This window comes from Gopherus flavomarginatus, chromosome 12, assembly GCF_025201925.1.
Source record: "Gopherus flavomarginatus isolate rGopFla2 chromosome 12, rGopFla2.mat.asm, whole genome shotgun sequence".
NCBI lineage: Eukaryota > Metazoa > Chordata > Testudines > Testudinidae > Gopherus > Gopherus flavomarginatus.
Genome location: NC_066628.1, coordinates 13,176,475 through 13,455,338, shown reverse-complemented (window position 1 = coordinate 13,455,338; position 278,864 = coordinate 13,176,475). Strand labels below are relative to the sequence as shown.

The 278,864-nt window shown below is 53.9% G+C and overlaps 11 protein-coding genes and 5 long non-coding RNA genes across 39 annotated transcripts in view; 6 read left to right on the top strand and 10 right to left on the bottom strand.

The window, feature by feature from the left end:
- Positions 1–6,124, top strand: part of LOC127032894 (uncharacterized) — a 7,605-nt gene extending 1,481 nt beyond the window's left edge. The window contains exons 1-3 of one of the 2 annotated variants that reach the window (XR_007768944.1): positions 1–628; positions 4,789–4,837; positions 5,225–6,124. The exon at positions 1–628 is cut by the window's left edge and continues 1,481 nt beyond it. This is a non-coding gene — a long non-coding RNA (uncharacterized LOC127032894). Of the gene's footprint in view, positions 629–4,788 lie in introns of both variants that reach the window. The other variant, XR_007768943.1, reaches the window with a different exon arrangement.
- Positions 6,125–9,029: 2,905 nt separating this feature from the next.
- LOC127032804 (zinc finger protein 239-like) lies at positions 9,030–17,054 on the top strand. Of its 9 annotated transcripts, none has more exons than XM_050920414.1 (4): positions 9,154–9,746; positions 10,446–10,531; positions 12,231–12,345; positions 12,756–17,054. In XM_050920414.1, exons 3-4 carry the CDS (start codon positions 12,336–12,338, stop codon positions 13,775–13,777), a joined length of 1,032 nt encoding a protein of 343 aa, XP_050776371.1. In that variant the 5' UTR covers positions 9,154–9,746; positions 10,446–10,531; positions 12,231–12,335; the 3' UTR covers positions 13,778–17,054. The 9 variants fall into 9 exon arrangements, with proteins under 9 accessions (XP_050776363.1, XP_050776364.1, XP_050776371.1 ...); XM_050920411.1 differs by having other exon boundaries at positions 9,155–9,556; positions 12,753–17,054; XM_050920408.1 differs by having other exon boundaries at positions 9,155–9,746; positions 12,753–17,054.
- Positions 17,055–20,292: 3,238 nt separating this feature from the next.
- On the top strand, positions 20,293–33,371 carry LOC127032806 (zinc finger protein 501-like). Its single transcript, XM_050920415.1, has 5 exons — positions 20,293–20,655; positions 22,907–23,029; positions 24,596–24,709; positions 28,824–30,271; positions 30,699–33,371. The coding sequence occupies exons 3-4, from the start codon at positions 24,619–24,621 to the stop codon at positions 29,930–29,932; spliced, it is 1,200 nt and encodes a 399-aa protein (XP_050776372.1). The 5' UTR covers positions 20,293–20,655; positions 22,907–23,029; positions 24,596–24,618; the 3' UTR covers positions 29,933–30,271; positions 30,699–33,371.
- Positions 33,372–53,873: 20,502 nt separating this feature from the next.
- Positions 53,874–54,518, top strand: LOC127032875 (zinc finger protein 572-like). Its single transcript, XM_050920469.1, has one exon. The coding sequence runs from the start codon at positions 53,935–53,937 to the stop codon at positions 54,364–54,366; it is 432 nt and encodes a 143-aa protein (XP_050776426.1). The 5' UTR covers positions 53,874–53,934; the 3' UTR covers positions 54,367–54,518.
- Positions 54,519–65,929: 11,411 nt separating this feature from the next.
- On the bottom strand, positions 65,930–79,529 carry LOC127032865 (butyrophilin subfamily 3 member A2-like). Its single transcript, XM_050920459.1, has 5 exons — positions 79,175–79,529; positions 73,323–73,453; positions 72,178–72,519; positions 68,455–68,736; positions 65,930–67,664 (listed from the first exon to the last, which is right to left on the bottom strand). The coding sequence occupies exons 2-5, from the start codon at positions 73,402–73,404 to the stop codon at positions 67,516–67,518; spliced, it is 855 nt and encodes a 284-aa protein (XP_050776416.1). The 5' UTR covers positions 73,405–73,453; positions 79,175–79,529; the 3' UTR covers positions 65,930–67,515.
- Positions 79,530–80,954: 1,425 nt separating this feature from the next.
- LOC127032895 (uncharacterized) lies at positions 80,955–81,999 on the bottom strand. Of its 3 annotated transcripts, XR_007768946.1 has the most exons (4): positions 81,915–81,999; positions 81,358–81,861; positions 81,180–81,297; positions 80,955–81,118 (listed from the first exon to the last, which is right to left on the bottom strand). It is a non-coding gene; the product is annotated as an uncharacterized LOC127032895 (long non-coding RNA). The 3 variants fall into 3 exon arrangements; XR_007768947.1 differs by lacking the exon at positions 81,180–81,297 and having other exon boundaries at positions 81,299–81,861; XR_007768945.1 differs by lacking the exon at positions 81,180–81,297 and having other exon boundaries at positions 80,955–81,178.
- A 3,451-nt stretch (positions 82,000–85,450) lies between these two features.
- LOC127033156 (butyrophilin subfamily 2 member A2-like) lies at positions 85,451–117,483 on the top strand. Its single transcript, XM_050920960.1, has 13 exons — positions 85,451–85,579; positions 86,423–86,764; positions 87,849–88,130; positions 90,816–90,941; positions 95,145–95,165; positions 95,967–95,993; positions 96,580–97,088; positions 109,966–110,092; positions 111,248–111,529; positions 111,879–111,992; positions 113,032–113,052; positions 114,207–114,230; positions 115,788–117,483. The coding sequence occupies exons 1-13, from the start codon at positions 85,498–85,500 to the stop codon at positions 116,423–116,425; spliced, it is 2,595 nt and encodes an 864-aa protein (XP_050776917.1). The 5' UTR covers positions 85,451–85,497; the 3' UTR covers positions 116,426–117,483.
- Positions 91,419–92,477, bottom strand: LOC127032890 (uncharacterized). Of its 5 annotated transcripts, none has more exons than XR_007768935.1 (4): positions 92,412–92,477; positions 92,301–92,337; positions 92,042–92,078; positions 91,419–91,634 (listed from the first exon to the last, which is right to left on the bottom strand). It is a non-coding gene; the product is annotated as an uncharacterized LOC127032890 (long non-coding RNA). The 5 variants fall into 5 exon arrangements; XR_007768934.1 differs by having other exon boundaries at positions 92,375–92,471; XR_007768933.1 differs by lacking the exon at positions 92,301–92,337 and having other exon boundaries at positions 92,375–92,471.
- Positions 117,484–126,672: 9,189 nt separating the features above from the next.
- GABBR1 (gamma-aminobutyric acid type B receptor subunit 1) lies at positions 126,673–175,852 on the top strand. 3 transcript variants are annotated; one of them, XM_050920356.1, is made up of 24 exons: positions 126,745–126,847; positions 134,158–134,254; positions 136,775–136,850; positions 137,260–137,463; positions 137,956–138,144; positions 144,903–144,923; positions 148,685–148,845; positions 151,341–151,475; positions 152,694–152,864; positions 153,643–153,744; positions 154,458–154,523; positions 156,732–156,923; positions 157,261–157,503; positions 159,035–159,098; positions 160,134–160,211; positions 167,003–167,153; positions 168,071–168,203; positions 169,259–169,375; positions 169,788–169,895; positions 170,584–170,677; positions 171,011–171,138; positions 173,304–173,432; positions 174,263–174,403; positions 174,663–175,852. In XM_050920356.1, the coding sequence occupies exons 3-24, from the start codon at positions 136,775–136,777 to the stop codon at positions 174,912–174,914; spliced, it is 2,955 nt and encodes a 984-aa protein (XP_050776313.1). In that variant the 5' UTR covers positions 126,745–126,847; positions 134,158–134,254; the 3' UTR covers positions 174,915–175,852. The 3 variants fall into 3 exon arrangements, with proteins under 3 accessions (XP_050776315.1, XP_050776314.1, XP_050776313.1); XM_050920358.1 differs by lacking the exon at positions 171,011–171,138 and having other exon boundaries at positions 126,673–126,847; positions 174,663–174,769; XM_050920357.1 differs by lacking the exon at positions 173,304–173,432 and having other exon boundaries at positions 126,744–126,847.
- On the bottom strand, positions 138,628–143,741 carry LOC127032897 (uncharacterized). The gene is made up of 2 exons (XR_007768949.1): positions 143,293–143,741; positions 138,628–141,457 (listed from the first exon to the last, which is right to left on the bottom strand). It is a non-coding gene; the product is annotated as an uncharacterized LOC127032897 (long non-coding RNA).
- Positions 171,096–173,013, bottom strand: LOC127032893 (uncharacterized). 3 transcript variants are annotated; one of them, XR_007768942.1, is made up of 4 exons: positions 171,804–173,013; positions 171,632–171,699; positions 171,232–171,371; positions 171,096–171,179 (listed from the first exon to the last, which is right to left on the bottom strand). It is a non-coding gene; the product is annotated as an uncharacterized LOC127032893 (long non-coding RNA). The 3 variants fall into 3 exon arrangements; XR_007768941.1 differs by adding an exon at positions 171,528–171,595 and having other exon boundaries at positions 171,146–171,371; positions 171,648–171,699; XR_007768940.1 differs by having other exon boundaries at positions 171,146–171,371.
- A 2,082-nt stretch (positions 175,853–177,934) lies between the features above and the next one.
- Positions 177,935–180,630, bottom strand: RNF225 (ring finger protein 225). The gene is made up of 2 exons (XM_050920456.1): positions 180,345–180,630; positions 177,935–179,172 (listed from the first exon to the last, which is right to left on the bottom strand). Exon 2 carries the CDS (start codon positions 179,077–179,079, stop codon positions 178,189–178,191), a length of 891 nt encoding a protein of 296 aa, XP_050776413.1. The 5' UTR covers positions 179,080–179,172; positions 180,345–180,630; the 3' UTR covers positions 177,935–178,188.
- Positions 180,631–183,161: 2,531 nt separating this feature from the next.
- RPS5 (ribosomal protein S5) lies at positions 183,162–185,950 on the bottom strand. Its single transcript, XM_050920466.1, has 6 exons — positions 185,867–185,950; positions 185,081–185,186; positions 184,520–184,729; positions 184,237–184,365; positions 183,970–184,068; positions 183,162–183,269 (listed from the first exon to the last, which is right to left on the bottom strand). Exons 2-6 carry the CDS (start codon positions 185,183–185,185, stop codon positions 183,201–183,203), a joined length of 612 nt encoding a protein of 203 aa, XP_050776423.1. The 5' UTR covers position 185,186; positions 185,867–185,950; the 3' UTR covers positions 183,162–183,200.
- Positions 185,951–192,467: 6,517 nt separating this feature from the next.
- CCDC105 (coiled-coil domain containing 105) lies at positions 192,468–203,252 on the bottom strand. Its single transcript, XM_050920405.1, has 7 exons — positions 202,698–203,252; positions 201,194–201,298; positions 199,923–200,121; positions 199,344–199,510; positions 196,725–196,820; positions 193,270–193,383; positions 192,468–192,668 (listed from the first exon to the last, which is right to left on the bottom strand). The coding sequence occupies exons 1-7, from the start codon at positions 203,250–203,252 to the stop codon at positions 192,468–192,470; spliced, it is 1,437 nt and encodes a 478-aa protein (XP_050776362.1).
- Positions 203,253–219,799: 16,547 nt separating this feature from the next.
- ZNF497 (zinc finger protein 497) lies at positions 219,800–225,778 on the bottom strand. 3 transcript variants are annotated; one of them, XM_050920445.1, is made up of 5 exons: positions 225,591–225,778; positions 223,988–224,114; positions 222,075–222,179; positions 220,783–221,510; positions 219,800–220,611 (listed from the first exon to the last, which is right to left on the bottom strand). In XM_050920445.1, the coding sequence occupies exons 2-5, from the start codon at positions 224,073–224,075 to the stop codon at positions 220,171–220,173; spliced, it is 1,362 nt and encodes a 453-aa protein (XP_050776402.1). In that variant the 5' UTR covers positions 224,076–224,114; positions 225,591–225,778; the 3' UTR covers positions 219,800–220,170. The 3 variants fall into 3 exon arrangements, 2 of the variants coding, with proteins under 2 accessions (XP_050776402.1, XP_050776401.1); XM_050920444.1 differs by having other exon boundaries at positions 220,581–221,510; positions 222,075–222,167; XR_007768925.1 differs by lacking the exons at positions 219,800–220,611; positions 220,783–221,510; positions 225,591–225,778 and having other exon boundaries at positions 222,087–223,019; positions 223,988–224,040.
- Positions 225,779–246,538: 20,760 nt separating this feature from the next.
- On the bottom strand, positions 246,539–276,695 carry LOC127032783 (zinc finger protein 665-like). 3 transcript variants are annotated; one of them, XM_050920369.1, is made up of 5 exons: positions 276,622–276,695; positions 274,349–274,461; positions 268,208–268,282; positions 267,743–267,979; positions 246,539–258,457 (listed from the first exon to the last, which is right to left on the bottom strand). In XM_050920369.1, the coding sequence occupies exons 2-5, from the start codon at positions 274,380–274,382 to the stop codon at positions 256,269–256,271; spliced, it is 2,535 nt and encodes an 844-aa protein (XP_050776326.1). In that variant the 5' UTR covers positions 274,383–274,461; positions 276,622–276,695; the 3' UTR covers positions 246,539–256,268. The 3 variants fall into 3 exon arrangements, with proteins under 3 accessions (XP_050776326.1, XP_050776325.1, XP_050776327.1); XM_050920368.1 differs by having other exon boundaries at positions 276,494–276,693; XM_050920370.1 differs by having other exon boundaries at positions 246,539–258,454; positions 276,494–276,693.
- Between the last annotated feature and the right edge of the window lie 2,169 nt (positions 276,696–278,864).

The window sequence follows — 278,864 nt, the reverse complement described above, 5'->3', positions numbered from 1 at the left end:
CCCATTGTGCTAGGTGCTTTACAGAGTAGTCAACAGACCCTAACTCTAAGCTCTTACAGTCTAACTGGTCAAGACAGGGATAGGGTAGGGGAAAGGGATATGACAGAATCATAGAAGTGTAGGGCTGGGAGGAGCCTTATGAGACCATCTAGTTCGGCCCCACATGCTAAGGCAAGACCAAGTAAACCTGGACCATCCCTGGCAAGCGTTTGTCTAACCTTCCTTTAAAAACCTCCAATGACAGAAATACCACATCCTTCCTGGGTAACCTGTTCCACTGCTTAACTGTTCTTATAGTCAGAACACCACTCCAGGCTGCATCAGCCCTCTCAAAGAGCATGAGATGCTGTGATATGCCTCAGGAGAGCCCTTGTCTCTATTATTTTGTCACTATTTAAGTTACCAAAACTAACAGCACCAAGCAACCTGTCACATTTAGCTGTGACACCAACACCAGTCAGCTGAAGGGGACGTCCTGGAAGGAGTCTGGATCCCCACTTGTCTGCTGAAACATGCTGCAGCTTCTCGTGGACGTCTGGAAACTGGACGCAGCCAGCAGCTGTAGAAAACTGAAACTCAAGAATCCTATCCCTGGATCTGAGAAGACAGTGTGATGTTCTGGTCAGAGGTAGGCTACCAAAGTACTTATATGTGGAAGAATGGATCAGAAAGGCAGTTTGGCTGAGTGACTAAAATTTGGGTTTAGAGAATGAGAGATCTGAAGTAAAATCCTGGTTCCATTTATGTCAGTGGCAAAACTCCCTGAAACTTCAATGAGGCCAGGATTTTACCACCATTTTACTACTCCCAACTGTATCTGATGTGACCTTTTGTAATCATGCTGTTTACTTATTATTAAGTGGGGAGGTGGCGGCTTACCAGGTTGTAGCTCTGGCTTTGGTTGATCGGTAAGTACCTCATACATTGAATGCAGAGTTAAAGGTTTCAAGTGGTGTTTTGTGCCCTTCCAGAATATAGAACATAGCAAAACTGAAACAGATATAATCGTCAACTCTTCCCTCTTTTCCTGATGCCCCAGCATGCCAATAACACACACACTAATATGTGTGTTTACATGTGCTCCAGAACCCTTTGGGAACAGAGCACAATCAGTGCAGAACAAAGTATAACACTTTCTCTTTGTTAGGGCAAAGCTTGGCTTTAGGTCAGGAATAGATAACAGGAGCTACTTATACTCAGAGCACTGCCCCTATGCCACACAAACCATCCTATACGTGCTAAGGTTACCTTCCTCAGATAGGGTCTGTCAGGGCTTCTCTGTCCCCTGCTGGAGATGACAGCACCCTGATGCCTCCTTGCCTAGGGAAAGCTCCCTCAGGCCTGGGTAGGGTGACCAGATGTCCCGATTTTATAGGGACAGTCCCGATTTTTGGGTCTTTTTGTTATATAGGCTCATGTTACCCCCGACTCCCGTCCTGATTTTTCACACTTGCTATCTGGTCACCCTAGGCCTGGGTATGATAAAAAAAAATACTTCTTCAGAGGGCTGAAAGCTACGAAGGCTTGCCTGCTTCATCCCGGAGGGAATGCTAGGTGATTCTGGGACAAAAGAGAAGCACCTCTGCCCTACCCCAGAAATCTTGTGCCAAGTCAAGGCACAAGTCACCTTTGTTTAAATGCTGTGACCACGCAGTTACTTTCTGTGGTTATCTACAAGTTTAAAGGTGCGGCCAGCCAAACTTTGAGTGTAACTTTCACCAGCACTGATCTGGCTGCATGAGACTTCTTGCATCTTGCATCACCGTGCTGAGTTGTCCTCCTGAGACATAGCCTTCATTGACCCCTCACTGAGCCCTGGGGAGACCACAGTGAGGCCTGCCACCAGACTGCAGACAGCCCCCATGGCAGGAAGACACCCTGATGCACCGCTGCTGACCCAGCCTACAGAACTCAGAGCCAAAACGAATCCTCGCCGGTCCTTCGAAATCCACACACACCTCTCCTCATATCGCAGCAGTGGCAGCTCTGCCAGCCTGCTTCCACTGTGATCCCTTCCCCTTTCATTATGGCTACACCAAGCACAGTGAAAGCACTGGGAGTGTGCAGGGTTGTGGGGAACACCCAGACCGGTAAGCGGTTCTGTTCCCACCTGCCCTGTAACCTTGGGGCCTTCTTGCTGTGCAGCTAGTGTTCAATTCCCTGACACCAGCAGCCAGCCGACAAGCGTAAGGTCTCACCCCGGCTTCCAACAGCCTCGTTACCCCTAGCAGGGTGACACCAATAGCCCTTCTAGTCCTGACTCTCCCCAAATCCGTCCTCTCCAAGTTCTTAATTACCATCAGGGATCCTAGAAATCCCTTTGCGGGGAGGGGGGAGTGGGATTTGCGTTTTTAGAGCATCTTTAGTTTTTTCATTTTTGTGAAAAAATAAAAATATATACAGAAAAACCTCGTTTAGCCGAGCCTCCATTATCTGGCTCTCCGTGTTAACCAAACCACCAGCTGCCCAGGGTGCAGGCTGACCACCTGAGGCCCAGCCGTCCGGGGTTGACCACCCAAGCCAAATTCTCCCGGGGGCTGACTGCCCAAGTCCCACCACTGTCAGCCTTGGGCGACTGGTGTTTCAGTTAATATGGGCAGCGGATAATGAAGGTTCTACTGTATATCAATAAAACATTGTGCTCAATATAGGTAGATAGATAGCTGTGACTATCTATCTATATATTGTGGCTAGGGAAGTTGAAGTTCAACATTTCATTTTAATTGCAAAAAAATGTAGATTTTTTTATCAGAGAATTTTGGGGGTTTTATCATGGAAAACTAGGATCCCTAATTACCGGTCACGGAGACTTTCCCGCTCTGGTTTGTATCTCCAGATACCAGCATATTTTGGCACACGCACTCCACATAATTTACACACTAGACACTTGCTTGGGATAAAAATAAATGAAAAGTTTATGTAATAGAAAAATCACAGATTCAAAGATGAAACAGTCTAGGTAAGCAAATGTATACTAGTTACACAGAAATTAAACATCAAGACGCAACCTTTATACTTCCATATTCGATAAAGTCCCTTTTCTCAGACAAGTTATTTATTGTCTTTGAATAATTTCCCACTGTAACTAGGGTCGACAACTTTCTAACTGCAGAAAAGCAAACAGCCTTGCCCCATCCCCTGCCCCCTGAGGCCTCGCTCCTTCCCCATCTCTTTTCAGAGACCTCACCCTCACTTACTCCATCTCTCTTCCTTGCTTGCTCTCCCCAACCCTCACTCACTCATTTTCATTGGGCTGGGGCAGGGTATTGGGGTGCAGGAGGGGGTGAGGAGTCTGGCTGGGGGTGCAGGCTCTAGGGTGGGGCTGGGGATGAGGGGTTTGGGGTGCAGGAGGGGGCTCTGGGCTGGGAAAGGGGGTTGGGGTGCAGGATGGGTGAGGGCTCCAGCTGTGGGCTCTGGGGTAGGGCCATGGATGAGGGGTTTGGGGTTCAGGAGGGGGCTCTGGGTTGGGAAAGGGGGTTGGGGCATGAAAGAGGGTTCAGGGTGCAGGCTCTGGGCAGCACTGAGCTCAGGCAGCTCCTAGGCAGAGGGGTGGCCAAGAAGCAACTCAGGATGCCCCTGCCCACATTTGCCACCTCCGCAGCTCCCATTGGCCATGGTTCCCATCCAATGGGAGCTGCGGAGCTGCCACTTGAGGTGATGCCTCTGGGCAGGGGCAGCAAGAGGAGCTCCCCCAGCTGCAACTCTACCTAGGAGTCGGAGGGACATGCCAGCCGCTTCCTAGGAGCAGCGTGGAGCCAGGCATGGAGCCTGCCGCCCCACTGTGCTGCCAACTGGACTTTTAATGGCCCGGTCAGCTGTGCTGACCGGAGCCACCAGGGCCCCTTTTCGACCAGGCGTTCTGGTCAAAAAACAGACTTCTGGCAACCTTAACTCTACTCCATTGTCATATGGGGGGAATCTAGCATTCACAGACAACCTCCCACCAGGAGACTGCCCTCCAGTTTCTGGATGAAAATCTCAGGCTATGTCCAAGTTTAAAATGCTGCAGCAGCACAAAGGGGTTCTCCTGTCACTGGAGTTAATCCACCTCCCCAAGAGAGGGCAGCTAGGTTAATGGAAGAACTCTTCCATCACCTAGCGCTGTCTACACCAGGGGTTAGGTCAGCTTAATTATGGCCTTGTCTACACTACAGAGTTTTGCTGACAAAAGTAGCCCTGTAGTGTGTACACCTCCACTGTTTTGTTGGCAAAAGCTGCCTTTTGCTGACAAAACTGTATAGTGCACACGACGCCTCTGTTGCTCAGCGATGTGGATTTTTCACACCCTTGAGTGATGTAGCTATGCCAATGTACGTTTTTGGTGCAGACCAGCCCTCAGTTTTTAAAAGCTTTTGCCTTTTCTTTTCCCTCCTGGCCCGGTGACTTGTGGCTATTCAGAGAGGGGAACTTCTAGCCTGTGTCTTCCTATTAATTCTAATGTTCCATCGTTGTCTTTTTCTGGGCTGGATAAGGGATGGGAGCTTGGAATTGGTTCTGTGTGAACAATGGGCTTGGGAGGAGCCCCTGACTGCTCCCTGTCCTGTTCTGAGGCGGAGCTGAAGTTTTTGAGCATAAGTATTCTATATGCACAAATACATACAGTCGTAATCATGGTCTGGATACAGAGCTCATAATGCCTATCAAGTTCAGAACATTATAAGCTCTCATAAAAGACCTTACTTGATCTATGTGTATAATACAATGACATAGTATACATTCAATTAATGTAACTATTCAGTTTAACCCTTCTCTTCTCCCCTTGTGGTATCTGGACCCTGACTGTCATAGAGGGTATGCAGATAAATTCTGGAATGCAAGTCTGTGGAGCACAACACAGGTAATGAAACTTCCTTGTGTCTACTTATTATGACACCGATCCATTCCCACTATTACCAGCTCCAGAAGGTAGAGTGGTATTGTGGGGATGGCTTATACCATGTACAAGTATTCCCATTGATATCCTTATCATGTATAGGTTGCTAAATACAAATGTTTATATTTAGTAGAAATTAGAGGAGAAATTTGCCTTCAAGAGGTACTTCAGATACGACAGGACAGTGTCGTTAGTCAATATTTGGGAAGTAAGTACTACCACAAGTGGTGACATGAAAAAACACTAATGTTTTGTCTACATGGGAAAGTTTGGTTTAAGATAATATGTGTAGTGTTGGCAATGCTCATGGTTTTGTTGTGTGTCTCATGGTAATTATTGTTTTTCTTAAAGCCTCAGCTCCTGGAGGCAAGTGGAAATGTGATGATTTCAGCCTTCCTTCTGAAAGAAAAATGAAGTTTCTAGCCCTCATGGCTGTGGAGAAAGCTTCAAAATGTGACCCCAGTGCACTCTAATGGCTCAAAAAGCAGAAGGCAAATAAAAAGAACCCCAAAGTTATTATTTTCACATGATCTCATGATATTTAAAGCCAATCTCATGATTTTTGGTGACCCTGACTCATGATTTTTGAAGATTTGGGGTTGACAATCCTGTGTTTGTTTAAACCAGTACAGTTACACTGATATAAGTCTCTGTGGATGCTCATATTCTGGAAAAAGGGCCTTTTTTGGTTTAACTTATGTCTTTTAAGGAATGGCATTAAGACAACCAAACAAAAAGCCACTCATTCCAGAATAAGAGTATCCACATGAGGAATTTATCAGTATAGCTAGGACTGATTTGATTTAGTTGGGGAATGGTCCTGCTTTGAGCAGGGGGTTGGACTAGATGACCTCCTGGGGTCCCTTCCAACCCTGATATTCTATGATTCTATGACTGTATAACTGGTAAAACTCTCCAGTGTAAACAATCTCCTCACTGGAGAAAGAAGCAAAACTGATTGAGAAAGGCAGATGTTATTGGTGGATCATAGGAAATGGAAGAAATTTTGATGGTAACCCAGGAAATCAGACAGCACTGAAGTCCTGTGACAGCAAAAGACAAACTTGTGCTATAGGAAAAATACAAAGAACCAATTTGAAATAAAAGTGGGTATGTTACAAAACCATAGTCAGAACATAGGAACTGTTATACTAAAAGACACTTTGAGCTGTGATTGCTTAGCTACAAGCATCAATGAATGATCATTTCCCCATCATTTTTCCCATTAAAACAATACATTAAATAACACAATGAGATCCATGTGCACTATGTTTACCCAGGTAAATGGAGTGCTAAGTACAATCAGAGTAATACAAATACCATTTTTAAAATAAGTCAATGGAGTGGAATTCCACTTCCAGTGGATTACAGGAAAGGGAGCACCCATCAGAAAATCACAAGAGCAGATCTGACCAATTTCTGAGCTGCTATGAGGCCTAGTGTGAGCATGTCACATGCACATAACTTGCCCCCAAAAATCAATAAAAACAAAAAAAACCCACCCCTCTTTTAAGCACCAAAAACATATGTGAAAATGATGATGAATTTTAGCTACACTGTTCCTTTAACACCATAGCACAGGGGGCTGAGGCAGGGCCGCCCGGGGGGGGCAAGTGGGGCAATTTGCCCCGGGCTCCGCAGGGGCCCCCAAGAGAACGGGCGAGGCTCCTGCCCTAGCCCGACCCCGCCTCTCACCCTCACCCAGAGCCTCAACGGATCCAGCAGTGTCCCTGAACAGCAGCGCACTGTGGCTCCGGCGTGACTCCTGAGCTCCCAGCCCCGCCCCCTTACCATGTGGTTCTGAGCGGGGCGGAGCTCGGAGCCCCGCTGGAGTCATGCCGCACCGCTGTTCAGGGACACCGCTGGATACAACGCGCTAAGGCTCCGGGTGAGCGGGGCACCAAGAGTAAAGGGCCGGGAGGGTTGGCTAAGGGGCAGGAAGTCCTGGGGACAGTCAGGACACAGGGAGGGGGCAGAGGTGGGGGGGCGGTCAGGGGACAGGGAATGGGGGGTTGGATTGTGGGCATTCCGGGGCTTTGTCAGGACTCAGTGGGGGGGTGGATAGGGGTCGGGGCAGTCACGGGACAGGGAGCAGGGGTCCGGTCCCAGGGTCGTGGTGGTGAGTCTCTGGGGGATGGTGAGGGGGCAAGGAACACGATAGGTCGGGGATTCTGAGGGGGGTGGGCAGTTGGGGGGCAGGAAATAGGGTGGTCAGACAGGGGGCAGGGCCAGGCTGTTTGGGAGGCTCAGCCTTCCCTACCCTAAAGCTCATTCAGCAGTTTGAGGCTTGCAGAAGAGCCAAGCTGTTAGCTTTTCCATTAGGGCTACCATCTGTTTTACTTCTCAAATGCCAAATTATAGTCTATATTTAATTTCAGTGCCATAGGGAGATTCATGTCAGGGGAGGGTAGCTTCATTTAAAATTAGCCACTGGGGGAGGGATCACATGAGAAGAGCAATATCCTGCACCACCTACCTCCTTCCCAACCCTACCAAGGGAGACACTTCCCCTCCCCCCCCCCCGGCATTCCCTGAGGCTTCAGAGGATTTAATTCAATGGTTCTCAAATTTTTTTGTCCTGGTGACCCCATTCACATAGCAAACCTCTGAGTGCGACCCCCCCCCATACATTGAAAACACTTTTTTATATATTTAACACTATTATAAATGCTGGAGGCAAAGCGGGGTTTGAGGTGGAGGTTGACAGCTCGCGACTCCCAGTAATAACCTTGTGACCCCCTAAGGGGTCCCCACCCCCAGTTTGAGAACCCCTGGGTTAATTTAATTTTAGCACCCTGTGTCCATTCATGAGCATGTCAGTTTTCACAACATAGGGTCATCCCAGATTCTGGAACAAGCTCAAATGCTCAGTTCGTGGAGTTTGTACACAAGCTATACTAAAGACAAACCCACAGTAACCATCTCCAGTTTGTGAGGGACCCCATGGAGCCAGTTTCTAGGAAACAGATAAATGCATGGAGGTTAAGTCCATTAATGGCTATTAGCCAGGATGGGTAAGGAATGATGTCCCTAGCCTCTGTTTGTCAGAGGGTGGAGATGGATGGCAGGGGAGAGATCACTTGATCATTACCTGTTAGGTTCACTCCCTCTGGGGCACTTGGCATTGGCCATTGTCGGTAGACAGGATACTGGGCTGGATGGACCTTTGGTTTGACCCTGTATGGCTGTTCTTATGTTCTAACCTAAAGGAACCCAAAGCTATGGAGACAGATGTGAGTCAAGGAAGCCAGCAGAGTATGAGAAACGTGGAAAAATCTCTGACTGGATGGGCTCAGGCATTTGGTCACAAGCTGAGGTGGTTCAAAAGTTTTGGATTTTTTTAAGCAGAATTTTTTAGTGTTTCTTTAAACAATCAAACATAGCAAGCAGCAAACATTTGGCCGCACACTTCTGAAACCCCAAACCATATTCAGGTTTTGGCAGACTAATTTCAGCTTTTTAATTAAAAAAAACACAACAAATTTTGAAGGAAAGCAGACATTGTCTGTGATTTTTTTCTGCTTTTTAAAAACCCCTAGTTTTCGATCCAAAAAAAGTTTTTACGGAAAATATTTGTCCAGCCCTTTTAATGAGCTTTAGTGCCTTTTAGCACTAGCTGATGCTGAGAACCAGCAATACCTTGTAAAGAAGTTTTCTCAAGGCTGGATTTGTGCCGAGATGCGGAAGGTTTATTTTTCCCAGGGCTGCCCCTGGCAGGGAGCAAGTGGGGCAATTTGCCTGGGCCCTGCAGGGGCCCCCACGAGAATATAGTATTGCAATTTTTTTTATGGAAGGGGCCCCCAAAATTGCTTTGCCCCAGGCCCCCTGAATCCTCTGGGCGGCCCTGGGCTGAGGTGAACCATCCTGAGAGAAACACAAGCCCCTCTGCCTGTCCCCCTACAATCAATCAGTGGCAGTTTAGCCACTGGGCCAACAGAGCCTGAGCCGAGCGGCCAATTGAGGGTTGGGGAAAATGGGCACCCCCACACCCCAGCCTCCTCTGCCTGCCCGGCACTCCTTCCAGGGAGTGAGGCAAGCCCCACCAACCCCATTTCCCCCAGCAAGAGGTGTGGGTGGGAACTGCAATCAGAGAGGGGGGCAGGCCCCACTTGCTCTGGCTCAGGGCACCTCTGCCCACAACTCATGTTGGCTGCCACTGCAGATGACACACCCTATGTGCGCCAACTCCCCCCCCCGCCCCTCCTTATTCCAGAGCGGTCTCCTCCTTTGGCCCACTATCCACCCACCCCTCCTCTTAGAGCAGGGAGCAGAGTCCCATGGTCACAGAGGGCAGCAGCCTGAGCACATGTGACTTTTCCAGATCTCCGAGGGGCAAAGGACCAGATTTCTCGGGCGGGGGGGGGGGGCTTAAAAGACCTGACGTGAACCATAGATGTTAATTTGCAGCCTGCCAGGCCTGAAGGGGGATGGGGGAGGTGGCTGAAGGGGCTTTAGCTTTAGGACATTTCACACTCTCACTTTCCCCCGCCCCCTTTCCCTGCAAACAGATGCTCGAGCCCAGGCTGTGGTCCGCGCTGCTGCAGCCCGAGCCCGTATCCAGGGCACAGGAAATGGCTGGTTCAGCTGAGCGCGGTTGTATCCGGTGCTGGCAGAGGCGAGAGTTTACGGCTCCCAGATGCTGCCACAATCCCAGCGAGAGCAGCAGCGCGCGGCTCCTGACTGGTCAGTGATCGCAGCTGCTAGAAAAAACTGCGGCTGCTGCCGCCTCCATTGTGAGCCGGAGCCGAGCCGCTGCTGCTGCTGCCCAGTGGGTCTGTGCGGGGAGAGACCTGCACTGACCCCCTCGGTGCCCAGCCGGGGGGGCTCTCTCCGGGGGCTCTGCCGACACCAGCCCCTGAGCCGGAGCCTGCAGGTGAGGGGAGAGACCGGGGAAGGGCTGGGGCCGGGCCGGAAAGTGACTGTGCACAACCGGCCCCTCCTCGCCCCAGCTCTGCTCCCGGGGGGTGGGGTCTGCGAGTCCCAGAGCTGCTGCCCGCCCTGACCCCCACCCCGGCTGTACCCCCCTGAGCGCCTGCAGGAGCCGAGCCAGCTCCGGGGAGCGAACGGGTCGGGCCGGGCCAGGGACCGAGTCTCCCAGCCCGAGGGGAGGGGGCGGGAGGGAGACAGGGGCAGAGTCTGGCAGGGGCAGCAGGAGCGATCAGTGGGGAGGGAGGTCCCGGCTCCCAGCCCTGCCCAGCCCCATTCCCTGCAGCACCCCGGGGCACATTGACTTTCCTGGGGAGAAGGGGAGGAGCAGGGAGAGGAAAAGCCAGTTCCTGCCTCTGCCTGGTCCCCGCGCTGCTGGGAGGATGCGCCGCCATGGAGATCCCTGTCCCCCAAAGCGGCTCCTTTGGTTCGGTTCCTTTCTAGCATTTGGTGAAAGTGTCTTTATGGGTTTAGAGAGCCAAGGTGGGGGAGGGAAAACTTTTATTGGCCCAACTTCTATTGGGGGGAGAGAGAAGCTTTGGCGCTGCACAGAGCTCTTCTCCAGGTCTGGGGCCAGGTCTGTGCTGTGGTGAAGTGACCAGGCATTTACCCAGTATTGTGGTCAAGTCTCTTCCTTTGTATACAGCTTGGGTAAGAGCTTTCCCCAGAGACGAGGTTGCCGGGACCCTGCTATCTCTGTAGCTGGACAAGCTCAGACAGAGAAAAAGAAAGGTACACTGGACTTTTGAAAGCTCTACATTCTGCAACCTGAACAAGGATAGCTCAGTGGTTTGAGCATTAGACTACTAAACCCAGGGTTGTGAGTTCAACCCTTGAGGGGACGATTTAGGGAACTGGGGTAAAAATCTGTCTGGGGATTGGTCCTGCTTTGAGCAGGGGGTTGAATTAGATGACCTCCTGAGGTCCCCTCCAACTCTGCTATTCTGTGATTCTATCTGCTGTCTTTAAATAATTACCTGACCACCATCCCCAATTTTATACCACTGTGAAAATATAAATAGATAAAAATCTGAAAATCTGCTTTGATGTTTATTTTAATGTTATCCATCAGAATTGTAACAAAATGAAAATTGAATGCGACTAACCTGAAATATAGCAGACTGACAACTCTGCTGTAGTTAGGGTTGAGCATCATTTTCTGTGTAACAGTGGGCTACGGCAGAACCTCATAGTTATGAACACCTCAGGAACAGAGGTTGTTCTTAACTCTGAACAAAACATTGTGGTTGTTCTTTCAAAAGTTTACAACTGAATATTGACTTAATACAGCTTTGAAACTTTACTGTGCAGAAGAAAAATGCTGGTTTCCCTTTATTTTTTTTAGTAATTTATATTTAACACAGCACTGTTTTGTATTTGTTTGTTTGTCTCTGCTGCTGTCTGATTGCATACTTCCAGTTCCAAATGAGGTGGGTGGTTGACCGGTCTATTTGTAACTCTGGTGTTCATAACTCTGAGGTTCTACTGCATTCTGAGAGCGATACAATCAATCTGCAGATTGTATGAGGCTCAGAAAATTTCAGGACAGGTACTAGATTAGTGATAGTGTTCAAGTCTGGGATCATTTGAGCAAGGATTTCCTGAGTGGCCCCCCCTCCTCCCCAGCAATACTTTACTCAAAAAAAAAAACAAACCCCAAACTCAAGTCTCTTTCAACTACCATGTTTTTTTTGCACCCCTAGGGCACTAACCCCTCCTCAAATTGATCTCAGTCACCTGGGGATTATTTCAGCTCGTGCATGGCACCTAGTGCCCTTTTGGGGAAGCCGTATTGAAAAAGTTATTAACATTAGAGTCTGGAACGTCAGGTCAGCATGTGCCAAAATGATGCCCTTAGCAGAGTGAAATTCACATGTGCAGCAAGACCTGTACACAGTTGAAGCCAGAGGCTTTGAGGCAGTGACAGGGGGTGTACTGTGGTTATGGACCCTGACCCAGGCACTGTGTGTTTGAGCCCTGCCGTAGGCAGTTTTCAAGACAGCATGTTCTGTGCTCCTTGCATTCTACATGGGCTTCTTTTGGAAACTTTTTCCTGAGACCAAACTTCCTGGTTTAAGAGCAATATTAAAGTAGGAGGGAATGGGGCAGATGGGATGTATGTACCTCACTGTGTTTTTAAACCAAGGTGCACAGATTTTTGTGTGTCTCTGCCTTCCCAGAATTGGGTCCATGCCGGGATAGGGCTCTGGTCTTGGCAGGTTCAGACAGGGGTAAGAGATGGCACAAGTTCAGTGCCAGAGTCAGAACATCCCCCAGTGTGTAGAGCTCCCTGTGGGACCCGCCCATCTCTCAGGAACCATCTGACCCCGCAAAAGGGTCTCCAGGAATATTTTCCCACCCACTCAAGATATCTGTAAATGATGCTGTCTCCGACTAACTAGTCTCACCTGTTTTTCTTTCTGTGAAGCAGATTTTTCCAGTTTCCCAAACTTAATGTGATTTCCCAGCCAGAACCAGAGGCAGAGCCGTGAATCCCAAATCTCTGGGGCTTTGAGGAAAGGGCGATTCTTAAAACATGAACACAGGTGAGGAGCTGGTGAAATGGATGCAGAAATTAGCGGTCTCTGGAGTAAGTGACTGGGATTCCCATAAAGGCTTCATGCACGCCCCAGTATTCAGCCTCATCTCACCCAAGTCCTCAGCAGGCATCGTATCCTCATGACAGGTATTGCTTATGGCTTCCCATCCACCCTGAGGCCAGGCAGTCGCTTCCTTGCCATTAAGTGTTCAGATTGGCTGCGGAGGCAGAATTGGTCCCCTCTACCCTTCTGGGGAAGGTTTTTCTTTTAAGCAAGGATGAGGGATTTGGCTTCTGACTTTTCAGTCTCCCCAGCAGTTATTTAGGTTAGTTCCCCCCTTTCCTATTCCCCTTTCTGAGGGTTCCTTTCTCCATGGCAGAGGGAACATTTCATGTCTGGATTCTCTTTCCCAGCAGGTGATGGGACGGTGGGTGAGAACCAGGAAGAGAATCCACAGCAGGAAGGTCCTGAGCAAGTGGAACCATGTGGGAGAGTATCAGGAAGATCCAAAGGGGATGTTTCCTTGAGTCCTGAGCAAGAAGAAGGCCGTGAGACTCAGCGCAGGTCAGAGAGGCAGAAGAACAACCAGCAAAGGAAGAGACAGGATGAATCCACTTGCCAAGGGAGAAGTTTGGAGGATCCTAGTGAAATCATGGTCCAACCACGAGTCCATATGAAAGAGAAACTGTATAACTGCCCAGAGTGTGGGAAAAGCTTTGCTCAGATATCAAACCTCCTGGTTCATCAGAGAATCCACACCAGGGAGAGACCCTATAAATGCCCTGACTGTGGGGAAAGCTTCACACTGAACTCAGACATTATTTCCCATCGCTCAGTCCACACAGGAGACAGGCCCTATAGCTGCCTTGAGTGTGGAAAATGTTTTGCTAACTTCTCATCCCTTATTTCACATAGACGAATCCACACAGGGGAGAGACCCTATACGTGTCCCGACTGCGGGAAGAGCTTCAAGCGGAGCTCAGACCTTAGTAAACATCGAAGACTCCACACAGGAGAGACGCCCTATAAATGCCCTGAGTGCGGGAAAAGCTTCACTCAGAGCTCAAACCTGGTTTCACACCAGAGAATCCACACAGGAGAGACACCCTATAAATGCCCCGAATGCGGAAAAAGCTTCAAACAAAGATTCAGCCTCATCGTACATCAGAGAATCCACATCGGAGAGAGATCCTATAAATGCCCCGACTGTGGGAAAAGGTTTAGTAACAGCTCCCAACTTATTAGACATCGACGAATCCACACAGGAGAGAAGCCGTATAACTGCTCTGAATGTGGGAAAAGCTTCAGTCAGAGCTGGGGAGTCCTTAGACATCAGAGAATCCATTCAGCAGAGACACCCTATAAATGTTCTGTCTGTGGGAAAAGCTACAAGGGGAAGGATTCGCTGAAGTCCCACCAGAAAGTGCACACAGCATAGAAGGTTTTGGGAACTCTCCCTCTGAGGCAATGGGTCTCTGCCCTCTGGAGGCATGTTTCATCCGAGGATGGTCTGGGTAGAGGAAGCAGGCTGGTGGCTGGTCTGGGTTGCGGGGACGCGGTGAGGGGCAGGGGAGGAGGAAACACTGGGTACTTGGTCTGGGGGGAGCAGGTGATGGTATCAGTGGGGAGACATTTCTGTGGCTTTCACACACACATTTTCCAGGCAAAAATCCTCCTGTAGTTTGAGTCTGAGTTGCCCCTGCAGCTCCTAAGGCCCCTCGGGGTGAGGGCAGGGGGACGTTTTTGAAGGGAGCAGCGAGAGGCCCTGCAGGACTGTAGTTTATAGAATCGTAGAACTGGAACGGACCTCGAGAAATCATCTAGTCCAGCCCACTGCACTCATGTCAGGACCAAGTAGACCATCCCTGACAGGTGTCTGGAGATTTTTGAGAGCAGGTTAGACAATGATGGAGATTCCACAGCCTCCCTAGGCAATTTATTCCAGTGCATAACCACCCTGACAGGAAGTTTTTCCTAATGTCCAACCTAAATCGCCCTTGCTACAATTTAAGCCCATTTCTTCTTGTCCTGTCCTCAGAGGTTAAGAAGAACAAATTTTCTCCCTCCTTGTAACAACCTTCTAAGTACTTGGAGACTGTTCTCATGTCCCCTCTGTCTTCTCTTTTCCAGACTAAACAAACCCAATTTTTTTCAATCTGCCCTTATTGTTTTCTAGACCTTTAATCATTTTTGTTGCTCTTCTCTGGACTTTCTCCAGTTTGTCCACATCTTTCCTGAAATGTGGCATACAGAGCTGGGCACAATACTCCACGCTGATTAGGCCTCAGCTGGAGTAGAGTGGAAGAATTACTTCTCATGTCTTGCTTATAACTGCTTACTTACAATTAGTTATAAAACAGCAAGAGCTGCCGATCTGAAGCGACAGAATGTCAGAGTGATGTTCAATTTATTTGATGTCTCTGCAGCTGCAGGGAGGCAGGGGACGGAGATCGGAAAACTCATAGGAATACATTCCCCTGAAAGGATTCTGCTGTTCCAGTGTGGGCAGAACAGCATAATAGATCAGGGGCTATCGGTTCTCTGGACTCCTGGGATCTAGTCTCAAATCTGAGTGGAGTGAGGGTAGAGAGCCTGGCAGTCAGGGCTCCTGGGTTCAAAACCCAATTCTGCTGGTGTCCCCTTGTGCGATCATGGTTCAGTCACTTCCTTTCCTCTCTGTGGGTCCATTCCTTCCATCTCTACAATGGGGATGATAGCCGATGCCCACCTTTGTGAGGGGTCGCTGATCATGGGGTGCTCAGTGGCTCAGGAGGACAGAGGTGCCAAGAGAGGGAAAATGTCATTATTATTATTACTGTATTGTGTTATTCTCTGACACTCTCCTGTCCCTTTCCAGTTCTCTCTGTTGAGGGATGGTTTTCCTGAGTTAGCTAGAGTCCCTTGTCCATGTTTTCAGGCAGAGGATTATGCCTGAAATAGCTTCCCGGGAAGGGATTCTCCCCTCCTCTGTGGACAGAGGGTCAGGGAGATGGGCTGTCATGGGTCTGTTTCAAGTTTCAGGGAGTCTTTATCTCTTTGACATTTTTACTTCAGTAGGTTTCTTTTTTGCCCAAATAAATGTCTAACAAAGCATTCCTGGTCTGTCCTGGTCCCCCAGGAATTTCCTTAAATTTTGGGTTCTAGGGCCAGGGGAAAAGTTCCCCAGACCTGTTCAGTTTCCTTCCTGAGGAGGAATTGCTTACTCCCCAGCACTTCTGCTGACGTCTCTTGTGAGGGTTAAAGGTTTAATTTCAGGAGAGGGCCATGCAGCTCTCAGAGAACTCGGCTAATTTACCTTTTTCGTGTTTCTGGACCACATTGCAATTTGAAAAAAACAAGCGAGTGCTGTGTACTTTGCATGGGTTTTATTAGAAAATATAATCAAGCAAATATGTAGATTAAACCTATAACAGGCTAAAACTACTATAACTTCACTCAGCTCAGATGGAGTTAATCATGGTATTGTTTCAAATTTACAACTGAGATTGAGTCAATACATCACTGGATTAACAATGCTGGGGTTTTCTGTAACCAATTTCAAATCGAATGAATACCACAGGTACTCAAATCCTGAGGCTAACGAAAGAAAGAATTGCTTTTTATTAGTCCTGCAGCAGGAGACCGAAGGAGGTGGCTTTAATCTAACACTGTCCATGACAGATGCAAGGCCTTGGAAGCATGGAAACGTAAAAAACTATTGTAATATGTGCAATCAGCATTTTGTATCTGTAAATGTTGTATGTACCTTTGGGAAGTAGGGATTATAAGATTGCCCCATGGGGGAGTGGAGGGGGGGATGGATAACACAGCTTCTCCAGGAACTAAATCTAGTGGTGGTTGATTACTGAAGATCCCAGGGCAAGTAAACAGCCCAAGAGCAGCACCACCCCCTGGGATGAATTGCATAGACTGGCTCTGACCAGGTTCAGGAGGCCCATGAGTCAATGGCTTGGTCTACACTACGTGTTTAAACCGATTTTACCAGCGTTAAACCGATTTAACACTGTACCCATCCACACTATGAGGCCCTTTATATTGATATAAAGGGCTCTTTAAATCGGTTTCTGTACTCCTCCCCGACGAGAGGAGTAGCGCTAAAATCGGTATTACCATATTGGATTAGGGTTAGTGTGGCCGCAAATCGACGGTATTGGCCTCCGGGCGGTATCCCACAATGCACCACGGTGACCGCTCTGGACAGCAATCTGAACTTGGATGCAGTGGCCAGGTAAACAGGAAAAGCCCTGCGAAATTTTGATTTTCATTTCCTGTTTGCCCAGCGTGGAGCTCTGATCAGCACGGGTGGCAATGCAGTCCCAAATCCAAAAAGAGCTCCAACATGGACTGTACTGGAGATACTGAATCTGATTGCTGTATGGGGAGACAAATCTGTTCTATCAGAGCTCCGTTACAGGAGACATAATGCCAAAGCGTTTGAAAAAAAAATCTACAGGCTACACAGTACTGCGTGACAAGTGTAACGGGAAGCCAGAGACTCAAATGGACGCTCATGGAGGGAGGGAGGGGGTACTGAGGACTCCAACTATCCCACAGTCCCCAGCAGTCTCCGAAAAGTATTTGCATTCTTGGCTGAGCTCCCAATGCCTGTAGGTTCAAACACATTGTTCAGCATGGTTCAGGGAATAGATGGTCAATTTACTCCCCCACACACACGTGAAAGAAAAGGGAAAGAAATCGTTTCTTTACTTCTTTCATTGTCACCCTCTCTACTGAATGCTGCTGGTAGACGTGATGCTGCAGCAGTGAAGAGCAGTATCCGCTCCTCTCCCCTTCCTGGTGGCAGATGGTACATGTTTGATAACTGCTGAATACCCCTGGCTGGCCTCAGGGCCACCTGGGTAAAAATAGGAATGATTCCTGGTCATTCCCGGTAGATGGTACAGAATGGCTGGTAACCGTCTTCATCATAGCCACTAGGGGCTGAGCTCCATCAGCCCCCTCCCTTTCCTGTGTAAAGAAAAGATTCTGTCCTGCCTGGACTATCATAGCAGCAGCATGCTGGGCTCCTCTCCCCCGCACCGCTTAATCTCCTGCCTGGACTATCATAGCATGGTGAGGCTGCCTCCCCCTCATTTTATCTCACTAACAAGTCACTGTTTCTTATTCCTGCATTCTTTATAACTTCATGACACAAATGGGGGGGACACTGCAACAATAGCCCAGGAAGGTTGGGGGAGGAGGGAAGCAACAGATGGGGTTGTTGCAGGGGCACCCCCTATGAATAGCATGTAGCTCATCATTTCTGTGGGATCTGACACAGAGCAGCTGTTCTTTCTGATACACTGGTTCCCTAGTACACTTGCCCCATATTCTAGGCAGGACTGACTCTATTTTTAGAAACCATAAAGGAGGAATTGACCCAGAGTCATTTGTAGTTTTGCTTTTGCACCCCAGCCAATCTCAGCCAGGAGCACCCATGATAGCAGCAGACAGCACAGAAGGACAGATAACTATCATCTCATTGCCAAATTACACTGGCAGCAGACAGTACAGAATGACTGGTAACCCTCTCTGCTATCATGCAAAAGCAAATGAATGCTGCTGTGTAGCACTGGAGTATTGCCTCTGTCCGCGGCATCCAGTACACATACGGTGACTGTAAAAAAAAAAAAAAGCTGAACGGGCTCCATGGTTGCCATGCTATGGCATCTGCCAGGGCAATCCAGGGAAAAACGGCCATTGCTTTCCCGGAGGAAAGAATGACTGACAACATTTACCCAGAACCACCTGTGACAATGATTTTTGCCCCATCAGCCACTGGGCTCTCAATCCAGAATTCTAAGGGGCGGGGGAGACTGCGGGAACTATGGGATAGCTACAGAATAGCTACCTACAGTGCAATGCTCCAGAAATCGAAGCTAGCCTTGGACCATGGACGCACACTGCCGAATTAATGTACCTAGTGTGGCCACGTGCACTCGACTTTATACAATCTGTTTTATAAAACAGGTTTATGTAAAATCGGAATTATCCCGTAGTGTAGATGTACCCGAAGAAGGAGCTTGAGGTATAAAGGGCCAGCCTGAACTGATTGAAATACCTTGTTATGAGATAGTAGCCAAGAGGGCAAAACCCTGCTGGAAGGACTGGAAAGCTAAGAGGGTCTCCCTGTGGAAGATGGCTGACAGCTGATAAGCTAGCATGCACACAGACTAGTGGTTGTTTTATGATATGTGTTCTCTGTAATGTTTTTGTCCTAAAATAAATGTATGGTGCTCTGTGAAAGCTGTCTGGTCACTGTAACCCTGAAAGCCCCTTCTGAAGTCCCCCAAATCCCCTTCTCACCCTGACAGGTGGCACATAACGTTCATGTTTAGCTCCTGACCAGCCCTTCCTCCCAGTGGCTGCAGTAGAGACAACTCAGGTAGGGGATTTTCTGGGACTTGCTAGGGGGTCATCCTGGAGCCAAATTTCCAGCCCCAGATTTGCACAGCCCCAACAGGTAGGAATAGGGTTCAAGGTATTTACCAGACTCTCACTGCCAGAGGCGGATACCACAGATAAATGAACTATCCAGCAAGACCCATGGTTGATGCCCATTCCCCACATACGCCCTGGTATCATTTGACTATCATGTGTTAAAGCGTTTGGGAAGTTCATCTGTTTGACAGTGCTGAGATCCCAGGTAAGGAGCCCAATGCTGCTGGACAAACTACCAAAAGTAACAGCACCAAGAGCAACCAGTCATATTTAGCTGTGACACCGTAACCAATCAGCTGCAAGGATCCTCTGTGAAGGGGTCTGTGTCATCACTCGCCTCCCAAAACATGCCATAGCCTCACGTGGATGTTTGGAAAATAGATACTCCCAGCAGTAGCAGCAGTCGTGTCAGTAGATAACAGGAGATCAGGAATGCTATCCCTGGCTCTGGGAAGAGGGTGTGGTGAACTGGTTAGAGGTAAGTATCAGAAGGGTAGTCAGGTTAGTCTGGATCTGTAAAAGCACCAAAGAGTCCTGTGGTACCTTATAGACTAACAGACGTATTGGAGCATGAGCTTTCGTGGGTGAATACCCACGTCGTCGGATGCATGGTTAGAGGTAGGCTCACAAAAGCACTTATTTGTGGAACAATCAATCTGAAAGGCAGCTGGCCGAGTGGCTAAAATCTAGCTCTAGCAGATTGGTGATTTGGAGTAAAATCCTGGCTCCCTTGAAGCCAGTTTGAAAACTCCCGTCAATTTCAGTGGGGCTGGAATTTCACCAGTATTGCTACATCTCTCTGAACTGACCTGGTGCGAGCTTTCTGTTAATCTATCTGTAAAGTGCGCAGGTGGCAGCTCGTGTGTGTTAAATCAGGGGCTTCCTGTTTCTCTGCCTGTCCAGCACAGACAGGCTCTCCCTCTCCAACCCTCCTCACAGGGGTGCACTGTGGAGGGGGCTCCTCAGATGAGGAGCTGGGCAGAGGATGCAGGAAAAGTGCAGGGACTTGTATGGAGTCACGGGGGCTATTGTTAAGGGGGATGAACACAGGGAGTGTGGCTGCGGGGGGGAGGCAAGGCTGAAACCCGCAAGCCCAGAGGTGCCAGGAGACGGACTAGAAACTGCCCAGCCCAGAAGAGCCAAGCCTAGAGGTGCTGGGGCTCAGCCCGGCGATCCCTGCCTCTCTCCACCTGGCTATTTCACCCTCCTCTGGGCATGTCTTGTCCCATGCACAAATTTTGCGCACCCCCCCCCATCCCCTCCCCCTTTAGCTCCCATGTACTGTATAGCAGGGAGCAGATAGGGAGGGCAGCAGGCTTCAGCAGATATTACTGAGCATGCTCGGATCCCAACACATTTCCCCCTCCCCCCTCCCTTTGGGAGGATCTGATTGTTCTGCAGCCTGTGGGGGTGAGTAGGGGAATGTCGTGGGCGGAGGCGGGCTGTAGGCCCTTTCACACGCCACTTCCCCCCAGGGGACCCCGATCTCTGCAGACAGATGCTCTGGGCATTGCTTGCGGTCTGTCCCAGCCCCGCTGCAGCCCGGGTTGGTCTCGAGGGGCACAGGCAGGGGCTGGATCAGCTAAGAGCGGCGGGTTGTATCTGGTGTTGGCAAGGGTGAGGCAGAGATATGGGCTCCTAGGTGCGTCTGCTTTGCAAATAATCATAATCATGACTAATTGTAACCACAGGGCTGAGAGACTGCGGCTCCTGCATTGCAGTTGCTCCTAACCCGAGCTGTTTGAAATTGTTGCTTCCTCCATTGTGAGCCAGGAGCCTGGGGCTGAGCCGCTGCTGCTCCCCCAGCTGGTCTTTGCGGGGAGAGCCCAGCCGGGGACTTTCTGCGGGGGCTGGACCCAGCCCTTGAGCCTGCAGGTAAGAACTGATCCAGCTATGGGAGAGCGAGTGCCCCTGGGAAAGGGACAATGGCCGGAGGGAGGTGGGGAAAGAATAATGGAGAGGGGGGGGGCCGCAAGAGAAAAAAATGCGGAGCTAGGTTAGGTGTGGGAAGTTAACCGGACTGTGCTGGGTTGGGGCTTCTTTGAGCATGGCTGCATCCATGGTAGAGTTTATAGCAGCATAAATATATAGGTAAAAAAACTGCAGCCCCAGGTGACATTATGATACTAGTGTAACTCCTCTAGTATCACCCAGAGCTTATCGGCTCGATGCCTCAGTTTCCCACATGTCAGATGGGGAGAATGGCACTCTCCTGTCACTCGGGGGTATTAGGAGGATAAATTATTTTTTTTAAACTGTGGTGCTCAGGTATTAGGATTTGGGGGCCAGCAGGTAAGGACCATAGAGAGCGAAGCAGCCCCTGGCGAACACAACACACTAGCTTTGATTCAGAAATCTTCCCCCTCCCCCCCAGCTTTTTAAAGGAAATGGGAACTCGTGAATGTGCGTATCTGCTGCACAGTGTTGGTCTATAGATGCTAGAGCCGGGGTTCACAACCTTTCTGAGTCCCCCCCGCCCGCCCGCCCGCCCGCCAACATGCGGTATGCTGTACAAACTCCATGGCCCCCCTGTGCCACAACAACTGGTTTTCTGCATATAAAAGCCAGGGCTGGCGTTGGAGGGTAGCAAGTGGGGCAGTTGCCCAGAGCCCCATGCCACAAGGGGTCCTGCAAAGCTACATTGCTCAGGTTTTCCCCTTCAGCCCCGTGTGGCAGGGCTCAGGACCCCGGGCTTCAGACCCAGGCAGTGGGGCTTTGGCTTTCTCTCCTGGGCCCCAGCGAGTCTTAACACTGGCCCTGCTTGGCAGAGCCCCTGAAACCTGCTTGTGGCCCCTCATCTGGCCCCAGACCTCTCACTGAGAGCCACTGTGCTATAGAAATAGGAGACACTCTGCGTCTCAGGTGGGTAGGTGTATAGGAGCTATAGGAACTGAGAGACACAGGGTGATGTGCTTTGCTGGAGCACTTTTATGTATGCACTCACATGGGAAGAGAGATCTCTTGCCCTTGCCTCTTGCCCTTAGTAGGAGATGCCTGTGTATGTGACTGTGGGTGCTGCAGAGGGGTGCCAGGGACTGTGTGGCTACATGTGCTGTAGAAATGTACCAGATGTCCCCAGTGCCTCAGTAGGCTCCATAGGCCATGGTGTCTGTGCTACCGATGTGTGGGCTATGCTATGTGCATATGCAGGAGTCATTATTGATCATTTCTCCAGGATGGGGGGCTACATGCTCTATTGGGGGATTGCCCCCTCTACCAGCGGTCTCCTTTCCTGTTCAGTAGCAGGTTGCCAGATGCGAGCTTGTGAAGGTGCTGCAGAAGTGCAAGGAGCTGTATATGTATAGGGTTGTTGGGTCTATACACAGTCTATGGGAGTGCAGGGGATTGTATGAGTGTTTAGCTAGCTATATGCATAGGAGATATATACTAATGTACTGGCTCTCAACCTTCCCAGACTACTGTACCCCAGCAGGAGTCTGATTTGACTTCCCTACCCCAAGTTCCCCGTTACTTAAAAATGACGTGCTTACAGAATCAGACATAAAAATACAAAAGTGTCACAGCCCACTGATACTGAAAAATTGCTTCCTTTCTCATTTTTACCATATAATTATAAAATAAATCCACTGGAAATATTGTACTTACATTGCAGTGTATAGTACATAGAGCAGTATAAACAAGTCATTGTCTGAATGAAAATTGTTTGTACTGACTTCGCTAGTGCTTTTTATGTAGCCTTTTGTAAAACTAGATAAGTATCTAGATGAGCTGATGTACCCCTTGGAAGACCTCTGCATACCTCCGGGGGCGGGGGCGTGTCACATGCCCTCAATTAATTAGTACAGTGCTTCTCAACCAGGGGTATGTGGGTGAGGATAAAAGGGAAAAGAACAATAGCAATGTTATGGAGGGGCATCTATTATAGATTACCAAATCAGGAAGAGGAAGTGGATGAGGCATTTTCCAAACAGGTAACAGGATTAGCTAACCTGCGAGTTAGTACTGATGAGGGCTTTTAACTTCCCTGATATCTACTTAGAAGACTAATACAGCAAAACATAGCGTGTCCTTCAATTTCTTAGCGTGTAGGGGACAGTTTTCTGGTTCAGAAAGTTGAGGAAACAACTAGGGGGTCATCCGTTTTGTATCTGGTTTTGACCAACAGGGATGAATTAGTTGCGAACCTGTAGGTGGTCAGGAACTTGGGAAGAAGAGATCATGATCTGATAGAATTCAAGATCCTAAGGAAAGGAGGGCCAACAAACCAAGGACACTGGACTTCAGAAAGGTAGATTTCAGCCAACTCAGAGAAATATTAGGCAAGGTCACATGGAGAGACTAATTAGGAAGAAAAGAAGTTGAAGGGGGCTGGCAGTTCCTAAAAGATGTAATACTAGATACTCAACATCAAGCTATTCCCATGCAAAGGAAATATAAGAAGAGCCACAGGAGGTCAATGGGGCTGCACAAGAAGCTTTTTAGTATCTAAAAGCCAAAAGGGATACAGGCAGGGAATGGAAGGAGGGGCATGTCACCAAGGAAGTATACACATGGGAATAGCGTGTGTGTGTGTAAGGGCCAAATCAGGAAAGCCAAGACAAAGAATGAGTTACAGCTGGCAAGGAATGTTGGAGACAACAAGGAGTTCTACAAATACACCTCTACCTCGATATAATGCAACCCAATATAACATGAATTCAGATATAATGCCGTAAAGCAGTGCTCTGGGGGGGCGGGGCTGCGCACTCCGGTGGATCAAAGCAAGTTCTATATAACACGATAAGATTTTTTTGGCTCCCGAGAACTGCGTTATATCGAGGTAGAGGTGTATGACAGACAAAAAGAAAGATCAGGGATGATGTGGATCCGCTGCTCAATGGAGAAGGTGAGTTGGTAACGGAAGATGATGGGAAGGCAGAACTGCTCAATGCCTACTTTGCTTCTGTCTTCTCACAAAAAATAACAGGACCAGATGACTAGTGAAGTTACTATAGACAATAGTATGCAAATCAAGATAAATAGAGAACACATCATAGATCTTGTGACTAATCTCAATCAGTTCAAGTCAACAGGGTGCTGAAGGAATTAGCTGCAGAAATTTCAGTCACTGGCAATAATATTTGCAAACTCATGGATAACAGGAGAGGTCCCGGAAGACTGGAGAAGGGCTAACATAGTGGCCATCATAAAAGTTGGAGCCGGGGAACTATAGATCAGTTAGCCTGACTTCAATACCTGGAAAGCTACTAGAGCAATGTATAAAACATTCAATTTGCAGATACCTGGAGAATGAAGGAGTGATCACTAGCAGCCAGCATGGATTTACCAAGAACAAATCCTGCCAGACCAGCTTTCTTTCTTTCTTTGACAAGGTTGGGTGGATGGGGGAAATGTGGTGGACATAATATACCTGGACTTTAGCAAGGCTTTTGACCCAGTCCCACAAGACATTCTGACAGGTAAACTGGAGAAATGTGGGCTTGGCAGAACTATCATCAAGTGGATACATAATTGGTTAAATACCTGCAACCAAAGAGTAACTATTAATAGAATGATGTCCAATTAGGGAGAGGTCTCAAGTGGGGTTCCACAGGGATCTGTTCTGGGTCCAGTGTTATTTAACATAATTTATTAATGACCTGGATGTAGAAATAGAGAGCGTATGGATCTAATTTGCAGACGATGCAAAGCTAGGGAGGGTTGCAAATACTTTGGAAGACAGAGCTAAAATTCAGAGGGTTCTTGATAAATTGGAGAACGGGGCTACAGACAAAATGAAATTCAACAAAGACAAATGTAAGGTACTACACAACTGTGAAGCCTTGATCTTGCCTCTTTTCTTTCCTGGGAGCAGGTTTTCCAATTCCCAAGCCCGACATGATCTCCTGGAGGAAATGGAGAAAAGAGCTGTGGGTCCCAGACTCTCAGAACTCTGAGGAAAATGTGACCTTGAGGAACACCCTCACAGGTGAGGAATTGGTTAAAGTGATACAGAAACCATCCATCGTTGATGTAAACAGCTGGGATTCCCACAAAGGCCCCATTTGTTCCTCTGCCTCATCTCACTCAGGTCAGAATGTTGTATCCTCTTGGCAGACCTCATGCTTGGCTTCCCACCCATCCTGAGTGGCACCTGGCAGTAGCTCTCTTCCCTCTGAGTGTTCGGATGATATGTGGAGGCAAAATTGCTTCCCTCCTCTCCGTCTTCTGAAGAACGATTTGGGGGGCAGGATTCAGCTCCTGATTCTTAATCTCCCCAGCAGTTAATTCAGTTTATTTCCCTCCCTTCCCCATTCTCCTTTCTGAGGTTCCCTTTCCCCCAGCACAGAGAATGTCTGGATCCCCTGACTGTCCCAGAAGCTGTTGGGACGGTGATTGAGGACAAGGATGAGAATCTTTAGCAGAGAGGTCCTGAGCAAGTGGAACCACTTGGGAGGGTATCAGGAGGAGCTATGAGCAAAGTGTCACGTTCAAGCAAAGTGTCACGTTCAGACAATCTAATTACTGAACAACCATATGCTGACATAAGTTAGGTCGACTTAATTTTGTAGTGTAGAGATGCCCTGTGATTATTCCTGTAATAACTGCAGTTGGAGGGATTTTCTCCTTGTTTCTTGATGACTGGGGCACGATGCGGTCTCATGTTTCTGGAATTTCAGGTGTCAAGGGAGTCTTTATCTCTCGCTGAAGTTTTTACCTCAATAGGTTTCTTCTTTCCAGACAAACTCCCAATAAAACATTTGTTTTATATCTCTTGTCTTCTCTGATATCCCAGGAATTTCCTCAGTTCTTAAGCTCTTGGGTTGGATGTAAAGTGCCCCTAACTGGATAAGTTGCCTTCCTTATTGACCACCACACCTTATAAAGTATAGCTCACTTCTCAGCCCTTTTTGTCAGGAGGTCTTGGGTAGCTCAGCTAATTTATTCATTGTGATTCTGTACCCATGATGCAACTGGAAAGAATAAACCCGTGCTGCATACTTTTTGTGAGTTTCATTAGAAAAGATAAGCAAGGAAATAATAAATTAAACCCTGAGGCTAAAACTACCATAACTTCACTCAACTGATTTAAAATTAAACAATGCAATGATCAAATTATGGTCATTATTGAGACTTAAGGCCAGTCTATGGTTAAACTACTTCACCAGGGCAGCTGAGCCACTGTATCACTTTATAGCTACTCCAAGAAGTGGTAGCTATGTCGACAGGGGAATTCTCCTGTCTTGTCTGCACTAGGGGTGAGGTCACAAAGAGGGGTGGATTTTTCACACCCCTGAGTGCCATAGTTAAACCAATGTAAGAATCATAGAAGATTAGGGTTGGAAGAGACCTCAGGAGGTCATCTAGTACAACCCCCTGCTCAAAGCAGCACCAACCCCAACTAAATCATCCCAGCCAGGGCTCTGTCAAGGCAGGCCTTAAAGGCCTCTAAGGATGGAGATTCCACTACCTCCCTAGGCTTCTAGTGTAGACCTGGCCTTACTCAGTATATCGATAGGTTAACAAAGACATTAGCTGGGATTATCCATTTATAATGTCAGGTTAATACAGCAGCTAATCAAATCCTGAGGTTGACAAAAGGAAAACCTAAATCCTAGTGTAAAGAGAGCTAGGTTGATGAAATAATTCTTCTGTCAACCTCGCTACCACCTCTTGGGGAGGTGGATTACCTATGCCAATGGGAGAACCCCTCCCATCGGCATAGGTTGCGTCTACACTGAAGCGCCATAGTGGCACCATTTTAAGTGTAGAGACACCCTCAGTTTAGTAAATGTAGGACAAGAGGGTGTTTTTTTTGTTTTGTTTTTTTCACTTTAGACGTTGACCAAGAGAGAGTCCACCAAGGAGTGGTAAATTGAGCTTGGCTAGTCTTAAGGAAGTACAGAGACCAAATTGGTTTCTTTATCCGCAACTTCACTGCTACTACTTATTTCTTAAATCTCACCATGATAGGTGTTATTCTACTCTTCTTAGCCCTACTCACACACACATACAAAGTGTGTGCATTTTACAAGTGATATCACAACAGAGATTATCAAGCCAGCCTTACAGCTAACAATAGCAGTGCCCAGTAGCATGTCTTTCTCATGTGTGGCACTCAATGATGTAGATGACAGACTTGGAGTTTAGGGAACTATTAATGATGCCATTTCCCAGAAACATAAAAACTCCCTCAATAAACACCCTAACAAGTATTTCTCCCTTATGATGACAAGAAAAGAGTTCACGGTTCTTCTGCTGCATGGTTCTTTGGGATCTTTGGCTCGCATGACTGCAGTTACTGGAACCAGGCGATGGAGTAGCTTGGTCAGGGTTCTTGATGCCCACAGAGTTCTCTTAGACAGTAGCATATTGGTCAGGGAGGTATAAGCAATGAATGGAGTCTTCACTTCTTCATACTCAACGGGAACTAAGGGGTTCTTTTCATAGATGTTGTTGGTGACCCAAGAGAGCACACGTCTCTTCTCCAGGGTCTTGACCTTCGTAGTGGAGGGTGATTCCCACTTACACCATCCCATGGTCCACCTTCATAACTCATTCAGTGGCCTTTGCCTTCCAGATACAGTCAATATGGCCCAGTCCTCTCACATGGGCAAGCATCAGGCCTGCGGTCTCTATGCAAATTCCCACTCGGATCATCATTGTCCCAAAAAATCCTCTATTGCAAGTGCAATGTCTGATGGGCCATCTGGTGGCTAATAAGGCTTGAGCTCCAACTGAAGATTTTCCCGCACTTAGAACGTTCATATCGTTTCTCTTTAGTGAAGATTTATGGCTGGATCATGATTGCATTAAAGTCCTCCAAACCTCCCTGTCTCCTTGGCTGATTCCTCTGCTGCCTTTCTGACCTGCATTCACTTTCACAGGCTTTTCCCCATTTGGGACTATGGGAAATTTTCCCTTTGGTTCTTCCCGATACTATTCCACGTGGTTCCATTTGCTCAGGGCTGAATATTCCCCTCCTCGTCCTTGCTCACACCTCACAGTAGCTCCCTTCCCTCAGAGTTTTAACTCGGGAAATGACATTGGATTAGTCTCTCCTTGCCTCTGGGGAGAGGTTCTTGGGTTTGTTTGTTTGGTGGGAGAGGAATTCAGCTCCTGATTGCTTGATCTCCTTAGCAATTATTTTGATTTATTTCCCTCCTTTCCTAATACGTATAAAATGATGGGGTCAAAATGAGCTGTTATCACTCAAGAGAAAGGTCTTGGAGTCATTGTGGGTTGTTCTCTGAAATCATCCACTCAAAGTGCAGCAGGAGTCAGAAAAGCGAACAGAATGTTGAGAATCGTTAGGAAAGGGATAGATAATAAGACAGAAAAGATCATATTGCCTCTATATAAATCCATGGTACGCCCACATCTTGAATACTGTGTGCAGATGTGGTTGCTCCATTTCAAAAAAGATATATTGGAAATGGAAAAGGTTCAGAAAAGGGCAACAAAAATGATTAAGGGTATGGAATGGCTGTCACATGAGGAGAGATTAATAGAATGGGACTTTTCAGCTTAAAAAAAAGACGACTAAGGCGGGATATGATTGAGGTCTACAAAATCATGACTGGTGCAGAGAAATTAAATAAGGAAGTGTTGTTATTTATTGCTTCTCATAACACAAGAACTAGGGTCACCAAATGAAATTAATAGGCAGCAGGTTTAAAACAAACAAAAGGAAGTATTTCTTCACACAACGCACAGTCAACCTGTGGAACTCTTTGCTAGGGGATGTTTTGAAGGCCAAGACTATAACAGGGTTCAAAAAAGAGCTAGATAAATTCATAGTGGATAGGTCCATCAATGGCTATTAACCAGGATGGGCAGAGATGGTGTCCCTAGCTTCAGTTTGCCAGAAGCTGGGAATGGGTGACAGGGGATGGATCACTGGATGATTATCTGTTCTGTTCATTCCCTGTGAGGCACCTGGCATTGGCCACTGTCGGTAGACAGGATACTGGGTTAGATGATCCTTTGGTCTGATCCAGTATGGCCGTTCTTATGTTTTTATGTTTCCATTCCCCTTTCTGAGGTTCCTTTTCTCCCTGGCACAGGGAATGACTCCTGTCTGGATTCTCTCTTTTGCCCAGCAGGTGATGGGATGATGAGTAAGATTAAGGAGGAGAATCTTGAGCGGGAAGGTCCTGAGGAAGTGGAACCACACGGGACGGTATTGGGAAGATCCAAAGGAAATGTTTCCCAGAGACCCAAGCATGGTGAAGCCTGTAGGAGTCGGTTCAAGTCAGAAAGGCAGAAGGGAAACCAGCCAAGGAAGAAATGGGCTGAATCCACTCATCCAGGAGAAGGTTTGGAGGATCCTAAAGAGAGCATGATCCAGCCGAAGATCCACACTAAAAAGAAATCGTATAACTGCCCCGAATGTGGGAAAAGCTTCACTCAGACATCAAATCTTATTATACATGAGAGAATCCACACAGGGCAGAGACCCTATAAATGCCTTGAGTGTGGGAAAAGCTTCAGGCAGAGATCAGACCTCAGTAAACATCAGCGAATCCACACTGGAGAGACCCCTTACAAATGCCCCGACTGTGGGAAAAGCTTTAAGCAAAGATTCAGCCTCATCGTACATCACCGAAGTCACACTGGAGAGACCCCTTATAAATGCAATGACTGCGGGAAAGGCTTCACCCAGAGCACCAACCTGGTTTCACACCAGAGGATCCACACAGGAGAGACACCCTATAAATGCACCGACTGCGGGAAAAGCTTCAAGCAAAGATTCAGCCTCATCGTACACCAGAGAAACCACACTGGAGAGAGAGCCTATAAATGCGCTGACTGCGGGAAAAGCTTCAAGCAGAGCTCGGAGCTCATTTCACACCAGAGAATCCATGTCGGAGAGAGGCCCTTCAAATGCACGGAGTGTGGGAAAAACTTCAGTCAGAGCTCAGGCCTGATTAGACATCGGAGAACCCACACAGGAGAGAAACCCTACAAGTGCATCGATTGTGGGAAAGGCTTCAGTCAGAGCTCGGGACTTATTAGGCATCGGAGAACCCACACGGGGCAGAAACCCTATGACTGCCTTGAGTGCGGGAAAAGCTTCACTCAGAGCTCAGCCCTTATCGTACATCAGAGAGTCCACACAGGAGAGGCACCCTATCGATGTTCTGTCTGTGGGAAAAGCTACAAGGTGAAGGACTCCCTCATTTCCCACCAGAAACTCCACACAGGATAGGAAGCAAAGGAAGCACTCACAGCTGGGCAATGGCTCTGTGCCCTCCTGAAGCAAAGTGTAAATGTGCTTCGTTTAAGGATAGTCTTGGGAGAGGAGCAAGGGGGGTGGAGCATGGACACCAACGCCATAGATACTCCAGGGCTGGAGCACCCACAGAAAAAAAATAGGGCTGCCAGTGGGTGCTAAGTACCCACTATGGGTCAGTGCCTCTTCCTCCCCCACAGTGCCTCCCACCTGCCTGTCACCCCCCAATCAGTTCCTCCCCCTCTTTCCAACGCCTCCTGTGATCAGCTGTTCCGTGGTGTGCTGGAGGCATTGGAGGGGGAGAAGCAGGAACAGGTGGGAGGAGGGGGGCAGAAAGAGGCAGGGTGGGGGCTTGGAGGAAGGGGTGGGGGCAGGGCCTGGAGCACAGTAGGGGTCGAGCACCCTCGGGGATCTCTGTAAGTCAGCGACTATGGGGTGGATGGTTTCAGTTTGGGGAGAGGGGGTTGTCGGGATCGGTGCATTAGTCAGTATAGAGATGTGCCACTTCCTGAAGTCTTTCTGGATTACATGTGGCACCTTTCCTGCAAGAGGGCAGAAACAAAGCAGCTCAGGACAGGACAATTACAGGCTGCAGCTATACAGAGCAGTTGGCAGTTTGGTTACCTCATTGCATGTTGTACATAGTGTCCATAATAAAGGATTTCTCTTGACATCTCTGCTCATCAAAAAGATACCACATGGTACCAGCAGTGGAAGGCACCCAGCATGCTGGAAGACCCAGTGAGAGAGGTCACATTACAGTGGCTGCTCCAGAGCCTTTACAGCTACAAGTAATTCTCCACCCACTCTGGGAATCAGAGGATATGCCTGTAAAGGATTCAGACAGCAGTCTGAGCTGCTTATAAAAGTCAGCCACAGGGACAGGGACAAATAAAGTGGAGGCGAAGCCAAAGATTGCTTTGATCCTTACTGCAACAGGCACAGAAGTCCCAGATGGTGGTAGAGAAAGAGAGGAAAGTTTTGCAGAAATATCAAAAATGTCTGAGGCTCATTGTGTTCTTAGAAAAAAATGTTACTTATGAGAGAGAGAGATGAGTCAGGACAAGAACACAGAATGAAGGGGAAACAATCGAGTTCTGTCAAAGATTTAAAGCTAAAAAATCAGTCCTGTGACTATGGAATTGTAAAAGATTCTCTCATTAAAGACCAAATTATCCTGGGGTGTAACAATAAAAAAGGCTGTGAATGGTTATGAAGGGAGATGGATCTGTCACTAGAAAGGGAAATATGTTTAGTAAGCCACTTTGTTTTCAGTTTAAACTGATTTTTACTGAAAATTTCCCAGGTTTTCAAAAAGTATTATTCTGTTTTTTCTGATTTTCACCCTACTTTTGTATCTTTCAAAGATATAAAAAATAACATGTTTTATTAGGGAAATACCATACATGGCATGAGATCTATGTATTATGATCATACATTAGTCTGTGTGTATATGCGAAGCTGCCTGTTGAAGTCAGGCTATGTATTAATCTAGAAGATACACACAATAAATGGGTGGGCACGCAAGTGCCAAAGTGCGTGCGCATCTGAATGTACTGATGAATCTCATGCCCACCCTGTACACGTTTCAAGCTGTTAGCAGACAACGGGTTAAAGATCTGACATGCTAAAATGGGAAGAAAATGAAAATCTGTGTCAGAATACGTTACAGAACACAAGGAAATATTCAAAAGTTTTAAAAAAACAAAACTAGGAGAAAGGGATGAAGTTGAGTATATGCAGTGCAAATGGTGTGGCCCAGTTATTAAATGTAAATAGTTATAGGCCAATAGTTCTAAGTCTACAACAATAAACTGTTTATTCAAATGAAAAGCCTTCTTTGGGGATTAGAGATATGCTTTTCTTAAATGCAGAGGTGGCCTTGTGTTTTGAGTTCTGTTTTAGTTCTGCAGCAAACCACACTGATTAATGGAATTCAAAGCATTAATCTACTGAATGCTTTTCTCCCCAGTCTTTCCGTCCACCAAAATAAACCCCAATATTTACCTAGAAAAATTAATAATAGTTTTTTGCACTGATTTTCACCTGTTTTTGTTGTGGTAATAAACACTGCTAAAATCTTGGGAAAAATTAAATTAAATAAAAACTGAAAACAAAGGGCCCTATGTACAGGCCAGGCAGCAGAACAAACCAAGGCAAACAAAAGGGCTAGAGAGAAGCACAGAGCATATTGCTTTGGTTACTGTAGCTAAACCAACAAGAGAAAAGTTCCCAGAAATTAAACTGGCCAGGGACAGAAAAATGGAAAGCAGGAAACAACGTCAGTGATGTGGCAACCAGTCTGATTATAGAAAATAGCAGCATTTGGGCAGATATGTAGAAACTGTAATAAACCCAACCATTATACTAAAATGTGCAGAGAAAGCAGGAACGTTCATGTATTAAATGCAGAAAGGGATTCCTCAGGTGAAGAGGAACTGCTGTTCTAAAGCAAATAGAGGAGGGTGAAAACTCGAAAGATTGGCAAGACGCAAGATAGACACTCGGCCGCAAATAATGTAATAACACAAACTGAAATAGAGATGTAAGGAGCATGGAAAAGTGGAAGAGTTGAAAGCGTCTGTGAAGACTATGATGGAGGAACAATGCCAGTGTTGCGAGAGTGAACGCTGACACTTCAGTACAAATGGAAAACGATAAAGCAGGAGTTTGTGGTGGTACAGAGGCCAGTCCAGCCTTGGGTCTGCACAAGCATCAGGAGTTTGGTCTCATGAAGAGGACGCATAAACCTCAGAGAGACAGGAAGACAGGCAGAACCAGATACGAAAGTATTAAGAGCAGCAATGAAGAGGTGTTCCCAAGAAACAGGTGCCTCCCAGTAACAGCCATTAGGCGGTTAGAAGAAGATGCAGAACCTATGGTACATACTATGTGACGTTTCACACCCCTTAGGAAAGAGGGTAGAAGAAGAGCTGTGAAACATGACAATAAATGGTATGATTTGGAGAATAGAAGAGCCGGCAGATTGGGCTCCCTCCTTAGAAACTAGAGAAAAAAAGGATGGAGACTGTGGCTGTGTATGGTGCTGAACAAAACAGAAAAAGTGCACTTGGCCGCAAGGAGTGAATTCCTATCTGAGATGGCAGGAGCCAAACGCCTCACCAAATTAGATGCATTGGCAAAGTAGTGGCAGACCCTCTTAGACCAGGGGTCTCAAACTCAAATGACCACAAGGACCACATGAGGACTAGTGCACTGAACCGAGGGCCACATCAGTGACACTCCCCATCGCTGCCTCTGGCCCCATCCCCACTCCACCTCTTCCATTAAGGCCCACCTCTGACCCACCTCTTCCCTGCCCCAATCCAATCCCTTCCTTGAAGTCCCCACCTCAACGCTGCCCCCAGGGTGTGCAGAAAGGGTGCAGGGTGTGGCGGGGGCTCAGGGCAGGGAGTTGAGGTGCAGGTGGTGTACAGGGTGTGGCAGGGGACTCAGGGCAGGGCATTGGTGGGTAGGATGCAAGAGGGTGAGGGGTGTGGCGGGGCTCAGGGCAGGGGGTTGGGGTGTAGGATGTGGCAGGGGGCTCAGGGCAGGGAGTTGGGGTGTGGGATGTGGTGGCTCAGGGAAGGGGGTTAGGGTGCAGGGCTGTGTGTGATGTGGCAGGGGGCTCAGGACGGGGTTGGGATGTGGGATGTGGCAGGGAGCTCAGGACAGGGGTTTGGGGTGTGGGATGTGACAGGGGGCTCAGGGCAGGGAGTTGGGGTGTGGGATGTGGTAGGGAGCTCAGGGCAGGGGGTTGGGGTGCAGGAGGTGTGTGGGATGTGGCAGGGGGTTTGGGCGTGGGATGCGGCAGGGGGCTCAGGGCAGGGAGTTGGGGTGTGGGATGTGACGGGGCTCAGGACAGGGAGATGGGATGTGGCAGGGAGATCAGGGCAGAGAGTTGGGGTGCAGGAGGTGTGTGGGATGTGGCAGGGGGTTGGGGCGTGGGACTCAGGACAGGGGGTTGGGGTGTGGGATGTGGCAGGGGGCTCAGGGCAGGGGGTTGGGGTGCAGGAGGTATACGCTAGGGGGCTGAGGGCAGGGAGTTGGGGTGCAGCGTGCGGGCTCCAGCCCAGCACCGCTTACCTAGAGCAGCTCCGGGGCAGCAGCGGCGTGCACTGGGGCCAGGGCAGGCTCCCTCCCTGCCTGCCTGCCTGCCCTGGCCCCCGCACTGCTCCGTACCAGAAAGCAGCTGGAACCCTGTCCCTGCAGCCCCTGAGGGAGAGAGAGGTTTCAGGGTTCTGTGCGTGCGCTGCTCTTGCTGCTCTGCTAGGTGGGGGTGGTGCCTGGAAGGAGGCAATGCAGGAGCCCTCTGCCTCCTTCCCCCCCTCCCCCCGACTGAAGGGGTGTGCTGCTAGCTGCTTCATACAGCGGCGCAGGGCTCGCAACGCCATGAGGCAATGCCATGGGTAGGCAGAGGGGCACGGGGGGGACACAGGAGCCCTGCAGGCCACATGTTTGAGACCCCTGTCTTAGACCAATGGTCCTCAAACTTTTGAAGGTTGTGCCACTCCCTTATCCCTGAACTGAGTCTGGAAGTGGGTCTGGGGCCAGGACCAGAGTCGTAGTCAGACTGTGTTGGGGGTCAGCAGCCAGGTCTATGGCCAGGTGTAGTTCCACTCCCAGCCTCAGACCTAGCCACGGCCACTGATCAGGAACTGAGCCATGACCAGTCGTCGAGGCTGGGGGCTGGCACAGGGCCCAGAGTGGAGCCGCACCAAGGCTGGTGATAGGGCCAGGAGCCAAGGACACAGCTGGGAGCGGGGAAGGGCTGGGTGTAACTCCCTCCCCACACTTCCATGGGGGAGGGCCCAGGCCCCACTGTGCCCCCCTGGATGCTCCTGCATGCCCCCCTAGGGGGCCATGCCCCCACACTTTGGGGACCTCTGTCTTCGAGAGTGCTCCAAGATCTACACTTTCAACACACCGATTAGCCACTGATTAGCAGATACTGCTTCTGAAGACTAAGCTGCCTTTCTGTAGAGGTTCAGTCTTTCACTGTCCAGGAAGCCAAATGCTGGAAGCTCTGGCGGATGTCAGAGTGTACATTGATGATATACTGATTTGGGGCAGCACTGCCTTTGAACATCAGGACCCATGGAGGAGAGTACTGGAAATTGTAAGAGCTAAGACTTACACTGAAATGATGTTAATTTCAAACCATGGAACTAGCCTTCTTGGGAAAGAGACTGAGCAAAGGGAACCAAAGATTCAGGCAATACTGAACAGGCCTACACCTGTCCAAGGCTGCCTCCTAGTGGACAAAATCCAGGCTCAAAGCATGCCCTGTCCCAGCCACAAAGAAACAGGTCTGAAAGTTTTGGGGACATGCACTTTACTACTGCTGATTTGTACCAGGGTTTTCTATGGTAGCAGTTCCCCTCATTAACCTAATTAAGGCCAGTAGCACCCAGGAAGATTCACTGGCCTGCAAAAGTGCTTTTGAGAAGTTGAAAAACCAGTCCCAGCTTCTCAAAATAGTTCATTTTGCAGACTGACATAATCCCAGGTAGTTAATGGAGTGGAAGATACTGTACTCTGTCTGAGCAACGAACTGTTCCCTTGGGAGTGGGCATATTCAGTAACAGAAAAGAAAAGACTTTGTGGCACAGAAGCTCCTTGGCAAAGGATCTCCTGTCCTTTGCCAAAATTTTGACCTCAGACCTGACAAACTCATCTTGCAGAATGTTGATCCATAAGAGTAGCATGTAAGGTATCTACAGAATGCGCATAACTTTTGAAGATTCATAATCATTGTGAGATGTATGTACGGGTAATATTTAAGGAGTAATATATTGAGATTGAAAGTATGCTTCATGGACTTGGAATGAAAGTTAGTCACCATGGAATAATATGTCTTGGTGATGGGCAATTCAAGCAGAGGGGTGTTGACACCTCACCCTAGTTAGTCAGTGATGTAATCCTTGTTCCATCCCAAGACATTCCATGGAAAGCCATCAGAGACAACTATAAACTGCCTAAAACACTTGGAGATAAAAAAGCAGGGCCGCCTGGGGGTATGGGGAGCAAGTGGGGCAATTTGCCCCAGGCCCTGGGCTCCGCAGGGGCCCCCACGAGAATGGCTGAGGCTCCCTCCCCAGCCCTAGCCCCAGCCCGACCCGATCCGACCCTGTCTCCGCCCCTCTCCTGGAGCCTCAGCGCAACCAGGAGCATCCCTGGACAGCTGCAGTGTGGCTCCGGTGAGGCCTGAGCCGTCCCCGCTCAGAGCTGCGTGGTAAGGGGACAGGGCTGCGAGCTCCAGTCTGAGCTCAGCTCCCTCCGCTCGGCATGGAACTCGCAGCTGCGCCCCCTTAGCACCCGGCTCTGAGTGGGGAGGAGCTCAGGGGCCCCGCCGGAGCCATGCAGCTGTCCAGGGATGCTCCAGGTGAGGGGGGAGCTGGGAGTAAGGGGCCAGGGCCGGGGGGGTGTTGGCTAAGGGGCAGGAAGTCCCAGGGACAGTCAGGATGCAGGGAGGAGGCAGAGGTTGGGGCGGTCAGGGGACAGGGAATGGGGGGGTTGGATTGTGGGTGTTCCAGGGGTCTGTCAGGTCTCAGCGGTGGGGTGGATAGGAGTCAAGGCAGTCAGGGAGCAGGGGTTGGATCCTGGGGTGGTGGTTGGGTGGGGTCTTGGGGACAAGGAGCAGGATGGGTCGGGGATTCTGAGGGTGGGGTAGTCAGGGGACAGGAAGTGGGAGGGGGTCAGATAGGAGGCAGGGCCAGGCTGTTTGGGAGGCACAGCCTTCCCTCCCTAAAGCTCATTCATCAGTTTGAGGCTTGCAGAAGAGCCAAGCTGTTAGCTTTTCCATTAGGGTTACCATCCCTTTCACATCTCAAATGCCAAATTATAGTCTATATTTAATTAAAGTGCCATAGGAAGATTCATGTCAGGGAAGGGTAGCTTCATTTAAAATTAGCAACTGGGGGAGGGATCACATGAGAAGAGCAATATCTTACACCACCTACCTCCTTCCCAACCCTACCAAGAGAGGAACCACCACCCCCTGCATTCCCTGAGGCTCCAGAGGGGTTAATTCAGTGGTTCTCAAACTTTTGTCCTGGGGCCCCCTTTCACATAGCAAACCTCTGAGTGTGACCCCCCCCTTATAAATTAAAAACACTTTTTAATATATTTAACACTATTGTAAATGCTGAAGGCAAAGGGGTTTGAGGTGGAGGCTGACAGCTCACAACCCCCAGTAATAACCTTGTGACCACCCGAGGGGTCCTGACCCCCCAGTTTGAGAACCCCTGGGTTAATTTAATTTTAGCACCCTGTGTCCATTCACATGCATGTGCTATTTTGAGCATGTCAGTTTTCACAACATAGGCTCATCCCAGATTCTGGAACAAGCTCAAATGCTCAGTTCGTGGAGTTTGTACATAAGCTATACTAAAGACAAACCCACAGTAACCATCTCCAGTTTGTGAGGGACCCCATGGAGCCAGTCTCTAGGAAACAGATACATTCATGGAGGTTAAGTCCATTAATGGCTATTAGCCAGGATGGGTAAGGAATGGTGTCCCTAGCCTCTGTCAGAGGGTGGAAATGGATGGCAGGAGAGAGATCACTTGATCTTTACCTGTTAGGTTTACTCCCTCTAGGGCACTTGACATTGGCCATTGTTGGTAGACAGGATACTGGGCTGGATGGACCTTTGGTTTGACCTTGTATGGCTGTTCTTATGTTCTAACCTAAATGAACCCAAAGTTATGGAGATAGATATGAGTCAAGGAAGCCAGCAGAGTATCAGAAACCTGGAAAAATCTCTGACTGGATGGGCTCAGGCGTTTGGTCACAAGCTGAGGTGGTTCAGAAGTTTTTGATTTTTTTTAAGCAGAATTTTTTTATTGTTTCTTTAAACAAACAGAACAAGCAGCAAATATTTGGCCACACACTTCTGAAACCCCAAACCATGTTCAGGTTTTGGCAGACTAATTTCAGCTTTTCAATTAAAAAAAAACACAACAAATTTTGAAAGAAAGCAGACATTGTCCATGATTTTTTTTTGCTTTTTAAAAACCCCTAGTTTTCGATCCAGAAAAAGTTTTGATGGAAAATATTTGTCCAGCCCTTTTAATGAGCTTTAGTGCCTTTTAGCACTAGCTGATTCTGAGAACTAGTGATACCTTGTAAAGAAGTTTTCTCAAAACTGGGTTTGTGCCGAGATGCAGAAGGTTTATTTTTCCCAGGGCTGCCCGGGGTGGGAGGGAGCAAGTGGGGCAATTTGTGCTGGGCCCCGGAGGGGCCTCCACGAGAATATAGTATTGTATAGTACTGCAGTTTTTTTTATGGAGGGGCCCCCGAAATTGCTTTGCCCCAGGCCCCCTGAATCCTCTGGGTGGCCCTGTAAAAAAGGAATATCACAACAGATGGAATCACCCTGCATCTGAACAAAGACTGGTCCAGTATGATACAGAGTGAGGAAAGGCACTCCAGATTCATTCAGTGAGGAAACAGCTTTTGGAATGAGGGTGTTTTTATCAAAGTTTTAGTTTGTGGTACCTGTGAAGCCAGCCAGCTCTGCAACAGCCTGTACTTTTGGCAGAAAATCTACTTCATTATTAGCTAGGAGAGGTAACAAGTAATAAATGTTGACCCAGGTTCATGGTTTATGATTTTGTTGTGTATTGTAACCATTTATTTCTATTGCTCGCTCTTGTTTCTAGGTAAGTCTTCCTTCTTTTAAAATAAACCTACTTTTTTCATTACAAGCATTCACAAGCTGTGTGGTTTAAAATTAAACTGGGGTATATGGCTCCTTTGGGGGTTGAGGATCTGGGATTTCTGTGAGTAGCCAGTGTTAGGGGCTGGCTATCACAGGGAATGATTCAAAGGGACTCAGGGTCAGGGGTGCACTGCTTGTTAAGCTGCAAGGCAAAGACCAGGCTGGCCTCACCCAGAGGAGAGGGCCTGAGTGGCTGATAGACTGATGGTGTTAGAGAGCTAACACCCTGTCACGGAGAGTCGGGGAGTCAGGGCCCTGCACCCCCCACTTCCTGCAATTAACCGTGACTCTCAGCCAGCCAGTAAAACAAGGTTTATTAGACGACAGCAACACAATCTAAAACAGAGCTTGTAGGTACAGAAAACAGGACCCCTCAGTCAGGCCCCTCTTGGTGGGGAGGGGAGCCCAGACCCAGGTTCTGGGCCTCCCCCCGTCTCCCCAGCCAGCTTCAAACTGAAACCCCTTCCCACTGCCTCCCCCAGCCACATCCCCAGCTCCTCCTCCAGCCTTTGTCCAGTTTCCAGGGCAGAAGGTATCACCTGGCCCCAACACCCACCCACCCTCCGGGCTCAGATTACGAAGGGCAGCCACCATCAATTACGTGCTGGCCGTCAAGTATCATCCCTTAGTGAAGTCACACCCTTAGTTCCCATCACCATCTAGTCCTGGTGTAGTACCCCAAGGAAACGGAGGCATGCCCCATGTTAGCAGAAGACAGTAAGCTAATAAAACTCCCATGCAACATTACCAGGTTAATACTCCTTGCTCCATCACACCCTCCGACCTCAGGGAAGGCTCCCAGGGAACCATTTTGGGGGGGGGTGCATGACATGGGGTATACAAACCCCAGCCTGGACAACATGGCTGTTACCAGCTGTGAGCAGTCGAAGGGTGGTGAGGAGCTGAGGAGCAGCTGCAGACCCCAGAAACCAGCAGGAGGAGATGAGAGCTTCATGGCCACCTGCACCAGGGCACCAGCCAGAGCAGCAGCTGTCCCTCACTGCCTGGCTCTGGCTTCCGGACTCCAACCTGGCCAGTGGGTGGGGCCACAGGGAGGGGGTGAGGAGTAGGTAGGGCATGCACTTACCTGAGGATGAACAGGGGGTGAGGCCATGGAATGGGGTGAGGCCTTGTGGTGAGGGGTGGGGTGCAACCCCCCAATTTTCTGTCTGGCCCACCTCAGTCCCCGCACCAGGAAGAGCTGGCACCACCATGCTCTGTGTGCTCTTCATGGGTTTCATGACAAAGGATGATCAAGCAGATCTTCAGACTAAAAACCGTATCACTGAGCCTACTCTAACTTCACTAAAATAATTAAGAAAGAACCAATCCAGTGAACAAACTGAGATCATCTCAATATAGCAATGGGTTAACATTGCCGTTGGCTTATCATCAGATTCATGGTTTGGCCATATTAAAGCACACCGGTAGTTCACTGTCTATCCATAGGCACTCGGTCTCAAAACAGGGTGTGCAGACAGAGTATGTTACAGACACGTCCCCAAAGCCCAGCTCTTTTCAGCAAAATCCCATGCATAGGGCTGAGTGTTACTGCGGAAGTTAACTGTGCTTCCCTTAGGGGTGGGGTTCTGATTCTAGTTCCTGAGTAATTTGCTCATCCGTTCCCTCAGTCATGGGCATAACCTCTGTTCCCAGCAATTCCTCTAGGAAGAGGCTCACTTGGTCTGCCACGTCTAGGAGCACGGCAGCAACTGGCACTTCCATTTTGAGGTGCCCTTTGTTGGGGTTTGACTGGTTGAGTCTCTGCCGCCCCCTGACTATTTTAGGGTCCACATCCAGCACACCCAGACTGCTGCAGGCTAGACACTTCGGGATGGGCAGTGGCCCATCTCGTACTCTCCAAACGTCCCCTAATGGTTCCCTTCCCCCTGGAGAAGAGTCACCAGGATGCAGACATCTTTCAAGACACTGTTAGAGCAAAGGAAGATGAGAGGACACTACTAGAGCTGGTCCCAGTGTCAAGCCAATGCAAAGGGGAGCTGATGAAATGACCTGAGGATGAACCCCAGGAGACTGACCTGCCTCCAGAAGGGGGTGGATGGGTAAAGACTTAGCCAATCAGACCCCAGCATCACCAGTGTCAGCTGAAAGGCGGGAGTGAATGTTGGACAGGCTTGCATGAGTTTGGAAAGAGGTCATAGAAACAGGACTGAGGACTTGGGGTCTGAAACAAAGTGGCTAGTCTAAGTGCTGGATCATATGCTATAAAAATGTGTATTGTTCACTCACCAGGCCACCAGCAGTATGACAGGGCAGGGCAAAATGGTCCCAGGTCAGAGGCACCTACCGCAAGCAGCTGACTAGAGCCTAATACCAGATCAGGTGGGGTCCATTCATGGATGAGTCCAGGCCTCTGCTAGCGCCGGATATAAAGTCACAGTATATTTACTGGTTTATCCACTTGCCATTCATGCACTCAGCTTTCCCTGAAGTTGAGATTTCATGAGATAAACAGCCAAATCAGACTTCAGAGACTTTTCAAAATGCACAGAGATTGCAAAGCACTCGAAGGCATCTGGCAGTAGGACTCTTACTGCAGAACGCTATATAATTTTGCAGGGTACTTTAGCATTGATCTGTGGGTGTCATACAAGAGAACTTAAGGCAAAGACAGTGTTCTATTTTGACAGGAATCATGCACAAGGAACGGCTGTAGGGGGGCACATCAATTTTCCCTCTATATTTTTACATCCATGTGCATGAATTTTGTTATGTGCACCAATATGGGGGTGATGAGTGACAGGGGTGGGACCGAGGGGTGCAGGAGGGGGCTCAGGGCTGGGGCAGAGGGTTGGGGTGAGGGGGTGAGGGCTTCCGCTGGGGGTGAGGGTTCAGGGGTGGGGCTGGGGATGAGGAGTGCAAGGTTGTGGGAGGGGCCTCAGGGCTGGGGCAGTGGGTTGGGGTGTAGGGGGTGAGGGCTCCAGCTGGGGGTGCGGGCTCTGGGGTGGGGCCAGGGATGAGAAGTTTGGGGTGCAGGCTGCCACAAGGCTGCATCGGGGAAGGAGAACTCCCCCCAGCCCTAACTCACTGCAGCAGCCCGGGGCTGGAGGAGAGGTGCCTTCAGTCCAGGCCCCTGTGGGGCAATTGCACACCTGAGAGGGAACTTAGGTGCACATGCAGTTATTAATCTGTCCGCTACCCATTTGACCCCAGCATACCCTCCTAAACACCCACCCTAAGATACCCCCACACACACCTGAAAAAACCACAGCCCCCCAAACACCCATTGAAGTACAACTCAACCCATGAATGGTACAACATCCACCCCTCATACTGTCAACTCCTAACAAACACAAACATATTTCCTTGCTTGTAAAACATTCATTATGCAGAACTATGCGCTAGTCTCCAAGGAGGAGCACAATGCATCCCAAGCCCTGGTTCCTTGAACAGTTGGGATACTGGGCAGAGGCTCTCTCTCCAAACATCCATATCATTCATAAGGTCCCTCCAACTCCCGCTCCCACCCATCCTCCAGGATTTCTCCTTGGCTCTCACAGTTGTGTAAAACACACGAGGCACTTATCCCAGGAGGAGCAGAATCATGAAAAACAGACTGACCTCTTAGTAAGGCACCGTCACCCACCTTTCATGTTGCACCTAACTGCTCCTTTCTCTTCTCTAAACATCCATGGAAATACTTCATATATTAGGGACCCGCAGGGCCCCTTGCTGCTCCCCACAAGGGGCCTTAGAAGCTGCAGAGACGACTCAGACACAAACTACAATGGAGTATTTTTACCTCTCTCCTATGCTGGAAAGTGTGTGTGGAACCCACAGAAACGTCTCCCCATTGATCTCATCTCCCTAGTGCCCAGCATTTCCTCCTCCTCTGGGCCCCACCAACCACCCCTGATAGAAATCCCAACCATCCACCCACCTGCTGTCCCTACCCAGACTATCATCAAAGGAAGCACATTTACACTTTGCTTCAGGACCCATTGCCCTGCAGGGAGAGCTCCCGACACCTTCTATCCTGTGTGCAGTTTCTGGTGGGACATCAGAGAGATCTTCGCCTTGTAGCTTTTCCCACTGTCAGGACATTTATAGGGTGCCTCTCTTGTGTGGATTTTATGATGCCTTTTAAGGACTGAGCTCTGGCTGAAGCTCTTCCCGCATTCGGGGCAGTCATAGGGCTTCTTTCCCGTGTGGATCCTCTGATGTACAGAAAGGTTTGAGTTCTGAACGAATGTTTTCCCACACTCAGAGCAGTTATAGGGTCTCTCTCCATTGTGGGTTCTCTGATGTACAATGAGGCCTTAGCTGTTACTGAAGCTTTTCGTGCAGTTGAGGCATTTATAGGTGTCTCTCCTGTGTGGATTCTCTGATGTGAAATAACTTCTGCGCTCTGCTTGAAGCTTTTGCCACAGTTGGGGCATTTATATGGTCTTTCTCCAGTGTGGGTCCTCTGATGTACAATAAGATTTGATCTTTGCTTGTAGCTTTTCTCACACACTTGGCATTTATAAGGTCTCTACCCCATGTGAGTTCTCTGGTGTGAAACAAGGGTTGATCTCAGAGTGAAGCTTTTCCCACACTCAAGGCATTTATAGGGTCTCTCCCCTGTGTGGACTCTCTGGTGTGAAACAAGGCTTAACTTTTGACTGAAGCTTTTTCCACAGTCAGGACATTTATAAGGGGTTTCCCCATATGGGTTCTTCAATGTGTAGAAACTGCTGAGCTCCGACTGAAGCCTTTCCCACAGTCAGGGCATTTATAGGGTCTCTCCCTCGTGTGGATTCGCCGATGTAAAATAAGGGCTGAGAAACCAGCAAAATCTTTCCCACACTCGAGACAGTTATAGGGTCTCTCTCCTGTGTGGATTGTATGATGTGAAAACAGGTCTGATCTCAGCATGAAGGTTTTCCCGCAGTTGGGGCATTTATAGGCTCTCTGTCCCGTATGGATTGTCTGATGACAATAAGGGCTGAGCTCTGACTGAAGCTTTTCTCACAGTCGGGGCAGTTGTAGGGTTTTTCTCCTGCATGGATCCTCTGATGTACAAGAAGTTATTTAGCTGGGATATTTAAACATTTCCTTGTGATCTCAAAATTCCTGGGAATGAATCAGCACACTCTCTCTGTGGGCAGGTGTACACACACACACACTCTACGTGGGCCGGCATACACACACACTGTGGACAGGTGTACACACATGCACGCATACTCTATGTGAGCCAGCATACACACACACACACACACACACACACACACACACACACTCTGTGAAGGCAGGTGTACACTCACACACACACAAACCCTGTGTGGGTGGCTTTCCGGAAACAGAGCCAAAACGCAGAAGGTAAATAAAATCACCCACAAATGTATTATTGTCTAAACCTTGTGACAGTCAAGCCCACCACTCAACTTCCAACCCAGAGTGACTCCCAGCTGCTGTGTGCTTTGGGCTGGCTGTACATCTCCAAAGTCTGCAAGGGCATGCCTCACTTAAAAGAAAGCCTACTGCAGGGATTACATTTCTGGTCTCTTCTTTTTCTCCATTTCCTGCCCCTCTTCCTCCCAAACACTTAGACCAAATCCACAAGCAGCTCACAGAAAATCTCCTACCTGCACCAGCTTCTCTGCAGCCATTTCCCTTCCCCATCCACTGGGAGGGTGGAATGACCTGGAGTGAAATATGGACATTATTCGGCAGCCTGTAGGGGTGAGAAGGGCAATGGATGAGGTTTCAGAGGGGGCTTAGTCCATTCCAAACCCTGATTCCCTCCAAAGTTCTCCTCCTGCCGACCGACTGTGACAAAGTGGAAATGTTCTGTAATATTTGTAGGAAGCCTAGATGTGCCTCAGTTTTCCTCTGTAAAGCAGCACAGGAGACATGAGGGGTGTGTGGGTGTGTGAGTGTGTGAGAGAGAGAGAGAGAGAGACCTCGCTGGCTGGGCGGAATGACTGGATCATCAAAGAACTGGTTGAAGCCGATGTGTATGAACTCAGCTGGAGAAGAAAAGGTGTCAGGTGGCTGGAATACGGGCTACCTTTTGTCTGCACTAGAAACAAGACAGCATCAGAATTGCAGAGCTGTAGCTGTGCCGCTGCCATGTTTCTAGTACAGCCCCTTGGTACAGCAACAGATGGGGTGTAGTGACCCCACCTTTCCGAGAGGCAGTAACTAGGTTGACGGAAAGGCTGCTTTTTGGAGCAGCAGCTCTCACCTGGGTGGACAAAGAAATGGGGAGGGACCGGAGATGGAATCCATCACAGCTTGGCTGGCTGATGGCGCTGGCTTAGCTGGGATGGGCTATGGCTTAAACTCTGCCTAGTCTCTGCTAACCTAAGGACTTCCAGTTTCTGTAGCCAGAGGATTAATTAATTCATACCTTGTTTTGCAAAGGCTGCCTGTGTCGCTGCCAATATTCACTGAGCATTGCATCCTGAAGGGTCACTGTTCAGGCCTACTCCCGGAGTTTGGCTGGGCTGAATTCACTGCAGGGAGCCCCGGAGAGAGACAGGGATCACTGGTGCCTGAAGGCCCAGTCTGGGAGTCTTGGAGGCCATGGCCCTGCCCCCATGGAGCTGTGCTGGTCCTTGGGGCCCAGCCCACTAACAGGGTCACTCCCAAGGGACTGGTGACAGGCTGGGACATAGACCAGACCCTATGGATCTTTGACACCAATGTTCTAAACTCTGTCAAGCTTTCGCACCAGGATGATCCCTTGAATTTGCACCTGCAATTATTTTCTGTGCATTTCTCTCCCATCCTCAGTGTGCAAATGGCATCTGTGTGCACAACTACAATTATTTGCACATGAAAGTGCCCTGATTAAGTATTGAATTTTGAGTGCTAATACAAAGGCTGTGTTTGAATAATTTGCCCCTTTTGCTTCCGAGTTTTTGGGGGACTTCTGTTTTTGACAGACCTTGATGGCTGTTCTCTGTTTGGATGTCAGGCAATAACTTTTGAATACAGCATGTGATCAATTCCAAAATTTCAGGGAATGTTCTAGGTATCAATGGTCAGAACTTTATTGATTTTAGGGACAATTGGAAAACCAGAAGGGGGGAAATGGAGACCCTGCCATCTGTTCAGCCCAGCCATTGCTTCTCACATCTTTGCAATTGTATTTAGATGAACGGTAGCCATTTACACCTTGCATCAAAATAATACACCTATTTCACCTCTGCCCCTCTCCCTAGCAGAGCCTGCAAGGGTGTTATTTCACACTAACTTTACATGTTGACACCCTGAATGATTTATCTCCCAGACAAAAAGAAGAGGAAATAATGGTCAGGATAAGGGGCAATGAGAGGCTGTCACACTTCCTGGGGAGCAGGGAGCACTCTCGACTGGCCACCTAGGAGGACTGCTTTGAAGGGGGTCCAAGCTCTGGATCCCCTGAATGTGTTGAGTGTCTACAACCTCAGTGGACAGCAACTTTGCTTCCTCCATTGGCTTCTCTAGCATATTTCTTGGGCACTGATTCTGAGTATGCCATTCCTTCTTGGATATGGGGCTCCTCAATCCACCCAGGGTGACCAGACAGCAAGTGTGAAAAACTGGGACAGGGGGTGGAGGGTAACAGGAGCCTATATAAGAAAAAGACCCAAAAATCGGGACTGTCCCTATAAAATTGGGACATCTGGTCACCCTCAGTCCACCTGCCCTAGGCCCCAGGACCACCGCTGACCCTCCAAGATACCCCACTTTCTTCAACACACCCTGTCCCAGAACTCCACCCAGAAGATGTGACGCTTCTGCTTTACAGTTTAACTCTCTCTCAGGCACACTCTAGTTGCAAAGCTGTCAACACACGCACCCACTTTGCACAGACTAACACCTTTATGCTCGTTCATACTTAATTGTGTAAAGCACAGGAGAGTACAGATCATATAATACAATATGTATTATGTGCCTGGCCCAGCCTCAGTTTCCTCACTACTCCAGGACATTCTTTGGGCTGGGGTCCAATTCCTTTGAGAGGTCCAGAGTCCCTGAGGCCACTGGGACTCAGGAAAGACACAGGCAAGGGGGAGAGAGAGCTCAGTGGTTTGAGCATTGGCCTGCTAAACCCAGGGTTGTGTATTCAATCCTTTAGGGGGCCATTTGGGGATTGGTTCTGCTTTGAGGAGGGGGTTGGACTAGATGATCTCCTGAGGTCCCTTCCAACCCTAATAATCTGATTCATGCAGGCTGTTGCATGGTGAGTGGTCTCTCCCTCATGGACTGGAGAAAAATCCCCCCCAAACAGACAGCTTCTACCCTTTTAAAGAGACAGGGCAGGTGAGGTAATATCTTTAATTGGACTAACTCCTATTGGTCCAATAAATGATATCCTGGGACCAACATGGCTACCACAACTTTGCCCTTTTAAAACCTTCAGCCCCTTGTGTCACGTGATCCCATTGCCAGCTTCCAGACACAAGCACAGATCACTGCCAGCTGATTTCATTGCTCAGTTGACACCTCTCCACACCCACTAGACCAATTCTAGTGGGCAGGGACCAGCACAGACAACTCGTGCCTCCTGATACTGGGGGTGGGGGCAGGGGCACAATCTAAAGGGGAGGACATGTGACCGCCCCATGTGTCTTTTCTGTCCAGTGACCCCCTAACCTGTGCCCCGCCAGGGGCTGTCATGCTCTCTCTACCCCACCAGAGTTACCTGAGGGGCGGGGGGGGCTCTGTTCTTCTCCCACTGTGCCTCCCCCCACACATTTGGCTGTTCTCCCTGACAGCTAGGCCCAGGCGAGGAGTGGGAAGGAGCTGCTTTTCACTCTGGCCGCACTGTGTCACTGCACTGTCTGAGAGAGACCCTGGCTGGGGAGGTAGCAGGCCACCCTCCTGCACCCCACCTGGCTGCTGGGAACAGGGGCTGAGCGAGACAGAGCCCCCCCCTCGTCATGTTTCTGGCTCACTCAGCCAGGCAGGGAGCAGAGGCAGTGGGGTGGGCCACCTCCCCAGGCAGGCTCTTCAGGCACCTAATACACTGCACAGAGCAGCAGCCGGTGTAAGAAACAGCTGGTCCCACCCACGCCAGGGACAGGCATCAAGTATACAGGTGCATCAGGAGAAGGGAGCCTCTCTGCTACTCCTTGGCAGGCCAAGCAGAAATCTGGGAGGTGGGGGGAGAGGGACACTTGACCCTACATGTCCCACCTACGCATTGCCTATGAGGACCAGTCTTTTGTCCAAGGTGAATAGATTTCCAGTGACTGGGTACTTAAGATCCAAGCAGCGTTGTAGTCGTGTCAGTCTCAGGATATTAGAGACAAGGTGGGTGCAGTAATATCTTCTTCTAGATCAGTTCTGGGTATTAAAGAGCCTTACCCTCCCTCACCCTCTGGTTTTCTTTTGCCACTCTTCTTTGGGATTTTCAGCCCAGCGTGGATGGGGGCAAACAGGCCACAGAGAAGGCAGAATGAGGCCCAAGTTTGCAGCCTGACACAAACACAGTGGTTCATAAAGGGAACAGACAGATTCTTGGTTCATCTCCAGGGACATGCAGAGCCAAGGCTGGAGTAGGGAATGGGGAACCCTGGCATGGGGGGGAGTGAGAAATGGGGGTGCACACAACTCCTGGCATGGGAGAGGAATGGGACACACGGGCATGGAGGAATGGGGGCTACACAGAACCCTTGCATAGGGAGTAAGCAGACCCATGGGGGAGGAGGGGAATGGGGACACACAGAGCCCTTGGCATAGGGTATGTGGGAAGGGGGGGCACTCACATGCCAATGGGGGGAGGGGGAATTGGGACACACAAAGTCTCTGGCATGACGTCGCGGGTGGGGGAATAGCAGGGAATCTCTGCCATAGAGGGGAATGGGGTGGGCCTCCCAGGAGTTGGGGGTGGGGAATGGAAGGATGCAAGAAGCCCCTGGTGTGGGAAGAAACTCGTTCTGCAGCAGCAATCAACTGAGCAAGTTTATGAAACAAATACACACCGGGAGCTCTGCCCCATTCATCGCCATCGCCGTGTGCAATGGGTCAGGTGCAGCCCCAGGGCAGAGCCCTACCCTGGGGGAGGGACAGCAGAGACCAGGCACCCTGCACCCTTAGCCAGAGCTTTTTCACCTTATGTTCAGCTGATTATCCACCACAGTGCCCAAATCTTCTCCACAGTCACTGTCTCCCTGGACAATAAGTACAGCCGACATTCTGTGCTCCTAGATGTCTACATTGACATTTTGCAGTATTGTAACACATATTCCTTGTGCCCAGTTCACCAAGCGATACAGATTGCTCTGAATCAGTGACCTGCCCTATTACTTACCACTCCCCCAATCTTGTGTCCTCTGCAAACTTTATCAGTGATGATTTTATATTTCCTCCCAGCTCATTGATAAAAACGTTAAATAGTGAAGGGCCAAGAACCAGTCCCTGCGGGGACCTCTGGAAACAACCACTTAATGCTGAATCCCTGGTACAGTTACCTATCAACTTTCCAGCTGTTAATCCATTGAACCTGCGCCCTGTTGATTTCCTGGCCTTCTAGTTCTTTCATCAGAATGTGGATTTTAATGCAGATCGGTCATTCCTGGCGGGCGGGGGCAGGGTTCTGTTTGTGGCTGAGGGACAGGCGGCTGCTAACGCTGGCTCTGCTCAGGATCTCAGGGGTTGGGCTTCCTGGGTTAGGCAGATTTGCAGCTCGTGCTGCTAATGCTTCCTCCATGGTAACCCGGGAGTCCGGGCTGAGCTGCTGCTGCTGCTCCCCAGCGGGGTCTGTGCGGGGAGAGACCTGCACTAACCCCCCTCTGCCCCCAGTCCAGGAGAGACTTTCTGCGGAGGCTGGACCCAGCCCCTGGGGCAACCCCAGGCTCTGCCGACACCAGCCCCTGAGCCAGAGCCTGCATGGGGGAGAGACCCGGGGGAAGGGCTGGGGCCGGGCATAAAGCGCTGGGAGCAGGGCCGTCCTTAGGCATAGGCAACATAGGGAGCTGCGTAGGGCACCTGAAAATTTGGGGCACCACTGGGTCTTAGTGTCCACCCTTTTGTTTTCCTATCCCTGTTCTGACCCTTCCTGCAGGCTCCCACAGATGGCTGCTCTAGCCTGGTGAGTCTTCCTTGGGAGGGAATCTAGTAGTTAAAAGTGAAAAAACCTCCAGCCTGCCAGACCTATTAGCACAACATTGAAACTGTTAAAGAGACATTCAAGGGGTAATAAAGCCATTTAACAGGCATTTGCCAACCCAAAGGTATATACTGACAGGTTTCAGAGTGGTAGTCCTGTTAGTCTGTATCAGCAAAAACAAGGACGAGTCCTTGTGTCACCTCAAAGACTAACTAATTATTTGGGCATAAGCTTTTGTGGACTAGAACCCATTTCATCCGATGTCCATGAAAGCTTATGCCCAAATAAATTTTTATACTGTCAGTTTCTGACTTTACTGAGAAAAACAGTTGTGCATTAATGTAATATTTACACAGAACATGTCAGTCTACAGGACCTTAGTTTAAATTTGCTTTAAAAATATTTCATTAGTGAGCTGGTGAAGACTGTAAAATCACATTTCTAAAAAATGCTTGCATAGAATTTTAGATGCACAATCATCTTTAGCCTTAAATGCGTGGATCTTCAGACATAGTTTTTTTAATAAATCCTTCAAAAGACCTCCCTTACCTAAACTACACATTTTAATTACTATAGTTAAAAAAAAAAGTGCTTCCAAGTCTTCCTGTCCTTTCTGTCCATCCCTTCACCACCTCTCCCCCCACTCCCCACTGAAGAGAGCCCTTAAAGGGACAACAGTCCTTCCCTTCCAGATAGCTGGACAAAGAGTTTCCCTTTCTTTACTTCTGACTATCCGACGAACTAGTTTTAAAAGAACCCCCCAGCAAAATCAGTACCTTAGTAAGACAAAATCCTTGTTATACCTAAAATCTTTGGAAACATATTTTTTTAAAGTTGGTGAAATTTCATAACCATGTCTCTTGTTATGGAGATCACACAAAGTAAATTACTGTTCCCTTTTTCTAAAAGCAATGAACATTGTTATGAACACACTAAACCTCTCTGATTAATTTAAAAGAATGTCTTTGTTTCAGTGAGTTAAATATGTAATAATCTGGAATGCTGGCTTAAGATTTGAGTACATTTAAAATATAAATTCAACTTAGAAATACTGAATAAGAAAATGTAAAACAGAGAAGAGCTGCATCGTGTATTCCATTATATGTAATGTGTATTCAGCAGGACAGCTGACTCACCCTTACTATGAAGTTTTTGCAAATAAATCTCTGACAAACTTCAGGGCATATCAAAAAACCTGTGACTGACACTTTTTATTCCCAAATTTTAGTGCTTTTAATTAGGTACTTTCTTCATGTCCATTCTGCATGAGGGAGAGGGCATGGAAGTCTCTGTGGGGAACTGTGACTCTCCACCACCATGAGGCAGGCTGGGCATCTCATTATCCTTTGCTGTCAAGTCCCTCCCCCCCACCCCCACCATGCTGTGAGCTTGGGCTGCCATCCGGCACAGGGGCACCAGTTTAATAATACTGCGTAGGGCCCCATAAATCCTAAGGATGGCCCTGGCTGGGAGCTCTCTGGGTGACAGCTCCAGCTAAGGGCGCAGGGTGATAAGGCTCGGCTGTCTCCGCCCCTAGGGCAGGGCTCCGAGCCTGACCCACCGCACAGGGGCTGAGAGGTGAATGTGGGTGAAGCCCTTTGACAGTCCCAAAGAGGAAGAGGTAAAGAGAGGCAGGGGAGGGACGGTTGATATAGTGGCTTCCCATAGAAAACAGACACCCTCAAAAATTCAGGGACAACAGAGGCAAAATGTGCACCCCTACCCCCCCTCCCCACGTAGGAATCCCCTGCGAGGCTTTCATGTGCACACAGCTTCCATCTGCACATTCAGCTGGTGACAGGGCGGGGAGGGGGAGTGGAGGAGAGGAATGCATGGAAAATAATTGCGGGACTAAATTCAAAGGATGATTCCAGAACACAGGGCAATTTAAATGAATTTTCCCAGCAGGACAGAGGCCGGGAAACCTCTCCCCTGCACTTCGCACCTTGACAGACTGCAGAGTAACAAGGGGAATGGTAGCAGTGGACCTGGCTCAGGTAGGGGATTGTCAGGGGGTTGTGCGAGTGAAGGGGGGCTTTGCCTGAATGTGTGGTGGGAAGGGGAGGGAGCAGGACATGCAGGGGAGACCAGTAAATGAAATTCCTGCTTCAATGTCAGAAGTTGGGCCTGAGTAGCACCAGTTTTTAAGCTATAAAATATCTGACCACCCCCTGCTCAGTCTGGACCTGTCCCCTTCCCGGTGTGTCTCTGAACCCCACCTCCCCAGCACCCTCCTCAATCTGTTTCCCATCTCCCCCCACACACACAAATACATCCCCCTGTGCCCTCTTCGTTCTGCCTCCCATATCCCCGTCTCATGTCCTGGGAACCCTTCCAGCTACCTCCTGACAGTCTCCTCAACACGCAAATCCCTGTGCGCCTTCCTCCATCTGCCTCCCCATCTTCCATGCATCCAACCCTCATCTGCTCCCATCCCACAACAACCACATCCCTCTGTGCTCCCTTTGTCTCCTCCCCCACCCTGTGCAACCCCTGTCCAGTCTTCGGCCTACCTCCCATTTCCACCCCCATATCCTCCTCCACCCTCCTTGGTATGCATCCTAGCTGCTGTCGCAGATCCACAGGATCGGTGCTGCACCCCCAGCTTTTTAACAGTCTCAGGGGACCACTCTTGTGCAAGGGGAGGCCACATGGGCTCACTGCCTCCAAGACTGAGCATCTGGGCTCCAGCCCTGGTGCTTCACACGGTGAGCTCTGCCCAATGAATCCAACTGAGCCAGACTCCTGGTCAGAGACCTGCCTGCTCTGCAGGGCCCAGGATTTGCAGTGACACCCAGCAGCCTTTTCCAAACAGAGCAGAGTTTATTAGTCCGCTTTATTCCCAGCACAGGGAAGCCTGGAATTTAGCAGAGAGAAGGAAAGGTTAAGGTTAAGCCAGAGCCCATCATGGCCAAGCCAACCAGGTTCTTCTCCAGCAGGAATGTTCCTGCTCTTTGGCTGAGGGGGATGTGCCCAGATCTTTCTGTGACTGAGCATGGGGGGGGCTGTGGCTGGGGCAGCAGGTTCTGAGCAGGGGACTCTTGTTGATACAGATGCCCGTGACCTTCGAGGAGGTGGCTGTGTATTTCACCGAGGGGGAATGGATGCTGTTGGACCTGGGTCAGAGAGCCCTGTACAGAGACGTCATGCAGGAGAATTACAGGAATGTGACCCCTCGCTGGGTAAGGATTCCTGTGCCCTCAGTCTTAGAAACTGTGCATCTTTGAAGTGCCCAGGTTGGCTTTTGCTCAAGGTTCTTCCCTGATCCCTTAGATTTCAGGGGGATCAGCCCCATAGTTGCAGGCTCAGCAGAGTTAGGAAGATGTAAAAAGTTTGCACAGTGGCACTGTGCCAGAGTCATAAAATACCCCTATGCATGGAGATCCCTGAATCCCCATCTGCCGTCCCCAAAGGGTCTCCAGGAACACTTTCTCATCCCTTAGGTGTATACAAGGGCATCCACCCACCCAGCACATCTGGAAACAGCTGTCTCAGAACAACTGTAAAACTCTGATCTCATTTTGTTTCTTTTCCCAGAGCAGGTTTTCCAATTCCCAAGCCCAGCGTGATCTCCCAGCTGAACCGAGGAGAAGAGCCATGGGTCCCTGATCTCCAGGGGTCCCAGGCTAGAGAGTTCCAGAGAAATATCACCAGAGTTGAGAGATTGGTTAAACGGATGTGGAAACCATCCCTCATTGACTTAAAGTGCTGGGATTCCCTCACAGGCCCCTTGAGCTCCTCCAGTTCTAACTCATTGTCCTCAGGTCAGGATTGTACCCAGCAGGTATCATATCCTCTCTTTCTTCCAGAAAAGGATTGGGGCGGCAGGGGGTTTCAGTTCCTGATTTGTCAGTCTTCCCAGATATTATTTTGGTTTGTTTCTCCACTTTCCCATTCCCCTTTTCTCACCTTCCCTTTTGCCCCACCACAGGGAATGACTCCTGTCCAGATTCTCTCTCGGTCCCAGCAGGTGACGAAATCTTGAGTGAAAGCAACAAAAAGAATCCATGTCCGGAAGGTCCTGAGCGAATGGAAGCAAAGGGGACATTGCTGGGAAGGTGTGAAGGGGATGATTCCCAGTTTTCTGGGCAGGGAGGAGCCCAAGAAATTCAGTGCAGGCCAGAGAAGCAGCAGGGAAACCCACAAGGGAAGACACTGGGTAAATCCACTTGCAGCAGGGGAGGTTTGGAGGATTGTAATGAGGCCATGACCCAGCCGAGAACCTGCACTAAGGAGAAGTGGTTCGAATGTGCTGAGCACGGGAGAAGCTTCAAGTGCAGTTCAAACCTTATAAGACACCAGAGGGTCCACACAGGCGACAGACCCTACAACTGCCCTGAGTGCAGAAAAAGCTTCTATTGTAAATCCCACCTTATTAGACATCAGAGACCTCACACGGGAGAGCCCCCCTATAACTGCCCTGAGTGTGGAAAACAATTCAATGACCACTCCAACCTTGTTAGACATCGGCGAACCTACACAGGAGAGAAACCCTATAAGTACATTGACTGCGGGAAAAGCTTCAGGGACAGCTCAGGCCTTCTTGCACATCAGAGAGTCCACACAGGAGAGAAATGCCATAAATGCCCGGACTGTGAAGAAACCTTCACTCAGCGCTCTCATGTGACTAAACATTGAGGATTCACACGGGTGAGAGACTCTATGGATGCCCCGACTGTGGAGAAAGCTTCTCTTGCACCTCTGACCTTATTGTACATCATAGAGTCCACACGGGAGAGAGAGCCTATAGTTGCCCCGACTGTGGGAAGAGCTACAGCCAGAGCCCCAGCCTAATTGTCCACCGGAGAATCCACACGGGAGAAAGACCCTATAACTGCCCTGGCTGCAGGAAAAGCTTCAGTCGTAAATCTAACCTCATTAGACATCAGCGAATGCACACAGGCAAGTGCCCCATGAATGTTCTGTGTGTGAGAAAAGGTACAAGGCCAAGATCGCTCTGATATTTCACCTGAAACGCCACATAGACTAGTGCCAGCCACTTCCCCACTTCTTCCTGTGTCTGTTCCTCTTGTCTCTACAACTGGGATAACAACAGTCGCCCAGCTCCCAAGGGAGTCAAATGGCACCACTATTTACATGTGTGCTCAGTGGCTCAGGACAACACAGGCACCAGGAGAGTGACTTTATTAGTATTACTGTATTGTATTAATCTCTGACCCTCCCATCCCTTCCTGGCTCTCTGTCATGAGGAGGCTTTTACTGAGCCGAAAGGTTTAGCTGGATTTGCTGATCCCTGTTTTCAGGCAGGGGCTCCGTTCACACTGTTGCACACTGGGATTATTCCTTAGATTGTCACCGCAGGAAACATATTCTTTCTGTTTCTGCAAGATGGCGAAGGTGGGGTGTCTTAAGTTTAAGTTCAGGTGTCAGTGGAGTCTTTTACTCATTGAATTATTTTCTCAATAGTGCTGAGTTATTTGTTGGGGTCCCCCATCCCCAGTAAGAAGTTTTATTTACATTTCTGGCAAATCCCATTTTCTTGAGCAGCCTGGGGCTTTCATTGCTTCTTGAGTTCTGGGAGGGAGAGGGCCCAAGTGACCCAGACTGGGTGAGTTGTCTCCCTCTGCAGGAATCATATGTTTCCCCCATATTCAGCCCTTTCACTGATGTCTTGGCCCATCCAGCTTTGGAAGCTGGAATGCAGGTAGATCTGTGTCCTTGATCTGGCAGCTCTGATGGCCTCTAGGCTGGAACTCTGGGTCTTCCCTTCTCTTTTCCAGGGGGTTTCATTGGGGCAGGAGAGAAACATCCTCAGAGGCAGAATCCAGGAGCCCTGGCTGGGGCTGAGCTCCAGAGGACATCCACAGCTAGAGATGATGGCTAGATGGACATTTCAAGATGGGGAGCAGCCTGTCTTCTTCTCCCCTGCAGCATCTCCAGCATCTGTCCCATCTGCCCTGTCCCAGCTCAGTGAGGATCCAGTGACTTCAGGGCAGAACTATGACATTTCTCAGGGGCACAGAGCAGCTGCAGAGCCCCTGGCCAGGCTCCATCCCAGGTGATCGCTTTCCATCGGGTGCTGGATCCTACCCCCACTTCCTTGGCGGTGTCTGTGATTCTGTTGGTCCCTGTTGTGGCACCTGCATCTCGGTCTTGGGGAGAACTCCTGGTTCACCAGTACTCTGCTGTCCTGTTCTCTCTTCTTCCCCTTGGCTCTGTTGCACCATGGAGCCATCCAGACCCTGCCCTAGGGCTCTGAGCGCAACCCCAGCCCTGGACCTATTCTAGAGGGCAGTGAACAAATGCAGCCACCAGCCAGAACAGCCCAGGGGTTTGCTACTGTCTGAAACAGGCTTATCAAATCCGCATCATGTTCCCAGCCCTTGACACACCTGCCGAGATGAGGCTGGATGTGCGGCCAAGCCCTCAGCAGTGCTGGGCAGTTAGAATATGGTTTGGGACTGCAGACCAGGCAATTTTCCACCCTGCTGGGTTTAGCTCTCTTCCCTCCAAGGGGGCTCTTGGTTGCCTGTAAAACAACTCAAAGTACAACAGAACAAGGAGGGTGGACTTTCGTCCCAGTCACAGGTCACCTCTAATCACGCTGGGGACATGGCAACCCTGCCAAGAGAGAGCTAATCTCCTCTGTTGAGATAACAAGCCAGCGAAGCAGAACGCAGTCCAGGGCAGGCCTGGGGGCCAGGGCTTATGCCTCTGCATGTGGAGGCACCAGACTAGGAGCCAGGACTCCTGGGTTCTATCCCTGGCTCTGGGAAGGGAGTGGGATCTAGTAGGTTAGAGTGACGGCGGCTGGGAGCCAGGACTCCTGGGCTCTATTCCTGGCTCTAGGAAGGGAGTGGGATCTAGTTGGTTAGAGCAGGGGGTGGGGCAGGGCCTGGGAATCAAGGCTCCAGGGTTTTGGTCACACATGGAACTCTCAGTGCTTATCTGGCTCCCATTACTGTGGTATCTGAACATCTCACATGCCTTGATGAGTTCACCCTCACCGCCCCCTCTGAGGCAGGGAGCGATGATTACCCCACAGGTACAGAGGAAACGGAGACTTCAGGTGACATGTGCAGTTTTGGACAGAGAATCACTATGCTGGAATATAGCTATGCAGGCCCAGCGAAAGCTAGGCTGTATAAATGGAAGGGAAACAGCTCCAGTGGGGTTACTCCTGATTTATACAGGGGCGAATGAGTGGAGAATCAGGTCAGTATGTTTGTTACTGTATTACCTTGAACTATTCAGTCACTTTGTCCTTGGCAACAAATAATACATTTTTACAGAGCAGAAATTACTGGCCCTGATCATCAATTGGTGTAAACTGGCATTAATTCCAGTGGAGCAACACTGATTTACATCTGCTGAGGATCTGGCCTAATCGATAGAAATTAAGCTCTGGTAGACTTACACCAATTGGCGGGGTCTGGCACCATGACTCCAACGGAGCTACAGCCCATTGACTCCAATGCTGGGGTTATAGGCACTGACTCCATGGGCATCCACAGAAAAAAATTAGTGGGCCCTGAGCACCCACTGGCAGCCAACTCCCCTCTCGCCCCCAGCACCTCCCACCTGCCAGTGGCCCTGCTGATCAACTCCTCCCCCTGTGTCCCAGTGCCTCCCACCCACCACGATCAGCTGTTTCACGGCATGCAGGAGGCTCTGGGAGGAGTAGGGATGGGGTCTGCTCCGGGGAGGAGGAAGAACTGGGTGGGAAGAGGCAGGAAAGAGGCAGGGTGGGAAGAGTAGGATGAGAGTGAGGGTTTGAGGGAAGAGGATGGGTGGGGGTGGGACCTTGGGCAAAGTGGGGGGTTGAGCAACCCCCATGCCTGGAGGAAACCAGCATCTATGGCTGGGAATCTGGCCCATTGACTCCAATGGAGCTACAACCCATTGACACCAGCAGGGGATCTGGCCCATTGACTCCAGTGGAGCTACGGCTGATTCCCACCAGCTGGGGATCTTTCCCAATGACTGCAATCGCTGGCCATGCCTGGAAGAGCTAGGTGGGAAATGTCGAACTGGGCCTGTTGGAAAAGGCTCCGTGAAAGGAGACGCAAAGAATGTGTGCCGCAGAGGGCTCTGGGACAGTGACACCTGGCACCAGTGTGGTCAGGGTCTAACACAGCCCCAGTGCCAGATTCAGGGGCCAGCTGGAGTGAGGAGATCACTGGCCTGGTGGAAAGGGCACTTGGCTGGGACCCTGGAGATGTGGGTCCATTCCTGGCTCTGCCAGAGACTTCTGGGTGACGCACTGCATCACTCTTGCCTCCCCCACTCTTGCAAGAACATAAGAACGGCCATACTGGGTCAGACCAAAAGGTCCATCTAGCCCAGTATCCTGTCTTCCAACAGTGGCCAATGCCAGGTGCCCCAGAGGGAATGAACAGAACAGGTAATCATCCAGTGAGCCATCCCCTGTCACCCATTCCCAGCTTCTGGCAAACAGAGATCAGGGACACCATCCCTGCCCATCCTGGCTAATAGCCATTGATGGACCTGTCCTCCATGAACTTATCTAGTTCTTTTCTGAACCCTGTTATAATCTTGGCCTTCACAACATCCTCTGGCAGTGAGTTCCACAGGTTAACTTGTATTGTGTGAAGAAATACTTCCTTTTGTTTGTTTTAAACCAGTTGCCAATTAACCTCTGATGTAGGGTAACTACTTTTTCTTTCCACGCTCCTCTTCTCTCTGCTACTTGTTCAGCCCTGTGTGGCCTCACTCAGTGACTGGGCTCTCAGCTGCTGGCACAATGCAGATAATAGACAACAGCACCACGAGCCTTGCTGCTGGGAATGGTCCAACCAAACCCTTTTGCCACTGGAAAACGGGAGTTCATCGAAACCATCATTTGGGGAGGCCAGAAAGTGTTGTTTTCAGCTAGGTTCCTCAATGGGGAATTTCAATCTGATGCATTTTTCATTTTGTCTTGAACTGAAATTTTCATTTCTGTTTCTTGGCTATTTGGAAATTTCCGAGTTTGGGGTTTTTTTCCTTCCCTATTGTTCCCTCTCTTGCCACTGAATGCAAGGAACAAACGACATCCATGGAGCTTTCTTTGTTTCTATTTAGATCATTAGCAGGGACTGTCTTTTTGTTCTGTGTTTGGCCAGCACCTAGTACAGGGGGTCCAAGTCCATGACTGGGGTTCCCAGGCACGACCCCAATACAAAGACATAAATAATATCATAATATCTAGAAAATTGTTTTTTTCCTTTTTCCATTTGTAACTTTTCATAACTTCTCCAGCTTTGGGAAAATGACAGAAAAAAAAGAAAACGAGAGAAAAACTGGTAGTCTGACCAGTCCTGGGGATCTCACCCCCAGGAACCAGGCATCTGTACCTCTCGTAACTGGGTGTCTGACCCTTGCTGATGATCTGGATTGGGGGGATAGTACAGCTGCATGCAATAGAACTTGATTCCAACATTCTATTTCATTAAAAGCAGGTTTATTTCCATTCCCGCAGTGTGAAAACAGCCTTCCCATAAGGTTTTGTAGCTAAGTAAACACAGTCATCTGCCCATTTATGGCACGATGTGCATTGAAACAGGGCTATCCTGCAATCCGGATAGTTGCCTCTGACTATGATGCATCAGCAGGTTTGCATGTGCAGAGATCTGACTGGGAGAGGCTCAGAGACACAGCCTAAGCGAGGTCCCTGCAGACCAGACCCAGATGAACTGACAGCTCTTCCCTGTAAGGGAGGCAGTGAACACATGGATGGGAGCCATGAAGTCAGTGCTATAGAAGCACATGGTCCCCACTTCAGAGTCCAGATACACTCTGATCTTGTCAGTCTCTGGGGTGGGTCTAGCTGGCTCCACTACACATTGATTGCCCTGTCCTGGCCCTTGCTTGGAACTGAAACTGAACCAGTTCTTCCTGATGGCAGACTCCCTGGTAACGTCCAGAGCCCAGCCCCTCATGCCTGCCACCTCCACATCTCCCTGACAGGTAGCTGTCAAAGCCCAGTACGCAGGAGTAAATGTCCAATCTCCCTGAGCCGTTGGGCTGGGGTGAACTGTGTCTGGCTCCAAGATCACGTCCTCTAGAGACAGATGGACAGGGGGACAAATGAACAGAGATCACAGGCCTGAAGGAGGCAGTTTGTTAATTTCAAAGGCAGAAATTGTTCTGTCTGGAGAATTACTCAGTGAATCTCTCTTGATTTAAAGCAGGGTGCATACAGGGGGAGGGGAGAGGGGGGAATGTGATAACTGTGAATGCCAATAGCAGGTCTTGAGGCACCTGATGTGTTTGACAGATGCTTCTTAGTGCATGCCAAGGAGGTTGATTGTCAGACTGAGTTACAGAAATTTGAGGTGGGCGGCACTCCCCCCCTAAAAAAGAAACCATAGGAGAGAGAACAAGAGTCCTTGTGGCACCTTAGAGACTAACAAATTTATTTCAGCATGAGCTTTCGTGAGCTACAGCCCACTTCTTCAGGTGCACAGAATGGAACATACAGACAGGAGATATTTATACATACAGAGAACATGAAAAGGTGGAAGTATGCATACCAACAGGAAGAGTCTAATCAATTGAGATGAGCTATCAGCAGGGGGAAAAAAACTTTTGAAGTGATCATTAAGATGACCCATAGAAGGTGTGAGGAGAACTTAACATAGGGAAATAGATTCAATTAGAGTAATGACCCAGCCATTCCCAGTCTCTGTTAAGGCCTGAGTTAATTGTGTCTAATTTGCATATTAATTCGAGTTCACAGTCTCTCTTTGGAGTCTGTTTTTGAAGTTTTTTTGTTGCAAAATGCCACCTTCAAGTCTGTCGCTGAGTGGTTAGAGAGGTTGAAGTGTTCTCCCAGTGGTTTTTGAATATTACGATTCCTGATGTTGTGTCCATTTATTCTGAGCATTCAAAAAGAAGGTGAAACTAGAGAAGAGCTTGTGGCTGATCTGAGGCTGACCAGCCAATCTTGTAATTTTTGAGGGGGCTACATGAGCAGTGCGTGACCTACCCATCTGGGGAAGTTAGCCCCCCGGTCCCAGTCCTTGTGCCTGAGGCCCTGCCCCTCCTCCACTTCTTCCAACCCCAGCACTGAGTCCCAGGCTGCTGGCCGGCCTGTCCCAGCCCAAGCCCCCTGCCCTGCCCCCGCCCACTTTGGGGAAAAGGAGCTAGGGAAGCAGGAGGGGGCCTCGAGGCAGAGTGTGAGTGGTGCCACACCTGGCCATTTGGGGAGCTCAGCCTCCCCTGGCCTGCAATACCCACCGCCCATGGGGGGCTAACAGAGTCCCTGATAAGAGAACCAGATCATGACTCAGAGAGACAGTACCGGAACACCCAGCATGAATCCTTCGCAAGGCCATTACTATTTGTCAAGCAACAGAAAGGAGGCAGTGCAGAATGAAGCTTATGGAAGGTGGAGTGTGCTCTGACACTGTGGATGTGACAGAGAATCCAAAATACAACAGGAAAAGGGACCAGAAGCAGAGAGAGACACGTGGAGCTCAAAGTCAGGATCCAGAAGACCGGTGCGTGGAGCTGCATGCACTGTGACAACCAGAACAAGCCAAGACAATGCCCAGTCTATGGGAAATGCAGCAAGAACAGCAATAGATTACATCAGTTTACAAAAGTTTTCAAGCAGCAGTAGCATGTGCACAGTGTGGATAGAGAGGATGGCCTCTGTACCACTAGAGCAGAGGAATTCTTCACAGGAGCAGTGAACCGCATTGCAGCAGAAGATGACGGGACTGAAAGCAAACAGGACATTTGTTCATTTTAAGTTTGACACAAGTGCACAAGCCACTGTGATCCCAGAAACAGTGATACTAGCACTGACAGAAAAGCCCCCAGGCAGTAGAAGATAAATGGGTACAACTCAGGGTTTATTGAGCTGAGCTTATCCCCACTAAGACAGCATGCAAACTGGATGTTTGTATAAGTGCCAACTCGATGGAGCACCTACAGAAAAAAAACAGTGAGTGCTCAGCACCCATCAGCCACAGCTGATTGGAGATTATGGGAGGGCGGAGAGCAACGAGTGGCAGGCAGGCAGGGTCCTCAGGGGAGGAGGTGGAGTGGGGCTGGGAAGAGGTGGAATGGGGCTAGGGCTTTGGGGGAGGGGTGGAATGGGGGCAGGGCCTCAGGATGTAGCGAGGATGGAGCACCCCTGGGAAAAAGTAAAACTCAGCTACTATGGCTGTATGGGTAAAAAACAAACTGGAAAGGATCCAATTAGTGCCAGGGAAAAGAGCATGTGCTGTTGAGTTAGAACAGTGGTTCTCAACCTATTTATCATTGTGGACCCCATCCAGTACTATTCATATGGCCCTGAGGATATTACATGGACCGCAGCTCTGTGATGATTGGGCTGCAAGCGGCCCGCGGGTTGCCAGTTTAGAACCATTGGGTTAGGAGCATGGCAAGCCCTGAGGGTTCTCACTGTAGTGGCAGGGGACCAAAACAATTGAGGAAGAGTTTGAGGATGTCTTTCAGGGGTAGTGTACAATTCACATCCCTGGAAAAATTCCTGTCGCCCTAAGGCAAAGGCTAAGAGAGGAAATGGGCCACTCATTGCTCTGGGAAACATAGATCAAATAGAAGAACCAGGAGTGGGTACACATTGAATCATAGACTCATAGGACTGGAAGGGACCTCAAGAGGTCATCTAGTCCAGTCCCCAGCACTCATGGCAGGACTAATCACATACTGGTGACTGTAGGCAAGACAGAACCCTTGGCTTATGCAGGATTAAATCAATTAAAGAATTAAATCAATACATAAAAAGGGAACTTTTCCTACTACCTACAAAGGGGAGATGTCTTTGTGGAGGTGAATGATGCCAATTATTTGTATACACCGGACATGTCAGTAGGGTTCTGCCAGATGGAAAACAGACCCGATGCCTGTGCACATTCAGCGCTCTCTGGGAGACAGACTGAGCAAATTGGGCTGTGCTCAGCACCCACAACGTTTCACTGGAAAATGCAACACATTTTGAATGGTGTAGCAGGCACCAAGGTTTATATAGGTGACATTTTGAGCTGCAGAAGAACATGCCTAGAAGCTCCAACCCAATGATGGATTAATGGGGTCCATGCCCAGGGGCCCCTGCCAATTTGGGGGCCTCCACAGAAGCGCAGGAACCTGGGTAAAAGTGGTGGGCCCAGCCAAGCTGAAACTATGGCCTCACTCCCTGTTCCTCCTCTTCCCCTTGGCCAGAGAAGGAGGCTTTTCTCATAGTCTATAGGTATAAAAAGTTCCAGGTCCTTGTTTATGGTAGGTCTGTGATATCTGAAACTGACCATAACCCACTTACTGCCTACAATGGCACAGAGAGAGGCCCCAGACCAGCAGAGAAGGGGTTAAAGAGAGTCTTTGGGCTCAGCTAGCCCCTCCCTGCTGCACTGGCAGCCAATGCCAAGCCTGGAGAGAGAATAAAAGGTGAGAATGTGGCTCAGTTCAGGGCTGAGCTTTGTCAAGTCTATAGAGACGGGTCCAAAGATGACATCACGGGCAGAGTGGGACCAGCCTTCTGCGTTCCTAGCCTTGGAATCCAGAAATCAAAACCGGATCCTGCGACCGTTCTGACAGCTGATCTTATCAGGATACTGTTTGCACTCAGCTGGGTAAGGGATGTGCAACTGGCCAGCATGGGTGGCTGGTGAAGCTTCCCCTGGGAGAGACTAGTTCCCTGTCCTGCCTCTTCTGCTCGCAGCCCGGTTCACACTCCACCTACTCCCCATCCCCGCTCCACCCCAGGCGCTGCCCCTGCTTGGCCTCAGCCCCTCTCCACCGCCGCTCACCGTGTTCCTCCTCTCCTCACCCCTCCTCCGGGATCCCCCCCCCAGCTGCAGGGACACAACAAGCAGCAGGACAGGGGGTGTCTCATGGGTGCAGGGGACTGGAGGAGGGAGGGACTCGGCCAGAGGTGGGAGGTGGGGGCCTTGGGGAAGGGGAGGAGCAGGGAGGGGAAGAGGTAGAACACTGTTGGGGCCACCATGGCCCAGGTGTCCAGCAGCAGGTTGGTGGCAGCTGTGCCAGGGAAGGCTTAGTGTCCTCTGGCCTGTTATACCCACCACCTATGCGGGCCAGAGCTGTAATTTTATCTGATTCCTTGTCAGGCAAAACGACAATTGGAACAGGGACTTCAGAAAGCAGAAATAACATCATAAATGAAATAATGTTCCTCACTCCGGAAACAATGCAGGCAGCTGTCTGTATAACAAATAGCATGTATTCCAGCCCGTATTAGAATACCCGGCGATGAGATGACTGACAAAGCAACAAAACATGCTCTAAAAAATGAGGAGGTGGAGATTAAAATACCCTTAAATAGGCTGGAATCTGAAAGTCATGAAGGAGCTTGCAAAGAAGTGACAAGAAGTTTTCAAGAAACCTTCCAATAAGCCCTCGCCAGTTGTATCATGAACATTAAAAAAACCAACAAACGCTTCACAAATATTGACACCATCTTCACCGTTGCATTCAACAAAGCGTAACACCACAGACATCTGTTCTTCATGTGACACGTCGGGAGTACAGTCCAAAATAACTGAATAATATTTTGCTTTTTTAAGCTGTGCTATGTTGGCCTCTTGAATGTTACCGGCAACAAGTTGAATCAGCTCGTTTTGGATCTGTGGACTGAGGTACCGAACATGTGTCTCTGCCTTCTTAATCCTTTGTAAAAGTTCACTGAGGACAGTATCATACTTTGCAAGCAATTCAAACAGTCCCAAAAAGTTGCCATTCGAAGGATCGCCGAGCTTTTCATTACTTCCTCGAAATGCCAAGTTTCTTTCGGACAAGAAAATAACGACATCAACCATGCGTTTGACAACATTTCTCCAGAAATCTCTTTCTTTCAGAAAAGCCTGCAATTCAAGTTGGTCAATAGATGTACGGTTTACTATGCCTGACTGAAGGTCAAACCATTTCACCATACAGTCTTGATGACCTTTGCCTGTTTCATGCTGCTGAAGTCTTTTTGACAGTGCTTTCCAAGCAGATGTTCCACGACGTAGCGGTATGTCGCCAGTGCCAAATAATTAACAACAAAAACAAAAAATGGCATCTTTCTGAACTGAGTACATTAACCATGAGCGTCTTATTTTCTCGCCATTTGCCATGGTTCGATAGAAATGAGTACTTGTGAACCTTCATCTTTCCTCATTAGGTTCGATAGAAATGAGTACTTGTGAACCTTCGTCTTTCCTCATTAAATGGAAATTCGTAACTTTCATTCTGTTGCGGTGGGCCATGTGCAACAATGTCACACACTTGCCTGTCCGATATTATAGACGGCCAATCTCCTGGATCATCAGTCAGTGGTTCAGATTCAGATACTTCTTTCCCGGCAGCAGCTGGAATATCTGTCACAGTTTGTTTGGTAGAACAACTGGCTTCACCTTCGACCTCACTTGAAGCACTTCTGGATACTTCTGGATGCGATTTGTCGCTGCTAGCGCTGTCCGTTTCATGTGCCTGTACCTGTACGTTGGATTGCAGTGCAAAATACGTTGACAACTTTGGAATTTTCTCAAGTTCCTTCTCGGCATCTTTTGCTGCCTTTCGTTTACTAGCTCCGCTCTTATACATTCTCTTAGATATCACAAAGCACACTTCTGCGTTGGAAATGATAAAAAACTAAACAACTAAATTAATAACATTTATCCACCGACCGCCATTATGAATGCAAATACACATTCTTTGAATGGGTCCAACTAAAATTCGAAACTGACTGACAGACAACTGATGTAGCCAATAGCATTATGATGTATCATAATGACGTCACGGTTTTGTCAGTAAAACCGACATGGATTGTGCAATAGCGTCAATAAATGTCACTTACCTAGTTATACCTTACATTTTTTTTGCCACTTTTAGGGGCCCCCTTCCTTGCGGGGCCCCCTCCGGTCGAAGGGTACGGAGGGCGCTCGCTACACCTCTGACGGGAGAGTTTCTCCCGTTGACCCCCCAAGGTGTAGACCCCGCGGTAACTCCACCGAAGGTACGTTGACTCCAACTATGTTATTCACGTAGCTGGAGTTGCATAGCGTAGGTCGATTTACTGCGGTAGCGTAGACATAGCCTCAGTTCCCACATGTCTGTGCTAATTTCAATGGAAGAAATGGGGCCAGAGATTCCAAGGTGTTAGCGTGACCCTGTCACTGTCCAACATGAAACAGTTCAACACTGGCTGGGGCTCTGAGGGCAGAGACCTTGGCCTGCTTAGTCCTATGGCAATGACCACCCTTAAAAATCAGTGTAACCTTTTATTAAAGAGACAGAAAAAGAAGGGAAAATGGCCCAGCCTTTGAAATGTAAACTGTTAAGGGAGATTTTTGTGGTAACAACATCCCTTGCCCCCTTTCCCTTTCGCTGGAGAGAGTTCTGGCCATTTGACAGTCCTTCAGCTGGTATTACAGAGAGTATTAAACTGTCCATTTGTGGGAATAAACAAAAGTTGAGCTGAGATGGGCTGAAGCTGTTGTTGCTAGAATCTGCTCCTGCTTCCTTTAAGACAAAACAAGACAAATACACTTAAGACAGGAAAGGAAAGAACAGCCGGGAGAGAAAATGTAGCTTCTGTCTCAAGTGTTAACTCGCACTCACAAACTCACTATGGAGAAACACAGGTCCAGCACACGGTCCCATCAGCCACTCCGAGACCTTGTACCAGCGTTGGGCCAGTTTAGGGCATTGCTTTTAGCTGCCTCTCTGGTCACAGGCTCACGGCAGTATTGCAAAATATACAGTCTTGGGCAGCTAAGCCAAACTCTCATTAAACAGAAGGCAAAAAGAAAAGGAATAGGACAGAGAAATAATGAGGAGGGAAGGAAAAGGACACACAGGGGGCAGGTGGCCACAAAGACCCAAGTCTCATGTCCCAGATGCTGTTCAGGATTTAGCCAAAGCCAGTGGAGGTGGCAGTCTGGGTCAGTCTGGCTGGGACTGCACTCAGGATCAGGACAGTGCGGGCCCCACAGTGTAATGGTAGATCCTAAGCTCCCAAGAGACGGTGGCGGTGGCAGACATGTTGGTAGGCCTGACTCCTTCCAGTCCACTCAGCTTCCACCATTGTGACTCCCCACCAAAGACTCTTCCTCAGGACCCTTAAAGAGAATGATGGAGGGAACAGCCCCCCCCCTCATTATTTTGTCCACCAATTAAGCCAAATTTCCAACAGCCTGTTTTGCTCCATTCCTTTCTGGTTCCATTCTCCTCTTATTTACCAGTCACACTCTCAGCACACTCCTTGGTGGTATTGCTTGGCCATTGTGTTTGAACTAATTCAGTCTGCCTTTAATTTTCCCTGCCTTTCGTAAATAATTGTATGTAGTTGACTGAGATGGACACCTGTTACCTTGGACAACTTAACACTGTGTGTGCGCAGTGCCCTGCACAATGAGGTCCAAATCTCCATCACTATATATCTGCGCAGCGCCTGGTGCGACGGGGCCCTGATCTCTGTCACAGTGTGTCTGTGCAGTGCTCGGTGCAACGGGGCTCTGATCTCGGTCACTGTGTGTCTGTGCAGCGCCCCGTGCAACGGGGCTCTGAATCTTGGTCACTGTGTGTCTGTGCAGCGCCGGCACGACGGGGCCCTGATCTCAGTCACTGTGTGTCTGTGCAGCGCCGGTGCGACAGGGCCCTATTCTAGGTCACTGGGTGTCTGTGCAGTATCTGACATTACAGGGCCCTGATCTTGGTTGGGTCACATAAGTGTATTTGTAATACATATAATGAAAATAATGCTAGCTGGGGGAGCAGAGCAGGTGTGTTGCTTTAAAACAATTGACACCAATGTAGGGCTGTGATTTCCTTTCCCCTGTATCGAACAATCCATCAGGTCTTTGTGGTTAAATTGGAGGATTTCCTTTTAGCTCTTTGAACCCTCCATAAGTAGCAGGTAGGCAAGAAGAGGAGGCAAACACACACTGACAGGAACAAGAAGAGGCCAACCTTCCAAGAGGAGACTTGGGGGAAAAAGTCATCTGCAAAAGGAAGAAAGAAGAGACCTCATGTTAGTCTTTTGCAACGTGCACAGGCAAATAAACAAACAAAATAATTGGACATGGGCCCTGTTTTGGCTCCTTCATGATGCATGAAAAGGCCCTCACTGCTATTTTCTTAAAGCTGTTTATTTTCTCCCTTTTTGTTTTTAAAGCAGTCAAACCCCAGAAATATTGAATTCAGGTTTTCCACACTGGAGATCTCTTTGGAGAACCCAGGGATGTGGGCTGAGAGTTTTGGCAATTCTTGAATAATAAGGTGCTTTACAAAGAGGGGTTTTGCTTGGGCATTTGAGTCCTAGAACTAAATAATGACATTTTCAATATGGTCTAGTGAATGTAATTGTATTTCATTTTTTCATTTCAGTGGCGCCTAAAGGCCCCAAGTAAGATCAGGGCCCCGTCACGCTGGGCGCTGCACAGACACACAGTGACCGAGATCAGGGCCCCATCGTGCTGAGCGCTGCACAAACATACAGTGACTGTGATCAGGCCCCCTCATGCCGGGCACTGCACAGACACACGGTAACCAAAATCAGGGCCCCCTCGGGTCAAGCAATGCACAGACACACAGTGACCAAGATCATGGTGACCAAGATCAGGGCCCGTCACGCTGGGTGGTGCACAGACATACGGTGACTGTGATCAGGGCCTTCTTATGTCGGGTGCTTCACAGACACGCTGTAAGAGACAAGCACTACCCCAAAGTTCTCACAGTCTATCGGTGCCAATCTGGACCCAGGTCTGTGCGCTGGTTCCATTAGCAGCTCACCAGAGATGAGAATGACTGAGACTTTCTCTGGGCCGGGTGAGCCGGGTCTGATAGCGCAGATCAGTGTTGGGTCCGAGTGCTTGGTCACTACCACGGAGCTGGAGACATCAAAGAGGCCCCAGTTTCTGGAGATTTTTTCCTCCTTAGATAGGGTCAGTCTCTCCCCATGGCCATTTCTCCAGAGCATCTTCGGCTTCGGGTACCACCCCACAGAGAGACATGTCACGTTCATCTGCTTGCCATCGTATCCACCAATGTGGAGGAGGGGGTCCGAGCCAGAGCCTGAGGGAGTGAAATTCTCTCTTGATTTCATGCTATCCTCATTCCCAATCCCTTTATGGATTGCCCCAGAGAGTGGGGTTCTGAGATCTGGGGCTCTTTACTTCAGCAGACACAGGGAGAGGGAGAGCCGATGGCTGGGCACTGGAGCTGAGACATTGACACTGGAAATAGGAGGCACATATCTGCCATTGCAGGGCATCCTCTATGGAAGGAGGCTGTGTCGGGCTGTCACAACCCAATGGCCTCCTCCCCTTAGGGAGTCTCCTGGGAAGATAGATCAGCACTGTATATTGCTAACATTGTTGCAGATGTAAGCAGAGTCAGGATAAGCTCTACCCTGACATCTGGTGGAAAGAATGTCAGAGAGTGTATTTGCATAGGCACGCCTACCCTATCCCAGACTGCTGAGCGGTGGGACTGCTTGGTGACAAATGACTCACCCTCAGTTGGGTGGTACTTGCTAGACAAGGGACATGGGTTCCAAAACCCAGTGAACTGAGAGAGGCTGGGGATAGGTATTTGTGCCTGGTGGTGCAGGTGCCTTGTGGAGCCAGTTGCACCCCCTCCTCTCTCCACTGTGGAATGTCAGAGTTGATTTTTTTATTCCCTCAAGAATCTAAATACAGGTTACTGAGCTGAATGCACTTTGGGCTAATGGTGCACTAGCACTGGGGCTCCCCCACTAAGACCTGAGATCATTAAGAGTTGAAATCACGAAAGAGCTGAAATGACTGAGCTGAGAGTACTGTGCTAACTAGTGGGGGATCCTGAAGATATACTGTGGAACAGAGCAGCTGGCGGAGTGGAGCAGTTGCGGGGACGGCTGGTGCAGATCACGGGACAGCTGGTGGCGGCAGAGCGGATTAGCTGTGGGACGAGTGGAGCGGCCGACAGAGCGAGCGGAGCAGTTTCTGAGGACGGCTGGAGGAGCAGAGTGGAGCGGCTGGTAAAGCGGAGCAGTTCGTGGAGAAAGCGGAAGCAGAACCCACGGAGAGGCAGGGCAGTTGGCCCCGGACCACGTAAGGTGCCCCTTTCTACCCAGGCTGGGGGGAGGGACCTCTACAGATAACTCTTGAACTCTGGGGTGGCATTGACCAGAGACTTTTGGGTTGTTGGACTTTGGGGTGATTGGACTTAAAACCCTAAGGGGAAAAAGGACAGTGCCAAACGTACTTGGAGGTGGGTTTTTGTTTATGGTTTGTGTTATAACCCTGTTTGTGGTGTTTCTCCAATGGGATGCCGCATTGATTCCTTCCTTTATTAAAAAGATTTTGCTACACTCAGACTCCGTGCTTGCGAGAGGGGAAGTATTGCCTCCTAGAGGCGCCCAGGGGGTATGTGAGTGTCCCAGGTCACTGGGTGGGGGCTCGAGCCGGTTATGCATTGTGTTACTGAAACGGAACCCCTGGATACTGAACCCGGCCCTTGTTGCTGCCAACTCAGAGGGGCAGAAGGGTTACAAAAGCATTGCAAAGCATTTTGGGAGGAGTTAAAGGTGTTAAAGGTGTGTGAGTGGAGACTGGAAGTTTCCTTTGTAGGTTTGTCATAAACAGATGGTTAAGGGTTAATGTCTCTTTTACCTGTAAAGGGTTAAGAAGCTCAGTGAACCTAGCTGACACCTGACCAGAGAACCAGTGGGGGACAAGATACTTTCAAATCTTGGTGGTGGGAAGTCTTTGTTTGTGCTGTTTGTTTTGTTCGTTGTTCGCTCTTGGGGCTAAGGGGGACCAGACGTGCAACCAGGTTTTCTCCAATCTTTCTAAATCAGTCTGTCATGTTTCAAAATAGTAAGTAATAGCCAGAAAAGGCAGATTAGTCTTATGTTTGTTTTCTTAACTTGTAAATGTGTATTTTGCTGGAAGGGTTTTTACCTCTGTTTGCTCTAACTTTGAATCTCAGGCTGAGGTGGGGGGGGAAGTCCCTCTAGTCTGTATGAAACTGAATACCCTATAAGCATTTACCATCCTGATTTTACAGAGATAATTTTTACTTTTTCTTTCTTTTATTAAAAGCTTTCTTTTTTAAGAACCTGAGTAATTTTTTTCCTTGTTTTAAGACCCAAGGGGATTGGGTCTGAACTCACCAGGGATTGGTGAGGGGAAAAGGAGGAAGAGAATGGTTAATTCCTCTTTGTTTTAAGATCCAAGGAGTTTGGATCTGTATTGCTTCCCAAGGCAACCCAGGAAGGGGAAAGTCTGGTGGGGGGGAGGAAGGGGGATGGTTTATTTCTCCTTGTTTTAAGACCCAAGGGGTTTGGGTCTTGGGTTTCCCAGGGAAGGTTTTTGGGGAAACAGGAGGTGTGCCAAACACTATATTTTTGGCTGGTGGCAGCATTATCAGATCTAAGCTAGGAATTAAGCTTAGAAGGGTCCATGCAGGTCCCCACCTTTTGGACACTAAAGTTCAAAGTGGGGAAAAGACCTTGACATGGTGGCATTACAAGAGGCTGAGAAGGGGGGAAGAAGAAGAAAAGGCCAGAGAACAAGTTAACTCAACACTGCAGCTGGCAAGCTCAGTCTGAAGATAAGACACTGGTCCCAAAGTCATGGGCTAGATGAGAACTCTACAGCTGCCCAGCCATGAGAAGAGGAGAACTAAGTTAAGCAGAGCTGCAGAAATAGCAGCGAGAACAGTGAGAGCGAATGAGATGCAGAGCTGTAGAGATAGCAGTAAGAACAGTGAGAGCAAATGAGGTGGCAACGGTGAAGGCCAACAGGAGGGAAAACAAAGTCTCCAGAGCCAGTGTGTTTTGGAGAGCCAAGAAGGCCACAGAAAGCTGGTTTGGACTGGCACAAAGAGCCCCAGGAACAGAGGTTGCATAATGGAACACCCCTGAGGAGCCAGGACTTAAAACCCTCCTGAGAGCTGGAACAATTTGGAGAGCACAGCAGATCCTTGGACAGCCTGGGCCCAGGACAGCACTCCCATCCCCACCCCACCCCCACACACACACTTCTGATGTTACACCCAGACTTGACCAGTCTGAGTTGTGCTTGTGTGAGTGTGACAGTGGGTTAGGGCTTGGGGCATTAACGATTTCTTTCTTCCCCTGAATGATGTGGGAGCTTTCCCAGCACTTTCTGCTGTTATTTTATTATTTTATTAATAAAATCTAGACACTTGGTGTGTGCCTCGTCATCTCCTTCCCAAAAAGATCGTGTGGCCCCAGCCTGATCAACTGTGGCCCCAGGCAGATTGGTAATGAAAATCTGTCACAGGGCTGCTGGGAACCCCACACCCCTCGGGGTTCTGACATGTAGCCTGGGCTCTGCTTTGGCTCTGCTTTGGCTCAGCCAGCTGGGCTAGACAAAGTAGTCACTGTGGGAGATTTTCTGGCCTATGACTGCAGCAGGCTTTATGGGGTGGTCCCCCCGAGGCCATCCTCCTGCCCCAGAGCCACGCAGGCTGAATCTGGCCTCTCCCCACCTCAAGATCACTCACTTGTCACACGGAGCTCCAGTGTGGCATTGCCAACGGTGCTGTTGGACTGGAAGTCACAGAGGTAGCACCCTTCATCCTGCAGGGTGAGATTCCGGATCCGCAGGGCCAGGCTGCCGCTCTGGATCCCGTCCCGCAGGAGCTCCGTCCTGCCCCGGTACTTCTCACCCTGCACCTCGCTCCCATCCGGAAGGTACACGTGGACGTCCTGGCCTAGCTGGGGCCGGCTCCATTTCACCTGCATGGCCTGGGAGCTGAGCGCGGGGGAGAGGTGGCAGGGCAGCAGCACAGTGCCCCCCAGTGGGGCGGAGAGGGGGACGGCAGGAACCAGCACCGGGAAACTCACTGGGGAAAGGGGCAGAGAGACAAGCCTGGGGTCAGAGGGGAGTGGCAGGAAGCAGCTTCACCTCTCACACAACCCAGCCCCCAGCCCCACCACCCAGCCAGAGAACCCAGTGGATCCTGGAGAAAGGGGCTCAGGGAGAGCTGTGAGTGGGGGAGGGGAAGGGAAGGATGGAGATGTGTATAGGGATGGATGAATGGGGGAGATGGATGGAAGAGGTGTATATTGATGGATTGGGGAGAGGACAGATGTATGGAGGAGGAATGTATATGGAGAAGGGTGGAGGGGTCTGGGGATAGATGACGGATGGATGGATGGATGGAGGGGCGGGTGTATGGGGTGGCCTGGATGTAATGAATGGATGGAGGGGTGTGTATCAGGATGGAGGGAAAGATGTGGGGGGTTGGATGGAACAAAGGATGGGACAGATGAAGGAGTGGATATGGGAATGGACAGATGGATGTGGGGGATGGATGGATGAAGGAGTGTGTTTATGGGGATGGATGGATGGATGGATGTGTGGGGGAGAATGTATGTATTTGGGGTGGATGAGGCATGGATGGATGGAGGGGTGTGTATGGAGATGGATGTGGGGGGATGGATGGGAGGGGATAGATGTGGGGGGATGGACAGTGACTCCATTTGTCACACATTACTGTGTGTGTAAGTGAGCACTAGATCCTGCACTCTCACCCCCGAGCCCAGTGCATTACTAGGGCAGTCATCCCAGATTGTCCCCACCATATGTGAGAGCTGGCTGGGGGCCCATGACTACCCAATACCGTTAAGGACAGAGCCTCCTTACCAGCCGCTGCAGCCTGAACATGCAGGAGGACGAGGGCGGAGAGCAGGGCAGCGCTGGAGTGTGAGTGACGGGCTCCCAGCATCTGGCAGGGCGGCTCTTCTTGGCCTCAGGGCTGGACAGGAGCTGATGAACTATGGGGAAGCCAAGGAGAAAGGGATGAGAAGGGGAAAAGCTGATCACCCAGTAACTCCCTCCCTTCACCCATGGGTGGAGTAGGGGCACCTGGGGACTGAGCCTTTGTGGGGAAAGACCCAGGAGTTGCAGATGCTGGATTTGTAAGTCTTCTGGTAGGGTGGGTGGGTGAAGCCCCCCAGGTTGCATAAAATATTGAAAATAGTCTTCTTAAAAGCATAGTTTTTAACTGCCAACATGTAATGTCAGTAAACCCACTATCCGGAGTGGACAGCTCATGCCAAGATGTTTATAATTTTCTACCAATATGGAAATTCCATCTGAGACTTTTTTAACCAAAAAATTTTCTTCAAAATATTTTTTTCCTCCTGCAAAAACATGCGTTTCGGAAATCAGATCTGGTCTGATCCTTCTCTAGACACCACCCCATTAAGAACAAAGCAACACATCAATGTTTGGAAAAGACACGCGCTTCTTGGAAGATTTCTCTTAGCAGATAAGAGATCAGCAAGTTTTACTGGAGAAAGTGCAGGACTCTTGATTCCCTTATGTTGACACAGTGCCCATGATTTCAGTTGGGAATGCCAGCTCCCCAAGCACCCTATAGCAGTGCAGAAATGCTGAAATTCTGGAAGAGAGCCAAGAAAAAAAATTGCTTCTGATGTTTCTCCATGCTTAGACACTGAAATAATTTTCCCTTTGTAGTTGGGAGTTTGGGTTGTTTGTTTAGTTTTTTTTTTAAGTTATTTCTATTAACTCCCTTGCTATCTACTGTTTACGGTGTTGCTGGAGTTGTGTCAGTCCCAGGATATCAGAAAGACAAGGTGAGTGAGTTAATATCTTTTATCGAACCAACTTTTGCTGATGAAAGAGACAACAGAGACAAGTTTTGCTTGTCTCTTTCACCAACAGAAGTTGCTCCAATAAAATATATTATCTCAGCCACCTTGCGTGTCTGCTATCTACTGACAGTCTGGTAACATTTCCTCCAAAGAAACAGACTTTTTTCCTCCCTGCTTGCATTGAAAAAGTGACAGAGCATGAAGTGAAATGGCATGCCAGTTCAGAAACATTTGAGAGTCGGCATTTGGTCTGCTAGCAGCAGGTGTTACAACTGGTGGCTGGCTGCACTAAGGGAATGCCTCACAGATGTTTCTAAGCAATCAAATTCTCAAGGCAAGCCATGAAACAGGATCCTGGACTCCAAGGTTGCTCATTCCCCTAAGCAAAGAGGGTGCACTGGAAATTATTTTCTCTTTTAGCAAGTGAAAATGAAACCATCTGGGCTCGGATGAACATCGTGTTATTTCCATTTGTGCAATCACAGCTTTCCCCTTTCAAAAACATGCTAAGCAGTGGTATTGTATTTAAAGCCGACAGACGCCAACACCAATGGCTGTAGATAGGGTCAGACTTAGGGGAAATGGCACCCTGGGCAAACGTGCATTTTGGTGCTCCTGGCCTTCATGGGCATGGTGCCCCCCATTGTCCCTGGTCCCCTATGGGCTCCTTAGGCTCCCCACCCTCCCTTCCCCCCAACCCCTCTACTGTGCCACCTTCACCCAAATCCCTGCACTTTCCTCCTGTGCCCCTAATCCCTGCACTGTGCATGCTCCCCTCACCCAACCCCTGCATTCCCCACCTGTGCCCATAACCCCTGCACTGTGCTCCCTTCACCCCAACCCCTGAACCTCTATCTTGTGTCCTAACCCCTTCACTGTGCCCCCTTCACTCCTACCTCCTGCGCCCCTAACCCCTGCATCCCCCTCCTGCACCCAAGTGGGGAAACTGACCCACCTGGATGCACAAAGGAGCTGGCATTGCTGCTCACTCCCCCACTGGATGGCTGCTCCTCTGCCTCGTGCACCCCCTGGGCTGCACAAGGAGAAGGCAGCAGAGCAGCAGCTGCTGATGTAGTAGTAGGATTTTATGTCATTTAGAATGAAGGATAAAGAATAATAATGTAGCAGGTATTAAATGCACTAGTGTATGATTTGATCATATTCTGCCAGCCCTCGTTTTTGCACAGCAGAAAGGAATGGCCTAATGGGCCATCTGCCAGAATCTGTGTCTGGACTGATTTCAAGGCAATAACAGATCCTCTGAGAGTCACCAATTTGTTGTACATTAACTTTGTTTTGTGTGTGAATGAGGAGTGTGTGGGTTAAGAGATAAGTGTGAAGGCCATTGCTGAACCGGATGGTCTAAGGAGGTGCCGAAGACAGACGCAAGGGCGCCAGGAGCTTGCAACACGCCTCTATTGAAGCATGGCCAGGCAGACTGATGACTCTAACAATGAGACAGGCACTTATCAATGGGGACAAGATAGCGGTGATCAAAACCAGCCTGGGATAACTCCCTGAGGAACGAAAAAGATCCCGTGTGCTTCTTATAAGCATCACGTTTTTGGTGGAGAATTGTGAAAGGGGGAAGACATGCACTGTGATTGTTGAAAATACTGCCAAATATTGCAAAAGGTTTTACCATACGTATAAAGTGATCTATCATTCAGGTGTGCACATCCCCGATCATAGACATGCCAGGCAATAGGAGGAGGATTAGAGTTCTCGCTCTAACCCGTCTGTCAAGGAAAACTATACAGATAAGATATATACAAACTGTCCAGGTACACCTCTACTCCGATATAACGCTGTCCTCGGGAGCCAAAAAATCTTACCACATTATAAGTGAAATCGCGTTATATGGAACTTGCTTTGATCCTCTGGAAAGCACAGCCCCGCTGTGCCAGAGCACTGCTTTACCGCGTTATATCCAAATTTCCTGTTATATCGGGTCACATTACATCAGAGTAGAGGTATATGAAACCCTTCTGCCCCTCTGAGTTGGCAGCAACAAGGGCCAGGTTCAGTATCAGGGGTTCCATTTCAATAACGCAATGCAAAACCGGCTCAATTCCCCATCCAGTGACCTGGGACAATTATATACCACCCCCCTGGGCGCCTCTAGGAGACAATACTTCCCCACTCGCAAGCACGGAGTTGGAGTGTAGCAAAATCTTTTTAATAAAGGAGGGAAACAATGCGGCATCACATTGGAGAAACACCACAAACCGGATTATAACACAAACCATAAGCAAAAAAAACCCCAACCCACCTCCAAGTACGTTTGGCAATGTCCTTTCCCCTTAGGGTCTTAAGTCCAATCACCCCAAAGTCCAACAACCCCAAAAGTCTCTGACTCTGGTCAGTGCCACCCCCGAGTTCAAAAGTTTATCTGCAGAGTTTTACACCCCCTAGCCTGAGTGGAAATGGGGGGGGGGCACACACAAGGTGTTAAGGGGCACCTTACATGGGCCAGGGCCAGCTGCCCCGCCTCTCTGAGGAGCTCTGCTGCAGCCTTCACAATGACAGGTTCCACTCCACCAGCTGTGCCACTCCTCCAGCCAACCCATGAACCACTTCAGCCATCCCCACAAACCATTCCACTCCGCTCCGCTCACTGTTCCATGGGCTGCTCCAACACGCTGGAAACTGCTCCACTCTGCCAGCTGCTTAGCAATAGATCTTCAGGCTCCCCCACTAGTTAACACAGCACTCAGTGATCTCAGCTCAGTAAGCTTAGCTCTTTTAGTGATTTCAGCTTGTAGTAGGGGAGCGCCAGTGCTGGTGCACCATTGGTACAATGTGAATTCAGGTCAGCAGCCTCTAGGTGGACTCCTAAAGGATTCAAAATTAGCTCTGCTCTTCAATAGTGGAGAGAGGATGATGTACAATTGGTGTTCCAGCCCCTCAAAAGGGAGCCCATACCATCAGGTATACACACACCAGTCCCCAGCCTCTCTCAATTAACTGGGTTTTGGCACCTATGTTCCTTCTCTAGCAAGTGCTACTTAATGGATAGCGAGACATCTCTATCATAGAGCAGTCTCATAGTTCCTCATTCACATAATCAGGGTGACAACACTTTATTCCTCCTGCCCCAATAATCAAAGAAATTGGGGATCCCAGAGCTGTCAAAATAACCATCCCAGGCTGTCGTGGGCTATGCTAGGTGAGGTGGGTGTGCCAATGCAAATACCTGTAATTCCTTTCCACATTCCCCATAATTCACCACCAGATGTCAGGGTAGAGCTCATCCTGACTCTGCTTACATGCATATACATCCCCAGTTGTAAAGGTGCTGGGCTATAAGGGCAGAGATCAGAGTCCTCACTCCTACCCGTCTAGCGGGGAAAAATTGCATAGGTGAATATACCCTCAGCCATAGCAGGATCAAGCCCAAAAGGTAGGGGGCTTAGCATTTCCCCCTCCTGCTCTGTCAGGCAGTTTTTAGTGGGTATAGACTTTTGTGTTGTGTAAGTCCCAGCACAAGCATGGGCACAGAAGTGTTATAAAGGTAAAAGAGACTTATAAAGAAATATGTTTAGGTGAAAGAAGTCCCCTCAGGACAAAGCTCAAGAAGAGCAGAAAAATTACCATTCATACACGAAATGACTCCTTTTAAGACAATTTTGCAAAAGTTTGGGCAGAGTACATGGACTGAACAAGCATGGACTGAACATGCTGCAAGGGGGACGCCTCAGGGTGGAGGGGGAAGCTGCTGCGGGGGGGGGGGGTGGTCACCTCAGGGCGGTGGTGCGGCGTGGTGGAAGGGCGCAAGGTGGAAGTTTTGCCTAGGGCGTGAAACATGCTAGCACCATCCCTGCACGTGGCACCAACCAGACTCTGATGGGACTACTCCTGGTGGAGGCATCCGCTGGGGGTTAATCCTTTCTTTCCTGTCCCATTTCCACCATGGCCTCAGTTTCCCATGAGTGCTGCCCAAACGGCTGGCACCAAGAAATTGCAGTGAGTGGGTGGGGGTGTCATCACACTACGCCTTTCCTGGGGGCAGCTCACCCAGCACTGCGGGGCCCTTACATTGCAGGCAAGGCCAGCCACAGGGCTGGATGGAGCAAGTCTGGTTTGCTCTGGGGATCCACCTATGCCTTGGGCTAGTGAGGAAGGACTGGCATGGATATTGGCCCCTGTCCGAGTGCTCTAATCTGCACACAGACAGCGGGGACACATGGGAGTTGCCGTCACTCCTACCCCAAATGCACACACATGTGGAAATAAACATGCCCCAGATGACTAGATGACTGATGGTGGCTAGAGAATGAAATGGGGATGGATAGATAGATAGATTAGATTTGGTGTATATGAAGATGGATATATAGATGGATGGGAACAGAGAGACAGGCAGGTGAGTATGTTTGGAGATGGACAGATGAGGCTGAAATGAGTTTCCTTATTTCCAGTTACTTATTCAAGCACCTAAACAGACGAAATGGTTGGGCCGGGGTGGGGGGGCATGACCTATGGCAGCGCATTGTGCAGGAAAAAAAGCTTTGGATCAGCGAGTGGCATGTGCCAGCTGCTTTTGGACAGCCTGACAGCCATGGAGATACATCACCTGGGGGTCCCCAAAACACAGTGTGTCGTGTCCAGCCGGGCAAACCCAGCTGCTCATTTGAATGGTTCAATACATGCTGAACAACTGACACAAACTGTCCTCGCGTTCAGCCGCACAGTGGTGGGGAAAGCTCAGAAAGTCTAATCTACCGGTGTGGAATGAAAAACAGCAACAATTCTCAGAATGAGAAACTAGGGGAAAGGAGCCAATTTTAGCCTCACGACAGAGAAACAGCCAAGCATGGATGGGTTGCACAGACAGACAGACAGGCAGGATCTGCACTGATCCAGGAATCCCTTGTGTACCTGAAGCCCTGGATCCTGCAGTGAAGCTGTTCCGTGAGTGGCAGGGAGCAGGGCAGGCCCAGCCCCTCACCACTGCGTCCCAGCCAGGATGGAAGCACTGGGGAGCAAGTCCTCTCTGCAGCCGCCCTGTCCAGTTCTCAGATCTCTGCTGTCCCGGCCTGCCCAGCTGCAGGAAAAGGCCCCTCAGGAGAAGCCCCGCACAGTCAGGGTGCAACAGCTAAGTGAGAAAGTTCCCCTCCACCCGAGGGCCAAGGGAGCCAAGCATCATTTCCTGTCAGCTGCCTGGGCAGGCCGAGTTCCTGGCTTGGAGCTTGTCAGCACTTGAAAATGAAAGGGGAGTGCGGGAGGGTGACTGTTCCCGAGCCACCCCACATGGGACTAGCCCAGAGCAGGAGGCCACTTCCTGTTTTGCTGATCCTACGGCTGTGCACACACACCCCAAAGTCCCCCAAACAGCCAGGAGGGATCTCATCCCCCTCCCCTGCCCCTCCTGGAACTGGGGCCAGGCTGACAGAGGACAACACATGGGGAGCTCAGCGCCCAGATGAGGCCTGCAGGGGGGGGGCAGAGACCCCCACATGCCCCAGAGGGGCCTGGCTCAGCCAGACCACAGACCACAGCCAGGGCTGCCCAGGGTGGAGCAACAGTCTTGGCCAAGGAGAAGGCTCTGCTACACCACAGCGGCAGCGTAATCCCCAGTGTCGCTCCACTGGAGTCAATGTGGCTAGATCCCCAGCTGGGTAAAATCAAAAGTGCCCAAGGGCCTAAATTACACTAAAGAGGAGTTAGGCCAGTAGGTGCCTTGCACAGTCCCCAGGGTGCTTCTCTGCAAAATTAGCACCTAAATAACTTTAAAAATCTAACACTTCATTGCTCTTTCCCACTATTCTTCATTTGCAAATGGAGAGAAAACTGTTCTCTGTTGAGATTTGGGGAAGGGATTGCCTCTCACTGAGTCTCTGCAGTGCCTAGCATGATGGGGCCCTAATCTCGGTCATCGTGTGTCTGTGCAGCACCGGGCATGATGGGGCCCTGATCTCGGTCACTGTGTGTCTGGGCAGCGTGCAGTGCGACGGGGTCCTGATCACGGTCACTGTGTGTCTGTGCAATGCCCGGCACGATGAGGCCCTGATCTCGGTCACTGTGTGTCTGTGCAGCACCGGGCGTGATGGGGCCCTGATCTCGGTCACTGTGTGTCTGGGCAGCGTGCGGTGCGATGGGGTCCTGATCACGGTCACTGTGTGTCTGGGCAGCGTGCAGTGCGACTGGGCCCTGATCATGGTCACTGTGTGTCTGTGCAGTGCCCGATATGACGGGGCATCAGTCTGGTTTGGGACTTTATGGATTTCTTTAATACATGCACTGATATTTGTCATGGCTTTAGCAAACCTAGTTGAGCAAAATGCAGCACTTCACTTGAGGGCAGCTTGTTCCTCTCCATGTGGGGGCACACGACTGGGAGTCAGGACTCCTGGGTTCTATTCCTGACTCCGGGAGGGGCAGTGGGGTCCCATAAGGGGAGTGGAGGTGTCACGGCTCCTGGTTTTAGTCATGGATGGAGCTCCAGTGCTTATTTGCTTCTTTCACTGTAGTATCTGAACACCTCCCACCAAAGGGTGTGTTCACCCACCACACCCCCTGTGGGCAGGAGCGAGCACTGTCTGTACAGAGCATTCAGGGACCTTGCCCAAGGTGACCCAGGCAGTCTGTGGCAGAGACTCACAATTCTGGGAAATAGCCACACGGGGGCAGCAGAGGATACGGAAAGAGAAAGCGAAAGTTACATTTGTAACCAGAGGGGAGCCCGCCGCAGGGACTTCAGGGGGGTTACTCCTGATCTCTGCGAGGTGAGGGGAAACCAGCCCCAGAGACTCCAGTGGGTTACTCCTGATTTACACCTGGTGAGCGAGAGGAGAGCCAGCCCCAGGGACTCCAGCGGGGTTACTCCTGATTTACACCGGGTGAGCGAGAGGAGATCCAGCCCCAGGGACTCCAGCGGGGTTACTCCTTATTTACACCGGGTGAGCGAGAGGAGATCCAGCCCCAGGGACTCCAGTGGGTTACTCCTGATTTACACCGGGTGAGCAAGAGGAGAGCCAGCCCCAGGGACTCCAGCGGGGTTACTCCTTATTTAAACTGGATGAGCAAGAGGAGAGCCAGCCCCAGGGACTCCAGTGGGTTACTGCTGATTTACACCGGGTGAGCGAGAGGAGATCCAGCCCCAGGGACTCCAGTGGGTTCCTCCTGATTTACACCGGGTGAGCGAGAGGAGAGCCAGCCCCAGGGACTCCAGTGGGTTACTCTGGGGGGAGCGAGAGTGGAGGGCAGGACTGCCACGCCCAGTTGGGTTTCACCCCTGGGGGCGTTTGCTTAGGCTGGAACTCGCTTTCAGGACGGGCTCAGCAAGTGCATATGACAGGAAATGCTCCACCCAACTTGCAGGGATGGAGGACAACTGGCTGAACTGGGGGTCTGGGCCATCAGAGTGGCTGGAGACAAGAATCGTCCCAGAGCTAGGCCTGGCCAGAAGAGGCAGTGAGGGATTGGGCGCGTCCCCCCACGCACTAGGGAATCAGCTCCAATGCGCTGCCAGGGACTGCAGATACCAAGAGGGGCTCAGGGATCATTCCTGATACTGTCTGTGCACACAATAGACCCTCAGTCTGTGCATCCCATCCACCCCCTGTCTGTTTGCGCATCCCGTCCACCCCTCAGTCTGTGCATCACATACACCCTCTACCTGTCTCTGCATCCCATGCAGCCCTCAGTCCATCTGTACATCCCATACACCCCTCTGTCCCTCTCATACACTCCTCTGTCTGTCTGTGCATCAAGTACAGCCCTCTGTCTGTGCATAGCAAACATCCTCTATCTGTCTGTCTGTATATCGCATCCAACCCTCTCTCTGTCTGTACATCCCATTCACCCTCTGCTTATCTGTGCATCCCATACACCCCTCTGTCTGTGCATCCCAAACACCCCTCTCTGTCTGCACATCCCAAACATCCCTGTGACTCTGCATCCCAAACATCCCTCTGACTGTGCATCATATACACCCCTCTGTTCATCTGTGCATGCCATATACCCCTCTGTCCGTCTGTTCATCCCAGACACCTTCTGTCTGTCTGTACATCCTATGCACCCCTCTCTCTGTCTGTTCATCCCATGAACCGCTTTTTCTTTCTGTGCATCCCTAACACCGCTCTGTTTGTCTGTGCATCCAATACTCCCCTTTGTCTGTGCATCCCATACAACCCTCTGTCCGTCTTTAAATCCCTACAACCTGTCCCTGTCTGTGCATCAAATACACCCCTCTGTCTGTGTATACCAAACACCCTCTTGCTGGCTGTGCATCCATACACCCTCCATTTGTCTTTACATTCCAAACATGCCGTGTGCCTGTCTGTGCATCCCGTACACCCTCTGTTTATTAATGTATCCTGAACACCCCTCTGTCTTTCTGTGTATGCCATATGCACCATCTGTGTCTGTCTGTGCATCCCATACACACCCTCTGTCTGTCTGTGCAGCACAACCACCACTCTGTCTGTCTGTACATCACGTCCACAGTTCTGTCCATCTGTGCATCCCATACACCCCTCTGTCTTTTGTCTGTGCATCCCGTACACTCCTCTGTCTTTCTGTGCATCCCATACACCTCTCTGTATGTCTTTGCTTCCCATACACACTCTCTCTCTGTCTGTGAATGCAATACACCCTCTGTCTGTCTGTGCATCCCCAACACCCCTCTGTGTGTGCATCCCATATACCCTCATCTGTCTTTGCATCCCATGCTCCCTTCTGTCTGTCTGTGCATCCCAAACACCCCTCTGTCTGTCTGCACATCCCATATACACCTCTGCCTGTCTGTGCATCCCATACACCCTGTGTGTGTTTTTGCATCCCAAACACCCCTCTGTCTGTTCATCCCTTACACCTCTGTGTTTGTCTGTGCATCTGAAACATCCCTCTGTCTGTCTGTGATCCCATATACCCTTTGTCTATCCGTGCATCCCAAATACCCCTGTCTGTCTGTACACCCCATACAACCTCTCTCTGTCTGACTGTGTATCCTATATATGCCCTGTGTCTGTACATCCCATGCAACCCCCCATTTGTCTGTACATCACATGCAATGCTCTGTCTGTCTGTACGTCCCTTATGCCTTCTTTCTGTCTGTCTGTGCATCCCTTGTACACCTCTGTCTTTCCTTCTATGCATCCCATACACCCTCTGCCTGTCTGTGCGTCCCATACACTCTTGTCTGTGTGTTCATCCCAAACACCCCGCTGTTTATGCATCCCATACACTCCTCTTTCTGTCTGTGCATCCGAAACATGCCTCTGTCTGTCTATGCACCCCAAACACCCTCTGCTTGTCTGTGTATCCCATGCACCCTCTGTCTGTCTATGTATCCCAAACACCTTTCTGTCTGTCCGTGCATCTGATATACCCTCTTTCCACTTGTGCATCCAAACACCCTCTGCCTATCTGTGCAACCTATATTCACCCCTGTGTCTGTCTGTCCATCCCACAGATCCTCAGCCTGCTCTGATAGCATGATCTGCCCATGCAAGGTTTGAGAATCATGGCCCCAAACACAGGCCTGCACAGCAGATTTGTTCCATCCATAGCCCCTGCGCCCCATGCGCCTTCAGAACTCTGCAGCCACTCCAGTACAAAGGATCTTCTAGCGTCAAGCCTTGCTGAGGCCCTTCCTGAAATCTGGGCACTTTGACTTTGCCAACAGGCCATGTGGTGAGGCTGAGTGGGAACCAGAATTTCCCTTCCGTGGAGAATTCTGACAGGCTGAATAATGTTTCTGATCTAATTTGGCGTAACACCCCCTGTTTCTGCCCCACCCCCCAAATTCCCATGAAATGAAAATTCTGCGAAATCTCGATCTTTGTTTCACTCATCATTTCTTTTCTATACAAATGCCTGCAGTTGGGGAGGTAAACTGGTTCATTTCAACCTTATTGTTTCAGTTCATTTTGTTTAGCGTGTCCTATTGTATATTAAACTGATTATTATATAATATTGTTAAGTGTATTGTGATATGTATACTATGGTCTATATTATATTATATTGACTAATATATAGTGCATATTACATTTGTTATTATATTAAATGCTAAGTAGGCTCAGAAGGATTCGATTTGTATCTGAAAATGTCAGTAAACATCGATTTTACCAAACTGATAAAAAAAATATTTCCCTTGATGATACTGGAAATTTGCAGATAGGCAAATAAGAATTCTGCTGCCTGGGAACTTCTTAGAGTTATTTAAACATGCTACTTTGTGTGTTTTGCCATGTGATGTGAACAGTTCGTGTTTTACTAGCTATAAAGTGTTCACTTGTGGTATCTCAGCACTTACTATCGTTAAATAGTTATCTGACCCTGTCCCCAATAATTTCCCACCGCTGTGAAAATTCAGATAAATAAAAATGGGGGGAAATGTTTAAACCCATGATCTGGAGCAACTGTGGAAAGTTAAATCGATAAAAACTGGGGAAAAAATGCTTAAAATTAACTTTGATTTCATCCATCAAAATTATTTAAAAAAATGAATTCTCCCAAGCCTATATAATTATTATTTTATAATATATTGTAGTCATTAATCGGTATATGATATATATTATTAAATACTGTGCATTATATGGAATATTAAATAATATATATTTTATTTCAGACTTTAATGGGATAAAAGTCACAGTGAAATTAATTGTAAGGACACATTTCCAAGGTAGTATTTTGCCCTTATTGAACTGAAATGAGTCCCTTTGACTTTTCCCCTGTAAAATGTTCTCAGAAGTGGACATGTTCCTGCAAAATATTTCAGTTATGATTAAACTGCTCTTTTCTATGGAAAAGGCTCCCAACCCCCAAAAACTTCCCACCCACTCTTCCGCTCAGACCCTTGATTCCTTTCCGCTCCTTTGAAATGTGCAGCCTATAGTCCCAGACGTGCTGCCTGCCCAGCAAGCTGTCCAGCATCACCCGGCATGTAAGTGGACTGTGGAGTTTGACCCCCAGGCCTTCATCGCTCGTAGCAGGAGCCTCAATTGCTGGAGCTGAAGGAGTAGCTCCTCCAGGTGGTGGCAATAGCAGGCTATTATCCTATTCCATGAAATGCTTGTGTAGGATCACCGTGCAGCAGCTTTCCCTCGTGGGATGAACCACCTTCCTGGTTCCCACTGACACAAGAAGGGGATCTTCAGGTGAGCAGCTATTCCCCTTCTCATCCCTTGTCTCCTTGGTTTCCCTGTAGTTCATTGGCTGCTGTCCAGCCCTGAGGCCAGGAAGAGTCGCTCTGCCAGATGCTGGGAGCCCGTCGTCCACACTCCAGCGCCGCCCTGCTCTCCACCGTCCTTCTCCTGCACGTTCAGGCTGCAGTGGCTGGTAAGGAGGCTCTGTCCTTAATGGTGCTGGGTGGTCACAGGGCCCCAGCCAGCTCTCATGTACGGCGAGGACAGTCTGGGGTGACTGCCCTGGTAATGCACTGGGCTCGGGAGTGAGAGCGCAGGATCTAGCACTCACTCACATGCACAATAATGTGTGACAAATGGAGTCACTGTCCATCCCTCCATCCATCCCCCCACATCCATCCCCATACACACCCCTCCATCCATCCCCCGCATCCGTCCCCATACACACCCCTCTATCCACCCACATCCATCCACCCATTCATCTCCCCACATCCATCCCCGTACACACCCCTCCATACATCCCCCCACATCCATCCTCATACACACCACTCCATCCATCCCCATACATACCCCTCACTCCACCCCCCTCCATCCATCCCCATATACACCCTTCTATTCACCCACATCCATCCATCCACCCATTCATCTCCCCACATCCATCCCCGTACACACCTCTCCATCCATCCACCCACATCCATACACAGTCCTCCATCCATCCCCATATTGACCCTGCTATCCTTCCACCCATCCCCCCCATAACCATCCCCATACATACCCCTCCGTCATCTATCCATCCATCCTCCTTCCTTTCCCATACACACATCCCTCCATCCTGGCCTCCACATACACACCATTCCTCCCTCCCTGCCTCCTTCCCCCCACTCTACCCCTCCCTCTCCTGCTCACAGTTCTCCCTGAGCCCCTCTCTCCAGGATCCACTGGGTGGTGGGGCTGGGGGCTGGGTTGTGTGAGAGGTGAAGCTGCTTCCTGCCACTCCCCTCTGACCCCAGGCTTGTCTCTCTGCCCCTTTCCCCAGTGAGTTTCCAGGTGCTGGTTCCTGCCGGCCCCCTCTCCGCCCCACTGGGGGGCACTGTGCTGCTGCCCTGCCACCTCTCCCCAGCGCTCAGCGCCCAGGCCATGCAGGTGAAATGGAGCCGGCCCCAGCTAGGCCAGGACGTCCACGTGTACCTTCCGGATGGGAGCGAGGTGCAGGGTGAGAGGTACCGGGGCAGGACGGAGCTCCTGCGGGACAGGATCCAGAGTGGCAGCCTGGCCCTGCGGATCTGGAACCTCACCCTGTGGGATGAAGGACACTACCTCTGTGACTTCCAGTCCGACACCTACTTCAGCGATGCCACGTTGGAGCTCCACCTGACGAGTGAGTGATCCTGGGGTGGGGAGATGCTGGATTCAGCCTGTGCAGCTCTGGGGTGGGGGGAGATGGCAGGGGGACCTCCCCATGCAGCCTGCTGCAGTCGCAGGCCAGAAAACCTCCCCCAGTGACTCCTCCATCCAGCCCAGCTCTGGTGAGCCAGAGCAGAGCCTGTGGGGCAGAGACGCCCAGGCTGCATGGAAGGACCCCGAGGGATGTGGGCTCCCCAGCAGCCCGACAGAGCCTCCTTCCATAGACGATGCCCTGCAATGGCAGATATGTGCCCCTTATTTCCAGTGTGGATATCTGAGCTCCAGTGCCCAGCCATCGGCTCTCCCTTTCCCTGTGTTTGAGAAGCCTTCTACCCTCAGAGACTCTTCCCTGGGTAGAGCCGAGCAAGAGAAGTGTTGTAAGCCATGGGAGGTAACAGTCCTGTTCTCTGTGGTGCTGGTGAGGCATCATCTGGAGGCCTGTGTCCAGTTCAGGGGGCCACAAAACCATGAACAAGGTGGGCGGGGGGGTGTCTGGACAAGAGCAACAAAACAATCAAAGATTTAGAAAACCGGCCCTAGGAGGAAAGGTTGAAAGAACGAGGCATGTCTAGGCTTCAGAAGAGAAGACTGAGGAGGCACCTGATAACAGCCTTCAGATACATGAAGGGCTGTTACAAAGGAGACGAAGATCATGTGTTCGTCGTGGCCACTGAAGGTAGGACAAGAACTAACGGGCTTAATCTGCAGCAAGGGCGATTGAAGTGAGATCTTAGGGAAAACTTTTTGTAACTCTAAGGGGAGTTAAGCTCTGGACCAGGCTCCAAGGGAGATTGTGGAAACCCTGTCACTGGAGAGTTGTAAGAACCGGTTGCATAAACACCTCTCAGGGATGGTCTCGGTTTGCTTGATCCTGCCTCAGCGCAGGGGGCTGGACATGATGATACCAACCAGCCCGATGTTTCTGTGGCTCTGAGTCTTCTCTTGGGTAAACTGACTTACACGGGGGTGGGCGAGAGGGGAACCAGGCCCTGCTGTGACCAGCAGCAATGAGGAGAGCGTGAAATCAAGGGAGAATTCCTGTTGATCTGTTTCCCCAGGCTCTGGTTCGGATCCTCTCCTCGACGTCAGTTTGTACAAGGACCAGGGGGTCTCGGTCACATGTCTCTCTGCAGGGTGGTACCCGGAGCCCAATGTGCTCTGGAGAAACAGCCATCAAAAAATCCTGACTCCAGAGTCCGAACAGAAACTGCAAAGTGACGACGGCATATTCAACGTCTCCAGCACCGTGGTGATGACCGAGAGCTCGGATCCAGCACTGACCTGCACCCTCAGCCCTGGCTCGTCCGGCCCAGAGAAAGTATCGGCCATTGTCATCTCTGGTGAGCTGCTGATGAAACAAAGAAACACAGAGCTGGAGCCAGATCTCCAGTGGTGGAGAATGGCATTTATAGATAGTGAGAACTTTATGAGAGGGACAATACCTTACTGTGTGTCAGTACAGTGCCCAGCGCAGCAGGCCTTGATCTCTATCACTGTGTGTCTGTGCAGTGCCAGGCGTGACAGGGCCCTGACCTCGGTCACTGTGTGTCTGTGCACCGTTCGGCACAATGGGGCCCTGATCTCGGTCACTGTGTGTCAGCACGACAGAACCCTGATCTCGGTCACTGTGTGTCAGCACGACGAGACCTGATCTCGGTCACTGTGTGTCTGTGCAGTGTTCAGCATGACGGGACCCTGATCTCGGTCACTGTGTGTCTGTGCAGTGTTCAGCACGACAGGGCCCTGATCTCGGTCACTGTGTGTCAGCACGATGGGACCCTGATCTCGGTCACTGTGTGTCTGTGCAGTGTTCAGCACGACAGGGCCCTGATCTCGGTCACTGTGTGTCAGCACGATGGGACCCTGATCTCGGTCACTGTGTGTCTGTGCAGTGTTCAGCACGACAGGGCCCTGATCTCGGTCACTGTGTGTCAGCACGATGGGACCCTGATCTCGGTCACTGTGTGTCTGTGCAGTGTTCAGCACGACAGGGCCCTGATCTCGGTCACTGTGTGTCAGCACAACGGGACCCTGATCTCGGTCACTGTGTGTCTGTGCACCGTTCGGTACGACGGGGCCCTGATCTCGGTCACTGTGTGTCAGCACGATGGGACCCTGATCTCGGTCACTGTGTGTCAGCACGACGGGGCCGTGATCTCGGTCACTGTGTGTCAGCACGATGGGACCCTGATCTCGGTCACTGTGTGTCAGCACGACGGGGCCCTGATCTCGGTCACTGTGTGTCTGTGCACCGTTCGGTACGACGGGGCCCTGATCTCGGTCACTGTGTGTCAGCACGACGGGACCCTGATCTCGGTCACTGTGTGTCAGCACGACGGGACCCTGATCTCGGTCACTGTGTGTCTGTGCAGTGTTCAGCGTGATGGGACCCTGATCTCGGTCACTGTGTGTCTGTGCAGTGTTCAGCGTGACGGGACCCTGATCTCGGTCACTGTGTGTTAGCACGACGGGACCCTGATCTCGGTCACTGTGTGTCTGTGCAGTGTTCAGCGCGACGGGACCCTGTCTTTTGGTTCTGTGTTTGTCTAGCCCCTAGCACAGTAGGTTCCAGGTCTATGGCTAGGGACTCAAGGTCATACGAATAATAAATAATAATAGTGGAATATCCTGATGAGAACTGGTTTGAAAATGTTCAAAGCAGGTGCATTTTTGTTGGAAGCAAACCTCTACTGGGAACGTGTCTATTTCAACTAGATATTTGACTGTAATTAGTCAAATCGAATCATTTTGACTTTCTCATTTTGTTCCAAAAATGTCATCCTTTGGATTCAGTTTGTTTGGACTTTGATGTTTTATTGGCGTATTCATACTCTACTAGATTATAGTATATTTATATATTTATATATTTTATATTGTGACAAAGCTCCTCCTCTGTCTTGATGGGTCCTGCGCTTATTGGCGTATTTTGCTAGCCTCAAAGATCTTCCTGTGTTGGATCAGGAGTTGGGAGGTTTTGGGGAAACCCAGGCCTCCCTCTACTCTGGGTTCCAGCCCAGGGCCCTGTGGATTGCAGCTGTCTATAGTGCCTCCTGTAACAGCTGTGTGACAGCTACAACTCCCTGGGCTACTTCCCCATTGCCTGCTCCAAACACCTTCTTTATCCTCACCACAGGACCTTCCTCCTGGTGTCTGATAACACTTGTGCTCCTCAGTCCTCCAGCAGCCCTAGGGTGACCAGATGTCCCGATTTTATAGGGACAGTCTTGATTTTGGGGGCTTTTTCTTATGTAAGCACCTATTACCCCCCACCCCCGTCCCGATTTTTTACACTTGCTATCTGGTCACCCTATCTTGCTCCCAGCTCCTCACACGCGCACCACAAACTGAAGTGAGCTCCTTTTTAAACCCAGGTGCCCTGATTAGCCTGCCTTAATTAATTCTAGCAGCTTCTTGATTGGCTGCAGGTGTTCTAATCAGCCTGTCTGCCTTAATTGTTTCCAGAAAGATCCTGATTGTTCTGGAACCTTCCCTGTTACCTTACCCTGGGAAAGGGGACCTACTTAACCTGGGGCTAATATATCTGCCTTGTGTCACTCTCCTGTAGCCATCTGGCCTGACCCTGTCACAATATTAAACCCATAAGATATATTTTTATTTAATATTTTGTATTGTATTGTAACCTTTTGACATTACCAAAACCAAAACAGGTTGACGTCATTGAAATGAAACATTCTGAGGGCTCAGAACTGGATTTTTTAAAATTTTCTTTCTGACATTTCACCCGTACATTCCAACCAGGAACACAAACAAATTTTGATATATCGAAATTTCCTGTGGAATGGAAAGCCCATTTTCCAACCAGTTTGCCCGCTATTTCTAATGTTAAAAAGCAATCTCAGGAAATAAATATTAACAAAAGAACTGATTCCAGCCTTTTCTGTCTAGCACAAGGAGATAAAAGGGTCCCACAACCTGTTACTAGGTTTGTTAATTATTTTGTGTCACATTTGCATGGGGCAGAATGGGTCACATGAGTTAACCTGTGTTGTTCTCTTCCCCTGCAGACACTTTCTTCCCCAGAGTTTCTTCATGGCGGGTCCCTCTCTTTGTAATCCTTGTAATCCTGATGATCTGCATTTGCTTCCTCATCCTGGCTGCCCTCTGCCTATGGAGGATTCACAAAGAGAAAGGTAAAGCTCCTGATTAACCCTTTTGCCACTGGAAAGAAAGAAACAAAATGTCCTTCGACTGATCTGCAGGTCCTTGGCGCTGTAGGCCGCATAGATCCTCGGATGCTCACATGACTTGACCCTCCCTCTTTCTACTTGGGCATATTTTCCCCATTGCTGGTAATTCATGTTAAGAGAGGAAAGGAAATTAATCTTCACTTGGTTGTCAGATGTTATAAATTTCCCAGCCCTTCCGTTATAAGTATTTTCCTTGTGTGTAGCCATGGTGCTGACGTTTGTTTTTGCTGGTAGGTGCTCCACCACCTCTCCACCCTGAGGCCCTGCCCGTACTCTGTCCCCACCACCAAAACTCCGCACCCACCCTCTGCTTGTTCCTCTTCATCCTCTCCCCGAGCATCTCCTGCACACTCCTCTCCGTCCCCTCCCCCGAGCATCTCCTGAACACTCCTCTCCGTCCCCTCCTCCGGGCACCTCCTGCACACTCCTCTCCGTCCCCTGCCCCGGGCACCTCCTGCACACTCCTCTCCGTCCCCTGCCCCGGGCACCTCCTGCACACTCCTCTCCGTCCCCTCTCCCGAGCACCTCCTGCACACTCCTCTCCGCCCCCTCCCCCGAGCACCTCCTGCACACTCCTCTCCGCCCCCTCCCCCGAGCACCTCCTGCACACTCCTCCCTGCCCCCTCCCCCGAGCACCTCCTGCACACTCCTCTCCGTCCCCTCCCCCGAGCACCTCCTGCACACTCCTCTCCGTCCCCTCCCCCGAGCACCTCCTGCACACTCCTCTCCGTCCCCTCCCCCGAGCACCTCCTGCACACTCCTCTCCGTCCCCTCCCCCGAGCATCTCCTGAACACTCCTCTCCGTCCCCTCCCCCGAGCACCTCCCGCGCACTCCCCCCTGCCCCCTCCCCCGAGCACCTCCCACGCACTCCTCCCCGTCCCCTCCCCCGAGCACCTCCTGCACACTCCTCTCCGTCCCCTCCCCCGAGCACCTCCTGCACACTCCTCTCCGTCCCCTCCCCCGAGCACCTCCCGCACACTCCTCTCCGTCCCCTCCCCCGAGCATCTCCTGCACACTCCTGTCCGTCCCCTCCCCCGAGCACCTCCTGCACACTCCTCTCTGCCCCCTCCCCCGAGCACCTCCCATGCACTCCTCTCCGTCCCCTCCCCCGAGCACCTCCTGCACACTCCTGTCCGTCCCCTCCCCCGAGCATCTCCTGAACACTCCTCTCCGTCCCCTCCCCCGAGCACCTCCTGCACACTCCTCTCTGCCCCCTCCCGCGAGCACCTCCCGCGCACTCCTCCCCGTCCCCTCCCCCGAGCACCTCCCGCACACTCCTCTTCATCCCCTCCCCCGAGCACCTCCTGCACACTCCTCTCCGCCCCCTCCCCCGAGCATCTCCTGAACACTCCTCTCCGTCCCCTCCGTCGAGCACCTCCTGCACACTCCTCTCTGCCCCCTCCCCCGAGCACCTCCTGCACACTCCTCTCCGCCCCCTCCCCCGAGCACCTCCCACGCACTCCTCTCCACCCCCTCCCCCAAGCGCCTCCCACACGCTCCTCTCCACCCCCTCCCCAAGTGTCCACCCATTGCTGCTCCCTCCTCTCCACCCGCAAGTGCCTCCTGCCCACACTCACTCCTCTCCATCTCTGAGTGCCTCCCACCTGCTCTTCTCCACCCCTCCCTCAAGTTTCCCTCCATTCATCCACCCACCACTCGCTCCTCTCCATCCCTGAGCACCTCCTGCCTGATCCTCTCCGCCTGCTCCCCCACGTGTCGCCCTGCCCGCCCACCCACCGCTCGCTTCTCTCCACCCCCCAAGTGTCGCCCTGCCCGCCCACCCACCGCTCGCTTCTCTCCACCCCTGAGCACCTCCTGCCTGATCCTCTCCGCCTGCTCCCCCAAGTGTCGCCCTGCCCGCCCACCCACCTCTCGCTTCTCTCCACCCCTGAGCACCTCCTGCCTGATCCTCTCCACCTGCTCCCCCAAGTGTCGCCCTGCCCGCCCACCCACCGCTCGCTTCTCTCCACCCCCCAAGTGTATCCTGCCTGCGCTCGCTCCTCTCCACCCCTCCCCTTCGTGTCCGCCCACCAGCTGCTCCCTCCTCCCACTCACTCCTCTCCACCTCCTCCCCCGAGCGTCCTGCTGCCCACCCACCCTGCTTGCTCCTCTCCACCTGCAAGTGCCTCCTGCCCACGCTTGCTCCTGTCCACCCCCTCCCCCGAGCGTCCCAGCTGCCCACCCGTCACTCGCTCCCCTTCACCTCCCAGGTGCCTCCCGCCTGCGCTCACTCCTCTCTACTCCCTCTCCCAAGTGTCCTCCAGCCACCACCTGCTGCTTGCTCCTCTCTGCCCCCGAGTGCCTCCCTCCTGCTCCTCTCTGCCCCCTCCCTGAGTGCTTCCCCCTGCCCGCCTGCCCACCCATCACTCGCTCCCCTTCAACCCCAAGTGCCTCCCACCCATGCTCACTCCTCTCTGCTCCCTCCCTTGAGTGTCCCCTGCCCACCCACCCTCTGCTTGCTCCTGTCTACCCCCAAGTGCCTCCTACCCGCTCCTCTCTGCCCCCGCCCTGAGTGCTTCCCCCTGCCCACCCGCCACTCACTCCCCTTCACTCCCAAGTGCCTCCCGCCCACGCTCACTCCTCTCTGCTCCCTCCCTTGAGTGTCCCCCACCCACCCATCCGATGCTTGCTTCTCTCTGCCCCTAAGTGCCTCCCACCCGCTACTCTCTGCCTCCTCCCTGAGTGCTTCCCCCCACCCGCCCACACTGTACTCACTCCTCTCCATCCCCAAATGCCTCCTGCCCACTCCACCCCTCCCCCAAATGTTTCCCCTGCCCACCCACAATGTGCTTCCTCCTCTCCATCCCTGAGTACCTCCCACCCGCACTCGCTCCTTTCTGCCTCCTCCCGAGTGTCACCTCATCCACCCACCACCGCTCGCTCCTCGTAACCTCCAAGTGCCTCCCACCCACTCCTCTCCACCCCTTCCCCCGAGTGTCCGCCTGCAACCGCAAGTGCCTCCTGCTCAGGCTCGCTTCCCTCCCCCGAGCACCTCCCGCCCACTCCTCTCTGTCTCCTCCCCTGAGTATCCCTCCATCCATCCACCCACCCATCACTCACTCCTCTCCACCTCTGGGTGCCTCCCGGCTGCTCCTCTCCGCCCCCTCCCCTAAGTGTCCCCCGACCCACCTGCCTGCCCACCGCTCGCTCCTCTCCATCTCGGAGTGCCTCCTGCTGCTCTTGCTCTTCTCCACTCCTTCCCCCAGTATCCTCCCACCCGCTGCTCCCTCCTCTCCACCCCAGAGCACCTCCCACCCACTTCTCTCCGCGTCCTCCCCCGAGTGTCCCGCTGCCCACCCACCCGCTGCTCCCTACTCTCCACCCCAGAGCACCTCCCACCCACTTCTCTCTGCGTCCTCCCCCAAGTGTCCCGCTGCCCACCCACCCTGCTTGCTCCTCTCCACCTCCAAGTGCCTTCCGCCTGCGCTCGCTCCTCTCAGCCCCTCCCGTGAGTGTCCCCCCACCCACCACTTGCCCCTCTCCACCCTCATCCCGAGCGCCTCCCACCCACTCCTCTTCACCCCTTTCTCTGAGTGTCCCCCCCACCCACCCACCGCTTCTCACTCCTCTCCGCCCCCAAGCACCTCCTGCTTGCTCCTTTCCACCCCCACCCTTGAGTGTCCCCTCACCTGCGCTCACTCTTTTCTGTCCCTTCCCCGAAGTGTCCCCGCCATCCACCCACCCGCTGCTCGCTCCTCTCCACCCTGAGTGCCCCCCACCCGTGCTCACTCCTCTCCGCCCCTGAATGCCTCCTGCCCACTCCTGCCTGCTCTCTCCCTGAGACCACCCACCCACCTACCACTTGCTCCTTTCTACCCTCTCCTGCCTTGAGGGCAAGTGACAGGGGGAGAGTGCAGAAAGGAGCAAGCGGGGAGGCAGGAAGAGGTGCAGCACGGGTGGGGCCATGGGGGAAGAGGCCAAGTGGGGGCGGGGCCTTGGGGTGGAGTGGGAGTGGGGTCTGTGGGTATATTTTTTTTCTGCGTACCACAGTAGCCTCTAGATACCCCACGTGAGATCCATGCCCCCTTGTGTCGGGTGCTGCACAGACACCCAGGAAGAGATGATCCCTGCTGTCCTGAGAGTTAACAACACCCTCTGGTGGCTGGTGCCCTTTCGGTGAATGTGTTTCTCCGTTTGTTTTACAGGTGCCATCTACACAGAGCTAAGTACGTTTCTTCTTCACCTTCAGCCATTCGTGGGGGTTGGGCCATGTTAACTCAAACTGCGTAATGACTCCTTTAAATCAGGCTCCACCGGGCAAGGTTTCTGGTAGCACCGGTGCAAGCGGCTGGGGGAAAGCAAATGCCCTAGCAAATCCGGGGCTGCAGTGTTATGCCCAGAAAGGCAGTGAGTGGTTCCTTTAGGGGATCCATCAGCCCTTCCCACCCCAGCGTGTTGTCTAGATTGTGGGTGCAGTTTTTGGACTGAAACTTTGTTTTCAGTGAAAAATGCAGATTCGATGACACCGAAATGTGTTGTGAATTCATGTCCATTTCCACCAGTTGTTTGAGTTGGGAAAAAAATTATATCAACTGAAATGCTGAAGAAAATCAAAATGTTTGGCTTCGATCTTCCCAATGTGATCCATGTGGATTTTTCCTCTCAGAATTGCCTTGAATTTCAGGTATACAAAAAAAAGTTCAAAAAGGCTCAAATCTGGAACTGAAGGTTTTGTTTGGGCCGAGGAGGTTCTTCTGCTGGGAGAAGGGAGGTGGGCAGACTTAGGCTACCCAGGGTGTCTCTGAGCATCGGTTCTCCCGGTGGAGTGGGTTAATGCTGGGCCCAGAGCGAGAAATGGACGGGTTTGGAACCCAGGCCCCAGCTAACGTGCTGTCTCTTTGTGTCCACAGAGGAAAGCCACGGCAGACCGAGTGAGTGTGAATTTGATCTCTAGACTATATGTAAATTAGCTAGGCAGCTGACTGCCCTGGACTAAGCCCTGGCCTCTTGTTCTCTTCTCATTTCAGGTTGGAAAGAAGCATTTCGCAAAGCCAGTAAATCCAAAACGGGGAGTTAGGTCTTGCAGGATATGAGTGGGCAACTGGGAGTCAGGACTTCTGGGTTCTAAGATTGGCTGTGAGAGGGGAGAGGAGTCTAGTAGTTAACGAAAAGTGGGGGCTGGGAGTCAGGACTCCTGGGCTTTATCCCCAGCTCTGGGAGGGAAGTGGGATCTGGTGAGTTATCAGTGGGCAACTGGGAGTCAGGACACCTGGGTTCTAACATTGGCTGTGGGAGGGGAGAGGGAACTAGTGGGTTATCGGTGGGCAGCTGGGAGTCAGGACTCCTGGGTTCTAACAGTGGCTGTGGGAGGGGAGAGGGTCTAGTGGGTTATGGGGAAGTGGAGTCTGGGAGTCAGGACTCCTGGGTTCTGTCCCAGTCTGGGAGGGGCATGGAGAGTTGTGGTTTAAGCAGAGTGCACCGTGCTCCTAGGCAGATGTTTCTCCCTGACTCCCAGCTTTTGCTGGAGTTTTGCTTTAAAACGTCTCATTCTCCAGCTGGACCAATTTAAGTCTTTGAAATGAGCAAACTGCCTTCCCTGAAACTGTCCTCACCCTCCGCCCCCCATCTGTCTGTCTCTAGCGGACGTGACCCTGGACCCGAGAACAGCTCACCCCAGTCTGGAGCTGTCTGCAGAGAGGAAGAGCCTAAGGAACACAAGTCTGAGACAATCACTGCCTGATGGCCTGGGGAGATTCGACGTTTACTCCTGCGTGTTGGGCTCCGATGGCTATGAGTCGGGGACGCATTACTGGGACGTAGAGGTGGCCAGCACAGGGGGCTGGGCTCTGGGCGTCACCAGGGAATCTGTCAGCAGGAAGGGATGGTTCAATTTCAGCCCCAGGCAAGGCACATGGGCCATCCAGCTCTCCAGGGGCCAGTACCGAGAAGTCACTGCAGAATGGAGCCTGCTGGACCAGTCGCAGAGCCCTGGCAAGATCAGAGTGTATCTGGACTATGAAGGAGGGGTTGTGTGCTTCTACGATGCTGACACCATGGCCCTCCTCCACACCTTCACTGCCTTCTTTACTGGGAAAATCTACCCGTTCTTCTGGGTCTGGTCCGTAGGGACCTCCCTTAGACTGTGTCCCTGAGCCTTTTCCAGCCAGATTGCTGCACATGCAAACCTGCCGACGCAACACACCAGCCACCACAATGGAGGGAAGGGTGGAAGAGACGCATGTGGTGTTGGTATGGGCTGTAGCCGTGTTTTATTAGTGATGACCCCTTGCTGTTTTCACACTACGTGAATGGGAATAAACCTGTTCTTCAAAAAAGAAAAGTAAATTCCATCACACGCAAAGGTAACAGCCACCTCTGACAAAGTGGAAATGGTCTGTGATATTTTTATGACATTTATATGTGCCTCAGTTTCCCCTACATGCTGCTTTGTTACTCAGTGGGGGAAAAGGGCTGTTTGCTCTCAGAGCAGGTTAAGAGACATAGGTGTGGGTGTTGCCCGGCTGTCTGGGCCTCAATCCCCATATCAGTGGAGCAACTGGGAATACCATGGCAAATCTAGTCACCAGGACCTTGGCACCTACCATCCAAGGACCTAGAGGGAGATGGATTCCGTCTCCAAAGGGAGCAGAGCAACTGCTAGCTGGAGAACAGAGGACTGGAGAGTCAGGAGGAGCGGGTATAAGATTTGGCTGCTCACCTGAAGTCTGACCAAAGAGGTCAGAGGGGGAGACAGATGGAGCTTGTCCAGGGGGGTGCACTACAGCTTGGCTGGGCTCTGGACTGACCAGAAAGGTCTGTACTTTAATGTTCAGTTCTCTGTGCTAACCTAAGGACTTCCTAGGCTGTGTCCAGCTGACTAATAAACCTGACTGTTTGGACAATGCTATTTGAGTGTCACTGCAAATCCTGGCTGAGGTGCGTGAATCCCTGAAGCGTGGACAAGTCTCTACGAGAGGGGTGGGCAAACTACAGGCTGCAGGCCAGATCCAGTCCACCAGCCATTTTAATCCAGCCCTCGATCTCCCACTGGTGCAGGGTATGGGGTTTGCCCCACTCCGGTGCTCCAGCTGGGGAGCAGGGTTGGGGGCCGCTCCGCGTGGCTCCCAGAAGCAGCGGCATGGCTCCTCTCTAGCTCCTAGGCATAGAGGCAGCCAAATGCCATCCCCGACAGCTCCCATTGGCTGGGAACCACAGCCAGTGGGAGCTGCAGGGGCAGTGCCTGCAGACAGGGCAGCGTGCAGAGCTACCTAGCTATGCCTCTGTGTCGGAGCCAGAGAAGGGACATGCTGGTGCTTCCAGGAGCCACTTGAGGTAAGTGCCGCCTGGACTGTACCCCTGAGCCTCTCCTTGTGCCACAACCCCCTGCCCCAGCCCTGATCCCCCTCCTGTGCTCCAAACCCCTTGATCCCAGCCCAGAGCACCCTCCTGCACCCCAAACCTCTGATTCCCAGCCTCACCCCAGAGCCCACACTCGCTGTACCCAACTCTCTGTCCCAGTCCTGATCCCCCTCCCACCCTCCAAACCCCTCGATCCCAGCCTAGTGCACCCTCCTGCACCCCAAACCCCTCATCCCCAGCCCCACCCCAGAGTCTGCACCTCTAGCCAGAGCCTGCACCTCCTCCTGCCCTCCGAACCCCTCAGTCCCAGCCCAGAGCACCCTCCTGCACCCCAAACCCCTCATCCCCAGAGCTTGCACCCCCAGCCAGAGCCTGCACCCCCTCCTGCCTTCCAAACCCCTCAGTCCCAGCCTACAACACCCTCCTGCACCCCAAACCCCTCATCCCCAGCCCCACTCCAGAGCCCGCACCCCCAGCCAGAGCCTGCATCCCCTCCTGCCTTCCGAACCCCTCAGTCCCAGCCCGGAGCACCCTCCTGCACCCCAAACCCCTCAACCCCACCCCAGAGCCCGCACCCTCAGCCAGAGCCCACATCCCCTGTACCCAACTCTGTCCCAACCCTAAGTCCCCTACCACACTCCCAACCCCTTGGCCCTATCCCCGCCACATTAATTTTGTTACGTACACCAATATGAAGGTGATGTGTGACACATCACCTCCATATTGGTGCACATAACAAAATTCATTCTGCACATGGCTGGGAAAAATTAGAGAGAACACTGGCCAGGTGCCCAGGTAACGGGATCCGGTAACCAGACTGCAGCGGGTCAGCACCCAATTTCTCTCTTCTTTTTGCTGCTCTGTCTCTTTTCCAAAGCTGGAGAAGTGTGGTAATGAATGGACAAAGATAAAGAACACCCCTGCCCCCTAGCTGTTACGTGATTATTATTTATGGTTGTGTTTGTAGCATGGCAGCGCTTGGGAGCCCCTGACACAGGCCAGACCCAGTGACACCAGGACCGGGTTTACAATGGCACCAGTGGTGCGGCTAGTGGTGCCAAAGAGCCGGGCCCATGCTCAGAAGGGGCCCCAGCCTGCTCTGCTCACACTGTGCCCTGAGACCCCACCAAGCCGCTGGCTCCCGCCCTGCCCACCACTTGCTCCTCTTGGCCTGCCAGCCAAGGGCTCCTCTCCACTCCCAGGCCCTACCTGCCGGCTTCTGTCTGCCACCTGGCCAGACCCCAGGGCACCTCCGGTTCCGGGCAGTCTCTGCTTCCCACCACCTGAGGGTTCTGCCTGTCTCCCTGGAGCTGAGTCGCCTGGGATTGGTGCAGAAGCCAGGCCAGTTTTGGCCAGTTGTGGGGGGACAGTGTGGGGGCTTGGCTCGGCCCATCCAGGCACGTGGGTCCTGCAGGAGCCCGCCCGGGGCAGGCCCTGGCCTGGCTGATTGCACCACTCCCAAGGGGCTAGAGCGATTCCCTGCCCCAGGACCAGCTCTGGTTGCATGGGCAGCTCAGTCTGGCAGACACGGTCACCTCCCAGAGGCCTGGTGAGTGCAGCCGGGAGGTAGGGTGTGGAGGAGTGGGTCTCTGGAGGGCCTGGAGGGAGGGGGTGCTGGGCTGTGAGGGGGCGGGGAAGATCTCTGTGTATTGGGGCACAAGGGAGTGGGGGTTCTGTGTGGGGTGCTGGGGATGTGGGCAGGGAGGTGCTGGGCAGAGGTGGTGGTGTGCAGGGTGCTGTGGATTTGTGGCAGGGTCTGGGGGGGTTGCTGGGTATAGTGGGTCCGGGGGGTTATGGCCATAGGGAATCGGAGATGTTTTGATGTTGGTCAAGGGGGCTGTGTGACATGGCATGGGCCCACCCTGAGGGGAAGGGGCACACTGGCAGCACAGGGCTGGGCAGACCAGTGTGGGCTGTGTGGCACAGCATGGGCCCACCCCTGAGGCGAAGGGGCATGCTGGCAGCACAGGGCTGGGTGCGCCATTGTGCGTCTGGGAACTGCTGGTTTGTAAATAGTGTGCTTGCACTGGGCTGGGCAGAGCGGGGCCGTCCCTCCCATGTCATGGCCCTGACCTGCCCCTTGCTCCAGGAACCGACCAACACCTGTGATGAAGTGGGGCTGTTCTTAATGTTCCCTCTGAATACTGTGGGGGGGCGTCAGTTCCTGGCTGACCCTCTGTCACCTAGCAACTAATGGCCAAGCCCTCCCCCCCCCCGCCAAGGGGATGCTAAAGGTGTGGGAGAACAAAGAGTTCAGGTGGCCTCCTGGCCCGGGAAAAAGACAAAGTCCAGAGAGGAGGGGCTGGAGGGGATTGTCAGTCTGGAGCTGGCTGGGGATGAGGAGTCAAATGCAGATGTGGGGGTCTGGCTCACTGACCCCCAGAATGGACCCGGCCAAGGGGTCCAGCTCACGGTACCTACAAGCTCTGTTTTAGACTGTGTTCCTGTCATCAGATAAACCTCTGTTTTACTGGCTGGCTGAGAGTCACGTCTGACTGAAAAGTGGAGGGCCGGACCCTGTGGCTTCCCCAGGACCCCGCTGGGGCGGGCTCGCTGGGGGAAGCGCATGGAGGGGCAGAGGATGCTGAATGCTCCAAGGAGAGACCCAGGAGGTGAAGACGTGTGAGCTTCTTGCCCTGAAAAAGTCTCCAAGGGAGAGGAGGCTCCCCAAAGTCCTGACTGGCTTTGTGGGGAGCAGTTCTAGAGCATCACCCAGGGACTCCGTGACAACACCCCCACACACACATACACCACGCTCCATTGCATCCATGGGGGGCCATAAGAACATAAAAACGGCCGTTCCAGGTCAGACCAAAGGTCCATCTAGCCCAGTATCTGTCTGCCGACAGTGGCCAATGCCAGGTGCCCCAGAGAGAGTGAAGCTAACAGGCAATGATCAAGTGATCTCTCTCCTGCCATCCATCTCCATCCTCTGATGAACAGAGGCTAGGGACACCATTTTTACCCTTCCTGGCTAATAGCCATTTATGGACTTAGCCACCATGAATTTATCCAGTTCCCTTTTAAACCCTGTTATAGTCCTAGCCTTCACAACCTCCTCAGGCAAGGAGTTCCACAAGTTGACTGTGCGCTGTGTGAAGAAGAACTTCCTTTTATTTGTTTTAAACCTGCTACCTATTAATTTCATTTGGTGACCCCTAGTTCTTGAATTATGGGAATAAGTAAATAACTTTTTCCTTATCCACTTTCTCAACATCACTCATGATTTTATATATCTCTGTCATATCCCCCCTTAGTCTCCTCTTTTCCAAGCTGAAGAGGCCTAGCCTCTTTAATCTTTCCTCGTATGGGACCCTCTCCAAACCCCTAATCATTTTAGTTGCCCTTTTCTGAACCTCCTCTAGTGCTAGAACATCTTTTTTGAGGTGAGGAGACCACATCTGTACACAGTATTTGAGATGTGGGCGTACCATGGATTTATATAAGGGCAATAATATATTCTCAGTCTTATTCTCTATCCCCTTTTTAATGATTCCTAACATCTTGTTTGCTTTTTTGACCGCCTCTGCACATTGCGTGGACATCTTCAGAGAACTATCCACGATGACGCCAAGATCTTTTTCCTGACTCATTGTAGCTAAATTAGCCCCCATCATATTGTATGTATAGTTGGGGTTATTTTTTCCAATGTGTATTACTTTACATTTATCCACATTAAATTTCATATGCCATTTTGTTGCCCAATCACTTAGTTTTGTGAGATCTTTTTGAAGTTCTTCACAATCTGCTTTGGTCTTAACTATCTTGAGTAGTTTAGTATCATCTGCAAACTTTGCCACCTCACTGTTTACCCCTTTCTCCAGATCATTTATGAATAAATTAAATAGGATTGGTCCTAGGACTGACCCTTGGGGAACACCACTAGTTACCCCTCTCCATTCTGAGAATTTACCATTAATTCCTACCCTTTGTTCCCTATCTTTTAGCCAGTCTCAGTCCATGAAAGGACCTTCCCTTTTATCCCATGACAGCTTAATTTATGTAACAGCCTTTGGTAAAGGACCTTGTCAAAGGCTTTCTGGAAATCTAAGTACACTATGTCCACTGGATCCCCCTTGTCCACATGTTTGTTGACCCCTTCAAAGAACTCTAATAGATTAGTAAGACACGATTTCCCTTTACAGAAACCATGTTTGGTGCCAGGCACACAAAAGCTTAATCCAGCCCTGTGTGACACTTGGGTCTGGTCTACACTGGTGGGAGGATCAATCTAAGATACGCAACTTCAGCTACGAGAAAAGGATAGCTGAAGTCAACGTATCTTAGATTGACTTACTTCGCATCCTCGCTGCGCGGGATCGACGGCTGCCACTCCCCCATCGACTCTGCTTCCGCCTCTCACCCTGGTGGAGTTCCAGAGTTGACGGGGAGTGCATTCGGGGATGGATCGATCGCTACCCAACGGTCTGGCGGGTAGTGTAGCCATACCCTAGAGGTGCTGTCCGCAAAAAGACAGAGGAAAAATAATCAAAGAAAGCTGTAAGTGAGTCATTTGGGTTCTTCCATTCAGTGGCAAGAGAAGGGGGAAAACCTGGGGAGAAACACCACCAAAGTCTAAAATATTTTACAAACCCAAATGAAAACCAGCATTCAGCACAACAGGAAAAGTGCCTCGTTCCAAAATTCCCCATGGAAAACATCAACGATGACACCTTCTTGGGTGGGGGAAGGATTGGGTTGAAACATTCCCAGTCATGGTTCAGTGTTTATTATCTGGGTTGTACTAGCCCCGTCACCGAGAGACATCTAAGCTGGAATAAAAGACCCATGGCTGGCCCGGAGCAGCTGCCTCACGCTTGTGGGGCTCAGGCTGTGGAGCTAAAAATTGCTGTGTAGACGTTCAGGCTAGGGCTGGAACCTGGCCCCTGGGACTGTGCAAGGGGGGAGGATCCCAGAGCCAGGACTCTGATCCAAGCATGAATGTCTACACAGCAACTTTTAACCTCTGAAGCCAAGTCCCGTGAGCCCGACTCAGCTGACCCAGGCCAGCTTCAGCCATGCAGTGGGGCTTGTATTCCAATGTAGCTGTAGTCAATGGGGCTACAGCCCATGTCAATGGTCTATAGCCCCATTGGAGTTATGGGGCCAGATCTCCAGCTGGGTTCATAAAATCATAGAATCATAGAACTGGAAAGGACCTAGAGAGGTCATCCTCTGCATTCATTGCAGGACTAAGTATTATCTAGACCATTCCTGACAGGTGTTTGTCCAACCTGCTCTTAAAAATCCCCAGTGATGGAGATTCCACAACCTCCCTAGACAATTTATTCCAGTGCTTAACAACCACTCTGACAGTTAGGAAGTTTTTCCTAATGTCCAACCTAAACCGCCTTTGCTGCAATTTAAGCCCATTGGTTCTTGTCCTGTCCTCAGTGGTTAAGAAAATTTTTTCTCCCTCCTTGTAACAATCTTATATGTACCAGAAAACTGTTGTGTCCCCACTCAGTCTTCTCTTTTCCAGATTAAACAAACCCAATTTCTCCAATTTGTCCACATCTTTCCTGAAATGTGGTGCCCAGAACTGGACACAATACTCTAGTCAAGCCCTAATCAGCACGGAGTAGAGTGGAAGAATTACTTCTTGTGTCTTGCTTACAATACTCCTGATAATGATGTTTGCTTTTTTTGCGATAGCATTACATTGTTGGCTCATATTTAGCTTGTGATCCACTATGACCCAGATCCCTTTCTGCAGTACTCCTTCCTGCCACAGACAATTCCCATTTTGTATGTGAGCAACTGATTGTTCCTTCCTAAGTGGAGTACTTTGCATTTGTCCTTATTGAATTTCATCCTTTTTACTTCAGACCATTTCTCCAGTTTGTCCAGATCACTTTGAATTTTAATCCTACCCTCCAAAGCACTTGCAACCCCTCCCAGCTTGGTATCATCTCCAAACTTTACACACGTACTCTCTATGTCATTATCTAAATCATTGATGAAGATATTGAACAGAACCAGACCTAGAACTGATCCCTGCAGGACCCCACTCATTATGCCCTTCCAACATGACTGTGAACCATAGATAACTACTTTCTGAGAACAATTTTCCAACCAGTTATGCACCCACCTTGTAGTAGCTCCATCTAGGTTGTATTTCCCTAGTTTGTTTATGAGAAGATCATGAGAGATAGTATCAAAAGCCTTACTAAAGTCAAGATATACCACATCTACCACTTCACACTATCCACGAGGCTTGTTACCCTGTCAAAGAAAGCTATCAGGTTTGTTTGACACATTTGTTCTTGACAAATCCATGATGACTGTTATTTATCACCTTCTAATCTTCTATGCGTGTTTGCAAATTGATTGCTTAATTATTTGCTCCATTATCTTTCCGGGTACAGAAGTTAAGCTGACTGGTCTGTAATTCCCCGAGTTGTCCTTATTTCCCTTTTTAGATGGGCACTATATTTGCCCTTTTCCAGTCTTCTGGAATGTCTCCCATCTTCTATGACTTTTCAAAGATAATCACTAATGGCTCAGATATCTCCTCAGTCAGCTCTTTGAGTATTGTAGGATGCATTTCATCAGGCCCTCATGATTTGAAGACATCTAACTTGTCTAAGTCATTTTTAACTTGTTCTTTTCCTATTTTAGACTCTCAACAATGGGCCGTAGCTCTACTGGAGTCAATGGATCCAGATCCCCAGCTGGGGTCAACGGGCCATAGCTCCATTGGAGTCAATGGGGCTAGATCTGCAGCCAGGGACAATCAGCATCACTCCACTGGAGTCAGCGTCCCTCTGATCAGAGCTCCCAAGCTTGCTCTGTAAGTGAGTGGGAGCTTGCTGGCTAGCAGCTATCTCCTTCCCACACCCCTCCATCATCCCAGCCCTGGCACAAAATCCATAGCCCTAGTGATTGCCACCAAAAGAGCGAGATACCACCCCCTTTGCTGCAGCAACGGCTCAAAATTCTACCGGGTCATTTGAGATCCAATACTGAGGGGGCAGCGCTGCCTGTGCCCAGCTCCACTGGCGGCCCGGAGGGAATGGGGCTGAGAGCGAGGTGGTGGTTTGCAGGACAGCGGGAGAGGCAGGTGCACCTGCCTTGAGGATATTGACCGGGGCCCTGGTGAAGGGAGGAATTGCCCCAGGGCTAAGACCTGGTACAAGATCTAGTTGCCATTTATGCACCCCAGGGGTGTGAGAATTCACCACCCTGATACCTCCAATCCGCCCATCTGATTTGGGAGTGCTCAGAAATCCCCTTTCCCTGGACCCGCCAGAGGACCCCAAGATAATGAGTGACACCCAAGACTGGCTGCTCCCAGACAGGAGACAGGTTGGTGGAAATGGAAGGGGGAGACATTCAAAATGCTGCCTGAGGAAATGGGGTGGCTGGCTCTCACTTTTCCCTGTGTCATGCACGGTTAGCCTGTGGGAGTCCCTGCCACTATGTGTCACTGTGAGATTAGCAGGACTGGGGTCCAAGAGAGGAGTGGATGTTTGCATGTGTGTGGTTTATCTTGCTAGGGCCCCATCACCAGGGCCGGTGCAACCATTTAGGTGACCTAGGCGGTTGCCTAGGGTGCTAGGATTTGGGGGGTGGCATTTTCTTTGGAAGCGACCATGGCGGCCGGATCTTTGGCTGCCCTGGTCACCGCCGGCATTCAGGTGGAGGGAGCTGAGGCAGGGGAGTGCGGGGAGGGCTGTTTGCAGCAAGTAAGGGGAGGCAGCACGCAGGGGAACTCCCTGCCCCAGCTCACCCCTGCCCCGCCTCCTCCCCGAGCATGCCGTGGTTGCTTCACTTCTCCCGCCTCCCGGGCTTGCGGCACCTAAGCTGATTGGTGCTGGAAGCCTGGGAGGCAGGAGAAGTGAAGCAGCTTTCCCCTGCTCCACCTCCTCCCCGAGCACGCCGTCGCTGCTTCACTTCTTCCGCCTTCCAGGCTTGCGGCACCAACCAGCTTAGGCGCTGCAAGCCTGGGAGGCGGGAGAAGTGAAGAATCCACGGTGTGCTCAGGGAAGAGGCAGGGCAGGGGTGAGTTGGGGCGGGGGGTGCCTTAGGGTGGAGGGTGGGGAGCTGCCACAGGGGGGAGGTGCCTCAGGGCAGGGGCTTGGAGACAGGGGAGGGCGCAAGATGGAAGTTTTGCCTAGGGCATGAAACATCCTTGCACTGGCCCTGCCCATCACCGGGCTGTTACACCTGCCACTGCACAGCTGGTGCTGTTGGAAATCGGACACTGGGCAGGCTAGGCCCACTGATCTGTTCTGAGGCAGATGGGTGTGAGATACCGGCTGGCTGGACCCACTGATCTGTTCTGGGGTGGCAGGGGGTGAGATACCGGCTGGCTGGACCCACTGATCTGTTCTGGGGTGGCAGGGGGTGAGATACCGGCTGGCTGGACCCACCGATGTGTTCTGAGGTGGCGGGGGGTGAGATACCGGCTGGCTGGACCCACCGATCTGTTCTGGGGTGACGAGGGGGTGAGATACCGGCTGGCTGGACCCACCAATGTGTTCTGAGGTGGCGGGGGGTGAGATACCGGCTGGCTGGACCCACTGATCTGTTCTGGGGTGGCAGGGGGTGAGATACCGGCTGGCTGGACCCACCAATCTGTTCTGGGGTGGCGAGGGGGTGAGATACCGGCTGGCTGGACCCACCGATGTGTTCTGAGGTGGCGGGGGGTGAGATACCGGCTGGCTGGACCCACCGATCTGTTCTGGCGTGGTAGGGGGTGAGATACCGGCTGGCTGGACCCACTGATCTAATGTGGGGTGGCAAGGGGGGCGGTACCAGACTGGCTGAGCCTGTGGGTTTGACCTAGGGTTGCCAACAGTCCCTTATTACAAGGGACGTCCCTTATTTCTTCATCTCTGTACAACAAGACGGCGACTTGCCAAATGCTGCGGAAAGCAGCAAGAAATGCCCAGGTGAAGGTAGAAGTGCTGCATGATACACGGGGTTCACAGCTTGGGTCAGTGGCTCTCAGCACACCCCCCCATACACTTTGTCCCAGCTGCTCGGTGTTCTTATTAATGATCATAATAAGAGGGGGAGGGGGGTTAGAAAACAGCCCCTTGGTTTTGAACCGCAGTTTTGGCACTGCTGGGGGGGCAGAGAATCAGAATCATAGAATAACAGGGTTGGAAGGGACCTCAGGAGGTCATCTAGTCCAACCCCCTGCTCAAAGCAGGACCAATTCCCAACTAAATCATCCCAGCCAGGGCTTTGTCAAGCCTGATCTTAAAAACCTCTAAGGATGGAGATTCCACCACCTCCCTAGGTAACCCATTCCAGTGCTTCACCACTCTCTGAGTGAAAAAGTTTTTCCTAATATCCAACCTAAACCTCCCCCACTGCAACTTGAAACCATTACTCCTTGTTCTGTCATCTGCTACCACTGAGAACAGTCTAGATCCATCCACTTTGGAACCCCCTTTCAGGTAGTTGAAAGCAGCTATCAAATCCCACCTCATTCTTCTCTTCTGCAGACGAAACAATCCCATTTCCCCCAGCCTCTCCTCATAAGTCAAGTGCTCCAGCCCCCTAATCATTTTTGTTGCCCTCTGCTGGACTCATTCCAATTTTTCCACATCCTTCTTGTAGTGTGGGGCCCAAAACTGGACATAGTGCTCCAGATGAGGCCTCACCAATGTCGAATAGAGGGGAATGATCACATCCCTCTATCTGCTGGCAATACCCCTACTTATACAGTCTAAAATGCTGTTAGCCTTCCTGGCAACAAGGGCGTACTGTTGACTCATATCCAGCTTCTTGTCCACTGTAACCCCTAGGTCCTTTTCTGCAGAACTGATGCCTAGCCATTCAGTCCCAAGTCTGTAGCAGTGCATGGGATTCTTCCATCGTAAGTGCAGGACTTTGCACTTGTCCTTGTTGAACCTCATCAGGTTTCTTTTGCCCCAGTCCTCTAATTTGTCTAGGTTTTTTTTTTTTTTTTTAAGAAAGAGACCTTCTAGAAAATTAAAATGTATTACCAGCACACAAAACCTTAAATTAGAGTGAATAAATGAAGACTCGGTACAGCACTTCTGAAAGGCAGGGCTGCCCAGAGGGGGCGCAAGAGGGGCAATTTGCCCCAGGCCCCGGGCTCCGCAGGGGCCCCCAAGAGAGTTTTTCGGGGCTCCTGGAGCGGGGTCCTTCACTCGTTCCGGGGGGCCCGGAAAACTCTTGTGGGGCCAGGCCCCAGAGCTTGTTCTGTTCCCGGTCTTTGCCGGCAGGGGGGTCCTTCCGCTCCGGGGTGGAAGGACCCCCCGCCGGCAAATTACCGCTGAAGAGGGACCCGCCACCAAAGTGCAGCCCAGTCTTCGGCAGTAATTCAGCAGTGGGAGGCCCCCGCCATGGGTCTTCGGGGCACTTCAGCGGCGGGTCCCGGAACGGAAAGGCCCCCCGCCGCCGAACAGGGCTGGCTCTAGACATTTTGCCGCGCGGGGGGCCACTCTGCCGCTCGCCAGTCCCATGGCTCTGGTGGACCTCAGGCAGATGTGCCTGCGGATGCTCCATCGGAGCCGCAGGACCAGCGGACCCTCCGCAGGCATGCCTGTGGGACGTCCACTGGAGCCGCCTGCCGCCGAAGGCCCCAGGCCCCCGGAATCCTCTGGGCGGCCCTGCTGAAAGGTTGCCGACCCCTGCTCTACACAATGAACACGAGCTTTTTTTTTAATCCAAAAAGGGGATTTAAGGGAGGGAGCGGGAAGGTCAGAGTCCGCCCCTGCTGTGCAGAGCAGCCCAGCCCCAGCCACGCGATGTCTGGCTGTTCCGGGGCGGGACGCAGTGGCCAGGCTGGTCACGCCTCCGAAATGCTCCGCCTGGTTCCAGTGTTTACAAACCCCCGGGACATCCCGCCTGCCCTTGAAACCGCCCCTCGGAGTGAGCTCCCGGACACACTTCCTGGGCCAGCTGCCTCCAGGAAAGGGAGATTGTGAGCCAACCCGCACAGCTGGCACGCCGCCTCCCAGCCCCCTTCCGCCGGTAGGACTGGGGGAGCCCTTCCCCCGGCAAAGAAAGGGGCGTCCTGCCCAGAAATCCGGGGGGCTCCGGGGCACAACGCCAGGAAAGGATCAGTTGCAGCGGCGCTGGAACAATGTGCACGGGCGGGGGAGGGCTCTGGAATGTAAATCCCGGGAAACCATTTCCCCCAGGGGGTGCGGCAGCCCCCGGGGCTTATTCACCAGCCAGGGGAGGGAAGGGCGGTTTCTCCATTTCCCCACTTTGTAATGAGTTAATTAACTAGTTTCTCTGCCGCTGAATTACTTTTACCGCCATGTTACTGGCTGTCACTTCCTCCAGCTCAGAGGAGCAGCTCAGTTAAGGGGTGGGGCGCGGGGCGGGGTGACTTTCACTTTGACATTTCTTCCTCCTTTCTGTACTGGGGAGGAGGAAAGTATGAAAAGCAGCCAAAAGTTGGGCTTTTGCTGCCATTTCAAAGCAAAACGCAGGGTGGAAAAGCCAGATAAACGCGCGGGGCGGGGCGGGGGGGGCTTCCCTGGCAGGTTTTGGTGCTGACGGTTTCTGTGGAAAGTGAAAATAATTTCTTAGGAGAAGATGCTGATTTTGCAGGAGGCCCAGTTGTTTCAAGGGGTAAGTTTTTGGTTGACGAACTGACCCGCTGGGGACTCACGGGTGTTGTGCTTTCCCAGTTCCTACGCGGCTGAGAAGCCTGATGCCCCCTCTGTGTGGTGACTAGTGCTCTGTGGCAGTGCCAGGAGATGTCTGCCAGAGGCCCGCAGGATGGAGAACACCCTATCCCGCTTTCAGGCCGTACCAGTTGCCCTCTGCCTCCTCCTGGGCATTGGGACAGCAGCCCCAGGTGAGACTGCCATGTGTGCCAAGGGGACACTGTCAGGATGTGATCCAGTCTGTTCCAAACCAGCGCTTCCCCACCTCCAGTGCAATTTCACAACTGCTGCATCTCAGTTCCACATCCCAAGGGTAGCACAGGGCCCAAACCACCTCGGGTGGCCAGTGCCCAGCGAGCCATAGGCGGATCGAACCATCACAAGGTGCTGGGTGCTAGAGAAGATGCCTTGTTGGTTAGCGGGGCAGTGCTCCGAGATACACCTGTCACCCTCTACTGGGGCTCGTCTACACCCCACAATTCACCAGCGCAAATGGGTTAAAAGCTCTCTAGTTAAACTGGCCCTACCACTAGTGTGGGCACCTCTCTGGTGGCTTCCCACTAGTTCTCCCAGTTGGCCTCAGGCGTGGAAATTGATGAGTGTGAGCTATGTGGCTAAAAGCCAAGTTTAAACTGGTTTAAGAGCATGCACACGTGCATACATGCACCCACAGCTCCAGTTAAGTCTATTTCACATCATGGCTGTAGCTAGACCTCCTCATTCTGGGCTTGGTCTGTAATAACACACTCACATGCTGGTTTTACACTTCTTCAGCGCATCATAGAAGCCCATAAGGGGAGCAGAGTTGAGGTTGTTCAAGCCTCTGGAAATCTGACAGCTCCTGACTTTGAATACTTGATTGGCTACCTAGTATTTTTTTGATGTAGTGTCATTGGAGGTAATTACTGTTACAGTAGCACCTAGAGATACCATAGTGTCTGGCGCTGCGCAGACACGCGGTGGCTGAGATCAGAGCCCCGTCGGCCCGGGCGCTGCGCAGACACGCGGTGGCTGAGATCAGAGCCCCGTCGGCCCGGGCGCTGCGCAGACACGCGGTGGCTGAGATCAGAGCCCCGTCGGCCCGGGCGCTGCGCAGACACGCGGTGGCTGAGATCAGAGCCCCGTCGCCCCGGGCGCTGCGCAGACACGCGGTGGCTGAGATCAGAGCCCTGTCACGCCTCTGCTCCTGGGGCTAGATCCCCAGCTGGGGTCAATGGGTCACAGCTCCATTGATGTCAGTGGGGCATATCCACGGCTTTGTAAAGTGCTTTGAGATCACTGCTATCACAGATGTGTTAGTCATTCTTACTATGTTAACTTTTTGCTACTGATTGTCCATCCCCCAGGCTCTGGCTCAGATCCCATCCTGCACGTGGCTGGGCACAAGGACTCAGGGGTGTGGATTTTGTGTCTCTCTGCGGGCTGGTACCCAGAGCCTCGTGTACTCTGGAGGAATGGCCGTGGGGAGACCCTGAGCCCCGAGTCTGAACAGAAACCGCGCAGTGACGACGGCCTATTCAACGTCTCCAGCTCCTTGGTGGTGCTAGAGAGCTCAGACCCAGCACTGACCTGCACCATCAGAGCTGGCTTCTCTGGCCCAGAGAGAGAGACGACAATTCGTATCACAGGTGGGCTGCCCGCAAACCTCAGGTTCCTCCCTGATGCTTACCCATGTGGCGTGGCCTCATTGCAGGCAGGGGTGACTCCGGATCGACCCTGGTGGAGCTGAGATCGGAATCCAGCCCTGTCCCCACTGCAGGCAGGGGTGACTCTGGATCAACCCTGGTGCAGCTAAGATCAGAATCCAGCCCTGTCCCCATTGCCGTTGGGGAGTGACTCCAGACTAGCCCAGGGCAGCTGAGATCAGAATCTGTCTCTCAGCCCTCAGTACTTCCATTGACTTCACCTTTCCCAGCAAAGTACTGAGGAGCGCTCTCACTGCTCCTCTGAGAAGCTGCAATGTGTGTTCTCCCTTAGGGCTCTTCCCCAGGCACGCCCCGGAAATGATGGCCTTTCTCATCCTTCTACCAGTATCTCTCTTCCTCGTGCCCTTGGCGGTTTATCTCTTCCGAAAGCTCCAGGTTCTCAAAGGTAACAACCTCATTCCAGGCAGTGCAGTAGGGAACATGTTTCATTGACAGGCCCATACTTCTTCCTAGGGGACCGTGTGGGTTACAAACAGAAAATTCCATAAAAACCACTTCTTTCCTGGAAGGTGGAAGTTAGTCACTCCTGTGCAAACAAAGCCAGGCCCCCATTGTACTAGGCGTGGCACAGACACACACACTGACTGAGATCAGGGCCCTGTCGCGTTGGGCGCTGCACAGACACACAGTGACTGAGATCAGGGCCCCATTGTACCAGGCGCTGCACAGACACACAGTGACCAAGATCAGGGCCCCATTGCGCCAGGCACTGCACAGACACATGGTGACAGCCTCCCTCCCCTAAAGAGCAAAATAGAGAGTCAAAATAACCAAAGAGTGGGAGGAGAAACTGAGGCAGAAAGAGCGGCAGTGTCTTTCCCAAGCTCTCCAAGCAGTTCAGCAGCAAATCCAGAAACCAAAGTCAGCACTTCTAAAGGCCTTTTCAGTGGTCTAACCATTGGCCCATGCTGCCTCTTTGGCTTAAATTAGGGGAAAAGCTGAGAGGAAGGAGAGAGATAAGCCCAAATGATTGTGCCTAAGCCCTGCCCAGCACCACGGATCCCAGGGAGACTGGCTATTGGGCGAGCTAGTCCCTGCATTGTGCCTGGCCAGCCGCATCTCTCTCTCTCAGGCTTGATCGACTGTATGGCCTCCGGCAATGAGGCACTTTCTGGAGGGTTTCCGGGAGCACAAACCTGGCTAAGAATTTCTAGAGGGTGAAAATGGACACCCACTGAGGGGCTGGGCCAATGGATTCTCCCTGGCTGCCCCCTCTAGGACGCACATGCATTTCCCTAGAGCCACGCGCACCCCTTGGTCTGTCCCAGGAGGCGGGAACGGGATGGGAATGGCGTGTCTGCTCAGTGGGGAGGTGAGAGAGAAACAGCCGTAGCGGGACAGTAGAAATGAGCCACACGGAGCACAGGAAATCCCCTTTCAGTGTTGCTCCTGCTCACAGCCTCACCTCTTCCTTTCTCTTCCAGAGGAGACGTCCAAAGAGCGCGGTGAGTATTCCCGGCACACGATCACTCGTGTCTCTATAACATCGCCTCAGCGCCCATCGCATAATAGTTTATCAGGGCAGAACCGAGAGATCCCACCCGAGATCAGGGCCCCGTCGCACTGGGCGCTGCACAGGCACACAGTGACCAAGATCAGGGCCCCGTCGCGCTGGGTGCTGCACAGACACACAGTGACCAAGATCAGGGCCCCGTTGTTCTGAGCACTGCACAGACACACAGTGGCCGAGATCAGGGCCCTGTCACGCTGGGTGCTGCACAGACACACAGTGACCGAGATCAGGGCCCCGTTGTTCTGGGCACTGCACAGACACACAGTGGCCGAGATCAGGGCCCTGTCACGCTGGGTGCTGCACAGACACACAGTGACCGAGATCAGGGCCCCATCGTGCCGGGCACTGCACAGACACACAGTGACCGAGATCAGGGCCCCATCGTGCCGGGCACTGCACAGACACACAGTGACTGAGATCAGAGCGCCGTCGCTCCTGGCGCTGCACAGACACCTGCATAGCCAGGAACGAGGCTGAGGGACATGGAAGAGGGTGAAGGACCAGAGATGCTTCAGAGGCTGGAGTGGGGAAAGCAGAAGATGCTGTCTGGGGCCAGAGTCAGCTGAGGTGGAGAGAGATCTGCAGGGGATGACTCCCAGTGTGGGATGAGTCCAGACCCACAGCTGCTGCCAGTTGCTGTGATCATGTTCACCCAAATGGAGCAATGGTTGGTTGACACCAGCTGGGGTTCTGGCCTGCTTGCTCCATTTTCTCCGGTTGCTGGAATCAGACTCCAGCCCAATGAGTGTGCGAGCTGGGGTTCAGTATAGGGCTGCTGAGCAAATGGGAAGGAATTTCCTTCAGTAAAGTTTCAAAAGATTTTTTTTTTTAAATTTTCATAGAAAATTTCAGAGAGTTTTTTTTAGCAAATAACTGAAAATATTTGCAAACTAAAACTGTTCCTTTACTTTAAAAAATTGTGGTTTTGTATTTAAAAAAAAAAAGAATTTTGAACAAAATGAAAACTTTCATTGGGGAGAAAATGGCTGGGATTTGTTTAAAAAACCCAACAACTTAGATGGGATTTGTTTCATCTGCTCTCTCTGCTTCCCCAGCTAATTGTGACCTCCTTTTTTATCATTGCAGAATGGAGACAATTTCTTGATAAAGGTAAAAAAAAAAAAATGTTTTCTACTTCTCGCCGGTACTTGCATGATTTTGACTCCTGCTGTCTCTGAGCTCCCTCCCTGTCTTCCATGTATTGACTAGTTCAGACCAGAGGTAGGGCTCGAAGGAACAGTGCCCAACTCCCTTTGGTGCCTAAGTACCTTTGAGGAGCTGGGCCTAAAAGGCTTGACCACAGTCATCACACTGAAAGCCTGGATCTGAGATTCCTGTCTGAGCTTAGACAGTGGATCTTTCCCAGGCTGGGACCATGAGGACGGGTGTTATGAACTGGGGCATGGGCAGCCAGGCCTTGTGGTTGGAGCTGGAGTCAGTGGCTAGAAACAGTGCTGACAGAGCCGCGTCAGGGCCAAGGGTCAAGAATGGAGCCGACTGGGCAGGACAGGGGGCAATGCTGGGAGCAGGGCTGACCCAGGAGAGATCGCAGCTGGGGGCACATGGGTTGAGCAGCCTAAAATCTGTTGTTGCTGGTGGGCGAACATTCATGCGTGATCAGGCAGCCCTGCGGTGACTCGGCTGTGCTCCCAGGCTGCCTGGAGACTGGGGGACAAGTGCCGCTTCCAGCCCTCCCTCTTGACCCCGGGAGCTCTGCTGGGTAATACAAAGCACAGGACACCACTGCAATATCTGTCAGCTTTCCCTAGCAAGAGCATGGAGATGCAATGACCTCTGTAGATGGCCCCAGTGAGATCCTTCCTGGGCACAGGGCTTGGTGGAAAAGAGGGGTCTGTTCCCATGAAAAAATCCAAGTAAGATTTTTTTTTTCTTTTTTTCATTTTTGTTCCTGTTTTCTATGGATAATTCTGACTCTTCATCAAAATGTCAAAACCTGAAACATTCCAGCCAAAAATCTTCCTAGTTTGGTGTTTGGATGCAAATTATTCGGCTTCTGACCAAAGTATTCTGCATTTTAGATTAAAATGATCTGGTTTGGGGCCAAAATATTTTGGGCAAACTCTGGTTTTGGGACCAAAGCGTTCTGGATTCGGATGAAGCTTGTCTGGCTTTTTGGCCAAAATATTTTGGTTTTAGAGCATTTGGTTTTTCAACAAAGCATCCACTCTGTCCCCAGAAAGCAGGCGCAGAATTTTAGAACATAAGAATGGCCAGACTGGGTCAGACCAAAGGTCCATCTAGCCCAGTATCCTGTCTTCAGACAGGGGCCAATGCCAGGTGCCCCAGCGGGAATGAACAAACAGATAATCATCACGTGATCCATCCTGTTGTCCAGTTTTTCCAGCCAAAAACTGTTCCCATGGAAAAAGCCCACTAGTGTCCCATTCAGAGGTCCTCCCAAAAGAGGTTGACTACTTGGGTCAGAGAAGATCCAGATCATGCTTAGCTCCATTTTGCAGATGGGGAAAGCGAGGGGGAGGGAAGGGAAGTGACTGACCCAGGTCAAGCAGCAGGCCTGAGCTGGGAATAGAACCCAGGTGTCCTAGTGCTTTATCCACTAGGCCCCGTAGCGAGAGACTTGAAGAGCTGAGCAGAGAGGAGGTACTGCTGTGACCTGTCCTAGAGCCTGTATCCATCTGCCTGTAGTGTCCCTGTCAGCAGCAGAGGTGACGCTGGACCAGAGCACCGCCAACCCCTTCCTGATGCTCTCAGTGGATGGCAGAAGTGTGACATGCGGCATCCTCTGGCAAGACGTCCCCAAGAGCGACCGGAGATTCGACCCCCTCCCCTGTGTCCTGGCCTCCCAGTGCTTTGCAGATGGACAACACTACTGGGACGTGGAGGTTGGCTGGTGGGGAGACTGGGCCACCGGGGCAGCCCGGGGCTCCATGGAGCACATAGGGGCATTCCAGCTGTCCCCAGATGTGGGGGTCTGGGCCCTGCAGTGCCAGGAGGGGGAGTGGAGCGCTCTCACCTGCCCTGAGACCCCGCTGCAGCTGGAGTCAGCACCCAGGATAGTCCGGGTGCATCTGGACTGCAAGCGGGGCAGCCTGGCCTTCTACAATGCTGAGAGCATGTCACATATCTTCACCTTCACTGGCTGTTCCCGGGAACCTCTCTTCCCCTTCTTCTTGCTCTGGACCTCTGGGACGCAGCTCGCCATACTACCTCCGGGGCAGAGAAAGGCCATGGAGAGGGACAGGACAACGTGCACAGTAACACCCAAACTGGGAAAAAGGCAGGGCAGTCTTATAGAACTTCTGATCACGCCAGGGCAGAGTTAAGGGTGTTTGGCTGGGAATTCCCTTGCATTCAAAGGGGCAAAATTAAGAGTGTTATATTCCTTTGTCTTCCAAGGGGCAGAGTTAAGGGTTTTTAAACAGGAATTTCCGTGCAAAGGGACAGCATCTGTCTTTGCTTCAGCATCTTTGGTTTCTTTATTTCAGTTCCTTTCTGGTTCACTTTTGGGAATGAAATGAACAGCAGCTATTCCTGACCCCTGGGAATGGCCAGGGGCCCTTAACCCCTATCTGACCAGGAAAGACAGGGGCTAATTGTCATGGTTTGATCCTTGACAAGTCCCCCGTGGCCTTGGAAGAAAGCAGAGTCTGGGGCCAGGCAGGACCAGAGCAGACCTGCTCTGCTGGGTTTGGGAAGGAGGCAGTTCAGAGGCTAGAAGCTACCAATCAAACTTTTATTCCAGTGAAAGAGGATGTGGGAGTCAAGACGCCCCACTCGGGGTGGCCCTGTGACAGCAGCCAGGCCTGCTTGTGTGTGTGCATTTACCATGATTGTGGACACAGCACGGTCTGTGCAAAATCCGAGCCCAACCGGACACGTGTTCCCTGTGTGCAACCCCCCCCCCCCCACATGACCGTTACTACGGCAGTGCGGAACACAGAACTATCCATTCAAACCCACTGCACTTATAGATGGAGTTGGGTGGGAATGGGGAGGCATTGCCCCCCCCCAACGTTGTATATATTGATAGTGGGGGTGGGGACACAATTTAAAGGTTTGTACACCCCTGAACAGCTTGAGTCATGGCCCCTTGGGCGGCAGCCCCCCCCCGCCCCATTACCCTCAGTCTCCCCTCCCAGAAAGCAGTGGCCCCTCCCTGCAGCACCCAGCTGCTGCTCCTGCCTCTCCCTGCGGGGTGTGGCTAGCAGTTCACCCAGCCTCCAAAGGGGGGGCTACTCTGAGTCAACAGGAAACCCACACGCAGGAGTGAGGCAGCCCTGCACCCACGCATGGCCCTGGTTGTGACGATATTAATATGAACTGGGATCATACAGATCATTGTTGCAACCAAGGTCCTGTTGTGGCACCAAATCTTGTATAAATGGGGTAAAATAAGGTGTCTAAGACAAGGTTCTGGTTGCTGGTTATGATTATGCTGTCTGTGTGCAGGTATCATTTTTGTATTTAAAGTTACAAGTATTGGCTCGATACTGTCTGTATTTCAAACTTGTGCTATGCTTTCGGGTGACACCCCAGACAATTTGATGTCTGCTCCGCCTAGCCTGCTTGATGGCCCATTAAGGACCATCAGCTGTACAACTGACCGACTGAGAGAAAGCAAATACACCTTGTGACTCAGCAAGGCATGCAGGCACATGCCTATGGACAGAACTCTACGGTTTTTTCATGCCATGTGCTAGAATGCTTGTCTTTGGGGCAAAGAAAGCAGAGACCACATGGCAAGAGACTATAAAAGGCTGCTGCAGCTCCTCCATCTTGTCTTCAGTCCTGCTTCTTACCTCTGGAGGGACTTTGCTACAAACTGAAGTTCTGAACAAAGGACTGTTGATCCATCCCATCTGGGGATGTTCTCCAGAGACTTGATTTGAACCTGCAGTTTATTCTATCACTGCTACAAGCCTGAATCAGGAACTTTGCCATTACTGTATGTAATTGATTCCATTTAACCAATTCTAGCTCTCATCTATATTTTTCTTTTTATGAATAAACTTTTAGATTTTAAAGCATGATTTGTGGGTAAGCTCTGATCTGTATATTGACTTGGGCCTGGGGCTTGGTCCTTTGGGATCGGGACAACCTTTTTCCTTTTACTGGGGTATTGGTTTTCATAACCATTTGTCCCCATAATGAGTGGCACTGGTGGTGATACCAGGAAACTGGAGTGTCTAAGGGAATTGCTTGTGTGACTTATGGTTAGCCAGTGGGGTAAAATCGAAGTCTTCTCTGTTTGGCTGGTTTGGTTTGCCTTGGTGTGCAAAGGAACCCCAGCCTTGGTCTGTAACTGCCCTGCTTTAAGCAATTTGTCCTGAATTGATACTCTGTTGAGTCCCACCAAAGCCAGCATCGTTACTCTGGTTAAATTCTCCTCACCCTCCAGTTCCCTGTGTGAGATCTGAACAAACACCAGTACAGGCGCCAGGCCCCACAGCACAGCAGTGACCCCCAGCCCTACAGCCTCAGGCAAGCTGGCAATTTGCACCCCCATGCACGGTCCTGGTGGCCTGGCTGGAGCTGCCCCCATACAGAAGTCAATCTAGGCCTATGTGTGTGCTCCCCGCCCAGGAACAAGGGGCGGCTGTGCGTGCAGAAAGCCAGATTGCTCAACACAGCCCAGGCCCGCCTGCCCCTGTCCATGAGCCACAATGTGGCAGCAGCTGCTAAGGAATGCAGGATGAGCTGAGTTATTGTCTGGCCACTTGGGGAAGGCAGAGGGAAGTGTGGGGCGGGGCTGGTCTCCCATCTCTGCTGAGCTGGGGCCAGTCGGGCTCCACTCTCAGACCCCGCTCTCCATATGTCATGCTAGCAGTAAAGGGCTGTCAACACAGGGCAACCAGGAGTCCTGTTCCCAGCTTCCCCCACTCTATCCACTAGACCCCACTGCCCTCCCAGCACCGGCGATAGAACACAGAAGTTCTACCCCTCCACACTATAACCACTAGACCCCATTGCCCTCCCAGCACTGGCGATAGAACCCAGGAGTCCTGCTCCCCCCCATGCTATAACCACTAGACCCCACTGCCCTCCCAGAGCCAGGGGTAGAATCCAGGAGTCCTCACTTTACTTCAGCAGCCCCTGGTCCTACACCCAGGCTTACATTTCTCCTGGACTCTGCTCCCAGCCCTGGAGGGAACGCCCAACCCAGTAGCCTCCTGCAGCAAACAGGCGGAGAAGGGGGAACACGCACACACACACACACATGCATGCGCGCACACACACACACACAGAGCAGGGCACTGTGGTGGGGGGAATGGCTGGGGATTGTGTGACAGGGAGACCTGGAGCCAGGGGAAGGGATGGTGAGAAACGGGAAGCATATGTATGGGGAGAGTGGGTGATTGGCTGGGTCGCTGGCCAGATCCTCCCCCCATAAATACAGCCCCCCAACAACTGAAGCAAACCCTCCCCTTCTAGAGTCCATCCTCAGCCCTGCCCCAGACACCCTGCCTGTCCCTCGTCCAGGCCCCTCTGCACTCCTGGTCTCTTCTCACCTCACTTCCCACGGTGAGCTAAGAGCTCTGTACAATGGAGGCCAGCAGAGTTATGGGGAAACTGAGGCACAGGCCAGGGAAGTGACTGGCCAAAGGTCACCTAGCAGCCAAATGGGGAACAGACCCCCAGCGTCCCAGGTCCATGCTGTAGTCCAGCCTGCCACCCCCTTCTATGATCTGTCCAGCTCCACTGAGTCTGGGGGCCTCATCCCAGTGGTGGAGGGGATCTGTGGCCATGTCTTCTTGTGGGGCAGGTGAGGGGGCCAAATCCCTGGAGACTGGGCATCCCCGATGTCCCTGGCACTGTGGGGAGATGAGCTGGGCTTCCCTGGCAGGGGCACTAGGCCCTCCCTGGCATGGCTCTGTGTGTCCCCCCCCCATCCCATCCCCCTCTGGCCCACCTGACCTCTTCAAGGAGCCCATCTCCCAGGCGGATGGGGGATGGGGGAGCTGCCTTGGGGCCTGTAGCCCATCAGCGCAGCCTGTGCAGTGTGATGTGGCAGGTGAGAGCATCTCTGGCCTGGGGCTCTCTGCATCCCTGGGAACACAGCAGGGAGCGTATGTGTGTATGCATGTGCATGTGTGTGAGTCAATGGGTGTGCACATGTCCCCACTCGCACTGTGGTTAGAGCCAGTGTTCACAAGTGTGCAAGTGTCAGTGTGGCTGGTGCTGAATTTGTGGCTATGCATGTGTATGCATGTGCAAAATTAATATGTCAGTGTGTTTGTGAATGGTTGTATGTGTGTATGCACGTATGTGTGTGTGTGTGCATGAATGGTTTGGGGGGGGCATGTGCGAGGGATTGTAGTTTCCTGAGCACATGCAGTGTGTGTGGTTTGTGTAGTGTGTGCAGAGGAAGATGTGGTGTAATGTGTGTGTGTGCATGGTGTGCAGAGGGTGAGTACAGTACGATGTGTGTGTGTGTGCAGAGAGTAAGTGTGATGAGTACGTGTGCACGCATGGTGTGCAGAGGGTGAGTACAATGCGATGTGTGCGCTGCAGTGTGTGTACACAGTGTGCACGCACAGTTCAAGAGGTCTCTGAGGCCAGGCTGCGTGGACTGGGTGTCACCCCGTGCCCAGCACATCCAGGGTCACTCACCCACTAGAGAGCGAGGCACAGACTCTGGGGACTGGCTGGACCTAGTGAGTCAGGGAGGGAGAGATCACAGCTAACCCTGCAAACCCATCACACCCCACCCCTAGGCTTCCCCCAACACTCACCCAGGGGCAGGACTGGGGCTGGGGTTGCAGGAGGCTGTGGTTTGGGGTTGAGGGGCGCTGGCAGAGCTGAGGGGAGCCCATGGCTGGGCTAGCAGGGGCTGCAGGTTGGGGGTGAGGAGGGGCACTGGTAGGGCAGAGGGCTGGGCTAGCAGGGGCTGCAGGTTGGGGGTGAGGAGGGGCACTGGTAGGGCAGAGGGCTGGGAAAGCAGGGGGCTGCGGGTGAAGGTTGAGGGGCACCAGCAGAGCTGGGGGGGGTGTCAGGGCTGGGCTAGCAGGGGCTGCAGGTCAGGAGTGAGGGGCACCAGCAGGGCAGGGGAATCCCAGGGCTGGGCTAGTAGGTGCTGTGGGTTGGGAGTGAGGGGCACTGGTAGGGCAGAGGGCTGGGATAGCAGGGGCTGCGGGTGAGGGTTGAGGGATAGCCGCAGAGCTGTGGAGGTCAGGTCTGGGGTAGTAGGGTCTGTGGATGAGGGTTGAGAGGCACTGGCAGAGCTGGGGTGGGGATCAGGGCTGGAGTAGCAGGGGCTGTGGATAAGGGCTGAGAGGCACCGGCAGAGGTGGGGTAGGGATCAGGGCTGGAGTAACAGGGGCTGTGGGTCAGGGTTGAGGGGCACCAGCAGAGCTGGGGGTGGTCAGGGCTGGGGTAACAGGGGCTGTGGATGAGGGTTGAGAGGCACCGGCAGAGCTGGGGTGGGGATCAGGGCTGGAGTAGCAGGGGCTGTGGATAAGGGCTGAGAGGCACCGGCAGAGGTGGGGTAGGGATCAGGGCTGGTGTAACAGGGGCTGTGGGTCAGGGTTGAGGGGCACTAGCAGAGCTGGGAGGGGGTCAGGGCTGGGCTGGCAGAGGCTATGGGTTAGGAGCGAGGGGCACCAGTAGGGGGCTTCCATGGCTGGGCTAGCAGGGACTGTGGGTTGGGAGTGACGGGCACCAGTAGGGCAGGGCAGGGGGCTTCCACGGCTGGGCTAGCAGGGGCTGTGGGTAGGGAGTGAGGAGCATGGGCAGAGCCAGTCTCTGCACACACAGAGACACCCCCGGCTGAGCTCAGCTGGCGCTGGAAGGCAGATCACAGCCACTGCCTGTTCCCAGATCAAAGCGCCCCTGGGCTCCTGCAGCTGAACAGGGCACAGTGGGGAGCGGGGCTGGCAGCTGAGACTCGGATTAACCCTGCGCTGCCCAGGGCCTGTGCCACTCCGCCCTGGCATGCAGGGGAGGGGGAGTTAACCCTTGCATGGCTGAGAGGTAGTGAGGGGAAGAAGGAGCCCAGCGCTGGGCACTGCAGCGGCCTGGCCAGTGTTGGGTTGGGTGTGTGTGGTGGGGTGTCCCATGGGGGTCTTTCTGGGGCAGAGTCACAGAGCGGAGGGGTGGGATGTACTTGGTGGGTGGGAGGGTGTCAGGGTTTCTGAGTCTCTGTATGTCCCTCAGGCCCATCACAGCAACATCTGGGCCCCCCGCACTGGCCCCTCACTGAACACTCTGGGGCAGGCCCCCACCAAGATACAAAGGGGAAATCGAGGCATGGGGAATGGGGCAATGTCTGGCCCAAGGTCACATTGGACGTCTGGGACACCACTGGGGATAGAACCCAGGAGTCTGGCTCCCCAGCCTCTCTGGGCTCAGGTTGGGGGCATGGGGCTGTAGTCATGGGGCTTTGGTGCTGGGTGGGCAGGGGTTGGGGAAGAGATTGAGGGAAAGGCATTGAGTCCAGGGGTGGGAGGAGAGTAGGGGTGGGGGAAGGGCAGGGGAATGCCAGTGGGCAGGACTGGGGAGCATCCCTGATAAGAGGGAGGGGGGAACAAGGGCTGGGGGCGATAGCAAGTGCCCCTAGAACCTCTGCAGAGCTCCAGTGGTGGGAGGGGAAGGAGGGGGGCAAACATGAGGCTGGTGTGGGGCCATATGTGGGGAAGGGTGTGGAGCTGGTGTGGACGGAGAGCGGCTGGGAGTGGAGATGGGGCAGGCTGGGAGCGGGGTTGGTGTGGAGGGGGGGCTGACTAGGAGTGGGGGAGGGGCTGGCTGCAGGGGAGGGACGGGGCCATCCATGTATCTCTTCTCTCTTTTCTGGGTGAGCAGTGCCAGGAGCGGATAATCCACCGATCCCACTAATCCCCACCGTGGGCCGGGGGGAGGGGCAGAAAGGCCAGAAGCACAGACACAGACAGACACACAGACACAGGTGGACACACACACACACAGACACAGACGGACAGACAGACGCAGATGCACATACACAAATAGACACACAGACACAGGGGGACGCACAAATACAGAGACAGACAGACACACAGTCGGACGCACAGACACAGATGCACAGACACAGATGGATACACAGACACAGGTGGACGCACAGACACAGGTGGACACACACAGATGGACACACAGACACAGATGCACATACACAGATGGACACACAGACACAGGGGGACGCACAGACACAGAGACAGACACACAGTGACAGTTGGACACAGACACAGATGGACACATAAACACAGGTGGACATACAGACACAGGCGGATACACACACAGACACAGGCGGACACACAGACACAGGCAGACACCCAGGGGCACAACCAGATCCCAGGGAGTTTCAGATGCCATTGGGGGACGGAAAGTGGAGACACACAGGCCCTGTGTCCCCCCATCTATTCCCTATACCATGGGCTGCCTGGGCCACCTGGAAAGGCTCTCTCTCTCTCTCTCTCTGTGTGCGTGTGTGTGTGTGTCCCTGCTGCCCCTTGGAAAATACATTGGAAAACTCAGGCTATTGGTAGATTTAAAAAGAGCAAATACAAGAATTAAGCATCTAGAATAGCTTTCTTGAGGTGCAGGTTAAAGGTTACAAGCAAAACAAAAGCACCTGGGGTTAGCAAAGAGGAATCCACAAGCCATAAATAAAAAAAGATAAACCTAATTGCGTCTTCCTAGACATTTCCTGATCTAGTTTCTGGAGAAGAATGATTTAGTTGATATTGGTCCTGCTTTGAGCAAGGGGCTGGACTAGATGACCTCCTGAGGTCTCTTCCAACCCTAATCTTCTATGATTCTAAGATGTAATCCCCTCCCATTGCTGCTTCACCAACTGTAATGGCCCCTTAATTGTGGCCATAAACAAGTTCAAAGGGTGAAAATCCCAAATTGGGATGTGGTCCAGCCCTGTAGGCAAAGTGCAACTGCTGCAACACTAGGTCTCTATCATTGGTGTGCTTATTCACAAATTTATGTATCATGGCCCCCAAAGTCCCATTAAACTTCTGCACTAGGCCATTTGTTTGATGGTGGTAAGGCGTGGCAACCAAGTGGTTCACCCCATGAGCTTCCCAAAGACATTTCATGATCCCTGCCAGGAAGTTAGTTCCCAAATCCATAAGGATGTCTGATGGCCAATCTATCCTGGCAAAAACGTCTGCCAATGCCTGGCTCATGCTTTTAGCACCGGTGGCAAAATTCATGAAGGTCAGTATGTACAGCTTTCCTCTGGGTGTTTTCTTAGGGAAAGGACCCAGAATATTCACAGCTACACGCTGAAATGGAACCTCAATTATGGGGAGTGGCTGGAGAGGGGCCGTGACCTGGTCTTGGTTTTTCCACCCTCTGGCACACCCTACAAGACCAGACATAGGTAGAAACATCCTTGCCCATTCCCTCCCAGTGGAATGACTTCCACAAACGGTCTTTGGTCCTGTTCACCCCAGCATGGCCACTAGGGTGATCGTGGGCTAAGCGCAAGAGCTTTTCCCTATACTTGGAACTACCAACTGTCTCTGAGGATGCCAGTCCTCCTTGTACCCACCAGAAAGGGTTACTTTCTATAAGAGTCCTACTTCTACAACAAATCTGGACCTATCGGAAGAGCTGAGAGGCAGTGGGTTGCTCCGTGCCACCGTCCAAGCTCCACTGAGGCTTTCATTGGCTTCCTGCTCTGTCTGGAACTGCTCCCTTGATGCTGGAGACATTAGTTCTTCGCTGGGTTGTGGACTTGGACCCACTGGAAGTGATGCAGGTGATGGGGGGTGTTTCCATCGATTGTGAACCGCTTTCTGCTGGTGCACTAGGTTGTATTACAGGCTCTGGTTGAGCTTCTTGTGCCGGTTTAGCTGCTGTTGCTGCAGGTGCAGGCTCTGTGGCGCCCTTTCGTGCTGGCTTCCCTTACTCTGGTGGGGTTGCAATCACGGGCTCTGGTGCTGACCACTCCACCAGTTCTGATCCTTGGCTAGTTCTGGCTGGGTCCCAGGAACTGGATCTTCAACTGCTGCCATAGACTTTGGTCTGCGGTCTGGTTCCACCACCTCTGGCTAGGTCCCCAAGCCTTGCAGGAGGCTCAGGAATGAGGTTATGTAGGGTCTCTTTAGCCTGGCTGCGGGAAACCATCCCCACCCTTTTTGTTAGCATGGTTGGCCATGTGTATGTTCTGGGAGGAGAGGATTGTGTGTACAGGATGAGAGATTGTGTGTGTGTGTGATGGGTGTGTGTGTGACAAGTTGTGTGTGTGTGTGAGAAAGTTTGTGTGCATGTGTGATGGTGTGTGTGAGCAGTGCATCACGTGTTTCTGCATGTGGAGGCTCTATATTTGTGTGGGTGTATGATGGTGTGAATGTGTGTGTGCATGTGACAGTGTCTGATGTGCACACATGCATTTGAGTGTGATGGTGTGTGTGTGACAGTGTGTGATGGTGTGTGTGTGTGTGTGTGTGTGAGCATATGGTGGGGTGTGTATGTGTCTGCGTATGTGACAGTGTATGACAGGGAGGTGATTCTGTGTGTGTAGGTTCTATGTGTGCATGTATGACAGTGTATGATGTGTGTAGGCTCTCAGTGTGTGTGAGAGACAGTATGTGATAATTGTGTATTTCTGTGTGTGTGTGTGTGTCACCCTGGCTGACATCGGCTGTGTGTGTGTGTAGGGGGGTTGTGTGGGGCTGGGGCTGGGGGGCTGATGGAGACAGGACTGAGTTGGGAGTGGATGGGTGCATGGGCAGGACGGGTGGGGGATGGGGCAGAGGTTTGGTGCCTGTTGTCATGCGGCAGGAGGAGGTGTTGTAGAGGTGTGGGGTGGGAACTGTGTGTTGGAGGGGGGGTCATCAGCAGCTCCTGGCCCACCAGTCCCCTCCCACAAACACCCCTCCCCCACCAACACCACAACAGCCTACAGCTCCACAACACAGCCCTCCCCCGCTAACCCCCTCCCCTCACCTCCGCCCCATTTCCTCCCCCCTGCCCCATTGCCTCCCCCTTCCCTCATCCCTCATCCCCTGCCACACTTTCTCCTCTTCCCCTCACCCCCTGCCCCATTGCCTCCTCCTCCCCTCACCCCCTGCCCATTACATCCCCCTCCCCTCACCCCCCTGCCCCATTTCCTCCCCCCTGCCCCATTGCCTCCCCCCTGCCCCATTGCCTCCCCCTTCCCTCATCCCCTGCCCCGTTTCCTCCCCACTCCTCCCTCCCTGCCCCATTACATCCTCTTCTTCTCTGCTCCATCACCTCCTCCTCCCCTGCCCTCCTTCCCCGCCCCCCACCAGGGCGCTCAGCACCATGGCCAGCTCTCGGCCGCAGCGCCCGGCTGCCTGGGGGCGGCCGCTCGGTGGCTCCCCGGCGCGGCGGGCGCAGTGAGCTGCTGGGAGCGTCCCCACCCCCGGCCCGGGTGTCTGGGCAGGGAGGGAGGGAGGCTCCCCCGCCCCCCACTCCCCTCCCCTCCTGCCGTCTCCGCCGCCTCCCCCGCCGGAGAGAGCAGGCGCCCGGCGCGGGCTGGGGAGGGACCGAGCTACCCACCGAGCGGGCCCCGCCTCTGCCCTCCCGGCCCGGCCCCTGCCCCTGCCCCGGCCGAGCGCCGCGCCCAGCAGCCCCCGTGCGTCCCGGAGCGCTTGGCGCTGCGCCCCCGTCCGCCGGGTCCCTGCGCCCCGGGAGCGCTGCAGCGCCGGGCTCCCCCCCGGCCCAGATCTCCCCGCTCCCCGCATCCCCAGAGCCCCCCCCCCCAGGACCGCGCCGCCTCCCCCGGGCACCATCGGCGCCTTCCGTCGCTCCAGGTAGGGACACGCCGGCCCCGCGCCCCCGATCCTGCGGCCGGGAGGGACAGAGGGGCAGGCGGGGGCAGGAGCTTCGGGTGCCCCCCCCAGGGAAGAGGGGGGAGCGGAAGGCTCCTACCGGGGCTCGCTGGCTCCGCTGGGGAGGAATGGGGCGCGGGGGGGGGCTGGTGGCGGAGCTTGGGGTGGGAGAGGAGAAGGGACGAGGAGGTGGGGAGAGCAGGGGCCAGGCCCTGGTGGGGGAAGGAGGGGGGAGGCCAACCAGGCCTGTGGGGGAGGGCGACCGCAGGAGGGGACACCCCAGGGAGGGGAGCTGGGACGGGGGAGAGCCGAGGTGGGGGGACAGGGGGATGAGGGAGGGCCAGGGTGGGCGTAGGGGGGAGCCAGACAAGTGGGTATGGCCAGTGGTGACGAGGTAGGATGGTGCCAGGACTGCAGGGGTTGTGCCCACGGCCGGGCCAGGATGCCAGGCAGGGGTTAGATCCGCTCGCTCCAGTGACAGCCCAGATACTGCCAGCTCGATGGGCGCCTCCTCCCCACTGCCAGCGCCCAATGGGCAGGGCTGGGGTGCAGGGCAGAGAGTTGGAGCAGCGGATGGGGTGAGAACAGGCCATGGGATGCTGGATAATGGACAGGCCGCACCTGTCACCCCCACTGCCAGGTTCTGTCCCTGATCCACTGCCCCCAGCATGAGCTCCACCCCCAGGCTGCCAACTGTGCTGGGATCATGCCCTCCCCCCACCCCCCAGCCTGCAATCCCTAAACTGACTGCCTCCCCCACTGCTGGGATCCCTTCTTGCCCCCCCAGACCTGTGCTCCCCCATGTTGCCCCCCACCCTAATTGCCGGGATCCCTCCCCGACCCTCCTGGCATGCACTTCTCATGCCACCCACCTCCCCCTCTGCTGGGATCCCTCCTGCAATCCCCCCTCAACCTGCACTCCCCCACACTGCCCACCTGCCCTTCTGCTAGGATCCTTCCCGCAACCCCCCCAACCTGCACTCCCCCCCACTGCCCGCCTGCCCCTCTGCTGGGATCCCTCCTGCAAGCCCCTCCAACCTGCACCCCCCACACCACTTGCCTTCCCCCTCTGCTGGGATCCCACCCCCTGATCCCCACCGACCTGCGCTCCCCACACTGTCCACCTTCCCCTCCGCTGGGATCCCACACCCACTCCCCCCGGCCTGCGTTCCCCCTTGGGGCCCACCTCCCCCACTGCCAGGATCCATCGTCCGACCCCCCAGGTCTGCGCTCTCCACCCCATCCACCTTCCCCCCTTCTGGGATCCTGCACTCAATCACCCCCGGCCTGCACTCACCACACCGCACACCTCCCTCATTGCCAGGATCCCTTCTCCCCATCCCCCACCCAGCTTGTGCTGCCCACACCACCCATCTCCCCCTCTGCTGGGATCCCTCCCCTGATCCCCCATCCCTGCCTGGGCTCCCCAGGCCGCCTCCCTCCCCCACTGTTGGGATCCCTCCCCCGTTCTCCCCTGGCCTGTGCTCACCATGCCTCCCACCTCCCTCATTGCTGGGATCCCTTCCCCCAATTCCTCACCCCACCTGCGCTCCCCATGCTGCATGCCTTCCCCCCTTCCAGGATCCCTCCCCCGACCCCTGCCTGGACGATCCCTCCTCCGACACCACCCATCTCCTCCACTGCCAGGATCCCTCTCCTGTCACCCCTGGCCTGCGCTCCCCACCCCGCCGCCTCCCCCACTGCTGGAATCCCTCCTCCGATCCCCCCACTCAACCTGTGTTCCCCATGCTGCCTGCCTCCCCCTCTGCTGGGATCCACCCCTCCATCCCCACCAGCCTGCACTCCCCATGCCATCCACCTCCCCCTTGGCTGGGATCGTGTACTCGATCCCCATCCTGCCTGTGGTCCCCACACCACATGCCTCTCCCACTGCTGGGATCCCACCCCAATCTCCCCTGGCCTACGCTCACCACGCCACTCACCTCCCCCATTGCTGGGATCCCTCCCCTGATCTCCCGCCAGCCCCAGCCTGCGCTCCCCATGCTACCTGCCTCCCCTTATGCCAGAATCCCTCCCCTGATCTCCCCTGGCCTGGCTCCCCACTCCACTCACCTCCCGCTCTGCTGGGATCCCACCCACGATCCCCACTGGCCTGTGCTCCCCACGCCGTCCACCTCCTCCTCTGCTGGGATCCCTCCCATGATCTCCCCAGGCCTGTGCTCCCCCACACTGCTCATCTCCTCCACTGCTGGAATCCTTCCCCCGATCCCTCCCCCCCGACCTGTGCTCCCCACGCCACCCACCTCCCCCACTGCTGGGACCCTCCTCTGACACCCCTCCGGCCTGCGCTCTCCACGCCACCTGCCTCCCCCACTGCTGGATCCCTCTCCCAATCCCCCCCCCCCGCAGCCTTTGCTCCCCACGATGCCCACTTCCTCCTCTGCTGGGATCCCTCCCTGATCTCCTCCCCCATGGCCTGCATTCCCCACACTGCCCGCCTCCCCCAGTGCCAGAATTCCTCCCCCAATCCCCCCAGCTTGCGCTCCCCATGTCCCCCACCTCTCCCTCTGCCGAGATTCCTCCCCCGACCCTCCCCCACAGCCCACTCTCCCCATGATGCTCCCCATGCCACCCAGCTCCCCCACTGCTGGGATCCCTCCCTGTATCCTCCCGGCCTGTGCTCCCCTGGCCACCTACAGGTGCTGCGGGTACCAGGAGGACAATGTGCAAACAGCGCAGGGCTGGGCTATCTGGGGGCTGCAGATCAGGCCTGAGGGGCACCAGCAAAATAGGGGTGGGTGTGTAGATCTGGTTTTTGGGTGGGGGAGGGAGGCGCTTGGCTAATGAAGACACTGAGTCCAGGCGAGTTCTTTATTCCTTTCCAAAGTGCTGAGTCCCACATCTCTATAAATATCCCATAGTGGATCTGTCTGCTCCCACAGGGCCCTCAAGGGCAGGAGTCAGCATGGAGAGAGCAGTGCCCTGTGGGGGCGCCATGCTGCAAGCTTCCTTGCAGCAGTGCCCAGATGGGGCCCAGTGCTGTAAGTTTCCCTACAGCAGCACCTTGCCTGTGCCTAGCTGGGACTCCAGGCACAGGGTTTGCAGGGGGGTGTGGGGAACCCCTGCAGGTGTGGCGGGAGGGGCTAGAGGTGGGGGAGGAGCCTGTGTCCTGTGCAGGCCTGGGGCTGGCTGAGCAGGTAACTAGGCAACCGGCTTAGAGATTGTTGTCAACTGTGATTAGTGCCTGGAATAATTACCCCACTGGGGCTGAGAGGAAGCAAACAGTGTGGGGGGAGGGGCATCACCCCCCAGCTCTGCCAGTGCCCCTCACTCCCAATCCGCAGCCCCCTGCTAGCCCAGCCATGGGCAACCCCAGCTCTGCCAGTGCCCCTCACTCCCAATCCGCAGCCCCCTGCTAGCCAAGCCATGGGCACCCCCAACTCTGCCAGTGCCCCTCACTCCCAATCCGCAGCCCCCTGCTAGCCCAGCCATGGGCACCCCCAGCTCTGCCAGTGCCCCTCACTCCCAACCCACAGCCCCCTGCTAGCCCAGCCATGGGCACCCCCAGCTCTGCCAGTGCCCCTCACTCCCAACCCACAGCCCCCTGCTAGCCCAGGCCCCCCCAGCTCTGCCAGTGCCCCTCACTCCCAACCCACAGCCCCCTGCTAGCCCAGCCATGGGCACCCCCAGCTCTGCCAGTGCCCCTCATTCCCAACCCACAGCCCCCTGCTAGCCCAGCCCCCCCATCTCTGCCAGTGCCCCTCACTCCCAACCCAGAGCCCCCTGCTAGCCCAGCCCCCCCAGCTCTGCCAGTGCCCCTCACTCCCAACCCACAGCCCCCTGCTAGCCCAGCCATGGGCACCTCCAGCTCTGCCAGTGCCCCTTACTCCCAACCCACAGCCCCCTGCTAGCCCAGGCCCCCCCAGCTCTGCCAGTGCCCCTCACTCCCAACCCACAGCCCCCCTGCTAGCCCAGCCATGGGCACCCTCAGCTCTGCCAGTGCCCCTCACTCCCAATCCGCAGCCCCCTGCTAGCCCAGCCATGGGCACCCTCATCTCTGCCAGTGCCCCTCACTCCCAATCCGCAGCCCCCTGCTAGCCCAGCCCCCCCAGCTCTGCCAGTGCCCCTCACTCCCAACCCACAGCCCCCTGCTAGCCCAGCCATGGGCACCCCCAGCTCTGCCAGTGCCCCTCACTCCCAATCCGCAGCCCCCTGCTAGCCCAGTCCCCCCAGCTCTGCCAGTGCCCCTCACTCCCAACCCACAGCCCCCTGCTAGCCCAGCCATGCGCACCCCCAGCTCTGCCAGTGCCCCTCACTCCCAACCCACAGCCCCCTGCTAGCCCAGCCCCCCCATCTCTGCCAGTGCCCCTCACTCCCAACCCACAGCCCCCTGCTAGCCCAGCCCCCCCAGCTCTGCCAGTGCCCCTCACTCCCAACCCACAGCCCCCTGCTAGCCCAGCCCCCCAGCTCTGCCAGTGCCCCTCACTCCCAACCCACAGCCCCCTGCTAGCCCAGCCATGGGCACCCCCATCTCTGCCAGTGCCCCTCACTCCCAACCCACAGCCCCCTGCTAGCCCAGCCATGGGCACCCCCAGCTCTGCCAGTGCCCCTCACTCCCAACCCACAGCCCCCTGCTAGCCCAGGCCCCCCCAGCTCTGACAGTGCTCCTCACTCCCAACTCGCAGCCCCCTGCTAGCCCAGCCATGGACTCGCCCCAGCTCTGCTGGTGCCCCTCACTCCTGACCCGCAGCCCTATCATTTTGTACCAGCCCAAAGCCGAAACCCTCGTTCTCAGGATTTATTCAGTGGAATAAAAGATTCAGGAGCCACAATTGCTTCTGTCCCAGTTTATCAGGGACTCCACCCAGCCCCTGCTCCCCTCACCCAGTTCCCTCAGCTCCCCCACTCCCCTTGGCCCCCCTGCCCTCAGCCCCCCCTGCCCAATGCCCTCAGTTCCCCCCACCCCCCACTCTCCTCATCACTCCCCGCCCAGTGCCCTCAGCTCCCTCCAGCCCCCCACTCCCCTCCCTCAGCTGTGGGAGTGTGTGTGCTGTGTACAGTGTGTGTTTGTGTGACTCCGGATTAACCTCTGGGAGCTGAGCTCAGAGCCCGGCCCTGCCCTCCTGGCAGTCAGGGGTGACTCTGGATTGACCCCTGGAGCTGAGCTCAGAGCCCAGGCCTACACCCATTGCAGTCAGGGATAACTCCGGATTGACTCCTGGAGGGGCCAGCTGAGCTCAAAGCCTGGCCAAGGTGCCCTGTGTTCCAGGCTGGGCCCCACCCAGCTGTGCTGTGGTATCAATAATAAATGCTGGGGGCCAACCAGCTGCAGGCCACGCCCATCTGGGTTCTGGGATTTCCTGTGCAGTGCAATGGTGGCCTTTCTTCTCTGGCCCTGGACTCCGCCCCATAGCATGAACTGCTTCACTGTCCAGCCCCTCAGCACCCTGCCCAGGAGCCACCACGGCACAGAGCCCAGCCGGAGCTAGAACACAGAGTGGGCTGCTCCCTGGCCAGCTGCGTCCAGCTCGGCGGGCAGCCAGCACCATCCCAGCAGTCGCCACAGTTTGGCACGTCGCCCCTTGCTGCACCAGCCCGGATCATCCCTGCACTAGGCGGGGCCCCTACTGAGATCCTGGGGGGGTCATATTTCCCCCAGGACCGAGATTCAGCCTGCACCTGCCTTGCCCCCCCTCCCCAGCTGCAATGCTGGCAGGAGCCCAGCCTTCAATTCCCAGCCCTGCATTCACCGGAGGGCCCCTCTTCCTGCTCCAGATGCCCTGGTAGCTCTCCCTCTACTGGTGAGACAGTAGCACTGCAATTGTCATGCTGGCCCAGGACGGCCAGCCGAGTCGTGTGCCACCCTGCTGAACCCAGTGTGGTTTCGGACGCCTGCTGCTTCCCACCCCAATCCCCAGCTCCCCTGCCTGGCTCCTCTGCTTGGCTCCCCCCTGGCTCCCCCTCCCCCCCGGCTTCCCCTGGTTCCCCCTCCATTCCCCCGCTGGGCTCCCCCCAGGCTCCCCTGCCTGGCTTCCCCCCGGCTTCCCCTGGTTCCCCCTCGGCTACCCCCCGGGCTCCCCCCTGGCTCCCCAGCCTGGCTCCCCCCAGCTCCTTCGCCTAGCTCCCGCCCCCAGCTCTTCTGCCTCATTGCCACCAGTTTCCCAGCCTGTCTTCCCCCTGGTTCCCCTGCCTGGCTCCTCCTGGCTGCCCTGCCTGACTCTCCCTGGCTGCCCAGAGCTGCCTGCACTGAAGTGCTGGGGCCCCCATGTCCGCAGACCAGCGGGTCACCTGCTCAGCTGGGGCCTGCGCCCTCAGCAGCAAAGGGCACACGCCTCTGCTGCCTGGGCTAAACAGCCTTAGTTCTACCCGTGACTCCGCATGCTGGGCTGGGCTTGGCTGCACAGGTGAAGGCCCCATTGCCATGTTAATTGGTAACAATGAACTAGCAACCTCTCTGGGTGTGCACTGCAATACAGGGGGTGGGGCAGGACTCCTGGGTTCTGGAAGAGCAGGAGAGATTTAGTGGTTAGAAGGAGGAGTGGGGCAGCAGGAGGCCTGGGTTCTGCTATGGATTTTCGAAGTCACTGTGCCTCACTTTCCCCTGCTGTGAAATGGGGGTGAGCGGGCTCCATGGACCCCCATTGCAGGCGGTCTCCATGGTCTCCAGAAGGCTCTGATTAGAGCTGGCTGAACATTTCCCCCTTTGGTGTGAGAATCCACAGCAGCCACTGGGTGTAACCTGCCCCCACGCTGGGCTCCTGTAACCAGATATCGGCTCCAGCCCCAAAGCAGTAATCTCACCACCTTTCCCTGGACGTGGTGCTGCATGTTCCCCTCTGAGGAACCTGCCCGTCACCCGTGGACTCCTGCCCAGCTCTTGGCCTTGGCTATGTTCTGTGGCTGCAGGTTCCACAGGCTCAGGCGGGAAAAGCTTGGGAACCCCCCCTCACAGTCATTGAGCCCCCGTGGTTATGACGTGGCAAGACGTTGGGCTGATGCAGCCAACTCTGGGCAGTGACCCTCAGAGCCTTCACCACAGCCGCCCCCCATCTAGGAGCCAGTACGGCTGTACCCCAGGCTCGCACGGGGGCTGGTTTGAGCTCAGGCTAGTGTCTGGGCCATGTGTAAGGGTAGTACAGGCAGTGGAGGAGTCCAGATACCCCAGGACGATCCTCCCCCCACATTGTACCCGCATTGCTCACTTTGCACCCAACCCCAAAGGAGGCCATGTGCTGAGATATGCAGGGGTCAGGGAAGCCATTTCTGGGGGGCCAGCAGAGCAGGTGGGGAGGAGGCTAGGTCGTTTCTAAGAGGGGTGTTTGTGTTTCCAGCTTTCAGAGCTGGTTGGCGGGTGCCACGGTGTTGAGCGACTGCCCTGCGCAAGGAGGGAGAACAGGCCAGCACCACCCACCACACGCCTGCCGCAAGGTATGGGGGGACTGCACAGGTCCACTCCAGGGAGGGCTGGCTCCGGACTGCCCCTGCTGCTCCCTGCTGGGCGGGATGAGTCCTGGGGTGTGCATGTCTGTCTGTCTGTCTGTCCCTGCTGCCCCCTGCTGGACAAGATGAGTGCTGCTGCTGTGTGTGTGTGCGTGCGTGCGTGCGCAGAAACTGACGCTGCTGCCTGCCCTCTGCTAGTGTTGGTTGTCTGTGTAAATTCATGCTACCCCCTGCTGGACGAGATGAGTCTGTGTGTGTGTGTGTGTGTGTGTGTGTGTGTGTGTGTGTGTGTGTTGCCCCCTGCTGAAGGCAATGACATTTACTCAGCATGTGTTTGTCCCTCCCGTAGAATGAGTCCTGCTGAGTGTGTGTGTGTGTATCCTTCCCGGCTGCCTCAGTGGAAGGGAATGAACCCTGTGCTTTGTGTGTTTCTGTAAGTCACCCTCAGCGGGCCCTATGGGCACTGCTGTCTCTGTTCGTGCTGGGGCAGGGCATATCACACATTATCACTGCCACAGGCATTTCGGGTATTCTAGCAAATGCCCCCCCAGCCACTGGACCGCACTCCCCTCCAAAGAGCCAGAGCTAGAATCCAGAAGTCCTGGCTCTAAGACATCCCGTGTCTCACCCACTAGATCCAATTCATAAACCGACAGGAGGGGCACCGATTGGATATGGTAGGCTCAGGAGCAGAGGCAGCTCTTCCCCTGTAATGGGCACACAGGGAGTGGGGGTCAGCAGTGGGGGCAGCTATTCCTATGCAATGGTGTCACAGACTTACAGGTTGTGCCCACTCTTGGCCCCGTGCGGTCCCTGGGAGGAACCCTCTTCAGTGTGACAGCCCTTCTTGAGGGTCCACTCTCAGGGGTTAAGCCCCTCCGCATCCTGGAACCGCACCTCTCTGAGTCTTAGCATGCCTGTTTCTCACCATGGGCCCCCTCAGGGAGTCCACTCACTCTGGACTCCTGGAGCCTCCACTCCCAGAGGAAATAATGCAACCCTGTTCTCTAGATCAAATGGTTCGCAGCCAGCTTGAAACAGGAGGGTTTATTGAGCATCTGAACACAGCATAGGAAACACTCAAGGCCCTCAGGCCTGGCCTCCCTCAGCACAGCACATCCAAGTCTTCCCTCCATCCAGGTGGGCTCTGCCTGCTCTGTCTCTCCAGTCCTGAGCCCCCTTTACTTTCCAGATGGGCATCTGATATCACATCCCCCAAGCCCCACCTCTATCTGTTGTCTTCTATCCAGGTAAACAGGGTTGCCTGGGCTTCCTCTCCTCTCTGCCATCCTCTGGCTGGAACCCGCTGGTCAGGTCACAAATGGCCACACGGGGGCACTAGGGACTAGGAATGTGTAGATATTCACAGGCTGTTCCAGGGCTTATTCTCTAACTCTGCCATTATGCCAAGAATCTTTAGTCTTTCCCTCTGTGGTGCTTACTGCGTCATTCAGACCTTCTTAAAGCCCTGGCAGTGAGGTCTAGGGGTTGGGGCAGCGGGGCTGGGAGCCAGACTCCTAGTCCTATCTAGCTATGGTCTTTTAGAAAGGCTCCAGAGGTGATCCTGGCAATTACAGGCCGATAAGCCTAACCTCAGTACCAGGCAAATTCACTGAAACTATAGTAAAGAACAGAATTGCCAGGCACATAGATGAACATGACTTGTTGGGGAAGAGTCAACATGGTTTAGTAAAGGGAAATCATGCCTCACCAATCTACTAGAATTCTTTGAGGGGGTCAAGAAGCATGTGGACAAGGGTGACTCAGTGGATACAGTGTATATGACAGGGATCTGTAAAATCATGATGGGTGTTAAGAAAGTAAATAAGGAAGTGTTATTTACCCCCATCACATAACACAAAAGCTAGTGTCACCTCATGGAATAACTAGGCAGCAGGTTTAAAATGAACAAAAGGGAGTATTTCTTCATACAATGCACAGTCAGCCTGTGGAACTCTTTGCCAGAGGATGTTGTGAAGGCCAAGACTATAACAAGGTTAAAAAAAGAACTAGATAAGTTCATGGAGGATTGGTCCATCAATGGCTATTAGCCAGGATGGGCAGGGATGGTGTTCCTAGCCTCTGTTTGCCAGAAGCTGGGAATGGGTGACGGGATGGATCACTTGGTGATTACCTGTTCTGTTCATTCCCTCTGGGGCACCTGGCATTGGCCACTGTTGGAAAACAGGATACTGGGCTAGATGGACCATTAGTCTGATCCAGTCTGGCCGTTCTCATGTTCTTACCCCAGGCTCTGGAAGGAGTGTGATCTAGTGGGTTAGAACAGGGGGGCTGGGAGCCAGGACTCCTGGGTTCTTTGCTGGCTCTGGGAGGGCAATGAGGTCTAGTGGGTTAGAGCAGGAGTAAGGTCTTTGGGAGCCAGGACTCCTGGGTTCTTGCCTTGTGGTAACCCTGTGGCAGTTGGCCCTCTGTGTAATCATGTGGGGGACAGGTTGTATCCCCATCCCCTATCCCCATTCTCATTGCCTCTCCCCTCCACCCCTGCAGATGCTGCTCCTGCTGCTGAGCGTGGTGCTAATTCCAGATCCTGGCTCTGGGGCGCTGGGACTCAACAGCACGACAGGTACATGGGACCCGCTCCCCTTCCAGCCTCGCATGCTGGGCCACACCCACCAGGCTTCTCCGCTCACCCCACCTCCAAAAGCCTCATAATCCATGCCACGACCCCCTTGTGCCAGCGGAGCTCCCAAGGAGCCCCCCCCGACTCCCACATATACCCCTGCATGTACCCCCATGCGCAAGCCGACATGCTCAGCTCTGCACTCCTCTCCTCTGTGCATAAATGTGCATGCACTCACACGCACTTGGGGATGCACACGGACACAAGCATGGGGAACCCAACAAAAGTACACATGCGCGAGGACGCCTCCCCCTGCACACACATTTGCTCTTCTCCCACCCACCCCACTCCTGTCCCCCCAGCTCAGCCGGAGGCCCCTTCACCTGACGGTGCCCTGCTCTGCACTCCCCAGGCTGTGAGATCATCCACCCGCCCCGGGACGGGGGGATCCGATACCGGGGCCTCACCCCGGACCAGGTGCAGACAGTGCGCTTCCTGCCCTTCGACTATGAGATCGAGTATGTGTGCCGGCCTGAACGCGAGATCGTGGGGCCCAAGGTGCGCAAGTGTCTGCCCAACGGGACCTGGACTGAGATGGGCCATGCCAGCCGCTGCTGTGAGTCACCCCCAGCCCCCACGCCCACCGTGGGGACGGGACACAGGGCCTTTCCGCCTTCGGGGGCACCAGCTCTGGGAATCTCACTCCAGGGCAGGGGGATTGGCTGGCTCAGAGAGGGTGGGGCATGGGGCCTTTCCCCTCCAGGGGGCACTGTGTCCAACCCAGGCCCATGGTGGAGACTGACTGGCTGGCTTGCAGGGGGGCAGGGAATGGAGCATGGGGCCTTTCCCCTCTAGGGGGTGCTGTCTCCCATCTGGCCCCAGGGCAGGGACTGCCTAGCTCAGGGGGGCAGGGAATGGGGCATGGGGCCTTTCCTCTATAGGGGTCGCTGGCTCCCATCCGGCCTCAGGGCGGGGACTGCTTGGCACAAGGGGTGGGGAATGAGGCCTAGGGTCTTTCCTCTTTAGGGGGCAGGTGGCTCCAAGCCAGGCTGAGGGTGGGTTGTGTCGGGGGTGGGGCTCTGGCTCTGACTGTCCCCCTCCCCGGCAGTGCGGACTTGTCCCAAGATACACCTGAGCTTGGAGAACGGGCAGGCGGTGCCGCGCAGCATGGAGCGGGTTCCTGTGGAGGGCACCTGGGTGGAATATCACTGCAATCCTGGCTTCCGCCTTGTGGGTAGCGCCCGCAGCAACTGCACCAAGGTGGGGCGCTGGAGCTTCCCCAAACCTATCTGCGAACGTGAGTCAGGGCACGGGGGGAGGTGAGCAGAGGGGGCCCCTTTGGGGCATGTCTGGGGTGAGTGGGGCAGGGTCCATGGTTGGGGAGGGGGCAAGGTCTGTCTGCTTGGGTCTCTGGGGTGAGGGATGTGGGGCGGGGTCCAAGGGGTGGGCCAGGGTCTGTGTGTGGGGGTCTCTTGGTGAGGGGTATGTAGGGCAGGGTCCATTTGATAACCCAGAGTCCAGGTGTGGGAGTTTGTGGGGAGAGGAGTGTGGGGGGCAGGGTCCATATGTGGGAGTCTCTGGGGAGAGGGATGTGTGGGGAAGGATCCATGGGGTGGGGCAGGGTCTGTGTGTGTGTGGGTCTGTGGGGCAGGCAGGCCCTCTCAGAGGTCCAGAGAGGCCCAGGCCACTTCCAGCTTTTGAGGCCCTTAGCCATAATAAAAATAAAAAATGACGACATATGAAAACAAAATAAGGCACCAAAAAAAGAGTGAGACATAAATGTGAATATTTTTTTATGTAACGAATGCTTTTCTAGCCTTTTTCTGTGCAAATGCACTAATTGTTGAGGAAAAATCTAGCTTTCGTGCAATGTCACAGTTGCTATTAAGCATGATGAGCCCATTCAAATGCTCCTGTCCCATAGCTGAATAGTGATAGTTCTTTACCTGCTTCAACACACTGAAGATGCATTCACCTGAAGCCACTAATGCAGGCAAACTGACAACAATACACAATGCAATTGTGATATTAGGAAACACCCCGGACCATCTAAGGAGGGGAGGGATAGCTCCATGGTTTGAGCATTGGCCTGTTAAACCCAGGGTTGTGACTTCAATCCTTAAGGGAGCCATTGAGGGATCCAGGGCAAAAATCTGTCTGAGGATTAGTCCTACTCTGAGCAGGGGGTTGAACTAGAGAACCTCCTGAGGTCCCTTCTGACCCTGATATTCTATAATTTCTTGAAGCAATTCCTTTGGCTTGCAAACCAATTTAAAGTTCATGGAATATATTTGTTTGAGGAAGATGACCTCATCACTAAGATCTTTTGAGATTTCTTCATTGTACTGTTGCTGAAATTGTTCAGCTGCAGAAAGTAGATCTTCATTACTCAGTCTGTTCAACTGCCAAAGAAACCCAAAAAGGGTACAAATTAGTCACAGTGACTCAAATCGACATGTAAGACCTCATTGAAGAGTCAGTGATGACAAGGAAGACATTGACCCTATAATGCTGCTCGGCATCAGATTCAGTAGGTAAATTGCAATTGGTGAACTCAGATGAGATGCCAATATTCTGTGCTACTAATCTGGATTCAGTCAGGATCGCATCCCATTGTTCACAAATCTGTTGAATGTCATTGATAAGACTTTCAATGTTATCCCTCTCAACATCAAGTGTAACATTGTGTGCTTCAATTACCAGATGAGTTTGGTGAATCATTGTAAGTAGTTTCATCCACAAAGATGACATCAGAATGCATTCAAATTTGGACACATGCTTCTGAATAGACTGAAGTTCCGTTCGAGCCTGTGCAGTGAGATTGAGAGAGAGATTCAAGCTAATTTAAAGCCTCTCTCACTAAATTCAAATGATGCACAACTGGTTGAACACCATCAATCCATGCAGACCATCTAGTTTTTTGACATCCCATACAGTGAAACAGGAAGATATTGCTTCAGAATTTCCCACCTTTTTGGACTGCTACTGAAGAGACTGTATATTTGCTGAACAGTTCCAAAGTAAGTAATTGCCTCCTTGCATGATTCAGCACAGTCAACACCTACAAGGTTTAGTGTGTGGTTTCCACAGCTGGAGAAAATTCAGTTTGAACTGTGTACAAGTAGTTCTGCTTGAGCATCTTTGTACTTCCCAGCCATATTAGATCCATTGTCATAAGCTTCACCAATGCAGACTTGAAAATCTAACTTAAAGACCCTAGAATTGCTAGTATTTGAGCAGCAATTTCTTTTTCAGTTTTTCTCATGAAATTATCAAACAAAATAAACCTTTCTTCAACTGAAAATTTTGAGCTGTCTACAATCTTAACATATTGAATAACCACAGTAGTCTGTTCCTTGTGAGAACAATCTGGAGTGGCATCAACAATGATTGAAAATACTTGGCATTTTGAATCTCATCAAAAATTGTTGTTTGTACGAATGACCCACATAGCTCAATAAACTTGTTTTTTATGTGTGTGAAGACATAATGGACTTGCATGTGCTTTTGACTCTTGCAATTCTCAAACATGTTTAATATGCTCTGATAAAAGTGGGTCGTATTTGCTGAGGAGCTCAACTATGCCTAGAAAGTTTCCATTTGCACGATCACCAATAAGTTGACTGGAACCAAAGAAAGCCAATCCCTGCTCAGAAAGAAAAAGGATGAGATTCAGGATGTGCTCAAGAAGCTTTTTCCAGTTATTAGTTTCTGTAGAGAGTTCAGTCAGGAGTAAATTCTCAACTGAACTTTCAGCTGATGCTGCCCTACTGGCTGCTTTCCATGCAACATTGTTTTCTTTGTGTGACGTTGAACTCTCATATGATAGTATTCGGTCTTTCAATTTCCTCCAACCTCTCTTGATGCTCCATTCTGATTGATCAGAGAGAACTGATGTATTTGTAGCTTTTTTTTGTTCAAAATGAACCACGGTGCACAGTACAGAGATTGTTTTTCTATACGCCAGTCTCTTATGCTGATCTCACCATTTGGAAGAGTTTTTGAATGTCAGCAGATGTGTAGGGAAAGTGGGATTATCAGCATCTTGTGGAATGTTACTTGGAATTTCAGAACAACTAATTTGAAGAAAAGACTTCATTTGGGCAGCATTGCTCTTGTCAATAATTCCAGTGTCAGTCAGTCAAACCTGTAGTACTCATGAATTGTTCTTGCTGCGTAAGATCTACTTCTTCCTGTTGCTGTTGAGTTTCTTGATCGTACACAGGATCTTCTGCTGCATCTGTTACTGTTGGCACATCTCCTCCTTAACTACCGTCCTCATATTCAGGTATTGGCATTGAAATATCACCTGTTGCAATTGCAGAGTTTTCATTATCTGTAGCATTGTTTGTTGGGTAAGGTGTGTTTTCCAGTGGTTTGAGAAATGAAGTTATTGGCTTTGAGCTCTTTAGCTGCTGCTTCACTCAGTTGTTTTCGCTTTCTCTTGCTTGCGCCACTTTCAAATCTCCGCTTCATAGTGATCTATCTGGTCAATATGTAGCGTATCCACACTTGAAATATTCTGCTCTAAGTAAGTAGCTTATCTACGCTTGAAATCTTCCACTGTAAACATGTACACAAATGCTGGAAAGACTTAAAACGAAGGAATACTAATGAAGAACACAAAATGAAACAGTCAGACAGGTTATGATGCTTATCACTGAATCAAAACTCAAGCACACAAAGTATAATATAACAGGCTGAGCTGAAGACAAAGGGATGACATATAAATAGTAAAACAGACACAGGTACAGAGAGGGATAATGTCCAAAAATTTCAAACGTGTGTCCTCATGAAACGCACTGTACAAGTTTGTCCTCAAAAATGTTCACCTTGAATCTGGGCCTATAGACTACAAAAGCCTATGATGATGGCCAAGCTACCGAGCTAGGGCTCAACCAACCAACCAGTCACCTTTTAGCTACCATATGAAAATAAAAATGAGGAATTCTCACACATAAATAATTCCTTAATCAACTATAAAGACACTAAAATGTAACAATTCTCTACCTTTTTAACACACACTTGATCCAGCACCAGCCACTAGCAGTGGTTTGTTTATATAATCAGCTGATCTGAAAGGACACGTTCATCACGGTCTAATCTTGTGCCATCAGGACTGATATATTTTTATTAATATTTATTGAACATTTTAACTCTTTAATATGACAAAATCTATATCAGTTAACAAAAAAATTATGTCTTTTACCAAATCACATCTCTTATTTGTTTAAATTTGCAGCTCTAAGCTGAGAGTGTCTCTCACATTTTGGTCCGATAGGGACGTGCATAAAAATAAGTTGTGAAACTCATCAAATGCCAAAAAATTAACAAGTGTCTACACCTGAGGCCCAGGCCAAATAGCCCTCCTGGACCCCCCTCCAATTGGCTCTGGGGGAAGGGTCTTTGGGGTGGGTCAGAGGCCATGTATGTGGGTCTGTGGGGACAGAGGTGCATGGGGCAGGGTCAATGGAGTGGGCCAGGGTCTGTGTGTGTGGGTCTCTGGGATGAGGGGTCTGTGGGGCAGGGTCCTTGGGGTGGGTCAGGGTCTGTGAGGAGGGTCTGTGGTGAGAGCTGTGGGGGGGGCAGGGTCCCTGGGGTGGGCCAGGGTCCATGTGTGTGGGGTCTCTGGGATGAAGGGTGTGTCAGGCAGGGTCCATGTGGTGGGCCAGAATCTGTGTGTCTGGGTCTCTGAGGACAGCTGTGTATGGGGCAGGGTCCATGTGTGGGGGTCTGTGGGGAGAGGGGTACAGGACCATTCAGAGGATTCGGGGGGCCTGGGGAAAAGCGATGTCGGGGGCCCTTTCCATAACAAAAAGGTGCAATACTATAGAATGCTATATTCTCATGGGGGCATGTAGAGGGGCTTTGCTGAGGGTGGTCCCTCAGCGGAGCTGTGAGGTATCCCACCGCCTCGCTCTAAGTCGCTGTCAGTCCAGGCTCTACAGCAGTCTGGGACAGCAAGCACATGGTTGGGGCTCAGACCTTTAAGCAGAGGCTGAGTCAATAGTGCAATAGCAGCCCCGGCCCTAGGTCAGAGCGGGGCAGCAACTAAACAGTCAGGGACTCAGGCCTTTAAGCAGGGGCTGAGTCAGTAGTTCAAAAGCAGCCCCGGCCCTAGGTCAGGATGGGGCAGCAACTAAACAGTCAGGGACTCAGGCCCTTAAGCAGGGGTTGAGTCAATAGTTCTATAGCCAAATTGTCCTAGCCTCTCCAGGCCAGGAGAAGGACAAGGGGGGAGCCTGTCACCCAGGAGTGGGTGGCAGGGGGGACGCAGCCCCTCCCTCTCCACTGCGTCCCAGCCCAGGGCCCTAGCAGTGGCAAAGACTCGCTGCTGTCAGTGGGGATCCTGGCCGCAACACACTGACGTAGGTTCAGGCAGTGCTGCAGCCAGACTAGGGTCGGCTGCCCCCAGGCTACTTCCACACTCCCCCTCGTAGGGTACCTGGGTCGTGCTAGCGTCCTCGGCTGTCTCGAACACCATCGGTTCCTCAGGGGACGCAGCGAAGGGCAGGCTCGGCTCCTCCTCGGGGCAGCTGGCAAGGGGCAGGCTCGGTTCCTCCTCGGGGTAGCTGGCAAGGGGCAGGCTCGGCTCCTCCTCGGGGTAGCTGAGAGGGGGCAGGCTCGGCTCCTCCTTGGGGTAGCTGAGAGGGGGCAGGCCCATCCAGTCCTCCTTGGGGTACCAAGCGAGGGGTAGGCTCAGCTGGCCCGGTTTGACCTCAGGCCAGCTGCAGCCTGCTGCTGTCTCCCACGAGGGAGTTTGGTCTCAGACATCTGGTCTCTGCAGCGGCTGGTTCTCCACTGAGCTCTGCAGGTGAGCTTTTATACTTCTGGGTCTGCACTGTGACCCTGAGGGGCGGGCACAGGACCCAGTAGCTCCACCCACACTGGTGTTGGGGGAGGTTCGTCCCTCAGCGGGGCTGTGGGGTATCCCATCGCCTCGCTACAGGGCCCCTGCGGGGCCCAGGGCCTGGGGGCAAATTGCCCCACTTGCCTCCCCCCCGGGTGGACCTGGAGGGTTATATGAGGCAGGGTCTGGGTGTGTGGATCTCTGGGAAGTGGGGTGTGAGGGGCAGGATCTGTGGGGTGGGCCAGGGTCTATGTGTGTGGGTCTGTGGGGACAGGGGTGCATGAGGCAGGGTCCATGGGGTGGGCCAGGGTCTGTGTGTATGGGTCTGTGGGGACAGGGATGTGTAGGGCAGGGTCCATGAGGTGAGGGGGGGGTCTTTGGAATAAGGATGTGTGGGGCAGGCCTGGTCCTTGGGGTGGGCTAAGGTCTGTGTATGTGGAATTCTGGGGCGTGAGGTGTGTGGGGCAGGGTCCATGGGGTGGGCCAGGGTCCTGGTGTGGGGGTCTCTGGGAATAGCTCTGTGTGAGGCAGGGTACATGGGGTGGGCCAGGGTCCATGTGTGTGGGTCTCTGGTATGAGGGATGTGTGTGGCTGAGTCCATGGAGTGTGCCAGAATCTGTGTGTGGGGTCTCTGGGATGAGGGGTGTGTGGGGCAGGATCTGTGGGGCGGGCCAGGGTCAGTGTGTGTCAGTCTCTGGGGAGAGCTGTGTGTGGGGCAGGGTCCATGTGTGGAGGTCTGTGGGGAGAGGAGTATGTGAGGCAGGGTCTGAGTGTGGGGATCTCTGGGGAGTGGGGTGTGAGGGGCAGGGTCGGTGGGGTGGGCCAGGGTCTGTGTGTTGTAGTCTCTGGGGTGAGGGGTGTGTGGGGCAAGGTCCAGGGGAGAGGGGTTTGTAGGGCAGGGTCCGTGTGTGGGGTTCTCTGGGGAGAGGGGAGTGTGGTGCAGGCTCTGTGTGTGGGGGTCTCTGGGGTGAGGGTTATGTAGGGCAGGGTCCATGGGGTGAGCCAGGGTCCATGTGAGTGGGGTCTCTGTGTGGAAGGGTGTATGGGGCAGGGTCCATGGGGTGGGCCAGAGTCCATGGGCGGTGTCTCTGGGGCAGGGCTATGGCAGGGGCTGGGTCCTCTGGGCTATCTCTGGGGTTGGTGTGGGTGCCTGGGTCATCTCCCCCCCTCTCATCAGTCTCAGCCCCTCTCTCCTTCCCCCACAGTGCGACGCCCGATCTCCACAGGTGAGTGGCTCTCGGCAGGTCCCCTCCCTCCGTCTTCCCCCCTCCCCCCGGGGCAGGTGCTGAGCTCTGCCCATTCTCAGCCATGCCCTTTGGCCCCAAGAGCAGCTCCCCTGCTGCCTATGCCAGGCACCCTGGGGATTTGAGCCTGGCACGGGTCACTCCGGGGCATTTACTCTCCTTGGTTCCCCCAGCCAGCCACAGGACCAGGGGCTGGGCCCTCCACCTCCCAGCGCCCCAGAGAGATCGGTGACCCCCTCAGGTTCCAGAGCCAACTGGCTCCTCCCCCTGCGCTCCCTCTCCTTACACACTCATTGTGCAGGCACGGGGGTAGACTCCTGTAGCCAGTACCATGCTGCTGGGTTGGGAGAGGATGAGCCCCACATTCCCTTCCCCCACCTTGTCCTAACAGCCCAGCCAGCTGACCCACCAGGGTGATGCTGAGCTTTGCCTGAAACCCGCAGCCAAGCGCCTCTGTCCCAGAGTCTGGCAGCCAGCTCGAGGGCATCAGCCACTGGGCTGGGGCTCAGGACGCCTTGGTTCCATTTTCAGCAGTGCTACAGGCCCCACATGAGAGAAAGTGACTTCCCTTGCCGTTACTTCAGTTTCCCCATCTGTAAATGGGCTGTACAGGGCAGGGAATGACTCCAAGTGCATCATGGAGCACAAGACCCTGATCTCGGTTACTACGAGTCTGGGAAGTGTCTGGCACGACAGGGTCCCAACCTCAGGATATTCATTTGCCTTTTATCCTGGTCACTCTGAATGCCCCTTGGGGTGGGGGAGGTTCTCCTGCAGACCCTGCATGTCCTGACTTGTACCAACCCTCTGGGGATGGGCAGTGAAGTCCAGGAATTGGGAGATAGAAACCATGGTGCCAATCTTTGCCAAGGGGCCTGGCTACGGCTAGCTTCAGCCCCATCTGTGTATGGCAGATGTCCACATATGGCGAGGCTGCCGTGGGGCCTGGCACCTACCCCCCCCCCCACATTGCTGCCTGGGTGAGGGCAGGTGGAGCTGGGCAAAGGCTGAATTCCTATCTATCTATTCCCATATACCCCATCTCTCTCTCTCGCTCTATTTCCTTAGTCATTTTCCCAGCTATCCATGTATCCCTGTTATCTGCATCCAGGCACCCACCTACATCCCTCCATCCCATCCCGTTATCCTTTCATCTATCCATCCACCCATCCCTCTGTTTCTTGCTGTCTATCCATCTGTCAATTTATCTGTCCACCGGTTGGTCCATCCCCGTATCTCTAGCCACCTGCTCATCCCTGCATCCATCCAGCCTTCCAGTCATCTCTTGACCCATCCATTTCCCTAGCTGTCCATCTCTCTACCTGTTCACCCATTCGTTCTCCTGTCTCCATCCATCCATATTTCTTTATCCATTCCCTGCATCCATCTAGTTGTCTCTCTCCATCCATTTTTCTAGCATCCATCCATCCACCCTCCCATCCATCTCGCTCTTTCCCCCCATCTATTTCTCTAGCTAGCTATTCCTCCCTCTGTCTAGCCACCCACCTGTCCTCGGGTCCAGCTGAGGCTGCAGGAAGGGGAGTAGGTGAAGCCTGGGTGGAGAGCGCCTCCTGCTGCTCCAAGAGGCCGTGGCCCCTATGCCCCTGGGAGACGGGTAGAGCCCAGCACTCTGCCATGTGCATGCCCCCTGCCTCTCACCTGCTTCCCAGGGGAGCTTCCCTCACCCATACCCGGGGAGCTCCTGCCATGTGTCTTCAGGGGACACCACACCCCAAGTTCTGCCTCCCGCCAAGCATCTCGCAGCTGGTGTCCATCTGAGCACAGCTGTGGGTTGTTACTTGGGCTAAGAGTGGGAAGGGGAAGGGTGCTGCTCTTAGAGCATGTTGATCTGGGGGGGGTGTCCCCTCACTTTCCCTTCCCGCCTCCCATGCGGGGATCCCACAGGGTCTGTGGCCCCACTGGGTGTGAATGCAGCCAAATGCCAGCGCATGGTGGGAGGGAACCTCTGCCTTGCCCCTCCACACAGCCCCCTTCCTCACTCCTCCCCCACTAACCTCCTCCCTGCCTCTCCCCCACAACTCCCCCAACTGCTTCCTCCACTCCTCCCCCCACAACACCGCCTCCAGCACCAACCCCTCTGCCCCACTCCTACCCCCGTTGCTTTTCACCACACCCCCATCCTACCATCCTCCACTCTTTCCCCTCCCTTACTCTCCTCCATCTTTCTCCTCCTCCCTCCCTTCCCACCCCGGCATCTTTCCCCCTCCCAGCGCCTCCCCTCTCCATCCCTCTCCTCCCCACTCTCATCCTTCCTCCTCCCCTCCCCTCCCATCCCTGCATCCCTCCATCCTTCCCCCCACTCCCCCCCATCCCTCCTTGCCCACTCTCATCCTTCCCCCTCCCTCCCCTCTCCTCTCTCCATCCCTCCTCCCCTCCATCCGTCTTCCCCTCCATCCTTTCCTCCCCTTGCTCCTCCCCTTCTCACTCTCATCTTTCCCCCTCCATCCTTCCCCTTCCCTCCCTCAATCTTCTCCCTTCCCTCCTCTTCCCCTCCCATCCCTGCATCCCTCCATTCTTCCGGCCCTTTGCTCCTCCCCCACCCCTCCATCCTTCCCCCTCCCATACCTGCATGCCTGAATTCTCTCCCTCCTCCCCTCCATACTTCCATCCTTCTCCCTCCCCTTCCATCACTACTCCCCCTCCACTCCCTTCCCCCTCCACTTCCAGCATCCCCCCTTCCCCTCCCCTTTCCCTTCATCCTTCCCCTCCACTCCCAGCATCCGTCCCCTTCCCCTCCATCCTTCCCCCTCCACTCCCAGCATCCTCCCTTCCCCTCCATCTCTCCCCCTCCCCTCCCAGCTTCCTCCTTCCCCTCCCTTTCCCTCCATCCTTCCCCCTCCCCTCCCTTTCCCTCCCCTTCATCCTTCCCCCTCCACTCCCCGCATCCCCCCTTCCCCTCCATACTTCCATCCTTCCCCCTCCCCTTCCATCGCTACGCCCCCTCCACTCCCTTCCCCCTCCCAGCATCCCCTTCCCCTCCCCTTCTCCTCCATCCTTCCCCCTCCACTCCCTTTCCCTCCCCTTCATCCTTCCCCCTCCACTCCCCACATCCCCCCTTCCCCTCCATACTTCCATCCTTCCCCCTCCCCTTCCATCGCTACGCCCCCTCCACTCCCTTCCCCCTCCCCTCCCCTCCCAGCATCCCCTTCCCCTCCCTTTCCCTCCATCCTTCCCTCTCCCCTCCCTTTCCCTCCCCTTCCCCTCCATCCTTCCCCCTCCACTCCCAGCATCCCCTCTTCCCCTCCATCTCTCCCCTTCCCCTCCCAGCTTCCTCCTTCCCCTCCCTTTCCCTCCATCCTTCCCTCTCCCCTCCCTTTCCCTCCCCTTCCCCTCCATCCTTCCCCCTCCACTCCCAGCATCCCCTCTTCCCCTCCATCTCTCCCCTTCCCCTCCCCTCCCAGCATCCCCCCTTCCCCTCCCTTTCTCTCCATCCTTCCCCTCCCCTCCCAGCATCCTTCCCCTTCCCCTCCGTCTCTCCCCCCCTCCCTCGCTCCTCCCACTCCCCTCCCCGTATCCTTCCCCCTCGCTCCTCCCCCTCCCTGCATCACCGCATCCCCCCGCCCGGTCCCCCCGCCGCCGCAGAGCCGCGCGCCATGGCCCGGCCCCGGGCCGCCGCCGCCCCCCCCCGCGCGCCCCAGCCCTAGCGGCCCGGCCCGGCCCGGCCATGCGCCCCGCCGCGCTGCTGCCGCTGCTGCTGCTGACGAGCTGGCCGCTGGCCGCAGGCAGGCGGGCGGTGCACATCGGGGCGCTCTTCCCCATGAGCGGCGGCTGGCCGGGGGGCCAGGCCTGTCTGCCCGCCGTGCGCATGGCGCTGGAGGACGTGAACCGACGCCGGGACATCCTGCCGGACCACGAGTTGCGCCTCATCCACCACGACAGCAAGGTGCGGGGGCCGCCGGCGGGCTGGGCACGGGGGGCTCTGGGGGGGGCGAGGCTCGGCACCAGTGCGGGGGCACCGGCTGGGGGCGCGGGGCACTGGCAGGGCTGCGGGGCTGGGCACACAGCGCACCCGCGGGAGGCACGGGGTTGGGCATGGGGGGACCGATGGAGGCGCACAGGGCTGGATATGTGGGGTTCGGGGCTGGGCCAATGACAGGGGCACAGGGCTGGGTATGGGGGCTGCAGGACTTGGCACAGGAGGTGCAGGCCTGAGTATAGGGGCCATGGAGTTGGGGGGCACAGATGACAAGGGGGGCTGGGCATAAGGGGCACCAACAGGGCTGGGCTCAGAGCACCAAATGGGGGGCACCAACAGGGAGTGCAGAGCTAGTCATGGGGGGTAGTGACAGCACAGGGACCTGGGGGTAAGGGGGACACCAGTGGGGTTGGGCGTGGGGCTGGGCACTGGGGGCACCAGTAGGGGGCCCAGGGCTGAGCATGGGGAGCACCACCAGCATGGGGGACTGGGATCCAAGGGGGACACCAACAGAGCTGGGCACAGGGGGCACCAACATCAAGGTGAGCTGAGGGGCACTGGGCTGGGGTGGGGGGGCTGAACTGAGGAGGCAAATGGCCGGAGGGGAGACACTGAAAGATGCATGCTCCCGTGTGCTGTGTCTCTCGCACACTCATCCTGCATCTCACACACTCACCTTACCCCCTCATGCTCCCGTGTGCTGTGTCTCTCGCACACTCATCCTGCATCTCACACACTCACCTTACCCCCCTCATGCTCCCGTGTGCTGTGTCTCTCGCACGCTCATCCTGCATCTCACACACTCGCCTTACCCCCTCATGCTTCCCTTTGCTGTGTCTCTCACATGCTCATCCTGCCCCTCACACACTGCTCGGTGCTGCCCCTGGCACGTTCACCCTGCTTCTCCCATACTCCCTATTCTGCCCCTTGCACATCCTCCTCCTCCTCTCACACTCGCCTGTGCTGCTTCTAGCACACTCCCCCTGCCCCTCACACTCCCCTGTGCTGTGTGTTTCACACACTCAGATCTGCCTTTGCTGGCTCTTCCTTGTGTGTTGACACTCACTCCATTCCATGTACACCTGACTTGTTGCACACACACTGGCGTTTTGTGCACCCAGTGCTCAGCCCGTCTCTTGCACGCCCACTCCCTGATTTCCTGGGGCACTCAGAGTTACTTTGCCTCTGGCACACTCATCCCTGCTCACTCCATCCCTCATACCTGCCTCCTCTCTTTCAGTGCCTTCTTCACGGAGCCCTCACTGCCTTTAGGAGAGGAGTGGGGTCTGGTGGGTTAGAGCAATGGGGGTTGGGAGTCAGGATACCTGGGTTCTGTCTCTGGTTCTGTGACGGGAGGGGAGGGGAGGGGAGTGGGGTATGGTGGGTTAGAATGGGGGAGAGGGGCTGGGAGCCAGGATTCCTGGGTTCTATGCTTGACTCTGGGAGGACAGTGGGGCCTGGTGGTTGAGGATGGGAGCCCCCGCCCCCGCCATGCTCTCTCTGTGTGTCTGTCACCACAAGAGCTGTCTAAAATGTACCTAAGGAATTGGCTGGAGTGGGAAAGTCTGCAGAATATTCCTGTGGGAGGGGGATGGTTGTTGCTGCTTGGAAAGGTGGGATCTTGGTAGGGTGTGGGTGAGCCACTTTCCTCTCCCCCCTTTTTGCTCCCTGGAGGGCAAATTTTTCAATGAAATTTGGGGAAAAAATTCCCAAGAAACTAAAACTTCCCTTCTCGAAATGCACAGTATTGAGAGTGAGACCGGACTTCCTCCAACAGCTTTATTCTACCTACCTACCTACCCCGACCTCCTCCTCTCTCTGATCTCTCTGCCTGTCCCCATGTCTCTGGATCTCCCTTGCCTTCATGTCCCCACCTCTCTGTGTCTCCCCCCCTCTTAGCTCCCCAACTGTCCCCCCCCATCTCCCCTGCTCCCTGTGGCTGACAGGTTGCCATGGCAGCACAAGCTGCTTCTCCTGCTGATGGGGTTGTCATGGAAACTGATCTTCTCTCCCCCAGCTGCCATGCCCTGAATAATTCATGGGCCCCTCCTGGTGTCCAGCCAGGATAGGGAGGATGGGCTGTGACCTTCCAGAGAGGAGTTAGGGGAGGGGGGAGCAGAGAGCCAGGACTCTTGGGATCAGTCCCAGCCTGTGGGAGGGCCATGGTGTCTAGTGGTTAGAGCAGGGAGGCTTGGAGCCAGGACTCTGGGATTCTATCCCTGGCGGGGGGGGGGTAGGGAGTGGGCTCTAGTGGATTAGAGCAGGGGGACTGGGAGCCAGGATTCCTGGATTGTATCTCTGGCTGTGGGAAGGAAATGAGGTCTGGCGGGGAGTCTGGGAGTCAGGACTCTTGGTATACAGCTGGGTGGGTTGGGAATCAGGACACCTGGCTGTGGGAGCGGCGTGGTGGGGCGTGGTGTTAGAGCATACCGTGGGTGTGATGATGGGTCTGTGCCTTGCAGTGCGACCCAGGCCAAGCCACCAAATACCTGTATGAACTGCTCTACAATGACCCCATCAAGATCATCCTTATGCCCGGCTGCAGCAGCGTCTCCACCTTGGTGGCCGAGGCCGCCCGCATGTGGAACCTCATTGTGGTGAGAGGGTCCAGAGGGTTGGAGGGGGGAGGGAAGGTTATGTGGTGGGGCAGGGTTGTAAGGATTCGTATGTCTGAGTGTGAGGGTTGGTGCATGTGTGGGAAAGTGTCATGGATCTCACGTAGCTCCAGAACAGCCCTTGGGAGGACCCTTTCAGTGCGGCAGTCCCCTTAGGGTCATGCTCCCTCCCCGAGGTGAGCCCCTTGGCTTCAGTACTTCCTGGGACTGAACCTCGGATCCTGGAGCACGCCCACCATGAGTTCCCTGCAGCGAGTCCACCTGGATTGGCTCCCCAACAGAGGGAGACTTGTTCCCCTCAAAGGGAGCCGTGCACCCTCCTGTGTTCTTAAGCTGCAGTGCCTCCCCGCTGGCGTTGTGAATGCAGGAGGGTTTGCTAGACGTCTGGAACACAGCCTGCCAAGTCCTTGGGTAGCACAGAGAGCACCGTCCATCTGGGTCAGTTCAAAGCCTAGAGCTCTCCACCGACCCCTTCTTCGGTCCTGTCCAGAAACTTCTCCTGCTTCCCACAACCCACCGGCCCTGTCCTCCATCCTTCGTCCTTGTTCCTGGGCAAATGTTGTCTCTGGGCCCTTTGTTCTCCAGCTGGTCACACCTGGCTGGCTTCCTGTGAGGGTCATCCATGGTCAGTCGCTAGGTACCGAATGTCCGGGCAGTTGTCTTCTGGGACTCTTCATTGCATGGGGCAGCCAGGTGTCAGTCATCCCTGGATCTCTGCAAAGAGTAAACAATTTCCCCCCGCCCGCCTAGTCAAGTGTGCAGCATATGGGGGAAACTGAGGCACCTGCTATTCATGCAAAACATTATGAAATATTCCCACTTTGTCAGAGGAAGTCATGTCTTGGGATGTTGTGTGTGTTGGGGTGGGAGGTGTTGCATGTATTGTATTTTGTGGGGGATAGGTGTCGGGGTATGGTGTGGGGGTGTGGGGCTCGGTGTCAGGGTATAGTGTGTGTTTGTGTGGGGGGCTGGGTGTTGGGGTATTGTGTGTTTGTGTTGGGGTGAGTGTATTAGTGTGGGGGACTGGGTGTCAGAGTGGCGTGCTGGGGGGCTGTTGGAGTGAGGGACTGGGTGTCGGGGTATTGTGTGTGTGTTGGGGTAGGAGGCTAGGTGTCAGGGTATTGTTGGGGGTGTTGGGCATTGGGGTGTTGTGGGGGCATGTGCTGGGGTGCCCACACTGAGCCAGCTCTCCTCCCCCAGCTATCATACGGCTCCAGCTCCCCAGCACTCTCCAATCGCCAGCGATTCCCCACCTTCTTCCGCACCCACCCCTCAGCCACTCTGCACAACCCCACACGCGTCCAGCTCTTCAAGAAGTGGGGCTGGACCAAGATCGCCACCATCCAGCAGACCACGGAGGTCTTCACCTCGGTATGGCTGCGGTGTCCTGGGCCCCTGACCCCCACAGAGCCCCGGGCCCCTGACCCCCACAGGGATCTGCGCCCCACATCCTCTCTGACCCCCATGGCGCCCTGGACTCCTGACCACTGCAGGAATCTGCCCCCACATCCTCCCTGACCTCCATGGTGCCCTAGACTCCTGACCACTGCAGGAATCTGCCCCCTACATCCTCCCTGACCCCCACAGAGCCCTGGGCCCCTGACCCCCACAGGGATCTGCCCCCCACATCCTCCCTGACCCCGATGGCGCCCTGGACTCTTGACCACTGCAGGAATCTGCCCTCAACATCCTCCCTGACCCCCATGGAACCCCGGGACCCTTATCCCCACGTTGCCCCCCCCCCAGGAATCCTGGCCCTCACTCCCCACATCCTCTCTGACCCCTGCGGGGCCCAGGACCCCTGACCCCTGTAGCCACCCTGGCCTCCAGTCCAGCACCTCCCAACTCCCAAAGCGACCCAGACCCCCACAACACTGTGACCCACACAGCACCCCGACCTTGCAAGCACCCCAGACTTCCCTGCCCTGTGCTTCTGACTCCTACAGCCGCCCTGGATCCCACAGTGCCCCCTGCCCAGTGCCCCTCATCCTCCCCAGTTGCCTCCTGGTGCCCTGACTACCTTCCGACCCCCACTCCCTGTCCACACCATGCCCCAGAGCTTGCTGCTTTCCCTCATATGGCCCCCTGCTAGCTCCTCAGCTCTCCCTGACCCCATCTGCTCTTTCTCCACCCCAACCCCCACCCCCAGACCCTGGATGACCTGGACCAGCGGGTGAAGGAGGCTGGCATCGAGATCACCTTCCGCCAGAGCTTCTTCTCTGACCCCGCTGCGCCTGTCCGCAGCCTCAAGGTGAGAGACCGCCAAGCTGGGGCTTGGGGGGATCTGCTGGAGGAGGGGCCTAGGGTTGGAGGGGATACCCAAGGCTAAGATGCAGGGGCATGGGCGCCTGGAGCTGGGTGGGGGGAGCTCAGGGCACGGGGAGGATGAGCCGATGGCTGGCGAGTGCCCGGGGCTGGGCCGGGCACATGGGGGGCACTCCCTGTCTCCCGTGGTGGGAAACTCTGCCCCACCGCATATGCTCCCCATCCCCGCTGTGCCCCCATGTCCCCTCCCAGCCAGGCGATCTGTCCATCTGCTGCTGGATTGCCTTGGGACAGCACCGCCCCCTAGACACACAATGGGGCTCCCCTGGGATCAGGGACGGGGGAAGGTGGTCAGGGACCCAGGGTGCCCCCAGGTTTGGCAGGACCCATGGGACCCCTCCATCTTCCCACAACCTCCTCCCATGGAGGCGGGTGTCACAACCTCACACGGTGGTTGGGAATGCTTGGAGTCATGCAAAGATACAAAAACACATGCAAATTGGCAGCCGCCTGTGAGGTGGTGAGTGAGAGGCTGGGGACTGGAGTGAGCAGCAGTGGGTTGTTGTGGGGGTACATGGTGTTGGGGGCTGTGCTCGGGTGTCTGGAGGTAGAGCAGGGGGATAACCTTGTCTCCCACGATTCACGTGGGTCGTGACAGTTCCCCCCCACCCCGCCCCCTCGGTGGCCATGTCCCCACAGCGCCAGGATGCCCGCATCATCGTGGGGCTCTTCTACGAGACCGAAGCGCGCAAGGTCTTCTGTGAGGTGAGGCCTGGAAGGGCTCAGTACTGGGGGGCAGCCAGGTGGGGGGGGGGGGCTGCCGAGCTGGGGGGGCTGGACTCAGTACTGGGGGGCAGCCAGGGTGGAGGGGCTAGGCTCAGCGCTAGGGGGGCACCTGGTGTGGGGGAGTCAGGCTCAGTGCTGGGGGGATGCCTCCAGATCTAGGGAGGAGCTGAGGGGCAGAGAAGCAAGGATGGCTACCTGTCATAGTCCCAGACACCAAGGCCCTGTCCCCTCCAGTCCCCCGGGGGCCAGTGCCAGAATGGCTGGGCTGTGTGTGGTCCAAGCTGGGGGTCCCCCTTCCCTGGGGAGACATTGCAGCCGCCCACACAGAGCCCTGCTAGGATGGGCGCCTGACTCAGCCTCGCCTCTCCTGCTCCATTGTGTGCCAGAGAACTGCAGGGAGACACTCTCCATCCCTGCACACATCCACAGCACGGGCACGTCCCGCAACGTGAGCATGCCCTGCAATGTGCAGACATCCCACGCCCTGCCGACGCCCTGTCCCCCGCAACGCACACACCGCACAGTGCACACACAACGCACAACACACACAGACAGGAGATTGCTGAGCTGAGCCAGCCAGATCTGTCTCTGCTCTCTCTCTTGCTCCCAGCCCAGCCTCCCAAACATTTCTGGGGCTCCCCCTAGTGTCCCCATGGCTCTCCAGTGATGTGAGGCTGAGCCCCATGGCCTCCTCATGACACCCCCAGTGCTACCCCCCAGCCCAAGATTTTGTCTGTGCCACTTCTGCTGTTGTAGCCTGTGCCCTGCACGTCTCTGCTGTAGGGACCCAGGCCTGCTGTGCCGAGTGTCGGTGCCCATGTGTAATGGTGTCCTTTGCGGGTAGTTTGATACTAGGTCAATCACAGCCGCGCAGCCCCTCCCCGGCCCAGTTGTACTGGTCTCCAAGTGCCCTGTCCCAGTGGAGGTGATTCCCTTTCCCATCTGGGAGTCTGGGAATAGCCAGAGTAACCTCAGGGTGTGGCTACACTTACAGCCGTACAGCGCCGCCGTGGGAGAGCTCCCGCGGCAGCGCTTTGAAGTGCGAGTGTGGTCGCAGCGGCAGTGCTAGGAGAGAGCTCTCCCAGCGCTGCAGGTACTCCACTTCCCCGTGGGGATTAGCTTATAGCACTGGGAGCCGCGCTCCCAGCGCTGGGGCACTGTTTACACTGGTGCTTTGCAGCGCTATAACTTGCTGCACTCAGGGATGTGTTTTTTCATATCCCTGAGCGAGAAAGTTACAGCTCTGTAAAGCGCCAGTGTAGCCAAGGCTTCAGACCCTTGATCATGGAGTAACTGTGTCCACCTAGTGGGCTATACAAAAATTTACCACCGTAGAGAGACAGCTGGACAGCACGTGTGTCTGTGTGAATAAGGCCTGGGGGTGTCGGGAGGGGCTGTGTGGAAAGTGACAGGTGGATCCAAAAATCAAGGTACAGAGCTTAGCTAGATTGGAAGGGCGTGGGGATGGATGGATGGAGGGGGGCATATGGGATGGACGGATGGATGGAGAGGGGGTGCATGGGGATGGACGGATGGATGGAGAGAGGGTGCATGGGGATGGATGGATGGATGTAGAGGGGGTGCATGGGGATGGACGGATGGATGGAGAGAGGGTGCATGGGGATGGACGGATGGATGGAGGGGGGTGCATGGGGATGGACGGATGGATGGAGAGAGGGTGCATGGGGATGGACGGATGGATGGAGAGGAGACATAGGGGGATGGATGGATGGAGAGGAGGGACATGGGAACATATGGCTGAATGGAGAGAGGGCACATGGGGACGGATGGCTGGATGGAGAGGGGGCATATGGGGATGGATGGATGGATGGAGAGGGGGCATATGAGGATGGCTGGATGGAGGGGGGCATATGGGGACGGACGGATGGCTGGATGGAGAGGGGGCGTATAGGGATGGATGGATGGAGGGGGAGTAGGGGATGGAGGGCTGGGTGGATGGATGGATGGAGGGCTGGATGGGTGGCTGGATGGAGGGCTGGGTTGATGGATGGAGGGAGGGGAAGTAGGGGATGGAGTGCTGGGTGGATGAATGGAGGGAGGGGAAGTAGGGGATGTAGGGCTGGGTGGATGGAGGGAGGGAGGGGATGGAGGGCTGGTTGGGTGGCTGGATGGAGCTGCATGCTTGTCTGAGCCAGGTGCCTGTCTCTCGGACGTGCCTCTGTGCAGGTGTACAAGGAGAAGCTATATGGGAAGCGGTACGTCTGGTTCTTGATCGGCTGGTACGCCGACAACTGGTTTCGCATCAAGGACCCTGCCATCAACTGCACGGAGGCAGAGATGGCGGAGGCAGTGGAGGGGCATGTCACTACTGAGATCGTCATGCTGAACCCCGAGAACACCCGCAGCATCTCCAACATGGTGAGGGCAGAGAGAGCCAAGTGCCTGGGAGGCCCTGAGGCGGGGACATCAGGGGGAACAAAGCCTGGGAGGGGGCAGTTGGGGGGCATGAGGGACTAGAGGGGTGGGGGGGACCAGAGGGGACTTGAGGGCATGGGAGCTGGGCTGGGTGGGCAGCAGAGACCAGGAAGAAGAGGGGGATCAGAGAAGACCTTCGAGGAGGGCAATGGGACGGGGGGGGGGCAGTGTAGGACAGGAAGCCCTGGGGTGACTGATGAAAAGAGGCAGGGAGGGGGCAGTGGGCCTCCATATCACTTCCCCTCCTCCGGTTCACTGTCCCCACCCCCCGGCCCTGCAGACCTCCCAGGAGTTCATTGAGAAGCTGCAGAAGCGGCTGGGCAAGAATCCAGAGGAGACGGGAGGTTTCCAGGAGGCACCGCTGGCCTACGACGCCATCTGGGCCCTGGCCCTGGCACTCAACAAGACCTCGGCCGAGCTGGTGAAGAAGGGGCTGCGACTGGAGGACTTTAACTACAACAACAAGAATATCACAGACGAGATCTACCGCGCCCTCAACTCCTCTGCCTTTGAGGGCGTGTCGGTGAGTGACCCCTGTGCCCCCTGACCCCAACTCCACACCCCCTAACGCCCACCACATCACCGGCGAGATCTACCGCACCCTCAACTCCTCTGCCTTTGAGGGGATGTTGGTGAGTGACCCCTGTACCCCCCAATCCTGACCTGGCCCCCCACCCCCTGACCCTGCACCCCCTAACGTCCACCACATCACCAACGAGATCTACCATGCCCTCAACTCCTCCACCTTTGAGGGGGTGTCAGTGAGTGACCTCCGTTTCACTGGGGTACTGCACCAATACTAGATGGTGATGGGAAATAAGGATGTGACTTCACTGAGGGATGATACTTGATGGCCAGCACTTAAAGGATGGTGGCTGCCCTTCGTAATCTGAGCCCAGGAGGGGGTTGAGGCCAGGTGATACCTTCTGCCCAGGAAATTGGACAAAGGCTGTAGGAGGAGCTGGGGATGTGGCTAGAGGAGGCAGTGGGAAGGGGTTTCAGTTTGGAGCTGGCTGGGGAGATTGGGAGAGGCCCAGAACCTGAGTGTGGGCTCCCCACCCCCCAAGAGGAACCTGACTGAGGGGTCCTGTTTTCTGTACCTACAAGCTCTGTTTTAGACTGTGTTCCTGTCATCCAATAAACCTTCTGATTTACTGGCTGGCTGAGAGTCATAGTGAATTTCAGGACGTGAGGGGTCCAGGGCCCTGACTCCCTCACACTCTATGACAACCCCGCACTGCCAATCCCATGCCCCCCTACCATGACCCTATGCCCCCCCCAACTCCGCACCCTTAACGCCCACTTAATCACTGACATCTACTGCAACCTCAACTCCGCCTTCGAGGGGGTGTAGGTGAGTGAACCATGTGCCCCATAATTCACATCCCACGCTCCCTGACCCTGACCCTGTGCCCCCTATTGCCCACCCCATCACCGACAAAATCTACCATGCCTTCAACTGTTCCACCTTCGAGGGGGTATCGGCAAGTGACCCCGCACCCTCTGACCCTGTGCCCCCTGACTCTAACTCTAACTCTGGCCCGGACTCTGCACTCTCTGCGTCCCTGACCTTGCATCCCCTAACCCTAGTGCCCGCCCTGTCACCGACAAGATCTACCGTGCCCTCAACTCCTCCGCCTTCGAGAGGGGGTTGGATAGTGACCCTTGTGCTCCCTAATTCACACTCTGCGCCCCCTAACCCTGACCCTGTGCCTCCAACCTTAATGCTGCTCCCTGCACCCATAACTCTAACCCCACTCCCTGAACCCCTAACTCCCATCCCTAACTCCTGCACTCTCTTTAGCGCCCCCTAGCCCCCTCCCCCTGCCTTTAGGCCCAGGGCTTAGCCTGGCCCTGTGGGCATTGAGCTCCATGCCAGGAGGCCAGTGTCCCGCAAGTTCCCCAGCCCCTCAGCACTGCACGCCCTGCACATTGCTGCCAGCTCAGCAGGGCAGTCCCCCGTCAGTGAGCACTGCCCACCAGGTGACAGCCCTACTGCTACTGCCAGCGAGGAGTGGCTGGTGACGCTGGTCTGTGTGTATCTCCCCGCCCAGGGTCACGTGGTATTCGACGCCAGTGGCTCCCGCATGGCCTGGACCCTCATCGAACAGCTTCAGGGTGAGTGATGCCCCTGCCCCGCACAACAACTCGACAACCTCCACCCTACGCAACAGCTTGACAACTCCTGCCCCGCACAACAGCTTGACAACCCCCTCACTGTGCAACACCACAACACTACAGTCCCCTCACAACATAGCACTGCTACCCCACCCAACACATCACACAGCACCACAACCCTCCACATTGCACAATGCAACGCCACACCATGAAACAGCACCACACACACAACAAACCCACCCCCAGACTACCCTCTGCTCACACCACACAGCGATGCACCATAGAGCAACATGTGAACCCCGCACACACGACGCAGCACAACACAACCACCCAACACAACACAACAACATTCTTCCAAGCATACCACACCACACAACCACCCCTGAAGACACCACACACCACCACTACACTAGGACACCCAAGACAATGATGCCTTTCTCCCACACGTCCTGGCACACCAACCCCAGAACATACCACACAACAATCCCTAGCTCCAGGGGTGACAGACAGCCTGGCATGCTCGACCCTCCTGCCCCCATGCTCGTATCGCACAGGCCTCTCCTCCCATCCAGCCCCCAGGGCTCCCCACCCACGTCCGGAGGCAGGAGGCTGCAGTGTTGCAATAGGGGAGCGGGGGGTAGCTCTTTGCACTTGGAACTCATCCTCCTGGCCCAGTGGTGAAAGTAAGCCGGTCCCATCCGGGCTCTGGGCCCTTTTAATCCCTGCCTCAGCCCCGCAAAGCTCGGGGTTCTCCCTGGCGTCCAGAGCCCCGGACCCTTTAATTTGCCCCTGAGCCCCGGGGAGCTCCCAGCCACCTCTTCAGCAGGGAGCCCCTGCTTGATTTAAAGGCCCTGGGTCTCCCAGTCACAGCTGGTGCCCCAGGGCCTTTAAATCTTGAGAGGCCACGCCTCTTCCAGATGAGGCCATGCCTCTTCTGAATGAGGCCACGCCCCCTCAGGACTCTGGCAGTACTAGTAAGTCCTGTAAATTACTTTCACCCCCGCCCTGGCCTGACCTGTCCCCCTCTCCCGGCAGGTGGAGTCTACAAGAAGATCGGCTACTATGACAGCACTAAGGACAACCTCTCCTGGTACAACAATGACAAGTGGATTGGTGAGCCGGGGCTGCCCATGCCCTTGGGGGTTATGGGAACCACCCCCCAGGGTTTCCTGTTCTTGGGCGTCCGGCACCTCCCACCACCGAGAATTGTGGGAATCACCCCCCTGGGTTCCTGTTCCTGGGCATCTGGCACCACCTTCCGCCAGGGATAGTGGGAACCACCCCCCTGGGTTCCTGTTCCTGGGCATCCGGCACCTCCCACCCACAGGGGTTATGGGAACTCCCCCCTTGGGGTTCCTGTTCCTGGTCATCTGGCACCACCTTCCACCAGGGATAATAAGAACCGCCCCCCTGGGTTCCTGTTCTTCTTCGAGTGATTGCTCATATCCATTCCAGTTAGCTGTGCACACACTGTGTGCGCGTTCTTCGGAAGATTTTTATCCTAGCAACACTCGGTGGGTTGACTGGGCACCCCCTGGAGTGGCGCCGCCATGGCACCGGATATATACCCCTGCTGACCCAACCGCCCCTCAGTTCCTTCTTACCGTCCGTGTCGGTCTTTGGAACAGTGGAGCGCGGCTTAGCTGATCTCCACCTCCCTAGCTTCTCGTAGTTCTTTCATCGTTATTGTGTATATAGTTCAATTTTCTATATTTCTACTTAGTTTTATTAGTTCTTTAACGTAGTTATTGTATATAGTTAAGAGGGGTTGGGGATTAGCCCTTTCCCCTCACCTGGTGCCGGGGCCCATGCCTGGTTCACCGGGTTTCAAACCGTGCTCGGCTTGTCGCAAGCCGATGCTGACAGGAGATCCTCATGACTCCTGCCTTAAGTGCCTGGGGGAATCCCACCTCGCAGATAAGTGCCGCATCTGCAAGGCCTTCAAGCCGCGGACGAAAAAGGAATGGGACTTTCGTCTCAAACAGCTCCTGATGGAGGCAGCCCTTACTCCTCCGCCCTCGGCACCGAGTGCCGGACAGTCCGCACCAGGGGGAAGTGCATCCCCAGCACCGGAGCGCACCGGCACCGCGAAGGCCCCTCGGCACCAACCGGCTCCAGCCCAGAAGCCTGCCTGGCACCGCTGTATCTCCCTGCGGGTCAAGAGGCACAAGACTCCTGTGACTCCTGTACCTACATCGCACTCAGAGCACCCACTTAAGTCGGACCGCCCGGCACCAACAACTGCCGCAGCACCAACAACTTCAGCGCTGTTGATTCCGGCCTCGCAAGAGCCGTTGAGTCTGGTGCCTGACAGCTCCCTGGCACGTACCGTGGTTGAGCTTATTGTTCCCTCCACGCCGGAGACATTCTCTACGGCAAAGGAGCTGGTTGCCCTGACAGAGCCTGCGCTGCCTCAACCCCCAGCACCGCCAGTGCGGGTTATCCAATCAGTAGGCAAGCCTGCCCTGCTGAGACCATCATCGCTCGGCACCGCTGAAAGACACCCATCACGATCGAGGTCCCGCCGGCGTTCTCCGTCCTGTCACCGATCCCGGTCCCAACACCGCTCTCAGTCCCGGTACTGCTCTCCATCTCGGTACCGGTCGTACTCGCGGCACCGTTCAAGATCGCGCTCACTACCCGATACTGTCAGCACCGATCCAGCTCCCGGCACTGTTCATGGCACCGCAGCCCTCGCAGCCGCTCTTGACTTAGAGCTTCAAGGTCCCGGTCGACCTCCCAGCACCGCTCCAGTCGCAGGTCCCGATCTCATTCCCGGTATCGGTACAGTGCCCGGTACCGTTCTCCGATGCCGCATGGAGACGGATCAACCAGACGCAGAGACCATTCCCAGGTGGTTTCAGCTCCTCCGTGGCCGTCTTGCATACATCAGTATCATCACGCACGGACAGTGCCTCCTACGCACACGACTATGATTCGGATACACACAGCCGAGTCTTCCAAGAGACCCACGGCCCAGACCAGGGACCTCATCGGTGGTCCTTCTGGACACCTTGGGCATATCACCAAGGCCAAGGTGGACTCGCAGTGACATCACCGTCCGTTCCATCGGAACACCGGGTGCCAGAGGCCACTCTCAGCCGCCCCCCTCCTGCAGGTACGGAGGAAGCTTCCATCCACGCACCAGACCCTCAGGTCCTACCGATCCCTGACGTCTCCCATGATCAGGAGACTGTACAGGACCCACTCATCCCGGACCTTTCGTCTTCCTCTTCCCCAGATGAAGCAGTAGCGGGGACATCCTCATTGGGCTTGCCTCCAATTGACCTCAGGGCACACCAGGACCTCCTGAGGCGCGTCGCCCTGAATATAAACCTGCCAGTGGAGGAGGGTCCGGAGGTTGAGGATCCCGTGGTAGATATATTGTCGGTGGATGCACCAACTCGAGTGGCCTTACCGTTCATTCGATCGATTCAAGCTAAGGCACATAGCATCTGGCAATCCCCGGCATCTATTCCCCCCACGGCCAGAGGAGCGGAACAGAATACATGGTGCCCTCTAAGGGGTACAAGTACTTATACATGCACCCCGCTCCCTGCTCACTAGTCGTACAATCCGTAAATGAACGGTAGTGCCATGGCCAACAAGCCCCTGCCCCAAAATCTAAGGAGGCTAGGCGTATGGACCTGTTGGGCCATAAAATCTCCTTCGCGGGGGGCCTCCAACTCAGGGTTGCGAACCAGCAAGCCCTACTTAGCAGGTATAATTACAACACCTGGGAGGCAGTAGGGAAATTCATAGAGCTGGTCCTTCAAGACTCCCGCCAAGAATTTAAGGCATTATTGGAGGAAGGAAAGAAGGTGGCAAGAACTTCTCTCCAGGCCTCGCTGGACACTGCCAATTCAGCAGCCAGAACTGTGGCCTCTGGAAATATATTATGGCTCCAGGTCTCAGGCCTGCCACCTGAACTTCAGCACACTATCCAAGACTTGCTATTCAATGGCCAGGGTCTATTCTCTGAGAAGACGAACCCTAGGCTAAAGAGTCTGAAAGATAATCGGGTGATTATGCGTTCGCTTGGGATGCATACACCACAGACTCAACGAAAATCCTTCCGCACCCAACCTCAACGCCTAGACCAAGACAGGACTTTGGCAGGAGGCAAGGTCGAGGCAACTGCAGACAACAGTCTGGACCCCAAGGGGATCACAATAATGGTTCCTCCAAGCCAACGACGGGATCCAAACCGAACTTTTGAAGGTGCGCCCGAGGCCGGTGTACCAATTGTCTCCCAGGATCCTTTTCAGTTTTACAACTGCCTTTCCCCTTTCCTCCCTGCTTGGACCCAATTAACCTTGGATCGTTGGGTCCTACGCACGGTAGAATTCGAATACCACCTCCAGTTTATTTCACTCTCTCCCAACCCCCCTCCTCATCCCTCTTCAGGGACCCCTCTCACAAGCAATTCCTCTTGCAAGAGGTATGGACGCTTCTTGCCATGGGAGCTATAGAGGAGGTACCAGAGGATTAAGGGGCAAGGGGTTCTATTCCCGCTATTTCCTAATCCCCAAGGCAAAAGGAGGCCTCAGGTCTATCCTAGACCTGCGGGGACTGAACAAGTTCATGAAAAAGTTGAAGTTCCGCATGGTATCCCTGGGGACAATCATCCCATTCTTGGATCCCGGAGGCTGGTATGCCGCCCACGACATGAAGGACACATATTTCCACATTGCCATTTACCCTCCGCACAGACGGTACCTCCGGTTTGTGGTCAACCATCAGCATTTTCAGTTTACGGTCCTTCCGTTTGGCCTCTCTTCAGCCCCTCGGGTATTCACAAAGTGCATGGCTGTAGTCGCTGCCTCCCTCCGTCGTCGTTGAATACATGTCTTCCTGTACCTTGACGATTGGCTCATTCGGGGGACCTCCGAGGCCCAAGTCACCAATCATGTGGGTGTAGTCAAGGACCTCTTCATGCGACTAGGCCTAATCGTCAACCTGGAGAAATATACTCTACTGCCCACACAAAGAATAGAGTTCATTGGGGCCATCCTGGACTCCAGTCTCGCAAGGGCCAGTTTACCACAACCCTGATTTCAGGCAATAGTATCAATTATACAAAGCCTTCAAAACTTCCCGACAACTTCGGCTCGCACTTGCCTCAGCCTCCTCGGTCACATGGCTGCCTGCACGTTCATGACCAAGCCCGCCAGACTACGTCTGCATCCCCTTCAAACTTGGCTCACATCGGTTTACCGCCCAGGCAGGGACACCATAGACATGGTAGTCACCATTCCCTCAAGCATCCTAGGCTCCCTCGACTGGTGATTGACGCCCTCCCTGGTGTGTGCAGGACTGCCGTTCCATCCGCCACAGCCCTCCATGTCCCTGACAACGGACGCGTCATCTCTCGGCTGGGGTGCTCACCTTGGACATCTTCCCACTCAAGGCCTTTGGTCGTCTCAGGAGCTGGCGCTACACATAAATGTCAGAGAGCTAAGAGCAGTCCACCTGGCGTGCCAGGCGTTCCAGCAACATCTACAGGGCCATTGTGTCTCAGTGTTTACAGACAACACAATAGCCATGTACTACATAAACAAGCAGGGAGGGACACGATCCTCCTCCCTTTGTCGGGAGGTGATCCAACTATGGGACTTTTTCATAGCCCACTCGATAGACCTGGTAGCATCCTTTCTCCCTGGAGTTCGGAACACTCTGGCAGATCAACTCGGCAGATCCTTCCTGTCTCACTAGTGGTCGATTCGCCCAGACGTTATACATTCTGTCTTCCGGAAGTGGGGATTTCCCCACATAGACCTCTTCGCGAGAACAGGAAATGCCAGAGGTTCTGCTCCTTCCAAGGTCTCTCCCAGGGTTTGATCTCGAACGCCTTCCTGATTCCATGGAAAAGCCAACTACTTTATGCCTTTCTACCATTCCCGTTGGTTCACAAGGTCCTCCTAAAGGTCCGCAGGGACAGAGCTCACCTGATCATGATCGCCCCTGCGTGGCCCAGGCAACACTGGTACACCATGTTGCTCGACCTGTCGATAGCCAACCCAGTCACCCTGCCTCGTCATCCAGACCTCATAACTCAGGACCACGGCAGACTTCACTACCCAGACCTGCAGTCCCTTCACCTCACGGCATGGCTCCTGCGTGGTTAACCCAGTCAGAGTTACGTTGCTCTGCCCCAGTGCAACAAGTACTCCTGGGTAGCAGAAAACCTACTCGGTCTACGTATCTGGCCAAGTGGAAGCGTTTCTTCTGCTGGTGCAAAACGCAAAATGTTACTCCCATCGAGGTCTCGATCCCCACCATCCTGGACTACCTCTGGTCTCTCAAACAGCAGGGCCTAGCGGTATCATCTTTGCGGGTGTACTTGGCGGCCATTTCTACCTTCCACCCAGGAGAAAGTGGCCGTTCCGTGTTTTCACACCCTATGGTTTCCAGGTTCCTCAAGGGCTTGGAGCATCTATACCCCCAAGTACACCGCCCTGCATCTACCTGGGACCTCAACCTAGTCTTAAACAGACTTATGTCTCCACCATTCAAGCCGTTGGCAACTTGCTCGCTGCTATACCTGTCCTGGAAGACAGTTTTCCTCGTAGCCATTACATCGGCCAGACGAGTCTTCGAGCTTCGGGTGCTCACGGTGGACCCACTGTATACAGTCTTTCACAAGGACACAGTGCAGTTGCCACCACACCCAGTGTTCCTCCCTAAAGTAGTATCGGCCTTCCATACCAATCAGGACATCTTCCTTCCGGTCTTCTTCCCGAAGCCACATTCTTCACGACGGGAACAACAATTGCACTCCCTAGTTGTCTGTAGGGCGCTCGCATTTTATATCGAACGGACGAAGCCCTTTCGTATATCGCCCCAACTCTTCGTTGCAGTGGCAGACCGAATGAAGGGCCTACCTGTCTCCTCCTAGAGGATTTCCTCTTGGGTGACTGCGTGCATCCACACTTGCTATGACTTGGCTCATGTTCCCTTGGGCCATCTCAGCGCACATTCTACCAGGGCTCAGGCTTCAACTGCTGCCTTCCTGGCCCATGTACCAATCCAGGAAATATGTTGCGCAGCCACCTAGTCCTCGGTCCACACCTTTGCTTCGCATTATGCCCTGGTTCAACAGTCTAGAGATGATGCAGCCTTTGGCTCAGCAGTTTTGCATTCAACCACATCTCACTCCAAACCCACTGCCTAGTAAGGCTGGGGAATCTGGAATGGATGTGAGCAATCACTCGAAGAAGAAAAGACGGTTACTCACCTTTGTAACTGTTGTTCTTCGAGATGTGTTGCTCATATCCATTCCAAACCCACCCCCCTTCCCCACTGTCAGAGTAGCCAGCAAGAAGGAACTGAGGGGCAGTTGGGTCGGCAGGGTATATATCTGGCGCCATGGTGGCGCCACTCCAGGGGGCGCCCAGCCGACCCACCGAGTGTTGCTAGGGTAAAAATCTTCCGACGAACGTGCATGCAGCGCACACACACCTAACTGTAATGGATTTGAGCAACACATCTTGAAGAACAACAGTTACAACGGTGAGTAACCGTCTTTTCCTGGGCATCTGGCACCTCCTGCTGCTGGGCATTGTGGGAGCCGCCCCCTTGAGGTTCTTGTTGCCAGGGTCTCTGGCCCTGCCCACTGCCAAGGATTGTGGGAACTGGCCCCCAGGGGTTCCTGTCACCAAGGGTTCCAGCCCCTCTGCCGCTGGGAGTTATGGGAATTGCTCTCTGTGGGGATGTGGGCAGACATGAGTCCCTGTGGATTCGGGGGCTTGTCTGGGTGCTGGGAGCTCTGGGGGTCACTGAGGGCGTGAACCTCCCCCTGCCTTGAGCCAGGGCCTGGAGCCTTCCCCTCCTCTGGGGCTTGGGGGACATGGGGGCAGTGCTGTGCTCAGGTGAGTCCCTTCTCACTGTGCTCTCTGCTGCAGGGGATGCCCCCCCAGCTGACTATACCAAGGTGATCACCACCTTCCGTTTCCTGTCGCAGAAGCTCTTCATCTCAGTGTCGGTGCTCGCGAGCCTGGGCATCCTGCTGGCCATCGTCTGCCTGGCCTTTAACATCTACAACGGGCACGTCCGGTCAGTGCCCCCTCTGCCCCCCTGCCCCACGGCTATCCCCTACCCCCCAGCCTGGGCATCCTGCTGGCCATCGTCTGCCTGGCCTTTAACATCTACAACGGGCACATCCGGTCAGTGCCTCCTCCGCCCCCCTGCCCCACGGCTATCCCCCACCCCCCAGCCTGGGCATCCTGCTGACCATCGTCTGCCTGGCCTTTAACATCTACAACGGGCGCATCCGGTCAGTGCCTCCTCCGCCCTCCTGCCCCACGACTATCCCCCACCCCCCAGCCTGGGCATCCTGCTGGCCGTTGTCTGCCTGGCCTTTAACATCTACAACGGGCACGTCCGGTCAGTGCCTCCTCCGCCCCCCTGCCCCACGGCTACCTCCCACCCCCTGTCCTGGGCATCCTGCTGGCCATCATCTGCTTGGCCTTCAACACCTACAATAGGCATGTCTGGTCAGTGCTCCCACTGCCCCACGGCTACCCCCTAGCCTGGGCATCCTGCTGGCCACCATCTGCCTGGCCTTCAACATCTACAACGGGCACATCCTGTCAGTGCCCCCACCCCCCCTGCCCCACGGCCGCCCCCCACTCCCCAGGCTGGGTATCCTGCTGGCCATCATCTGCCTGGCCTTCAACATCTACAACGGGCATGTCCAGTCAGTGCCCCGTCCACTCCCCTGCCCTACGGCTACCCCCCACCTAGGCGTCAGGCTGGCCGTCGTCTGCCTGCCTTTCACCTCTACAATGGACACCTCTGGTGAGTGTCCCCCTGCCCCAAGGCTATCCCCGACGCCTCCCATCTTGGGGTGGGAGCTGGGCTGTAGCCCCCACCCTCCAGGTGATGACAACATTTGGAGGGGCCAGTCTCTGGGGGGGGCGGGAGCTGGGCTCTGGTGCATCCCTCAGGTTATGACCATATCTGCTCTGCAGGTACATCCAGAACTCCCAGCCCTATCTCAACAACATGACGGCCGTGGGCTGCACGCTGGCGCTGGCCGCTGTCTTCCCCCTGGGGCTGGATGGCTACCACATCGGGTCTGGGCTCTTCCCCTTCGTCTGCCAGGTGGGGCAGGGCATTAGGGCTGGGACACAGCAGAGCGGGGAGGGCCCAGGACCAAGAATGATTTAGTTGGGATTGGTCCTGCTTTGAGCAGGGGTTTGGACTAGATGACCTCCTGAGGTCTCTTCCAACCCTGATATTCTGTGAATGGGGGGATAAGGGCAAAGAGCGATGGGGAGGGCTAGAGTTAGGGTGCAGGGGGTGAGGGGACAGGGCTGAAGATGAGGGGCCCGGCAGGGGGTGCCGGCATGGGGCAGAGCTGAAGATAGGGGGCAGGGCTGAAGACAGGGTCCCAGCAGGTTCTGGGTGCAGGACTGAAGATGGGGGGCCCAACAGGGGGTGCCGGAAGGTGGCAGGGCTGAAGGTGTCTGGCAAGGTGCAAGATAGGGGGCCCAGCAAGGGGCAGGGTGCAAAATGGGAGGCACAGCAGGGAGCAGGGGCAGGGCTGAAGACTAGGGGCCCAGCGGGGGCAAGGCTGAAGACGGCCCCAGCGGGAGGGTGGAGGCAGGGCGCAAGATGGGGTGCAGCAGCAGGGGGCAGGGCAGGACTGAAGATGGGGGCCCAGCAGGGGGCAGGGGCAGGGTTTAAGATGGGGCCCCAGCGGGCAGGGGCAGGGCTGAAGATGGGGCCCCAGCAGCGGCTGGGGCAGAGCTGAAGACAGGAGGGGCCCAGTGGAGAGGGCGGGGGCAGGGCTGAAGATGGGACCCCAGCAGGGGGGAGGGGCGGGGCAGGGCTGAAGATGGGGCCTGGGCAGGGGCAGGGCTGAAGACGGGAGGGGCCCAGTGGGGGTGGGTGGGGGCAGGGCTGAAGACGGGAGGGGCCCAGTGGGGGTGGGTGGGGGCAGGGCTGAAGATGGGACCCCAGCAGGGGGGAGGGCGGGGGCAGGGCTGAAGATGGGACCCCAGCAGGGGGGAGGGGCGGGGCAGGGCTGAAGATGGGGCCTGGGCAGGGGCAGGGCTGAAGATGGGAGGGGCCCAGTGGGGGTGGGTGGGGGCAGGGCTGAAGACGGGAGGGGCCCAGCAGGGGGCACTCTCACTCTGATTTCCGATCCCTGGCAGGCCCGGCTCTGGCTGCTGGGGCTGGGGTTCAGCCTGGCCTATGGCAGCATGTTCACTAAGATCTGGTGGGTGCACACCGTCTTCACCAAGAAAGAGGAGAAGAAGGAGAGACGCAAGGTGAGAGGGCGTCGGGCTGCAGGGAGTGGGGGGCACTAGGGGCCACTGTGGAGTAAAGGGGTGCTGGGGGCACTGTTGAGTGGGGTCACTGGGGGGCACTGTGTAGGGGTTGCTGGGGGACCTGTGGAGCAGGGGGCACTGGGAGGCGCTGTAGGGGGGTGCTAGGGGTTGCTGGGAGGCACCATGGGGGGTGCTAGGAGGCACTGGAGGGATGTGGGGGGTGCTGCTAAAGGTCATGGGGGGGTACCGGGGGGCAGTGTGTCGGGTGCTGGGTTGTCACTGGAAGGCAGTGTGTTGGGTGCTTGAGGATGCTGGGGGGGCACTGTGGGGGGGGTGCTAGGGGTCGCCGGGAGGCACTGTGGGAGTGTGCCAGGGGTGCTGGACTGCGACGCTAACTCTGCATGGTTGGCAGACCCTGGAGCCCTGGAAGCTGTACGCCACCGTGGGGCTGCTGGTGGGGCTGGACGTGGTCGTGCTGGCTGTCTGGCAAATCATTGACCCACTGCATCGCACCATCGAGGTACAGCCCCGACATGGCACTGCTGCAGGAAAGCTTGCGGCCCCAGGGTCCCCATGTCTGGGGCGCGCGGTGGGAAGCTCACGGCCCCAGGGTCCCCGTGTCTGGGGCGCGCGGTGGGAAGCTCACGGCCCCAGGGTCCCCGTGTCTGGGGCGCGCGGTGGGAAGCTCACGGCCCCAGGGTCCCCGTGTCTGGGGCGCGCGGTGGGAAACTCACGGCCCCAGGGTCCCCGTGTCTGGGACGCGCGGTGGGAAGCTCACGGCCCCAGGGTCCCCGTGTCTGGGGCGCGCGGTGGGAAGCTCACGGCCCCAGGGTCCCCGTGTCTGGGGCGCGCGGTGGGAAGCTCACAGCCCCAGGGTCCCCGTGTCTGGGGTGCGCGGTGGGGAAGTTTGTGGCCCCAGGATCCTCATGTTGGGGGTGCGCGGTGGGGAAGTTCATGGTCCCAGGATCCTCATGTTGGGGGCGCGTGGTGGGGAAGTTTGTGGCCCCAGGGTCCCCATGTCTGGGGCGCGTGTTGGGGAAGCTCACGGTCCCGGGGTCCCCATGTTGGGGGGACACAGTGGGGAAGTTTGTGGCCCCAGGGTCTCCGCGTTGGAGGTGCACAGCAGGGAAGCTCGCAGCCCCAGGGGCCCTGGCTGGGGGCTCTGACCTGCCCCCCAGCATTCACCCCTCTGCCCTCCGTCGCTGCAGGAATTCACCAAAGAGGAACCGAAAACCGACATTGACGTCTCGATCCTGCCCCAGCTGGAGCACTGCAGCTCCACCAAGATGAACACCTGGCTGGGTAAGCTGGGGCACTGGGCACGGGGGTGGGTGGTATCCGAGGGGAGGGGTGCTGACTCAGTGTGGGAGGGGGCCCAGTTTCATGTGGGGGATGGGCAGTGTTTGGAGGAAAGGGGCCCTGGCTCAGCTGCGAGTGCAGTGTCTGCGCGGAGTGATCCTGGGATAGTCGAGCGACAGCTGCCTGCCCCCTGGGGCGGGGGCCGCTCTTGTCCTGTCCCCTCCCACCCACCTCCCTCCCTCTGCAGGCCTCCCTCATCCCCCCCCCAGTCTCTCGTGTCCCCATCTCGTCTCCAGCCCCCTGACAGGTCTGACCCATCCCCCCTGCCCCACACAGGGATATTCTATGGGTTCAAGGGGCTGCTGCTGCTGCTGGGCATCTTCCTGGCCTACGAGACCAAGAGCGTCTCCACCGAGAAGATAAATGACCACCGAGCTGTGGGCATGGCCATCTACAACGTGGCGGTGAGTGAGTGTGCCCCGCTGTGACCCACTGCCCCTCAAACCTCAGCATCACGGCAGTGAGTGTACCCCGCTGTGACCCACTGCCCCTCAAACCTCAGCATCACGGCAGTGAGTGTGCCCCGCTGTGACCCACTGCCCCTCAAACCTCAGCATCACAGCAGTGAGTGTGCCCCGCTGTGACCCACTGCCCCTCAAACCTCAGCATCACGGCAGTGAGTGTGCCCCGCTGTGACCTACTGCCCCTCAAACCTCAGCATCACGGCAGTGAGTGTGCCCTGCTGTGACCCACTGCCCCTCAAACCTCAGCATCACGGCAATGAGTGTACCCCGCTGTGACCCACTGCCCCTCAAACCTCAGCATCACGGCAGTGAGTGTGCCCTGCTGTGACCCACTGCCCCTCAAACCTCAGCATCACGGCAGTGAGTGTGCCCCGCTGTGACCCACTGCCCCTCAAACCTCAGCATCACGGCAGTGAGGGTGCCCCGCTGTGACCCACTGCCCCTCAAACCTCAGCATCACGGCAGTGAGTGTGCCCAGCTGTGACCCACTGCCCCTCAAACCTCAGCATCACGGCAGTGAGGGTGCCCCGCTGTGACCCACTGCCCCTCAAACCTCAGCATCACGGCAGTGAGGGTGCCCCGCTGTGACCCACTGCCCCTCAAACCTCAGCATCACGGCAGTGAGTGTGCCCAGCTGTGACCCACTGCCCCTCAAACCTCAGCATCACGGCAGTGAGTGTGCCCCGCTGTGACCCACTGCCCCTCAAACCTCAGCATCACGGCAGTGAGTGTGCCCAGCTGTGACCCACTGCCCCTCAAACCTCAGCATCACGGCAGTGAGTGTGCCCCGCTGTGACCCACTGCCCCTCCAAACCTCCTCATTGCCTCCCCACCACGGCGGTGAGTGAGCGTGCCCTGCTGTGACCCACTGCCGCCCAAACCTCCCCATTGTCACGGAGTCACTGGCCGATGATCTGGAACTGCTCCGGATGAAGCCAGCCAGGACTCTGGGGGAGCATCCTCTCTCTGAGCATACTGTCTCCAGGGCAAGAAGCTTACACAGCTTCCACCTTCCTGGGTCTGACCTCGGAGTAATCAGCATCCCCTTCCTCACTGTGCACTTCCCGCAGCGAGTCTGCCCGGGCAGGGCTCCTGGGGAAGCCAGCGGGCCCTGCACCCCAACTCCGCAGTCAGACATGACTCTCAGCCAGCTGGTAAATCAGAAGGTTTATTAGTCGACAGGAACACAGCATAGAACAGAGCTTGCTATCACAGAAATCAGTGACTTTCAGCCAAGTCCAGCTTTGGGAGTCGTGGGCCAGAAGCCCTGGACTCCTCCTCTTCCAGTCCCCCCAAGCAGACTCTCAGCTTCCAGCTCCTGACCTCCGACCGACCCCCACCCCAGCTCCTGCACCTAAGACACTTGGTTGCATCCCCATCCAGGGTCTCAGGTTACGAAGGGCACCAGTCATAGCACATGTGCAAGCAGTTGGAGCAGCTTCAGCTGCCCCAGAGGTCTCAGCCAAAGTCACACACCCCTATTCCCACCACTGAGGTATTCATGCAGCACCCAGGGAAACTGAGGCACACACAGTATTCATGCAAAACAGTAAAACTGACAGGCTCAACAGTAAGACTCACATACAACATAACAAGGGAAAGTCCCCACTTCGTCACACCCTCTGCTCCCCCAGCCTCCCCCTGCCCCTCCAAATCGCCCCATCACAATGGTGTGTGAGCGTGCCCTGCTGTGACCCACTGCCCCTGCAAACCTCCCCACCACAGCAGTGAGTGAGTATGCCCTGCTGTGGGCCACTGTCCTCCCAAACCTCCCCACCATGGTGGTGAGTGAGTGCGCTCCACTGTGACCTAGTGCACCCCCAAATCTCCCCACTATGCTGTGGCAATGGACTTTTACAACATGGCAGTGAGTGTGCTCCACTGCACCCCGATGCTTGACTGTACCCCACTGTGACCCCCAAGCATCCCTCTGAGCTATGACAGTGCATGCGCATTCAGTACCTCCATGTTGTGCCACAGCCATGTGAGGTGTGTGGGAGGGGAGTAGCCACATGGAGCGGGTTTGAGGTGTCGGGGCAGGTCTCTCCGTTTCCCCCTCCCCACACAGTGACCCTGCCCGCCCGCTGGCTCCGGCTGTGCCACAGGTGCTGTGTCTGATCACCGCCCCCGTCACCATGATCCTGAACAGCCAGCAGGACGCAGCCTTTGCCTTCACCTCACTGGCCATCGTCTTCTCCTCCTACATCACCCTGGTGGTGCTCTTCGTGCCCAAGGTAGGACCCCACCCCATCCCACCCTGCCCACCTGCAGGGACAGGGGTCAGGATCTCCGCACTGGGAAAGTGCTGGGCTGTTCTCTCCCTGTCTGACTGTTGGTGCAGGGATAGCACGGGAGGCTCAGAATCTTTGGTCTGGAGTTAGCATTGTGATGTTGTCTCTGACAGCCAGAGGAGGGAGCTGGAGGTCTGTGCTGTGGGTGTAGCATTGGGGTGTTTTCTTTGACTAACTCAGTTGAGGGGGTAGCTGTAGGTCTGGGGTCTCTCTGTCAGGTGCACTACTGGCTTGTTGTTTCTTGTCTGATAGCAGAGTGGGATAGAGTAGTTGGGTTTTCAGGGGATTCAGCATTGAGGTGATTGTCTCTGACAGTCAGTTGGGCAGCTGGGGGTTGGTTCTGTGGATGAACTGTTGTTTCTGACAATCAGGGGGCAGGTATAGTGTTGTGGTATTGTGTCTGAGTGTCAGTCAGGGAATATAGTTGGGAGTCAGCACTCTGGGTGTAGTATTATTACTGTCAGTTAGGAGGTAGTTGGGAGTCAATGCTCCAGGTGTAGTCTTGACTTCCAACATTTGGCAGGGGGTATTTGGGAATGAGTGGTCCGGGTATAGTCTTGTCTCCAACAGTCGGCGGGGGGGGGGGCGGGGGCGGGAGTAAGTTGGTAGTCAGGGCTCTGAGAGTGTTGTATCTCTGACAGTCAGCAGAGGGGAGTTGGGAGTCACTGCTCCAGGTGTAGTCTTGTCTCTGACAGTCGGCAGGGGTGGTGGTTGGGAGTCAGTGGTCCCAGTGTACTGTTGTCCCTGATAGTCACTGGGGGCGCTTGTTGCAGATGCGGCGTCTGATCACCAGGGGCGAGTGGCAGTCGGAGCAGCAGGATACCATGAAAACGGGCTCATCCACCAACAACGAGGAGGAGAAATCCCGGCTGCTGGAGAAGGAGAACAGGGAGCTGGAGAAGATCATTGCAGAGGTGAGGGTTGATCCTCTGTCCCGCGTTGGGTGGGAGCACGGGGGGCAGCAGGAACCTGATGGGGTGCTCCCGTACTGTGATTATGCGGTGCAGGGTATAAAGTGGGGGTGAGACACCAGAACCCTACACTGATGATGTCCTCTGCTCCACCTTCCTCAGAAGCTGGGGACTTAGGGGGGTGGGAGGGAAGGGGGCTCATCACCCACTCGGAGGTGGGGGAGGCATAACACTCATTCACCCCTCCCCCTCTTTCCGGCAGAAGGAGGAGCGCGTCTCTGAGCTCCGCCAGCAGCTCCAGGACCGGCAGCAGCTGCGCTCCCGGCGCCGCCCCTCCAACCCCTCCTCGCGGGATGGCTGTGCCGCCGACAACCACTTCACCAATGCGGCTGGGCCCGTGTCCACCCTCTACCAACCCAGCCTGCCTATGGTGCGCTGCCTTGTCTCTGAGCAGGCCGACAAGCTGGGCCGCAGCAACTGTGATGGCAGCCGCGTCCACCTGCTCTACAAATGACTTCTGAGGTGGCAGGGTCCCAGAAAGGGGTGGAGCTAAATAAGGTCTCTTTCCTCCTCCCTCTCCCCTCCCATCACATCTCTTAGCTTGTAAAATCTCTCTGTATCGGTCCATCTTCCCTTCCCCCATACAAGATCTGGGTGCCAAGTGATGTCCAGGTGCAGAGTAAAATGTGCACCTCGCCTGATGTATCCTGAGTGGCTCTAGCTGGGGCAGTGTCAGGCGGGAGGGGGCAGCTGCTTATAACCAAGGCGATGTGGGGAGGGCAGGGTGAATCGAGAAGGGAAAGTTACCCCTTGAGCACACCAGCAAGGTGTGCAGTCTCACTGTAGCACAGAGTCAGACCTGCTGGCCCTCAACGTACAGTCATGCACAGCCAGATCTAGTTACTGGGACATACAGTCAAGGTGTAGTGCACAACTGGATTTAGTTATTCATATGTACAGTATTATTGTAGCCTAGAACCAGGTTTGGTTATATGTAAGTACAATCAGACTGTAACTCACAGCCAGATCTGGTGATTTGTATGTACGATCAAACTGTAGTGCACAGGTGAGTCTGATTACTGTAATGTACTGTCAGACTGTAGTGTAAAACCAGGTCTGATTTACCTGTAAGTACAGTCAAACTGTAGTGTACATTTGGGTCTGGTACAGTTGAATTGGAGTGCCAAACCAGACCTGGTTACATGTATGTTTAAACTAGTGAACAGCTGGCTCTGGTTCCATGTGAGTGCAGTTTGACTATAGCACACAACCAGATCTGGTTACTTGTATGTACAATCAGACTGTAGCACACAACTGGGTCTGGTTACTTGTCTGTACTATCAAAATGTAATGCACAGACGAGTCTGGTTACTGTAATGTACTGTCAGACTGTAGTGTACAACCAGATCTGGTGTCTCAGTTGCACTTTAGTGAACAACTGGATCTGGTTAATATTGTGTGCAGTTGTGTTGTTTATGTGCAAAATTCATCTGCTTCCTTTTGCGTACATTGACCCTGGAGGTCACAGCCGCACCTGGAGGCTCTGCAGTCAGATCACGGTGTAACACCAGCTCTAGCAACTCCCAGATACAGTAGGAGCATCATGCATAGAATACAGTCAGCTTGTATAGCACAATCAGCAGTGGATGTTGTCATCCGCCGGCATCCCAGCTGTAAGGGATGACCAGCTCTGGTTACCCGTAAGAATGGCCATGCAGACCTGGATACCTTGTGCACAGAGTCAGGTCAGGTTAGGTTACTCTGTCTACCCTAACTGACTGGAAGGGGGGATACAGCTGCCTGAGGCAGGGTCACTCTCTCCCAGAGATAGACGGGGCTTTCGCGAGGGGATGGGATTGACATTGGTATCTGAGCCCTGCTCTGAGTAGGTGGCTCTGGATGGAGAGCTCTGCCAGCGGCCAGCCCGCAATCTGACTGTAGCGTACAGCCATTTCCCCAGCCACAGCTACTCCTGAGGGCCTCTTCCTGCCCGGATAGACACGGCCCCAGCCCTGTGCTTCTGCTAGGGGTGCAGGGGACGGGGAGTGCTCCAGCTGGCCCCCTTGGACCCTGGTGGTCCCCATGGCTCTCCCGACAGCTCCCATCTGAGCTGGGCTCAGAGCCGTTGGAGTCGGGACCGGGGGATGTTTCCTAACTAGATCCTATCAGTGTTCAGACTGTCCCCATCTGAGTCTCAGGAACAGGCATCATGAGAAGGGCAAGAGACCAGAAAATGCCAGGGAGCACTGGTGGTTGTTAGATGTGGCATTGGGCGGCTGCTCTGCGGGGGCAGCACAACATGAGAACACAAAGCATACACAGCACAACACACGCCGTAGCACGCATGGGTCACAAATTTAGGACATGCAGCAGGACAGAGCTCAACGGGTCAGACTCAGTGAGCATAGTGGTTCATTCTGGCCTTAAAATCTATGCGAGCGCGCGAGCCCCCTAGAGCCAGCCTCCACCCAGCCCCAGAGACATTCCCCCACCCCGCCAGGCTCCCTGGAGACAGACCACCCCCAACAACAGTGACTCTGCCAGAAACCCCCAGCCCATGAGACAGGCCCCCACCCCCACCCCCACCCCAGCCTGAGGGACAGTGAGCCCCATAAAGATAACACCCACTCAGCCCTAGGCCTGGGTATAGGGGCTGGCTAAGTAACTGAGAACAGCAGGGAAAGAACCCAGGAGTCCTGGCTCCCAGCCCCTGCTGCTCTAACCCACTGGGACCCCTGTTTGCATGAGGGGACATTTCCACTCCCCACACACCCCAACACAGCCCTCTAGGGCTCCCAGCTGCCAGGAATCTGCCTAACCTAGGACTTCCCAGCCGTGCCTGCAGAGCTCTGCCTGTGAGGGAGTAGAGCTCCAGGGTGCACTCAGTGAATGCAGGACTCCTGGGTCCTGTTTGTGGCTCTGGGAGGCTATGGGGTCTAGTGGTTAGAGCAGGGGCTTGGGACCCAGGACTCCTGGGTTCTACTCTGGCTCTGGGAGGGCTGTGGGGGCTGGTGGGTAGAGTAGGGGGCTAGGAGCCAGGACGCCTGGCTGGGTGCAGGCTGGCACTCCAGTGGCTAGGCTTGCCCCTCCTCTTCCAGCTGAGGTCAGGAGGCCAGTTGTTGGGAACTGGACAGATGAGGGTGGAGTTGTGGGTGGGCCCCAAGAACCAGCCCCATGCAGGAAACCTCCCAGTGCTGGGCCCCTGTGGCTAAGGGGAGAAAGTGCTGTTAACCCTCCCTACACTGGGCGCATAGAAGGTGGGTGGGGGATTGAGCACAAACTGTTCCCAGCAGCGCGCACACACCCCCCCCCCCCGCTCTAACCACTAGGCACCAGTCCCCTCCCAGAGCCAGGCTAGAACCCAGGAGTCCTGCCTCCCAGCCCCCACCTCCCCTCGTGTAAGGTCAAGTGAGCCCTTTGTGGCTTTCCTCTGTTGCTGCCACAGACCCTCCAGAGCCTTCACATATGAAAAATAAAATCATTTAATGAAGGGGGGGAGGGGAGAAACATGGGGAGCTGGTGTTGGGAGGGGGGCGGTCCCTCATTGATTCCCTTTAGCAGCAAAACGGGGCCTTTAACCCCCTCGATGGACCCCATCTAGGGTACAGTCTCCTCAGAGCTCACAGCCTCTGTCCCCCCAAGCCACAGCCCCAAAACCTGGGGGGGGAGGCAGCTGAAAGAAGCAGTGGGGGTGTCCCTCCTTTCTGCTTGTGGCCCAGCCTCCACCTCCTGGCTGGGGGTTCAGGGCTCACAGGGGGACTGGGCCCCATGTCAGTTCTTTGTTGGGTTCAGCGCTGTGGGCCCAGGCCTCTCCGTCTCTTCCTCCTGATACCAGGCAGTGCAGGTGCCATCTCTCCAGCCAGCCCCATAGCCCCATCTTGGGGGGGCTGTGCCAGCAGCCATCTGTCACTGGGCGGCGCCGGCGCAGCGGTGCCATTGGGCCAGGGCACCTGCCAGGTGGTATTGCCCAGCCCCCCACCTGGCCCCAGCCCGTAGGTCGTGGGCAGCATGAAGAAGATGTAGATGCCGCAGATCACCAGCCCCACGGTGACAGTTACAGCCACGGCCACAGCCACAGCAAAGGGCCAGCTGGAGCAGCCCAGCCCCTGCAGGCCCCCACCCACACCCCGCTGTGCCGGCCGCCCCACGTCCACACTCAGACTGACGGTGCTGAGCGCAGGGCCAGGCTTGGGTAGCGCCAGCCCCCGGCCCTTTCGGGGCCCCCAGCCCGGCACGTACAGCAGCCCCCGGCGCCGGCTGAAGCGCACAGAGCTGCTGGGGGCAACAGGCTCCAGGGGCAGCTGGTCCAGCAGGTCCAGGCAGGTGGGCAGGCCAGGCAGGCCCTTGCGGGGGGGCAAGGAGGTCAGCTCCCGGCACACGGGGCAGCTGATGGCGTTGACCTGCTCTGAGGAGACGTTGATGCGTGCCAGGCACTCGAGGCAGAAGGTGTGCCCGCAGACCAGCAACTTGGGCACCTTGAACAACCGATCATAGGGCGAGAAGCAGATCACACAATCCATGGATGCCTTGTCTTCATCCTCCTCCACAGTGCCCCAGGATGCCCGGTCTGCCAGCTCAGCGCCCCGGGCCTCCCCCTCCACCAGCTCAGCACCCCAGGGCCCTTGCTTCACCAGCTCAGTGCCCTGGGGCCCCCCCAGCCCCACTTCTGGTGTGGCCATGCCAAGGTGAAGGCGGAGGTGCAGTGAGCAGGGTCCCTCAGGCTAAAGTGGTGCCAGCCGGCAGGCACATCCCGGCCTGGCCCCTGTTGACGTCTCTGGGGAGGGAAGGGAGAAAGGACAATATTTACCCGGTAGAGATAACGCGCCCCATGGCTGGCCAAGCTGGGCGCCACCCCGTGCACGCCCAATTCCTCAGGGAGGCTATCGGCCGCTCCCCAGCTAATCTGGAGTCACCCCGATACGGTGCCACCTGGGGCTAGGGCATCGGCATGGAGCTGCCAGACACTCCCAGCCAGCGGGAGGTGGGAAGGGAAGGAAAAGGGAGGCATCGAGGGAACACACCCCCCAAAGCACATCACGGTCAGCCCCCCAGCCTTGCCAGTGCCCTCACTCCTGAAAGCCCCCATTCGCCCAGGCCTGGGCTCCCCCGAACAGCTTTGCTGGTGCCCCTTGACCACCCCCCACCCCCAGCTATTCTACACTTGGGCTCCCCCATGACCTGCCGGTGCCCCTCACTCCCAACCCACAGCCCCATGTGACCCAGGCCTGGGCTCCCCGCCAGCTCTGCTGGTGCCCTTCAATCCTGCCCCCTCTGCTATTCCAGCCCTGGGCTCCCCGAAACAGCTTTGCTAGTGGCCGTCAAGCTCACTCTTTCATCCTGCCCCTGGGATCCCCCCAGCCCTGCCAGTGCTCCTCACTCCCAACCCACAGCCCCTGCTAGCCCAGCTGTGGGCTCCCCTCAGATCTGCCGGTACCCCTCTCCCCCCCCTCCGCTATACTACCCCTTTGCTTCTCCCCCCACCATCCTACCCCTGGGATCCCCCCAGCCCTGCCATTGCTCCTCACTCCCAACCCACAGCCCCTGCTAGCCCAGCTGTGGGCTCCCCTCAGATCTGCCGGTACCCCTCTCCCCCTCTCCGCTCTACTACCCCTTTGCTTCTCCCCCCACCATCCTACCCCTGGGATCCCCCCAGCCCTGCCAGTGCCCCTCATTCTCAACCCACAGCCCCTGCTAGCCCAGCTGTGGGCTCCCTTTAGGTCTGCCGATGACCCTCTCCCCCGCACCTCCGCTATACTGCCCCTTGGCTTCTCCCCCCCACCATCCTACCCCTGGACTCCCCCCAGCTCTGTTGGTGCCTCTCAATCCTGCCCCTGCTGCTATTCCAGCCCTGGGTGCCGCCATAGAGCTTTCGGTGCCCCCTAGTCCTGAGCCCCAGCCCCTGGAAGCCCAGCCCTGGGCTCAGGTCATGTAGAGTCAGGCTCACCTGTTCCAGGCCTGGGCACAGCTGGGATGTTGCTGCAGCAGGTGCACTGGGGTTGCCAGGTTGCTCCTCCTGGCTCCTGGTGCTGCTGGCCCCGGCATCTCCTGGGCTCTGGAATCTGGCCCCCACAGGGAGCATTTCCCTTAGCAGTGCCCGCCCTGCCGCCCCAGCCCGCCCAGTTCTTGTGGGGCTGGGTGCGGCCAGGGCGACAAGCCGGTGCCACCACATTCCCTTCCTGTGGCTACTGGCCAGGAATGCGACCAGCAGCTGGCTCTGCCAGGGTTAACCCTTCACCACCCCCTGCACCCAGCCACAGAGTGCCCCCTGCTGAGCCCCCCCCAACCACTCCCTGCAGCACGGCACCCCCTGCTGAGCCCCCAACTCTGCTCTCTGCAACAGAGCACCCCCTGCTGAGCCCCCAGCCCTGCTCTCTGCAAGAGCGCCCGCTGCTGAGCCCCCCCAACCACTCCCTGCAGCACGGCACCCCCTGCTGAGCCCCCAACCCTGCTCTCTGCAAGAGCGCCCGCTGCTGAGCCCCGCAACCGCTCCCTGCAGCACAGCGCCCCCTGCTGAGCCCCCAACCGCTCCCTGCAGCACAGCGCCCCCTGCTGAGCCCCCCAACCCTGCTCTCTGCAAGAGCGCCCGCTGCTGAGCCCCGCAACCGCTCCCTGCAGCACAGCGCCCCCTGCTGAGCCCCCAACCGCTCCCTGCAGCACAGCACCCCCTGCTGAGCCCCCAACCCTGCTCTCTGCAAGAGTGCCCCCTGCTGAGCCGCCCCAACCGTTCCCTGCAGCACAGCGCCCCCTGCTGAGCCCCCAACTCTGCTCTCTGCAACAGAGCACCCGCTGCTGAGCCCAACAGCTCCCTGCAGCACAGCACCCCCTGCTGAGCCCCCAACCCTGCTCTCTGCAACAGAGCCCCCTGCTGAATCCCCAACCCTGCTCTCTGCAACCGTGCCCCCTGCTGAGCCCAACAGCTCCCTGCAGCACAGCACCCCCTGCTGAGCCCCCGACCCTGCTCTCTGCAACAGAGCCCCCTGCTGAATCCCCGACCCTGCTCTCTGCAACCGTGCCCCCTGCTGAGCCCAACCGCTCCCTGCAGCACAGTGCCCCTGTTGAGCCCCCCACCCTGCTCTGCAACACAGCACACCCTGCTGATCCCCCCACCCTCTCTGCAACACAGCGCCCCCTGCTGAGCCAACTGCTCCCTGCAGCACAGCACCCCCTGCTGAGCCCAACTGCTCCCTGCAGCACAGCACAGCACCCCCTGCTGAGCCCAACTGCTCCCTGCAGCACAGCACCCCCTGCTGAGCCCCCAACCACTCCCTGCAACAGAGCCCCCCCTGCTAAGCCCCCCCTCATTGCCCCCTGCAGCCCAGCAACCCTTCCTGAGCCCCTGTGCTGCTCCCTGCCCCACTCCATGGAGACCGGTACCCCATGCTGAACCCCTGCCCTGCTTCCTGCAGCGCCTCCTAACAAGTCCTACCCCCACACAACAGCAGCCCCATGTGGCACATTGGCGGCTTAGGACCAGCCCTATGAAGTGAATCTAACCCCTGGAGTGCTCCAGTCCCTCTAAGGTGACTATACTCTACTCTGTGGGCAGCACAGCAGAGAAAGCCATGGGCCCCCACATGTGAGCTGAGAAGGCAGCTGCTACCCCCTCTCCGAAGCTAGCTCCTTCTGTACGGGTCTGCGCATAGCCCTATGGGTCTGGGCAGAAGAGAGGTGTGCATAGGGCAGGCCCTCTCCCAGCCATGCCACAGGGCCTGCCAGGGGCCCTGACCCAAGCTGTGAAGGCTGGACAAAGAGCAAGTGCTGAGCAGGAGGGTCTGGATGCCCTGGGGCTGGAGAGGTTGGCCAGGAGCTGGTGGTGCGGGTAGACACCTCAGCCCCAGCTGGTCTAGCAGGCAGGCATCCAGAGGTCAGATCTGCCCACACTGTGTAATGAGTCTAGGGAGCCCTGGCTCTTCTCCAACAGACCTAGAGCCTGCACTGAGGCCAAGGCCCAGCCCAGCAAACCTGCTCTGGAGCAACAGGCTCCTTGTCCCAGCCTCTGGGCCAGCCCGACTGGTCTGACTGGCTTGGCCAGCCTTGCCTGGGGGGGACTGGTTCCGTCACACAAAATACACCCTCGCCTATGGCCAATTAGCCATTCCCCTCCAGCCCAATCACCCTGGGCCTCCTCCCTGCTCTGTGACATGCCCTACATGGCGCCCCCCAGTCCCTGGGAACAGAGATCAGCATCCAGCCCCAACTACAGGCTGGGTGGAGGAGTCCTGCTGGACCCCTGGGAGCTAGGGCTGCCCCCATTCCAGAGGGGAGTGACTCTCCATTTCAAGAGAGGGCCCCCGCTCTTCATGCTCCCCCAGCTTTTTTTGAGCAGGGCAACGAACAGAGCAGGGCCCTATAGCCAGCTCCCAGCTCATCCATGCCTTGTGGGTCCCCAGGGGCAGCTATCAGAGGACACATGGGGCAGACCAGGCCTGCAAGCAGTCGCTCCCCAGAGACGGGCAGTAGAGCCTGCTCCATCTCACTGATCTCTGCAGTGCCACCCAGCCACACATACACACACAGCTGGAGCCAGCTGCAGCTCTCCACCAACCCCAAGCCCACTCAGGGGAGACCTACTGCCACCCACACCTTTCCATGCAAGAGATGCCCTTGCTGGAGATGGTGGGGCCGGGGGGGGATGGGCAAGTGGCAACACAGCAGGGCAAAGAAGAGGTGGGAGGTGGTCATGGAAGGGCAGCATCAAGCAGGGCTCACTCCCTTCTCCCGCAGGCAGGGCCCAGCAGCTCAGAGAGGACACACAGGGGGGTGAGTGGAATCAGAGTTTATTGGGGTGGTTCCTGAAGCTTTAACGGTTCGACTTGGCCACACGCTCCAGCTCGTCCTTCTTCTTGATGGCATAGGAGTTGGAGGAGCCCTGGGAGGGGGAGAGATGGTGAGATTTCCCCCCATGGTGGAGGCTCCCGCAGCTTAAGAGCCAGCTCAGCACCCCCTAGGGCACAGGGGGCACCCTCCAATGGGGACAGCACTGCACCAGAGGGAACGATTGTAGGGCAGGGCTCTGCTAGCAGGGCTCAGTCAAAGGCTCATGCCAATTGCCAGGGGCAGGCCAGGAAAGGGACCCTTGGAGGCCCTTGGGCAGCAGCAGTTCTGCAGCCCTTCACTGCTACAGACACAGACTCAAAGCCAGGGAGCAGCCGGAGAATCTCCCCTCCACTGGGTGTAGTTATCCACACAGCCCCCAGGGGGCACAGTCACACCCCAGCAGTGACCCAGGCTGGCAATGCACCAGAGGGGAAGGAGCTATGTGGCATAGAAGACCTTTGACATCAGTCAGTCAACATGAGTGGCTGCATTGGTGGGACCATCCCTGTGCACAGCCAGCCCCTAAGCAATGAAGGGCAGAGCAGGCTGTAGGAAAGGGGCTGAACTGGGGGAGCCACATTCCAGGCCTCGGACTCCAGACAGCACAAAGCTAGGCAAGGTGCTGTCTGGGAGCCCAGCACTTGCCTGCCCACTCAGAGCAGAGGACAAGGGCATCTCCCAGCGCAATGGGCCAGGCGCAGGCAGGTGCGCAGAGGAGGGGAAGGGAGAGGAGTCCTGCCCCCTTCTCTCACCTTGGCAGCATTGATGAGTTCGTCAGCCAGGCACTCGGCGATGGTCTTGATGTTGCGGAAGGCGGCCTCACGGGCTCCAGTGCACAGCAGCCAGATGGCCTGGGGGGCAGAGAGGGGTTACCAGATGCCTAGAGCCAGTGGCCAGCAGTGCCCAGCCCAGACGCACTGTGGAGTAGGCACTAGGCACAGCTGTATGGGGAGGGGGAAGTCACGTCCAGGGATGGAGGGGCATGCTGTGCACACATGTATGGCCAGGGAGGGGTGTACCTGGTTGACACGGCGCAGTGGGGACACATCCACGGCCTGTCTCCGGACAGTGCCGGCACGGCCAATGCGGGTCGAGTCCTCCCTGGGCCCACTGTTGATGATGGCGTTGACCAGGACCTGCAGGGGGTTCTGCACAGAGAGTTGCATGGACAGGTCAGAGATCCCACGTAACCCAACCCCCCAACCCCAGCTGAGATCACATGCACAGAGCCCAGACCCCAAACCCTCCCTCCCACACACCCGTCTGGCCAGAACAGCCAGCACCCCCGCCCCAGCAGCCCACCTCCCCGGTGAGCAAGTGGATGATCTCGAAGGCGTGCTTCACGATGCGCACGGTCATGAGCTTCTTGCCGTTGTTGCGGCCATGCATCATCATGGAGTTGGTGAGACGCTCCACGATGGGGCACTGAGCCTTGCGGAAGCGCTTGGCTGCATAGCGCCCGGCACTGTGGGGCAGGTACTTGGCATACTTCTCCTTCACCGCAATGTAGTCCTGGGCCAGGGAGAGAGACTAGTTCAGCGGGGGGCCAAGGATGGGGAGACACCCCCCCCAAACCCCACGCTGACAGGGGTGGCAGACCCAGGCATCCTATCCCGCCCACTACAACAGTGCACAGAGGGCATGAGCTGTGAGAGGTGAAGGACCTAGGTATTTCTGTCCCCTCCCCCACCCCCTGTATGCCTCCTCCCTGACAAGGTGTGAGTGTAAGCTGGGAACCCAGGCATCCTGACTCACTCCCTGCAGGCCCACCCGCTGCATACACGGAGCATGAAGGGTTTGCGTGGGGGGGGAGGGGGAGAAGAGCCCCAAGCATCCTGGCCCACCCACTCAGGCTCCCCAGACCTGCAGGGAGATGTCATTGATCTGGACATCATCCGTGCTCCATTTCCCAAAAAGCTTGATGTCAGGAGTCTCGGCCACAGCAGGCGCCGTCTCCCACTCGGTCATTCTGGAGAGAGGAGAAGGGAGAGTCAGGCAATGCAGCACTCCCATGTCCCACACTCAACTCCCCCACGTATAGGGTACCCCAATTCCATGCCCATCCCTACAGGACAGAACCCCCAAACCACAGTCCCCTGGCAGAGCAACCCCTGCACCTCACCAGCAGCCCCCCTCAGTGTCCCCACCAAGGAGAGCACCCCGCAGTGGTGTGCAATCCCTGATGGCCCCCATAGAACAGCCCCCCCGGGGTGGGGGAGCTGCCCAAAATGACACCTCTGGAGGAGTCTCCAGGGCAGCTGCTGCGGGGAGCGCAGCCTGGAGAGGGGGCACCAGCCACCCAGGGGGCCGGCGCAGGATATTTCCAGTGAGACCTAGGGGCTCCCCTCCACCATGGGGCACGTCAGTTCCGCCCCCCCCGCACTGGGCAGGGCGACGGGTCCGGCGGTGGCCGCTCGGCTCACTGCGCCCGTGGGTGGAGATGGGGGGGGTCTCCACGGCAGGAGCAGGACCCGCCTCGAGGGGGAGGGGGCTGCACCTGGAAACATCCCCCGGGGCTCCAGACGCCGGGCCCCTCGCGCCCCGGGGTTCCACCCGCCCCCTGGCGCCGCCCCGGGGTTCCAGAACCTCCCCTCGTCGCCCCGCGCAGCGTTCCGTTCGATCCCATCCCCCCCACCCCCCGGCACTCACATGGCGGTAGCTCCGCCAGCGTCCTGCCCAAGAAAGAGAACTCTACACGGGGTCTCCCAGGCTCTTATGAGCTAGAGGGCCAAGATGAGCTTCCGGTGGCGAACTGCGCATGCGCCAATCTGCGTTCAGGGGTGACACACAAGCGCGAGAAGGGGTTCCGAAGCCTCCCTTCCGCCCAGGGCTTTGCCCGCTAATCTGTTGTGCGCGTGCGTAAGCAGGCCCCCATTTCTACGTCCGGAGATGGTGTTCTCGCATGCGCACTGCTGGAAGCGTCGTCCTGCACTGTCCCCTCTCTGACAGATGCGCGCGCCGCTCACCCCGTCGTTTCAAAAATGGACGCTCGGGCGAGCGCATGCGCAGCATGTATCATGTCCCGCCACCACTTCTCTCGCGCGTGCGCACTGAGGAAGCAGGAAGCCCAGAGGCCGCGGCAGTCCGATTTGCAAGGCTGCGCTGCTCCCGCGCTTGCGCATTGGCCCCTGCGAAGCGAACAGCGCCATGTCTAGTGAGGGCACAGTTGCCGTATGTACCCTTTCCTTGGCTGTTAGTGAGAAAGCAGCTCCAGGGCTCGCTCCTGAGCTCAGGCTTATGCATCCCCCGGAGACTGAGGCTGGGAGCCCATCGGGGACTGGGGACCCCCTCACACCGAGACTAGGTGCTGTGGGTCCTGCCCAGACACAGCATATAAAGCTCCATGTGCTGGGTGGGGCGGAGAGAAAGGCTTTGCAAGGGAGCAGGGGTGTGAACGCAGCCTGGGCTGGTACGCAGGTGTAAGACGCCTGGGTGATCTAGGGCAGAGTCAGTCTCGAGCCATCACTACCTCAGCTGCAGCATGGGGATAAACGCACCTATCGCTTTCCAGCTGCAGATCTCAGAGCGCTTTACACGGGAGGGGCAAGATTGTTATCCTGCTTTTACATATGGGGGAAAGTGATGCACAAAGGGGATGAGACTTGCCCATGGTCACCTAGCATGCCAGAGGCAGGGATAGAACCCAGGTATCCTGAGGTGTGGTGGCTCATCAGCCCAAGCCCAGGAGGTGCACCCTAACCAAGAATTCCCCAAAGCCACAGAATACATTTTGTACACATACAGATTTAAGGACAGTAACTCTTGTCTATATTACTCCTGGGGGAATTCTGCCCCCCACTGTGAGGGGGCAGAATTCATATTGTCTGCAGATTTATTTGCTCCCCCACAAAAAAATTGGGAAGCAAAGAAATATGCAGGGACACATTCCCCACAGTCAGAGCAGCAGGCAGAAGCATAAATCACCATGGCGGGGTTGGGGGCTCGGCATGTGAGCACACATAGCAGGACTCTGTCCCTCTCGCTCACCTGGCCTGGATGGGTAGGGCTTCGGGTTGTTTGGAGGAAGGCATGAGGCAGGTTCTGTCCTATGAGGCAGTTAATTGTTCCCATTCTTAGTCAATTCCCCCAGGTGCATAAAACACATGTAAAAGTTTTAAGGCTCCTTTATATTGCCAGAGTGGTGGAAAGGAGCCTTATTATAAATAACAGTGAGGGAATCTTCAGCTAGGAAGATCTAGGTTCTGTCTCACTTTTTTCCTGTGCCAGAGTGGCAAAATGGGGTTAATTACAGGTCAGGATCTATTTTACTTATCCATTAAAAAAAAAAGACTTTGAGGGCAAATAAAACGTTTATCAAGCAGTCAGTAACATTTCAGGACAATCAGAACCAAGGACTTCCCAAAGTAGCCAGCCAGAATTATAAACTGGAATGCAGGGTATTGGTTCCCTAGTATTTGTAATTTAACTTTCATATGTTTAGGAAATGCTGAATAGTTATTGTGACTTTTTTCTGTGTTGTAGTTTAAATAAATTAACAAGATAATTGAAACTGGCGTGATTATATTGCATTATTTTGACAAACAAAATATGCAGAATTTTTAATTTTTGGCGCAGAATTCGCCCAGAAGTAGTATATGCAATAAGATAACACAAGGCCAAAAGAAGTGTTTGTGATTTAATTGAAATCTATCTCAACTCCCTCTTGCCAGTAGTGAAACGCAATACCCAACCAACGGAGCTGGGGATGAGGGGTTTGGGCTGTGGCAGGGGCTCAGGGCTGGGCCAGAGGGTTGGGGTGTGGGTGTGAGGGCTGCGTGGTGGGGCCAGGAATGAGGAGTTCAGGGTGTGGGAGGGGGCTCTGGGCAGGGGGTACAGGCTCTGGGGTGGGACCAGGGATGAGGGTTTGGGGTGCAGGAAGGGGCTTCAGGTTTGGGGGGGCTCAGGGCTGGGGAAAGGGATTGGGGTGCAGGGTTGCAGCATGAGCTTACCTTGGGCAGCTTCTGGTCAATGGTGCAGCAGAGGTGCTAAGGCAGGCTTCCTGCCTGTCCTGGCACCGTGGACTGCAGTGCACCCCGGAAGCAGCCAGCAGCAGGTCCAGCTCCTTGGTGGAGGTATGAAAGCAGCTCCATGTAGCTGTCGCCTGCAGGCACTGCCCGCCCCCCCGCCCCCGCCTCCCCGGATGTGGAGTGGAGCCAGTGCTCAGGGCAGGGGCAGTGCACGGAGCCTTGTGGCCCCCCTGCCTAGGAGCCAGACCTGCTTCTGGCCACTTCCGGGACGCAGCACGGTGTCAGAACAGAAAGAGACTAGCCTGCCTTAGCCAGGCAGTACCGCTGATGGGACTTTTAACGGTCCGATCGGCAGTGCTGACCAGAGCCACTGCAACCCAGTGCCTTACATTCCACAACCCAGCACTGGGTTGCAACCCACAGTTTGACAACCACTGCCCTGGAAGGTGATTGGTGCATCACCTCACACAAAAGTCATGAGCCGCCAGTGGTCCGTACTCCCATGCCAGAGCTGTATCCACTGGGCTGCACTGCCTTCCAAACACATGGGAAAGGAACGCTCTCTGGTCCTGATGTCATTTGGACACCAGTGTAGCTATATCAGCAAACCCTCTTGAAAGAGATGCAGCTTAGACTGGCAGAGAGGGCTCCTGCTGGTACAGTTGCCCAGGTAAAATAATCTCTACAAGGAGAATGACGGGCATAGCTGGTGCTGAACTAGGGGTCTGTCTACACTACGAAATTAGGTTGATTTAATAGAAGTCGATTTTTAGAAATCGATTTTATACAGTTGATTGCGTATGTCCCCACTAAGCGCATTAAGTTGGCAGAGTGCGTCTTCACTACTGAGGCTAGCACTGACTTACAGAGCGGTGCACTGTGGGTAGCTATCCCATAGTTCCCGCAGTCTCCGCCATCCATTGGAATTATGAGTTAAGCTCCCAATGCCTGATTGGGCAAAAATATTGTCGTGGGTGGTTTTGGGTATGTCGTCAGTTGCCCTTCCCTCTGTGAAAGCAATGGCAAACAATCGTTTTGTGTCTTTTTTCTTGGGTTACCCATGCAGACGCCATACTACGGCAAGTATGGTGCCCGCTCAGCTCACCGTCACTGCTGCTGTTGTGAGCAAGTCTACTGTGGGGGCTGCTGTGATCCAAGTAGCCAATGCATTATTTCTTTATTAATTAAAAAAATGACATAATGGATAATGATAACGGTGGGGTGGGGGAGGAGGGAAGGACAAGGCCACATTGCTTATTGTAGCCACACTAAAAATCAAACTGTTTGAATGACCCCCTTCTGTTGTTTGGGCCATCCTCTGGAATGGAGTGGCTGGGTGCCCGGAGCTTCCTTCCCCGCCCCCCCATGTGGCATCTGGGTGAGGAGGCTCTGGAACATGGGGAGGAGGGTAGGCAGTTATACAGTGGATGCAGCAGGGTTCTGTGCTCTTGTTGGCTTTCCTGCAGCTCCAACAGAAGCTTCATCCTGTACGTTTGCTCCCCCAACAGACATTTCATCATGTTGGTGTCACCAGGTATAAATTTAGAAAGTGGTAGATCACAAGTGTCAATGAAGCCCTCCTGTTGTAGGCCTTAGTGAACCATTGTTCCTCCATGTTCAACACTTTGTGTAACCTAGTGTAACCTAATGTACTAATAGTTGCAAAAATGTAATGTTAGCAGTTAGTTTTTGGTTGTAACAGCCAGTTCTCTGCTGTAATACATTGAAGCTAGGCTGAAGCAAGTTTCAAGGCCACTTTTAGATACAGCATACATGTCTCTGCAGTAGAAAGGGGGAGCGGGAGGGGGAAAACAAAGAAATGTGTGAGAAGAGAATGCTGCAGCTGGACAGAAGAGGGAGGGGAAACGGGGGATTGTTAGTCAGTGAGAAAAGATCTCATGGATATAAAGGAACAGACTGCTTGTTTTAGACATGCTTGATCTGAGTCATTCTCCCTGCACCGCTTTGAGATCTCAAATAAATTTGGTTTGCTTCTCCACTCTGGTGTGTTTATTGGCGCGGCACACCAGGCAACGGATCCCCTCCCCCCCCGCTGTTGCTTGGCCTCAGGCAGTTATCTGCCGGCAACAATCATGTCCATTTGCTCCCCCATTAGCCTCAGCATCGCGTCCTGCCTCCACTCTTCGCACTCACTTAATTCTTTCCTGGCCTCTGGAACTGATTGCCTCCATGTATTAAGCTGTGCCCTATCAGTGTGGGAGGGCTGCATGAGCTTGGCAAACATGTCATCGCAAGTGCGTTTTTTTTGCCTTCTAATCTGTGATAACCTCAGGGACGGAGATGATAGGGGGAGCATAAAAACATTCTATGCTCTGTGATTCTGGGGGGACTGCATGGTCACCTCTGCTGCTGAGTGCTGCTGACTTCGCCACGCTGACCAAACAGGAAATGAAACTTAAAAGTTCCCGGGGCTTTTCCTGCTTACCTGGCTAGTGCATCGGAGTTCAAAGTGCTGTCCAGAGCATTCAGAATGGAGCACTCTGGGATAGCTCCTGGAGGCCAATATCATCAATACGCCAAATTTGACCCAGCAAGGTCGATTTTAGCGCTACTCCCCTCGTCTGAGAGGAGTACAGAAGTTGATTTTAAGAGCTCTTTAGGTCGATGGAATGGGATTGGTTGTGTGGACATGGTCATTTTTAAATCGACCTAATGCAGCTAAATTCAACCCAACCTCATAGTGTAGACAAGGGCTAGGGCTAGTGGGGCGTGGAAATGCCAGGCAACAAGCCTAAGCTGGCAGAATGCGTTGGCCTGGAAATTCTTTGAGGTTCTGCCTAGTGTGGCAGGGCCCCCCAGTTAGCAGGGAGGGCCCTGAGAGGTGCCCATGCATGTGCGTTCGTGATGGCCACACTAGGAGCCCTGCACAGCCGGCACAGCTCTAGGGGAGGGAGCCACCAGCCAGCCTGGCTCGCACGTCAGCCACATAGTGAAAGGGTCAAGGCCAGTCGCCGGGGGCAGGTAGCGCAGGCCAGGAGCGTCCTTGCTGGGCCCCTCGGTGTTTGGCCAGCCCCTTGGCTGAGGGACATCAAGGTGGCTGTGCCGACATGTCCGGAGCTATGGAGGAAGGAGTGGGCTTGACTCCCCAGAGCCTGACAGGGGACTTGCTGGTGTTCTCCCCACCCCACCTTGCCCAGCCACTCCCATGCCCACCTTAACTCCCATCTCACCCGGCCTGCCCCCAGCCTGGCTTTCCCAGTGCCCCCCAACTCTCATTTCACCCAGCTTCCCCTGTCCCCTGCCAACCCTCGCCCCCTCCACCCTCTCCAGTCCTGCCCCTTTCAGCCCCCACCCTGCCTGGCTTCCTCCTTTGCCCCCTAACTTCCATCCCACCCAGTCTCCCCAGCAATCCATGCTACCCAACCCCCACCTCACCCAGACTTCTCATTGTCCCCCAACCTTCACCCCACACGGCTCCCACAGTGCCCCCTGGCCTCCCCAACCCCCACTATACCTAGCTTTTCCAGTGCCTCCCAAGTCCCAACCCACCTGGCCTCCCCTTCCTCTATTCCCTCCCAGATCCTTTCCCCACTCAGCCTCCCCTCTGCTCCCCAACCCTCACCCCCTGGCCTCCATGTGACAAAGTGGGAATTTTCTGTATTATTTTTTCCAATGCTAATGCATGCCTCAGTTTCCCCCAGTGCTTTGCAGTGCTACCCAGTGGGTGCAGGAAAGTTAATCCTGCTCCTGGGGCAGCACAGGAGAGATGTGGGGAGGAGGGGTGTCACCTCGCTGCCTGTCTTGTTAGAGGACTGGCTGAAACTGACTCGAAGCAATGGAGGATCTGGAAAGCCAAGGGGAGCCCCTAGCACTGAACAGCTGACACCCACCAATGCACTAGGCCCTGCAGAGTGGGCAGGTCTCTGCCCAGGGGTCTGGCTCAGCTGGACTCCCTGGGCAGAGCTCAGGGCATGAAGCAGCAAGGCTAGAGCCCAGGAGCTCACTCCAGGAGGTGGTGAGGCTGAGTGGCCTCCCCTTGCAGAAGAGTGGGACCCCTTGGGGGGGTCTGGCCCACTGAAGAAGTGGATCCTCCAAGGGACTGTTTAAAGCTGGGGGTTAGCACTGATCCTATGGCTCTGTGACACCTGTCCCACCCCACTCGCCTTCTCTGATGCCCTTGGTCCCCACATTCCCACCTCCCCTGGCCTCCTCAACCTGCCCCACTTCAGGCCCCGCATTCCCCTCTCCCCGGTGGAGTAACACTTTTGGGCAGGTCAAAGGTCTCTGGGATTTTATTCTCATGCTCTGGCTATGGGGGCCCCCTAGGAGCAGCGCAGCTGGCAGGCCTCCACCAGGCTGCTGCGGGGGTGCATGCAGCGGCGGCGCAGGCGCTGTACGCTGGCATCCACGTGGAAGCCTGTCTGCTTGTCACGGATGGAGGCGTGCAGGTGCCGCTGGGTGGCCTGCATCTGCTGCACATTGGCTGCCGCCTTCTGCATGGAGCGCTCCAGATGCATGCTGCCCTGGGGGAAGGACAGGCGGACAGGAAACACCATCACCTCCCAGCAGCCAGGTGAGGTACCCCGGCCTAGCTACACCTCACCCCTACGAGCCAGGCAAAGCCACCCCTCCTCCAGCAACACTGTCACCCCCCTGTAGCAGGGTGAGGTACCCCTACCAAGCAGCGCTGTCACCCCTACAGCCATCACAGCCAGGCAAGGTACCCCCACTCAGCAACACCGTCACCCCCCTATGGCTGGGGAAGGTATCTCTGCCAACCAATGCTGTCACTCCTACAGCCATTGCAGCCAGGCAAGGTATCCGCACTCAGCAACACAATCATCCCCTACAGCCGGGCAAGATATCCCCATCCAGTAACCCCATATAGCTGGGCAAGGTACCCTCAACCAGCAACACCATCACTCCTGAAAGCCCCTTCAGCTGTGCAAGGTTCCCTTGCCCAGAAAGACCATCATCCCTATAGCCATCCCAGCAATGCAAGGTACCCCCATCCGGCAACACCATCACCACTCTACAGCCATCACAACTGGGCAAAGTACCCCCAGATTGGCAACATCGCCACTCCCTACATCCATACCAGTGGGTGCGACCCCTGGAACTTACCTGGGTGAGGATCTGGGCCTCAGGCAGTTGGGTTCCCACATGGCGCTGGTACACCCGCACCAGGGGCCGTGTCAGCTTCTCCCGTGCCTCCAGGTACTGGCTGGACTTAGGGCCCTAGAACAATGCAGCAGGGGTCAGAGCAGGGCAGCCTCACCTGGAGGAGCCCCCTCCACCCCCAGCCAGTCCCTTCTTCCCCTGCCTATCCCCCGGCTGCCCCCCAGCCAGTCTCCACTTCCCCTGCCCATCCCCCGGGTGGCCCCAGCTGGCCCCTTCTTCCCTGCCTATCTCCTGGGTGCCCCCAGCTGGTCCCTTCTTCCTCTGCCTATCCCCCAGCTGCTGCCAGCCAGTCTCCTCTTCCCCAGCCCCCATTCCCCGGGTGCCCCCAGCTGGCCCCTTCTTCCCTGCCCACCCCCCCAGCAAAGTGTCTCATAGACTCATAGACTCATAGGTCAGAAGGGACCAATATGATCATCTAGTCTGACCTCCTGCACAAGGCAGGCCACAGAACCCTACCCATCCACTTTTATAACAACCCCTAACCCAGGACTGAGTTATTGAAATCCTCAAAACTGGTTTGAAGACCTCAAGCTGCAGAGAATTCACCAGCAAGCGACCCATGCCCCACGCTGCAGAGGAAGGCGAAAAACCTCCAGGGCCCCTGCCAATCCGCCCTGGAGGAAAATTCCTTCCCGACCCCAAATATGGCGATCAGCTAAACCCTGAGCATGTGGGCAAGACTCACCAGCCAGCACCCAAGAAGGAATTCTCTGCAGTAACTCAGTTCCCATCCCATCCAACATCTCCCCGCAGACCATTGAGCAGACTTATCTGGTGATAATCCAAGATCAATTGCCCAAATTAAACTATCCTATCATAACATCCCCTCCATATCTTAGTCTTGAAGCCAGATAAGTCTTTTGCCCCCACTACTTCCCTCGGAAGGCTGTTCCAAAACTTCACTCCCCTAATGGTTAGAAACCTTCGTCTAATTTCAAGTCTAAACTTCCTAATATCCAGTTTGTACCCATTCGTCCTCGTGCCTACATTAGTACTAAACTTAAATAATTCCTCTCCCTCCCTAACGTTAACCCCCCTGATATATTTATATAGAGCAAGCATATCCCCCCGCATCCTTCTTTTGGCCAGGCTAAACAAGCCAAGCTCTTTGAGTCTCCTTTCATAAGGCAGGTTTTCCATTCCTCGGATCATCCTAGTAGCCCATCTCTGGACCTGTTCCAGTTTGAATTCATCCTTCTTGAACATGGGACACCAGAACTGCACACAATATTCCAGATGGGGTCTCACCAGCGCCTTATATAACAGTACTAACACCTCCTTATCCTTGCTGGAAATACCTCGCCTAATGCATCCTAAAATCGCATTTGCTTTTTTAACAGCCATATCACATTGGCGGCTCATAGTCATCCTGCTATCGACCAATACCCCAAGGTCCTTCTCCTCCTCTGTCGCTTCCAACTGATGCGTCCCCAACGTATATCTAAAATTCTTATTATTAATCCCTAAGTGCATGACCTTGCACTTTTCATTATTGTATTTCATCCTATTACTATTACTCCAGTTTACAAGGTGGTCCAGATCTTCCTGAATAGTATCCCTGTCCTTCTCCGTGTTAGCAATACCCCCCAACTTTGTGTCATCCGCAAACTTTATTAGCACATTCCCGCTCTTTGTGCCAAGGTCAGTAATAAAAAGGTTAAATAAGATCGGTCCCAAAACCGATCCTTGAGGGACTCCACTAGTAACCTCCTTCCAGCCTGACAGTTCACCCTTCAATACGACCCGCTGGAGTCTCCCCTTTAACCAGTTCCTTATCCACCTTACAACTTTCATATTCATCCCCATCTTTTCCAATTTAACTAACAGTTCCCCATGTGGAACCGTGTCAAACGCTTTACTGAAATCGAGGTAAATTAGATCTACCACATTTCCTTTATCTAAGTAATCCGTCACCTTCTCAAAGAAGGAGATCAGATTGGTTTGGCACGATCTACCTTTAGTAAATCCATGTTGCAATTCGTCCCAATTACGATTGACCTCTATGTCCTTAACTACTTTCTCCCTTAAAATTTTTTCCAAGACCTTACATACTACAGAAGTCAAGCTAACAGGCCTATAATTACCCGGATCACTTTTATTCCCTTTCTTAAAAATAGGGACTACGTTAGCAATCCTCCAGTCGTACGGCACAACCCCCGAGTTTATTGATTGCTTAAAAATTCTCGCTAACAGGCTCGCAATTTCACGCGCCAGTTCCTTTAATATCCTCAGATGGAGATTGTCCGGGCCCTCCGATTTTCTCCCGTTAAGCTGTTCAAGTTTGGCCTCTACCTCAGTTGCGGTAATATCCACCTCCATATCCACATTCCCGTTTATCATCCCTCCATCATCGCTAAACTCCTCACTAGTCTTATTAAAAACTGAGGCAAAGTACTTATTTAGATATTGGGCCATGCCTAGGTTATCCTTAACCTCCATTCCATCCTCAGTGTATAGCGGCCCCACTTCTTCTTTCTTTGTTTTCTTCTTATTTATGTCGCTGTAGAACCTTTTACTATTGGTTTTGATTCCCTTTGCAAGGTCCAGTTCAATGCGGCTTTTAGCCTTCCTCACTTTATCCCTACATGTTCTGACCTCACCAAGGTAGCTTCCCTTGCTAATCCCGCCTTTCTTCCACTCCCTGTAAGCTTTCTGCTTTCTCCTAATCCCCTCTCTGAGTTGCTTGCTCATCCAGCTTGGCCTACAACTCCTGCCCATGGTTTTTTTCCCCTTTCTTGGGATGCAGGCTTCTGACAATTTCTGCAGCTGTGACTAAGCAGGCCTCAAGTTTCACTATATAAACTGGGGTCCAAAAGGAAGTTCTTTGGGAACCAACTCCAGGACCCAGCCCAAGAACAGAGCTGCCAGACCTCAACACTCCCTGCCAATGATGTGGTCACAACCTGTAGTTCCCCCAGATGACCTGATCCTGATGGGCCATCAAGAAAAGTTCATCTTGTTGGGAGTGGTGAGCGTTGTATGTGTAGTGTTTGCATTCTGGTTTGTGGTGATTGTTAATAAATAGAGGTTACATAGGATAGTACTGTGTAGGGCTCCTTCACTGGTAAAAGAGCCTGTAAACCCTTCAAAAATTAAGCCCTGAGTCCACAGAGAAAGGATGTTTGCCTGGAGCCCACAGAGGGGTAAAGTTAGGTGCCTTTTGTCTGGAGCCCTAGGAACTGGGAAAGGGTCGGGGTGCCTAAATAAAGAGGGTTAAGCCTTGAGCCCTAGGAACTGGGTAAAGGTGGGTGCCCTAGAGGGTGTGAGTAACAGAGAATTTTAGCGGGTAACACCCCTGCCCACCCCCTAGCAGTGTTACTCCCCGCCTGCCCCCAGCTGAGCCCTGCCTGCCCTCCCAGCAGAGGGTCATCCCCCTAACCCCCTCCACCCCTACTCACCATGGTCATGCCCTGGGTGATGTCCAGCTCCCCGTGGAAGCGCTGGCAGCGGTTCAGGGTGCTGCGCATGCCCCCCAAAGCCATGTAGAGACGCTCCTGGCCGGCGAGGGAACACAGAATGAGGCGTGGGGAGCACGCTGGGTCCCTGCAGGGATGGGTCACCCCACCCCTCAACCCCCAGGTTTGGGGACCACACCAGAGACCTTCCCCCTTGGCCTGTAGGTGGGGCCTGAATGCCCCCACCGTGGCCTCCCAGTGTGGGTGGGGCATAATCAGTCCTTTAGTGTGCCATCCCCTGTCCCAGCAGTGCGGATCTAGGCCTGTGGATCTGATATAGGGATGGGGGCATGAGGGCAGGGTGGAGCAGGGGCAGTGGGGCTGGTATAGAGCTGTCTATGGGGATGAGGGGGAGTGGGGCAGGGGCAGTGGGACTGGTATAGAGCTGGGGGATGGGGAAGTGTGGGGCAGGGGCTATGGGTCTGGTATAGAGATGGGAGGATGAAGGGAGCCTGAAGAAGGGGCTGTGGGTCTGATATAGATCTGGGAGGATGGGGGAACATGGTGCAGGGGCTGTGGGTTGGGTATGGGGACAGGGTGAGCAGGGGCAGGGGCTGTGGGTCTGGTGTAGAGCTGGGGGGGATGGGCAGAGAATGGGGCAGGGACTGTGGGTCTGGTATAGAGCTGAGGGGATGGGGGGAACATGGGGCAAGGGCTGTGGGTCTGGTATAGAGCTGGGGGGATGGGGGAGTGTGGGGCAGGGGCTGTGGATCTGGTATAGAGCTAGGGGGATAGGGTAGTGTGGGGCAGGGGCTGTGGATCTGGTATAGAGCTGGGGGGTTGGGGGAGTGTTGGGCAGGGGCTGTGGGTTTGGTATAGAGCTGGGGGGATGGGGGAAACATGGGGCAGGGGCTGTGGGCAGGGGCAGGGGCTGTGGGTCTAGTATAGAGCTGGGGCGATGTGGGAGTGTGGGACAGGGGCTGTGGGTCTGGTATAGAGCTGGGGGGATGGGGGAGTGTGGGGCAGGGGCTGTGGGTCTGGTATAGAACTGGGCGCATGGTGCTAGCGTGAGGTATGGGCTGTGGGGCTGATATAGGGATGGGGGAATGTGGGGCAGGGGGTCCCCCAGCCAGGCTGAAAGCCCCACTGGTTTAGGGGCTCTGGGTGATTTATGGGGCAGCTATGAGGAAGTGGGAATTTTCTGTTATAGTTTTATGATGTCTGCGTGTGCCTCAGTGTCTCCTCACTTGCGCAGGGCTCCTGGGGGCGGGGCAGGGCTGGACTGTTGGTTCTCTGGACAGGTCAGTCTGAATGAGGCCTGGCTGAACTGGCCCAGGCTGACCCCGGCTCAGTGGCAAACGCACCTGGACAAGGGGAAGCCAATTGCCCAGCCATGCACCTAGTGCCCAGCCCCCGACTCTGTGCAGGGAGGCTGAGCACATACTGGGCTCTCCAGCAGAGAACAAGGCTGGAGCCCAGGGGATCTGTCTAGGAAGCAGAGCTGCCAACGGGGTGGGGGTGGGGGCAAAGAGGGCAATTTCCCAGGGGCCTGGGCATTTGAAAAGGGCTCCTAGGCATGGCAGCGTGGTACTGGCGGCCAGGGCAGGGGCGCAATGATGGGTTCCATAGCAGGCAGGGGCAGGGGCAGGAGGAGGAATGAGGTTCTTTGGGGGGCAGCATGCAAGGGGACAGGGGCAAGAGGAAGGGTTCCATGGAGGGTGGGCAGCATGTGAGTGGCAGGGAGAGAGGTTCCGAGGGGGACAGAGGGCAGGGGAAGCGGTTCTGTGGGGGACAGGGGCAAGGGGAGGGGTTCCGTGGGGGCAGCATGTGGGGGAAGGGATATGGGTTCTGTGGGGGGCAGCGTGCAAGGGGCAGGGGGAAGGGTTCTGTGGAGGGAAGCATTTGGGAGGACAGGGATAGGGGGAGGAGTTCCATCGGGGACAGCTTGCGGGGGACAGGAGGATGGCTGGGGTTCTGTGGGGGTCAGCGTGCAGCATGGGAGAGAGGGGTTCCGTGGGGGACAGCGTGCCGGGGGGCAGGGAGAGGGTTGGGGTTCTGTGGAGGGCAGGGGAAGGGGTTCCGTGAGGGGCAGAGTGCAGGGGGACAGGGAGAGGGTGGAGTTCCATCGGGAGCAGTGTAGGGGGGCAGGGGGAGGGGTCTGTGGGGGGGCAGCATGGGGGGCCCTGCATGTGGAGGACAGGGCTGGTGTTCCATGGGGGGCAATGTGCGAGGGGCAGGGGGACAGGTTCCGAGATGGGCAGTGTGCAGGGGCAGGGGGAGGTGGAGGTATTTTGTGGGGGGGCAGGGGAGGGGTTCCATGGAGGACTCTGGGGGGGGCAGGAGGAGGGGTGAGGTTCCGTGGGGTGCAATGTGGAGGGCACAGAGGCAGGGGGATGGGTTTTGTGGGGGGCAGCATGCGGGAGGGGGCAGGGAAAGTGTTCCATGGGGGTTAGTGTGCAGGCAGGGGCAAAGGCAGGGGGAGAGCAGTGTGCAGGGGCTGAGGAAAGGGTGGGGGTACGTAGGGGGTAGCATGCTGGGGGGCAGGCATTGCGTGGGGCACAGTGTGCAGGAGTTCTGGGAGGGCAGTGTGTAGGGGGCAGGGAGCATGCCTTGCCCCCATACCTTGAGCGCCAGAGTCTCGTCCATCTTGCGCTGCAGGCTGCCATCTAAAGCCGCCTGGGCCTGGTGGCGCGAGGCCATGACCTGGGCTGTGGCTGCCTTGAGCGTGGCCAGCACCTCCTTGGAGCGCAGGGTCAGGCACCGTGCCTCCTCAATGGCCGCCGCGCACTCTGGGGGGACATGGAGTCAGAACTGCCTCAGTGAGGCTGGGCTTAGAAGTGGGGTGCAATCGGGGTACTCATGGGCTGAGGGGGGCTGAGTGGAGTGGGAGGTCCCTAGGGGTATACAGGGGATGTGGGGGCTCTTGGGGGGCTGAGTGGGGGGGGTGAGTGAGGTGGGGGTCCCTGGGAGTATGCATGGGCTGAGGCGGGCTGAGTGAAGAGTGGTCTCCGGGGATACATGGGGTCTCTGGAGGGTCTGTGGGAGGGGTCCCTGGGATAAGGTGGGGGATAGGCCATACCTGGCATGTAGGGACCAACGGGGCTGGGCTCATGAGTGGGGGCTAATGGTGGTACACAGGGGATGAGGGGGGCTCTGGGAGGGCTGTGGGGGGTCCCTGGGGTGGGGCGGGCCAGGCCATACCTGGTGTGTAGGGCCCGACAGGGCTGGGCTCTGGGGTGGGGTTCCTCACTACGAAGGGGGACGAGGGCCGGCTCAGGCTGAGCCAGGACTCGCGCTCGGCCTCCAGCAGCACCATGCGCAGCGGCTGCCCCAGCAGCTCCAGCACCTGTCCCCGCTCCTGACACAGCATGCTTAGAGTGTGCTGGCACTTGCCCAGCGCCTGGCATGGAGGACATGGGTCAGTGTGCTCCCCACACCCTCAAACCCTGACACTCGCCCCGTGCCTGGCATGGGGAACAGGGGTCAATGTATCCCCCACACCCCTCACTCCCCACATCTGCCCAGGGCCTGGCACAGGAAACACAGGTCAGTGTGTCCCCCACACCTGCCCAGTTCGTGCCAGAGAGTGTGCCAGTGTGAGTGCCCAGCTCAGAGACAGATGTGGGCAGAGGGACCAATCTCTGCAGTGCCTTTCTCGCACGTAACTGTGGAGGGCCCAGAAGGGCAAGGGGGAAGACATGGAAAGGGGGGGGTGGAACCTGGGCAGGGCGGGGTGGAAAGAGAGACATGGGGCAATCCCTGGGATGGAGAAGGCTCTGGGGGCAAGGCAGCCTGACCGTAGGGCAGGCTGGCGAGCCCAGCGCGGGACAGAGCAGGGGACTCAAGACAGGCCAGCAGGGGACGGCCTGAGGGGGCGCAGGTTGGGCTGAGCTGCTCCCTTTGGGATGGGATTTGGTGGGGGGTGCCAGGGCAGCCCAGTGAGAGCGGCAAATGGGGAGACACCAGCAGGGATCTGGCACGTCAGGCGCCCAGGGGAGGGGCCGGCGCTCAGGCTGTGATGGGAAGACGCCCCAGTAGGTAGCATGGGCAGGGTAGACAGCCCCAATCTGTCATTACGGGGTTCCTAGGCTGCGGCCTAGAGGGGAGTGGGCTCCCTGCCAGCCACCACGGAGATGACAGTACTCCTGGCCCTGAAATAGTAGGCTAAGGGCTGCTGGCGTCCCACTGAGAAGGGTCCCCAGCTCCAGCACCTGGCCCAGTGCCCCAGGGGGTCCAGAGTGGCACATTGGACTGTGGGTTGCTGGGCTTTTCAGTGCCCAGGATGGAGTGCTGAGTACGCCGCGGAGCCCTGGGGACCCAGCAGAAGAAGGAACTGGTAGCCCAGCCCCAAAGGGGCATGCTGGCAGGGATGGCAATCCCCCGACACACCTGCCCACCCACTGCCAGATCGACCAGGCAGTGCCCAGGCATCTAGTTGCTGTCTAGGCCTTTGGTCCCCACTCCAGCCCCACCTTCAGGTGTGCCTCCGACATGTCCATGTCCCTCTCCAACTCCACCTTCAGCCTCTGCAGCTCCTTGCGTTCCCACCGCAGCAGTGCATCCACTTGGTCTGGGGCCTGCGCCACAGGGGGATGAGCAGAGACGGGGCAGAATGAACGCTTAGCCCCCAGCAATGCCAGCCATTGCAGGCTTGGTGCTGGCCGCACTGGTGGGACCTGGGCTGGGAGCGGGGTTGGGTGTGTGTGGTGGGGATACGGGGCAGGGAGGATAGGTGTGGGGGTACCACCTGCTCTGTGGTGGAGGGTGTCCACGAGTGGCCGTGCTCGGGGGTGTGTGAGTGTGAGGAATATGGGGAGGATGGTAAACTCTCATCTGCTAAGTGGGGACTGTGCTGGGGGAGGATGTGGGGTGCATGGGAGGGATATGGGGTCCATGGGGCTCTCACCTGCTCTGTGTGGGGGCATTGTCGGTGCCTGTGACAGGTTGTGATGGGGGGTGATGGGGCATAGGGAGTGGATAAATAGTGTGTGGTGAAATATGGGGACTTCTCACTAGTTTGATAGGGGATTGGTCCTGGTGCCTGGCCATGATGGGAGGTGGTGGGGCACAGTGGGGGATATGCAACATGGTGGTATCTGGGGCATGGGGGGGCACAGGGGGTGGGGGGCTTTCACTGGCACAGTGTGGAGCTAATGCCTGCACGTAGCCCTGTGGGTATGATATGGGGCACAGGGGGCTCTCACCTGCTCAGTGGGGGGGGGGTCAGCCGGGGTCAGCCATTGCCAGCACCTGCCCATGCTGGGGGAGTGGCATCACTTGGGGGAATACCGGGTCTATTGGGGATATGGGGGATGTCACCTGCTGGTGCCTGTGTCTGGGGGAACTGGGAGGCCATGGAGTGCTGGGGCTATGGGGCATGGGAGGGATACAGGGCAGGATATGGAGTGTGAGGGGAATGGTGAGTGGTGAGATATGAGGTGGGGGCTGTCACCTGCTCAGTAGGGGTGGGGGTGTCAATGCTGGCATCCGGCCACGCTGGTGGATGATGGGCATGGGGGGGGCAATATTGGGTGTGGGTGGATCTGGGATCTGGGGGAGCTCTCACCTGCTTGGTGGAGAACCAGTGCCCACGTCTGGATAGAGTGTGGATAAGGGGTGCGGAGAATATGGGGCACAGGGGATATGGAGCATATGGGGATACAAGTTATTGGAGCTCCCACCTGCCTGATGGGAGGCTGGTGCCCATGCCTGGGTGTGCTGGGGGGTTATGGGATATGGGGGATACAGGGTGCAGGGGGATAGAGGGCACAGAGGAAATGGGGTGCAGGTATATAGGGGGGCTCTCACCTGCTCGGCTGGGGACTGGTGCCCACACCTGACCATGCTGGGGGGATACGGGACATGGGGGATACAGGGTGCAAGGGGATAGAGGGCACAGGGGATATGGGGCATGGAGGGATAGAGGGCACAGACAGGGAAATGGTGTGCGGGGGGATACGAGGCGTGGGCTCTCACCTGCTCAGCTGGGGGCCGGTGCCCACGCACTAGGGCACTCTGCTGGTTGGTGAGCAGCGCGGTGCGCACCTTGGCCAGGGCAGCATCAAGGCGCTGGCGTGCCAAGTTGAGGCGCTTGGCCTGCTCGTTGAGCTCAGTGAGCGCCTGGTGCAGCCGGCTGACCACCAGGCGCACAGCGCTGGCATAGCGGGCAGCCAGCCCATTGCTCTGGCTGGCGCAGTGGTCCCGGAAGCAGGGCAGGGGCAGCTGGCTCACCCAGGGTGGGGGCTTCATCTTGCTCTTCCACAGTGTGATGCCCGGCCCCTCGGGCGGCTTCTCCAGCATCTCACCAGCCTCCGTCACATCCAGCTTGAAGCGCCAGCCCTGAAGCCGTCTGCGGCGCTCATAGGGTGTCTCCTGAGGCTGGCCTGGGGGGTGCAGTGGGCGCCACTGTGCCAGAGCCTCCCGCCAGCAGCGCCCCCGCAGCTGGTGCGCTGCCTGCACCGTGGCCTTGGCCTCATTGCGCCAGGCCTCCGGGCCTGCCCGGCCCCGCAGCAGCTCAGCAGGTGGCCCCATGGCCGAGCTGGAGGGAAAAGAGGGGTCAATACCTCCTGGCTTGAGGGACCCCCTCTGACACAGACAGCCAGGGTCCTGAGCCCCGCCCCTCGTCCCCTTCAAGGTGCCTTCGAGCCTGGGACCACCCAGCTCAGGGTTACTCCAGCCCCACAGTGTGTGAATGGGTCTGACACAGGGAAGGGGATTCTGGGCTGCCTAGGCCTATGGGTCAGATCCAGGCACCAGGAAGAGATGGGGGGATAAGGGGCTAGCTACCTGGTGGGTCAGATCTGGGGGCAGGGAGGGGTGGGTGGAATAGGGGACTGGCTGGCCCCTGGGTCAGACCTTGGGGACAGGGAGCGGCTGGGGACTAGGGGTGTGGCTGCTCCATGGTCAGAGCAGGGAGAGGTGGGGGCTGGGGGGCTGGCTGCCCCATGGTGTCTCTCCCTGCCTGTGAGGAGCTTTCCTGCTTGATGTGGGATCAGGCTGAACCCGGCTGCCTGTGCCAGATCCTCCAAGGCACCCGCTTCCCTCCTCGCCTGCACCCTATCGGGGTCTGTGCCTCACTGTGGAGATGGTTGCCATGGCAGCGGGTACTCGCCTCACAATGCCTCTGTTCCATGCGGTTGTATGTGGGGGGGGATCCCGTATCACATGGCCTGGAGGGAAAAGGAGGTGCCATGGGGGGATCAAACCCTCTGAGCCAGCGGGGAGCAGATAGATAGGATTTTGCCTCTGGCACTGGGCCCGATCCTCGTGAGGGAGCTGCGGGGCTGAGCAGTGTCTCTCCAGGACAAGGGGTTGGAGTGACACTACTGCTGCCAGCGGGGGGAGAGCTTCTGTGCACACAGTGCACAAGCAAGGACAGCCTGGGCTACCCTCCCTAGTGCCCCTAAACCTCATCCCTGAAGGGCATCAAGGATTGACTGTGAACGGGCCAACCAGTTGGCATGGTGGCCAGGCGCCAGCAAGGACATATGCAATGAAGTATCTACATGTGAACATTGCAGAACTAACAGACCAGCACAACACAATACCACCTTCCAGCCAGGCCTTGGAAGAGATTGGCTGCAGATTTATGCAGATTCAGAGGACCTGCTTGGCATGGACTATTTTTCCAGGTATATAGAAATAATGTACTTGAAAGTCACATCAGGTTACAGTGTTACTGAGAAACTGAACTGTGCTTTTGTTCAGTTTGGTGAGCAAAAGCAGACAACTGAGCACAATTCACTGCAGTGGAATTCAAGTAATTCCAAATAAAATAGGATTTTGATCACATTACTAGCAGCCCAGATTACCCACGAGTGGAGATGCTAAGAGAAATGTACAGACAGCCAAGAAAATCTGATAGCAGGAAGATCCATTCCTTGCTCTCCTGAGCCACAGATCAACACCAACAGCAGCTACTGGATGCAGTCCAGCACAACTCCTGAAGGGAAGACAAGTCAAGTTCTTTTCCAAAGTCAGAACAGTAGTTCTATCTCGAAAGTGGCCAGAGATTAAGAGAGCAGCCAAATCAGATAAAAAGGCGAAAGAGTTTTTGAACACTTTTACAGCAGACATCACTCAGTTAGAGAACTGCCGGGTCTGGACTGTGTTGGCGTCAAACAGGATGGAGAACTCCAGTTTCATAAAAAGAAAGAATCCAATGCCCAGATCGTATGTGATCGAGACAGACAGGGTGAGTTCAGTAGGAACCATGGACATCTACAGTGTATACTTCAGAAAGAACAATTGGCAGAACAAACTCTACACATTAGAAGAGAGAAACTCAAGGCTTCCAGACCGATCACAGCCAGTCATTGCCACCAACGGACAAGCAGATGACCAAGCTGTTATGTGTTTGGGATGTGTAATTAGAAAGCCAGTACGATTCAGAGATACTTAACTGACTTATCACTACTGAACTTCAAAGACAATGTGATAGTGTCAATAGTGTATGGTAGGAATGTAAAATGTTAAGACGGAGATGTATTGGAATGCTAAAATGTATTACACTTATCCGCCACTAGGTGTCGCTGTGTGCAACATACTTTTTTAGGCTCACCTCAGCCACACCTGGTAGACCATTAAAGGATCTTATGGCCGACACATCTCTGGTGTGTCTCTCTGAGCCCTAGTCTACACTATGAGTATAGGTCAAATTTAGCAGCGTTAGATCGATTTAACCCTGCTTCTGTCCACACGACGAAGCCATTTTTGTTGACAAGGACTCTTAAAATCGATTTTGGTAGTTCTACCTGAAGAGGGGATTAGCGCTGAAATCGACCTTGCTGGGTCAACTTTGGGGTAGTGTGGATGCAATTTGACGATATCGGCCTCCAGGAGCTATCCCAGAGTGCTCCATTGTGACCGCTCTAGGCAGCACTCTTAACTCCAATGCACTGGCCAGGTAGACAGGAAAAGCCCCGGGAACTTTTGAATTTCATTTCCTATTTGCCCAGTGTCACAAGCTGATCAGCACAGGTGACCATGCAGATCTCATCAGCAGAGGTGGCCATGCAGTCCCAGAATCGCAGAAGAGCTCCAGCATGGACCGTATAGGAGGTACTGGATCTGATCGCTGTACGGGGAGATGAATCCATTGTGGAAGAAGGGAAAGAATTGACAAGGATTTGTAGGGGATCTTAATGCATGTCAGTTTGTTAACAAGAGTTAGGCCAGCTGTAACCCTAATGACGTGAGACTTGTAGAAGCGAGGATCGTATGAGGCGAGCAGAAAAGAACTGTGTGAGAAGTTATTATGACCTTGCACTGATAATTAAATACGTAGGCTGGCGCCCAGAAGCTGAGAAAAATAAGATAGCAGGATGGCCTATGCATAAACAAAATGCATCTGTTGCTCATCATTGTCTCTAATATTGCTTGCTATTGTCTGTAACAAAGGTATAAATGCTTGCTGTAATTGTTTACCTGTGGAGAGACCTGTCCGGGACTGGGGCAACCCAGTGTCCTAGGGCACTCCCTCTCTCAATTAATATTGCTTGAGAAATAATAAAGTATTTGATTTTGCTGCACCCAAACTAAAAGCGAGAACTGAGTTTTTCTCCAACACCGTGCTATCAGAACTCCGTTCCAAAAGATGAAATGCTGCAATATTTGAAAAAATCTCCAAGGGCACAAAGGACAGATGCTATAACAGGGACCCACAGCAGGGCCGTATGAAACTTAAGGAGCCCAGGCAAACCTGCCAAAAAAACAGAGGCAAATGGCTGCTCCAGGTCAGAGCCCCAGACATGTCACTTCTATGATGAGCTGCATGTTATTCTAGGGGGGGCCCTACAACTACCCCCTTCCCCGTGCATGGACTCCGTCAATGGACTCTCATGCAACAAGGATGAGGATTTAGGGGATGAGGAAGAGGAGGACGTTGAAGTTAGCACACAGCAAGAAAGCAGAAAAAAAGTTTTCCCCGACAGCCAGGAACTGTTTATCAGACTGCATCCACTACCCTCTCAACCTACCCAAGGCCAGCTCCATTGTATATGGTTTAAAAGCAAAAGTGTTTAATGATTAATTTGTCCTGAAGACTTGGGATGCATTCGCGGCCAGTACAGCTACTGGAAAAGTCTGTTAACATGTATGGGGATGGAGCGGAAATCCTCCAGGGACATCTCAATGAAGCTCTCTTGGATGTACTCCCACAGCCTTTGCTAAAGGTTTCTGGGAAGGGCAGCCTTATTCCGTCCTCCATGGAAGGACACTTTACCACACCAGACCAGTAGCATGTAGTCTGGAATCATTGCATAACAAAGCATGGCAGCGTATGGTTCCGGTGTTTGCTGGCATTCAAGCAACATACATTCTTTATCTCTCTGTGTTATCCTCAGGAGAGTGATATCATTCATGGTCACCTGGTTGAAATAGAGGAATTTTATTAAGGGGACGTTCAGATGTGGCTGTTCCTGCTGGGCTGTTTGCCTGTGGCGAAACAGAAATCATCCCCGCTGTTAGCCACGCGGTGGGGGGAGGAGTGAAGCTATCATCCCAGAGAATAGGGTGGGGTGGAGGGCTTTAGTTGGGTTTGTGCTGCACATTAACCCGAAAACCACAGCCCCTCCTTTTAAATTGCTGTCATGGAGTGTGGGGAGTCCGGCCCTGCACCCCTCTTCCTGGGACCCACAGTGACTCTTAGCCAGCCAGTAAAATAGAAGGTTTATTGGACAACAGGAACACAGGTTACAGCAGAGCTTGCAGGCACAGTCAGGACCCCTTCACCGAGTCCTTCTGGGCTTTCAGGGTGCTTGGATCCTAGCTAGGATACCCTGAATTCTGCCCACACAGCCCCAAGCCCAAACTCAAACTGCTTCCCTCCTGCCACTCCCTTCCTTTTGTTTCCCCTTCCCGGGCAAAGGTGTTGACCTTTCCCCTCCCTTACCTAGCTCAGGTTACAGCTCCGGCGTGGTCCATCAACTAAAGTTCTTCCCTGCTCTTCCATTCCCCACACAGACAGCCCCTACCCCATCACATCTCTCCCCGCTTCGAGACTGAACTGAGCGGGGTCACTCTGCCCAGTGACCTGGGGAAGTTCAGGGCCCCCTTTCCGGGACAACGCATCCACAATCAGGTTGGCACTTCCCTTCACATGGACCATGTCCATGTCATAGTCCTGCAGGAGCAGGCTCCACCTCAGGAGCTTGGCATTGGCTCCTTTTATCTGGTGCAGCCAGGTCAGGGGAGAGTGGTCGGTGTACACGGTGAAGTGTCGCCCAAAGAGATATGGCTCTAGCTTCTTAAGGGCCCACACCATGGCCAGGCATTTCTTCTCGATGGCCGAGTAGTTTTGCTCCTGGGATAGCAGCTTCTTGCTCAGGTACACGATGGGGTGTCTCTCCCCCTTTTTATCCTCCTGCATTAACACCACCCCTAGTCCCGTGTTTGAGGCATTGGTGAACACCATAAAGGGTTTGTCAAGATCTGGGTTTGCCAGAACTGGACCACTAACCAGAGCCTCCTTCAGAGCCCGGAAAGCCTCCTGGCACTGCTCAGTTCAGATTACCTTGTCTGGCTTCCCCTTTTTGCACAGTTCGGTGATGGGGCCGGCTATGGCACTAAAGTGGAGCACGAACCTTCGATAGTACCCCGCCATCCCAATAAAGGCTTGGACCTGCTTTTTGGTTTGGGGAGCAGGCCAGTCTCTGATTACCTCCACCTTGGCTGGTTCCGGCTTCAGGCAGCCGCTCCCCACCCGATGGCCCAGGTAAGATACTTCAGCCATCCCCACCTTGCACTTCTCAGCCTTTACGGTTAACCCAGCCTTTCGGAGTCGGTCCAGGACTTGTTGAACCTGGGACATGTGGTCCTCCCAGGTCTGGCTGAAGATGCAGATGTCGTCAATATACGCCACAGCAAAACTCTCCATCCCCCTCAGTAGCTGATCCACCAGGCGCTGGAAGGTGGTCGGTGCTCCCTTGGAGCCGAAGGGCAGGGTCAGAAACTCGTAGAGCCCCAGAGGGGTGATAAAGGCCGATTTCAGCCTGGCATCTGCGTCCAGCGGCACTTGCCAGTAGCCTTTGGTAAGATCCATAGTGGTGAGGTACCGAGCACCTCCCAGCTTGTCTAGGAGCTCGTCAGGCCTGGGCATGGGGTAGGCATCAGATACGGTGATGGCATTGAGCTTTCGATAGTCCACACAGAACCGGATTGACCCATCCTTCTTGGGGACCAGCACCACTGGCAAGGCCCAAGGGCTGGAAGACGGCTGGATCACCCCCAAAGCCAGCATGTCCCTGACCTCTCTTTCAAGATCCTGGGCAGTTTTACCAGTGACCCGAAAAGGGGAGCATCTTATAGGGGGATGTGACCCGGTCTCCACCCTGTGGACAGTCAAATTAGTGTGTCCAGGCTGGTTGGAAAACAGCTGTCGGTATAGATGCAGCACCCCTCTGATCTCAGCGTGCTGGCCCGGGGTCAGTTGATCAGAGAGGGGAATCGCCTCCAGGGCGGAACCAGCTTTTCTCCCAGGGAATAGATCCACTAAGGGGTCATCTCCCTGCCCCTCCCAATGTCCACACACGGCCAACACCACATTCCCCCTGTCATAGTATGGTTTCATCATGTTCACATGGTACACCCGATGGTGATGTGCCCGGTTTGACAGCTCCACCACATAGTTTACCTCATTCAGTTGCTTGATAACCTTGAAGGGCCCTTCCCAGGCGGCCTGGAGTTTGTTTCTCCTCACGGGGATGAGAACCATCACCTGATCCCCGGTGGCGAAGGCACGAGCCCGTGCCGTGTGGTCATACCAGACCTTCTGCCTCCTCTGGGCTCGGGCCAGATTCTCCCTGGCTAGGCCCATGAGCTCGGCCAGTCTTTCCCGGAAGGTCAGGACACACTCCACCACTGACTCTCCCTCGGGAGCGGCCTTCCCCTCCCATTCGTCCCTCATCAGGTCTAGGGGCCCCCTTACCCGCCTTCCATACAACAGTTCGAAAGGTGAAAACCCGGTAGATTCCTGGGGTACCTCCCTGTACGCGAACAGCAGGTGAGGTAAGTACTTGTCCCAATCCTGCAGGTGCTGGTTCATAAATGTTTTTAGCATCATCTTCAGCGTCCCGTTGAACCTTTCTACCAGCCCGTTGGACTGGGGGTGATATGCTGAGGCCCAGTTGTGCTGGACCCCACATTTCTGCCATAAGGACCGGAGCAGGGCCGACATGAAGTTGGACCCCTGGTCCGTTAAGACCTCCTTGGGGAACCCCACCCGGCTGAAAATTGTCAGCAGCGCATCTGCCACTGTGTCTGCTTCGATAGAGGACAAGGCCACCGCCTCGGGGTAGCGAGTGGCAAAATCCACCACCACCAGGATGTATTTCTTCCCCGACCGGGTCGTCTTGCTGAGGGGTCCCACTATGTCCATGGCCACCTTCTGGAAAGGTTCTTCTATGATGGGTAAAAGCCTCAAAGCCGCTTTCCCCTTGTCCCGGGCCTTCCCCACCCTCTGGCAGGGGTCACAGGATTGGCAGTACTGTCGGACCTGGGTAAAGACCCCAGGCCAGTAAAAGTTCTGTAGCAGCCTCTGCCTGGTGCGCTGGATTCCCTGGTGCCCTGCAAGAGGGATGTCATGGGCCAGGTACAGCAGCTTGTGAAGAAACTTCTGGGGAACCACCAGCTGCCTCCTGATCCCCCATGACTCTACTTCCCCTGGGGAATGGGGGAGCCCATTCTCGGTACAGGAAGCCCTTCTCCCACAGGAACCTCTCCTTGCAACCTCTCCTCATGGTCTGTACCGCACTAAGGTCAGCCTGGTCCCTGTGCTTCCGCAAGGAGGTATCTTTCTGCAACTCGGCCTGGAACTCAGCAGCTGGGACAGGGATGGGGACCAGCTCTCTCTTGCTGACTGGGTCTGAGGCCGCAGCCTCTCTGAACCGTGCCCCTGGGCATTCCCTGCTCCCTGGGTTAGGGTCCTGCACCTTGGGTTGAGTACCTTCCCCGTTGTCGGGGTGCAGTGCCCTTTGCCGACTCTGACTACGAGTCACGACCAGGGCACTCTGGGTGTTACTAGGCCAGTCCTCGAGGTCCCCTCCCATTAACACATCAGTGGGCAAATATCGGTGTACCCCCACATCCTTGGGGCCCTCCTTGGCCCCCCATTTCAGGTGTACCCTTGCCACGGGCACCTTGAATGGGGTCCCGCCCACGCCTATCAGGGTCAGGTAGGTGTCGGGCACCATCCGATCTGAGGCCATCACCTCGGGCCGGGCCAGCGTCACCTCTGCGCCCGTGTCCCAGTACCCAGTGACCTTCCTCCCATCTACCTCCAGGGAAACAATGCACTCTTTCCGGAGGGGCAGCCCCGCGCCCACCCGGTAAACCAAAAACCCGGAGCCTGGAGCATCCACAGGTGGTATGTTGCCAGCACCCCTTTCCTGGGAATGTAGCCCCTCCTCCGATTGGGTTTTTACCCAGTCCACCCTCTGCGGGTTGGGTCTGCTTGGTCTGTCCCTGAGCTTGGGGCACTGGGCCCGTATGTGACCTCGTTGGCCACAGCGATAGCAGCCCATGTCTCGTGGGTCCCCTTGAGTGGGTCGGAGGGACCTGACGCTGGATGTTCCCTTTTTGGGGGGGTTCTCCATAGGCCCCCTTTGGGAGGTCCCATGATGACTCTCTCTCTGCGTTGAGGCAGGCCTGCTCCTTCGAGACTCCTCCCTGCCATCCCCTGCCCGACTGTCCACAAATTGGTCGGCCAGCTGGCCTGCGTGCTGTGGGTTCTCCGGCTTCTGGTCCATCAACCACAGCCTCAAGTCGGACGGGCACTGCTCGTACAGGTGCTCCAGTATGAATAGGTCAAGGAGGTCCTCTTTAGTTTGGGCCACAGCTGTCCACTTGCGGGCATACCCCTGCGCCCGGTTGACCAGTTGTAGGTATGTGACCTCACGGATTTTACGCTGACTCTGGAACTTTTTCCGGTACATCTCAGGAGTCAGCCCAAACTCGCGGAGCAGGGCCTGTTTGAACAGTTCGTAGTCCTCTGCCTCCGCCCCTTTCAGTCGGCTGTACACCTCCACGGCTGTGGAGTACAGTAAGGGGGTGAGAACTGCGATGCTGTCTGCAGGGTCAACCCTGTGCAGCTCACAGGCATTCTCAAAGGCGTCAGGAAGGTATCTATGTCCTCCCCCTCCTTACGCCGGGGCAGCAAGTGCTTATCAAAGCTCTTTGTAGGCCTGGGTCCCCCCTCACTCACCACAGCCGGGGCCTCACTTCTCCTCAGCTGGGCCAGGTCCAGCTCATGTTTACGCTGTTTCTCCTTCTCCTCCCGCTCATGTTTACGCTGGTTCTCCTCATGTTTACGCTGGTTCTCCTTCTCCTCCCGCTCATGGTTACGCTGTTTCGCCTTCTCCTCCAGCTCTTGCCTCTTTAACTCGAGCTCCTCCCGTCTCAGCTCCCTTTCATATTCCAGCCGCATCCGCTCCACGGATGTCGAGCGTCGCCGGGAGGATCCCCTGCTGGCGGGTGAGCTTCGCCGGGAGGATCCCCTGCTGGCCAGGGGTGTCACGGTGCCCTCGGTATACACTGGGCTCCTTCTCGCCCTTCCCCTATGCCTAGGAAGCATCTGCCTGGCTGCTTCCCTCAGAGACAGGGCTCCGTTCATTCATGCGATCTCCCTCTTCCAGCTGGGCAATCAGCTGGTCCTTGCTGAGTCTCCCCGGGCGCAGCCCCCTCTGCTTGCACAGCTCCAGCAGGTCGCACTTGCACAGCTTGGCATACATCTTCCTGCTGGCCACTCACAGGCTGGGGTGCTCGCCGCTCCCCACGGTTTCCAGGGGGACCCCTAGTGCACCAGCCCTTCTTGAGGTCACCACCTCTCTGCCAGGGTCGAGCTGTAGACTCCTCCGACCCTGGGACCACTCGCTGCAATCTCCCAGGGGACCCTGTTACTGCAAAGTCCTTCTCACTGGGCACACACTCCCAGGGGTTAATCACCCCTTTGTTTTACTGCTCCCCAGTCACTTACTGCAGGAAGCGCCGTCCACGGGGTGCAGTATCTCTCGCCGCTGCCACCAGTTGTCTCGGAGTGTGGGGAGTCCAGTCCTGCACCCCTCTTCCTGGGACCCACAGTGACTCTTAGCCAGCCAGTAAAAAAGGTTTATTGGACAACAGGACCACAGGTTACAGCAGAGCTTGCAGGCACAGTCAAGACCCCTCCACCGAGTCCTTCTGGGCTTTCAGGGTGCTTGGATCCTAGCTAGGATACCCTGAATTCCGCCTACACAGCCCCAAGCCCAAACTCAAACTGCTTCCCTCCTGCCGCTCCCTTCCTTTGTCCCCTTCCCGGGCAAAGGTGTTGACCTTTCCCCTCCCTTACCTAGCTCAGGTTACAGGCCCTGGCATTGTCCATCCCCTAAAGTCCTTCCCTCCTCTCCCACTCCCCACACAGACAGTCCCTACTGCATCACACCCTCCCCTCACTACGTGGCTGGTATCATGAAAGATCTCTGCTAGCCACACACACACACCCCCGCACCGCATGGCTGGTATCAGGGAAGATTCCTGCTAGCCAAACGCGAAAAAGCTCAGCACCAATCACCCCCCCACCCCCACGCTTGGCTAACTGCAGGGAAGGATTTCTTTTCAGCCACAGGCAAACAGCCCAGTAGGAATGGCCATCTCTGTCCCCTTAATTAAATTCCTGTATTTCAACCAGGGTTACCATGAACGATATCACTCTCCTGAGGATAACACAGCGGAATAAAGAACGGATGTTGCTTGAATGCCAGCAAACACCAGGACCATACGCAGCTAGGCTTTGTCATGCAATGACACCAGATTACTTGCTACATGCATGGCATGGTCAAGTATCCTACCATGGAGGACAGAATAAGGCTGCCATGCCCAGAAACCTTCTGCAAAGGCTTTTGGAGTACCTCCAGGAGAGCTTCATGGAGATGTCCCTGGAGGATTTCCGCTCCATCCCCAGACATGTTAAGAGACTTTTTCAGTAACTGTACTGGCCATGAATGCATCCCAAGCCCTTAGGGCAAATTAAGCATTAAAAAATGCTTGCTTTTAAACCATGTTTTATATTTACAGAGGTGCACTCACCAGAGGTCCCTTCCATGGCTTCATTGTCTGGGATAGTGGCTTGGGAGGTCTGGGAGGGTAATTCCATCAGGCTGAGAAAAAGCTCCTGGCTGTTGGGGAGAATGGAAAGCTGTGTGCTCTCTGCAAGCTCGTCCTCCTCTTCCTCCTCCTCATCTTCTCCATCCACAGAATCCTCAGCCATGGCTAAGATTTCCCCCACCTCAGAATCCACGGACAGGGGTGGGGTAGTGGTAGCAAATTCCCCTAGAACTGCATGCAGCTCAGCATAGAAGCAGCATGTTTTTGGCCCTGCCCCGGACCTTCCGTTTGCTTCTTTGGTTTTCTGGTAGGCTTGTCTGAGCTCCTTAACTTTCACACGGCACTGTACTGAGTTCCTAGTGTGGCCTCTCTCCATCATGGCATTGGAGATTTTTTCAAATGTTTTTTCATTTCGTCTTTTGGAACGGAGTTCTGTTAGCACGGAATCCTCTCCCCATATAGCGATCAGATCCAGTACCTCCCGTGCGGTCCATGCTGGAGCTCTTTTTCGATTCTCAGACTGGATGGTTACCTGTGCTGATGAGCTCTGCATGGTCATTTGTGCTGATTAGCTCTCCCCACTGGGCAAACAGGAAATGAAATTCAAAAGTTCTCGGGGCTTTTCCTGTCTCCCTGGCCAGTGCATCCGAGTCCAGATTGCTTTATATCGATATAAAGGGCTTTGTTGTGTGGACGAGTGCAAGGTTAATTCGGTTTAAAGCTGCTAAATTCGGTATAAACTTGTAGTGTAGACCAGGCCTAAGACTCACATATAACATAACAAAGGAAAAGCCCCACTTCGTCTCACATGCCCTATACAGGCCCAGCTGCTGGGGACAGGGGCCAAGTGAATTGGAATCCCCTCATCCCCCCAACATGTTTGGCACGGGCTAGTCAAAGTTCGGGGCCCTGCTGGTTGTGTCCATTAGGAGAAATGGATGATAAAGCCAGGGATTCTCTTTGGTTATTTACTTATACATCAAGTCCTGTTTCCCTGAACACAGGAGGGTTCAAACAGCAGGGGACAATCCCTTTCCTTGCTGTTCCAAATCTGCTTTTCCACGCAGCGCTCTGTGCCCAAACAGTTCTCTCTCTCTTCAGGTGCCCTAGTATGTGTTAATATAGCACAGGGACAAGTTAATGCATTCCCCACCACTGTGCATGAGAACGTACGCCCCTGCACTGTGGACTAATGTAGACCAGCCCTTAGTCTGTCTGTGCTTTAGTTCCCCCATCTGTAAAACAGATAATAAACTGGTGGGGGGTGGGGCAGGCCTTGAGGATCAATACAACACTCATCCCCAGCTCTTATCTAGCGCATTCCAGCAGTAGATCAAAAAGCACTTTACAAAGGAGATCTGGATTATTACCTCTGTCATGAACGTACAGCTAAGGGTAGCATAAAATCCCTCCTGTACCTGTAAAGGGTTAAGAAGCTCAAATAACTTGGTTGGCACCTGACTTTCCATCTTGATTTTACAGAGGTGCTTCTTTTACTTTCTTCTTTATAATAAAGTTCTGGGGGGGTTTAAGAATCTGATTGGTTTTTAGCGTCCTAAAACTCCAAGGGTCTGGTCTCTGCTCACCTTGTTAAAGTATTTGGTTGGTATAGTATTCTCAAGCCTTCCCAGGAAAGGAGGTGAACAGGCTTGGGGGAATATTTTAGGGAAACAGGAACTCCAAGTGGTCCTTCTCCTGAATCTTTGTCTAACTCACTTGGTGGTGGCAGCAGTACCCATCCAAGGACAAGGAAAGGATTTGTGCCTTGGGGAAGTTTTTAACCTAAGCTGGTAGAAATAAGCTTAGTAGGTCTTTCATGTGGGTCCTCACTTCTGTACCCCAGAGTTCAGAGTGGGGAGGGAACCCTGACAACCCCCATTTTACATGTGGGGAAACTGAGGCACAGAGTGAGAGTGAAGTGACGAGGTGGGGATTTTCCCTTATGTTGTATGTGAGCCTATGTGAGGCTTACTGTTTTGCATGAATGATCTGTGTGCCTTAGTTTCCCCATGTATTGCACCACTGTCTAGGTGGTGGGAATAAGGGTGTGTGACTTTTGTGGAGGCTGTTCCAGCTGCCTGCATGGATGCTATGGCCGCCCCCTTCATAACCTGAGACCCAGAAGGGGGATGCAACCAGCTGACTCTTAGCCCAGGAAGCGATACAAAGGCTGGACAAGGAGGAGCAACAGGCAGGGCAGGGGCCAGACAACTGGAAGTGAGTAAGTCTCGGCTGGCTTGCGGTGCTGGAGGAGGGCCAGAGCCCTGGCTCTGGGCTCCCCTCTCCCCCAAGATGGACTTGGCTGAATGTTCCTGTTTTTCTGTGCTAATAAGTTCTGTTCCACACTGTGTCCCTGTCGACTAATAAACCTTCTGATTTACCGGCTGGCTGAGAATCACTGCTGACTGTGGAGTTGGGGTGCAGGGCCCTCCGTCTTTGGGAAGACTCGCTGTGGGAAGCGCACGGTGTGGAAGGGGATGCTGAATGCTCTGAGGTCAGACCCAAGAAGGTCGAAGCTGTGTAAGCTTTTTGCCCTGGTGACAGTATACTCAGAGAGAGGCAGGCATGCTACACCAGCGTCCTGGCTGGCTTCATATGGAGTCCTAGCTAAGGTCACCCAGAAGGCCGGTGGCAGAGCCAGGAATAAGAACCCAGGTGTCCTGAGTCCTGTGCAGTGCTCTATCCACCAGGCTACACTGCGATTAAAGACTGTGTGAGGCAGGGGTGCTGGAACTATTTTTAGTGGGTGCTGAGAGCCATTGAACCGAACTGTAAATCCTGTGTATGATGGAAATCACTTCAAGGCAGGGGGTGCTCACCACTAATTCCAGTGCCTATGGCATGAGGTGCTGCGATGCTCTGGCCATGGGGGTGCAGAGAAGCTATGTTAGCTAATTTAGGGTTTTGCACTATTGTAGCAAGATCAGGTGGGTGTGCAAGTCACTTTTAACATGTCTATACTGGAGCTGTGCACTGAAGCAGCTAGATGAGTATGAGTGAATCTGAATTCATTCCAGACGTCGCTGTGGGCACGAACAGGGCTCCACCATCCCCAGCTATCACGTCCCATAATCCCCACCACCACCACACACACACCAATAAATATTGTCTGATAGATTCTTTTGATCAGCCCCTTTTGAGACAGCCCTGCCATGGCAGACAGTCTGATTTCATTAATAACCCTGGTCCCCAATATCTCAATCTTCTTTTCTGGATATTGTTAGTGATTAGGGGTTGTTGAATTTGCTGATGAATCTCGGCATTTGTTATAAATTTATTCCATTCAATTCCCACTTTTTCTGAGGTCTTTGATTTTGAAGGGATTTAGATGGCTGCCTGCCCATGGATTCGCTAAATCAATAAAACAAAACAAAACCAATACAACCCAGTATAGACAGCTCCCTGCCATTTGGGATGCACTCCATGTGACATTCTTTGGCAAAAAATGCAGATTTGGGTCAACTGAAGCATTTTGTGAATCTGTGTTAATTTTGCAAAAAATTGTTTCGATCCAATGAATAAATTAATCCCCTACCCAAACCTGAAACGTTGAGTGTTGACCTGTTAAGAAAGGAACTGTTTCCATTTTTCTGATTTAAACTCTTCGTTCGCTCAAAATTTCTTTTAATTTTATTCTTTTTTAAACATAAAAAATGGCTCACTGTTTAAACAGACTGGTTTTGTCTGGGGTGGAATAAAATGCTGCATTTGATCAGAAATGCATTTTTCTTTCCTACTTTTCAATTTACTGAAAATTTTAAAAAAATCATTTTGTGATTGACCTGAAACAATGTTTTTTCTTTGATTTTTCAGAATTGCCAGAACCCCCCTGCAACTCCATTATCCACACCATGCCCAGACACCAGGGTGACAGATGCAGCATAGAAAGCTGGCGAGATCCCCGCTAGGCATTTAGAGCAATCTAGCCTGCCTCGTTCAAAGGCCAGGCCGAGATGACGTCATGGTGACCCTCTCTGAAAGTTACCCCCAACCAGGTACCACTCTGTGGCCCTTTAAACACAGAGGTCTGTATTTTGTTTGTCAAACAGTTTGTGAGGATCAATCCAGAAACCCCTTTTTTAAATCCAAAATTGTAAAATGAATTGAATTTTTTGTTTTATTTCAAAATTTTTCATTTTTCGCATGTGTCTGCATTTCCCATTCTCACCTTTTCCTTCTTTGTTTTTCTTGTATTTTCCAGTGGAAAAAAAGTTAGAGAAGTTGTTTTTCTGCCTCCAAATTGCTCTCACTTGATTCTCATTCCTCTTCCGGGGGGGGGGGGGAAGATGAGAAAGTTAAATAGCAAGAGAACGTAGGAAAAAGGCGCATGCACACATGCAACAACTCTCTTTGATCCCCCTCCAAAACGGAATCCTTGGAGAGGAAAACGTTTTGAATTTCAGATTTTTTTCATCCTTTAAAAAAAAAAAAAGGAAAGAAAGATTTTTCATGAAAAAAATGTCATTCTCGGAATGGAATGAAAAATTAAAATTTGGACCAGCCAGACTCTGAAACCCCTGAAACCAGATCCCCTGGCTGGTTATTTGTCTCTTTCTTTTAGGGTCAACCAGTGACTGCTGGGCCCTTCCTCTTTAATGCTCATTGTTCTTTAAAGAAAGTTTAAAGGGGCTGGTTCCCCTTTCGGTCATCCTGCTGTAAAGGAGTCCCAGCCGTGTAGGCCGGTGGTGGAGAGAATCCCATTCACTGTTACAGACTAGGGACCGAATGGTTAGGAACCAGTTCTGCAGAAAAGGACCTAGGGGTCACAGTGGATGAGAAGCTGAATATGAGTCAACAATGTGCCCTTGTTGCCAAGAAGGCTAACGGCATTTTGGGCTGTATAAGTAGGGGCATTGCCAGCAGATCGAGGGATGTGATCATTCCCCTCTATTTGACATTGGTGAGGCCTCATCTGGAGTACTGTGTCCAGTTTTGGGCCCCACACTACAAGAAAGATGTGGAGAAACTGGAAAGAGTCCAGCGGAGGGCAACAAAAATGATTAGGGGGCTGGAGCACATGACTTATGAGGAGAGGCTGAGGGAACTGGGATTGTTTAGTCTGCAGAAGAGAAGAATGAGGTGGGATTTGATAGCTGCTTTCAACTACCTGAAAGGGGGTTCCAAAGAGGATGGATCTAGACTGTTCTCAGGGGTACCTGATGACATAACAAGGAGTAATGGTCTCAAGTTGCAGTGGGGGAGGTTTAGGTTGGCTATTAGGAAAAACTTTTTCACTCAGAGAGTGGTGAAGTACTGGAATGGGTTACCTAGGGAGGTGGTGGAATCCCCTTCCTTATAGGTTTTTAAGATCAGGCTTGACAAAGCCCTCGCTGGGATGACTTAGTTGGGAATTGGTCCTGCTTTGAGCAGGGGGTTGGACTAGATGACTTTCTGAGGTCCCTTCCAACCCTGAAATTCTATAGAGAGGAGACACACTATGGCCACTCACCCCCTGTAGCACATTTTTCCTCTTGTGATTGCAATCTGAGAACATATCCCATAGGACTGGCCCCTTTTCTCCGTCCCGCTGCCCTGCTCCCTGCATGTAGGAGAGTCAGGCCTCGAGTGCTTGCTGCCTCTATCTCCCGTTTGCCCTGCAACTGCCCCATCCCACCCTGGGCAACCGCAACAGAACTGCTTCTGAGGCTGCGTCTGCTCTACAGCCACTGCAGCAGCACATCTATGGCGCTACAGCTGGGATGCTGTGGCACTGCAGACGCTGCCTACGGTGACGAAAGGGGATTTTCCAGTGATGCAGTAAATCTGCTTCTCTGAGAGGCAGTTGCGAGGTGGATGGAAGAATCTTTTTATCAACTCAGCTGCATCTCCACGGGGGAGGCGGGGGTCGACCTATGTGTGGCCCTCAGGGCATGAAATCTGTCATGGGGGGGTCGCAGAGGGTGACGGTGCTACGGGCTGCAAGAATTTGCCCCGTGAACCCTTTATTCCTGGTGATGATGCGTAAAAAGGAAAGAACCCAACACTTCTCTTCCATCCCAGGGTTGGCAGTGAGAAAAAAGATTTTATTGCTGGGAAACAGAGCCCCTGTGATTGCAGGGCACTGTAGGGTGACGAAACGGCCACGTTTGAAGAGTCACTTTTAGGATACGTCAGTACTAAAGCTGGAAGTATGCTTTCCAGCATGGGGTTTTCAGAGGTAGTGAGGCCATCGGGCCATCCTGGAGGGTCTCGGTCTAGAGGCCCCTAGGCCATCCTGGGGGTGGGGGGTGCCTCTGGCCCAGAGGACCTCAGGCCATCCTGGAGGCCTTTTCCCAAGTGGGCAATGTGAAGTGGAAGTGCCAGGTTCCCCTCTCCTCTCCTCTCCCTGAGGAGGGGATAGGGCAGCCTGGCGCAGGCTCTCAGTGGCAACTGCTCATGGCGTGCTCCCTGTGTGCTCCCTGTGGTGCTTGGAGAGGGATAAGTGGACGCTGAAGCCTTTCCCACACTGCCCACACCTGTAGGGCTTCTCCCTGGTGTGGGTGCGCTGGTGCCGTGCCAGGTCGGAGCTCTCGACAAAGCCCTTCCCGCAGTGGGGGCAGGTGTAGGGCCATTCGCCAGTGTGGGTCCGGCGATGCTTGGTGAGGTGGGCACTCTGGGCAAAGCACTCGCCACACTCGGGGCAGGCATAGGGCCGCTCGCCGGTGTGGACACGCCAGTGCCGCTCGAGGTGGGAGCTCCAGGCAAAGACTTTCCCGCAGTGCCCACAGGGGTGGGATTTCCGCTCAGGCTGGGGTCCCAGGGCCTTTGAACCCTGAAGCAGCTCCGAGCTCTCCCTGAAGCAGCCACATGCCTCCTCCTGGTGGGCTCTCTGGGCCTTGGACCCCAGTCTGCAGTCCTGGCACTGGTGACCCTGCTGCCATTGTGGTGGCCCCGAGCTCTACCCAGCACCCTGGCTGCAGTGGCCGTGTTTCCCCTCCTGCTGAGCTTTCCTGGGCTTGGCCGGGTTCTGCTTGTGAGGTCATTGGCGCTGCCTGATGCTCCCAGCTGCGTGAGTCCGTTTGTGTCGCGTGAGGTCAGATCTGTCCCCGAAGCCCTTCCCACAGTGAGGGCAGCGGAAGGGGCGCTCCCCAGTGTGGGTCCGGCAGTGCTTGGTGAGGTGAGCACTCTGGGCGAAGGCCTCCCCGCACTCCCTGCACCAGTAGGGCCGCTCGCCGCTGTGGATGCGCCGGTGACGCTCCAGGTGGGAGCTCCAGGTGAAGCCTTTGCCGCACTGGGCGCAGCAGTAGGGTTTGTCCTCCAGGTGGCCACGCTGGTGGGCCGCCAGGGCTGGGGGGTTGCCGAAGTGCTTGCCACAATTGCCGCACTTGTAGGGGCACTCGCTGCCATGAGCCAGCTGGTGCTGCTGGAGGTGGGAGCTCTGGGTAAAGCGCTCACCGCACTCAGGGCAGGCATAGGGGCGCTCGCCCATATGGATACGCAGATGCCGCTCCAGGTGGGAGCTCCAGATGAAACTCTTGCCACAGTCCTGGCACCGGTAGGGCTTCTGGCCCTGGGGCGTCCGCTGGTGAGCCGTGATATCCTGCAGTTTCTTGGGGCTGGGCCCCTGAGGGGCAGGTTTGCCCTGTCTCCTCCTTGCCCCTCCCAGCCTCACCCCAGCAGGCCCTTGGCAAATAGCTCCTGAAAATCCTCCCGGCAGCTTCTCCTGTGGTTCCGCTGGCTCAGGGCCTTCCTTCAGGGGATTCTCCCCCTCGATCTCACTCACCGTCCCATCACCTGCCAAGACAGAGAGAGAATAACTCCCACACTCCGCTCCTGCATGGCTAGGTCTCAAAGCACTTCACAAATCCCCGTTCCCCAGATGAGGAAACTGAGGCATGGAGTGGGTGTGTGACTTTCTCAAGCTCACTCAGCAGGCTAGTGGCTAAGCCAGGAATGCACCCCAGGTCTCCTAGGTCCCTGTCCAGTGCTCTGACCAGTCGGACACTGCCTGCCTGGAATCCATTCCCTACTCTGGGAGGAAGGAACCTCGGAAAGGGGGGAAACAAACTAAAATAGCTCCCGGGAGATTAGAAAAATCACAGGCTGAATCCCCCAAACCCTCGCCCAGAGGAGGGGACCAATTCTGCCCCCACACTCCATCCAAGCCCTCAGCGGGGAGGGCGTCACAGCCAGGTGTTGTCAGGCTGGGTGCGAAGCTGTGAGTGACGCTCACCAGGAAGCTATGATGCCTGCTCGGAATAGTCCTGACCTGGGGGAGCAGTGGCAGAGCCGGGGATGCTGCTGGGGCCTGGGTGGGCCCAGCTGTTTATTGTCCAGTTGTTATAGTTGATCCCTCACCTGTACCAGATGCTGCTGGGATCTCCCTCTCCTTGGAGCCTCTGCGATGCCGTTCCAGTCGGGAGATCACCTCTGTTTTCAGGAAGGGGAATTCTGTGGGGGGGACTCAGGCGGTGGGAGGGACAGAGCTCATTAGGCAGCGGCCCCCTCTCCTCGCCTGCTGCCAGTGGGGCTGTGATCACTGTGACCCACAGCTCCTCCCTGGAAGGCTATGGGGCTGCATGGGGGTCACCCAGCTCTTTCCATGTGATACGATGCACATGGAGAGAAGCCACATCTACCTCAGGGGATTTATTTGGCCCAGCCACTAGAGAAGGACAGGTCCCCATGCACAGTGAGCACCACACAGCTGGGGTTTCCCTATTCCCTGACTGAATGGCAGCTGGGTTGCTCACTCCCCCGGGACTCTTTGACCAGCCTTGCCCTACCCCCAGGGCCAGGTCTGCATCTGCAGAGTCCCAAGCACCCGTTATGCTACAGTGTCATCAGCCCTTGCGATTGTCTCACAAGTCTTACAATATTCAGGATTTGACCTCAGGCCCTGGTTGCTGGAATCGTGAGATTGTGCTGGAATCTCAGGCTTCACTACAAAAAGAGATATGAAAGATGTAAATTTCTAGCCCAGGTGGTGAGGGGCATTGACAAACTATCACTTTCAATTCTCAGGAGGTTTCCTGGTCCTGCTGGCAGGCTAGTGGGCCTTATAGGGAAGCATGTGAACTGAGTCTAGCAGCAGTCAGTCTGCAAAGACCCAGCACAGAGCAAGGTGGGGTGAATTGTGCCAAATTGCCTCAGGAGCAGCCTGTTTTCTCTGTGTGTGTTTTTGGTTCTTGTGCATTTCAGTTCTGGATTCTAAGCAACCAAGTCCTGTTGCTTCCAGCTAGAGTGGATTACGTTTCTCTCTCGCTTCTTTGCATGTAAGCCAGCCAGGAACGCAACAGGCAGCTGCAGAGAACAGTTAGAAAATGTGACCCGAGTGTGATGCTAAGGGCTCAAAAACCAGGAGGTGAAGAAAAAAAGCCCAACATTTTTATGTTTTCAATCTCATGATTTCAAAGCCAATCTCATGATGCCAGGGGTCTGATTCCAGGAGTTTGGCTGCAGTAACAACACCCCCCCAATGGTCATAAGAAAGGACAAGCCACGTTTTTTAACCCCAGCCCCCCTCTGTGCTGGTGTGGGATCCCTGGGAGACGCTGTGGGGAGGCCGCTGGGGCAAAGCGGATGGACAGTGCCCCCTGGAGGGGGTCTGGTGATCTCCACACACCAGGGCAGGTTATTGTGACTCCAGCGTAGCACAAACAATAGGGCACTAGCCCACCCCAACCATGCCGCGAGACTGGACCCTCCCTGGGGATGGGAAATAGTGTGAGTGACACGAGACTCATGGCCATAGGACATAGGAGTGAAAGGGACCTCCTGGCTCCTTGAGTCCCCAGCTATCTCCGACAGCCCTGTCATATCGTCTCGTTCAAGCTGCAGCTTCAAACTAGCTGTTCCTGAACCTCTCTCCTCTGATGAGTAGAACCCTGCCAATTTCCAGCCTCAGTTTACTCCTGGCCAGTTTATCCCCATTTGTTCTTGTGCCGATGTGGTCCAGTTGCATTAGCAGATCTTCCCTCTCCCTGGAGCTCACCCTCCCCTCCAAATGAGAAGCAGCCCTCTCTCAGTCTGTGTCTAGCTAGGCTGAAAAAGCTGAGCGCATCCATGCTCCTCTCGTGAGCCGACTCCGCTGCCCTGGGCATGCAGAATTCCACTAGCAGTGGCCGGAGAGGGGATGGTCTCTCTCACGCTGGCATCTGTGGACTATGGGGCTGATCCTGCTGAAATCTAAAGGACCCAGACTCTGAGCAGCGCTTCAGAGACACCCTCATCCCTCATGTCTGAACGCCTGAGGGGACAGGAATCCTCACCCAGTGACATTAGGGTGTCGTAGCTTTCTTGCATGACCTCCCTGTACAGGGCTTTTTGGTGAGGATCCAGCAGGACACACGGCTCCATGGTGGAATACACAGCCACCTCCTTGCCAACCACCAGCCCCTGGAACAGCCAGAGACTCTCACTCAGAACCTGCTGTCCTAGCCACACACATGCACACCCACCCCCTGAGTTCATCCATGGGCCCCACTGCCCCACCTTCTGGTGCTACCTAACGAATAGCATTCTGAAAGGCAGCATGACCCAGGGGATAGTCTTCTACCCTGGCTCTGCCACTGGTGCCCACAGCCCAGCCATGTTGCCGCTTCATGCCTCAGTTTCCCCATCTGTAAAAGGGGAAGAATGACGCTAAGCTCCTTTGTAAAGCACCTGGAGATCTGTGGATGGAAAGCGTGACAGGAGAACTCATGCTATTAGTATCTCACCCTCATCCTCCCCCGCCCAAGCCTAGCCTTTAACTCAGGGGCATTTCCATTGCCCACAGAAAACTGCTGCTTTAGCTAGCACTCTTCGCAATCACCCCTGAGCTTGCCGTGCCTCAGCCAGGCATGGAGGATCAGGCACAGCCATCCTAGTGAGGCGCAGATGATCTGCCATTCCCTGTCCAGGATGAGGGGTTCCCAGATATCTTTCCCCACTGCAGAGTGTGAAGCCATTGGTGCCTTGGCTACTGCCATGGCAGGCCTCTGCATTGGGGGCGGCTGGTTCCCCTCTCCCTGGAATGCCAGTGCCATGCTAGACAGGTTTTGCTGGATTTACCCCCTTCCCCCTGCCTGTTTGCTGCTCCCCCAGCCTCTGGATGGGCCATACTCAATCTCACAGCCCAGCCCACAGGAGGAGGGCAGGATCCAGAACGTTATCCTGAGGGTGAGCAGGGGGAGGTTTCAGAAGGGGCTTTTGGCTAATTTCTCACTCCAGTTCCCCCAGGGCCTTTCCCTGCAGACAGACGATTTAGACCCACAGATGCTGGGAAAACCCTGGATCACTTTATTCCAGCAGAGACTCAGCCCCTCTCACCGGGACCAAACCTCCCAGACTTTGGTATCCCCCTCCCAGGCACAGAGCCCCCTAGCCAAGTGCAGAACCAAAGGAGCCGCTCTGGGGGGTCCCCCTGACACTGTCCCCAGGGCGGCGCATCCCCCCAACAGCGCGGGGACCAGGCAGAGGCAGGAACTGGCTTTTCCTCTCCCTGCTCCGCCCCTTCTCCCCAGGAAAGTCAATGTGCCCCGAGGTGCTGCAGGGAATGGGGCTGGGCAGGGCTGGGAGCCGGGACCTCCCCCCGCACTGATCGCTCCTGCTGCCCCTGCCAGACTCTGCCCCTGTCTCCCTCCTGATCCCTCCCCTCGGGCTGGGAGACTGGGTGCCTGGCCCGGCCCGCGGCGTTCGCTCCCCGGAGCTGGCTCGGCTCCTGCAGGCGCTCAGGGGGGCACATCCTGGGGTGGGGGGTCAGGAAGGGCAGCAGCTCTGGGACTCGCAGACCCCCGCCCCCCCGGGTGCAGAGCTGGGGCGAGGACGGGCCGTTGGTGCAGAGTCACTTTCCTGCCCGGCCCCAGCCCTTCCCCGGGTCTCTCCCCTCACCTGCAGGCTCCGGCTCAGGGGCTGGTGTCGGCAGAGCCCGGGGCTGCCCCAGGGGCTGGTTCCAGCCCCCGGAGAGAGTCCCCCCGGCTGGGCACCGAGGGGCGCTAGGGAAGGGCTCTCCCCGCACACACCCCGCTGGGGAGCAGCACCGGGTCAGCCCGGGCTGCAGGTTCTGTGCCCGGGAAGCTCAGCTCCCTCCCGGCGGAAGAGGAAGCAGGGCGGGCAGAGAAGGAACCAATTTCCCCTCCTTGAACAGCAGCCACTGTCCTCTAGTGGCAGCAGCTCCTCCACCCCGGCCGCTCCAGCGAAGCCAGCCCAGGGGGCTGAGCGGTTCCCAACCGTGCCACTAGGCTCCGTATCCTCAGCCACTCTCCTGGGACCCAGACAGAGCAGCCCGACTGGCTCCCAGCTGGCTGGGTCAAGTCTGGAAGCAAGAGCGAGCCTCCCTGCTGAACGGGAAGTGAATCGGGCTGGGGGTCCCGCCTGAGCCCCCCCAGAAATAGCTTGTTAATTGCAGTGCCACTCAAGTCCTCCAGCGCCCTGGAAGCGCACCCCAATCAGAGCAGTTTGGGTTCAGGACAGGGGTGCTGGAACAATTTGTACAGTGCGGGTGCTGAGAGCCATTGAACCAAACTGTGAACCCTGGATATATGGAGGCCACTGGAAGCCCTGGATGCGGCTGCACCCCCCGCCCCCATTGTTTCAGCACTCTGGGGCAGGGACAGTCTTTTCCTGGTGCACATGGAGCCCTGACCTCTGACAGGGCATCATCAGTGCTAAACACACTGAGTTCCTGGGCATGCCTCGCTGAGACCAGTGCTTAAAGGGTGGGGGTCCAAGGGGCTCCCAGGAAGCCCCAGACACAGCCAAATAAATACAAATCAAGCCAGGTCCCTGAGGGGACTCTAAGTACTGGCACTGGCCACTGTCAGAAGACAGGATACTGGGCTAGATGGACCATTGGGCTGACCCAGGATGGCCATTCTTATGTTCTAACAAAGCTGCTGTTCCCAGGGAGACTCCTTCCCCCTTTTCAGACCACTTTAAGCACTGGCTCAGATCTAGCTCCCACTCCAAGGTACCCATTTCTCCCTCCAGTGCTGAGGATCTGGGATGCTGGATTATTTATGGCTTATTATTTTTATTAACACGAATAATGTCTAGCACCAAGCAGCCCCAATCCTGGCCCAGGACCTCACTGCTGCTGTACAAACACGAACAAAACCACAGCCCCTGCCCCACACAGCTTTCCCCGACCATCCATGCACATGTCTGCTTGTTAAGTCATTGTTGTCAGTCTGAGCAGGGCCAGCTTCAAACATTAAAAAATGATGAGTCAGGCCCCCAGATCACTCATCCAAATAACAAATGGGGGTTTCTTTTTCTTTGCTTTTCTGTTTCCAAGCCTTTAGGGGTCACATTTTCAGGTTTTTCCCCACAGTCTCCAGGGTGAGAAACTTGCTCTTTGTAAGTGAGAGCCATAGGCATGGAAAGTAGGGGTGCAGGGGGTGCTGCAGCATCCCCAGGTTTTATGTGGGGTCCTGGCTGCTGGCCCCACTCCTGGGGTTCCACTCCCGGCCACGCACCTGGGGTCCTGGCTGCCCACCCTGCCCCTGGGGGTTCTGCTCTTGGCCCCGAATGCGAGGCTCTGCTCCTGGCCCTGCATCCACCACCTGCTGTGGCCCCAGCCTTGGCCTCCTTACCCCTGTCCGAGTCCCTCCCTTCCAGAGACACAGCCCTGCTCCTGGCCTCAGCTCTGGGTGAGGGGTGTGCAGATAAGGATACGGGAGATGCGAGGTAAAAAGTTTGAGGACAGTTTTGCTGGCTTTCAGCACCCCCACTATAAGAAACATTCCAGCAGCACTGGTGAGAGCTGAGATTTAGAGCTGGGTGGATTTTTTTCATCAAATACAGTAATTTTTGTCAGCTGGAAACTATTTGCTAAATTGTGCCAGAAAAAAAAATGAAGTATTTTGGAAATGTCCAAGTGAAATGTTTTGTTCTGACCTGAACATTTTTTTTCCACTTTTTGATTTGTCAAAATTTTTTAAACAATTCATTGAACTCAAAAATCAAACATTTTATTGTTTATTTTTCATCACTGTTAGTGAACTGATACATTCCTTATTTGCCCAGCTGTTCTGCAATTCTCATGTAGTCTCTTGATCTGCAGCTTGAGTCTTTAGGAAATGCAAAAAAATTGCAAGCGCTGGCAACACTGATTTTCTCAAGGCCCTCTTCCTCATTCTTCATAATGTGTGGCCATGTAGACTGGTGTAAAGTGAGCACAAAATGTACATGCCATGTAAAGTGAGATCAGGACAGTTACATCTTACATCCTCTCTGTACTCGTGCACAAGACTGCAGAAGGAAGACAATCTACCAAATGGCATAAATTGAAAGAGTTAAGGGTTTAAAATAATTTAAAAATGCACATGCAATCATAAAATAAAAACACAAAAATAGTTTAAGTAAAAATTAAAATAGTTGTCAAAAGTTGAAATGGTTAAAATAGTTTTAAAAATAGTTTTAGAAAAAGTTAAATAGTTTAAAAAGTTAAACTAATTTAAAAGTTTAAATTGAAGTTTATTGGCACTTTCACACGCCCAGAGAAAACGTTCAAATGCCATTTGTTTTAATATTTTCACAAAAGTTTTGCCCTCCCCTTTTTTTTTTATTTGCAGCAATATTTGAAAGTTCAACACTGGCCTTGTGGCAACATATAAAACATTTCAAAATTCAAAAAATGCCCCTTAGCTCTGGTTATAACAAACCTCATCTGCAGGGGAAGCTTTGGCACTGAGTGACAAACTATCACAAGGGTTCTAGACTCAGAAAAATGTTACAGTCTGTGCTATTTCTCCTTCATCCATTATCAAAGCCAACCAGCTCCACTATCTTAACGGAGGCCCAGATCCTCCAAGTTATTTAGGCTCCTAACTCCTGTGACAAAGTTCCTCCTCTACCTTGGTGGCTCCTGCGCTTATTGGCCGATTTGCTCACCTCAGTGATCTTCCCCACACTCTGGGTCAGCTTCTCCTGTGTCTGATCAGGAGTTGGGAGGTTTGGGGGGAACCCAGACCCACTCTCTACTCCGGGTTCCAGCCCAGGGCCCTGTGGATTGCAGCTGTCTATAGTGCCTCCTGTAACAGCTGCATGACAGCTACAACTCCCTGGACTACTTCCCCATGGCCTCCTCCAAACACTTTTGTTATCCTCACCACAGGACGTTCCTCCTGGTGTCTGATAAGGCTTGTACTCCTTAGTCCTCCAGCAGCACACGCACCTGCTTGCTCACTCTCGCTCGCTCGCTTGCTTGCACGCACTCGCTCACTCTCGCTCACTCTCTCTCATGCTCACTCTCCCTCATGCTCTTCACACACACTTCCTCTCCTCTGGCTCACCCTCCCTGACTGGAGTGAGTTCCTTTTTAAACCCAGGTGCCCTGATTAGACTGCCTTGATTGGCTTCAGGTGTTCTAATCAGCCTGTCTGCCTTAATTGGTTCTAGCAGGTTCCTGTTTACTCTAGTGCAGCCCCTGCTCTAGTCCCTCAGGGAGCAGAAGCCTGCTTCTCCTGGGGCCAGTAGCAGATCTCCCTTTGACCGCTCTGCTGTAGAGAAAGGAGGGAGAGGGCTGCTGCTGCTGCTGCTGCTGCTGCTGGGCACTGGGCCCTCGCTGCTGCTGTTCCTGCACCTGCTGCTCCCCTGGCTGGGCTAGACACCACCACCCACCCGTCTCTCTGCTGTTTGTTTGCTGGCTGGCTAGTAGATTCCTCTCCCCCCCCTGTTACTGTTGTTACTCCACCTACTGCCCCTTGGGGGGGAGGCTGCTGGCCTGCTTCCCAGAGAGGAGGGGAGTGAGGGACCCCAGCTCTTGTTGCTGAGGACACCACCCTCTGAGCGGGGTCCCTCCTGCCTGGACACCAGACCACCACCACCTGGAGCTGCTGGGGCTGCTGGGGCTGTTGCTGGGGAGCTGTTGGTGCCCGGAGGAGGAGAGGAAGGAGAAGAGGACCACCTGCTGCTGGAGACTGTGCGAAGACCACTGTGGAGGGGGCTTTTCTGGACTGAGTCTTTTTCGAACTGTGCTCTTGTGGTGGGGGTTTGGACTGTGTCTGCTGGGACACCGGGGGTGTGGCGTGGAGCCTGCCCCCAGTCCATCCGTGTCCCCCTTCGCCCCCACAACCATTGTTGCCGCCTCCACCACCCCCGCTGGCTGTTTTCCTTCTGCTTTGGACTCCTGCCTCTGGGTCTGAGCTGCTCGCCTGGCTCACCACGCCCACTTCCACCATTTGGGCCTGCAGCAGCAGCAGCCACCCATTGACTTTTTGGCACAAGTGCCTATGGGTGCACCCCCCCCCCGGGACTGATCCCCTCCCCTTTGCCACATTTGTCCACCCCACCTATTTCCCTCTGCCGCTTGATAGTTCTGCCCCAGCCCTGCAGCTGTTCTCGTGGTCCCTCAACCCCAATCCCAGCTGGCCCTTTCCCCCACCCTGTGCTCCCCCAGCCCTAATTGGTCCCCCGCTTTGCGCCCACACCCCCTCCCCGGCGCTTGTGCCCTTCCCCATTTTGTTTCCCCTTGTTCTCTGCACTCCCCCCTGTGCCGTTGCCCCCCCCGATCCCCTAGTGCAACTGGAGGAGCCAGAACCCCCCTCTGTGTTGGTGCCCTGAAACCCTCCCACCTTTAGGTCCTTGGTTGCTCCACGCCCCTTTAGCCTTCCCCTTCTGGCGCCCTCCTCCCCTGCCTGTAGCCTAGCGGGGAGGGGTGGCCGCCTCCTCTCCTTCCCCTCCCCTCGCTGTTTGTCCCCCTCCCCGCTCTCGTTATGGCGGGGGACACGGCGGGGGAGACCCCTCGCGATGCTCCCACCACCCCTCCTCCACCTGCCCCCGTGTCCACTGCCCAAGCCACTACCTCGGCCACCGCTGCCGATCCACCTACCACCGCCCCTGCTGGGGCACCGGCGGCGGCAAGTAGCAGGGAGACCTCCGTTGCTGCCACGTCTCTTGCCCCTTCTGATTCGGGGGGAGCCCCCCCAGCCAGTGGGAAGGGTCGGGGTGGGAAGAAGGGTAAGGGCCCCGCTAAAAAGGCCAGGCCCTCCATGGCGGAGACTGCCCCCGCTGCCGCAGCCCTGCTACCGGCTGCGGCATCCCTCCTCGCTGTTCCCTCCACTAGCTCTGCAGGTGTCCCTCCCCCAGCTCCCAGGGCGTACGCCCAGGTGGCGGCGGCCCCCCCGCCTGCTGCTGCTCCTCCGACCGCTGCTTCCGCGAACATCTACAGCGGCCGGGGCCCCTTTCCCACTTTGACCAGGAAGCACGGCGTCCGTTGCCTCCTGGTGCCCGCCTTGCCCCACGTGGAGACCTACGTGCGGGCGTTGGTGAGGGTGGTGGGGCCCACGGCCATCGTGGTGGCCTCCAAAATGTACGGGAAGGTGGTCTTCTTCCTGGCATCGGAGGCCGCCGCCCAAGAGGCAGTAGAGACGGGCCTGGCGGTGGGGGGCGTGTTCGTCCCCCTGGAGCCGTTGGAAGACCTGGGGGTCCGCTTCATCTTGACCTCCGTCCCTCCCTTCCTGCCCAATGCCACCCTGCTGCCCACCCTTTCTGCCCTGGGACGCCCCATCTCCGTCATCAGCCCTCTCCCCTTGGGCTGCAAGGACCCCGCCCTCCGTCATGTTCTCTCGTTCCGCCAGCAAGTGCAGCTTCAACTGCCGCCGGCAGCACGTGGCGGAGAGGCGCTCGAGGGGTCCTTTCTGGTCCCTTACCAGGGAGCCCATTACCGGGTGCATTACTCAACGGGGGAGGCCCGGTGCTACCTCTGCCGGGTGATGGGGCACGTCCGGAGGGACTGTCCCTTGGCCCAGCACGGAGGAGCGTCTGGGACCCCCGAGCCCCGGCAAGGCACCGGCCCTGTCATCGCCAGTCCCCTTGGCTGCCCGGCACCCGAAGCTGCCCCTCCTCCTCCTTCTCAGTCCACCTATGTGGAGGAGGGTGTGGCGGGGCTACCGCCGGACATGGGAGAGGGTTCGTCCCAGGGGAAGTCCTCCCCGGTTTCTGCTGTCCCACCACTGCCTCCCCGAGTCCCTGAGCCATTGCCCTTGCCCCCCGAGCCGACCCCTGTTAGCCAGCCCCCGGATGATGCCATGGAGGGCTGGTCCTTAGTGCAGGGGAAGCGGGGCAAGCGGAAGGCTCGAGTTTCCTTACATCCTTCGGATTCGGAGGCCCCCGGAAGAGCAGGAAGGAGGGCGCCAATGTCGAGTCTTCCGCCTTGTCCCCTGATGACTCCCAGTTTGTGGTGCCGGCTGGGGATGCCGTGGCAGCACTGGAAGGTGACACCGCCCCTCCTCCGGGGTCCCTTCCCGTGGAAGCCCCCGAGGGAGCCTCTCTCGCCGTCTTCCCACTTGACGCCTCTGAGAGCGCCGCGGTGGGTATCACCTCGGGTGCTGGCGGGGAGGGTCCTGGGGTGGTGGACGGTGATCTCCCTCCCATCTACGTGGAAATCGAGGCCCTGGGTTTGACCCCGGTCATGCACGGGGAGGACGACCCTCTGCCGGCGGGCCTCAATCTGGGCGACCTCACCACAGCCCCCCTGTCCCAGGGTTCCCTTCCCCTAACCGCTGTTTCTGCTCCCACCTCTGAGGGTCCCCTGGAATCTTCTATCGACCTGGCTGCGGGTGGCACTTTGTTGACGGCCGCCGAGCCCCTTGGGGCGACGGACAGTGCCCCACTGCTGAGACCTGCTTCCCAGGGTGTGTCCCTCTTGGGTGTGGAGGACCCGCCCTCCTTCCTCAGCGGGGACCCCATTGACCAACATCTACCTCTGGATGTCGAGGCTGCCACACGTGCCACAGTGGCTGAGCCTTGCATCGTTAGGGGTCCCCTTCCCACTTCCCAGATCCCTGAGCCTGGCCAGGAGGAGCCACCGTCCGGCATCTCAAATATGGAGGCTCCGGATCCTGCCTCTACCTCTTTCCCGACTTCTCTCCCTGATCGCCGCCCTACTCCTGTTAGCCCTGTCCTTGTCCCCCCCCACCTCCTGTGATGCCAGTGCCACCCCTGGGAATACCCCCCAGGGAGCGGCTTTACTAGTTTTTTCCTGTCCTGACCCCCCAGGGGCTGCTGTTCTCCTTCCACTGCCCCTTCTTGAATCTGGTAGCAGGGCGGGTCGTGTGGCGTCGGCCCATCTGCTGCCACGTTGGGGATCCGCCCCCTGCCTGCCCGCCTCGGTGGGCCGCGGGGCTGTGATGGGGGGACAGTCATCGATCAGTGACCCCACCCCCCTATGCGCCGAGGGAGGAGCTGCGGGAGTTCCTTGAGGACGTCCGTGGCTCCCGGAACAAAGTCCATCTTGCGCTCCAGCGGTGGGGGGATTTCCATCAGGTCCTCCGGGCCGCGAGGGCCCTCGTGGGGGAGGGTAAGAGGACCAGGAAGCAGGCCGCCGCGGCCTACCGGCAGGTCCGTGTCTTCCGTGACTCCTTACTCACCTTCGGGGGAGGTCACGGATTGCTGCGCGGCCTGCCGGAGGCTGTGGGCGTGTCTGCTGGTGAGGATCCCCCCCAGCCCTCCTCATGGCGCCGATCGTCCTTGCCACCTTAAACACCCGGGGCTGTAGGATGGGTCTCCGCAGGAGCCAGGTGCTCTCCTTCCTCCGGGAGGGGGGTACTCTGTGGTTTTCCTGCAGAAGACCCATACGGATCCGGCCGCTGAAGCTAGCTGGCGGCTGGAGTGGGGGGACGGGGCCTACTTTAGCCACTTCTCGGTCTGCGCGGCTGGAGTGGCGACCCTCTTCTCCCCCGACCTACGGCCCGAGGTGCTGGGGGTCGCCGAGGCTGTGCCGGGTCGCCTGCTGCACCTCCAGGTCCGCATGGAGGGGCTTGTGGTTAATCTCTTCAATGTTTACGCCCCGACGTCGGGCCTGGAGAGGCTACGTTTTTATCAGCAGGCATCCGCCTTCCTCGGCTCCCTGGATCCTCGTGAGTGCCTGGTCCTGGGAGGGGACTTTAACACCACCCTTGAGGAACGGGACCGCTTGGGGACCGAGCAGTGCCCGGCCGCCGCGGACGTCCTCCGGGAGATTGTCGAACGCCACTCCCTGGTGGATGTCTGGTGCGACCACCACCCGGACGACGTCTCGACGTTCACCTTCGTCTGGGTGGAGGCCCATCGGTCGCGCCACTCCTGGCTGGACCGTATTTACCTGTCACATTTCCACCTTTCACGGGCCCACTCCTCCAGCGTTCAGCCGGCCCCCTTTTCAGATCACCACCTTGCCACTGTGACGGCCTCTCTCTGCGCGGAGAGGCCGGGGCCGGCCTATTGGCACTTTAATAATAGTTTGCTGGAGGATGCGGGCTTCGTGGCATCCTTCCGGGAGTTCTGGCTGGCCTGGCGAGGGCAGAGGCGCGCCTTTTCCTCGGCGCGGGGTGGTGGGATCTGGGGAAGGTGCGCACCCGGCTCTTCTGCCGTGACTACACTCGGGGCGCCAGCCGACGGAGGGATGCGGCGATAGGGCAGTTGGAGCGGGAGGTCTTGGAGCTGGAGAGGCGTCTGGCCACCAGCCCCAAGGATCCATCCCTCTGCGGAGCGTGCCGGGAGAAGCGGGAGGAGCTCCGGGCCCTTGAAGACCATCGGGTCCGGGGTGCTTTTGTTCGATCCCACATCCACCTCCTTCGGGAGATGGATCGCGGCTCCCACTTCTTCTACGCCCTGGAGAAAAGGAGGGGGCCCAAGAAGCATGTTACCTGCCTCCTGGCGGAGGACGGCACCCCCCTCACGGATCCGGTGGAGATGTGCGAGAGGGCCAGGGCCTTCTACGTGACTCTTTTCTTCCCGGATCCGGCCGATCCTACCGCTTGCAGAGTGCTCTGGGACAGTCTCCCGACGGTCAGCATGGGCAACCGGGACTGGCTAGAGCTGCCTCTCACTCTGGCCGAGTTCTCGGAGGCCCTCTGTCGCATGCCCACCAATAAATCTCCGGGCATGGATGGGATGACCGTGGAATTCTACCACGTGTTCTGGGACATCCTCGGCCCAGACCTGGTCACCGTCTGGGCCGAGTCTCTGCAGAGCGGGGTTCTCCCTCTCTCGTGCAGGTGAGCCATGCTTGCCTTATTGCCAAAGTGGGGGGACCTCCACGATTTATGGAATTGGTGTCCCATCTCGCTCCTCTGCACAGACTACAAAATCATTGCAAAGGCCATCTCGATGCAGTTAGGGTCCGTGCTGGCAGACGTGGTCCATCCAGACCAGACCTACACCGTCCCTGGCAGCACCATCTTTGATAGCCTGTATCTGGTCCGGGACCTTCTGGAATTAGGGTGTAAGGATGGTCTGTCATTCGCCCTCTTGTCCCTGGATCAGGACAAGGCATTCGACAGGGTGGATCACAGGTATCTCCTGAGCACTCTGCGAGCGTTCGGCTTCGGACCCCGGTTTGTGGGTTTTCTCCAGGTGCTGTACACTTCTGCGGAGTGTCTAGTCAGGCTCAACTGGACCCTGACCAAGCCAGTCAGCTTCGGGCGGGGAGTACAGCAGGGGTGCCCCCTCTCTGACCAGCTGTACACTCTAGTGATCGAGCCCTTTCTCTGTCTCCTTCGCAGGAGGTTGACGGGGTTGGTGCTTCGGGAGCTTGAGCTGCAGCTGGTTCTGTCGGCTTATGCTGACGATGTGCTCCTCACGGTCCAAGAGCTGGGCAACTTGGCGCAGGTGGAGGCTTGCCAGGCAGTGTACTCGGCGGCCTCCTCCGCCCTCGACAACTGGGTCAAGAGCTCTGGTCGGGTGGTCAGGGATGGGTGGCAGGCGAGCTCTCTCCCACCCACGCTTGAGGCCATCCAGTGGAGCGCGGGTCCACTGCTCTATCTTGGCATTTACCTTTCTGCCACACATCCGTCTCCGCCGGAGAACTGGCACAGTTTGGAGGGCAGGGTGACGGAGCGGCTCCGGAAATGGACAGAACTACTCCGGTGCCTCTCCCTTCGAGGGAGGGCACTGGTGCTTAATCAACTGGTCTTGTCCATGGTCTGGTACCGGCTCAACACCCTGGTCCCGGCCCCGTATTTCCTGGCCAACCTCCGGACGGTGATTCTGGAGTTCTTTTGGCCAGGAATGCACTGGGTCTCTACAAGGGTCCTCCACCTGCCCCTGGAGGAGGGGGGCAGGGCCTGAAGTGCCTACGCACTCAGGTCCGTGTCTTCCGCCTCCAGGCCCTGCAGAAGCTCCTGTATGGTGCAGGTAGTCCGGCGTGGAGCGTATTGGCGCGCACCTTCCTCCGCCGCTTCCGAGGCTCCAATACGACCAGCAGCTCTTTTACCTTCATCCAAGGGGTCTTCCAGGAGACCTCTCCGGGCTGCCGGTCTTCTACCAAGACCTCCTCCGGACCTGGAAGCTCTTTTCAACGACCAGGTCCGTGGCGGCCACCGTGGGGCTTGATCTCCTCGCGGAGCCCTTACTACACAATCCCCAGCTTCATGTGCAGGTGGCGGAGTCCCCCACGGTGCACCAGAGATTGGTCTTGGCGGAAGTCACCAGGGTCGGAGACCTCCTGGACTACGACCGGGGAGACTGGCTGGATCCCCTGACGCTAGCTCAGCGCATGGGGGCTCTCCAGCCCTCGTACTCCCTGGTGCGTACTTCAGGAGGTGAAGGCCTCTTTACAGCCTGCTGCCCAGGCCTACCTCAACCGGGTCCTGCGAGAGGGCACGCCCCGCCAACCCTGCACCCCAGACCCCGTGGACATTTTTATCGGGCCCCCGCCCCATGGACCCAATCGGCCCCCCTGCCCTTTCACTCAAGCCGGCTGCACGATCTGCAGCCAGTTCTGTTCCAGGCCACACCACGGAAACATCTGTACATGCTCGTGTTCCACACTCTTCACTACCTCACCCTCGCGTTCTGCCCCGATACCAAATGGCGGGACCTTCTGCCACCTATCGAGGGTGAAAAGCCCTGGTGGGCCAGCTTATACTCTGCCCTGGTCCCGAGGCCTGCAGGGGATGTCAGTTGGCGGATCCTTCATAGGGCCGTGAGCACGGGTGTGTACTTGGAGCGGTTCACCCCTGTCCCCAACACCTGCCCTTTTTTTGGCATGAAGGAGACCCTGGCGCACATTTATTTAGAGTGCGCCAGATTGCAGCCCCTGTTCCGGCTCCTCTTGAACCTTTTCTTGTGTTTTTGGTTGCACTTTTCCCCTCATCTGTTTATCTATGCAGTCCCCATCCGTGGCCCCACAAAGTCACGGGATCTCCTTGTCAGCCTCCTCTTGGCCCTAGCCAAACTAGCCATCTACAAAACCAGGGAGAGGAGGTTGGCCGGCGGGATTTCTTGCGACTGTAGGGCCTATTTCTGCTCCTCCAGCCGTTCATGCATCCGGGCAGAGTTCCTCTGGGCAGCGTCCGCTGGCTCTCTTGATGCCTTCGAGGAGCAGTGGGCGTTGTCCGGGGTTCTCTGCTCGGTGTCCCCATCAGGTTCCCTTTGTTTAGCCCTTTGACCTCACTCCCGATCCTGTTTTTTTCATTCGTTGTCCCATGGAATTACTTGGTGTCCCAGACCTATGGATCCTCCCCTTAGGCTGGGGGTAGGTCCTTTAGAAGCCCGCCCACCCCCCGGATACCAATAGAACCAGACTCCTGCACCTCACTGGTTTGGGTCTGTCACACTCCCCTGGGCCTGAGGAATCTTTGCTTCGGAGAGCGGCCTGTCTTCTGAAGCAGTCAATAGGTGCTCGCTATCCTCATCAACATCGCATGTGTAACCCTTCTGCCAGGTGGAGTTGGCAGCAACAAGGGCCAGGTTCAATATCTAGGAGTTCCTCTTGACAATACAACACAGAACCAGCTCAAGCCTCCACCAGTAATCTGGGAAAACTAAACCCTGAAACTGTGCACAGCAAATAAACTTTTAAATAAAAAAGGGGAAAGGATCCCAGCATTAGTTTGTGAAACCACCACACCCACTGGTTCAAAAGCATGTCTTCTCATGTGCCCACATGAAAGTCCCATAAATGAATGTCACACCAGCTGCTTGCTGTCACCTCTGCTGCTGACCACTTGCTGCCACATCTGCGATGCCCCGTTCTGAGGTCCCCCCACTCAGCCCAAGTCTTAGTGATTTCTCTGAGTGTGTGTGTGTGTGTGTGGGGGGGGGGGGTTCCTCTGTGCTGCTGTCCCTTCGTTGTCTTTCTCTGCAACATGGTCCTCACACTGGGGCTAAGGCTTAGCCACTAAACCTGCTTCTTAGTGACTGCAGCTCTAGGAACCTCTCAACAGAAGCAAGTGCTCTCAGCTGAGTCTCATCAGCTCTGTCTTAAGTCACTGGAGAGGGGAGAGTCAAATACTGTCTAGCACTCTTTAGGCAGACTGCAGCATGGAAGAACTGCACACACCACCCTCCCACCTTCAGTGGGATCTGACATCTGCTTAGCAAATGGGGTTCAGGTGAGGGTGACCCCCTCAATCAGGACACAGTTCTGCTGCCCTTTGCTCCTACAGTCAGGATAACATCACTCCCCCTGTACTCAATACTAAAGTGATTTATAACTCAACACCAGCCAAAGTTGATCACTTTGGCAGCTGAGTGCCTAGGTGTGTCCATTGCAAGTCTAGTCTGCTCCTGGCCTTTCTCCTCCCAGGGCCTCACTAGATGTCAGGGGAGAGTTCATTCTGACCCTGAGTGGGTTTGCTTTCAGATTTAGAATAATCCCCAGCACTAGATCTGAGCAACAAAATCTAGTTCTTCATTTGATGAAGGAAGATGCTCTGAAGCAGCCCCTCCCTATGCAGGCTGACATGGAAGTGCAGTCAAAGTTACCAGTAGAGATTACTAATCCAGATTCTAAAGTGAATCCAGATTAAAGGCTCATGCTCCTAGAATTTCTTTCTAGAATGGCTCCAGGGGCTATTTCACTGCAGTTTAGGGTGACCAAGTGTCCAGTTTTGGACCGGAACACCTGGTCAAAAAGGGATCCTGGCAACTCCCGTCAGCACCGTTGACTGTCCAGTTGGTGGCTCCGCCGCGCAGTGGGGCTGGCAGGCTCCCAGGCTGGGAAGCAGCTGGCCTGTCTGGTGCCACTCTCATTGGCTGAGCCAGGCCAGGAAAGAACTAGCACAAGCATGACTCGAGTGCTCAGCAGGAGGCTGTTGAGGGGTCACATGGCTTGTGTTTCTCCTGCTGCTGCCTGGTCCTCTTCTCCTTGTGCACCTCCCTTGTGTGGCAAGGCTCGAGCTGCGGCACTTGCCCTGCAGCAAACCGCGGTCTGTCTCTAGCCCCATTGCTGGCACCCAGGAGTTCAAGGTATGTGTATCTTCATCTCCAAGTGCTGGGAATGGGGCTGCACTGCCATCTCCCTCACTGCATCCTTCCCCATTGCAGCCCTTCCCCCTCACTGCATCCATCCCATCCTGTCCTGCCCCCCACACCTACCCATCCCAGCCCTGTAGCCCTTACAATGCTCTTCCACCCATCCTCTCCATCTCTCAGAGCTGCCACCCCCATGGCCCTCTTCCCCCACAGCCCTGCACCCCATTCACCTCCATACATTGCTGCACTCCCATTATGTCCCTATACACCCCTGTGACCCCAACATCCTCATGCACCTGTAGCCTTCTGCCTCCCCCTGCATCCCCATCCACCCCACATATCCCCCAAACCCCTCCTCTCTCCTTCACTGCCCCCTCTCACTCCTACCCTGCTCTCATCTTTGGCCTCTTTCCCTCCCCATCCTCTCTCCTCCACCCCCAACCCCCCAACTTTTCCCTTCCAGCCCACCCTCCTCCATTCCCGGCTGGTGATTTAGGCAGCCCCTGGAAAAGTGTATGAAATAGTGTCCTGTGTAGGCAAGTGTGTGCCTGCGTGCATTGTATGTGTGTAAGAGACTGTGTGTCTTTGTGTAGGGAAGTGCATGTATTGCCATGTGTATATACCTGTGTGAATAAAATTTGACTTTTATTCCTTTTGCTGGCTTGTGCACAAAAAAACCTGATGACATATCACTCACTCACTCACTCACTCATGCCCGTCACCCCAATCAGGGTATTGGCCGCCAACCACAGATCTCCAGAGTCCTCTATCCTGGGCCATTGGCTCTAGCTGGTTCCAGGTATAGCCCATTTTTTTGCTATCAGCCTGAAGGTCACGTCGCCAGGTGTTTCTTGGACGGCCTCTTTTCTGCTTGCCTTGGGGGTTCCACCACAGTGCCTGTCTGGTGATTTTAGTTGGCTGCTTACGTAGTGTATGTCCTATCCAACCCCACCTTCTCCTTCTGATTTCTTCCTCTGCCGGGAGTTGACAGGTCCTCTCCAAGAGGTGGGTGTTACTGATGGTGTCTGGCCAGCGGATCTGGAGAATCCTTCTGAGGCAGCTATTAATGAAGGTCTGGATCTTCCTGATGGTTGTTTTGGTTGTCCTCCAGGTTTCAGCTCCATACAGTAGGACTGATCTCTAGCTCTAGGTCTCAAGCTGAGATGTTCGGTCAAGGGAAATGTAACTGCGTATGGAATAAAAATTTTACTTTTAGTTAATCTTCATCTTTCACATAATGGACCAGATCCACAGTTGGTGTCAATGGGCATCACTCCGTTAGAGTCAATGGGGCCAGATCCCCACCTGATGTAAATCAGCCATTTCTCCTTTGGAGTCAATGGGGCCAGACCCCCAGAAAGTATCAATTAGCTATAGCTCCATTGGGGTCAATAGACCAGGTTCCCAGCTGATGTGAATTGACATTTCTCCATTGGTACAAGCATATTTTACAGCAGCTGAGGTTTCAGCCCAATTTTTTTTCACTTATTCCCTCAGTTCCCAGAATTTTACCTTGTTGCTTCCCTGGTTCTGATAACAGATTCTCTAGAGGAAAGAAAGAGTTAAAGATGTGACATCCCATTGTATGTGTATCAGTCCTAGGGTTTTGTTAATAAGAACATGAGAATGGCCATACAGGGTCGGACCAATGGTCCATCTAGCCCAGTATCCTGTCTACTGATAGTGGCCAATGCCAGGTGCCCCAGAGGGACTGAGCAGAACAGACAATCATCCAGTGATCCAGCCCCTGTTGTCCACTGCCAGCTTCTGGCAAATAGAAGCTAGAGATACCCAGAGCATGGGGTTGCATCCCTGCCTATCCTGGCTAACAGCCTTTGATGGACCAAACCTCCATGAACTGAACTAATTATTTTTTTAACTCGGTTACAGTCTTGGCCTTCACAACATCCCCTGGCAATGAGTTCCACGGGTTGACAGTGTGTTATGTGAACAAATACTTCCTTTTGTTAGTTTGAAATATGCTGCCTATTAATTTCATTGGATGACCTCTAGTTCTTGTGTTATGAGGAGTAAATAATACTTCCTTATTCATTTTCTCCACACCCGTCATGATTTTATAGACCTCTATCATATCCTCCCTTAGTCGTCTCTTTTCCAAGCTGAAAAGTCCCAATCTTATTAATCTCTCCTCATATTGAAGCTGCTGCATATCCCTAATCATTTTTGTTGCCCTTCTCTGTACCTTATCCAATTCCAATGTATCTTCTTTGAGACACGGCAAATAGAACTGTGCACAGTAGTCAAGCATGCCATTATGATATTTGCATTATGATATTTACTAATAATTTTCATTATGAAAATTATGATGCATGATGATATTTATCCCTTTCCTAAAGATTCCTGACATCCTGTTAGCTTTTTTGACTGCCACTGCACATTGAGTGGATGTTTTCAGAGAACTATCCACAATGACGCCAAGATCTCTCTCTTGAGTGGTAGCAGATAATTTAGACTTCCATCATTGTATAAGTATAGTTGGGCCTATGTTTTCCAATGTGCATTACTTTGCATTTATCAACACTGAATTTCATCTGCCATTTTGTTGCCCACTCACCCAGTTTTGTGAGATCCCTTTGTAGCTCTTCACAGTCTGCTGTAGACTTACCTATCTTTATTAATTTTGTATCATCTGCAAATTTTGCCACATCACTGTTTAATTCTTTTTCCAGATCATTTATGAATATGATGAACAGTACTGGTCACAGTACAGACCCCTGGAGGACACCACTACTTACCACTCTTCATTCTGAAAACTGACCATTTATTCCTACCCGTTGTTTCCTGTCTTTTAACCAGTTGTTGATCCAGGAGAGGACCTTCCCTCTTACCTCATGACAGTTTACTTTGCTTAAGAGCCATTGGTGAGAGACCTTGTCAAAGGCTTTCTGCAAGTCTAAGTACACTATATCTGCTGGATCACCCTTGTCCACATGCTTGTTGACCCCCTCAAAGAATTCTACTAGACTGGTGAGGCACAATTTCCCCAACAAATCATGTTCATCTATGTGTCTGATAATTCTGTTCTTCACTATAGTTTCAACAAATTTGCCTGGTACTGAGGTTAGGCTTCCTGGCCTGTAATTGCCAGGATTGCCTCTGAAGCCTTTAAAAAAAATTTATGTTAATAAGCTATCCTTCATTCATTCACAGAAGCAGATTTAAATGATAGGTTACATACCACAGTTAGTAGTTCTGCAATTTCACATTTGGGTTCCTTCAGAACTCTTGAGTGAATACCATCTGGTCCTGGTGACTTATTATTGTTTAATTTATCAATTAAATATAATAAATAAAATAATAATAATAAACAATAATAATATCCCTTTTCTCTTCATTTCTGAGAAAGAAAGGACTGAGTTTTATAGATTGATAGAGTCCAAGACCAAAAGGGACCATTGTGATCATTTAGTCTGATCTCCTTTATAACACAGTCATAGAAACTTAATCAGTGAGTCCTACACCTAGCCCAAAGCTTGTGATTGAGCTAAAGCATATCTTTTGGAAAGAGACCTCCAACCTCAATTCATGCTGGGATTTTAAAAATTTGCCCAGCTTCCTTAGAAATCCCAGGCTTCAAATGAATCCAAATTGGATGTCTTTCTAAGGCCTTGTCTATGCACAAATATTGTACTACCTAAACTACACCCACATAGTGAAAGTGATACACCACTCCCCTAGTGTGGAAACAGTTAAATCAATAGTTTATTCCTGTATTTGATGAGGATAAAGCAGTACTGATCTAACTGTGTCTACACTAGAGGTTGAGATGATATAACTAGAAAAATCACTCCTAACTGAAATAGTTAAACCCATACAAAACCTGTGTGATCAGACCTAAGAAATACAATAAAGAGAGCCAGAGTCCGATCTTTCTAAAGTGTCTAGTTTGCAACTGGTAAGTTTCCAGAGCTTGTTTGGTGACACCTTTAACCATCAATTTTTTTCTGCTGACTGGGAAAGACATGTATGGAGAGACTGTAGCTCTCTATTGGTTGCACTTTGTTTGGGGTATTGTTTTACTTACAAAAAAGCAGCATTCTGAGTGATTTAGGTTGGAGTAGATTGGAGAGCAACACCACATGCTCTGTTGCCAGTGTGTTTCATTGTTTCTTTTGTAGGAAAAAAAGTTGTTGTTAGACTAAGCAAAAATGTATTTATGGGTGACAGGGGATGGATAATTTGATGATTACCCATTCTGTTCATTCCCTCTGGGGCACCTGGCATTGGCCACTGCCAGTAGATATGCTACTGGGCTAGGTGGACCTTTGGTCTGACCCAATATGGCCATTCTTATGTTCTCAACCATGATAGATTTTGTTTTCACTCAAATGTTGTTCTTTTCCAACACTGATCAATCACAGAAACTGAAAATATTTCCATTTTTGGAATAACCCAACAAACGATGTGACCGAGCTAGCCAATCGAAAGTGGCAATCTGAAAACCAGAAATGGCTGTGGATAGCCAAAGAATAGCCAGAGTTATGCCAGCTGGTGCTACCAGCCATTTTTGGAAGGGATATTGAACTTCTTGCTCCAGAGTTTGGGCCGATCTTTAGCAATTAGAGACCAGGATGAGATCAAAATCGGGGGGCAAATTATCCCACGTCTGCCACTGTGGAGTTCTTACACTTTCTTCTGACACAGCTGTCGCTGCTCATTATCAGAGATGGGATATGGGCTAAATGGGTTGCGGACAGTTCTGATCCAGTCTGGTGCCTGATACCTATGTTTCTATGCCAAACAAATCCTCCGCCCATCCAGAAAGTGGGGGAAAAGATCACGGAAATCTTAGTGGGTTTTGCCAAAACATAATTCCTTTTTTTGGGGGGGGGAAATGCAGCCTTTTCCCCCCCCCCACCAAATTTTTGAGTACAAACTTTCAACCACCTCATCTTGCCAATTTTTTTCACAAGTCTCATGACACTTTGTATTTTCTTAAGCCCCTTTCCCATTCACCTCCTCCCTGAACGCTAGGTGTCAGGTGAGAAGCTTTAGGAAAGTAGTTTGTTTCATGCTGTGCAGGGGCAGAAGAAAGTTTCTCTGCACAACTGTTACAGGGTCACAACCTGGAAGATAAATAAACAGAACCCAACATTAATTATTTTGAAAATTTCTTGATCTCTAAGCCAATGTCATGATTTTGGGGGGAGCTGGCTCATGACTTTTGACTGCTTGGGGTTAGCAGTATTGCAACTCTGCTACTGATATGTACATAGGCCTGGCTCACCCTTTCCAATGGAAATTGCAATAGGAGCAGGTGGACAACTCCTGGAGGCTCTCCTTGCAGAGTTATCCTCTGAGCATTCTGTTGGAGGACACAGCCAAGAACTCTTTGATGGTGCCAATCTTCAAGGAAATTCTGTATGGACACAAGAGTGACTCTGAATCCATTCAAGGAAGCTATGACCTTGATTCTGTCACAAAAGGTCAGTGATATGTCATTTAATATTAGGACTTGCCCCAAACTCCAAATTAACCTTAACCAAGAATTTCACATGCAACGAAAAACTTTTCTTTGGTTTCAAATTTGTTGTGAAGCTTTTTCTTTTTTTTAAATGGCAAAAACATGGAAACAAAATGAACACTTCGGGTTTGTCTCAAATTTTTCTGTTTATAATAATCCATACACACAAAAATACAAAACTTGCTCACTTTGTTTCACATTGAAAAGGTTTGGTGCTGCTTTCAATTTGCAGAACAGGCTTATTCCTGGTTTACACTGGGGTGAGCGAGAAATTGGCTGTGATGACATTACTCTCGGTTTACACCAGGTGAATGAGAGAGGAATTGGCCCCAGTGACATTACTCCTGTTTTACACCAGGGCGAGTGAGAAGAGAATGGGGCCTAGTGATTCCAGTGGGGTTACTCCTGATTTATACCAGGGTGACGGGAGGGGAATAAGCTCCAGGGACTTCAGTGGGGTTACTCCTGGTTTACATGAGGGTGAGCAGGAGAAGAATTGGCCCTGGTGACTCCAATGGGATTACTCCTGATTTATACCGGATGAGTGAGGGGGAATTGGCCCTGGTGACGCTAATGGGAGTTACTCCTGATTTACACCAGAGTTAATTAGAGGGGAATCGGTCCCTACATCTGCACACAGATACTGCATCTGCCAGGCTGAGTTGCCCAACTCTGTGAAAGACAGTGCTTTAACTGCGGCCAAGTTACCCAGGTAGGGTTGGGCCTGCTGGAGAGCTAGTTAAATGACCCATTGGAAGTGCAACACTGCAGGGTCATTCCCTACAACTCCAGCCCCCTGGCTGGGGACTGCGGTGAGATCCCTGTGATCCCTGCAGATGACATTGATGGGGGTTTGATCCTCCTTGGAGAATAGCTTCAACCCCTCTCTGTATCTATCCCCCACACTCTTCCCTTGGGCTTTTCTGCTGCTCGCTACTCACTAGCTCCTGCATGCTCACCAGCTGCTTGTCGGGCCTCAGGTGTCTATGCTGGGCAGTTTCGCCACACTGGGGACATTTGTCCCTCACTCCTTCCAGCACTGCCTGATGCAGGAGCAGTGGAAGATGTGGACAGTGTCTAAAACAACTGGATCTTGGAAATACTCCAGATAGACGGCGCACGTAGCCTCGTTTTGGAGACAACTTGACAGGCCGACAGAAGCGTCACTCCTTTCCTAAGGGCAGCACGCAGTTGAAGTTCAATTTCTTACTCAGAGGCGGGGGGGGGGAGGGGTGAGAGGGAGGGGATGGGAGTCAGCACATGCTCTAAGCCAGTAGGTCTCAATCTTTCCAGACAACTGGGCCCCTTTCAGGAGGCTGATTTGTCTTGTGTTCCCCTAAGGTTCACCTCACTTAAAAACTTCAGCTTTGGCCCCGGGTGGCAGGGTTGTCTTTGGCTTGTTGCCCTGGACCCCAGCGAGTGTAACGCTGGTCCGGGTGAACCTGTTCAACTCACCGACAGTTTGAGAACCGCTGATCTAGTACATAGAGCAGTGTAAACAAATCATTGTCTGTATGAAATTTTAGTTTGTACTCACTTTGCTAGTGCTTTTCATGTAGCCTGCTGTAAAACTAGGCAATATCTAGATGGGTTGATGTACCCTCAGAATACCTCCTGGGTTCTTTCTCTGGCTCTGGGAGGGGAGCGGGATCTAGTGGGTTAGAGGCGAGAACTGGGGGGCTGGGAGCTAGGAATCCTGGATTCTATCCCTGGCTCGGAGAGAGGAGTGGGGTTTAGTGGGATAGAGGTGGGGGGCTGAGAATCAGGACTCCTAGGTTGTGTTCCTGGCTCTGGGGGAGGGGAATGGCATCTAGTGGGTTAGAGCAGGAGGGGCTGGGAGCCAGGACTCCTGGGTTCTATTAGTGGGATGGGGGGGAGGAATGTGAGCTAGTTAATAAAAGTGGGGGAAGGAGATGAAGAAGCCTGGGTTTCTCTATCACTGATTATCACCTAGGCCCTTATTTTCAATAGACAGAGAGCGGCTCTCATTGCACCAGTGAGCTCCTCAGTACATTGCTATAGTCACACCAGTGCAAATTCCCCTAGGGCAGCCAAGTCCGAATAGAGCAGGTACTGGCTTAGCTTCTCCAGGGTCCAAGGACGTCTCCTTTAGCTCTGCTCTCTTCTTTGGCACGTGGCAACAAGGGGCTCCAATAAAGCTGCCTCCACAAGGTTGGGGACAAACAGATAAAAAGGTCAAGTTTATTTATTTACAGGCTCTAACGCTACCACTTGGGCTATTTACAGAGGATACAAAAGCAGAGCAAAATGGAAACAGGCTCAGAAAACTAACAGCAACTCTCATAAAAACACTCCAAAGGGCCGACACTTAAGTAAAATACAGGACTATCAAAATGAAACTCGTTTGCTTCTATAACCATCAACCAGCTCCGCATCTAGGATCCTAGCCCTAGAGACAGGTTGTTCCCATCATCCCTCACCCAGGCAAATCCACAACTCGGCCTGCCTCTGCTGTCCCAGAGGGACACAAGAGAGCATTTAGGGCAAATACTGAGACCATGTCGACATGGGAGAGATTTCCTGGCATGGCTATTCCATTCTGGTCTAGTTTAACTATTCCATCCTAACTCCCCCAGGGGGAATCATTTCAGAATAATTACATGGAGTACTCCAGAGTAAAGTCACTTTTTATTTCCCAATAGTGCGTCCATACTGGAGAATTATTCTAGAAAAACTATTGTACAATAGTTATTGCACTACAGCTATGCTGGTCATTTCCCCTCCCCCATAGACAAACCCTCTGCTGTCCTTCAGCCTTCAGCAAAGATGCTGCCCAGACAAACCACTAAGTGTAGTATAGCTCTCAAGAGCAGCTTTTCAGAGAGCAAGGATGGCCCAGTGGTTAAATCACTGACTTAGGACTCCCCAGCTCTTGGTTCAGGTCCCTTCTCTACCACCGCCTTTCTGCATGACCTTGGGAAAATCACTAAGGCCTGGGCTATGCTACCAATTTTTCCAGCAAAGCTTTGTCAGTTGGGAGAGAAACAAAATCATGTCCCCAGAGCTGTGCTGGCAAAACCCCCATGTAGCCACAGCTTACCCTGGCCAATGAGCCCTTTTGTTGGCATAGCTTATGTCATTCAGGGAAGTGGTTTAACTATACCAGGAAAACAGCTGCATCTCCATGGGGTGGGGGGGACTCAGCCAGGATACTAGAGTGATGTATGTAGTGCGGTCTGTGCCCTAGCGTCTCTGTGCCTCTGTTCCCCGTCTGTAACATGGGCATGTTAGCATTTACCTACCTCACAGGGGCGTGTGAGATGCTACAATGATAAAAGGGTTAGACAGAGTTTAAACAGGCCTCTTCTTACTGCATCATCCTATTCCCCATGTATGTCTTTACTTTTTCCCAACTTTATACTGATAACACGACGAAGGGATATAGCATTTACAGGTTCAAAGTGCAGAGCAGATGTTATGCAATTCACCCTCACAGACCCAATGCAAGGTGAGTGGGTAGCACTGTTATCCCCCCGTGTTACAGACAGGGAAACTGAGGCACAAGAAGGCAACAATGACTAACTCCACCCGAGACAGAGATTTCCAGCAGAGCAAGGATTGGAAACCAGGGCTTCCCCAGGCCCAGCCCTGTGCACAGTCCCCTCCAGACCAGACCAGCCCACCCCTCTCCCATGCTTTTCATCTGGCTCATGCGTCATCTCCAGAGCTGAGTCCAGTGGCAGACTCACTGTCGGTGCTGACGATACAAAAAGAGCCCAGCTCCACACTCAGTTCCCAAGCTGAGTTTGTGGGACTGGCATTTAAAAGCAGGATCTTTTCGACTTCTCCACTGAGTCGTCACTGAGAGACAACAAACCCAATACAATTTTGCAGTCACTTCCCCAAGATAGAACCGCACTTCAGCTGCCTCTTTGTTCCCCTCAAGAGAACAGGCATAGTGCATTTCTTTGGCAGTGCACGTGGCCAGAAATCTTTGTCACCTGCCTATCCATTTTCATCCCTCCGTTTTCATTTCCATGGCCCCACTGGCCTAGTTTTCCTATGGCCCCAGGACACATTTATAGCACTGCCAATTCCAAGATGTTAAAAAATCAAGAGCCAAGCTCCAAAAATCATCAGACTGATTTAAAAAATCAAGAGGTTCTGTTTAAAAAAATAATCAATTTAGGGATTTTCATTTTGCTTTCGGTTCACATTCAGGTCCAATTTTCAAGTTTTTCTCTTCAACCACAAAGGCTAGAAACTGTTTTAAATGAAAGCTCAGATTCACCCCTAATCACATGCCTCCAGAAGCTGGGGCTTAAAGGAAAACATCAAATGTCACAAGACTCATACTAAACTTGTGAGAGTTGGCAACCCTATGTTTAGTATCATTCAGCCCCCTTTTCACAGCAACTCATCGGTGTGCCAAGTCATTGTATTATCACTGTATTGGAATAGCAATGCTACAAGGACCCTGACACCAGCTCTGCTGAAAAGGTTTAACTAGAGAATAGGGTTTTTTGGTCTTGACACGGTATTTCAGTAATGCTGCCTACAGAGGTGTCACAATCTCTGCCATTCACTTTAGTGAGTTAAAACTTGCTCATGCCCTAGAAATGGAGGAACTGCCACACTGGATTAGGCTCCACATAGTCCCGTACCCAGTCTCTCACAGTGGCCAGTGTCAGCAGCTTTAGATGAAGGTGCATTTATACAATTCCCTTCCTCAGGGGGAATTTTGTTCCTTACCTCCATCAGCCAGTGACTGGTTCGTGCCCAGTGGCAGGAGCGTCATAACATGCCCGCGTTTTTCGCCTTGGTCGTGGAACGGCAGAGCTTGTTACCTGCAGCAGGCCTGACTTTTCTGAAGAGACTATTGATTTTGGTTGCCTCCATTTTTGGAAGCATGACTTGAGACCCTTTCCGGGGACTGCTTTTCAGAGAGGGGGGCTCAGCACCTTTCTGAAAACCAGGCCACTTTCAAAGGCGTCTTAAGCCACTTTGGAAAATGTAGCCCATTCACAACTAAAGTTTTTATGAAACACTCACTACTCAGCCCATTGCCACAGTAATACCAGTGGGAATGAGTTCCACAGGTTAATTACACACTGGGTGCAACTACTTTTTCTCTTCTATCATCTTTTAATAGGTGACTTTTAAATTCCACCATGTGCTCCCTATAGTGGTTGTTATGGGAATGGCATGAAGGAGAGCACCCACTGTACTATTCATTCTCTCCATCATGCCACCTCCCCTCTACACTAAGTCCTGACCTTTATAAATCTATCAAAGACCCTGATATTCTTCTTTGCCCTTCTGCATCACATCTCTGTTTGTGCCATATCCTTCCTCCTGTGGGTAGAAGACAGTTGGCTGCAGTACCCAAGATGAGGGGTGGGTTGACCCTTTAGGGCGTGGCCTTAGAGGTGGGCATTTTCAAAGGCAAGTGGCGTTGACTGAGCTGTCTAGTCTTCCCATTAATTTCAGCAAGAGCAGACTCAGGGAATCATTTCAGAAACCACCCCCACTACGTTTCCAGTGATACTCTCAGTACAGCCTTCTGTCTCCTTTGGCTGGATGCGGTTCAACGCATGCTGTTCTGTGTCAGGTGCTCCCAATGCTACTGCAGCAGTAACCTCCCTGGTCCCCAAAAGCCTTCTTCATAGTGTACCAGTCTTTGGTACACCCCACCCTAACAGGCTCACCACTTAAGCACCCCTACCCTGCCCATTTTCGCACCCCAGCAACAGGTCTGCTGCTCTAGGTAGCAGCCTCGTTGACAGAGTTGGTTCATGGTTTGGGCATACCTCACACCTCTAGCTGCAGACAAATGTATTCCCATTCAGACCTAGTGCCTCTTTGTTGCCCATGCCTTGAAATGTCACTGGAGCATTTATCATTCCAAAGGGAAGCACAAGCAGGCAAACTGGCCAGCGTTTCCAAGGGCTGACTCTGCCATGGAGCCTTTAGCAGATATGGTACCAATCTATCATCCCATCAGCCTTTCCGATTGGTTCAGCTTTCAGACTCTCAGATCCCTGTGACATGCCCTCAAACTGTCCATGAAGAGATACATCTCACAGTTTTTCTAGGGAGATGCCTCTGACGGCTTCTCAGAGTCACTGGCATGGAAACCCTGCATACAATTTGTACCAGCCCCTTTAATGAGCAGGCAGAAGCATCTGCACTATGCTTCCATCACCAGCAGAACAGCTCTCATTGTAGCACAAGAGCTTGGTCTAGCATCAGCCTTATGTGCTTCCCCAGAAACAGTGGTGACAGGTGAAAAACACCTGTTTCTTCTTTCAATTTGCACCATTCACAAATTTCCTCGAAAGTACATAATAAACCCCCCTCAGATCAGGCATCCTTCAGCAGTGTGTATACAGAATAATTGTTTAAAGCTGTGGAGGTTATTCTTCATCTTTCACCATCACCCTCAAGTGAAAGACCAACAGCTGCTGTAACAGTCTCTATGCTCATGACTGCGACAGCCCTGTGGCTCTTCCTGACAATGCCATCCCTTGAGATCTTGCTCCTTGTCAATGTAACATTCCTTCTGGCATTGATACTTCTCTGGTTCTTGCGGGTTCACTCCATGTGTAACATTTCCAGTTCCAGCTGCAATAGCGCACACTGGTGTCCCACCAAAAAATACCTCATCCTTATTGCTGAACAAGATCATGTGTCTGAATCTTTTGGTCTTCTAGTTCACACACAAGATTGAGTCTCAGGTTGCACAAAGGCCTCTGTTATGTAGGCTATACCTCTCCTGATGCAGTTCCTTCTTGATATCCCTGTCTTTCTACCTGTTTTTCTATTTAACAGGTCTAAGTGTCTGTCTTCAAAGCATCCTGTCATTGCGGAACCTAAGGTACTAACACAAAATTAAAGGCTGCAAATAATTTAACATCTAAGTTTGTCACTTAATCAGATTAATTGATTTTATGGTTCCTCACCGTATGCATGAAATCAAACTTCAAACCAAAACCAACAAAGGTTTTCTTCTGTCATTTCAAGTGTCTGTTTCTTTAAAACAAGGAACCTCCTGGACCAAGTAACTCTGAATATTCAAACAGATCTCTGGATCAGCTGGCACTTGCATTCCGGTTCCAAGTTTCCCATCCTGATGATGAAAAACCCATTCATAGACTTTGTGGGAAGACTGTTTTTTTCACTGGGCTGGGGGTGTTTATACTCTGAAGCGTCAAACCCCACTCTGTCAGAAAGAGATGCTCCAAGCCAAAACCCAAATTTGAAAATGCTTGGGGATTCCAAATCTCATTTTCCTTTTCTTTCATGACCCAAGAAAAAGCTAGGATGATCCCAAAACACAAGAGTTCAAAAGAAGCCTGGTTCTTTAGTCAGCTGTACAGTACAGTTTTCTGGGTCTTTTTATGGGAGGGTTAAAAACATATATTTAAGTCCGAATTGTTAGACCTCAGTGCCTAAACTGTTAGATATTAGACAGACGTTTAACGCACTACTGGAAGGCACTCAGATGCTATGGTGATGAAAGTGGTATAAAAAACACTCGGATAGAATAGTATCAGAAGGGTAGCCATGTTAGTCTGCATCCACAAAAACAACGAGGAGTCCGGTGGCACCTTAAAGACTACCAGATTTATTTGGGCATAAAATTTTGTGGGTAAAAAACCCACTTTACTAGAATAGAATTCTCAGTTGGAGTTTTTCACATTGACGCATCTAAATGAAATCTGCCTTGTTCTCAGGGGCACTGGGCATCCATAAAGACTATCAGTGTCAAGGAGAAGCAGCAGTATTTCATTTATTACTATCAAGGGTGTAATACTTGGGGCCCCAGTCATGGGCCAGGAGCACAGCAGCTCTGAAAAATTAGGCCACTCATTTAGGCTGGAGTTTTCCAAAGATGTAATGATGTATGCAGTGTTGTTGTAGCCATGTCGGTCCCAGGATGTTAGAAAGACAAGGTGGGTGAGGTAATATCTTTTATTGGACAAACTTCTGCTGGAGAGAGAGACAAGCTTTCGAGCCACATGCAGCTCTCCTTCAGATGTGTGAAAGGTACTCTGGGGAAGTCTACACTGAAAATTCTGCATCGGCACAGCTGCAGTGCTTCAATGAAGACATTCTACGCTGACAAGAGAGAACTCTCTCAGTGGCACAGTTAATCCATGACGCCAACATAGCACTGTCTACACTGGCACTTAGGTCAGTGTAACACCACTTGGGGTGTAAGCAATGTAGTTATACCACAGTAATTCTGTGGTGCAGACCAGGGCTCAGAGTGTCACAGCTAAATTCAAGATCAAACAGATAGTTCAGCATAAGTAATAAGCCCTTATTCTAAGGGACCATTCAAGGCAGAATGTGACTAACGCCCTTGTAGTCACAGAACAAAAAGGGGGTTAGTGGGTTACGTAAATATAATAAGTCATAAATCCAGTGTCTTTATTAAGACCATGATTTTAAGCGTCTAGCAAAGTTATGAATTTAAATTCCCAGGCTCATGTTTTGAAGGTGTGCAGCAGGTCAGATATGGGGGGATTACTTTGTGACAAGTCTTCACACACTGGTGATAAAGTTGTCTTATATTATTTTTATGTGTGAGTTCATTTGAGAATGAAGTGATTGCCTGGCCACTACAACTATGTCGCTTAGGGGTGTGGATCATTCACACCCGAGTGATGTAGCTGATATCAAGTAATTCTGCAGTGTAGACCTGGTCTAAGTTTCCCAAATCTGAAGAAGAGCTCTATGTAGTTTATAAGCATGTCTCTCTCACCAACAGAAGTTGGTCCAATAAAAGATATTACCTCCCCCACCTTGGCTCTCTAATGATTTAATAAGTTAATCTGCATGCTTGCAACCACTTTGCATGTCATCATAAACTGCAGCTTCTGGCAAACAGAATCTTGGGAATCATTAAAAAAGGGGTAGATAATAAGAGAGAAAATATCATATTGCCACTATATAAATACATGATATGCCCACATCTTGAATACTGTGTGCAGATGTGGTGGCCTCATCTCAAAAAAGATATATTGGAAATGGAAAAGATTCAGAAAAGAGCAATAAAAATGATTAGGGGTATGGAATGGTTGCCATACAAGGAGAGATTAATAAAACTGGGACTTTTCAGCTTGGAAAAGAGATGACTAAGGGGGAATATGATAGAGGTCTATAAAATCATGACTGGTGTGGAGAAAGTAAATAAGGAAGTGTTATTTACTCCTCATAACACGAGAACTAGGGGTCACCAAATGAAATAAATTGGCAGCAGGTTTAAAACAACAAAAGGAATTATTTTGTCACACAACGCACAGTCAACCAGTGGAACTTTTTGCCAGAGGATGTTGTGAAGGCCAAGACTATAACAGGGTTCAAAAAGAACTAAATAAATTCATGGAGGATAGGTCCATCAATAGCTATTGGTCAGGATGGACAGGGATGGTATTCCTAGCCTCTGTTTGCTGGAAGCTGGGAATGGGCAACCAGAGGATGGATCATTTGATGATTACCTGTTCTGTTCATTCCCTCTGGGGCATCTGGCATTGGCCACTGTTGGAAGACCGAATACTGGGCTAAATGGACCATTGGTCTGACCCAGTACGGCCATTCTTATTTTCTTATCTTCTGACACTGCTGTGCCCCCAGCAATGATGGGGCAGGACATGGGGTTACACAAACCTTGGAAAGCTGCAGGGAGATGGGTGGGTTGTTGAGTGTGGAGAGAGCATCTCGGTGCTGTCTGAAGGGTGCTGAAAATGCTGGGGAGGATGGATGCTGAAGTGTCAGAGCTGCTGTCTGGGAAGCAGCCAGGGGATCATGTGGCTTGTACTGATCTCCTCATATTCCATCCCTGCCAGCTGGGCCCAGTGCTGCTGCCTTCTGCTTTTCCCATGTGTTCCTTCCCTGCTGGGATCCAGTGCCAGTGGGCAGCAAAAGGCAAGTCAGGGAGGCACCTTGCCTGCTCATGTGTAGCAGAAAGAGGGACCTGAAGGCAAACACTTGGGCGGGTGGTGCATGAAATTCCAGCTGGGATGTGGGAATAAGTGACAGCAGTTGCAAAATGCAAGGGTGATTTGGGATATGCTGGACACTTGGCATTTGGATACATCAGCCTAAATATGGATTTAAGTAGCCTCAAGTATTTGCAGCTACTTGCTACCACACTGACTCTTCCATTTCTTAAATGGTCTGGGGCTGAAGGGGAATCTCTCTTTGGGTATCAAGTAGTGTGCTGGGAGGGTGGCTAAGTCTGGATCTGTCCTCCCAGACTCCCTCCTTCTTCATTACAGTACAGCAGGTGTTTAAAACACAGCATTCTCCTCTACGAATAACAGGAAAATAGATTTTTAAAAAATATTTACAGAGTCTAAAACTATCACCGGTGTATTTACAAGGTTACAAAAATTTTAAAAAAGAAAAATCAAAACAGACTTGGAAAACAGAGTTGCAAGAGCAGTCAGAGATAGTAATTGATCCAAGATGGAAGCAGAAATATGGGACGAGCCAAATGAAATTAGTTTGAGTGATAACTGTTACCTAGCTTTTCACTGATGATCCTAACTAGAGGCAGTTGAAAAACAGGGTGGAAGGGGAGAGGAAGCAAAAAAATAAAAATAAAAATGTCAGGTCCAGTTTTCAAAATTTCAAAATTCTAAAATTTGCCCAGAAGTTTTGAAAGTCCAGACAATGTTGGCCGTGCTCTAGAGATGTTCAAAAAGAAGAAGGAAAAAAAAAAAAGGAGGGGAGGAGATTCACAATCAATGTTGGAAAATTAATTTCTTGTCTTTTCTTTTTCATCAAAATTCAAAAGGTCAACATAATTTTTCATCAAAATGTGACAAATGTTGACCAGCTCTAACTCTAACCTTCCCCCACCAACCTATGCTTGGTCTACAGGTACAGAGATGCCAGTCCTCCAGTAGCCCACGCAGTCAGAGGCTCAGCTTGCTAGGCTGTTGTGTCTCTGGACACTTGAACTCTGCAGGGTAGGGATTGAATTGTTCATTCCACTCTCCAGAGGAGCATGGGACTTTGCTGCTGCTCTCAGCACAGGATGCTTCCAGTCTCGGCCTATCTGCCTTTCCATTCTGGCCTGGGCCTCCTAAGATTCCTTTTACAACAGCACCATGATACCTGTGTGGATCACACAGAGTGAAGATGGAGAGCATCAGAGATGGAGAGGGCTCAGCAACCGCCTTGCCCAGAGAGGGGCCAAAGCTGGTGACGAGCCAGGGAGGGCATCTGGTCCAGCGCTGCAGGGCTGAATAAGGATGTCGTCCGGCAGAATCGGAGGGGCCACTGGTACAGGAATTGGGGACATGGAAAGGAGAAGTGGAGGAACTAGGAGTGCCTGGGGGAAAGGCCAAAAGGATGGTAAGCAGAGAAGAGGTGGATGGCATGAATGCCGAAGGAAGAGAAGGACTGGGGAAAGGAGAAAGACAAGACCAGCTTCATAGCCATGGCCCCACTGCAGTATCACTAGCCCCATGCCTTTACAGGCCCCCAAACAATCAAGAAGTTGGCTTAAAAATACTAAATTCAGCGTTGGCATTATTTGGCTTCTGGTGTCTGAGTCGCCACGGATCATGTTTTCCTGCATTTCTCTGCAACCAGGAGGACGACAAACTTTCAAACCTGAGGGTCTCATGAAAATCCCCTGGCTCCAGGAACTGAGGCTTTAGGGAAAACGGCAAATATCATGAGACTCACCATGAAACTGCAAGAGACTTGGCAGTGCTGGTGGGGATGGGGGTGGGAGGGAGTGGGGACGATGGGAGTGTTGGAGAGAAAGGCGAGATTCATGGGGTACCAGGAGCGGGAGAGTTGAGATTATGTGGTGCCAGGTGGGAGATTGGAGGGAGACAGGCAAGATTCATGGGGAATAAGAAGGGAGGCAGGCAAGAATTAGGGGGAGCAAGGGGGAACGGTGAAGCTGCGGAAGGTGGTTAGTTTATCAGTGATGAGGCCGGGGCGCCGGATGGAGCAGGCGAGGGGAAGGAAGGGTGGGGGAAGCCACGGGATGGGAAGGACAGGGCCCAGGGCAGATCCAGCGGGTTGTTGGAGAGGGCGGGGATGGAGATGGGTGAGGGGGAGGAAGGGAAAGAGGGTAGAGCGGGGAGGGGGGCAGAGGAGGTACCCAACGGGGAGGAGAAGGAGGCAGAGGAGAAGGCGGAGGAGGCCTGCAGGGGGTTGCTGGTGGCAGCAGCAGCGGAGTTCTTGGTGGCGGAGAGCAGCGAGGGCTTGTCGCCAGCATGGGTGCGCTGGTGCCGGTTGAGGTGGGAGCTGCGGCTGAAACACTTCCCGCACTCGGGGCACTTGTAGGGTTTCTCGCCAGTGTGCACACGCTGGTGGATGGTGAGCTCCGAGCGCTGGATGAAGCTCTTGCCACACTCAGAGCACTGGTAGGGCTTCTCGCCCAGGTGGGTGCGCTGGTGGGTGATGAGGTTGGAGCTGACGCTGAAGCACTTGCCGCACTCAGGGCAGCGGTAGGGCTTCTCCCCAGTGTGCATGCGACGGTGGATGGTCAGGTCTGACTTCTGGATGAAGCCCTTTCCACAGTCGGGGCAGGCGTAGGGCTTCTCACCCGTGTGGATCCGCTGGTGTTTCACAAGGGCCGAGCGCTGCCCAAAGCCCTTCCCGCAGTCTGTGCACTTGAATGGCTTCTCCGCCGGTGGTGGCAGGGGCTTCCCCGCTGCCAGGCTCTTCCCACAGTCCATACACTGCTGGGCGCGCAGCCTGGGATGCAGCACAGGGGCTGAGATCCCACCCAGGCTCTTCCCGCAGTCGGTGCATTTGTGGGGCTTCCCTCCAGCTGCTGCCTGGGCCTTGGGGCCAGCGCCGCAGGCCACATAGCTCTTCCCGCAGTCCGTGCACTGGTGGGGCCTCTCGCTGGCATGCACCCGCTGGTGTTTGATCAGCGCCGCGCTCTGGCTGAAGCAGCGTCCACAGTCAGAGCACTTGAAGAGTTTGCCGTGCTGGTGTGCGGCCAGGAAGCCCTTGAGGTGCTCGGGGCAGCGGTAGGAGGCCTGCTCAGCAGCATGGATCTTCTGATGCCGGTCCAGGTGGGAGCTGACGCTGAAACTCTTGCCACAGTCGGGGCAAGTGTAGGGCCGCTCGCCGGTGTGGACGCGCTGGTGCCGTTCCAGGTCGGAGCGCTGGATGAAGCGCTTGCCACAGTCGCCACACTGGAAGGGGCGCTCGCCGGTGTGGATGCGCTGGTGCTGGGTCAGGTTGGAGCTCCGGCTGAAGCGCTTGCCACAGTCACCACACTGGTAGGGCCGCTCGCCACTGTGGGTCTTGCGGTGCTTAGAGAGTGAGGCCCGCTGGGCAAAGCACTTCCCGCACTCCGGACACTGGTGGGCAGCCACCGCCTCCTCCTCCTCTTCCTCCTCAGCCTGGCAGGCCCGGTGACGGGCTGATGGGCCGCCGCCACAGCCCTTGCTTCCTCCGCAGGCATGGTGGCGGCGCTGTTCCCCCAGGTGGGTGCGCCGGTGCCGGTCCAGGTGGGAACTGACACTGAAGCACTTGCCACACTGGCCGCACTGGTAGGGGCGCTCGCCGGTGTGGACACGCTGATGCCGCTCCAGGTCCGACTTCTGGATGAAGCTCTTGCCGCAGTCACCGCAGTGGAAGGGGCGCTCACCGGTGTGGATACGCTGGTGCTGTGTCAGGTTGGAGCCGCGGCTAAAGCACTTGCCGCAGTCGTCGCAGCGGTAGGGCTTCTCCCCTGTGTGGATCTTCTGGTGCTTGGCCAGGATGGAGCGCTGGCGGAAGCAGCGCCCACACTCCCCGCACTGGTGCGGCTTCTCCGGCGTCTGCACCCGCTGTGCTGCCCGCCCGCAGCCATAGTCCTTCCCACACTCAGTGCAGACGCCTGCCCCCCGCTGCTGCTGCGACAGTGGGGGCTCTTTCCCCTTCTTGAGACTGGCGCGGCGAGCGGCTTTGCCCTCTTGCTTCCCCAGCACAGGGCTCTTCTGCTGCGGTGGCTGCCCTTCCGACCGGCACTGGCTCCCACTGGCTTTACCCTGATCAGGGCCCTCGGTTTTTCCTGGCAAGGCCTCAGGTGACTCCGCCTTCTCAGAGCCTTCCTGTAGGGGAGTCTCCTCCTCGTTGTCACTTGGCACCCCGTCACCTGCTGGCAAACCCAGACACAAGTCAGTCCCTGCACCGAGGGGGAAAGGGAGATCAGCCAAGGTGGGGATCAGCCCAGAGAGCTGCTGGGCAGATGGAAAATTCAGGATCTGAATCCCACTCCTCCCCAACCTTTTCCCAGTGGAAAAAAAGGAGGGGACCTACTCTGCATCCACACCCCATACGAGCTCTCAAGGGGAGGGGACTACCCCCAGGTGTTGTGGGAAACTGTGAGTGATGGCTGCCAGGAGGATCCAACAGCTGTTGGGAACAATCCTGACCTGAGTGAGATGTGGCAGAACTGGTGGTGGTGGTGGGAGGACGATGGGGGAACCACCCATTCTGCCTTCGTTTATTCTGCACTTCAGTTATCTACAGCTGCCTGCTCACTCTCACTTAAAACCATCTCTCCCTGCCTTGAGCTGGGACAGTGCCCACCCACTTCTCTGTGCTGTCTCCAATCCCCTCTCACCTTCTCCTGGTCTGCAGGACCACCCAAACAAGCCCCTGCCCTCATCTCGCTTCATACCACCTCATTCCCCTAGTCAGAGCTGCACGGATACCAAACCTTCCACTTTCCACAATGGCTTAAAGCAAAGGTGGAGATTCCAGGCTAAGTAGCCTTGAAGTTGTGGTGAGAAAATGCGCTCTGACGCGACCATGGTGGGGGACACAGTTAAGGATGGTTGCAACAAGGTTTTGATTTCAAACTAATTCTCAAACCACTCTGAAATCCAGACGAACGGTGAGATCAGCTTGAAAACTGGCATGCCAGCTAGGGTTGCCACCTTTCTAATTGCTGGTAACTGGACCCCTGAGGCCCTGCCTCTGCCCCACCCATTCCCCACAAGGCCCCACCCTTGCTCCACCCAGGAGCAGAGCCAGAGTTTTTGGTGCCCTAGGCGGGGGTCCTTCCGCGCTCCCTGTCGTTGGCGGCAATTCTGCGGCGGGGGGTCCTTTTGCAGCTCCCAGTCTTCAGGGCACTTTGGCGGTGGGTCCTGGAGCGAGTGAAGGACTTGCTGCAGAACTGCCGCCGAAGACCTGGAGTGCGGAAGGACCGCGCGCTGCCGAATTGCCACCAAGGGTGGCAAAATGCCACCACCACAAACCCTAGCGCCCTAGGTGACCGCCTAGGTCGCCTAAATGGAAGCGCTGGCCCTGTCTCCACCTCATCCCTCGTGGCCCCATCCTCTTCCCTGCCTCATTCCTCAAGGCCCTGCCCCCATCTCTCCCTCCTCTCCCCTGTCGCTTGCTGGATCGTGGCCACCTCTCACCCCAGCTGAGCTCCCTCTGCTTCGGGGCTAGGACAGGAGTTGCTGCAGCCTGACAGGGAGCTTGCCTGCAGGTAGGAGGCAGCCCCAGCTGAGCAGGAGTTGGCACAGGTTAATGAGTCAATGCCGCACCCCACCACATGGTAACCGTATTGTTGGTGTCCAGTCAGTACATCTGACCAGACACTGCCAGGTCCCCTTTTCTCGACCAGACTTTCAGTTGAAAACTGGGCACCTGACAACCCTAATATGGCACCTGGACACAGAAGCCAAAAACCAGACTGTCCAGGTAAAACCTGAACGGGTGCCAACCCTAACGGCAGCTCAGGGGCGAGGGTAGAATCTGTGACAAATTTGGAGTCCTTTGGTCCAAGGGTTCCCGAGAGACAGAACTCCCCCAGAATTCCCTGTTTGTCAAACTTCACCTTTCTCAGAACAGGCACAACAGAAATGCAGCACAACAAATAAGCCACCAAAACCAGTTGCTACAAAGTTCTTAGCCAGTGGCTCTCAAACTTTTGTACTGGTGACCCCTTTCATATAGCAAGCCTCTGAGTGTAACCCTCCTTATACATTAAAATCACTTTTGAATATATTTAACACCATTATAAACGTTGGAGGCAAAGCAGGGTTTGGGCTGGAGTCTGACAGTTCACAACCCTCCATGTAATAACCTCGTGACCCCCTGAGGGGTCCCGACCCCCAGTGTGAGAAAACCTGCTCTTAGCTATGCTTCCAGGAGGGGAGGAATGAACCACTGCAGAGCTCACAGAAAGAGAAGCTACTTTACAGAGGAGCCTGTAGCCTAACGGGAGGGGCCACGGGCTAAGAGCCTGAAGGCTAGGAGGTCAAGTCTCCACTGACTGCTGTTAATATTTCTGTGTGCTTCAGAGCTCTTATTGCCAAGGGCTCACAACCTTAATCAGAAATGGCGGAAGCTTCCCCCAGCCCTGCACCCACACCGCCTCTTCCCCCTAAAACCCTACCCCCTCCCTGCATCCTTGTCCTTACCCTGGTAAAAAGTGGGAGGGCTATTAAAAGGGCTTTTTAAAGTGTGTATGTGGGGGGGCATAGCCCCGACCTTAACCCGAGGGGAGATAACAATCGTTAACCTAATTTTACAGCTACAATTGCTGAGTTTGCACAAGGTCACTTCAAGCAGAGTTGGGAACAGAACCTAGGTCTCTAATACAGCAGCCTCCCTGACTCAGGGCCTGTCTACACGGTGCTGCAGGGCAGACTACAGTCATGTCAACTGCAGAGCGCATCAAAATGTTGCGTTCTAACTGCCCCACATAGACTCTGCTGGTGCAAACTAAGAAGTGCCCAGTGTGCACTCATGTAATCCCGTTCCAGAACAGACGATGTTAATGCGGACTAGGTACCTTTTAGCTTGCACCAGCATAGGGCACAGTGCAACATTTCAACGCCCTCTGCAACTTGCACCCCTGTAATCAGGACTGAGGCCCGTGTAGACAGGCCCTCAGACACACTGCCTTTTAGAATGAATATGCCAAACCTATGTGCTGGACTATTCTCTCTGTAGCCACTTCTCTCCCGACTAGTTCACACCCTCTGCCAGAGTCCAGAGCTTCTGACTCCCAGCCCTGCAGCACAGCCTGGCACGCACCCAGTAAGCCTGTCAGCACATTTGGAGATGCCACGTAAATTATGTAATTAACTGATTTGAATATTTGATTAACGTACTTGAATCCTATCACCATCAAAGCCATCAACTCTACGCTTCTACTGTCTCTGAAATGTCCATTTCTTCCCAGCTCTAAATACATAAATTCTATCAATAAGATAATTCCTCCTCAGTTCAGAAAGCTCTCAGCCACCCCTCCCTGACCCCCCCAACCCTGTCACAACTCTCCTCAAATCCCACTTTGTTCTGCTGCTCCTCCCCTCACATCCCCGCAAATCTCCTCAAATCCTCCCTTGTTCCCCTGCCCCTCCCCTCATACCCCCAAATCTCCTTAAATCCCCCCTTGTTCCCCTGCCCCATCCCTCGCATTCCCACAAATCTCCTCAAATCCTCCCTTGTTCCCCTGCCCCATCCCTCGCATTCCCACAAATCTCCTCAAATCCTCCCTTGTTCCCCTGCCCCTCCCCTCATACCCCCAAATCTCCTTAAATCCCCCCTTGTTCCCTTGCCCCTCCCCTCATATCCCCTGAAATCTCCTCATACCCCCTTGTTCCCCTGCCCCTCCCCTCGCATCCCCACGAATCTCCCCAAATCCCCCCTTGTTCCCCTGCCCCTCCTCTCAGACCCCTCAAATCTCCTCAAATCCCTTCTCTCTGCTCCAGACCCTGCCTGCGATAGTCCCGAGACTGCAGCTTCTGACTCTGGTTTGTCCTGAACTTTGCTAGTGAGTGGCTGATGCCTGACCCTGATCTCCTGGTAACCTGGCCCTGTCTGCCTCCTGACACTTGACTCTCGGTTTGCTCTGTGGCCCGTCTCAGACTCTGACCTTCCAGTAGCTGACATGGCCTGACTACTGCTCTGTCCACTAGGCCTGACTGCCCTCATCCCTGTCATGACAGTATGCTCAGACCATTTTTGCCTCTCCCCAACATCCATCCAACCTCTTCACAGATGATGAAAGGGGCTGGCCACCCTCCAATCAGCCGCTCCCCCCCCAATGGCCTGGGACCTGCAGGATCAAGGCACCTCTCTGCAGGCGGAGGACCTCGCACTACAGACCCACTCTGCGCAGCGTGCCCTCAATGCACAGACCCTATGTGAGCAGCTAGCGCACTCACAGGGAGAAGCAGTGACACTCTGTGCCCAAACAAACCACCTATCACCTGAACCAAGCCCATAGGCGCAACTGTGTGAATGGTTCAATGGGGATCTTCGGAAATTCTGGGATTTTCTGGACCAATGCAGGCTGCTCTTCTTGATTCGCCCCAGAGTGTACTCACAGACCAGACTAAGGTGAGGCTAGTCTTCAGCCTGCTCTCTGGCAAAGTGCTCCATTGGGCTTCCCCGCTGTTGGTGCGCAACGGCCCTGCACTCTCCGACTGGGATGCCTTCCTGCAAGCCTTCGTGACCCTCTTTGATCTGCACAGCAGAGTCTGCCCTCAAGAAGCTTTGCCAGGGGCAAAAGCCTGCCACCTCCTACACCTCACATTTCCGACGGCTCAGGCCTGATGTTGAATGGAAGGAAGCAGCCCAACTTTACCAGTTCCACTGGGGACTCAATGACGGGGTCAAAGACTAACTAGCCCATGTTAAAAACTGATGCACCTAGGTGCCTTTATTGACCTAACCCTGCACATTGGCTCTCGGCTGTGAGAACAGGAGGAGGAAAGGGACAGGATACAGAGGGACCTAGACAAATTAGAGGATTGGGCCAAAAGAAATCTGATGAGGTTCAACAAGGACAAGTGCAGAGTCCTGCACTTAGGACAGAAGAATCTCATGCACCACTACAGGCTGGGGACCGAATGGGTAGGAAGCAGTTCTGCACAAAAGGACCTAGGGGTTACAGTGGATGAGAAGCTGGATATGAGTCAACAGTGTGCCCTTGTTGCCAAGAAGACTAATGGCATTTTGGGCTGTATAAGTAGAGGCATTGCCAGAAGATCGAGGGACATGATCATTCCCCTCTATTCAGCATTGGTGAGGCCTCATCTGGAGTACTGTGTCCAGTTTTGGGCCTCACACTACAAGAAAAATGTGGAAAAATTGGAAAGAGTCCAGCGGAGGGCAACAAAAATGATTAGGGAGCTGGAGCACATGACTTATGAGGAGAGGCTGAGGGAACTGGGATTGTTTAGTTTGCAGAAGAGAAAAGAGTGAGGGGGATTTGATAGCTGCTTTCAACTACCTGAAAGGGGGTTCCAAAGAGGATGGATCTAGACTGTTCTCAGTGGTAGCAAATGACAGAACAAGGAGTAATGGGCTCAAGTTGCAATGGGAGAGGTTTAGGTTGGATATTAAGAAAAACTTTTTCACTAGGAGGGTGGTGAAGCACTGGAATGGGTTACCTCGGGAGGTGGCGGAATCTCCTTCCTTAGAGGTTTTTAAGGTCAGGCTCGACAAAGCCCTGGCTGGAATGATTTAGTTGGGGATTGGTCCTGCTTTAAGCAGGTGGTTGGACTAGATGACCTCCTGAGATCCCTTCCAATCCTGATATTCTATGATTCTATGAAAGGTATGTGGCCCGATACTCCACATCCGCCCTCCACACTGAGGCCTGAAGAACTGAGTCCTGAACCCATGTGGGTTGACCTAAGTCGCCGACGTCTGATCCCGGAGAAGAGTGAGTGTCAACAACAGCTGAACCTCTGTTTTCACTTGGGGGCAGGGTGGGGAACGACCAGGACACACCCTTGCTTCCTACCCAGCTCAGAATAACTTGGGAAATGGACCAGCCCAGGCCCAGTGTGTATGTGTGAACTCCATGATCCGGAACCAACCCCACCCTCTAGTAGAACCCCACCTGGGAACCATGGTGCCTCTCCGTGTTTCCAGTTGCTACTGAGGTTGCAGGTCTTGGGGCAAGCAAGGTAGATCTCCCCATAGCTAGTGATGATAGACTCCAGGTATGCTGCCAATTTTATAGCTGCTGAGGCAGCCAAAATCCTCTAGATCTGCCCAAAACCCACACCAGACCTTGTGGAGATGATTGATGGGTCACCTTGATTGTTGGGATAATTCTTGGCATTCCTTGGTTGGAGCGGCGTGACCACGTATCTCCTGGTAGTGGAGGAACATTAGCTTCTCCTTCGAATATGGTCAGAAAGCATGTCTCCAATGATGCAACCAACCCCAAAATGACCCATACCTGGGCCTCAGGATGGGAGGAGACTCTCAGAATCAGAACACTGGATGGTGGAGTCTACCCAGATGTGAGTGGCAACATGGCAGAACCTCAGCCTCCCTGACAAGTACTGTAACTACCTGGATGTGTTCAAAATGAAAAATGCAGACTCACTACCCTCACACAGAGACTTTGACTGCCTGATAGACCTACATGCCAGGGTAAAGTTGCCCTACTGGCAGATATACTCCATGTCTGATCCAGAGCTGGAGTCGCTATGTGTGTATATCCAGGAAAATATCACCAACGGCTTCATTTGGTGATCCACCTCTCCAGTGGGGGCATCAGCTCAATTTGTGAAGAAGGATGGGTCACTACACCTCTGCGTAGACTATTGTGCACTGAAACAAGTGACTATTCATAACCAGTACCCCTTACCCCTTATTCTGGAATTGCTGGACTGCCCGAAGACCACCAGGATCTTCACAAAACCAGACCTTCGGGGAGGGGCATACAATCTAGAGCACATAAGACTGGAGCTGAATGGAAGACCACTTTTTGTACCCAATATGGGCACTTTGAATACTTGGTGATGTCATTTGGCTTAACCAGTGCTCCTACAACATTTCAGCATTTTGTGAACGATGTGTTCAGGGATCTCCTAGACCAGTATGTGATTACCCACCTCATCCATAAACTAGTATTTCCTGAGAACCTGGAGCAGAACTGCCACCATGTCTTGGGGAGACTATGGAAGTATGGTTTGCATGCCAAACTGGAAAAGTGCACCTTCAACCAAACCACCAACTGATTTTTGCGATGCATCATCTTTCCAGAGGGAATTAGGATGGATCTACAGAAGGTGAAAGTCATTTGCAACTGGACAGCACCCCGAACTCTCTGGGAACTTCGGAGCTTCCTGGGCTTTGCAAATTTTTATAGGAGATTCATCACTAATGTCTCTTCTCACTTAACTTCCCTCCTCCACAAAGCTGTGTGATTTGCTTAGTCGCCCAAAGCCCAGCTCGCTTTTGACCAGCTAAAGGCTGCCTTCACCATGGCCCCAATCCCAGCACACTCTGACCCAATTCATCCATTGGTAGTGAAAACAGATGCATCTAACGTGGTGCATGGGGTGAATCATAGAATCATAGAATATTAGGATTGGAAGGGAACTCAGGAGTCATCTAATCCAACCCCCTGCTCGAAGCAGGACAATCCCCAGATTATCTGGAATGGCTATGGCCCCGAAGAACGCATTTGGGAGCCTGCCTCCCGTGTCTACAGCCCTGATGCGATAGAAGAAATCCACAAGGCTCACCCAGACATGCCTGTGCCGGCACCATGATAAAGGGTTGGAATCTGGGCCCAGGGGGTTCTGGGCCACTGACACCTCTTTGTCATCACAGGAGGCTTAGGTAGGGCTCCCATATGAGGACCGTGTGAGGCTGTGCTCAGCAGTATGTACCACCCAGCAGGATGGCAGTGGGGGCCCCTCACAACTCCCTCACTGGCAGATAACCAGTACTTAAACTAGGAAGCCATGAAGGGGAGCTGTCTGAGCAACAACACAGACTGCCTGTCTGTTTCTGCTCCACACCATGCCTGTGATAGACCCTAGACTCCGGTTTCTGACCTTGTCTTGTCCTTGACTTTGCTACTCGACGGCTGTCTGTAACCTGGTGCCTGACCCTAATCTCCTGGTAACCTGACCAGGTCTGCCTCCAGACACTTGACTCTCCGTTTGCTCTCTGGCCCGTCTTGGACTCTGCCTGAGGCTTGCTCTGACCACTAGGTCTGACTGCCCTCTTTCAAGTCATGACAAGTCCCTTCTGGCCTTGCACTCTATGAATTTAAAGCTATTCCAAAATAACTCCATTTACACATAAGCCCAGAGCGTGTCTGCATAGGGGTTCATATTAGTTTAATTAAACCAGTTTAAAACCAATTTAGTGCAACTTTGCTGTTTTGATATGGCTTAATTTTTGCCACATGGGCTCATTTTAGAGCACTGGATCTCAGAAATCCCTTGATCAATTGCCTTCAAATTTTCCCCACTCACCCAACAATTTTCATGCTCATCTGACTTTATTTGTATGGAGATTTTACAGAGAGAGACAAAATTCTGGCCAGATCCTCCGCTGGTAGAAATCAGTGTAAGCTCACATCTGCTCAAGGGAGGTATGCCAGCTGGGGATCTGTCCTTAAAACAGGGACTTAGCTACAGGTTAAATATTTAATAACCACACACCTCAATGCTGGAGGAATAGGGTCATGAACCCAGGTCGTTCTGCTCCACAAACACAGGCCTTGCCCCCGTGAACTAAAGAGGAACTCCCCCCAGCTGTAGCAGTAGTAGGTCTCTTATATTCTCTGTCGGCCCAGCCACTAGAGCAGTGGTTCCCAAACTTTAACAACATGGGAACCCCTTTCACTAAAATGTCAAGTCTCGTGAACGCTCTCTTAAAAATGAATATTTCAAGGTATTTTCTCCTTTACCTGAGTAAAAGTTATAAAAGCAGTGATCTTGGAAATATTAAATTTGTTTTTATGACATGCTTATTACACACTCTTTATTATTAATTGTTATTTATCATTACAATATTATTATTACATTATGAAAATGACACCACACTTGCAAGATCTCCCTTTTGTAGCTTGTATCACTTTGAATAAGCCTGTTTTAAGACAAGGCTGGTATGTTTCATCAAGGAGTATCAGATGTGAAACAGCATGAAGGTATTTAAGAAGTCGACTCAAAGAATTCCTCCTACACAAGCATTCAGGTCTTGAGCAGTCCAGGCAAACAATGCACATTACAACAAAGCTCAAACTTGTTCTTCATAATAATTTTAAAAACAATATTAGCTGCCTATTTAATTTTAAAAACAGCAAAAAATATCCACCTCCCTTTCCATTACATATAAGGACCCTTGAAGTTTAAATCTCCTCAGTGTGATAGATATGCTTGCATTGATCTGCTTAGCTCTAGGAAGTCCAGGCGCTATGGGCTGCTGGTCTCATGCTGCCCAGGGTCCCTAGGGACAGCTCTGTCCGCCATTAGGGAATTTTTCCCTGAGAATCCCCTGTCACATTTCACAAACCCCAGTTTGGGAACCACTGCACTAAAGTATAACACCACTCAGGTACAAATGCACATACACAGCATCTTTCTTCTCTCCACACCACAGGCACCTCCCTCTATCCTCTCCATTAATGCCCTCTGCCCTCCCATCTGCCACTGACCTCCATCCTTGGGACTCCTTGTGGCTTTCTTGCGAGTCTTGCGCTTGCCCTCCTGGCTCTGCTCCCTCACCAGCTCCCGCAGCATCTTCTCCACCTGGCTCCGGCCGGCGGTCTGCAGGATGAGACCCAGCTGCCGACGCAAGTCAGGGGTCATCCCTCCTTCACTGGGCCCAGCCGTGGCTGAGTTCTGCACCTGGGCTGGCTCCAGCTGGCCCTGCTCTGACTCCATCTCTATACCTGAAAGGGAACCAGGCTATCAGCATGCTGCTCTGATGTGAGGGAAAGTGAAGGTAGCCTAGAGGGATCTGTGTATAAATTAGGAGTAATGCACTTAGGTTGCTGAGATTGATTCCCTGTGTGAATGAGGAGTGTTCTCCATGGACTGCCCCTTGATTTACCCTGAGGAGCACTTCTGTAGTGTGAAGAATGCACAGGTATGTTTCTACCCTACCCAGAACAACTTACCGGACACCAATCCTCTCCTTCTGTGGGACTCGGCAAAAGCGGTTATCCGGGGCCAGCTGATCGCAATCTCCTCCGCTAAGGGAAACATGGAATGGACTAGCATTAGAAGGACAGCTCAGACATCAGAAGTGCTTAGATACGAGGGCGAAAACCCCAGCCCAGATTAATAGATGACATGGGTAAAGGAGACAGAGACAGGTGGCTAGGTTAGATTTTCATGATTTTAAGGCCAGACGAGACCTTTATGGCCATCTAGTCTGATCTCCTATATCACACAGGCCAGAAAGCCTCTCATATCTTGAGAGAGCCCACATCTTGTGGATGAGCTAGAACCACTCTTTAGAAAGAGAGCTAAGGTACTTACACAGCCCCCATTATCAGAACATCTGAGCATTCCTCAGCCTTCGCTGCTCCCATCCTCACAACATCCCTGTGAGGTAACACAATGCTATTATCCCCATGTTACAAATGGGAAACTAGGGCACAGAGAGAATAAGTCCCTAGGAAAAAATCTGTAGGAGAACAGGGAACTGAATATGGGTCTTCAGAGTCCCAGGCTAATACTCTGCCTGCTGGACCATCAACAGACAGCCAAGCTTCATTCACAGACCCAAGAAGTAGAGACTTCCCCCCAGCCCTATGTTACTGTTCCAGTGTTTAATTCCCTTCTCTGTTGAAAACATGGCCCTTATTTTCCATTCGGACTTATCTAGCCTCAGTTTCCAGCTGCTGGATCTCTGCCTGCCTTTGTCTGCTAGATCAAGGTCTGCTGTCAGAAATCTCCTTCTCAGATTGGTATTGATAAACCACGATCAAGTGACCCTCTTCACTTTGGTTATCAGCTACACAGAGGAAGCTCTAGAAAGCTGAGTAGGGGGCTCAGAATGGCAAGATCTAAGCTTAATCCTGTGCGCTCTGAATTCGATGGAAAAATCCCCACTGATGCAGGAACAGACTTCTAGAAAATATGAGAGTCTGAAGAACTTAGCCCAGTTACTTGGATTCCTCCATGGCTTCCTACCAGCCATGCTAATGGAAGAAGCTGATGTAACGCCCTTTCCAGAAGCAGGAAAATCAAGAGGCTCCCTTCTGGCCCTGGAATCTGTCAGTCTAGGATGAATGGGCTGCTTACAGGCTGATCACATCCATTAGCTCTGGTTTTATCATGCAGGCCAGGACAGCTGCTCCTTGTGACTGTAATAAGCAGTGTGGCTGCCTAATGGATAGTCCACTGGACTGGGAGTTGGGAGACCCAGGTTCTATGCACAACTCCAGCCAACTGGCTGACCTTGAGTGAGTCACTGCCTTGTTCCATGCCTTGGTTTCCCCAATTGTTAAAGGGGATAAAAATAGTGATCTCCTTTGGCAAATGCTTTGAGAACTCCTGTTGAAAAGTGTGCTGTATTGAATGACATCAATATTCTCTGCTCTCTCTGGTTGCTTGGTGGCTCTCATACAACATCCTCTGTGACGCTGAACAGTCATCAGATCAGGTGGAGGAGCCATGCCCAGAGTTATGCAGCACAGGCACCTTGGATGTGGCAATACTCTTTTCCTTATTTAATTTGGCTCCTGAGCGGTTAACCCAAATGGTCCATTCCCCCTCCCGCCACCACGGCTGTTAAAATAGCCAACGGCCCTCCCCGCGGTGTGTGACGTCAGTGGGCCATCCCAGGCCTAAGAGTCCTCACAGCAGCTAAAGAAACCAGCTCTAGCTTTCAGCACCCAGGTCAGCAAGGCACTTAGGTAGGTGCCAAACTTTAAGTGCATGAGTAGGATTCCAATGGGACTACGCATGTTCTGAGAGCCACGCACACGCTTAAACACCTGGCCTTACTTACGTGCCTCAGCAAGGATTTAGGGGCTGAATTTTAACCTGGTGATTTTAAAGAGGTGGGGGGTGTTATCTCCTATCTCCAAATACTAAAATTTAATGGCAGGCGAATATCATTCCCAAAACAAACAGCCTCAGATCTGGACTCACAGCTCAGTATGTTCAATGGTTTGCTAGGACATATGACCACCTCTGAGATGGCCTTCATTCCCTAGCTGCCTTTACTTATCCCTCCTTCTGTAGGGTACAGGAATTGGGTGATATCCCTTTAAATTGCTTGTGAATGCTCACAAAAATGAAACTGGATTAATCACACTCGTGGCTATTTCATGGTGTTGCTAGAGGGCAGAGTTAAGGTTGTTTGGGTGACTTAGCTGTGCATATCCATACCTCAATGTATGTGCTGGATTTCTTTTTAAGTTTAACCTTAACTGAACCTCCTGGAATAACATCCTTGTAATGTATCTTACCCTCAATTCCTGGTATGTACTATTATCAATCATAACTTCATCTGGATGTAGGTTTTAATCACACCTTGACACAGAATTGTGGTTCAGAATCTCAGTGTTCATTTAGATAAAAACAGGTATTGAGTTCCTTATGATTGCGGAAAGCCCGGAACAAATGAGCTCTCAGCTACTTCACTCATTTGGATCAGGGAGAGGTGGACTCCTTCATTCCGTGGCTGTGACTATGGTATTTTCTCCAAGACAGCACAGAGTTCAGCATCTGGCTGCAGCCGGATACTGTTTTCTGTTTCCCTCCCCTGCCGGGACCTGTCGGCAGCTGCCTCTTGCTCTCTAGTTTTCACTGCAAAAGACAGTGAATTGGGTTACAGCACAGGAGACTTGCAGCCATGAAGAGGAGGGGGATGAAAATTGAAGGATAGTGAGGCAGCTGGGAGAGAGATGCCTCTGAAGCTATTGGCACCTCCCTCTTTCCCTGGCGCAGGTGAGGAAGAAGGAGTCTCTTAGGGTATGGCTACATTTGGAATTTCAAAGCGCTGCCCCGGCAGCGCTGCGGGAGTGCTGCCACGGCAGCGCTTTGAAGTGTGAGTGTAGTCAGAGCGGCAGCGCTGGGAGAGAGCTCTCCCAGCGCTGCATGTAAACCATATCCCTTACGGGTGTAGCGTGCAGCGCTGGGAGCCGCGCTCCCAGCGCTGCTGCCCTGATTACACTGACGCTTTACAGCGCTGTATCTTGTAGCGCTCAGGGGTGTGTTTTTTCACACCCCAGTTGCAGAGCTGTAAAGTGTGAGTGTAGCCAAGGCCTTAATTGCATTATTTAGATAACATCATGGGAGTGGGGCTGGGCTGCTTGCAGAGCACAGCAAAGAAATCCATCCTTGGAAATTACTGTCAAAAATAACCAATGGTCTCATTGATTTTAGTCTCACCTCGGTTGCTGGGTTGAGTGTGCAGGTGCCAGGCAGTGCTGGCAGCCAGTGATACACAGAAGGTCAAACTACGATCTGATGGTCCCAGCTGGTCTTGACTCTGTGACTCTAAAGGGATACCACCCAGTTCCTAGCCACTTCCCCTTCTAACTGAATAGCCCCATGATTTTTTGTTAGGGTTGAAAGAAAGCGAATGATTTTATAAGGTAGACAAGGAGACATAGGCTAGCTTTATGTTTAAAGGCATTTGCTGCAATTCTGGAGACCAGGGTTTCATTCCCAGCTCTGCCTCTGACCCCTTCTATAAATTGCCTTACCGCTTGGTGCCTCAGTTTCCCCATTTGATAATAATTCTTGTCTATTTAGCTCTTCAGGGAGAGATTACCTCTTATTGTGTGTCTGTGCAGCGCCCAGCACGACAGGGCCCTGACCTCAGTCACATTGTGTCTGTGCAGTGCCTGGTGCCGCAGGAACCTGACCTCGGTCACTGTGTGCCTGTGCAGCACCCAGCATGACAGGGCCCTGACCTCAGTCTCTGTGTGTTTGTGTAGCGCCCAGCATGACAGGGCCCCAATCTTGGTTACTATGTGTCTGTTCAGCGCCTGGCGCGACGGGGCCCTCATCTCAGTCACTGTGTGTCTGGGCAGCGCCCGGCACGACGGGGCCCTCATCTCGGTCACTGTGCGTCTGGGCAGTGCCCGGCGCGACAGGGCCCTCATCTTGGTCACTGTGCGTCTGGGCAGTGCCCGGCGCGACGGGGCCCTCATCTTGGTCACTGTGCGTCTGGGCAGTGCCCGGCGCGATGGGGCCCTGATCTCAGTCACTGTGTGTCTGTGCAGTACCTGGTGCGACAGGGCTCTGATCTCAGTCACTATGTGTCTGTGCAGCGCCCGGTGTGACGGGGCCCAGATTATGAGCCTCTGTACTATAAAAAATAATGATGTGGGTATAAAAAGCCTTGGGTAGGATTTGAAATAAACACCTCTGCCGCTTACACCCGCATAGAACTACAGCTGCCGAATGTGGAGAGGTTAAAATCTGCAGCTTGAGAAAGGGCTGCTGGTATCCAGGGTAAGGTCACGGAAAGCCACAGTCTTCCAGGAGGCCCCTGGCTCTCAGCCCCTGTTGAGAATGAAGGTTTAATGAAAAGCAGCTGGGTCTGGAAACTGGCTAGAAGGCTGAGTTGGAGCAGCTGCCCTTTTGTCTTGACCTACATTTCGGCCTCTTCAGAAGTGTCACACTGCTCTTGTGCAGGTCGGACAGCTCCAGGCTGCTCTCTGGGGCTACACAAATGCCACTTCAAGAGGCCAGATCCCCAGCTGGTGTGACTTAAAACAGCTCTATTGAAGTCAAAGGCCTGATGCTGATTTACACCTGAGGAGTATGCGGCGTCAGTGGCTTACTCTTGATATACCCCAGGGTGAGCAAGAGGGGAATGAAGCCCAGAGGGAATTTTCTGTAATATTTTTATGAAGCCTCATTGTGCCTCACTGTCCCCCTGTACATTGCATCGCTCCCCAGTGGGTGCCAAAGGATTAATGCTGCTCCTGGAATGGCATAGAAGGCGTGTGCGTGTCACCACCCAGTCTGGGGTGAAAATGCATATGGTCATTAAAGAACGGGCTGAAACCGACTCAAATCAGAGGATCCAGCAAGACAAAGGAATGCCCCAATCACTGAACAGCAAGAAAACCCAGCCCAACGGAGTAGGAGAACATGGTGTCAGGTGACTGGAAGGAGGCAGCTTTTTGGGGGGTCAGGAGAAGGAGCCAGGGATGGGGTTCATTCACAGCTTGGCTGGCCCATCATGGCACTGCTTTGGCCAGCATGGACCCAGCTCTTTGTGCTGCCCTAAGAACTTCCACATTCTATAGCTAGGGCATTAATAAACTGGTACCTTGCTTTGCAAAGGCTGCTTGTGTCGCTGCTAATATTCACTGAGCATTGCATCCTGAAGGGGCACTGTACAGGCCTCCTGCAGGAATCTGGCTGGGCTGGATTCAGTGCCAGGAGCCCTGGAGAGAAACACGGAGCACTCGTGCCAGTGCTCCAGTCTGGGAGTCTTGGAGGACCCAGTGGCGCTGTGCAGGTCCTTGGGGCCCAGCCCACTAATGGGGTCACTCCCAGGGGACCAGTGAGAGGCTGGGGCATGGACCAGACTGTGTGATAGCAGGGGACATGATGGTGGCCACAGACGTGGGCGGGTGGGGGAGGATGATAGCAGGCTTCAAATACTTGAAAGGCTGCCCTGAAAGGGTGGAGGAAAAGTTGTTCTCTCTTGCCACAGAGGGCAGGAAAAGAGATACTGAATTATAGAATATCAGGGTTGAAAGGGATCTCAGGAGGTCATCTAGTCCAACCCCCTGCTCAAAGCAGGACCAATCCCCACACAGATTTTTGCCCCAGATCCCTAAATGGCCCCTCAAGGATTGAACTCACAAGCCTAGGTTTAGCAGACCAATGCTCAAACCACTGATACCCTCCCCTCAATGGGTTCAAACTGCAGCAAAGTAGATTTACATTAAATCTCTGGACAAACTTCCTTACTATAAGAACAGAAGGACAGTGGCACAGATTGCCTAGGGAGGTTGTGGAAGCTCCTTCACTGGAGGTTTTCAAATGGAGGCTGGATAGTCATCTCTCTTGGACGGTTTAGATACAACAAATCCTGCATCTTGGCAAGGGGTTAGACTGGATGACCCTTGCGGTCCCTTGTGACCATATGGCTCTACGATTCTGGGCAAGCAGAGCTCAGCACTGCTGCTGTGGGAGGACATGGGGAGGGGATCACCTCCCCTACACAGGTTCTGGAGATGATGGAGCTGACCAAGGGACCAGGGAAGGGCCCTGAGCAGAAGCCGAGCCGGGCACTTCCTATGCCTCCTGGAGAGCAGCATGGGCAGGATCCTTACCCAGCGAGATCACGTTCTCGTAGTTCTCCTGCATGGCGAACCTGCAGGGGGCCCTGCGGTGAGACGTGCCCCTTGGTGGAATACACAGCCGCCTCCTCAAAGATCACCAGCTCCTGAAACAGTCAGAGACCCCCCTGAGTCAGAACCTGCTGCCCCAGCCACAATCCCCCCAGCCCAGTCACAGCTCCCCTCTACTTGGGGCGATCCCCACTGCACAGTGACACAGCGGCATGACCACATTCATTCCTCTGCCAAACCACTGCCTCGTCCATGTCCCCAGTCTGCTCCTTTGCATTGTTTCCCCCACCCCGGGGGCGAATTGGCCCCAGCCGCTACACTGGGACACAGTGAAAGGGTAAGGCATGCTCAGACTGACAGAGATGAAATGGGAATGTTCTGCAAGATTTTCATGGTTATTTCCCTCTGTACTTTGCATCACTTCCCAGCAGTTGGGAGGGGATGAAGTTTGCTCTCAGGGCAGGACTAAGACTCAGGTGTTAGTGTGAGTCATCATGGACTGCATGGGTCATTAAAAGGCCTACCCATCACAATGGAAAACACGAGAAAACGATGGAAGACTCTAATGGGCTGCACATCGACATCTCACAACCAGCCACCCAGAAAAAAGAGTTGGACCGAGCCTCGCAGCAGGACTAGTAGTTGACCAGCAGGGCATGGAGCAGGGTGTTCTGGGAGAAGCTACCTTTGCTTTTCTGTGCTAATTTCTGGACTTCCAGGGCTGTGTTCAGGGGACTAACCAACCCTGCTCCAGTTTGAAAATACTGCTTGGGTGTCACTGCAAATCCTGCATGAGGTGCGCTGGGTCCTGCAGAGTAGACGGAGACGAAGCCCTGGCTGGGATGATTTAGTTGGGAATTGGTCCTGCTTTGAGCAGGGGGTTGGACTAGATGACCTCCTGAGGTCTCTTCCAACCCTGATCTTCTATGAGTCTATGACAGGTCTCTGCCCAGGAGCTTGGCTCATCTGCATTCGGGTGTGCAGCAGGGAGGCTGGAGCCCAGAGGCTCAGCATGGGAGGAAGTAAGACTCTGAAGGATGAGTGGGACCTCCTGGGGGTCTGGCCACTGAAGGGTTCCTACAAGGGACTGTTGAAAAGCTGGGGCGTAGCACTGGTCCCCTAGATCTGTGACACCAAGTACAGCAGCTAAGGCACTAGGGCGTATGGCAGGGCTGAGGGGTGGCGCTCGGGATGCAGCAAAGTGAAGCTGTGGAGACAGCCAGCTGTAATTGCAGGCGAAAGAGGAGGCTGGTAAGAGGCAAGGGCTGCCCTGTAGAGCTTCCTCCAGTGAGGCAGAGGGCTGGCTCCAAATAGCAGCTACAAATGTGAATTCCCCCATTGGCTGCAGTTCAGCTCTGTTCAGCTCAGCTGGAAGCAAATTCCAATCCCTCGCACCTCCATGAAGCATAGAGAAGAAAGGGGAAGGAGTAGGTTCCAGGAAGGACTTTGGTCCATTTCTCACCGCAGTTCCCACACAGCCTTTCCCTGCAGACAGACGTGCTAGACTCTGTGATGCTGGGAAAACCCTGGCTCACTTTATTCCAGCACAGACCCTGCCCCTCCCACCGGGACCAAACCGCCCAGACACTGGTACCCCCCTCCCAGGCACAGAGCCCCCTAGCCAAGTGCAGAACCAAAGGAGCCGCTCTGGGGGGTCCCCCTGACACTGTCCCCAGGGCAGCGCATCCCCCCAGCAGCGCGGGCACCAGGCAGAGGCAGGAACTGGCTTTTCCTCTACCTGCTGCTCCCCTTCTCCCCAGGAAAGTCAGTGTGCCCCGGGGTGCTGCAGGGAGTGGGGCTGGGCAGGGCTGGGAGCCGGGACCTCCCCCCCACTGATCGCTCCTGCTGTCCCTGCCAGACTCTGCCCCTGTCTCCCTCCTGCCCGCTCCCCTCGGGCTGGGAGACTGGGTCCCTGGCCCGGCCCGACCCGTTCGCTCCCCGGAGCTGGCTCGGCTCCTGCAGGCGCTCGGGGGGTAGAGCCGGGGCGGGGGTCAGGGTGGGCAGCAGCTTTGGGACTCGCAGACCCCCGCCCCGCCCCCCGGGAGCAGAGCTGGGGCGAGGAGGGGCCGTTGGTGCACAGTCACTTTCCTGCCCGGCCCCAGCCCTTCCCCGGGTCTCGCCCTTCACCTGCAGGCTCCGGCTCAGGGGCTGGTGTCGGCAGAGCCCGGGGCTGCCCCAGGGGCTGGGTCCAGCGCCCGGAGAGTCCCCCGGCTGCGCACAGAGCGGGGTTACTGCAGGTCTGTCCCCGCACACACCCCGCTGGGGAGCAGCAGCGGCACAACCTGGGCTCCCGGCTCACTATGGATGCAGCAGCCACCGTGCGACCTGGGAAGTGCAACCCCGGATACAATGAGCAGAAAGCGAGGCAGAGAACAGCTTCACCTCCCTGCGCCACATCCAGAGCCCTCTGCTGGTAACAGCTGATGGAATCCAGGCTCTCCCGCCACTCCTTCCCGAGGAAGAAATTGGGCACAAGAACGAACCAAGACGCTTTTTAAAAGTATAGCAGCAGGGGGCGGGGGCGGGGGGACTAGACCGAACTCTAACAGGGAGGCAGAGAGAGCCGCTGTGGGATTAATGCTGCGCCTCTGACTGTAGCAAAGCCCCTGCTTCAGTGTTAGACAAAAGCCTTTCCTAGCACTCACTCTTCGCCCCAGTCGCAGGACAGTACCAGAAATTGCTGCACCCTAAGTACAGCTAGCATGACCCAGCAGCAGGTGTGAGAAATCGGGACAGTTTTTTTTGCAGAGGCTGGGGTGGATATAGTTGCAAAGCCCCTAATATCGGGTCGGTCCTGATAATTACAGCCCTGCATGGATACACAATTTGTATCCATATCTGATCTGCAGACATGATCCACGGATATAAAGCGGATAGCCCCAGATTTGCAGGGCTCTATTGATACTATCAGGACGTCTGCTCACCCCCGTGGCTAAAGGAGAGTTTGCATGCACAAGCAGCAGGAACCCTCTTAGGGTTGCCAGTTGTGGTTGGAAGTATTTCTGGAGGTTCCATCACACAGGGACGGATTAACCTTTTGTGGGCCTGGCACCAGACATATTTGTGGGGCCCCATACGGGCAAAGGAGCACGGTGTGGGGAGGTCGGTCTGTCCCCAGAGCAAGGGGCCAGCCAGAGGCAATGGGACATAGCATGGTGGGGCCGGCCCTGCTTCACCCAGCCAAGTGCAAGGGCACTGCACAAATTGGTAGTTGCCAGATGCACACTGGCTTGCTCAGCCCTGTGCTGCCAGCATGCCCCTCCCCCTCAGGGCTGGGCCCATGCCGTGCCACACAGCCCCAACTCCCTATGCCCAGCATCCCCCGGAACTGCTATGCCCAGGAGCACCACACACAGACCCTCCACCACAAATGCACCGTGGCCTGCACACCACCACCCCTGCCCAGCACCCCCACACACAGCTGCACCACTACTGTCCAATGCACTTCCCCACAGCCCACCACCACAACTACACAGCACTCACTCAGACCCCCCACTGCCCAGCCTCCCAGCACACAGACCTCCTCCACTGTCCTCCAAGAGACCCTCCACTGGCCAGCAGCCCCCAACACACCTCCAGAGACCCACTCCCTCACACTCTGCCTCTGGCCACACTCACCGGCCCTGCTGGAAGGTGATGGCATCTGCCAGGCAGAGCTGGCAGCACAGCCAGGGTCGGTCCAGTGCCAGGGCAGGGAATCACTCCGGAAGTGGCGCAATTAGCCAGGCCAGCGTCTGTCCCCACCCTGGCCAGACTCCCTCAGGACCCTCTTGCCTGGAGATAGGCTGACCATATGTCCCTGTTTGGCCAGAACAGTTCCCTTTTTAAGCTCTGTTCCAGCCATCCTGACTTTTTTTTGACAAAAACGGGCTTTCATCTCGTTTGTTCTTTCCAATTGATCAATTGGCAAGAGCAAATGAAGAAATGCCTAGTTTACCAAAAGTCCCGTGTGCCCCCTAGCGAGGCATGGAGGAACGTGTCTGCGGGGGTGGCGATGTGAGGTGTCAGGCAGCAGAGCTTGGGAGGTCAGCCCCAGGCCCAGGTAGAATGGAGCTTGAGGGGGTTAGGAACCAGCCCAGCCCCTGGCAGCAGTGTGGGGAGGGTGTCAGCCCCAGCTCCTGGCAGTGGTGTGGGGAGCTGGGGGAAAGGAGGGGTCAGCCACTGTCCTGGCAGCAGGGCTGTCCTTAGCCATAGGCAGAACAGGGAGCCGCCTAGGGCACCACTACGTCTGGGGGCACCGCTCTGCCGGGAGCCCTGACAGACGGGAAGCAGTGGAGCATGTAAGAGCAGAGCTGCTGGGTCCTAGAGAGAGCCGAATGGAGCACAGTCTGAGGGAGATGATTGGCTGCTGGGGTCTCTGGGAAGGGGTGGGATAGGAACTCACCTGTAGGGTGACCAGATGTCCCGATTTTATAGGGACAGTCCTGATTTTTGGGTCTTTTTCTTATATAGGATCCTATTACCTCCCGCCCCTGTCCCAATTTTTCACACTTGCTGT

Bases quoted from the DNA above. Each gene is read 5' to 3' on its own strand.
- LOC127033156 (XM_050920960.1), top strand. From the start codon at position 85,498: ATGCTGGGAGCCCGTCGTCCACACTCCAGCGCCGCCCTGCTCTCCACC. The intron at 95,994-96,579 runs GTAAATCCAAAA...GTCTGTCTCTAG, and splicing joins AGAAGCATTTCGCAAAGCCA to CGGACGTGACCCTGGACCCG. The intron at 111,993-113,031 runs GTAACAACCTCA...TTTCTCTTCCAG, and splicing joins AAAGCTCCAGGTTCTCAAAG to AGGAGACGTCCAAAGAGCGC.
- RPS5 (XM_050920466.1), bottom strand. From the start codon at position 185,185: ATGACCGAGTGGGAGACGGCGCCTGCTGTGGCCGAGACTCCTGACATC. The intron at 184,730-185,080 runs GTCTGGGGAGCC...TCCCTGGCCCAG, and splicing joins TCAATGACATCTCCCTGCAG to GACTACATTGCGGTGAAGGA. The intron at 184,069-184,236 runs GTACACCCCTCC...TCTGCCCCCCAG, and splicing joins CACTGCGCCGTGTCAACCAG to GCCATCTGGCTGCTGTGCAC.
- RNF225 (XM_050920456.1), bottom strand. From the start codon at position 179,079: ATGGCCACACCAGAAGTGGGGCTGGGGGGGCCCCAGGGCACTGAGCTG.
- LOC127032806 (XM_050920415.1), top strand. From the start codon at position 24,619: ATGATCTCCTGGAGGAAATGGAGAAAAGAGCTGTGGGTCCCAGACTCT. The intron at 24,710-28,823 runs GTGAGGAATTGG...TCTTTTGCCCAG, and splicing joins CTTGAGGAACACCCTCACAG to CAGGTGATGGGATGATGAGT.
- ZNF497 (XM_050920445.1), bottom strand. From the start codon at position 224,075: ATGGAGCCGTGTGTCCTGCTGGATCCTCACCAAAAAGCCCTGTACAGG. The intron at 221,511-222,074 runs GTGAGGGATCAA...CTGTCTTGGCAG, and splicing joins CCCAGCAGCATCTGGTACAG to GTGATGGGACGGTGAGTGAG. The intron at 220,612-220,782 runs GCTGGGAGCATC...CTGGGGTCCAAG, and splicing joins GACACAAACGGACTCACGCA to GCCCAGAGAGCCCACCAGGA.
- GABBR1 (XM_050920356.1), top strand. From the start codon at position 136,775: ATGCTGCTCCTGCTGCTGAGCGTGGTGCTAATTCCAGATCCTGGCTCT. The intron at 152,865-153,642 runs GTATGGCTGCGG...CCCCACCCCCAG, and splicing joins CCACGGAGGTCTTCACCTCG to ACCCTGGATGACCTGGACCA. The intron at 154,524-156,731 runs GTGAGGCCTGGA...GCCTCTGTGCAG, and splicing joins CGCGCAAGGTCTTCTGTGAG to GTGTACAAGGAGAAGCTATA.
- LOC127032783 (XM_050920369.1), bottom strand. From the start codon at position 274,382: ATGCAGGAGAACTACGAGAACGTGATCTCGCTGG. The intron at 268,283-274,348 runs GTAAGGATCCTG...TGTTTCCCTTAG, and splicing joins CGAGAACGTGATCTCGCTGG to CGGAGGAGATTGCGATCAGC. The intron at 258,458-267,742 runs GTCAGTGGCAGA...TGGGTTTGCCAG, and splicing joins AAGGAGTCCCAAGGATGGAG to CAGGTGACGGGGTGCCAAGT.
- CCDC105 (XM_050920405.1), bottom strand. From the start codon at position 203,252: ATGGGGCCACCTGCTGAGCTGCTGCGGGGCCGGGCAGGCCCGGAGGCC. The intron at 196,821-199,343 runs GTATGGGGGCAA...CTCGCCGGCCAG, and splicing joins ACGAGACTCTGGCGCTCAAG to GAGCGTCTCTACATGGCTTT. The intron at 192,669-193,269 runs GTAAGTTCCAGG...TCCTTCCCCCAG, and splicing joins AGGCCCAGATCCTCACCCAG to GGCAGCATGCATCTGGAGCG.
- LOC127032875 (XM_050920469.1), top strand. From the start codon at position 53,935: ATGACCCAGCCGAGAACCTGCACTAAGGAGAAGTGGTTCGAATGTGCT.
- LOC127032865 (XM_050920459.1), bottom strand. From the start codon at position 73,404: ATGCTGGGAGCCCGTCACTCACACTCCAGCGCTGCCCTGCTCTCCGCC. The intron at 72,520-73,322 runs GTAAGGAGGCTC...CCCTTTCCCCAG, and splicing joins TGTTCAGGCTGCAGCGGCTG to TGAGTTTCCCGGTGCTGGTT. The intron at 68,737-72,177 runs GTGAGTGATCTT...TCACTCCCTCAG, and splicing joins ACTGGAGCTCCGTGTGACAA to GCTCTGGCTCGGACCCCCTC.
- LOC127032804 (XM_050920406.1), top strand. From the start codon at position 9,301: ATGGGGGAGGTGGCTGAAGGGGCTTTAGCTTTAGGACATTTCACACTC. The intron at 9,557-12,752 runs GTCAGTGATCGC...TCTCTTTCCCAG, and splicing joins CAGCGCGCGGCTCCTGACTG to CAGGTGATGGGACGGTGGGT.